Below are 236,489 nucleotides of genomic sequence, written 5' to 3' on the forward strand. Positions count from 1 at the left end.
GCAAACTGAAGTTCACAGTGTTTTATAGTTACCATCGTGCCCAGTATCATGGGTGCTTCTAGAGCTTTGAGGTAATCTCCAGAAGACAGCCAACCCACCTTTTCTAAACCACAGTGATCTCAGGTTGTGCACTTTTGTTTTCTGTCCTCTGGAGGTGATAGTACTCTTTCTAAGCATCTCTCTTGCTGGCCAAACTGGAGAAGCACACATCGCAAATGCACATACGGCCAATGCATCTCAGACTCAGAGATCCAGGAACCAGCTAAGAAAGAGAGCAGCACTTGTGCTGCATTGAAACACAGGCAGGACTCACACCATCCTTTCCCTGCTGACATGGGGACATGGCTAAAGTGCATTACAGGAGCGTGACTTGCTTTGCTTTTAAGGAAGGATGGCCAAGTGGCATTACCATGGGAATGACTGTTGCCCAATCTCACATTTGTGTTACATCCCAGAAAAAGGACAGGATGAGGTCCACTTGCTCCCTAACAAGGAGGACTAATTAATTAAGGAGCCAAAGAATTTAACAAGAAAAAGTAGTTAATGAGAGAATTTAAAGAGCCAAACCCTACTAATTAAGTACTTCAAAAAAGATATTGTCTGATATGAAACAAATTGCCTGAAGGAAAGAAACTTTACTTTCTTAATTTTATTTTATCTGCTTTATTCTATTTTTCCTTTGACTGGTGAGGAGAAACATACATCTGACTTCATATTAGAGAGTCATTTGCGAAGCCAATTAAAACAAGCAGGACAAAGAATTTAAGGAGAAAAAAATTAAGGAGACAAAGAACTTAACAAAATAATCTTAAGAGCCAATTTCTACTCACTTCAGAAGAGATCTCACCTGAGGTGAAACATATCTTTGCCTAAATGATGGAGACTTTAGTTTCTTTCATCCTTTTTATTTGCTTATTTATTTATTTTGGAGGGGTGGAGGAAAACATATATCTGACATATTTTTAGAGGATTATTTGCAAGGCCAATTTCAAGTGCAGGTTTAGTCTCCAGGAGCCAGGGGTAAGGGCTGTGAGCTAGATCCCTTCCAGCTCTAAAACACTAGACAGGGTCTGGCCTCACCACTGGTGAACAGAAGGGAAATACAGCTTTCCTTGGACTGCTTGAGATATTCCCTTGATCTGTTCAAGAGATTCTGCTGATTCAACCATTATTAGGCTTCTTTATGGCAAGGGCATGCTGCTGGCACATGTTCAACTTGGTATCCACTGGGACCCCCAGAACCTTTTCCACCAGCCTGCTTTCCTGGAACATGGCATTGTTCCTCCCCAAGTGAAGGACTTTGCATATCTCCTTGTGGAACTCCATGAGGGTCCTGTCAGCCCATTTCTCCAGGTTCTCCAGATCCTTTTGATGACAGCAAGACCCTCTGCTGTAACCAACACTTCTCTACCTCAACCCCACTCTGGTTTTACTACACCTGCTGACTTACAGGGGGTACACTCTATCCCATTATTGAGATTATTTATAAGGACATTCATCAAAGAATAAAAGGAATACCCCAAGTGGGATGAAACCCATACGGATCATCAAGTCCAACTCCTGGCTCCACACAGCTCTACAACAAAAATTCAGAGCATGTGACTAAGAGTACAAACCAAATGCACATTTGCTCAAAATACCTTCTATTCCTACATCCAAATCATTTATAAAAACATTGAAGAGAACTGGCTCTAATACGAAACCTTGGGGGACCCCACTTTTGACTGTCCACTGTGCTGGTGTAGCCCCGTTTACCATAAAACTTTAAGCAATACACATCAGATAATTATTCACCCATCGTATGATGTTTTTGTCTAGCTCTATGCTGGACATTTAGCTCAGTAGGATCCTAAGGGAAACTGTGTCAAAAGCTTTACTGAAATCCAAAAAGATTACAGCAGCTGGTTTCCCTTCATCGACGGGATGGGAAATCAAATTTGTTAAACAGAACCTACCCCTCATGAAGCCATCTTGGCTATGACCAATAACTACTTTTTCCCTCAGAGGCGATTCAATAACTCCCAGGATTATCTCCACAATTCTACCCTGCACTGCCATGAGACTAACAGGCCTGGAGTTTCCAGGGTCTTCTTTCTTGCCCTTCTTGAAAACTGGTACAACATTTGCCAGCTTCCGGTCAACTGGGGCCTCTCCAGATTCCCAAGAACATTGAAAAATAATTGAGAGAAGTCCCACAATTTTGTCAGTCAGCTCTTTGAGCACCCTGAGATGAAACCCATCCAAATCCATGGACCTGTATGGATCTAAGTGAAGTAGCAAATCTGTATTGATCCATGGGGTACACCAAGAGTTCCTGGAATTCAACAGGACTTTATGCCACTGATCACCACTCTTCCTGGCCCAGCTGTTCAGCCACATATTCTCAGGTCTCACAAGACCCACAAGAGGCCTTCTAGCAAATCCTTGCTACCCACCCTTTTCCTTCAGGCACTAGCAGTCACATCTCCAGGTTGAGGACACATTCCCCCAGAACAATACCTCAATAAAGGAAACAATTAAAAATATATAGAATAAATAAAAAAGTACCCAGACAGACAGTGACCCAGGACAACACCATCCTTTTTATTGCCAGAATGGCACTTGGGCATTCATTCCATTTCACTTTTACAGACAAGGGTATACCAGCATAAAAATGATACAGTGTACAAAGCAGCACAACAGAACTTAAGGGTGTTTATGTATCCAGTCCCAGAACACCTTCTTTCCAAAAACTCATTGTTATACGTTGAATGTCCATCTTTCTTAAGGGGAATTCGTAAGACAATGTTTAAATACACAGCCAGAGGAGAAAGGGAAAAAAAGGAAGATGTAAGCATTCTAACAAAAACCTGGAAGAGCAGACCATGATAGCACTTCCCTTTCATTGAGGAACCCCTTCAAGCAAGAATGAAAACAATGACACAAAAAAAGGACATTCCTTTTTAAAGCCTATCTTCTGCCTTATAGACACAGATCCTCTGAGGCAATGTATCAAGATGCCTTGCCATCCACCCAAACACAATGATCAAGGTCAAAGATATGTATAAGTAGTGTCTGTTGGAATCGTTAGTCGTGCTATAGTTTTGAGTCACTCCCAAGAACATGGATCACTCCAAAGTCTAGCTCTGCATGTTTTTGCTGTGCCCTGCAGAAGATGAGATGGCAGAACCCAGTAAAATACATGGTTCATGCCAACTGAGGTGGAAGACCACACAGTGCAAAACCACATGGTGCCAACATGGCACACACAGAGAGATCCAGGACTCAGCAAAGAAAGAGAGAAGCACTTGCACTGCAGTGATACACAGGACTAATATCTTTCTTCCCTGCAGAAAGGGGAGGCGGGTTATACTGCACTGTCAACTGCCCATCCACAACATTGTGTTTCAGCCCAGAAAAAGACAGGGTGATTTTCAAGGTTTTTCCTAATGACAAGCATATATCCAGAGAGCCAGAATCAAACCTTGCTCATGAAGCACCAGTACCAGACCTGGAACATATCATTGCCTGAGAAGAAAGGCCTTAGTTCTCTTATATATATATATTTAATTTCTCACCGTTTTTTGGGGGGGAGAGGAAAAACACACATCTGACTTAGTGTCAGAGGGTCATTTGTGAAGCCAATTACAAACGCAGATTTAATCTCCAGGAAACAAGACTGAATATCTTTAGCCAGATCCCTTCCAGCTCCAAGGCATGAAGCTTTCCACTACATGGACTCAGACCTAGTTAAAGGGAAAGCCATTAAAGTGTCCAACAGATGGTGTACCAGAGATGTCCACGGCTGCATCCCCCATGGAGTTCTGGATGGAAGGGAAATCCTCTGTATCATCAACACCCCTGCCTGTGTCAGAGTGCTGTGGTGGCACGCTGGGGAGGATGGGCTTCAGGAACTTGAACTCGCTGTTGCCCGACCCCGTGGTGAGGTTGATCTCGTAGCAATAGGCGTGGGGCAGGGTCCCAGCAGCAGCCCCAGCAGCAAGACTGCTCTGCAAGTTGCCCGTGCCATACAGCACATGTCCTCCTTTCAGCTCCTTTCTCTTGCACACCTTGCAAGCAACAAAGGCTGCGAAAGATGTGAGGAAGAGCAGGGAGACAAAGACCAGTGAAACGATTAAATAGATTGTCAGCGAGCTGTCTTCATCCTGCACAGCCAGCTCCTGCTGTGGCAGGTGTTCCTGTGAGAGGCCGTTGAGCAGGAGTACATTCAGTGCTGCAGTGGCCGACAGAGGTGGCCGCCCATTGTCACGCACCAGCACCTCTAGCTTCTGCTGCATGGCATCCCTCTCTGTCACTGGCCTCCTCAGACGCACCTCCCCATTTTGGCTACCCACAGCAAACAGCCCGGGGTCTGTGGCCCTCAGCAGGTGGAAGGAAAGCCACGAGTTCTGACCAGAGTCCGCATCAACGGCCACCACTTTGGTGACCAGGTCCCCCACCTCAGCCGACGCTGGCACCAGCTCACTGGATGGCGGGCTGCTGTCCTGAGCAGGGTGCAACACCAGTGGGGCATTGTCATTCTCGTCCACCACGAGAACGCGGACGGTGACACTGGTGCTGAGGGGAGGGGACCCCGCATCGGTGGCACTCACCAGCACCTCAAGCTGCCTCACCTGCTCATAGTCCAGTGGACGCAGCACAAACACATGTCCGTTCTCTGAGTTCACGGAGATGCAGGAGCAGGGGTCCTGCTCAGTGGGGTGCACAGGCCTCAGGGAATAGGTCACCTTGGCATTGGGTCCTGCATCTGAGTCTGCTGCACTGATAGCCCCAACAAGCACTCCAGGGATATTGTTCTCTCGCACGTACATGGTGTACGATGTCTGGTTGAAAACGGGTGCATTGTCATTGACATCGGAGATGTCCACGGTGAAGGTCTGGGTAGTGGTGAGAGGAGGAGATCCTGCGTCTGCCGCTGTGATGACCAGAAGGTACTGAGCTGTCTCCTCCCGATCCAATGTGCTCACTGTCACTAACTCATAATAATTCTTATAGGCTGGCCTTAGGGAGAAGGAGAGCTGGTCTTCAAGGGCACAGCTGATCTCCCCATTCACACCAGAATCCCGGTCCCTCACAGCAAATACAGCTACCACTGTCCCAGGCTCTGTGTTCTCGGGGAGGGGGCTGCTGAAGGAACTCACCACCACCTCCGGTGCATTGTCGTTCACATCCACCACCTCCACCAACACCTTGCAGAGTGCTGAGAGGCCTCCACCATCAGTTCCTCGCACACTGAGCTCATGTTTCTGTGTGGCCTCAAAGTCCAGGGGTTTTGCAACTCGAATTTCACCAGTCATACTGTCAATTTTGAATGTGGACTGGCTGTCCTCAAGAACATTACTGAACCTATAGGAGATGTCACCATTCAGTCCCATGTCTGGATCTGTTGCAACAACGCTGAGAATCACAGAACCTATTGCAGCATTTTCCAAAACACGTCCAATGTAATACTTCTGTGTGAATGTAGGAGCGTTGTCATTTACATCCAGAACTACGATGTGTATTTGTGTGGTCCCACTCCTAGGTGGAGAGCCACCGTCTGTAGCAATGAGACTCAAAAGCAGCTCTGGCTGCTCCTCCCTGTCTAGTGTTTGATCTAAGACCAAGTCGACAAACTTGTCATCGTCGCTGTGAGTCCCGAAAGAGACACTAAAATATCCATTCTCGGGAGCGATAGTGTAAGCCTGGATGCTGTTGCTGCCAATGTCCAGGTCCTGAGCAGCCTCCACAGGGAAACGCGAGCCAGGGTCTCCCCTTTCCGGGATCTGAAAAGTGACTCGTTCCTCGGGAAAGACCGGCGAGTGGTCGTTGACGTCCTCCACGGCCACCTCGACACGAAAGAACTGCAGCGGGTTTTCCAGCAGGAGCTCGAAGGCGAGCGTGCACGTAAGCGAGCGGCCGCACATCTCCTCGCGATCGAGCCGCTCCGCCAGGACGAGGCGGCCGGTGGCGCGCTCTAAGCGAAAATGCTGCCGGCCGTCCGGGGAGGCAATGCGTGCCCGGCGAGCCGAGAGCTGCGCCGGCGTCAGCCCCGCGTCCTCCGCCACGTTGGCCACCACGGAGCCGCTCTCCCCCTCCTCGGCTACGGAGTAGCGGATGGGCTCGCAGCGAACGCGCGGCACGCACAGCAAAGCACACAGACAAAGCACTTGCCTTGCAGACGCCATGGCGGGGCGGCGGACACCCTCCGTCTGCCGCAGTCCCCCGCGGGAAGCGGCGCCCGGCAGCAGCGCGGCGGCAAGGGCGGGCGCCCTCCCTCGCGGCCTCCCTCTCTCCCTCTCGCCGAGCTCGGCTGGCGGCCCGCAGCGCGGCACTCCGGGACCGGCAGCGGCTGCTGCGGAGGACGGCGCGGACGACCGCTCGCCGCCGCCTCCCGGCTGCGCTGCGCTGCGCTGCGCTGCGCTGGGCTCGGCCGCCTCCCCGCTCGCAGCCGCTCGCCGCCGCCTTGGCCACGAGCACCACCCTGCGGCCTGCGGCGGGACTGCTCTGGGACGGGACGCGCTCCTGTCCGCCGAATCGCAGCCTTTCTCAAACGCCGGCGTGCTCACACAGCTTGCCTGCAAACTATACGTCTACAAGGACTCATCCAACAGCAGCAGGCTTTTTGTGGTAGGAATTGCGTTCGGGTGTTTATCCCATGTCACCTTTTCAGGAAAGCATGTGCTGTGTGGCCGTAATGCAGCTCATGACTGCAGCGAAAGCAGCACGAGCTTTTCCAAATGTTCGGTGCCATACCACCGTTGTTCCAACAACCTGTTCAGCTGTTCTTCTTCCTGTGGTGTGAGTCCGTCTTCAGGGGAATAGGTAGCTTTCTAAAACCATAAAACCATGAAAATTCATGAAGAAGCTATAGGAAGTGGGAAGGAAAGTGATGGGATAAAGCTGAGAGACCAGTTTTTAACTTTGTCTAGGTATAGAGTTGTTGTTCATTTACCTTAGAATCCTGGCTAGCAGAAGTGCACAGTGCGTTATAGCTATCATCGATCTCAGCACGGAGAGTGCTTCTAGAGCTTTGAGGAAATCTCCAGGAGACAGCCAACCCACCTTTTCAAAACCGCAGGGATCTCGGGTTGTGCACGTTTTTTCTGTCCCCTGGAGATGATAGTACTCACTCTAAGAACCTCTCTTGCTGGCCCAGCTCGAGGAGCACACATCACAAATACACACAGGGCCCATGCATCTCAGAAACAGAGATAGAGGAACCAGCTAAGAAAGCAAGATGCACTTGTGCTGCATTGAAACACAGGACTCACAGCACCCTTTCCCTGCTGACATGGGGACATGGCTAAAGTGCATTACAGGAGCGTGACTTGCTTTGCTTTTAAGGAAGGATGGCCAAGTGGCATTGGTGTGAGCATCATCTTTGTCTACCAATCTCACCCTTGTGTAACATCCCAGAAAAGACAGGGTGGGGTCCACAGCGTTCCCTAACAAGGAGGACAAATTAATTAAGGAGCCAAAGAACAAAGTACTTAATGAGCCAATTTAAAGAGCCAAACCCTACAAATGAAGTACTTCAGAAAAGATATTGTCCGAGATGAAACAAATTGCCTGAAGGAAAGAAACTTTACTTTCTTGATTTTATCTGTTTTATTTTTCTTTGACAGGTGAAGAAAAACACACATCTGACTTCGAATTAGAGGGTCATTTGTGAAGCCAATTAAACAAGCAGGATAAAGAACTTAAGAAGCCAAAGAATTTAAGGAGAGAAAGAACTTAAGACAATTTGAAGAGCCAACTTTTGCTCAGTTCAGAAGAGATCTCGAGTGAGGTGAAACATATCACTGCTTCAATGCTTCAATGATGGAGACTTTGCTTTCTTTCATTCAATTTATCTGCTTTTTTTTAATTATTTTTGAGGTGTAGATGAAAACATATATCTGACTTATTTTTAGAGGGTAATTTTAAAGGCCAATTTCTAGTGCAGGTTTACTCTCCAGGAAACAAGGGTTAAGGGTTGCGAGCTAGATCCCTTCCAGCTCTAAAACACTAGACAGGGTCTGGCCTCACCACTGGTGAACAGAAGGGAAATACGGCTTTCCTTGGACTACTCGAGATATTCCCTTGATCTGTTCAAGAGATTCTGCTGATTCAACCATCATTAGGCTTCTTTATGGCAAGGGTATGATGCTGGCACATGTTCAACTTGGTATTCACTGGGACCCCCAGAGACTTTTCCACCAGCCTGCTTTCCTGGAACATGGCATTGTTCCTCCCCAAGTGAAGGACTTTGCATATCTCCTTGTGGAACTCCATGAGGTCCTGTCAGCCCATTTCTCCAGGTTCTCCAGATCCTTTTGATGATAGCAACACCTTCTGCTGTAGCCAACACTTCCCCACCTCAGCACACTGCCGTTTTACAGTACCTGCTGACTTACGGGGGGTACACTCTGTCCCATTATTTATATTATTTATAAGGACATTCATCAACGAATAAGAGGAATACGAAGTGGGAAGAAACCAATATGGATCATCAAGTCCAATTCGTAGCACCTCATAGGACTAAAAAAATATTCAGACCATGTGACTAAGAGCACAGTCCGAACGAACAGGCCTAATTTGCTCAAAATACCTTCTAGTCATACATCCAAATCGTTTATAAAAACATTGAAGAGAACTGGCTCTAAAACGAAGCCTTGGGGGACCCCACTGGTGACTGGCCACTGGCCTGATGCAGCTCCATTTACCGTAAACGTTCAAGCACAAACCATCAGATAATTACTCACCCATCGTATGATGTTTTTGTCTAGCTGTATGCTGGACATTTTGCTCAGTAGGATCCTAAGGGAAACTGTGTCAAAAGCTTTACTGAAATCCAAAAAGATTACAGCAGCTGCTTTCCCTTCATCAGCTACATGGGTGATCTTATAATAAAAGGAAACAAATTTGTTAAACAGAACCTACACCTCATGAAGCCATCTTGGCTGGGACCAATGACTGTGTTGTCCCCCAGGTGTGATTCAATAACTCCCAGGATTATCTCCATAATTTTACCCTGCATTGCCATGAGACTAACAGGCCTGTAGTTTCCAGGGTCTTCTTTCTTGCCCTTCTTGAAAACTGGTACAACATTTGCCAGCTTCCAGTCAACTGGGACCTCTCCAGATTCCCAAGAACACTGAAACATAATTGAGAGAATTCCCATGATGAAGTCAGTCAGCTCTCTGAGCACCCTGAGATGAAACCTATCCAAATCCATGGAGGTGTATGGATCCAGGTGGAGCAGCCAATCCCACACATGTTGAACAATGCAATCAGTGGTGATCGATATGGGACACCAAGAGTTCCTGGCATCCAACAGGACTTTGTGCCACTGATCACCACCCTTCTGGGCCCAGCTGCTCGGCCGCTTCTTATGCTCAGTGCTCACAAGGCCCACAAGAGACCTGCCAGCAAATCCTAGATACCCACCCTTTCCCTTCAGGCACTAGCAGTCACATCTCCAGGTTGAGGACACATGCCACCAAATCAAAACCTCCATTAAGGAACCAATTAAAAATATATATATTAAATAAAAAAGTACCCAGACAGACAGTGACCCAGGACAACACCATCCTTTTTATTGCCAGAATGGCACTTGGGCATTCATTCCATTTCACTTTTACAGACAAGGGTACACCAGCATAAAAATGGTACAGTGTATAATGCAGCACAACAGAACATGAGGGTGTTTATGTATCCAGTCCCATATCACGATCTTTCCAAAGAGCCATTGTTATAGGTTGGGTATCAGCCCTTCTTAAGGGGAATTCATAAGACAATGTTAAAATACACAGCCAAAGGAGAAAGGGAATAAAAAAGGAAGATGTAAGCATTCTAACAAAAACCTGGAAAACCAGACCATGATAACACTTCCCTTTCACAGAGAAAACCCTTCAAGCAAGAATGAAAACAATGACACAAAAAAGGGTATTCCTTTTTAAAGTCTATCTTTCTTCTGCCTTGTAGACAAATGTCCTCTGAGGCAATGTGTCAAGATGCCTTGCCATCCACCCAAACACAATGATCAGGGTCAAAGCTATGTATAAGTAGTGTCTATGTTGGAACTGTTAGTCCTCCTATAGTTCTGAGTCACTCCAAAGCACATGGACCACTGCAAAGTCTGGCTCGGCACATTTTTGCTGTGTCCTGGAGAAGATGAGATGGTGGAACCCAGTAAAATACATGGTTCATGCCAACTGAGGTGGAAGACCACACACTACAAAACCAGATGGTGCCGACATGACTCACACAGAGACATCCAGGACTCAGCAAAGAAAGAGAGAACCACTTGCACTGCAGTGATACACAGAGCTAACACCTTTCTTCCCTGCAAACAAGAGACGAGGGCTATACTGCACTATCAACAGCCCAGACTCAACATTGTGTTTGAACACAGACTAAGACAGGGTGATTGTCAAGATTTTTCCTAATGACAAGCATTTAGCCAGAGAGACTGAATCACACATTCCTCACGAAGCACCAATACCAGACCTGGAATATATCATTGCCTGAGAACAAAGGCCTTACTTCTCTTATATATATATATATTTAATTTCTCACCTTTTTTTGGGGGGTGAAGAAAAACACACATCTGACTTGGTATTAGAGGGTTATTTGTGAAGACAATTACAAATGCAGATTTAATCTCTAGGAAACAAGACTGAATAGCATTAGCCAGATCCCTTCCAGCTCCAAGGCATGAAGCCTTTCACTGTGTGGACTCGGGTCTAGTTAAAGGGAAGGCCATTTAAGTGTCCAACAGATGGTGTACCAGAGATGTCCAGAGCTGCATCCCCCATGGAGTTATGGACAGGCAGAAAATCCTCTGCATCATCAACACCCCTGCCTGTGCCAGAGTGCTGTGGTGGCATGCTGGGGAGGATGGGCTTCAGGAACTTGAACTCGCTGTTGCCCGACCCCGTGGTGAGGTTGATCTCATAGCAATAGGCATGGGGAAGGGTCCCAGCAGCAGCCCCAGCAGCAAGACTGCTCTGTAAGTTGCCCGTCCCATACAGCATGTGCCCTCCTTTCAGCTCCTTTCTCTTGCACACCTTGCAAGCAACAAAGGCTGTGAAAGATGTGAGGAAGAGGAGAGAGACAAAGACCAGTGAAACGATTAAATAGATTGTCAGCGAGCTGTCTTCATCCTGCACAGCCAGCTCCTGCTGTGGCAGGTGTTCCTGTGAGAGGCCATTAAGGAGGAGTACGGTCAGTGCTGCAGTGGCCGACAGAGGTGGCCGCCCATTGTCACGCACCAGCACCTCGAGCTTCTGCTTCATGGCATCCCTCTCTGTCACTGGCCTCCTCAGACGCACCTCCCCATTTTGGCTACCCACAGCAAACAGCCCGGGGTCTGTGGCCCTCAGCAGGTGGAAGGAAAGCCACGAGTTCTGACCAGAGTCCGCATCAACCGCCACCACTTTGGTGACCAGGTCCCCCACCTCAACTGACGCTGGCACCAGCTCACTGGATGGCGGGCTGCTGTCCTGAGCAGGGTGCAACACCAGTGGGGCATTGTCGTTCTCGTCCACCACGAGGAGGCGGACAGTGACATTGGTGCTGAGGGGAGGGGACCCCGCATCGGTGGCACTCACCAGCACCTCAAGCTGCCTCACCTGCTCATAGTCCAGTGGACGCAGCACAAACACATGTCCGTTCTCTGAGTTGACAGAGATGCAGGAGCAGGGGTCCTGCTCAGTGGGGTGCACAGGACTCAGGGAATAGGTCACCTTGGCATTGGGTCCTGCATCTGAGTCCACTGCACTGACAGCCCCAACAAGCACTGCAGGGATATTGTTCTCTCGCACGTACATGGTGTACGATGTCTGGTTGAAAACGGGGGCATTGTCATTGACATCGGAGATGTCCACGGTGAAGGTCTTGGTGGTGGTGAGAGGAGGAGAACCTGCGTCTGCCGCTGTGATGACCACAAGGTACTGAGCTGTCTCCTCCCGATCCAATGTGCTCACAGTCACCAGCTCATAATAATTCTTATAGGCTGGCCTCAGGGAGAAGGAGAGCTGGTCTTCCAGGGCACAGCTGATCTCCCCATTCACACCAGAATCTCGGTCCCTCACAGCAAATACAGCTACCACTGTCCCAGGCTCTGTGTTCTCAGGGAGGGGGCTGCTGAAGGAACTGATCACCAGTTCCGGTGCATTGTCATTCACATCCATCACCTCCACGACTATATTGCACATGCCTGAGAGACCCCCACCATCAGTTGCCAGCACACTGAGCTCATATTTCTGTGTGGTCTCAAAATCCAGGGGCTTTGTGACACGAATTTCACCACTCAGAGTGTCAATGGTGAAAGGCAATTGGCTCTCACTGACTGCTTGGCTGAACCTATAGGAGATATCACCATTCAGTCCCACGTCTGGATCAGTAGCCACGACACTGAGAACCACAGAGCCTGCTGGGGTATTTTCCAAAACCTGACCAACATAAACCTCCTCAGTAAAGGTGGGAGCGTTGTCATTTACATCAAGAACTACGATGTGGATTTGGGTGGTCCCACTCCTAGGTGGAGAGCCACCATCTGTAGCAATGAGACTGAAAATCAGCTCTGGCTGCTCCTCTCTGTCGAGAGGCTTTTCCAATACCAATTCTATAAATTTATTTCTCGGATGCTTAAAAGAAACACTGAAGTACTCGTTCTCGGGAGCGATGGTGTAAGCCTGGATGCTGTTGCTGCCAACGTCCAGGTCCTGAGCTGCCTCCACGGGGAAACGCGAGCCAGGGTCGCTGGTTTCCAAGATCTGAAAAGTGACTCGTTCCTCGGGAAAGACCGGCGAGTGGTCGTTGACGTCCTCCACGGCCACCTCGACACGAAAGAACTGCAGCGGGTTTTCCAGCAGGAGCTCGAAGGCGAGCGTGCACGTAAGCGAGCGGCCGCACATCTCCTCGCGATCGAGCCGCTCCGCCAGGACGAGGCGGCCGGTGGCGCGCTCTAAGCGAAAATGCTGCCGGCCGTCCGGGGAGGCAATGCGTGCCCGGCGAGCCGAGAGCTGCGCCGGCGTCAGCCCCGCGTCCTCCGCCACGTTGGCCACCACGGAGCCGCTCTCCCCCTCCTCGGCTACGGAGTAGCGGATGGGCTCGCAGCGAACGCGCGGCACGCACAGCAAAGCACACAGACAAAGCACTTGCCTTGCAGACGCCATGGCGGGGCGGCGGACACCCTCCGTCTGCCGCAGTCCTCCGCGGGAAGCGGCGCCCGGCAGCAGCGCGGCGGCAAGGGCGGGCGCCCTCCCTCGCGGCCTCCCTCTCTCCCTCTCGCCGAGCTCGGCTGGCGGCCCGCAGCGCGGCACTCCGGGACCGGCAGCGGCTGCTGCGGAGGACGGCGCGGACGACCGCTCGCCGCCGCCTCCCGGCTGCGCTGCGCTGCGCTGCGCTGCGCTGGGCTCGGCCGCCTCCCCGCTCGCAGCCGCTCGCCGCCGCCTTGGCCACGAGCACCACCCTGCGGCCTGCGGCGGGACTGCTCCGGGACGGGACGCGCTCCTGGCCGCCCACTCGCAGCCTTTCACAAACGCCGGCGTGCTCACACAGCTTCCCTGCAAACTATACGGCTACAAGGACTCTCTCAACAGCAGCAGGCTTTTTGTGGCAGGAATAGCGCTAGGGTGTTCTTTTCATTTCACCTTTACAGGAAAGCGTGTCCTTCGTGGCCGTGATGCAGCTTATGACTGCATTACAAAGCTGCGTTAGCTTTTCCAAATGTTCACGGCCATACCACTGTTAGGAATGTTTTAACAATTCGTGTCAATAAAGAACATTCCTGTCTGCCTCTGGGTCCTGCACTGGCAATTTAATTCTTGAACCACAGATGCAGTGTGTCCCAGTCTCCCCCTCATTCTAGTCAATTTATCAAGTCTTCAGAAAATACTCCTCAAATTTATGAACCTGTTTGCTTTTGTTATTCCGAACTTCTATTTCTAACAGTTACAGCCTTTTTTTTGTCTTCTTCGAGATTAATTTAACACGGCTACAGGTATGACTGTCCTTGTGAATGGCTGATGAGGAATGTTTTAATTACTCGTGAAGTGTCAATAAGAAAGCTATTTGTGTTTGTATGAAGTCTTTGATGTCTGGGGGGTTCAGAACAACTGATAACAACTAGTGACTGTTATGGGATACTATGCAAGCCTCTGATACCTGGCCAGTTGGCCAAGAGATTAAGAAGAAGAAAAAAAAGAAGCTGAAGGACGGCTAGGAGACAAGACCTGCAGGGGATGCTGTGTAAACTTGACACGGTGCCAAGGAAGTACAAAGGGCAAGGACAAGAAAAAAACTTGGAGAGGAAGACTACGAGCCTTCAGCATGAAAGACCCCTAGAGACCCCCAGAGGGACCACCGAAGACTGATGCGCATGCTCCATTAGGAGGGACTGGACCACGGAATCTAATTATAATAACCTATTTTTCTTAGAAGTAGTAATGAATATGTATTAGTCTAGGAGTATAAAAATCAGCTACTTGATGTGGCTGGTGTGCGTCCTGGTGGAGCGGAGACTCCCGGTGCACCCAGCGCTGTTTGCTTACCTCTATTCTTTTAATTAATCCTATTTTTTTATTTAATCCTATTTTGAAGACTGAGCAGTTTCTAACACCACCGTTGTTCCAAAAACATGGTCTGCCTGTGGTGACAGTCCTTCTTCAGGGGCATGGGTAACACAATGCTCCAACACAACTCATACAGGAAAAGAGAATGGGAAAAAGGGGAATGAAAGCTTTCTAACACCATGGAACTAAACCCATGAATAATCATGTCAGACTGAACTCTTGTCTCATGGAAAAGCAAGAGCAAGTGGGAAGGAAATGATGGGACAAAACTGGGAGACCAGTTTTTAACTTTGTCTAGGTAATAGAGTCGCCATATATTTACCTTAGAATCCTGGCAAGCAGAAGCGCACAGTGCTTTATATCTATCATCGATCTCAGCATCGGGAGTGCTTCTAGAGCTTTGAGGCAATCTCCAGGAGACAGCCAACCACAGGGATCTCTGGTAGTGCATGTTTCTTCTGTCCACTGGAAATGATAGTATGCAGTCTAAGAACCTTTCTTGCTGGCCCAGCTCGAGGAGCACACATCACAAGTACACACAGGGCCCCTTGCATCTCAGACTGGGAGATCGAGGACACAACTAAGAAATAGAGCAGCACTTGTGCTGCATTGAAACACAGGACTCACACCATCCTTTCCCCGCTGACATGGGGGCATGGCTGAAGTGCATTATATGAGTATGACTTGCTTTTCTTTTAAGGAAGGTTGGCCAAGTGGCATTACCATGAGAATGATCTTTGTCTGTCCAATCTCACCGTTGTGTAACATCCCAGAAAAGACAGGGTGGGGTCCACAGCGTTCCCTAACAAGGAGGACAAATTAATTAAGGAGCCAAAGAGTTTAACGAGACAAAGTACTTAACAAGCGAATTTAAAGTGCCAAACCCTACAAATGAAGTACTTCAGAAAAGATATTGTCCGAGATGAAGCAAATTGCCTGAAGGAAAGAAACTTTACTTTCTTGATTTTATTTTATCTGGTTTATTTTATTTCTCTTTTGAGGGATGAAGAAAAACATACATCTGACTTCCTATTAGAGGGTAATTTGCGAAGCTAATTAAACAAGCAAGACTAAGAATTTAAGGAGCCAAGGAATTTAAGGAGAGAAAGAACCTAAAAAGACAATTTGAAGAGCCAGTTTCTACTCACTTCAGATGAGATCTCACCTGAGGTGAAACATATAATTACCTGAATAATGGAGACTTTCGTTTCTTTCATTCAATTTATTTGCTTATTTATTTATTTTGGAGGTGTAGAGGAAAACATATATCCGACTTATTATTAGAAGGTTATTTGCAAGGCCAATTTCAAGTGCAGGTTTAGTCTCCAGGAAACAAGGGTAAGGGTTGTGACCTAGATCCCTTCCAGCTCTAAAACACTAGACAGGGTCTGGCCTCACCAGTGGTCAACAGAGAGGAAGTATGGCTTCCCTTGTACTGCTCAAGGTATTCCCTAGACCTGTTCAAGAGACTCTGCTGATTCTACCATCATTAGGCTTCTTTATGGCAAGGGCATGCTGCTGGCACATGTTCATCTTGGTATCTACTGGGACCCCCAGAGCCTTTTCTACCAGCCTGCTTCTCTGGAACATGGCATTGCTCTTCCCAAAGTGAAGGACTTTGCACCTTTCCTTGAGTGTCCTGTCAGCCCATTTCTCCATTTTCTTCTGGTCCTTTTGATGACAGCAACACCTTCTGCTGTAGCCAACACTTATCAAACCCATCCCCACTCCGATTTTACAGTACCTGCTGACTTATAGGGGGTACACGCTGTCCCATTATTTAAATTATTTATAAGGACATTCATCAACGAATAAGAGGAATACCCAAGTGGGAAGAAACCCATATGGATCATTGAGTCCAACTCCTGGCTCCACACAGCTCTACAACAAAAATTCAGAGCATGTGACTAAGAGCACAAAACAAATGCACAGCCCAAATTTGCTCAAAATACCTTCTAGTCCTACATCCAAATCGTTTATAAAAACATAGTAGAGAACTGGCTCTAAAACAGAGCCTTGGGGGACCCCACTGGTGACTGGCCGATACCCTGATGCAGCCCCATTTAACGTAAACCTTCAAGCACAAACCATCAGATAATTATTCACCCATCGTATGATGTTTTTGTCTAGCTGTATGCTGGACATTTAGCTCAGTAGCATCCTAAGGGAAACTGTGTTAAAAGCTTTACTGAAATCCAAAAAGATTACAGCAGCTGGTTTCCCTTCATCAGCTACATGGATGATCTCATAATAAAAGGAAATCAGATTTGTTAAACAGAACCTACCCCTCATGAAGCCAATTTGGCAGGAACCAATGACTTTCTTGACCCTGGATGCAATTCAATAACTCCCAGGATTATCTCCATAATTTTATCAGGCACTGCCATGAGACTAAGAGGCCTGTAGTTTCCAGAGTCTTCTTTCTTGCCCTTCTTGAAAACTGGTACAACATTTGCCAGCTTCCAGTCAACTGGGACCTCTCCAGATTCCCAAGAACACTGAAAAATCATTGAGAGAATTCCCACGATGATGTCAGTCAGCTCTCTGAGCACCCTGAGATGATTCCCATCCAAATCCATGGATGTTTATGGATCCAGGTGGAGCAGCAAATCCCACACACATTAAAAAATGCAATCTGTATTGATCCATGGGGTACACCAAGAGTTCCTGGCATCCAACAGGACTTTATGCCATTGATCACCACTCTTCTGGGCCCACCTGTTCAGCCACATATGCTCAGGTCTCACAAGACCCACAAGAGGCCTTCTAGCAAGTCTGTGCTACCCACACTTTTCCTTCAGGCAAAAGCAGTCACATCTCCAGGTTGAGGACACATTCCCCCAGAACAATACCTCAATAAAGGAAACAATTAAAAATATATATACTAAATAAAAAAGCACCCAGACTTTGGAAAAACCATGGATCCTTTACAAAGCCTTCCTGATAAGAACATTACTACAAAGACTCTCTCCACAACAGCATCCTTTTTATTGCCAGAATGGCACTTGGGCATTCGTTCAATTTCACTTTTACAGACAAGGGTATACCACCTTAAAAATGGTACAGTGTATAATGCAGCACAACAGAACATGAGGGTGTTTATGTATCCAGTCCCAGAACACCTTCTTTCCAAAAACCCATTGTTATATGTTGGATGTCAGTCCTTCTTAAGGGGAATTCGTAAGACAGTGTTTAAATACACGGCCAAAGGAGAAAGGGAAAAAAAGGAAGATGCAAGCATTCTAACAAAAACCTGGAAAACCAGACCATGATAATACTTCCCTTTCATTGAGGAACCCATTCAAGCAACAATGAAAACAATGACACAAAAAAGGATATTCCTTTTTAAAGTCTATCTTTCTTCTGCCTTGTAGACAAACATCCTCTGAGGCAATGTATCAAGATGCCTTGCCATCCACCCAAACACAATGATCAGGGTCATAGCTATGTATAAGTAGTGTCTGTTGGAATCATTAGTCCTGCTACAGCTCTGAGTCACTCCCAAGCACATGGACCACTGCAAAGTCTGGCTCTGCATGTATTTGCTGTGCCCTGGAGAAGATGAGATGGTGCAACCCAGATAAATACATGTTTCATGCCAACCAAGGTGGAAGAACACACAGTGCAAAAACACATGGTGCCAACAAGAGTCACACAGAGAGATCCAGGACTCAGCAAAGAAAGAGTAGCACTTGCACTGCAGTGATACACTCGGAGAAATCCTTTCTTCTCTGCAGAAAAGAGAGGAGGGCTATACTACCCTGTCATTTGCAGAATCTCAACATTTTGCTTCAGGGTGACAGGGTGATTGTCAAGGTTTTTCCGAATTACAAGCACATAGCCAGAGAGCCAGGATCAAACCTTGCTCATGAAGCACTTTGGAGAACTCAGTATCAGAGCCTAAACATCATTGCATGAGCAAAAAGCCTTGGTTCTCTTACACTTTTTTATTCCTAATCTTTTTTGGGGGGAGAAGAAAAATATACATCTGACTTAGTGTTAGAGGGTCATTTGTGAAGCCAATTACGAATGCAGTTTTAATCTCCAGGAAACAAGACTGAATACCTTTAGCCAGATCCCTTCCAGCTCCAAGGCATGAAGCCTTTCACTGTGTGGACTCAGACCTAGTTAAATGGAAGGCCATTAAAGTGTCCAACAGATGGTGTACCAGAGATGTCCACGGCTGCATCCCCCATGGAGTTCTGGATGGCATGGAAATCCTCTGTGTCAGCAACACCCCCGCCTGTGCCAGAGTGCTGTGGTGGAATGCTGGGGAGGATGGGCTTCAGGAACTTGAACTCGCTGTTGCCCGACCCCGTGGTGAGGTTGATTTCGTAGCAATAGGCATGGGGCAGGGTCCCAGCAGCAGCCCCAGCAGCAAGATTGCTCTGCAAGTTTCCTGAACCATATAGCACATGCCCTCCTTTCAGCTCCTTTCTCTTGAACACCTTGCAAGCAACAAAGGCGGCGACAGATGTGAGGAAGAGGAGGGAGACAAAGACCAGTGAAACGATTAAATAGATTGTCAGCGAGCTGTCTTCATCCTGCACAGCCAGCTCCTGCTGTGGCAGGTGTTCCTGTGAGAGGCCATTGAGCAGGAGTACGCTCAGTGCTGCAGTGGCCGACAGAGGTGGCCGCCCATTGTCACGCACCAGCACCTCGAGCTTCTGCTTCACGGCATCCCTCTCTGTCACTGGCCTCCTCAGATGCACCTCCCCATTTTGGCTACCCACAGCAAACAGCCCGGGGTCTGTGGCCCTCAGCAGGTGGAAGGAAAGCCACGAGTTCTGACCAGAGTCCGCATCAACGGCCACCACTTTGGTGACCAGGTCCCCCACCTCAGCCGACGCTGGCACCAGCTCACTGGATGGCGGGCTGCTGTCCTGAGCAGGGTGCAACACCAGTGGGGCATTGTCGTTCTCGTCCACCACGAGAACGCGGACGGTGACGTTGGTGCTGAGGGGAGGGGACCCCGCATCGGTGGCGCTCAGCAGCACCTCAAGCTGCCTCACCTGCTCATAGTCCAGTGGACGCAGCACAAACACATGTCCGTTCTCTGAGTTCACAGAGATGCAGGAGCAGGGGTCCTGCTCAGTGGGGTGCACAGGACTCAGGGAATAGGTCACCTTGGCATTGAGTCCTGCATCTGAGTCCGCTGCACTGATAGCCCCAACAAGCACTCCAGGGATATTGTTCTCTCGCACATACATGGTGTACGATGTTTGGTTGAAGACAGGGGCATTGTCGTTGACATCGGAGATGTCCACGGTGAAGGTCTTGGTGGTGGTGAGAGGAGGAGAACCTGTGTCTGCTGCTGTGATGACCACAAGGTACTGAGATGTCTCCTCCCGGTCCAACGTGGTCACTGTCACTAACTCATAGTAATTCTTATAGGCTGGCCTCAGGGAGAAGGAGAGCTGGTCTTCAAGGGCACAGCTGATCTCCCCATTCACACCAGAATCCCGGTCCCTCACAGCAAAGAGGGCTACCACTGTCCCAGGCTCTGTGTTCTCAGAGAGGGGGCTGCTGAAGGAACTCACCACCACCTCTGGTGCATTGTCGTTCACATCCAGCACCTCCACGACTACATTGCACATGGCCGATATGCCCCCACCATCAATTGCCCGCACACTGAGATCATATTTCTGTGTGGTCTCATAATCCAGGGGCTTTGTGACACGAATTTCACCAGACATATTGTCAATTGTGAATGGCAAGTGGTTCTCACCCACTGACTGGCTGAACCTATAGGTGATGTCACCATTCAGTCCCATGTCTGGATCAGTAGCCATGACATTGAGAACCACAGTGCCCATTGGGGCATTTTCCAAAACCCGACCAATGTAAAGCTTCTGTGTGAATAGAGGAGCATTATCATTTACATCTAGAACTACGATGTGGATTTGGGTGGTCCCGCTCCTAGGTGGAGAGCCACCGTCTGTAGCAATGAGACTGAAAAGCAGCTCTGGCTGCTCCTCCCTGTCTAGAGGCTTTTCCAGTACCAATTCTATATACTTGTTACCTTCAGCTGGACTCTGTGTGGAAACACTGAAGAACTCGATCTCGGGAGTGATGGTGTAAGCCTGGATGCTGTTGCTGCCAACGTCCAGGTCCTGAGCCGCCTCCACGGGGAAACGCGAGCCAGGGTCGCTGGTTTCCAAGATCTTAATAGTGACTCGTTCCTCGGGAAAGACCGGCGAGTGGTCGTTGACGTCCTCCACGGCCACCTCGACACGAAAGAACTGCAGCGGGTTTTCCAGCAGGAGCTCGAAGGCGAGCGTGCACGTAAGCGAGCGGCCGCACATCTCCTCGCGATCGAGCCGCTCCGCCAGGACGAGGCGGCCGGTGGCGCGCTCTAAGCGAAAATGCTGCCGGCCGTCCGGGGAGGCAATGCGTGCCCGGCGAGCCGAGAGCTGCGCCGGCGTCAGCCCCGCGTCCTCTGCCACGTTGGCCACCACGGAGCCGCTCTCCCCCTCCTCGGCTACGGAGTAGCGGATGGGCTCGCAGCGAACGCGCGGCACGCACAGCAAAGCACACAGACAAAGCACTTGCCTTGCAGACGCCATGGCGGGGCGGCGGACACCCTCCGTCTGCCGCAGTCCTCCGCGGGAAGCGGCGCCCGGCAGCAGCGCGGCGGCAAGGGCGGGCGCCCTCCCTCGCGGCCTCCCTCTCTCCCTCTCGCCGAGCTCGGCTGGCGGCCCGCAGCGCGGCACTCCGGGACCGGCAGCGGCTGCTGCGGAGGACGGCGCGGACGACCGCTCGCCGCCGCCTCCCGGCTGCGCTGCGCTGCGCTGCGCTGCGCTGGGCTCGGCCGCCTCCCCGCTCGCAGCCGCTCGCCGCCGCCTTGGCCACGAGCACCACCCTGCGGCCTGCGGCGGGACTGCTCCGGGACGGGACGCGCTCCTGGCCGCCGACTCACAAACGCCGTTTCACAAACGCCGGCGTGCTCACACAGCTTCCCCGCAAACTATACGGCTACAAGGACTCTCCCAACAGCAGCAGCCTTTTTGTGGCAGGAATTGCGTTCGGGTGTTTATCCCATGTCACCTTTACAGTAAAGCGTTTCCTGTGTGGCCTCAATGCAGCTCATGACTGCAGCGAAAGCAGCGTGAGCTTTTCCAAATGTTCAGTGCCATACCACCGTAGTTCCAACAACGTTTTCACCTGTTCTTCTGCCGGTGGTGACAGTCCTTCTTCAGGGGAATAGGTAACACCATGCTCCAACACAACTCATACAGGAAAAGAGAATGGGAATAAGGGGAATTAAAGCTTTCTAACACCATGGAACTAAACCCATGAATAATCATGTCAGACTGCACTCTTGTGTCATGGAGAAGCTAGAGTAAGTGGGAAGGAAAGCAATGGGACAAAACTGGGAGACCAGTTTTTAACATTTCTTTGAGAAAGACTTGTCGTTCATTTACCTTAGAATCCAGGCATCACCATGAGAATGATCTTTGTCTCCCCAATCTCACCCTTGTGTAACATCCCAGAAAAGACAGGGGGGGTCCACAGCGTTCCCTAACAAGGAGGACAAATTAATTAAGGAGCCAAAGAATTCAACGAGACAAAGTACTTAACGAGCCAATATAAAGAGCCAAACCCTACTAATGAGTTGCTTCAGAAAAGATATTGTCCGAGATGAAACAAATTGCGTGAAGGAAAGAAACTTTACTTTCTTGACTTTATATTATCTGTTTTATTTTTCCCTTGAGGAGTGAAGAAAAACATACATCTGATTTCCGAATAGAGAGTAATTTGCGAAGCCAATTACAACAAGCAGGACAAAGAATTTAAGGAGCCAAAGAATTTAACAAGACAAAGAACTTAATGAGACAGTCTAAAGAGCCAATTTTTACTCACTTCAGAAGAGATGTCGACTGAGGTGAAACATATCATTTCCTGAATGATGCAGACTTTGGTTTCTTTCATTCAATTTATCTGCTTATTTATTTATTTTGGAAGTGTAGAGGAAAACATATATCTGACTCATTTTTAGAGGGTTATTTGCAAGGCCAGTTTCAAGTGCAGGTTTACTCTCCAGGAAACAAGGGTAAGAATTGTGACCTAGATCCCTTCCAGCTCCAAAACACTAGACAGGGGCTGGCCTCACCACTGGTGAACAGAAGGGAAATACGGTTTTCCTTCGACTGCTTGTGATATTCCCTTGACCTGTTCAAGAGATTCTGCTGATTCAACCATCATTAGGCTTCTTTATGGCAAGGGCATGCTGCTGGCACATGTTCAACTTGGTATCCACTGGGACCCCCAGAGCCTTTTCCACCAGCCTGCTTTCCTGCAACATGGCATTGTTCCTCCCCAAGTGAAGGACTTTGCATATCTCCTTGTGGAACTCCATGAGGATCCTGTCAGACCATTTCTTCATGTTCTCCAGATCCTTTTGATCTCAGCAACACCCTCTGCAGTAGCCGACGCTTCTCCACCTCACCCCCATTCCCGTTCTACAGCACCTGCTGACTTACAGAGGGCACACTCTGTCCCATCATTGAGATTATTTATAAGGATATTCAACACAGAATAAAAAGAATATCCCAAGCTGGAAGAAACCCATAAGGATGATCTAGTGACCCTCCTGGCTCTTCATAGGTCTAAAAATAATTCAGACCATGTGACTAAGAGCACAAACCAAATGCACAGCCCAAATTTGCTCAAAATACCTTCTAGTCCTACATACAAATCGTTTATAAAAACATAGTAGAGAACTGGCTCTAAAACAGAGCCTTAGGGGACCCCACTGGTGACTGGCCGATACCCTAGTGCAGCCCCATTTACCATAAACATTTGAGCAGTACCCATCAGATAATTATCCACCCATCATATGATGTTTTGTCTAGCCGTATGCTGGACATTTTTCTCAGTAGGATCCTAAGGGAAATTGTGTCAAAAGCTTAACTGAAATACAAAAAGATTACAGCAGCTGGTTTCCCTTCATCGACTACAAGGGTGATCTAATAATAAAAGGAAATCATATTTCTTAAACAGAACCTACCCTTCATGAAGCCATCTTGGCTATGACCAATAACTACTTTTTCCCTCAGAGGTGATTCAATAACTCCCAGGATTATCTCCATAATTTTACCAGGCACTGCCATGAGACTAATAGGCCTGTAGTTTCCAGGGTCTTCTTTCATGCCCTTCTTGAAAACTGGTACAACATTTGCCAGCTTCCAGTCAACTGGGACCTCTCCAGATTCCCAAGAACATTGAAAAATAATTGAGAGAAGTCCCACAATGATGTCAGTCAGCTCTCTGAGCACCTTGAGATGATTCCCATCCAAATCCATGGATGTTTATGGATCCAGGTAAAGCAGCAAATCCCACTCACATTAAACAATGCAATCTGTATTGATCCATGGGGTACACCAAGAGTTCCTGGCATCCAACAGGACTTTATGCCATTGATCACCACTCTTCTGGACCCACCTGTTCAGCCACATATGCTCAGTGCTCACAAGACTCACAAGAGGCCTTCTATCAAATCCTTGATACCCACCCTTTTCCTTCAGGCACTAGCAGTCACAACTCTAGGTAGAGGACACATTCCCACAGAACAATACCTCAATAAAGGAACCAAATAAAAATATATGTAATTAAAAAAAAAAAAAAAAAGCACCCATACTTTTGGAAAAACCCTGGATAGTTTACAGAGCTGTCCTTATAAGAACATTACTACAAAGACTCTCTCCACAACAGCATCCTTTTTATTGCCAGAATGGCACTCGGGCATTCATTCCATTTCATTTTACAGACAAGGGTATACCAGCTTAAAAATGATACAGTGTATAATGCTTCACAACAGAACATAAGGGTGTTTCTGTATCCAGTCCCAGAACACCTTCTTTCAAACAACCCAATATTATACTTTGGATGTCAGTCCTTTTTGAGGGGAATTCATAAGACAATGTTAAAATACACAGCCAAAAGAGAAAGGGAAAAAAGAAAAAAAAAGGGAATATGTAAGCATTCTAACAAAAACCTGGAAGAGCAGACCATGATAGCACTTCCCTTTCATTGAGGAACCCCTTCAAGCAACAATGAAAACAATGACACAAAAAAGGATATTCCGTTTTAAAGCCTATCTTTCTTCTGCCTTGTAGACACAGGTCCTCTGAGGCAATGTATCAAGATGCCTTGCCATCCACCCAAACACAATGATCAGGGTCATAGCTATGTATAAGTAGTGTCTGTTGGAATTGTTAGTCCTGCTATAGCTCTGAGTCATGCCCAAGCACATGGACCACTGCAAAGTCTGGCTCTATATGTTTTTGCTGTGTCCTGCAGAAGATGAGATGGCGGAACCCAGTAAAATACATGGTTCAAGCCAAACAAGGTGGAAGACCACACACTGCAAAAACACATGGTGCTGACATATCTCACACAGAGAGATCAAGGACTCAGCAAAGAAAGAGAAAAGAACTTGCACTGCACTGATACTCAGGGCTAACATCTTTCTTCCCTGCAGACAAGGGAGGAGGGCTATACTGCAGTGTCAACTGCCCAGCCTCAACATAATGTCTGAACACAGACTAAGACAGGGTGATTGCCAAGATTTTTCCTAATGACAAGCATTTAGCTAGAGAGCCAGGATCAAACCTTGCTCATGAAGCACTTTGGAGAACTCAGTATCAGAGCTGAAACACATCATTGCATGAGCAGAAAGCCTTGGTTCTCTTACATTTTTTAATTCCTAATCTTTTTGGAGGGGGTCAAGAAAAATATACATCTGACTTAGTATTAGAGGATCACTTGTGAAGCCAATTACAAATGCAGATTTAAGCGTTCCACTGTGTCGACACAGATCTAGTTAAAGGGAAGGCCATTAAAGTGTCCAACAGATGGTGTACCAGAGATGTCCAGGGCTGCATCCCCCATGGAGTTCTGTACGGGCGGGAAATCCTCTGTGTCAGCAACACTCCTGCCTGTCCCAGAGTGCTGTGGTGGCACGCTGGGGAGGATGGGCTTCAGGAACTTGAACTCGCTGTTGCCCGACCCCGTGGTGAGGTTGATCTCGTAGCAATAGGCATTGGGCAGGGTCCCAGCAGCAGCCTCAGCAGCCAGACTGCTCTGCAAGTTGCCCGTGCCATACAGCACGTGCCCTCCTTTCAGATCCTTTCTCTTGCACACCTTGCAAGCAACAAAGGCTGCGAAAGATGTGAGGAAGAGCAGGGAGACAAAGACCAGTGAAATGATTAAATAGATCGTCAGCGAGCTGTATTCATCCCGCACAGCTAGCTCCTGCTGTGGCAGGTGTTCCTGTGAGAGGCCGTTGAGCAGGAGTACGCTCAGTGCTGCAGTGGCCGACAGAGGTGGCCGCCCATTGTCACGCACCAGCACCTCGAGCTTCTGCTTCACTGCATCCCTCTCTGTCACTGGCCTCCTCAGACGCACCTCCCCATTTTGGCTACCCACAGCAAACAGCCCGGGGTCTGTGGCCCTCAGCAGGTGGAAGGAAAGCCACGAGTTCTGACCAGAGTCCGCATCAACGGCCACCACTTTGGTGACCAGGTCCCCCACCTCAGCCGACGCTGGCACCAGCTCACTGGATGGCGGGCTGCTGTCCTGAGCAGGGTGCAACACCAGTGGGGCATTGTCGTTCTCGTCCACCACGAGAACGCGGACGGTGACGTTGGTGCTGAGGGGAGGGGACCCTGCATCGGTGGCACTCACCAGCACCTCAAGCTGCCTCACCTGCTCATAGTCCAGTGGACGCAGCACAAACATATATCCGTTCTCTGAGTTGACAGAGATGCAGGAGCAGGGGTCCTGCTCAGTGGGGTGCACAGGCCTCAGGGAATAAGTCACCTTGGCATTGGGTCCTGCATCTGAGTCCACTGCACTGACAGCCCCAACAAGCACTCCAGGGATATTGTTCTCTCGCACATACATGGTGTACGATGTCTGGTTGAAAACGGGGGCATTGTCATTGACATCGGAGATGTCCACGGTGAAGGTCTGGGTAGTGGTGAGAGGAGGAGAACCTGCGTCTGCCGCTGTGATGACCACAAGGTACTGAGCTGTCTCCTCCCGATCCAATGTGCTTACAGTCAGCAGCTCATAGTAATTCTTATAGGCTGGCCTTAGGGAGAAGGAGAGCTGGTCTTCAAGGGCACAGCTGATCTCCCCATTCACACCAGAATCCCGGTCCCTCACAGCAAATACAGCTACCACTGTCCCAGGCTCCGTGTTCTCGGGGAGGGGGCTGCTGAAGGAAGTCACCACCACCTCTGGTGCATTGTCGTTCACGTCCATCACCTCCACCAACACCTTGCAGAGTGCCGAGAGGTCTCCACCGTCAATTGCCCGCACACTGAGCTCATATTTCTGTGTGGTCTCAAAATCCAGGGGCTTTGTGACACGAATTTCACCACTCAGAGTGTCAATTGTGAAAGGCAATTGGCTCTCACTGACTGCTTGGCTGAACCTATAGGAGATGTCACCATTCAGTCCCATGTCTGGATCGGTGGCTACAACTCTGAGAACCACAGAGCCTGCTGGGGCACTTTCCAAAACCTGACCAACATAAACGTCCTGAGTAAAGATAGGAGTATTGTCATTCACATCAAGAACTACGATGTGGATTTGGGCTGTCCCACTCCTAGGTGGAGAGCCACCATCTGTGGCAATGAGACTGAAAAGCAGCTCTGGCTGCTCCTCTCTGTCTAGAGGCTTTTCCAATACCAGTTCAACATGCATGTCAACCTCACTTCGTTTCCGAATAAAAACACTGAAGTAACCGTTCTCGGGAGTGATGGTGTAAGCCTGGATTCCGTTGCTGCCAACGTCCAGGTCCTGAGCCGCCTCCACGGGGAAACGCGAGCCAGGGTCGCTGGTTTCCAAGATCTTAAAAGTGACTCGTTCCTCGGGAAAGACCGGCGAGTGGTCGTTGACGTCCTCCACGGCCACCTCGACACGAAAGAACTGCAGCGGGTTTTCCAGCAGGAGCTCGAAGGCGAGCGTGCACGTAAGCGAGCGGCCGCACATCTCCTCGCGATCGAGCCGCTCCGCCAGGACGAGGCGGCCGGTGGCGCGCTCTAAGCGAAAATGCTGCCGGCCGTCCGGGGAGGCAATGCGTGCCCGGCGAGCCGAGAGCTGCGCCGGCGTCAGCCTCGCGTCCTCCGCCACGTTGGCCACCACGGAGCCGCTCTCCCCCTCCTCGGCTACGGAGTAGCGGATGGGCTCGCAGCGAACGCGCGGCACGCACAGCAAAGCACACAGACAAAGCACTTGCCTTGCAGACGCCATGGCGGGGCGGCGGACACCCTCCGTCTGCCGCAGTCCCCCGCGGGAAGCGGCGCCCGGCAGCAGCGCGGCGGCAAGGGCGGGCGCCCTCCCTCGCGGCCTCCCTCTCTCCCTCTCGCCGAGCTCGGCTGGCGGCCCGCAGCGCGGCACTCCGGGACCGGCAGCGGCTGCTGCGGAGGACGGCGCGGACGACCGCTCGCCGCCGCCTCCCGGCTGCGCTGCGCTGCGCTGCGCTGCGCTGGGCTCGGCCGCCTCCCCGCTCGCAGCCGCTCGCCGCCGCCTTGGCCACGAGCACCACCCTGCGGCCTGCGGCGGGACTGCTCCGGGACGGGACGCGCTCCTGGCCGCCCACTCGCAGCCTTTCACAAAAGTCCGGCAGTTTCTTGCCGGTCGAACTGAATCCAGGCAAACTGAAGTTCACAGTGTTTTACAGTTACCATCGTTCCCAGTATCATGGGTGCTTCTAGAGCTTTGAGGTAATCTCCAGAAGACAGCCAACCCACCTTTTCTACACCACAGTGATCTCAGGTTGTGCACGTTTTTTTCTGTCCTCTGGAGGTGATAGTACTCTGTGTAAGCATCTTTCTTGCTGGCCAAACTGGAGAAGCACACATCACAAATGCACACAGGGCTCATGCATCTCAGACACAGAGATCCAGGAACTAGCCAAGAAAGAGAGCAGCACTTGTGCTGCATTGAAACACAGGACTCACACCATCCTTTCCCTGCTGACATGGGGACATGGCTAAAGTGCATTACATGAGCGTGACTTGCTTTGCTTTTAAGGAAGGATGGCCAAGTGGCATTACCATGAGAATGACTGTTGCCCAATCTCACATTTGTGTTACATCCCTGAAAAAGGACAGGATGAGGTCCACTTGCTCCCTAACAAGGAGGACTAATTAATTAGGGAGCCAAAGAATTTAACAAGAAAAAGTAGTTAATGAGCGAATTTAAAGAGCCAAACCCTACTAATTAAGTACTTCAGAAAAGATATTGTCCGAGATGAAACAAATTGCCTGAAGGAAAGAAACTTTACTTTCTTAATTTTATTTTATCTGTTTTATTTTATTTTTCCTTTCACTGGTGAGGAGAAACATACATCTGACTTCCTATTAGAGGGTCATTTGCGAAGCTAATTAAACAAGCAGGACTAAGAATTTAAGAAGAAAAAGAATTTAAGGAGACAAAGAACTTAACAAGATAATCTGAAGAGCCAATTTCTACTCACTTCAGAGGAGATCTCGACTGAGGTGAAACATATCTTTGCCTAAATGATGGAGACTTTAGCTTCTTTCATTCTATTTTTTGGTTATCTGTTTATTTTGGAGGGGTAGAGGAAAACATATATCTGACTCATTTTTAGAGGGTTATTTGCAAGGCCAGTTTCAAGTGCAGGTTTACTCTCCAGGAAACAAGGGTAAGAATTGTGACCTAGATCCCTTCCAGCTCTAAAACACTAGACAGGGGCTGGCCTCACCACTGGTGAACAGAAGGGAAGTATGGCTTCCTTTGGACTGCTCGAGATATTCCCTTGATCTGTTCAAGAGATTCTGCTGATTCAACCATCATTAGGCTTCTTTATGGCAAGGGCATGCTGCTGGCACATGTTCAACTTGGTATCCACTGGGACCCCCAGAGCCTTTTCCGCCAGCCTGCTTTCCTGCAACATGGCATTGTTCCTCCCCAAGTGAAGGACTTTAAATATCTCCTTGTGGAACTCCATGAGGGTCTTGTCAGCCCATTTCTCCAGGTTCTCCAGATCCTTTTGATGACAGCAAGACCCTCTGCTGTAGCCAACACTTCTCTACCTCAACCCCACTCTGGTTTTACTGCACCTGCTGACTTACAGAGGGTACACTCTGTCCCATCATGGAGATTATTTACAAGGACATTAATCAAAGAATAAAAGGAATACCCCAAGTGGGATGAAACCCATATGGATCATCAAGTCCAACTCCTGGCTCCACACAGCTCTACAACAAAAATTCCGACCATGTGACTAAGAGCACAAACCAAATGCACATTTGCTCAAAATACCTTCTATTCCTACATCCAAATCATTTATACAAACATTGAAGAGAACTGGCTCTAATACTAAGCCTTGGGGGACCCCACTTTTGACTGTCCACTGCGGTGGTGTAGCCCCGTTTACCATAAAACTTTAAGCAATACACATTAGATAATTATCCACCCATCGTATGATGTTTTTGTCTAGCTGTATGCTGGACATTTTTCTCAGTAGAATCCTAAGTGAAACTGTGTCAAAAGCTTTACTGAAATCCAAAAAGATTACAGCAGATGGTTTCCCTTCATCGACGGGATGGGAAATCAAATTTGTTAAACAGAACCTACCCCTCAGGACGCCATCTTGGCTATGACCAATAACTACTTTTTCCCCCAGATGCGATTCAATAACTCCCAGGATTATCTCCATAATTCTACCCTGCACTGCCATGAGACTAACAGGCCTGGAGTTTCCAGGGTCTTCTTTCTTGCCCTTCTTGAAAACTGGTACAACATTTGCCAGCTTCCAGTCAACTGGGACCTCTCCCGATTCCCAAGATCATTGAAAAATAATTGAGAGAAGTCCCACGATGATGTCAGTCAGCTCTCTGAGTACCCTGATATGAATCCCATCCAAATCCATGGACCTGTATGGATCTAAGTGAAGTAGCAAATCCCATACACATTAAACAATGCAATCTGTATTGATCCATGGGGTACACCAAGAGTTCCTGGCATCCAACAGGACTTTATGCCATTGATCACCACTCTTCTGGGCCCAGCTGTTCAACCACATATGCTCAGGACTCACAAGACCCACAAGAGGCCTTCTAGCAAATCCCTGCTACCCACCCTTTTCCTTCAGGCACTAGCAGTCACGTCTTCAGGTTGAGGACACATTCCCACAGAACAATACCTCAATAAAGGAAACAATTAAGAATAGATATAATAAATATAAAAGGACCCAGACAGACAGTGGCCCAGGACAACAAAATCGTTTTTATTGCCAGAATGGCACTCGGGCATTCATTCCATTTCACTTTTACAGACAAGGGTATACCAGCTTAAAAATGATACAGTGTATAATGCTTCACAACAGAACATAAGGGTGTTTCTGTATCCAGTCCCAGAACACCTTCTTTCCAAAAACCCATCGTTATACGTTGAATGTCCGTCCTTCTTCAGGGGAATTCGAAAGTCAATGTTTAAATACACAGCCAAAGGAGAAAGGGAAAAAAAGGAAGATGTAAGCATTCTAACAAAAACCTGGAAGAGCAGACCATGATAGCACTTCCCTTTCATTGAGGAACCCCTTCAAGCAACAATGAAAACAATGACACAAAAAAGGATATTCCGTTTTAAAGCCTATCTTTCTTCTGCCTTGTAGACACAGGTCCTCTGAGGCAATGTATCAAGATGCCTTGCCATCCACCCAAACACAATGATCAGGGTCATAGCTATGTATAAGTAGTGTCTGTTGGAATTGTTAGTCCTGCTATAGCTCTGAGTCATGCCCAAGCACATGGACCACTGCAAAGTCTGGCTTTGCATGTATTTGCTGTGCCCTGGAGAAGATGAGATGGCAGAACACAGTAAAATACATGTTTCATGCCAACCAAGGTGGAAGACCACACAGTGCAAAAACACATGTTGCTGACATGCCTCACACAGAGAGATCCAGGACTCAGCAAAGAAAGAGAGAAGCACTTGCACTGCAGTGATACGCAGGGCTAACATCTTTCTTCCCTGCAGAAAAGGGAGGCGGGTTATACTGCAATGTCAACTGCCCAGCATCAACATTGTGTTTCAGCACAGAAAAAGACAGGGTGAGTTTCAAGGTTTTTCCTAATGACAAGCATATATCCAGAGAGCCAGGATCAAATCTTGCTCATGAAGCACCAGTACCATACCTGGAATATATCATTGCCTGAGAACAAAGGCCTTAGTTCTCTTATATATATATATATATAATTTCTAATATTTTTTGGGGGGGAGAAGAAAAACACACATCTGACTTAGTGTTAGAGGGTCATTTGTGAAGCCAATTACAAATGCAGATTTAATCTTCAGGAAACAAGACTGAATATCTTTAGCCAGATCCCATAAAGCTCCAAGGCATGAAGCTTTCCACTACATGGACTCAGACCTAGTTAAAGGGAAGGCCATTAAAGTGTCCAACAGATGGTGTACCAGAGATGTCCAGAGCTGCATCCCCCACGGAGTTCGGGACGGGAGGGAAATCCTCTGTGTCAGCAACACCCCTGCCTGTGCCAGAGTGCTGTGGTGGCATGCTGGGGAGGATGGGCTTCAGGAACTTGAACTCGCTGTTGCCCGACCCCGTGGTGAGGTTGATCTCGTAGCAATAGGCGTGGGGTAGGGTCCCAGCAGCAGCCTCAGCAGCCAGACTGCTCTGCAGGTTGCCCGTGCCATACAGCACGTGCCCTCCTTTCAGATCCTTTCTCTTGCACACCTTGCATGAAACAAAGGCTGCGACAGATGTGAGGAAGAGGAGGGAGACAAAGACCAGTGAAATGATTAAATAGATTGTCAACGAGCTGTCTTCATCCTGCACAGCCAGCTCCTGCTGTGGCAGGTGTTCCTGTGAGAGGCCGTTGAGCAGGAGTACGCTCAGTGCTGCAGTGGCCGACAGAGGTGGCCGCCCATTGTCACGCACCAGCACCTCGAGCTTCTGCTTCACTGCATCCCTCTCTGTCACTGGCCTCCTCAGACGCACCTCCCCATTTTGGCTACCCACAGCAAACAGCCCGGGGTCTGTGGCCCTCAGCAGGTGGAAGGAAAGCCACGAGTTCTGACCAGAGTCCACATCAACGGCCACCACTTTGGTGACCAGGTCCCCCACCTCAGCCAACGCTGGCACCAGCTCACTGGATGGCGGGCTGCTGTCCTGAGCAGGATGCAACACCAGTGGGGCATTGTCGTTCTCGTCCACCACGAGAAGGCAGACGGTGACGTTGGTGCTGAGGGGAGGGGACCCCGCATCGGTGGCACTCACCAGCACCTCAAGCTGCCTCACCTGCTCATAGTCCAGTGGACGCAGCACAAACACATGTCCGTTCTCTGAGTTCACGGAGATGCAGGAGCAGGGGTCCTGCTCAGTGGGGTGCACAGGCCTCAGGGAATAGGTCACCTTGGCATTGGATCCTGCATCTGAGTCCACTGCATTGACAGCTCCAACAAGCACTCCAGGGATATTGTTCTCTCGCACGTACATGGTGTACGATGTCTGGTTGAAAACGGGGGCATTGTCATTGACATCAGAGATGTCCACCGTGAAGGTTTGGGTAGTGGTGAGAGGAGGAGAACCTGCATCAGCCACTGTGATGACCACAAGGTACTGAGCTGTCTCCTCCCGATTCAATGTGCTCACAGTCAGCAGCTCATAGTAATTCTTATAGGCTGGCCTTAGGGAGAAGGAGAGCTGGTCTTCAAGGGCACAGCTGATCTCCCCATTCACACCAGAATCCCGGTCCCTCACAGCAAAGAGGGCTACCAATGTTCCAGGCTCCGTGTTCTCGGGGAGGGGGCTGCTGAAGGAACTCACCACCACCTCTGGTGCATTGTCGTTCACATCCACTACCTCCACCAACACCTTGCAGAGTGCTGAGAGGCCCCCACCATCAATTGCCCGCACACTGAGCTCATGTTTCTGTGTGGTCTCAAAGTCCAGTGGTTTTGCAACTCGAATTTCACCACTCACAGTGTCAATTGTGAATGTGGACTGGCTGTCCTCAAGAACATTATTGAACCTATAGGAGATGTCTCCATTCAGTCCCACGTCTGGATCGGTGGCTACAACTCTGAGAACCACAGAGCCTGCTGGGGCATTTTCCAAAACCTGACCAACATAAACGTCCTGAGTAATGGTGGGAGCATTGTCATTTGCATCTAGAACTACGATGTGGATTTGGGTGGTCCCGCTCCTAGGTGGAGAGCCACCATCTGTGGCAATGAGACTGAAAAGCAGCTCTGGCTGCTCCTCTCTGTCTAGAGGCTTTTCCAATACCAGTTCAACATGCATGTCAACCTCACTCCGTTTCCGAACAGAAACACTGAAGTACTCATTCTCGGGAGCGATGGTGTAAGCCTGGGTGCTGTTGCTTCCAACGTCCAGGTCCTGAGCCACCTCCACGGGGAAACGTGAGCCAGGATCGCTGGTTTCCGGGATCTGAAAAGTGACTCGTTCCTCGGGAAAGACCGGCGAGTGGTCGTTGACGTCCTCCACGGCCACCTCGACACGAAAGAACTGCAGCGGGTTTTCCAGCAGGAGCTCGAAGGCGAGCGTGCACGTAAGCGAGCGGCCGCACATCTCCTCGCGATCGAGCCGCTCCGCCAGGACGAGGCGGCCGGTGGCGCGCTCTAAGCGAAAATGCTGCCGGCCGTCCGGGGAGGCAATGCGTGCCCGGCGAGCCGAGAGCTGCGCCGGCGTCAGCCCCGCGTCCTCCGCCACGTTGGCCACCACGGAGCCGCTCTCCCCCTCCTCGGCTACGGAGTAGCGGATGGGCTCGCAGCGAACGCGCGGCACGCACAGCAAAGCACACAGACAAAGCACTTGCCTTGCAGACGCCATGGCGGGGCGGCGGACACCCTCCGTCTGCCGCAGTCCCCCGCGGGAAGCGGCGCCCGGCAGCAGCGCGGCGGCAAGGGCGGGCGCCCTCCCTCGCGGCCTCCCTCTCTCCCTCTCGCCGAGCTCGGCTGGCGGCCCGCAGCGCGGCACTCCGGGACCGGCAGCGGCTGCTGCGGAGGACGGTGCGGACGACCGCTCGCCGCCGCCTCCCGGCTGCGCTGCGCTGCGCTGCGCTGGGCTCGGCCGCCTCCCCGCTCGCAGCCGCTCGCCGCCGCCTTGGCCACGAGCACCACCCTGCGGCCTGCGGCGGGACTGCTCCGGGACGGGACGCGCTCCTGGCCGCCCACTCGCAGCCTTTCACAAAAGTCCGGCAGTTTCTTGCCGGTCAAACTGAATCCAGGCAAACTGAAGTTCACAGTGTTTTATAGTTACCATCGTGCCCAGTATCATGGGTGCTTCTAGAGCTTTGAGGTAATTTCCAGAAGACAGCCAACCCACCTTTTCTAAACCACAGTGACCTCAGGTTGTGCACGTTTTTTTCTGTCCTCTGGAGGTGATAGTACTCTGTGTAAGCATCTCTCTTGCTGGCCAAACTGGAGAAGCACACATCACAAATGCACATACGGCCCATGCATCTCAGACACAGAGATCCAGGAACCAGCTAAGAAAGAGAGCAGCACTTGTGCTGCATTGAAACACGGGACTCACACCATCCTTTCCCTGCTGACATGGGGACATGGCTAAAGTGCATTACAGGAGCGTGACTTGCTTTGCTTTTAAGGAAGGATTGCCAAGTGGCATTACCATGAGAATGACTGTTGCCCAATCTCACATTTGTGTTACATCCCAGAAAAAGGACAGGATGAGGTCCACTTGCTCCCTAACAAGGAGGACTAATTAATTAGGGAGCCTAAGAATTAAACATGAAAAAGTAGTTAACGAGCGAATTTAAAGAGCCAAACCCTACTAATTAAGTACTTCAGAAAAGATATTGTCCGAGATGAAACAAATTGCCTGAAGGAAAGAAACTTTACTTTCTTAATTTTATTTTATCTGTTTTATTTTATTTTTCCTTTGACTGGTGAGGACAAACATACATCTGACTTCCTATTAGAGGGTCATTTGCAAAGCCAATTAAAAAAGCAGGACTAAGAATTTAAGAAGAAAAAGAATTTAACAAGACAAAGAACAAGATAATCTGAAGAGCCAATTTCTACTCACTTCAGAAGAGATCTCGACTGAGGTGAAACATATCTTTGCCTAAATGATGGAGACTTTAGTTTCTTTCATTCTATTTTTTTGGTTATTTATTTATTTTGGAGGGGTAGAGGAAAACATATATCTGACATATTTTTAGAGGGTTATTTGCAAGGCCAGTTTCAAGTGCAGGTTTACTCTCCAGGAAACAAGGGTTAAGGGTTGTGAGCTAGATCCCTTCCAGCTCTAAAACACTAGACAGGGTCTGGCCACACCACTGGTGAACAGAAGGGAAATACGGTTTTCCTTGGACTGCTTGTGATATTCCCTTGATCTGTTCAAGAGATTCTGCTGATTCAACCATCATTAGGCTGCTTTATGGCAAGGGCATGCTGCTGGCACTTGTTCAACTTGGTACCACTGGGACCCCCAGAGCCTTTTCCATCAGCCTGCTTTCCTGGAACATGGCATTGTTCCTCCCCAAGTGAAGGACTTTAAATATCTCCTTGTGGAACTCCATGAGGGTCTTTTCAGCCCATTTCTCCAGGTTCTCCAGATCCTTTTGATGATAGCAACACCTTCTGCTGTAGCCAGCACTTCTCCACCTCAGCCCACTCCCGTTTTACAGTACCTGCTGACTTACAGGGGGTACACTCTGTCCCATCATGGAGATTATTTATAAGGACGTTCATCACAGAAACATAGAATATCCCAAGCTGGAAGAAACAGATATGGATCATCGAGTCCAACTCCTGGCTCCACACAGCTCTACAACAAAAATTCCGACCATGTGACTATGAGCACAAACCAAATGCACAGCCCAAATTTGCTCAAAATACCTTCTAGTCCTACATCCAAATCTTTTTATAAAAACATTGAAGAGAACTGGCTGTAATACAAAGCCTTGGGGGACCCCACTTTTGACTGTCCACTGCGCTGGTGTAGCCCCGTTTACCATAAAACTTTAAGCAATACACATCAGATAATTATTCACCCATCGTATGATGTTTTTGTCTAGCTGTATGCTGGACATTGTGCCCAGTAGGATCCTAAGGGAAACCGTGTCAAAAGCTTTACTGAAATCCAAAAAGATTACAGCAGATGGTTTCCCTTCATCCACTGGATGGGAAATCAAATTTGTTAAACAGAACCTACCCCTCATGTAGCCATCTTGGCTATGACCAATAACTACTTTTTCCCCCAGAAGCGATTCTATATCTCCCAGTATTATCTCCATAATTTTACCCTGCACTGCCATGAGACTAACAGGCCTGGAGTTTCCAGGGTCTTCTTTCTTGCCCTTCTTGAAAACTGGTACAACATTTGCCAGCTTCCAGTCAACTGGGACCTCTCCCGATTCCCAAGAACATTGAAAAATCATTGAGAGAAGTCCCACAATGATGTCAGTCAGCTCTCTGAGTACCATGAGATGAATCCCATCCAAATCCATGGACCTGTATGGATCCAGGTGGAGTAGCAAATCCTACACACATTAAACAATGCAATCTGTATTGATCCATGGGGTACACCAAGAGTTCCTGGCATCCAACAGGACTTTGTGCCACTGATCACCACCCTTCTGGGCCCAGCTGTTCAACCACATATGCTCAGGTCTCACAAGACCCACAAGAGGCCTTCTAGCAAATCCTTGCTACCCACCCTTTTCCTTCAGGCACTAGCAGTCACATCTTCAGGTTGAGGACACATTCCCCCAGAACAATACCTCAATAAAGGAAACAATTAAAAATATATAGAATAAATAAAAAAGTAGCCAGACAGACAGTGACCCAGGACAACACCATCCTTTTTATTGCCAGAATGGCACTTGGGCATTCATTCTATTTCACTTTTACAGACAAGGGTATACCAGCTTAAAAATGATACAGTGTATAATGCAGCACAACAGAACATGAGGGTGTTTATGTATCCAGTCCCAGAACACCTTCTTTCCAAAAACCCATTGTTATAGTTTGGGTGTCAGTCCTTCTTCAGGGGAATTCGTACGACAATGCTTAAATACACAGTCAAAGGAGAAAGGGAAAAAAAGGAAGATGTAAGCATTCTAACAAAAACCTGGAAAACCAGACCATGATAGCACTTCCCTTTCATTGAGGAACCCCTTCAAGCAACAATGAAAACAATGACACAAAAAAGGACATTCCTTTTTAAAGCCTATTTTCTGCCTTATACACACAGGTCCTCTGAGGAAATGTATCAAGATGCCTTGCCATCCACCCAAATACAATGATCAAGGTCAAAGCTATGTATAAGTAGTGTCTGTTGGAATCATTAGTCATGCTATAGTTTTGAGTCACTCCCAAGAACATGGATCACTGCAAAGTCTGGCTTTGCATGTTTTTGCTGTGCCCTGCAGAAGATGAGATGGCAGAACCCAGTAAAATACATGGTTCATGCCAACTGAGGTGGAAGACCACACAGTGCAAAACCGCATGGTGCCAACATGCCTCACACAGAGAGATCCAGGACTCAGTAAAGAAAGAGAGAACCACTTGCACTGCAGTGATACGCAGGGCTAACATCTTTCTTCCCTGCAAACAAGGGACGAGGGCTATACTGCACTGTCATCTGCAGAACCTCAACATTGTGTTTCATCACACAGACTAAGACAGGGTGACAGTTAAGGTTTTCCTAATGACAAGCATTTAGCCAGAGAGACTGAATCAAACCTTGCTCATGAAGCACCAGTACCAGACCTGGAATATATCATTGCCTGAGAACAAAGGCCTTAGTTCTCTTATATATATATATATATATATATATTTAATTTCTAATCTTTTTTTTGGGTGGTGAAGAAAAACACACATCTGACTTAGTGTTAGAGGGTCATTTGTGAAGCCAATTACAAATGCAGATTTAATCTCCAGGAAACAAGACTGAATATCTTTAGCCAGATCCTTTCCAGCTCCGAGGCATGAAGCCTTTCACTGTGTGGACTCAGGTCTAGTTAAAGGGAAGGCCATTAAACTGTCCAACAGATGGTGTAACAGAGATGTCCAGGGCTGCATCCCCCATGGAGTTCGGGATGGAAGGGAAATCCTCTGTGTCACAAAAACTCCTGCCTGTGCCAGAGTGCTGTGGTGGCAGGCTGGGGAGGATGGGCTTCAGGAACTTGAACTCACTGTTGCCCGACCCCGTGGTGAGGTTGATCTCATAGCAATAGGCATGGGGCAGGGTCCCAGCAGCAGCCCCAGCAGCAAGACTGCTCTGCAAGTTGCCTGTACCATTCAGAGTGTGAACTCCTTTCAGCCCCTTTCTCTTGCACACCTTGCAAGCAACAAAGGCTGCGAAAGATGTGAGGAAGAGGAGGGAGACAAAGACCAGTGAAACGATTAAATAGATTGTCAGCGAGCTGTCTTCATCCTGCACAGCCAGCTCCTGCTGTGGCAGGTGCTCTTGTGAGAGGCCGTTGAGCAGGAGTACGTTCAGTGCTGCAGTGGCCGACAGAGGTGGTCGCCCATTGTCACGCACCAGCACCTCGAGCTTCTGCTGCACGGCATCCCTCTCTGTCACTGGCCTCCTCAGACGCACCTCCCCATTTTGGCTACCCACAGCAAACAGCCCAGGGTCTGTGGCCCTCAGCAGGTGGAAGGAAAGCCACGAGTTCTGACCAGAGTCCGCATCAACGGCCACCACTTTGGTGACCAGGTCCCCCACCTCAGCCGACGCTGGCACCAGCTCACTGGATGGCGGGCTGCTGTCCTGTGTGGGATGCAACACCAGTGGGGCATTATCGTTCTCGTCCACCACGAGCAGGCGGACAGTGACATTGGTGCTGAGGGGAGGGGACCCCGCATCGGTGGCACTCACCAGCACCTCAAGCTGCCTCACCTGCTCATAGTCCAGTGGACGCAGCACAAACACATGTCCGTTCTCTGAGTTCATGGAGATGCAGGAGCAGGGGTCCCGCTCAGTGGGGTGCACAGGACTCAGGGAATAGGTCACCTTGGCATTGGGTCCTGCATCTGAGTCTGCTGCATTGACAGCCCCAACAAGCACTCCAGGGATATTGTTCTCTCGCACATACATGGTGTACGATGTCTGGTTGAAAACGGGGGCATTGTCATTGACATCGGAGATGTCCACGGTGAAGGTCTGGGTAGTGGTGAGAGGAGGAGATCCTGCATCTGCCGCTGTGATGACCACAAGGTACTGAGCTGTCTCCTCCCGATCCAATGTGCTCACAGTCACTAACTCATAATAATTCTTATAGGCTGGCCTTAGGGAGAAGGAGAGCTGGTCTTCAAGGGCACAGCTGATCTCCCCATTCACACCAGAATCCCGGTCCCTCACAGCAAATACAGCTACCACTGTCCCAGGCTCTGTGTTCTCGGGGAGGGGGCTGCTGAAGGAACTCACCACCACCTCCGGTGCATTGTCGTTCACATCCAGCACCTCCACCAACACCTTGCAGAGTGCTGAGAGGCCCCCACCATCAGTTGCTCGCACACTGAGCTCATGTTTCTGTGTGGCCTCAAAGTCCAGGGGTTTTGCAACTCGAATTTCACCAGTCATACTGTCAATTGTGAATGTGGACTGGCTGTCCTCAAGAACATTACTGAACCTATAGGTGATGTCACCATTGAGTCCCATGTCTGGATCTGTTGCAACAACGCTGAGAATCACAGAACCTGCTGGGGCATTTTCCAAAACACGTCCAATGTAATACTTCTGTGTGAAGGTAGGAACATTGTCATTTACATCCAGAACTACGATGTGGATTTGGGCTGTCCCGCTCCTAGGTGGAGAGCCACCGTCTGTAGCAATGAGACTCAAAAGCAGCTCTGGCTGCTCCTCTCTGTCTAGTGTTTGATCTAAGACCAAGTCGACAAACTTGTCATCGTCACTGTGAGTCCCGAAAGAGACACTAAAATATCCATTTTCGGGAGTGATGGTGTAAGCCTGGATTCCGTTGCTGCCAACGTCCAGGTCCTGTGCTGCCTCCACGGGGAAACGCAATCCAGGGTCGCTGGATTCCAAGATCTTAAAAGTGACTCGTTCCTCGGGAAAGACCGGCGAGTGGTCGTTGACGTCCTCCACGGCCACCTCGACACGAAAGAACTGCAGCGGGTTTTCCAGCAGGAGCTCGAAGGCGAGCGTGCACGTAAGCGAGCGGCCGCACATCTCCTCGCGATCGAGCCGCTCCGCCAGGACGAGGCGGCCGGTGGCGCGCTCTAAGCGAAAATGCTGCCGGCCGTCCGGGGAGGCAATGCGTGCCCGGCGAGCCGAGAGCTGCGCCGGCGTCAGCCCCGCGTCCTCCGCCACGTTGGCCACCACGGAGCCGCTCTCCCCCTCCTCGGCTACGGAGTAGCGGATGGGCTCGCAGCGAACGCGCGGCACGCACAGCAAAGCACACAGACAAAGCACTTGCCTTGCAGACGCCATGGCGGGGCGGCGGACACCCTCCGTCTGCCGCAGTCCTCCGCGGGAAGCGGCGCCCGGCAGCAGCGCGGCGGCAAGGGCGGGCGCCCTCCCTCGCGGCCTCCCTCTCTCCCTCTCGCCGAGCTCGGCTGGCGGCCCGCAGCGCGGCACTCCGGGACCGGCAGCGGCTGCTGCGGAGGACGGTGCGGACGACCGCTCGCCGCCGCCTCCCGGCTGCGCTGCGCTGCGCTGCGCTGCGCTGGGCTCGGCCGCCTCCCCGCTCGCAGCCGCTCGCCGCCGCCTTGGCCACGAGCACCACCCTGCGGCCTGCGGCGGGACTGCTCCGGGACGGGACGCGCTCCTGGCCGCCGACTCACAAACGCCGTTTCACAAACGCCGGCGTGCTCACACAGCTTCCCTGCAAACATCACTACAAGGAATCTCCCAAGAGCAACAGTCTCTTAGTGGCAGGAATTCCGTTCGGGTGTTTTATCCATGTCACCTTTTCAGGAAAGCTTGTCCTGCGTGGCCGTGATGTAGCGTATGAGTGCAGCACAATGCAACATGAGCTTTTCCAAATGTTTACTGCCATACCACCAGTGTTCTAGCAACCTGTTTCTCTTCCTAAGCTGCAAGTCCTTCTTCAGGGAAATAGGTAACACCATGCTCCAACACAACTCATACAGGAAAAGAGAATGGGAAACATAGAATGAGAGCTTTCTAAAACCGTGAAACCATTTAAAATTATGGAGAAGCTATACAAAGTGGGAAGGAAAGTGATGGGATAAAACTGAGAGACCAGGTTTTATCTTGGTCTAGGTAAAGAGTAGTTGTTCATTTACCTTAGAATCCAGGCAAACAGCACTTCACAGTGCTTTATCGCTACCTTCAATCCCAGCATTATGAGTGCTTCTAGAGCTTTGAGGAAATCTCCAGAAGACAGCCAACTCTTCCTTTGAAAACCACAGGGATCTCGGGTTGTGCACGTTTTTTCTGTCCCCTGGAGATGATAGTACTCACTCTAAGAACCTCTCTTTCTGGCCAAGCTGGAAGAGCACACATCTCAAATATACACAAGGAGCATGCATCTCAGACACGGAGATCCTGCACCCAATTAAGAAAGAGAGCAGCACTTGTGCTGCATTGAAACACAGGACTCACACCATCCTTTCCCTGCTGACATGGGGACATGGCTAAAGTTCATTACATGAGTGCGGCTTGCTTTGCTTTTAAGGAAGGATGGCCAAGGGCCAATGGCATCAGAATGATCTTTGTCTGTCCAATCTCACCCGTGTGTTATATCCCAGAAAAGACAGGGTGGGGTCCACAGTGCTCCCTAACAAGAAGGACAATGAATTTAAGGAGTTAAAGAATTTAGGCATATAAATAACTTAACGAGCCAAATTAACGAGACAAACCCTACTTATGAAACACTTCAGAAAAGATATAATCTGACATGAAACATATTGCCTGAAGGAAAGAAACTTTATTTTCTTAATTTTATCTGTTTTATTTTATTTTTCCTTTGAGGGGTGAAGAAAAACATACATATGACTTCCTATTAGAGGGTAATTTTCAAAGCCAATAACAAAAAGCAGAACAAAGAATTTAAGGAGCCAAAGAATTTAACAAGACAACTTAACGAGCCACTTTGAAGAGCCAATTTCTACTCACTTCAGAAGAGATCTCGACTGAGGTGAAACATATCATTGCCTAAATGATGGAGACTTTAGTTTCTTTCATCCTATTTTTTGGTTATTTATGTATTTTGGAGGGGTGGAGGAAAACATATATCTGACATATTTTTAGAGGGTTATTTGCAAGGCCAATTTCAAGTGCAGGTTTAGTCTCCAGGAGACAAGGGTAAGGGTTGTGACCTAGATCCCTTCCAGCTCTAAAACACTAGACAGGGTCTGGCCTCACCACTGGTGAACAGAAGGGAAATACGGCTTTCCTTGGACTGCTTGAGATATTCCCTTGACTTGTTCAAGAGATTCTGCTGATACAACCATCATTAGGCTTCTTTATGGCAAGGTTATGATGCTGGCACATGTTCAACTTGGTATCCACTGGGACCCCCAGAGCCTTTTCCACCAGCCTGCTTTCCTGGAACATGGCATTGTTCCTCCCCAAGTGAAGGACTTTGCATATCTCCTCGTGGAACTCCATGAGGGTCCTGTAAGCCCATTTCTCCAGGTTCTCCAGATCCTTTTGATGACAGCAAGACCCTCTGCTGTAACCAACACTTCTCTACCTCAACCCCACTCTGATTTTACTGCACCTGCTGACTTACAGAGGGTACACTCTGTCCCATTATTGAGATTATTTATAAGGACATTCATCAAAGAATAAAAGGAATACCCCAAGTGGGATGAAACCCATATGGATCATCAAGTCCAACTCCTGTCTCCACACAGCTCTACAACAAAAATTCAGACCATGTGACTAAGAGTACAAACCAAATGAACATTTGCTCAAAATACCTTCTATTCCTACATCCAAATCATTTATAAAAACATTGAAGAGAACTGGCTCTAATACAAAGCCTTGGGGGACTCCACTTTTGACTGTCCACTACGCTGGTGTAGCCCCGTTTACCATAAAACTTTAAGCAATACACATCAGATAATTATTCACCCATCGTATGATGTTTTGTCTAGCCGTATGCTTGACCGTGTGCCCATTAGGATCCTAAGGGAAACTGTGTCAAAAGCTTTACTGAAATCCAAAAAGATTACAGCAGCTGGTTTCCCTTCATCGACGGGATGGGAAATCAAATTTGTTAAACAGAACCTACCCCTCATGAAGCCATCTTGGCTATGACCAATAACTACTTTTTCCCTCAGAGGCGATTCAATAACTCCCAGGATTATCTCCATAATTCTACCCTGCGCTGCCATGAGACTAACAGGCCTGGAGTTTCCAGGGTCTTCTTTCTTGCCCTTCTTGAAAACTGGTACAACATTTGCCAGCTTCCGGTCAACTGGGACCTCTCCCAATTCCCAAGAACACTGAAAAATAATTGAGAGAAGTCCCACAATTTTGTCAGTCAGCTCTTTGAGCACCCTGAGATGAAACCCATCCAAATCCATGGACGTGTATGGATCTAAGTGAAGTAGCAAATCTGTATTGATCCATGGGGTACACCAAGAGTTCCTGGCATCCAACAGGACTTTATGCCACTGATCACCACTCTTCCGGGCCCAGCTGTTCAGCCACATATTCTCAGGTCTCACAAGACCCACAAGAGGCCTTCTACCAAATCTTTGCTACCCACCCTTTTCCTTCAGGCACAAGCAGTCATGTCTCCAGGTTGAGGACACATTCCCCCAGAACAATACCTCAATAAAGGAAACAATTAAAAATATATATAGTAAATAAAAAAGTACCCAGACAGACAGTGACCCAGGACAACAACATCGTTTTTATTGCCAGAACGGCACTTGGGCATTCATTCCATTTCACTTTTACAGACAAGGGTATACCACCTTAAAAATGGTACAGTGTATAATGCAGCACAACAGAACATGAGGGTGTTTATGTGTCCAGTCCCAGAACACCTTCTTTCCAATAACCCATCGTTATACGTTGAATGTCCATCTTTCTTAAGGGGAATTCGTAAGACAATGCTTAAATACACAGCCAAAGGAGAAAGGGAAAAAAAGGAAGATGTAAGCATTCTAACAAAAACCTGGAAGAGCAGACCATGATAGCACTTCCCTTTCATTGAGGAACCCCTTCAAGCAACAATGAAAACAATGACACAAAAAAAGGACATTCCTTTTTAAAGCCTATCTTCTGCCTTATAGACACAGGTCCTCTGAGGCAATGTATCAAGATGCCTTGCCATCCACCCAAACACAATGATCAAGGTCAAAGATATGTATAAGTAGTGTCTGTTGGAATCGTTAGTCGTACTATAGTTTTGAGTCAGTCCCAAGAACATGGATCACTGCAAAGTCTGGCTTTGCATGTTTTTGCTGTGTCCTGGAGAGGATGAGATGGCAGAACCCAGTAAAATACATGGTTCATGCCAACTGAGGTGGAAGACCACACAGTGCAAAACCACATGGTGCCAACATGGCACACACAGAGAGATCCAGGACTCAGCAAAGAAAGAGAGAAGCACTTGCACTGCAGTGATACACAGGACTAATATCTTTCTTCCCTGCAGAAAGGGGAGGCGGGTTATACTGCACTGTCAACTGCCCATCCACAACATTGTGTTTCAGCCCAGAAAAAGACAGGGTGATTTTCAAGGTTTTTCCTAATGACAAGCATATATCCAGAGAGCCAGAATCAAACCTTGCTCATGAAGCACCAGCACCAGACCTGGAACATATCATTGCCTGAGAAGAAAGGCCTTAGTTCTCTTATATATATATATTTAATTTCTCACTGTTTTTTGGGGGGGAGAGGAAAAACACACATCTGACTTAGTGTTAGAGGGTCATTTGTGAAGCCAATTACAAACGCAGATTTAATCTCCAGGAAACAAGACTGAATATCTTTAGCCAGATCCCTTCCAGCTGCAAGGCATGAAGCTTTCCACTGTGTGGACTCAGGTCTAGTTAAAGGGAAGGCCATTAAAGTGTCCAACAGATGGTGTACCAGAGATGTCCAGGGCTGCATCCCCCATGGAGTTCTGGATGGAAGGGAAATCCTCTGTATCATCAACACCCCTGCCTGTGTCAGAGTGCTGTGGTGGCACGCTGGGGAGGATGGGCTTCAGGAACTTAAAATCACTGTTGCCCGACCCCGTGGTGAGGTTGATCTCGTAGCAATAGGCATGGGGCAGGGTCCCAGCAGCAGCCCCAGCAGCAAGACTGCTCTGCACGTTGCCCGTGCCATACAGCACATGCCCTCCTTTCAGCTCCTTTCTCTTGAACACCTTGCAAGCAACAAAGGCTGCGACAGATGTGAGGAAGAGGAGAGAGACAAAGACCAGTGAAACGATTAAATAGATTGTCAGCGAGCTGTCTTCATCCTGCACAGCCAGCTCCTGCTGTGGCAGGTGTTCCTGTGAGAGGCCGTTGAGCAGGAGTACGTTCAGTGCTGCCGTGGCCGACAGAGGTGGCCGCCCATTGTCCCGCACCAGCACCTCGAGCTTCTGCTTCACGGCATCCCTCTCTGTCACTGGCCTCCTCAGACGCACCTCCCCATTTTGGCTACCCACAGCAAACAGCCCGGGGTCTGTGGCCCTCAGCAGGTGGAAGGAAAGCCACGAGTTCTGACCAGAGTCCGCATCAACGGCCACCACTTTGGTGACCAGGTCCCCCACCTCAGCCGACGCTGGCACCAGCTCACTGGATGGCGGGCTGCTGTCCTGAGCAGGGTGCAACACCAGTGGGGCATTGTCATTCTCGTCCACCATGAGAAGGTGGACAGTGACGTTGGTGCTGAGGGGAGGGGACCCCGCATCGGTGGCACTCACCAGCACCTCAAGCTGCCTCACCTGCTCATAGTCCAGTGGACGCAGCACAAACACATGTCCGTTCTCTGAGTTCACGGAGATGCAGGAGCAGGGGTCCTGCTCAGTGGGGTGCACAGGCCTCAGGGAATAGGTCACCTTGGCATTGGGTCCTGCATCTGAGTCCACTGCACTGATAGCCCCAACAAGCACTCCAGGGATATTGTTCTCTCGCACGTACATGGTGTACGATGTCTGGTTGAAAACGGGGGCATTGTCATTGACATCGGAGATGTCCACGGTGAAGGTCTGGGTAGTGGTGAGAGGAGGAGAACCTGCGTCTGCCGCTGTGATGACCACAAGGTACTGAGCTGTCTCCTCCCGATCCAATGTGCTCACAGTCACCAGCTCATAGTAATTCTTATAGGCTGGCCTCAGAGAGAAGGAGAGCTGGTCTTCAAGGGCACAGCTGATCTCCCCATTCACACCAGAATCCCGGTCCCTCACAGCAAATACAGCTACCACTGTCCCAGGCTCTGTGTTCTCGGGGAGGGGGCTGCTGAAGGAACTCACCACCACCTCCGGTGCATTGTCATTCACATCCACCACCTCCACCAACACTTTGCAGAGTGCTGAGAGGCCCCCACCATCAGTTCCTCGCACACTGAGCTCATGTTTCTGTGCGGCCTCAAAGTCCAGGGGTTTTGCAACTCGAATTTCACCAGTCATACTGTCAATTTTGAATGTGGACTGGCTGTCGTCAAGAACATTACTGAACCTATAGGAGATGTCACCATTGAGTCCCATGTCTGGATCTGTTGCAACAACGCTGAGAATCACAGAACCTATTGCAGCATTTTCCAAAACACGTCCAATGTAATACTTCTGTGTGAATGTAGGAGCGTTGTCATTTACATCCAGAACTACGATGTGTATTTGCGTGGTCCCACTCCTAGGTGGAGAGCCACCATCTGTAGCAATGAGACTGAAAAGCAGCTCTGGCTGCTCCTCTCTGTCTAGTGTTTGATCTAAGACCAAGTCGACAAACTTGTCATCGTCACTGTGAGTCCTGAAAGAGACACTAAAATATCCATTTTCGGGAGTGATGGTGTAAGCCTGGATGCTGTTGCTGCCAGCATCCAGGTCCTGAGCCGCCTCCACGGGGAAACGCGAGCCAGGGTCGCTGGTTTCAGGGATCTGAAAAGTGACTCGTTCCTCGGGAAAGACCGGCGAGTGGTCGTTGACGTCCTCCACGGCCACCTCGACACGAAAGAACTGCAGCGGGTTTTCCAGCAGGAGCTCGAAGGCGAGCGTGCACGTAAGCGAGCGGCCGCACATCTCCTCGCGATCGAGCCGCTCCGCCAGGACGAGGCGGCCGGTGGCGCGCTCTAAGCGAAAATGCTGCCGGCCGTCCGGGGAGGCAATGCGTGCCCGGCGAGCCGAGAGCTGCGCCGGCGTCAGCCCCGCGTCCTCCGCCACGTTGGCCACCACGGAGCCGCTCTCCCCCTCCTCGGCTACGGAGTAGCGGATGGGCTCGCAGCGAACGCGCGGCACGCACAGCAAAGCACACAGACAAAGCACTTGCCTTGCAGACGCCATGGCGGGGCGGCGGACACCCTCCGTCTGCCGCAGTCCCCCGCGGGAAGCGGCGCCCGGCAGCAGCGCGGCGGCAAGGGCGGGCGCCCTCCCTCGCGGCCTCCCTCTCTCCCTCTCGCCGAGCTCGGCTGGCGGCCCGCAGCGCGGCACTCCGGGACCGGCAGCGGCTGCTGCGGAGGACGGTGCGGACGACCGCTCGCCGCCGCCTCCCGGCTGCGCTGCGCTGCGCTGCGCTGGGCTCGGCCGCCTCCCCGCTCGCAGCCGCTCGCCGCCGCCTTGGCCACGAGCACCACCCTGCGGCCTGCGGCGGGACTGCTCCGGGACGGGACGCGCTCCTGGCCGCCCACTCGCAGCCTTTCACAAACGCCGGTGTTGGGGTGTTTTACCCATGTCACCTTTACAGGAAAGCGTGTCCTGCGTGGCCGTGATGCAGCTCATGACTGCAGCGAAAGCAGCGTGAGCTTTTCCGAATGTTCACTGCTATACCACCAATGTTCTAGCAATCTGTTTCTCTTCCTAAGCTGCAAGTCCTTCTTCAGGGGAATAGGTAACACCATGCTCCAACACAGCTCTTACAGGAAATGAGAAATGGAAAAAGGAGACTGAAGGCTTTCTAAAACCATTCAACTAAACCCATGAAAAATCATGTCATGACTGCACCCTCGTCTCATGGAATGTCTACAGGATGTCGGAAGAAAAATGATGGAATAAAATTGGCAGACCGCATCTAAGTTTGTCTAGGGACAGAGTCGTTGTTCATTTACCTTAGAATCCAGGCAAACAGAAGTTCAGAGAGCTTTATAGTTACCATCATTCCCAGTATCATGGGTGCTTCTATAGCTTTGAGGGAATCTCCACAAGACAGCCAACCCACCTTTTCTAAACCACAGTTATATCTAGTTGTGCACTTTTTTTTCTGTCCCCTGGAGGTGATAGTTCTCTTTCTAAGCATCTCTTTTGCTGGCCAAACTGGAGAAGCACACATCGCAAATGCACATACGGCCAATGCATCTCAGACACAGAGATCCAGGAACCAGCCAAGAAAGAGAGCAGCACTTGTGCTGCATTGAAACACAGGACTCACACCACCCTTTCCCTGCTGACATGGGGATATGGCTAAAGTGCATTACATGAGCGTGACTCGCTTTGCTTTTAAGGAAGGATGGCCAAGTGGCATTGGTGTGAGCATCATCTTTGTCTACCAATCTCACCCTTGTGTAACATCCCTGAAAAGACAGGGCGGGGTCCACAGCGTTCCCTAAAAAGGAGGACAAATTAATTAAGGAGCCAAAGAACTTAACAAGACAAAGTACTTAACGAGCCAATTTAAATAGGGAAACCCTACAAATGAAGTACTTCAGAAAAGATATTGTCCGAGATGAAACAAATTGCCTGAAGGAAAGAATCTTTACTTTCTTGATTTTATCTGTTTTATTTTCCTTCGACAGGTGAAGAAAAACACACATCTGACTTCGAATTAGAGGGTCATTTGTGAAGCCAATTAAACAAGCAGGACAAAGAACTTAAGAAGCCAAAGAATTTAAGGAGAGAAAGAACTTAACAAGACAATTTGAAGAGCCAACTTTTGCTCAGTTCAGAAGAGATCTCGAGTGAGGTGAAACATATCACTGCTTGAATGATGGAGACTTTGCTTTCTTACATTCAATTTATTTGCTTTTTTTTTTATTATTTCTGAGGTGCAGATCACAGGATCACAGAATCACAGAAATTCTAGGTTGGAAGAGACCTCTGACTTATTTTTAGAGGGTAATTTTAAAGGCCAGTTTCAAGTGCAGGTTTACTCTCCAGGAAACAAGGGTAAGAATTGTGACCTATATCCCTTCCAGCTCTAAAACACTAGACAGGGTCTGGCCTCACCACTGGTGAACAGAAGGGAATATGGCTTTCCTTGGACTACTCGAGATATTCCCTTGACCTGTTCAAGAGATTCTGCTGATTCAACCATCATTAGGCTTCTTTATGGCAAGGGTATGATGCTGGCACATGTTCAACTTGGTATCCACTGGGACCCCCAGAGCCTTTTTCACCAGCCTGCTTTTCTGGAACATGGCATTGTTCCTCCCCATGTGAAGGATTTTGCACCTTTCCTTATGGAACTCCATGAGGATCCTGTCAGCCCATTTCTCCAGGTTCTCCAGATCCTTTTGATGATAGCAACACCTTCTGCTGTAGCCAACACTTCCCCACCTCAGCAGAATCCCGTTTTACAGTACCTGCTGACTTACAGGGGGTACATTCTGTCCCATTATATATATTATTTATAAGGACATTCATCAACGAATAAGAGGAATACCCAAGTGGGAAGAAACTGATATGGATCATCGAGTCCAACTCCTGGCTCCACACAGCTCAGACCAAAAAAAAAATTCAGACCATGTGACTAAGAGCACAAACCAAATGCACAGCCCAAATTTGCTCAAAATACCTTCTAGTCCTACATCCAAATCGTTTATAAAAACATTGAAGAGAACTGGCTCTAAAACAGAGCCTTGGGGGACCCCACTGGTGACTGGCCGATACCCTGGTGCAGCCCCATTTACCATAAACATTTGAGCAGTACCCATCAGATAATTATCCACCCATCATATGATGTTTTTGTCTAGCTGTATGCTGGACATTTAGCTCAGTAGGATCCTAAGGGAAACTGTGTCAAAAGCTTTACTGAAATCCAAAAAAATTACAGCAGCTGGTTTCCCTTCGTCGGCTAGATGGGTGATCTCATAATAAAAGGAAATCAGATTTGTTAAACAGAACCTACCCCTCATGAAGCCATCTTGGCTGGGACCAATGATTGTGTTGTCCCACAGGTGTGATTTAATAACTCCCAGAATAATCTCCATTTTACCCTGCACTGCCATGAGACTAACACGCCTGGAGTTTCCAGGGTCTTCTTTCTTGCCCTTCTTGAAAACTGGTACAACATTTGCCAGCTTCCAGTCAACTGGGACCTCTCCCGATTCCCAAGAACATTGAAAAATCATTGAGAGAAGTCCCACAATGATGTCAGTCAGCTCTTTGAGCACCTTGAGATGATTCCCATCCAAATCCATGGATGTGTATGGATCCAGGTGGAGCAGCAAATCCTACACACATTAAAAAATGCAATCTGTATTGATCCATGGGGTACACCAAGACTTCCTGGCATCCAACAGGACTTTATGCCACTGATCACCACTCTTCTGGACCCACCTGTTCAGCCACATATGCTCAGGACTCACAAGACCCACAAGAGGCCTGCTATCAAATCCTTGCTACCCACCCTTTTCCTTCAGGCACTAGCAGTCACAACTCTAGGTAGAGGACACATTCCCCCAGAACAATACCTCAATAAAGGAACCAAGTAAAAATATATGTAATTAAAAAAAAAAAGCACCCATACTTTTGGAAAAACCCTGGATAGTTTACAGAGCTTTCCTTATAAGAACATTACTACAAAGACTCCCTCCACAACAGCATCCTTTTTATTGCCAGAATGGCACTCGGGCATTCATTCCATTTCATTTTACAGACAAGGGTATACCAGCTTAAAAATGATACAGTGTATAATGCAGCACAACAGAACATAAGGGTGTTTCTGTATCCAGTCCCAGAACACCTTCTTTCCAACAACTCATTGTTATACTTTGGATGTCAGTCCTTTCTAAAGGGGAATTCATAAGACAATGTTAAAATACACAGCCAAAAGAGAAAGGGGAAAAAAAAAAAAAAAAAAAAAAAAAGGAAGATGTAAGCATTCTAAAAAAAGCTGTAAACCAGACCATGGTAGGACTTCCCTTTCATTGAGGAACCCCTTCAAGCAACAATGAAAACAATGACACAAAAAAAGGGCATTCCTTTATAAAGTCTATCTTTATTCTGCCTTGTACATAAACATCCTCTGAGGCAATGTATCAAGATGCCTTGCCATCCACCCAAACACAATGATCAGGGTCAAACATATGTATGACTAGTGTCTATGTTGGAATTGTTAGCCCTGCTATAGCTCTGAGTCACTCCCAAGCACATGGACCACTGCAAAGTCTGGCTCTATATGTTTTTGCTGTGCCCTGCAGAAGATGGAATGGCAGAACCCAGTAAAATACGTGGTTCATGCCAACCAAGGTGGAAGACCACACAGTGCAAAAACACATGTTGCTGACATGCCTCACACAGAGAGATCCAGGACTCAGCAAAGAAAGAGAGAAGTACTAGCACTGCAGTGATACGCAGGGCTAACACCTTTCTACCCTGCAGACAAGGGAGGACGGCTATACTGCACTGTAAACTGCCCAGCCTCAACTTTGTGTTACAGCACAGAATAAGACAGGGTGATTGCAAAGATTTTTCCTAATGACAAGCATTTAGCTAGAGAGCCAGGATCAAAATTAGATCATGAAGCACTTTGGAGAACTCAATATCAGAGCTGAAACACATCATTGCATGAGCAGAAAGCCTTGGTTCTCTTATATTTTTTAATTCCTAATCTTTTTGGAGGGGTGAAGAAAAACATACATCTGACTTAGTGTTAGAGGGTCACTTGTGAAGCCAATTACAAATGCAGATTTAAGCGTTCCACTGTGTCGATACAGATCTAGTTAAACGGAAGGCCATTAAAGTGTCCAACAGATGGTGTACCAGAGATGTCCAGAGCTGCATCCCCCATGGAGTTCTGGATGGATGGGAAATCCTCTGTGTCAGCAACACCCCTGCCTGTCCCAGAGTGCTGTGGTGGCACGCTGGGGAGGATGGGCTTCAGGAACTTGAACTCACTGTTGCCCGACCCCGTGGTGAGGTTGATCTCATAGCAATAGGCATGGGGTAGGGTCCCAGCAGCAGCCCCAGCAGCAAGACTGCTCTGCAAGTTGCCCGTGCCATACAGCACATGTCCTCCTTTCAGCTCCTTTCTCTTGAACACCTTGCAAGCAACAAAGGCGGCGACAGATGTGAGGAAGAGGAGGGAGACAAAGACCAGTGAAACAATTAAATAGATTGTCAGGGAGCTGTCTTCATCCTGCACAGCCAGCTCCTGCTGTGGCAGGTGTTCCTGTGAGAGGCCGTTGAGCAGGAGTACATTCAGTGCTGCAGTGGCCGACAGAGGTGGCCGCCCATTGTCACGCACCAGCACCTCGAGCTTCTGCTTCACGGCATCCCTCTCTGTCACTGGCCTCCTCAGACGCACCTCCCCATTTTGGCTACCCACAGCAAACAGCCCGGGATCTGTGTCCCTCAGCAGGTGGAAGGAAAGCCACGAGTTCTGACCAGAGTCCGCATCAACGGCCACCACTTTGGTGACCAGGTCCCCCACCTCAGCCGACGCTGGCACCAGCTCACTGGATGGCGGGCTGCTGTCCTGAGCAGGGTGCAACACCAGTGGGGCATTGTCGTTCTCGTCCACCACGAGGAGGAGGACGGTGATGTTGGTGCTGAGGGGAGGGGACCCCGCATCGGTGGCACTCACCAGCACCTCAAGCTGCCTCACCTGCTCATAGTCCAGTGGACGCAGCACAAACACATGTCCGTTCTCTGAGTTCACGGAGATGCAGGAGCAGGGGTCCTGCTCAGTGGGGTGCACAGGCCTCAGGGAATAGGTCACCTTGGCATTGGGTCCTGTGTCTGAGTCTGCTGCACTGACAGCCCCTACAAGCACTCCAGGGATATTGTTCTCTCGCACATACATGGTGTATGATGTCTGGTTGAAGACAGGGGCATTGTCATTGACATCAGAGATGTCCACCGTGAAGGTCTGGGTAGTGGTGAGAGAAGGAGATCCTGAGTCTGCCGCTGTGATGACCACAAGGTACTGAGCTGTCTCCTCCCGGTCCATTGCACTCACAGTCAGCAGCTCATAGTAATTTTTATAGGCTGGCCTCAGGGAGAAGGAGAGCTGGTCTTCAAGGGCACAGCTGATCTCCCCATTCACACCAGAATCCTGGTCCCTCACAGCAAAGAGGGCTACCAATGTTCCAGGCTCCGTGTTCTCGGGGAGGGGGCTGCTGAAGGAACTCACCACCACCTCTGGTGCATTGTCGTTCACATCCAGCACCTCCACCAACACCTTGCATATTGCCGAGAGGTCTCCACCATCAGTTGCCAGCACACTGAGCTCATATTTCTGTGTGGTCTCAAAATCCAGGGGCTTTGTGACACGAATTTCACCACTTGTGGCATCAATTGTGAAAGGCAATTGGCTCTCACTGACTGCTTGGCTGAACCTATAGGAGATGTCTCCATTCAGTCCCACGTCTGGATCGGTGGCTACAACTCTGAGAACCACAGAGCCTGCTGGGGCACTTTCCAAAACCTGGCCAACATACACGTCCTGAGTAAAGGTGGGAGCGTTGTCATTTGCATCTAGAACTACGATGTGGATTTGGGTGGTCCCGCTCCTAGGTGGAGAGCCACCATCTGTAGCAATGAGACTGAAAAGCAGCTCTGGCTGCTCCTCTCTGTCTAGAGGCTTTTCCAATACCAGTTCAACATGCATGTCAACCTCACTCCGTTTCCGAATAAAAACACTGAAGTACTCGTTCTCCGGAGCGATGGTGTAAGCCTGGATGCTGTTGCTGCCAGCATCCAGGTCCTGAGCCGCCTCCACGGGGAAACGCAATCCAGGGTCGCTGGATTCCAAGATCTTAAAAGTGACTCGTTCCTCGGGAAAGACCGGCGAGTGGTCGTTGACGTCCTCCACGGCCACCTCGACACGAAAGAACTGCAGCGGGTTTTCCAGCAGGAGCTCGAAGGCGAGCGTGCACGTAAGCGAGCGGCCGCACATCTCCTCGCGATCGAGCCGCTCCGCCAGGACGAGGCGGCCGGTGGCGCGCTCTAAGCGAAAATGCTGCCGGCCGTCCGGGGAGGCAATGCGTGCCCGGCGAGCCGAGAGCTGCGCCGGCGTCAGCCCCGCGTCCTCCGCCACGTTGGCCACCACGGAGCCGCTCTCCCCCTCCTCGGCTACGGAGTAGCGGATGGGCTCGCAGCGAACGCGCGGCACGCACAGCAAAGCACACAGACAAAGCACTTGCCTTGCAGACGCCATGGCGGGGCGGCGGACACCCTCCGTCTGCCGCAGTCCTCCGCGGGAAGCGGCGCCCGGCAGCAGCGCGGCGGCAAGGGCGGGCGCCCTCCCTCGCGGCCTCCCTCTCTCCCTCTCGCCGAGCTCGGCTGGCGGCCCGCAGCGCGGCACTCCGGGACCGGCAGCGGCTGCTGCGGAGGACGGTGCGGACGACCGCTCGCCGCCGCCTCCCGGCTGCGCTGCGCTGCGCTGCGCTGCGCTGCGCTGGGCTCGGCCGCCTCCCCGCTCGCAGCCGCTCGCCGCCGCCTTGGCCACGAGCACCACCCTGCGGCCTGCGGCGGGACTGCTCCGGGACGGGACGCGCTCCTGGCCGCCCACTCGCAGCCTTTCACAAAAGTCCGGCAGTTTCTTGCCGGTCAAACTGAATCCAGGCAAACTGAAGTTCACAGTGTTTTATAGTTACCATCGTTCCCAGTATCATGGGTGCTTCTATAGCTTTGAGGGAATCTCCAGAAGACAGCCAACCCACCTTTTCTAAACCACAGTGATCTCAGGTTGTGCACGTTTTTTTCTGTCCTCTGGAGGTGATAGTTCTCTTTCTAAGCATCTCTCTTGCTGGCCAAACTGGAGAAGCACACATCGCAAATGCACATACGGCCAATGCATCTCAGACACAGAGATCCAGGAACCAGACAAGAAAGAGAGCAGCACTTATGCTGCATTGAAACACAGGCAGGACTCACACCATCCTTTCCCTGCTGACATGGGGACATGGCTAAAGTGCATTACATGAGCGTGACTCGCTTTGCTTTAAAGGAAGGATGGCCAAGTGGCATTACCATGAGAATGACTGTTGCCCAATCTCACATTTGTGTTACATCCCTGAAATAGGACAGGATGAGGTCCACTTGCTCCCTAACAAGCAGGACAAAGAATTTAAGTAACGAAACTGTTTAGCAAGACCAAGAACTTAACGAGCCAATATAAAGAGCCAAACTCTACTTATGAAGCATTTCAGAAAAGCTACTCCCGAGATGGAACATATTTCCTGAAGGGAGGAAACTTTAATTTCTTTCATTTAATTTAATTTATTTTTCTCTTGGGGGGTGAAGAAAATCATTCATCTGACTTCTTAGAGGGTCATTTGCTAGGCCAATTATACGTGCTGTTTTAATCTCCAGGAAACAAGGGTAAGTGTCATGAGCTAGATCCCTTTCATCTCTGAAACACTAGGCAGGGTCTTGCCTCATCAATGGTGATCAGATGGGAAGGACGATTTTCCCTAACCTGTTTGAGATACTCCGCTGATGCAACGTGAGATATCATTAGCCTTCTTTATGACAAGGGCATGATGCTGCCTCAGGTTCATCTTGGTGTCCATCGGGACCCCTGGGCCTTTTCCACCAGGCAGCTTTCATGGAACAAGGGATTCTTTCTCCCCAAGTGAAAGACTTTTCACCTCTCCTTGTGGACTGCTCCTGGTCGGGACGCGGTCCTGGCCGCTGCCTCTTGCAGCCACACTCCATCGGGCACATGTGCACATGTCCCGCTGCCCGCCGCACACACTCAAAAGCAAAGGCAAAGCCTGCAGCGGGCAAAAACGCCGAGCTTGAGGCAAACGCACCGGTAGCGCCCGCAGCTCCGCAGCCTCTCCGCCCTCTACAATCTGCGAGAGCCCACCATGATGCCAACCTCGGCGCCCTGCCACAAACCCACCCGTAACACAACGACAAACACAATTCCGAGGGCCAAGGAGAAGGACAAGGACAAGGACAAACACAAAGCCCGAGGACTAGGAGAAGGCCTTTCAGCCCTGCACAGCGAGGTGGAGGCTTTGTCCGGAGGCACCTGTCCGCCTTCTCTGCTCTGAGAAACCAGGAAGGGGCCTCCGCGTGGATCTCCCTATCAGGTATTATGCACGCAGAAAAACAACACATCACTACATCTACTCGAAATCGCATGGTGGGGACGAGACATGGGAAACGCTCCCAGACAGGTGCAAGCACAAAGGCACCTCCTGCTCTACCGTGCAGGCATGCGCGCTGCAACCGCCCGGGCTTGAGGAGGGCAGGCAGGCAGTTAGAGCGACGGAGGGGCTGCTGTCCCCTGCTCGGGTCTCTTCTGGCCAGCGCGCTGCGGGCTGCACTCAAGCATATTGCCCTTGCCAGCCTCCGCGTAGCCTGGTGGACTCTGAGGAGTCGGCAGGACGGGCCTCAGGAACTTGAAGTCACTCTGTCCCGAGTCGTTGGTCAAATACATCTCGTAGTGGTAGCCCGGCCACAGATCTCCCCTGCAGGCCATGTCCCTGGCATCGTCAGTCAAGTCGCTGTCAGCAGAGCCGCGAGCAGAGTAGTTCAGGAACGCCGGGCAGAGGCGACCCTTGCACAGCGTGGTCCCCGAAAAGGCTGCGATGACTACAAGGAGGAGTGAGGAGATGCAGCAGAGGGAGGCGATGAGGTAGGTAGTGAGAAGGTCGTGGTCGCCCTCTTCCTGCTGCGGGCTTCCCGCATGCGCCTGCGAAAGCTGCAGGAAGGCTTCAGAGAAGCCGTCCACCAGGGTGATGGTGAGGGTGGCAGTGGAGGAGCGCGGTGGCTGCCCGCGGTCTCGAACCAGCACGACGAGCCTGTGCCTGGGCGCGTCGCGCTCGGTCACGGCCCGCGCCGTGCGCACCTCGCCGTTGTGCAGCCCCACGCGGAAAAGCCCCGGCTCCGTCGCCTTGGCCAGCTCGTAGGACAGCCACGCGTTCTGCCCCGCGTCCGCGTCCACCGCCACCACCTTGGCCACCAGGTAACCTGCCTGCGCCCAGCGCGGCACCAACTCGCCCGCTGCCGCGCTGCCGTCGGGAGGTGGGTGCAGCACGACGGGCGCGTTGTCGTTCTCGTCCTGCACCAGCACCCGCAGCAGCGCCTCGGCGCTGAGCGCCGGCGAGCCCCCGTCAGCGGCGCGCACGGTCACCTCGAAGACGTGCACCTCTTCGTAGTCCACTGGATGCAGAGCCCTTACTATGCCGCTCTCGGCCTCCACCGACAAGAAGAACCGCGCAGCGGAGACCCCCAGTGGAGTCAGCACCAGCATGTAGCTCACAAGGGCGTTTTCACCCGTGTCGGCGTCTGTGGCATTAAGGCGGCCCAGGATCGTCCCAGCGGGTTTGTTTTCACGTAGCACCATGTTGTAAATGGCCTGGGAGAAGGTGGGCGCGTTATCGTTCACGTCCGAGAGCCGCACCACCAGCGTCTTCGATGTTGAGAGTGCAGGAGTACCGGCGTCACTGGCCCGCACCGTCACGTTGTACCCCGACACCTTCTCTCGGTCCAACGCCTCCAATGTCACTAGCGCGTACGCTTCACCCACCAGCGGCAAAATGCTGAAGGGCTGCTCGCCCAGCAGCTCGCAGCTCGTCCTGCCGTTGTCCCCTGAGTCCCGGTCCCGCACGCTGAAGAGGGCCACCACCGTGTTCAGCGGGGCTGCTTCGGAGGCTGCTGGTGAGGGAGGTGATTGTTACCTCGGGGGCGTTGTCGTTCACGTCCTGCACCCCCACCTCCACCTTGCAGTTCGCAGACAGGCCTCCTCCATCCGTTGCCTGGATGTCTATCTCGTAGGTCTTTATTTCTTCATAATCCAGTGTTTTTTTGAGTCGAATCTGCCCTGTCTCTGAATTTATTTTAAATGTCTCTCGATTATCCTCTGAATTTTGAACTATGGAATAGGCTATTTCCCCGTTAATTCCTGAGTCTAAATCTTTAGCAGACACGACTGCCACCAAGGTATCCTCGGAGCTATTTTCTAATACTCGGACCTTATACAGACTCTGCGTAAATACTGGAATGTTGTCATTTGCATCCAGGACTACCACGCGGATAACGGCTGTACCAGAGCGCGGTGGAGACCCACCATCCACAGCCGTGATGCTAAAAACCACTTCTGCCTGCTTTTCCCGGTCTAGCTCTCTGTCCAACACCAGTTCAGCGTGCCTCCTGCCGTCACTACGCTGCCGGGTGTAGATATGGAAATAACCGTTCGAGCTGATGTTGTAATGGTGAACACTGTTGTTCCCCACATCTGGATCCTGAGCGCTTTCCAGTAAAAAACGAGCTTTCGGCTTTGTAGTTTCCGAGATCTTTAAAATTATCTCTTTATTTAAGAACACGGGAGCATGATCATTAATGTCTGTGAGGCTTACCTCGGCGCGGAAGGACTGCAGTGGACCCTCCAACAATACATCGAAACGTACCAGGCAGGGCTCGCTCTGCCCACACAGCTCCTCCCGATCCATCTGTTCTCGCACAAACAAATCCCCGGTGTGCTGATCCAGTTGAAAATACTGTTTTTCTCCTTCAGGAACGAGTCGAACCTGTCGAGTCGACAATTCCTCAGCGGTCAGTCCCAAATCCTTAACTATATTTCCCACAAGGGAGCCCCTCGCCGCCTCTTCGGGCACAGAGTACCGGGCGGTTTCTGCTCTCCCCCCCGACACGCAGAGGAGCAGTATTACAAACAACGCTCGCCCTGGAAGCGGTTCCTCCCTCTTTCTCAGCTCCATTTCCCTCTCGGCTAACCTTCCTTCCCCCTCCGTGAGCAGAATGGAGGTGTTGATCTATCCCGCCGACCCCCGAGCGGAGCAGCCCCGGCTGGTCGAGCCCAAGGGCCGTGGAGCCGGGAGCTACGCAGAGCCTCTGCGGTCAGCAGCGGCACCAGGCGGCCGGCGTGCGAAAGTACAAGGAGATCTCTGCAAAACCGCAAAAATAGAGACAAACTGCTCGATTTCTTTGTTCTGATACTATCTTTAACTCCCAGTACTATTCTGTTAAAAGTTCGAATAAGCAATGCTTCTTTTTGCCTTTTATCTGAAAATGAGATCTATCTGAGGCTGCTTTTTCCTAGTGTCCTTCCCTAAAATGGCTCCGATTTTTTGTGCATACTAAGTAAGTGATTTTCAGGCCCTTTAACTAAAAAGCTGCGTACAGCACCCAGAATAAGCCGGTCCATTAACCTTGCCAGTGATCGCTAGGTGGTTCCCTTTATTAGTTCTTGGACTGTTTTCTCGAATGGATTGAAATTGTTCCCGATTCACAACCTGTCAGGCCAGAAGCCCTTGCAAAGGGGCTCGGGCAGCATCTCTCTTTTCTCACCGATCTTAGCATGACTCAGACAAACCCACCCCACCCTGCTCTGGCAGAAGAACACCCTCTTCCCAAGATGTTCTGATTTGCCTTGTAAAATACCCACTTCTAATGCATGGATTTATTCTCAAAATACAACTCTTGGGGTGGGTATTACCTAGGCGATTACTGTGACAAGTGGTCTTTGAGATAGCATACTCACACGAGGGATTTACAGGTACCTTTTATTGTTTATTTTGTCATCAGGCGTTTTACTCTTTTAAACGTGTGAGTGACAGGAAATACTACCTTACTTTATATTTTAATACCGATTAATGAAAGTAAAGGAAAACGGAATGCTCCTTGACTTTCTATATTCTAGAGTGCCTTCAGATTATTGTTAACGTTTTACTGTTAAAACACAAACAGTATTTTTAATTCTCTACTACCTTATATTCGATAATCCTGAAACGCTCTTTAACTGTTGATTTCGGCTTTATTATGAAAGAAAACGAAACAAATTTAAAAAGGGAATACAGTGCTCAAAGACCACTCTACTTCATGGACAACGTGTAAACTCATGATCGATTACAGTGTGCCAATGTCAGCCACTTCGAAAGTAATTTCCTTATGTTTGTTATTAAAAACTCCCTTGCAAGCCTCATTTAATTTAACAGCTGTATGACCTGGCATTGAACAAGTAGCAGAAAACTAAAACGTTATGAAGGAGCCCTCTTCACAATAACAAATAATACAGAAAAGCTGATGTAGGAAAAGCATATCTTGAACATGTTTCTGTTTTCATGTTTCCCTTAACATTCAGGAGAAATAGCACTCTCTCACAATCATACATCAAGTCTCAGTGTAATCAGCATGCAACATAGTCCTCCTCCATCCTTATCACAATTTCAAAATACTTATATGAACAAAATACTGTTTAAGATGAGAGTCCTTGCTGTCTCACAGAGGACTTGTACCTCACTGGTACTTTTTTGGTGCACGTTCCGTCTCTCTGCTCTCCTTTCCCCGTGAGGACGTTAGCCAGTGAGGACCAAGATGTTTGTCTTTCTCCTCACTTACTGATGGGTGAGCCAAGGATTTTGATCAGAACTGGCATTTTCCTCTGCTGGCCTGGGACCCGTGCCTTCAGAGAGGGGAACTCGACCCTGCGAAGAGCAGAATGGAGTGTTGATATTTGGACGTCGAGGGTAAGCAGATGTCAGCGAGACGCTTAGAGGGCTTGTCTTAAACCAGTGCGTGAGTCAAAGAGGGAGGAAGGATGGGAGTCAGGTCTCTGACCTGAACGAGGTAAAATAAAAGCCCTAAAGCGTCCTCCTATATGGACAACAAAAAGTCACCACTGGAAAGTTTTTATTAATTTGGGGGGCGGGGGGGGGGGGGGGGGGGGGAAGGAGGAGGGAGAAGAGGATTTAAAACAGGGAGAGCTCCAAACCTGTTTCTCGCAAACAGAAAACGTGATTTAATGTTGATATTTTGAGGTGGGTCTTTGTGTCCTCTTAATGCCACTGCCGTGGCAGTTCTGAGAACCTGTGGTAATGTGAGACCAAGTCATCAGTGGTTATTAAATTTGAAGACGTTACGGAGTGACCATAAAAAGGTGGTTGTGGGTCTCCTTTCTCATATATGTCCATTTTGCAGACTCACGTGAAGTTTTAGATGGGCATCAGACACAAATAACCCCACCTTTAGAGGCAACTTGGACTCAATGTGAGAATGAGGAGAGGAGGAGCTGTTTCGATAATCATTATTGGTCTCCCCCATATTGTTTGAACAGACAGACGTTAAACGTCTTAGATAAGACTCATTATAAGTTCACAGCACCGTGAAGTGAGATACTGGTACTGTCGGAGAGCACCCGGCTGGGCCAGGAAGGGACAAAGAGGTTGCCTTGTAAAGCCCCCATCTCCATATTTTGATGGGCAATTTTTTTTTTTTTTTTTGATGGCCAATAATTGTTTTGATGGCTTTTGTTAACAAAGGCCACAAAAATATACCGGATTTTTATGATATATAGCTCCGTGGACCACGGCAGACTGTGAGACAGCTTGGCTTCAGCACCACTATCCCAGTAAGCGGCAGCTGCCAGCGCCGTGCACCAGCTCTTGATAACAGTGCAGGGGACGCCATCAGAAGGGTGACACCCCGACCCACCTCTGCCCCCGTAGACCCTGTTGCTACCAATGAACAGGGACACCACGACCCCAGGGATAGTGTCTCCGGGAGTGGTGTCGTTCCTGCACCCGGCCCCTACGGACTCTACACAAGACGTGGACAGGACCCACTGTGTGGCTCCCGCATCCATCCTCCTGGTTCACATTTTCTCATGGTCCAGCTGCCCCCCCCCCCCCCCCCTTTGGGATGACACCACAGACTTAATCTCACACAAATGACCAGGGCATGAAGCCGAATGCAGAGCCGCGGTTAGCCCGCACTTGGGGAGCAGCCGAGCGCGCGGCGGCGGCTCTGACACTACCACCACCCACTCCTATCCTTCCGGCGACTCTTTCAGGACCAGCTCCGCCACTTTGCTGCTCCCTACTGCCCCACTTCTACATTCAGGGATGATTCCCGACCCCTCTACTCCCTCCCCGCCCTCCCCCCCCCCCCCCCCCCCGTCACCTCGGCCCGCTCAGGTCCCTCACCTGTGCAGCCCAGTCGGCTTCTTCCCCGAGGTTGGCCGAGCACACCGAGCTCCGCTGGTCGCCCGGGCCGTGGGGCAGCCCAGCTGGGAAGCAGGGGAAGAGGGGCCTAAGGAAGCGGAACTCGCTGTTGACGGTCCCGGCGGCGAAGCAGACATCGTATACATAGCTACGGGGCAAGGAGCCAGCGCTGCTCTCAGCGGCAGATTTCGGGAAAGTGGGCAAGGACCCCGCCATGCTCTGCCTGGCCCGCCGCAACCTCACAACCACGGCGGCCGCTGCAGTGGCCAGGAACAGCGCGGACACGCAGGCCAAGCAGATGATGAGGTACAGGGTGAGCCTCCCGTCGGGATCGGTGGCCGGCGCCTCTTCGCTCACACGCAAGTGGGCTTCAGAGAAGCCGTCCACCAGGGTGATGGTGAGGGTGGCAGTGGAGGAGCGCGGTGGCTGCCCGCGGTCTCGAACCAGCACGACGAGCCTGTGCCTGGGCGCGTCGCGCTCGGTCACGGCCCGCGCCGTGCGCACCTCGCCGTTGTGCAGCCCCACGCGGAAAAGCCCCGGCTCCGTCGCCTTGGCCAGCTCGTAGGACAGCCACGCGTTCTGCCCCGCGTCCGCGTCCACCGCCACCACCTTGGCCACCAGGTAACCTGCCTGCGCCCAGCGCGGCACCAACTCGCCCGCTGCCGCGCTGCCGTCGGGAGGTGGGTGCAGCACGACGGGCGCGTTGTCGTTCTCGTCCCTCACCAGCACCCGCAGCAGCGCCTCGGCACTGAGCGCCGGCGAGCCCCCGTCAGCGGCGCGCACGGTCACCTCGATGGCGCGCACCTCTTCGTAGTCTAGCGGGCGGAGGATGTAAACGTCCCCATTTTCAGAGTTGATCGACACGTCGGGCTGCTCTTTGTCCTCTCGCACCAGCGCGTAGCTCACACGGGAGTTTTTACCCGCATCGGCGTCCGTGGCATTTACATTGCCGATCCGGAGCATAGGGTTGTTGTTCTCGTTCACTGATATGGTATAAACGTCCTGTGTGAACTCCGGGGGATTGTCGTTCACATCGGATATCTGCACGAAGATTCTTTCCCGAGAACTCAGCCGAGATCTGCCCCAGTCCGTGGCTATGATGGTGATGTTGTACTCCGCCGTCCTTTCCCTGTCCAGGGCCGCGTTTGTGCGCAGCTCGTAGTAATTGTCGAAAGTGGGGGTGAGACTGAAGGGCAAATCGACATCGATCGCGCAGTCCGTCCTACCGTTGTCTCCCGAGTCCCGGTCCCGCACACTGAACAGGGCCACCACGGTTCGGGGCGGGGCATCCTCAGGGATAGAGGCAGTGAGGGAGGTGAGCGCTATCTCCGGGGCGTTGTCGTTCACGTCCAGCACCTCCACATGCACTTTGCAATGTGCAGACAGCCCTCCTCCATCGGTGGCTCTCACCACCAACTTGTGTTTTTTTGTTTCTTCGAAATCCAGGTTGCCCGAGACCCGGATCTCTCCGGTGGCAGCGTTCAGCTCGAAGAGCTGGCGGGACCGCTCCGATGTCTGGGTGAAGGCATACCGCACTCTGCCGTAGGACCCTTCGTCGGGATCCGCGGCCACGACCCTAACCACCAGCTGCTCTGGGGGGCTGTTTTCAGCCACGCGGACCTCGTAGACCTCCCGGGAGAAGACAGGAATATTGTCGTTGGCATCCAGCACCACGATCCGGACCTGAGCCGTGCCTGACCTGGGCGGCGAGCCCCCGTCGATGGCGGAGAGGAGTAAATTCACCTCCCCCTGCTGTTCGCGGTCCAGCTGCCTCTGTAGGACGAGTTCCGCGTATTTTGCTCCATCTTTCCCTGTTCCGAGAGCGAGGGAGAAATGTGAATTGGACCCGAGGCTGTAGTTCTGCAGGCCGTTGCTCCCCACGTCCCTGTCCTGGGCGGTTTCTAGGGGGAAACGAGTACCGGGGGATGTTGTTTCCAGAATTTCCAAAACCATTTCCTTCTCCGGGAATACGGGGGAGTTGTCGTTCACGTCACGAACCTCCACCTCCCCTCGGATCAGCTGCACCGGACTTTCAAATAATATCTTAAAGAAGAGTGTGCAGATGTCGCTCTGCGGACAGATCGCCTCTCGGTCCAGCGTATTCTTTACCGTCAGGACTCCGGTGTTTAGATTGAGGCGGAAATACTGCTCGTTCCCCTCGGACACAACACGGGCATTGCGAGACGCGAGTTGGCTCGGAGAAACGCCCAGATCCTTTGCGATATTGGCGACAAAGGAGTCCCTCTCCATTTCCTCCGCCAGAGAATAGCGGAGGGTTTCGGCCCCACTCTGACACACGCAAACGCACAGAACAAACAAGACCACTTGCCTCTCAGTGCCTCTGCTCTGTCTCCCAAACGCCATGACTCTCCAAATAAGCCCTCCTTTCCGAGCATCCGCCGTTGTTCCCCGTATTTTAAAGGGAGGCAGAGCGATGTTTGTCAGGAATCATAAAGCCCGAAACCCCCTCGGCTCCGTGCCCCGCCGCCCTTCCAGCAGCTCGCACGGTTTTTCTGTCTCCCTGTGTCTGAAAAGCCGATGCAGAGAAGAATGCCGGTCCGTGGCCAACACCCCCACCCAGCGTTTCAAGGGGGAATATATTCTTTGCATTCGGGACAGAGCTGCTGATCTCATGTTTGCTGCTTGAATCTCCACTCTTCTTACCAACAGAAGCCAAAAGTTGTAGTGTTCGCTGTATTTGAAGAAGTCTTGCTCCCCATACAGAGTGACAACATTTTGGGTATCATTTTCCAGCCCACCACCGCGAACTCTTCAAATACAGCTTTCAGTTCTCCTCTGTGCTGTAGAGAGATTGCAAAAAGATGTCACTTCCACGGGGTGAATAGTGGTGTTTGCCTTCTTTGCCTCTTGTTAATCAGCACAGGACAATCAGCAAGTGGGGCATGCTAATGTCAGGGAAACTGTTGAATAGGAGAGCTGGTGCCAGAGAGCGTATAGGGAAAGGTCTAGGAAGTAAATGATTCACCATCACTCTATCTCGCAATTTCACTAAAATGTTACTAAAATGACATGTCATCCTAACGTTGTTCACTTCACTTTGTGTGTCACACTTTGCCCAGACAACACAGGATTCCCGTGCTTTGCTGTGTGAAAAGTGTCTTTCTCCGTGAGTTGGCCGTGAACCTTCCTTTGCTCCCACGCCAAGGTGTGTCACCAAAAAACCCAGCACTCACACATTCATGAAAAATGTCCCCAGCCGTACACAAACGTAAAAATTCTGTAACCTGCTTTCACATTTTGGAGGTGTATCTCCCTTTCTCCTCTGATAGTACCACACGATTTAGAAACAACTGCAAGGACGTTGTGCTCAGAGATCAAACCTGAACTCCTGCACTTGTGTAAGGTTATTTAAGGCTATTTAATACAAAGGGCAAGAAAATTAAACACCTAGAGACACAAACTTTAACGACCAGTGACAATGACAAAGACCACGAACCTTAGGATACTGGTTGATGGGCCATTAAAGGAGCTATCCAAGTGTAGATTCCAAGAGGTTCTACCAGACACGGAAAGGAAAGGACATTATCATGGATCGTCAGAAAGGATGTCGTAAGAAACAACAAAATGATTATGAGATGTTGGAGGTGTGTGTAGGAATCTTCAGAATTTATTATGGGATGATTAGAGGCAGGATCATTCTCAGGGAAAGGTATAATTCGCCTCTTTGGGAGGATCTGGAAGGAATAAATACAAGGAAGTGGAGGAGGGAGGTGGGAAGCGTGCCAGATAAGAGATAAAGTCCCCAGGGCACACATCGTCAGCCCTGAGGATCACGTTACATCACGACTACTCTTGCGGACTCTGGGCAAGATCTGGCCAGGACACATACAAGGTACCCAAAATGCACATAGCTGCCCTTGAGAACAGTCTTCCTTCCTTCCTTCCTTGGATGTGTCTTTCTCTCTGCTTTCTATCGTTATCAGCAACACAGAAGCTTGTTGTAAAAACAACTATAGGTTAAGTACATCAGTAGATGAATTTGGTTGGGAATGCGGTTCCTCATTCACGTCATGGAGAAATAACAGTGGCACCTGGTATCCATTTGCTTGTGCCCTCACCAGTGCTCCTACGCAGTCCTTGGAACTTCAGAGAGAGGAAGGTGGACCTGTAACCTTGCTTTACTGTAAATCCTTGGCTCCACTAAGGCAGAGAACAAATCCAGATGGAGAATATTTCACTTCATTTCTGAAGAGGGACATTATCCTTCAGCTTCAGGTGTAGAAGGGTTTAACAGGAACAGCGATCCTTAACAGAACTCTTAGCTTCAATAATATCTTTGTAAATCAGAAGTTGTTGCCCTTAGATTGAAGGTCACACTCTTTCAGATTGTAGAGAAACATAAAATGAAGTAAATCACTTACCATGCATCATTGGATAGCTAAAGACTCCGTCTTCCATCGAGTTACAACAATAAAATGAGTGTGTATGGAAAAGCCTCACAGGAAAAGCAAGAAGTAACTGTGCTGCCAGGTGAAGGTACATTGTGCGTAGGACAGACTAAAGAACCATAGCCATAATATTATATAATCTGCATAAATTTGTCAGAGAATTTGCTTATCTCCTTAAACACATAGTGATGTTGCAGGCTTTCTTGATTTTTTGTTTAGTGATAATTCCTTTACCCTAAGAACGTTGTTTAAAATAAACAAAACTTAGTTCTTCTTTAAAAGACTCACATCTTAAATCTAGGAAAGAGCCACGGCAACATATTTTGCTCATTTCCTGTTGGGTCTCCACGTTTAAGGACACAGTGTTCCTAAAATAGAATTCTTCCCGCATTTCTGCATCCTGAGCAATTTCAGTTTCAAAATCCCCTGCCTGGTCTTCAGTCTGGGAATTCAGATCATGCGAGTGAAAGCTCACTGTTCCCAGGTCATGTTTGGCTCACCCCGATAAAAACTTCTGCACCATCCCTGGAGTCACTGCCTCGCAGCTGTGAGAACCGTCTTCTCTGGCACGCCCTGTGGCTCGGGAGGAACACTCCCTCAGAATGAAAGCACAGATGCTTTCCAGAACCAGTGTGCTTTCCATGTCCGAGTGCAAGGAGGGAGCCACACTATCCTTCCCAGCCAGCTCTCAGGACGAATTTCTTACTCTTCTGGCACTCTGAATCCCCAGCGCTCCCGCAGAGCTTCTGCCCTGAGCTCCTCAGCTGGATGCAAACGTGATGAAAGTCGGGAGAATCATTCCGCACCTCCTGGCTCTCCTTTATATGACAAATACTACTGGTATATATCCTATTTGTGGTTTACTGAGAGACAAACCAGCCTCCTCTCTGCATTCAGTCCAGTTAATGCTTCCCCAATCACTCTGTTAAACGTAAACATTTCTTTCTCGCGGTACTAAGCCGATGCTTACCAGCCAACGGGCTCTGCCTGACTCCATATTCCCCAGGAACGGCGTATGGCATCAGCAGGCGGTTACAGCCTGGGTGACCTTCTTCCTCCTTCACATTCCCAATTCTGTCGCGTGCTCTTGGAAGTTCCAGACGGTTCTTGATGCGGCAGATCCCTTGGAAAGCATTAGAAATGGGATGTATTCCACGGCAAGCAGAATATTTCGGCTGGGCTCTCAGCTAACGTCAGCCGTGCAGCATCTGGCTGGTGCTCACTGGTTTCTCCCTGCCCGGCAGCGGCACTGGGCGTCCAGAGCAGGAACTACACATGGGCGTCTACCCGCCAGCCTCAGCACGCCCCTCCTCCGTCAGGTGTTGGCTATTGCTAGAGTAAATTATGGAATACTCTTCCCACCTGAAGTATTTGGCAAATACACACTTATTTAGTACTTACTGAGACATCTCTGGCACTAAGAATCCAAGACGGTATGAAACGTCCTGAAGGTGTCCTATACAAACATTGTGTTAAATGTTCTTGACAAAGATGTGTGCTATGGGCAAACGTTGGGAGACTGCTTGTGCATTGTACAGAACATATTCTAGAAGCAGAGAGATAATCTACAAGTTTTCAAGCACACACCAGTTACAGGAGGCTCAGAGCTTTGGATACTTTCTTTTTCACAAGAGAATCTCTAGCTGCTGTGTGTTCTCCCTAAAGTAATCTGAAGTGAAGAATTAGCTCAGTATTAATATCAATATATTTCCTCCTGTGTAATAGTACTTCATTTCTACTAACACCAGTTCTCGAGGATATTTGCTCTGAAATCTCTCCAGAATATCTTCCAGATTGGAGAATGAAGAGAAATCCCCTGCTTCAAACGTCTAAGCTCATATACGTTCTCAGAGAAATTCTGATAGATGTAGTCTTTAATCTCCAAAGATAATGCTGGACAGAAGATACCAGCCAAACTTCTACCCATACTTTTTCCATGTGCCTTATTTAGAGGAAGGAATTCTCACTTTTATCTCTTTAGTCCTGGTAGTCTTCAATGCTTATTTTAAAATGAACCCTTTTCAGCTTCAACATTTTGCTACTACTAATGCCTTCTGGAGCCAACTAAGTAATTACTCTCATCTTTGTAAATTTTGTGCTCAGTGAGGTCCAGTTTCTCCATCTTCGTTCTTACTCCTACATCAAATATACAGCAGAAAAATGTTCTTCATAAATTCCTAGAACAGCATGTTTTCATGGTGATCTCAAATAGCCCACAAATAATATTATAATCTCTAAGTCTATGTTAATATATCTCGTGGGGAGAAGTAATATCTATTAAGATTGTTTTTTCCACTTTTTTTTTTTTTTTTTCAATACAATTCTTTTTTTATGACTGCTTCCACAGTTTTCTGGAGTGACAATTTCAGTTGACCAGGAGGAGATACACATGGAAAAGTTATGTGATAAAGAGAAAAGCATGAAGTTGCTAAGTAATTCAAGCCCACTGTATCAATAGTTCTGGCTTTCCAAATTTTTATGAAGCAAAAGAGGAGAGTAAGGTGATAGTGACATTTGCATAACCTTGAAAATGAGTTCAGGGACAGAAGGACCACAAAGAAATCACAGGAAAAAAGAGCAAGAAAATTCCAACTTGTGGACAAATGTTTCTCCAATTCACTACCTGAAGATGGTGAATAGGAATGATTGAAGGAAAACCGGTGAGTGACGTAGCAAATAAAAGAGAAGTACACAGATTGTATGCTGTTTTGGACACGGAAATTTCCTGTGTGCATTTTTCAATGCACAAAACAGGAATGAAAGGACCTGGGGAGAGATTGGACTGGGAAAGACTAATTTTGAAATTCTAGCTGGTCAACTGAGAAGGAGAGTTTGAAATGAGAAGCAGATTTGGAAGTGAAGAAAAGAAAGGGAAAGGAGAAGGAGAGATAGCGATGGTTAGAAGAGGGAAAGATGCCATGAAAGAGAGCCCAAGAGAAAACAAGTATGAACCTGCTTGGATGCCAAAGCTGATTAAGGAGGGTAAAGAAAGGGAAATGTATGTAGTATCCATCCTGAAGGGAACTTAGGAGGAGCTTGTCAGTGTAGCATCAGTAAGAAAAAAATCATAGTGGTCATTATCAAAGGGAAAATTGGGTTCAATCATTGAAAAGGACATGGAAAAATCTGGAGAAAAGAAGGAAGGGAGCAGAAACAATCTCAAATCAAAGCAGGGGTATGGATCAGAAAGGAAATGAGATGGACATAAAAGAAGAAGGAACAAAACTATTAGGAGAGGGAGGTAGGAAAAAAAGCTGAGATACAGACTTCTGGTTTGTGCCTGTCCTTCCCCCATTCCCAGGATTGTGTGAGGACGTAGAATCTCTCTTTTTCATCTTTCTACCTCAGAATGTCTCTATTTCCACTCAGGGAGCAAGAAAATTAGCAGAATGTATCAGCAAAACAAAGAGAACCTTAGTATTCTAGCCAGCCTAAGAGGATGAACTGCACAGAGAAAGCAATCAGCAGTGCTCTACTTCCTCAATCCCCTGAAGCCAGTCTTGGTCATCTTTAAACCTATTTCCCCAGTTCTGTAACCCCTGGATTTCATTCTCAGTAAGTGGCATGAAAACATTGAGAAAATGGAAACACCTGGTCCAGTGCCACCTAAAAGGGAGGTCAGTGGTCAAGCACAACTTCATGGACAGAGTAATCACTGTCTGGAAGGAAAACAGAGCTTCTGAACAGAGATTTTCAAAGGAGACAGAGAGATCAAAGGAGATGTCATGTTTACTCATGTCATAGATGAACACAGATTTGGGGCAACACAAGGACACCCTGCTTAACATCTACTGATTCTGAAGATACTAGTGAATACTCCAGTGGTTCACAGTGGCCAATGCTATTTTTAAACCAAATCTAGCTAAATGGTAAGGTCATTTTAATCCCAGATCAAAAGAAATTTGGCTTATGCTTGCAGAAGCAGCAGAGATCTCCTGTGTTGGGAAGGTAACTGGGAAGACAAAGTCTTTTTATGTCCTCTGTTTAAGTCCTACTTCTCTGTCCTCAGCTACAGGTCTCCACATCTCACATTACAGTTCCAGCAGCAGCTGCAGACCAGGTCACTGACACAACTAAACCATCCCCAGAAACACAGAGTGACTTGTGAACTTTATGGCACATTTTGACACAAAGTAGTGAGATGTGGGCTCTGAGTATGTCAGGATAAACCATGGTATCTTCACTGTTTTATTTCATACGTGTTGTATCTTGAGAAAACTGAACTGTGCAAAGCTGTCTTTCTTTTTGAGGATGTTCTGACATTCTCTGTACTGCCGACTGATGACACGTAGATAGTCTTTCTTTCAGATTATCTATTAGCCTTCCAGAACAGAATTCATCCATCCTATGGGGAGAAATCCAGACAGGATTTGTTTATCTTTTAGGCAACAGGCATATATTCACACCAATATCACATTTAGGAACAGAGTGGACACAATATGCAATGAAAAACTGAACACAAATTGAAGATAATGCACATGCACACACACTCACATGAAAAATGAATTATTATAAAGCAAACAAATATGAAAGCAGTGCATTTAGCAGGTACTGATGAAGTTCCATTATAGTTAATATACTTTCCAAAGAATTTATACTTGGACAGGTGCAGCACTCCTCTTATGTCAAGATTCTTTGATTTCTGGACTCATAGTTCTGGAGAAATATATATATACATGTATATATTTAATTAAAATGATGAGATTCCATCAATGGAGTAGAATGCTAATGGAAAACAACCTGTAGTTTATAGGGCCTGTCATATATAAAAATATTATCTTCTCAAGAGCAACAAGAATTATCTTGAGAGTCATCATGCAGCACTTGCAGGGCAAGCAGGCGATCAGGCCCAGTCAGCATGTGTTTATGAAAGGCAGGTCCTGCTTGACGAACCTGATCTCCTTCTATGACAAACTGACGTGCTGGGTGGATGAGGGAAGGGCTGTGGATGTGGTCTACCTTGACTTCAGCAAGGCTTTTGACACCGTTTCCCACAGCATTCCCCTCAAGAAACTGGCTGCTCTTGGCTTGGACTGGCGCACGCTTCGTTGGGTTAGAAACTGGCTGGATAGCCGGGCCCAAAGAGTTGTGGTAAATGGAGTCAAGTCCAGTTGGAGGCCAGTCACTAGTGGCGTTCCCCAGGGCTCGGTGCTGGGGCCGGTCCTCTTTAATATCTTCATTGATGATCTGGATGAGGGCATTGAGTGCACCCTCAGTAAGTTTGCAGATGACACTAAGCTAGGTGCGTGTGTGGATCTGCTCGAGGGTAGGAAAGCTCTGCAGGAGGATCTGGATAGGCTGCACCAATGGGCTGAGGTCAACTGCATGAAGTTCAACAAGGCCAAGTGCCGGGTCCTGCACCTGGGGTACAATAACCCCAAGCAGAGCTACAGGCTGGGAGATGAGTGGTTGGAGAGCTGCCAGGCAGAGAAGGACCTGGGAGTGATGGTTGATAGTCGGCTGAATATGAGCCAGCAGTGTGCTCAAGTGGCCAAGAAGGCCAACAGCATCCTGGCTTGCATAAGAAACAGTGTGGCCAGCAGGGCTAGGGAGGTGATCGTCCCCCTGTACTCGGCTCTGGTGAGGCCGCACCTGTGTTCAGCTTTGGGCCCCTCGCTACAAGAAGGACATCAAGGTGATTGAGCGAGTCCAGAGAAGGGCGACGAAGCTGGTGAGGGGCCTGGAGAACAAGTCCTACGAGGAGCGGCTGAGGGAGCTGGGCTTCTTCAGCCTGGAGAAAAGGAGGCTCAGGGGCGACCTTATTGCTCTCTACAGGTACATCAAAGGAGGCTGTAGCGAGGTGGGGGTTGGTCTCTTCTCCCACGTGCCTGGGGACAGGACGAGGGGGAATGGGCTTAAGTTGCGCCAGGGAAGTTTTAGGTTGGATCTTAGGAAGAACTTCTTTACCGAAAGGGTTGTTAGACATTGGAACAGGCTGCCCAGGGAAGTGGTGGAGTCACCATCCCTGGAAGTCTTTAAAAGACGTTTAGATGTAGAGCTTAGGGATATGGTTTAGTGGGGACTGTTAGTGTTAGGTCAGAGGTTGGACTCGATGATCTTGAGGTCTCTTCCAACCTAGAAATTCTGTGATTCTGTGATTCTGTGAAGAAGGTGATGGGACTTGGGCACAGCCAAACCTGGGCATCAATTACATGCAGTTTCAAATCCACCAGCAACTGGGTCCCGCCCTGCCGTGCCCTGGTTTGCCCAGGATGGAGCAGGGGCAGCGGGGCTGGAGTTGCTGTCCCGTCCCTGTCTGGGCAGGCGGGGGATATTCTGCTGCAAAACCCGCTCCGCGCCGGCGGAGGGCAGCCGCCACCAGGGAAAGAAACCGAGCCGTGAATCTGCAAGTCATGAAAAGGAAGTGCTAAAAACGGCTTGGAAACAACCGGGCTCCGCAGCAACTGGTTCGTCTAGGGCAGGGTCCTCCGGAGAGAGGCAGGTCTCTTTATCTATTTATCTATCCGTCCGTCCGTCCGTCCGTCCGTCCGTCCATCCATCCATCCATCCATCCATCCATCTATCCATCTATTTATTGTCGTCCTTGTCCACAGGAGCTGACTCCTGTTAGCTGCTTGGTAGCTGATGGAGAAGAGCACACCCTCAAATCTATAAAACAAGCTCAAATCGAGAGAGTTTTAGGCTCAGAGTGTGAGGCTGGAGAGAAATGGGAATTACGGGGCATTAGTGAGGCAGTAAGACTTTGAGGGGGGACCTGGTATTCTGAAACGACCTGGGTTTGGGAGGGGATGTAGATCACAGAGCAGCCATGGAGATCCTTTTAACCCTTGGGGACTCTAGCACTGGCTTCCTGCCCTTGCCACGGATCAAAAATGAAGTTAAAACAGTATTGAGCAGTGTGATGGTTCCCTCCAGCACTGGGACTGCAGGGCAAGCGGGAACAGCAGTCAGTTTAAACCCTGGGAATCAGGGATTGTTGTAACAGAGCTGAATAATCTCTAAATTTCCTTCCCTGTCAAACTAGAGTGTGTCTAATGCAGAAAATATTTATACTATTTTAAATTCACTTGAAGAAGTGTGTCCACATTCATTACCATTTGTTTATATTCTGGTTTAGTCTTTAGAGAAGACAAATAAATGGGATTTAGAGAGAGAGAGTTTTCAGGAGTTCATATCTATAATATTACTAAGCACACTTCAATTTACAGTGAAATTTACAGAGTTATCCATAAGTGATTCATAAATTTGAAAGATATTAAAGAAAATGCACCTAAAAAAAAGTTTATGTGAAGATTTTTTGATAAGATTAGGTCTGTGGAGGCATTTAATGTCAAGAAGTTTCAGTCAAGGTACAGTAACTACATGTGATTTTTAAGCAAGAAATTCATGCTCTATAAATCTCCTACGAGATTTATAAATCTCCTACGAGATTTATAGAGATCTCCACAATGAGTTTTGTCTCGTTTTGTTTTCTTCTCTTTAACAGAGTTATGTACAAAATAAATAAGTAGAGTAAACTTGTGCTTCACAGTACAATTTCAGTTCTGTTCAGGATCGGTTTATTGCTTAATACTGCATGGACTGTACAGCTTTAGATCTCTAGGTCAGAAAAAAACAAACAAACAAACAAACAAACAAACAAACAAAAAACCAGGTAAAGATATTTGAAATGTAAATGGGCAGTGTGTTTTGTATTGTGTTAAAGAAGAGGAAAATATATCTGTATATACATAAGACTTCCATTGCTGAAGAAAATTGTGTGTAGAAAATGTCTTGCTCAATCTCACCAATTGCTTTGCATGTAGTTAAGACTAGCTTTGAAGGTCCAGATGACAAGGGACTACTTAAAATACATCTTAACTGGAAATTTTGAACAAACTTCTAAAAGTGTATTCCTGAAAGCCCAGATCAGTGTCTCCTGAACTTGGAGATATACTGGTAAAGAACACTAGTTTTTTAGCAGTAGAGTTCCTTAAGTTCACAAAATTCTGTTTCTGCCATTCCCACATATCAAGCGGCTTGATTCTTCCTTTATGCACTCAGATGGAGTCTAGAAGTTCATGATCCCATGTCTGTCTTCTAGACGTGGCTAGGTTTGTTTGACATTTAAAGGATAGACATTGTGGACAGCCTACACAGAATTCAGTGTTGCTATGCAAAATGTAGTACTTTCTTTTTAAAATTAAAAAGGTGAAAAATACTGTATGGCACACACACACACCTTTTTATTATTATTATTATTTTTTATTTCTGATACAGTCATATTTTTAGGCTTCAAAGTTAAATTCTGCCTTAAAGAGTTCAAACTTACTTCTGGATATTAGACTGTAGGAACTTTGGCATGAAATTGGAGTGCTTCTTAGCCTTCTTCTTGAAACATTTGTTATAGTCTCAAGCAGATGGTAGTCCACAACTTAATCAGCATCTTTGCTTTCTTACTTGCTTTCTTTCATCTATCCCACTCTATTGCTTGTTATACTAATCAAGGTAGCTAAAGAAAGAAATGCTCCACAAAAATGCCAGTAATGGGTGATTCTAGGAGAGCATTAAGAATTAATACAGGCTGTTTCAGATCTGAATAAGGAACATGTCCCTTAAGCTGAACATTTTAATACCAAGTCCAAATCTAGATTTCTATAATTTTGAACATATGGAAGAAAACAGCTCTGTGTTGCCATTCTGAGAGTAAATCCAAGGTTTTGAATACAATAAGAGATAAATGTTCATTGCAATGCTTTTCGGTAGATGGAGTATGAGCAAGTTACTTCCACATAAAAATGTTAAAGCTATAGAATCCCAGCAGTCTCATCTCTTTTTATTAACACTTCCCACTAAATACACATAACAAAAAGGCAGAAAAACAACCTACTTGGCAAAATGTTTAGGCTGAACATAATAAACCTATGCAGCATTTCTTACTTTGTACACAACCTTCATTTATTTATGAATATACCTCAGGAGTAAAATATGAGAAAAATAAAGATAGCTGTTGAACTGCACAAATAACTGACATTCAGCATCACTAGGATGCAGGAAAAAAAAAAAAATCGTCAAGACAGCATTGCCTACAGTTGAAATCCAGAAAAAAAAAAAAAAAAAAAAGACTTTAAATTTACTTAGCACTCAGACATGTCTATAGATGTTGTCTCCCAGAATCTAAGGTTATTAACTTTCTCTCCCTCTTATACCACTGATGGCTCAAATACTATCTGACTTCAGCTGGCTGAAAAATACATCTTCCACAGGGAAATATTCAATATTTTCCAGAATGTTGCAAAAGAGAAAATCATCAAGGCCTATTACTAACAACAAAAGCTAGAATAGAAAAGCAGCTATGTGATAAAACTGGGTAACTGAATTAACAGTTTTCAAAACTACAAAAAAAAAAAAAAAAAAGGTTTATTTGTAGCTGCAGGGGAAGGAGAAGTAAGAAATTCTGAGGAACAGAATATAAACAAAGAATTTGTTAATACTTGCAGTCTCTCTCAGGCAGCTTTTGATGTATACTGTTTCTAAGAACACATAATTATTTTAGGAAAAAGTTATCAGATTCTGAAATATGCTGCTACTTTCTGTTGTTACCTACAAACCATGTACCTGTTGTCAGTTTGTTCAAAATCAGTTGTCACATTACCACAACACACATACCACATATAGGATACAGGAACAGTAGCCTGATACTGGACAGAAATTTTAGGCAGAGCTGCATGAACTGTCATGACCCCATCACAAAGTTCAATACCAGTAAGTGCAGTCTGCTGAAAGAATCTCTGAATTGAGGGTGTATCACGTAATGCATCCTTCTGCAATTTATTGTTTCTAAAGCTTCTAAGGCTTTAAAGAGAGCTTTTCTTTGTACTAAGATGACTATTAAAGGGTATAATGAAATGTCCAGCAAAAAGACACATATAAATGCCAGACAGGCAAAAGTTGTAGAATCAGGAGCTAATAGGAGGAAATGTAAGAGTGTAAGAACTGAGTTATCATAGATGAAACAATCAGAACCCTAAAGCTTCCTATGGAATAAACTGTTGTGAATTGAATGTAAATGGTGAAATCAGAAAACCTTTTTCAAATAATAATAATAATAATAACAATAACATAATCAATAATAATAATAATACAAGCTGGGGTAACTAACAAGCCACTAGGATATTCCAGTGATGTGAAGGTTCAAGTGAATTTCTTTAAAAAGTTGAAATATTGCTCACACAGAATCTTTTCATGCATAATTTGAAGTTTCACATCAAATTTCAGAAAAAAAAACTCTTCCTATCTAACAGACATTTGCACTCACTTCTGAAATAAAAATGTGTGATATCATACACAGTTAAAAATAAGATCAAGCTTGAAAAGTGATTTTGTTGTGAGTTAATGAAATAGTGAAAGACACTGTGGACATTTCAGAGGATTGCAGGGCTTGTTCCTGGGCCCATGGAAGCAAAACCCTCAGATTACTCCAAAGTTTCCTGAATTAACTCTGTAAACTTCCCTGGACTAAGGAAAACATAGGCATTGTTTTAACTATGCTATGACCAGTAGAGAAAACCTATTCATAAGTTTTGTTTTTATTATTTTATTTTATTTTTATGTACTTTTACAGGAAAACTGGAAATGGCTTTTTTAATGATAGCAGTTTCCTATATTCTTAGGACCTTTTAGGGTTTTAGGACTTATTTTATCTTTTTTGTTTGTTCCTTTTGTCACCTGAATAAATGGCAAAGTTAAGACAGAACACAGGAATATTGGTGCCAGAGAGTTAGGTGAAAACACTGTACATTTCTGTGTCACTCAGTATCTTACCTATAAATATGCTTTTTCTACAAAAACAAAACAAACAAAGTATATATAGAAATCCACTGATTTTGTTCATGTGAGTGATATTGTGAACTAGGCCTCAGAGGGTATTTCTTTGTAAGTATATAGGACCCCACTGTTATTCCCCTGTTCTTCATCAGAGTTACATTGTTGTGGTGGTTTTACCCTAGTGGGTAGCTGGACTCCACAATTGCTCTCTCAGTCCCCCTCAGAAGAAGAAGAGGGAGAGAAGAAAATATGCTGGGAAAAAACAAACAGACAAACAAACAAACAAACAAACAAAAACTCACAGGTTGAAATAAGGATAATTTAATTAAAGGGAAAAGGAAGAGAGAAAACAAACAGAACAAAACAAAAATGAGCAAAGGTCATGCAGAAGTACAGTGAGAGGGAAAAATATATTATTCTCTACTTCCCAATAATGAGTGATGTCCTAGGAAGCAGGGCCTCAACACGCATAGTGGTTGTTCAGGAGGATAGACATCTTCGTAACAAGAGCACCCTCTCTCATTCTCCTTTCTCACCTTGTATTGCTGACTGTGACCCCATATGGCATAGAGTATCCCTTTGGTTGATATAGGTCAGCTACCCTGGCCATGTCCCTTCCCCACTTCTTGCCCACCCCAGCCTACTGGCTTGGGAGAAGAGGAGGGTGGGGGGTTTTGGAGAGACTCTTGGTGTTGTGCCAGCACTGCTCATCAATAGACAAAACATTGGTGTGATACTAATGCTGTTCCTGCTGCAAGTGCAGAGCACAGCACTGTATGGGCCACTGCAGGGAAAGTTAACTCCATCCTAGCCAGACCCAGTACAATTGCATGTTGAGGGGGATGAATTTAATCAAATACGGAACCAACTTAGGTAACAGACTATGATTTGGCTCTTAACACTTCAATTAATTAGCTGAACATTGCTGAAGGCCAAATTTTGCAGACATTCAGCAGGTATAAACATCTGATCAATTATTTCCAAAATGCTTGTAGTTTAAACTTGGTGGTTTAAACTTGCTATTTCGGTAATTAGGCCAAAAATGATCATTATTCTTTGCAAAAATATGTATGAAAGTGGTAAGATAGCCATGTTGGCAAATATATATTTCTCAGAAAAAGCTCCCCATCTTTTGTGTTATTTCACTTGCTGCTCCATGAAATACTTATTTATATTTTTTAAAGATTTATTTGGTGGCTGTGCCAATGCTGAGGACCACCCTAACCTTTCCTCTACTGCTCTTGTCCTGTCAGTGCCTTAGAGACATCCTGGACATCGTCATGGATCCCCATAACCCCAACTCAGAGACCTCAGAGACGTTTCTCCTCCCCCTTCCAAATTTACCATTGCTCTGCTCCTGTCTTGTTCTTCAGTACAAGAAGGATATAGGCCTCCAACAAATCCTGTGTTTCACCTTCAATATGTCTTGTGTTGCATCTTCCAGCCTTCTGTGGATATCCTGGTTACTTCTGAGTGCAGCACTGGTCACCAACCAGCAGGAGTCTGATCTGTTGCTTCCAAAACATGATAATTGGACTTGGGCCCAAAGGCAAACAACAGAAGTCACAAGCAGGGGAAAGGAAGTGCTCTCAGTCATCAGGAAACAGATGATATGAACAAATCAACCCCCCAGTTCATACTGTATCGTATCTTTTTTACTACTTTCCTAAAGATACTCCTCTCATTGTGTGGCAAGATCTTAAAGTTTCATCACAAGTCTCTTGGGGAAAGTGTGGCTTAATGGAAAACAGATTATGTCATGGAGATTTGATACCTTTTTCTGACAAGACTGCAAATGTGAATGATAATGGAAATTGCACTGCTGATGTAATATAATTAGACTTTTGTAAGACCTGGCTTTCTCCCTCTAAAATTCAGGGGAAAAAGTGAAAACAACAGCATTATGGAAAATCAGAACCACACATACTGAATTGAATTACATTTGACTAATTAATAATCTTAGTGTGATTAATGGTGGCATATCAAATAGTCACAGTGAGACTAGTAATGTCCTATAAAGACTTTATCTTGTGCCTTGCCTATATAATACTCTTTTTCAATGGTATAGAGATTTAATGATAAAGTAAATATATGTTCATTCTTGGGAAATTTCCAGATGATATAAATATTGGAATGGTGATAAACAGGAAAGCCAACAAGCAGTTCACAGAGTTGTGGAATTCTTAATATGGCAGACAGTAAGTAACATATAAGGCACTTTTTAATAGAATAAAGCAAAACACTTTATCAAGCCTGCAGAAACCTAGAGTCAGATGCAGATATGTTGCTAGACAGTGCTCCAGAAACCATTGGCTCTGGACAGACTGGAAACTTCTTTAGGCAATCACTTGAGCACTACTAGAAAGGCTTACACAAAGCATGGATATTGCAAAGGAACACTGAATACAATTTTTATATGCATATAGAAAATTAGACCTTTTTATTGACGCAAGACATTGGAACACAGCCTCCATGTGTGCACTTCAAAGCTGTTGATAGTTCATGGAGGAGCAGTGAAAGTGATAAATGGTCTAGAGAACAGGATGCAGAGACTGAAAAAAATCCATTTACATTTTAAAAAACATAAAGAACAAAATTCAGCTTTTATTCACCTTTGTGTTAAATAAAACCAGAGGTGTTCACAGAAGTTACTGAAATAACAAAAATAAAGATTAAACTTCAAACCTTTGGAAACAAACACATCTCTTTGCTTCTGATTGAGACATACATGTATGTGAGTATCAGATACTGCTTTCTGTGAACAGATTTCCCACAGGATTCTTTCAAATGACAAACTCACCTCTGTGCCGTCCCTCAGGAAATGTGTATTAAGTGGGACTTGTCTTTTTTGGAGGGGGAGCAGATTTTGACATTTTGGGAATATGACTTTTCCATACCAATTGTTTTCTGAAAAGTAGATATCCTCCTGCTCCTCTAGTTATATGTATATATATTTTTTCCTTTGAGAGCTTTAGAAACTGCTCCGCTCTGTATCACAAATATCAACTGAAGTGTTAATGAAGATGCATCTGCAGGATCATATGCTAGCATTATTAACGGCTGTGTTCAGATACTTCCCTGTCTTGTATATTCTGAAACCATGAGCTTTCAGAAGATATCAGTGTGATGTGTTATATTTCTGTATTTCCTAATGCACCTATCCAACAAGGAGGCAGTGAAAAGAGTCTGAATCTCACCAGAAATGGTGTTTCCCAGCAATAAAAATCATACATCTTGATTATTTTAGGAACATGCTTGATCCATGTTCAGTAAAACAGCAAACATGGGATTCTTAAATCCTATATTTTCACCATTGCTTTTTAAGTGAAATATGAGTTCAATCTGCCTTAACTGGGACAGGGCAGCTTTTGACATGTCCTTTGTCACTACATCACCTGCTTCATTGAGCAGTGTGCTGCCATTTTCCATAGTCCTTTTTTCAGGGAGGTGGGGGGAAAGGGGGAAAGTGAAGGGGGAGGCGGGGAGGCTATTTATGTACCTCTGTGAACCTTCTTGTAGCCCTGATATCTCTCACTACATCCCACTCCTGCTCAGAATCAAGTCAGGTTATCCCACTCACCTCTGCAGAATCAAGTCAGGTCTTGATACTCCTTTTGAATAGCCTGTCTTCACTCTCAGTCTATAAGTACCTCCATTTGGCATTTGAGCTCAAACAGGATTTTTCTGTTTGTGACTTCCCATGTGTTGGAATAGCCCATTCTTGTGCTTTAGGAGTCTGTCCTTGAAACTCTGTGGTCTGTCTTTGTTTCTTTTGCCTTTCACTGCTGTTTCCCATAAGATCCTGCCAAAAAGCTCCCTGAATCAGCAAAATCTGCTTTTCTGAAGCCCAGTGATTTAAACTGGCAATTTAACCTGCTCCATGGCTGCTCTTCCTTGTAATATACCTACTGAGAAAGATTTAGTTTCATCATGTTAGTAATTATCTTTCAAGAAGACTCCTATAGAGCAGAACTGAGTTCAAGGGATTAGAAGTCTGCTTGTTTCCCTTCCCCTGTGGCACTGGGTTCCTCCAAGTACTGGAGGTTATCTTCACATTTATGCTTTTTTAATTTTGTTTTTAATTTCCCCATAACTCTTGATTCTTATTGTGGAGCTTCTTGATCACACTATATTTCCTTACTTAATCAGAGCTTTATTTATTGCCAGGAAACAGTCATAGCTTTTTGTGGTGGTTTTACTCAGGTGGGCAGCCGAGCTCCACCACAACCGCTCTCTCACTCCCCCTCTCCTCTGTGGCATTAGACTGGACGTTAGGAAAAAATTCTTTATGGTGAGGACATAATTTCACCTCTCTGAAACACACTTCCTAGAGAGCTGGTTGATGCCCCATGCCCATCAATGTCCAAGAGATATCTGGACAATGGCCTCAATAATATGGTTTAACTTTTGGCTAACTCTGAAGTGGTCAGCATGTTAGACGATCTTTGTAGGTCACTTCCAACTGAGCTATTCTATTCTGTTCCGTTCCGTTCTGTTCTGTTCTGTTCTTTCTAAATCAGCCATCTTCCAAACCCTAGACTGTACAAGTTCCTTTGTTTCTGAAAATTCAGAAGTTTGCCACTGCAATTGTATCACTGTTCCAGTTCAGCCTGAGAGTACAATAAGGTAAATTCACTATATTTGAAGATAAAAAGTTCCAGAAGAAGTGAAAGAGCAGACCACACAGGTAGCAGTTTTTGGCATACCTAGAAAAGAGAATGTCTGGTGCAAAAATGCTGTTTGGTTTAAACAGTGTGGTTCACAAGGAGGATCTGAGGTAAAACCAGTATTCCTCAGGAAACTTCCTTGCCTGAAGTTTTATAAGTCACATTTATTATGATAAAAGCTGTTTTGAGTTCTGACAACATACATGTTGTGTCGGGGAAGCATATTATCACTAAAGACAGATGAACTTTGGGGATCTCAGATTTCCCATGCATTATTAGTTAGTAGTTGGAATGCCAGCTGTTTGGCCAAATCTATGTTCTATGTTGCTAAATCTTAACATACATGTAAATCAGGTTCCTTTAAAAATTAAGGTTTCACTCACCAATAAGCATAATTAATAAGGATCTTTTGACCTTGAGGAATAACCTTGAGAGGTGCCCCAGCCCAAGGGGAGATCACTGCCATGCAGCCCACTGCTTCGGGAAAGATAGTTCAGATTAGGTTTTCTCTGATGGCTATATCTATAAGATAAGGTGATTGGCTCATAGTCAAACTTGTAATGTCACCACATTGCTTTCTACCTCTTGATGCAATTCATTATTTCTCTGTGAGGGATTTGAATGGATCACCTGTTCTATAGCTGTACTCTCTTTGTTTGTGGTCGTGAACACCCACCTGGTGTTGTCCAGTTCAGGGAATGGTCAAATTGAGGCCTACTGTGGTTCATAAGCCTGAGCAAGACATATGTCAAGTACAGGAGCAGAGCGTATCTGTCACAGCAAGACAACTGTGTATTTTGGCCATTTCCCATGTTTTTGTTTTCTGTTTTGTTCATATAGTTCTTCATACAATCCACCATAAATTAAAAAGACAAGTTCAAATACGTTCCTATACCTCTGTACTTTGTTTAATACAATGAACGTTCAGTAAGTTTCCTATTTTCTAAACAGCAGACATGAAGCTTTTGTAATATTTTTAATAAACTGCAGTTCCCAGGTCCATGTATAATTCTGACTGATTTATATTCTCTCTGTTTCTATGATATCTGTATTAAAATAAATGGATGGCCACATCACACAGAACACATCAAATGTTATGTGTTCATAAACTCAGCCAATCCAAGGAAATATTGTCAACTGATAAAAGTCTTGAAGGAAATTAAATGTGAGGAAACAGAGCTAAAAATGTATAGCTTAGAGAGAAGAAGATGAGGAGGTGAGATAAAAGTCTACCAAAAAAAAAAAAAAAAAGTCAACAATGAAGCAAGAAATAGCAGAGGCATAGGGCTACAAAACTAACCATGTGCACAAAATGGCCTAGGGGAAGAAGTAGGCTATACAATGAGGAACAGAGGAACAGCTGGGGTTTATTTACATATTGATCCTTGTAAATCCAAACATAATTTTCATCTAAAATCACACTTAGAAGTTGGTTATAGCAGATATTTGTGAATATTCTGGAGTAAAACTAAGAAATAGAAACCAGGAAAGAGAACAAGCAATATTTTTGACCTACTAGATCATTTGCCTTCTAATAGCTCTTCTCCAAATGTAAATTATATAAGAGAAAAATAGAAGTTTACACAGAACTACCTAAAATTTAAGAGGATATGCTGCATTTACTGAAACAAATTAGCATTCCTACTATCAAAATTCTATATTTAACCTCAGCTTTAAGTTAACCCAGCTATACAAAGATAATGAAATGCGTGAGAAAGAAATTGTTTCACCTTTTCACCATACTTACACCTTGTATTAGTTGTAGTACTTATTAAATCATCATCATAAGGCAAACAGAGTTTGCACCACCACCTTATTTTTATCACAACAGATATACAATATTTTTGAACAAGTTCGTTTTTGTGTAGACTGTACTTTTTTTTTTTTTTTTTTTTTTTTTTTGACAAAGAACTCATGGCCTGACTGTTCAGCAGTAAGCATGATATCAATCACCAGTTAACAACAGACAACAATATCTCAGTTACATGGCAAAGAACATACATGGGAACTACTAAAAAATGTACAATCACTAAAGCAAGCCACTTTCCCAAGAATTGGTATTTTCTAAAATAATGCTATTTTAGAAAATAAAGCCTGTTGAAGGAAACTGGTGTGTTGCCAGATCTGATACTTGGAAAATAAACAACAATAAAGAAATAAAACAAGTAGTGCATTTGAAGATTAAGTGACTGTATAAAATGTGAAAGTCTCCCAGAATCCTGAGGCAACTGCTAGAAAAACTGGGCCAATATTAGCATATATATTCAGTACACTTCTGGAAACAAGGAGACATTTAGAAAGATTCTAATATAACATGTCTTTTATATTAAGGAAAATACAAGACTAAAAAATAAAAATAAAATGCAGATTTAAGACAGGAAGGGTAACAGAGGACACTGTTAAGCCTAGATGGAGCAGGCCAGCTGGACTGTTATGATTTAATTAAGGAGAGTTTGACTCTGTGGGATTCACACTTGGGGGATTACTCCAATCAAATCTGACAGAATATTTCACTGTGGTAACAAATATAGAAGGAAACTATGGACATAAAATTGATTTGACATATTACTGTACACTGTTAAATTAGAAAATACAATGATTAAGAGTATACAGCAGGAAAAGCTTGCAAAAGGAAAAATCTGGCTTTGAAATTAAGTATATGAAATCAAAAGATAAAATGTAAATCAATTTTTAATTTGTTCAATTTCATCAATTAGGTGTATCTGCCTATCTCCAATATCTTTTGATCAACTACTCACAGAAGCATAATACACCCCTTTTACTCATTTTAACCAAATTCATGTTTTTCCTGCCTCATATTCTACTTAAGAGGGTATGAAATATACACTATCTAAATGTGACATTCTTTATTTGATTCCAGAGTTGTCTTTTCTTCCTGGGAGCCCACTGTCAAGCTACTTCATCAGAAACCAGTTTTCTCATCATTCCCAGAGCCACAGAATTAATAAGGTTGGAAGGTACCCTCTGGAGATCATCCCTTTCAATCTCACCCCTCCTCAAAGCAGGGTCAGCTAAAGCAGGCTGCTCAGGCTCTCAGAGAGTGGGTTTTGAGTATCTCCAGGAATGAAGACTTCACAATCTCTCTGATCAACCTATTCCAGTGGCCAATTACCCTTAGAGCATAGAAGAGTTTTTTGTTATGCTTAGAATAGATTTTCTAAGCCTTCTCCTTTCCAGGATGAGTTCTGTCAGCATTCTGAGCCTCTCCTCATACTGGTCTCCAGTGGGTCTTCCTAACTCTGGACAAAACCCTTTGATCTTGGCAGTGCAGTCAGTTTTCAGTCCAATTCAGTGTCCACTTATTCAGGCCATACTTTATCAGTTTATAAGAATGTTATAGGAGATAGTGCTGAAAGCCTTATTAAAGTCAAGGTAAACAACACCCGCTGTTCTTTCCTCATTCAGTGAGCTAGTCATCTTATTATAGAAGGCTATCAGAATGGCCAGGCATGTTTTCCTCTTCACAAATCCATGTTTACTACTCCCGGTCACCTTCTTGCCCTTAATACATTTCAAAATGGTTTCCAGGAGTCCTTGCTATACCGTGTCCCAAGGGGTTGAGAAGAGTCTGACAGGCTGTAGTTCTGTAGCTCCTCCTTCTTGCCTGCCTCAGATACACTGGTGATATTTGTTTTCTTATGGTTCTTGGGAACCTCTGTCAAACACCATGACTTTCCAAAGAATGAGAATAGCCTTGCAGTAACATGAGCCAGCTCTCTCAACACTTGCAGGTGTTTCCCAGCCCATTCTATGAACCTGTGCATATCCTGTTTAGGGATTTATACAATGTTCCCTAGCCCAATCCTCTTCCAACAAGGGTAAGTCTTTATTGCTCCAGACTTTCCTACCAGTGTCAAAGACATGAAATTCCTAAGGGCAAATCTTACTCGTAAAGACCAAGGCAAAGAAAGAATTGAGCACCTTGGCCTTCTCCGTGTTCTTTGTCACCATCTCTACATGTCATTCAGCAGCAGATACACATTTTCCTAGTATTCCTTTTGCTGATGATATACCATAAAAGACTGTTGCCTTTCTCATCTCTTAACAACATTCAATTCCAGATGAGCTTTGGCTTTCCTAATTTCATCCTTGCACACTTGGACAGTGTCTCTGCCTTCCTCTGGGACAACCTGTTCCTTCTTCCACCTTTTGTATGCTTCCTATTTATGTTATGAGTTATGGCAGAAGCATGCTAGGCAGCTGAACTCCACCACAACCATTCTCTCACTCCCTTTCCTCAGGAGAGGAGGGGAAGAAGAGAAGAAAAAAGATAAGGATAATTAAATTAAAGGAAAAGTAATTATTAAGGTAAAAATACTATTAAGGGAAAATTAAATAAATTAACTAAAGGGAAGAAAAAAAAAATCCATGTGGAAGCACAGAGAGAGAGGAAATAAATTACTCTCTACTTCCCACCAACAAGCAACGCTTGGCCACATCTTTGAATCAGGGCCTCAATATGTGTAGCTGTTGTTTGGAAGGACAGAATTTTTAATAATGAGGACAACCCCTCACATCTCCTTCCCTTTTTCCACATTTTATTGCTGAGTGTGACATTATATGATATGGAATATCCCTTTGGTTGTTTTAGATCAGCTGCCCTGGTGGTGTCCCCTCTCCATCTCTTACCCATCCCCAGCCTGCTGGCTCTTGGTGGGGAGGAGGCTGGAGGGATGCTGTGCCAGTATTGCTCAGCAGTAGACAAAGCACTGGTGTGATACCAAAGCTACAAGTGCAGAGCACAGCACTGTATGAGCTGCTGCAGAGAAAGTTAACTCCTTCCCAGCCAGGCCCATGTAAGCCTTCCACTACCTGTTTGATTATCTAAACATAGGGGTGTACCATTCTGGAGCCTGGAGAATATAAAACTTGGAAACCTCCTGCACAACTTTGCAGGGCCATATTCTATGGGAGTGTTACAACCAGTCTCTGAACAGGCCAAAGCCTGCCCTGCTGAAAACTAGGGTTGAGAGCCTGCTACCTGACCGGTTCCCTCCTCTCAGAATCCTTGACTCCACCATTGTGTCATCCCTAAAGCTAAGAGATGACAGCCTTTCAACCCCCGACCAGTTCTTACTAGTTTGTAAGTATCCAGTCCAGCAAAGAACTTCCTTTCCTCAATCACCTGTATCAGGCAACTAGTGCAGTCCAGAGACATCCTGGTTTGCTTGTATCTTGTTCTGCTGCCTTTCTAGGAAATAACAGAGAGGATCAACACCCCCCCAAGAAATTGGTGAGCTTAAATGTTACTTTTTTCTGGATATTGTTCCTTATGCCTTAGTCAAGTACCATCATGTTCTGGCTGGGGGGAAAGGACATACAACAATGCACTACTACAATGGGAATATAGTAGTCATTAGTCAGAGAAGCACAATTTCTTCAATAAAACCACATACAATGAAAAATCTTTCTGCTCTGTCTTTGCAGTTCTCTTGTGTGTCACAAAGAAAAACTAAATCCTTATATTTAATTTAATTTTTTAGGATGGCGAATGTGCCAGGGATATGCAGGAGGATATGCACCCCACACTCAGCTGAATGCAAGGACTTAATTTCAAACTAAAAGACTGCTAATTTTCTTATGCACCCCTTTCATGGATTATGTCAGTTGAGGCTGTTGTACTACATGGAAAGTAGTTCTAGAGGAAGTCAAGGTCATTTTTTGTTACAAAAATATATTCAGCCAATGCTATCCATTTCTAAAGCTCATCTCTGTATGCTTAAGACAGACAAAATTCGCTTTGTTCACTTAGCAGGTTCTTTGATGATACTAATGTGGGAGGTGCTGTTGACTCCCTGGAGGGATGAGAGGCCTTGCAGAGGGATCTGGATAGATTGAAGCATTAGGCAGTCAGCAGTGGCATGAAATTCAACAGAAGTAAATGCCATGTGCTGCACCTGGGGCAGAGTAATGTCAGACAAAAGCACAGACTGGGAGATGAGTAGCTGGAGAGCAGATCAGCAAGAAGGGATCTGGGGATGCTGGTCAACAGCAGGCTCAACATGAGCCAGTGGTGTGCCCTGGCAACCAAGAGGGCACACAACATTTTGAGGAGCATTAAACAGAGCATAGCCAGATGGTCAAGAGAAGTGATTCTTCTGCTATATTTAGTGGTGGTGCAGCCTCACTTTGTATATTGTGTGTAGTTCTGAACTCCATAGTATAAAAAGGATATTAACATACTTGAATGCATCCAGAGGACATCAAGAAAGCTGGTAAAAGAACTGGGGAGCATGCTCTATTAGAGGTTGAGGACACCGGGTTTTTCTAGTTTGGAGAAAAAGAGGTCGAGAGTCAACCTCATTTCTTTCTACAATTTCCACAGGTGGTGAAATGGAAAGGGAGCTTCCAGTCTCTTCTCTGTGGAAACCCATGACAGGACATGAGGGAACAAAACAAAGCTGTGCCGGGGAGGTTCAGACTAGATAATAGGGAAAAGTTTCTTTACCATGAGAATGATCAAACACTGGAACAGGCTTTCTAGTGAGATGGTTGATGCCCTATGTCTGTCAGTGTTCAAGAGACATTTGGATAACATCCTTGATAAAATGCTTTAACTTTTGGTTTGCCCCGAAGTGCTCAGTCAGTTAGACTACATGATCTTTGTAGGTACCTTCCAACCAAAATATTATATTCTAAAATTTGTCAGGGTTTGCCACAAAGCTGTACTTTAGCCAACACTGAAGTTATTTGTACTAGTCCAAAAAGTGTATCTAGATAAAGTTAAAGTGTGTTAAGGTTAAAGAAACAGAGGCAGTCAACCTAGATAACATCAACCACATAACAAAAAGTATTAAAGTTAAAGAATATAATTTATTTTACCAATAGTAATGTTTACAACAACATAATCTGTTACATAGATCATTTTGAAATAGCCTAATATTTTGAAGGAAATTAAATTCAGGCTTTGACAGTTATCTGTTCTGAAGATAAGAGCTGGGGCCACATTGATTCTCTGTAATAACATTCTGAGCTCAAAATGCAGAATTAAAACTTTCAGTCTGGCAGCAAGAAAGCAATGTTCATCTCTGTCAGACTGGTATTGTGGCCATCTTGTAGACAAAAAGGAAGATATCAGGTTCCTTATTAAGAAAATGGAATAACAATGTACATACTTAAAGTAATGCTTGGAAAGTGTATATACATATACTTTCCCCATATATACAGTAACACATTTTTAAAAACAAATGATAGTGTCTCATTTAATTATATGCTTTGTGGGATACGTATGTAGGAAAGCTGCGTTGCACCACATAGCTGCATCATATAACCCTGCCCACTATTTTTCCTAAGGGAAGAAAATGCATAAATCCCCTTTTTGAATAGATTTGTGAATGATGGAGGAAACCAGAGGACCACAAATGCGTCCAGCTGATGATTAGTCCTTGTCTATGTGTATAAAAGTATAGCTATTGCTCAACTGACCTGAAGAGGAGATTGTGCAGTACTCAGAAAAAGTTGAAAAGCAAATCACAAAATTGCTTGGTGCCATGGTGCCAAAGACACCAATCTGGACATGTTTTCCTTCATGTCTACCATGGACCATATTACTCCCCATCAGGGGAGTAATCATTCACCCCTTTCCCCCCAAGGGAAATCATTCAGTCAGCTTTCTAGTTGCTCTAGTGCAACAAACCTGAGACCTAAGCTCTGAAAAGAACTGTTGATTGGGAGGGGGATATATTGAATATAGGCTGTGAATATAAAACAAGCAGATTATTTTTTTTCCCTCAGGTCTAATCCCCAAAGAAAGATTCATCTCTCAGCTGGATAGTATAGTACCTCTCAGTTCTGCTGGTATTTCAGCATCTCTGAGCACTTTATAAGCTTTGTAAATCTGCCCCATTTGATAGCTCACTGCAGCATATGCTGTTCTGGTAAAGTCCTGGAATACAGACTCAACTCAGTTAACACTAGAATAGTTTTACCAAGACAAGCCAGGGCTCCCCTGGGGACCCAGCATAGGGTTCTTCCTCAGGCTTATCTTCAGAAATGTCAAACAAGTCAGCACCACCCCATCCCAAAGTTATACCTTTTAGACTCTGCTCAGAAGCATGTGTGTGTATATATACATATATATATATATGTATATGTAGTTCCTCGTATCCTCATAATTTCTGGATCCTTCTCATTACTGCTCTTCCTGACAACACATCTGTGTTTTGACATACACTGTGGAGTTAAAATGCAGATGTGAAAAGAACGCATCTGAACACATCATCTCTTCTTGAATAGTCAACTTGATATCCGTCATACTACTGTTCTCTACAGGGGCCTATGCCCAGAACAATTGCAATCAGGACATTTCACTTGTCCAATATACCTTGATGTCTCAGCTGACTATCCAAAACATTTATAAAACTACTTCCTTCTTCTCCTTTACTTAAAGGAGACTAAAACTACCATGAAGAATCAAAAGTAAGGGAGATGTAGGCTTCTTTGATTAAGAACAAAATATCCTTGAGCAACAAAATGATGTGAAGTAGTCATCAGCAGAACAGAATGATTCACACATGACAGACACTGTGAACTGTGCAGTAAAAGGTGCTTATCGTGCACAGGAGCATCCAATTACACAAGCACCATTGCTCCTGCCTTATTCCACTGTGCTGTAACCTGTGATTACAAGGAAATGAAGTTACAGTGAATGTATAGGGAAATCCCAGACTGCTCTGACAAAGAAAGAGGGCACATAAAGTAGGGGCTTGTGTTGTAAAAAGTGGTTACCCATCACATTTTCTTTCCTTCACAAAGAAGTATAACTCTTAATACCATCTCCTGCTCTTAACGATCCTGATTTGACTCTTGGCATTTACAGTTAGCAAACAAAAAAGGGAAATCTTATACAATTACTGCATGGGTTAAACTACTTAAAATCTCTCTGGTTTAGCAAACCAGCTTTGAAAATGGCTATGTGATCTTAAGCTTTCACTGTATGTAATCCATTCCAATTCCTATGTTTGTTATGGTGAGGGATTTTTTGTTGTTGTTGTTTCTGAGGAGATAAACAGGGATCTGTTATCTCTTACTGTTATTTCCTTTCATCCACCTGTTCAGCTGTCATCCACACCTTCAATCTCCTATCACAGTGTGCCTTCCCTGTGTTATACTGTTAAGTTTTCTGACCTGTTTTCTCTGTTGACCTTAAAGGGTATTCCCTCTAAGGGTAGTTGTTTCCATGAGAAAGAGCTGGGACCTATTTCCCAGACATGCTTCTGCTGTTTTTTCTTGGTTACATGTTACAATTCTGAGAGAAGGCTCTAGCTGATATGGTCTTGTTACGTTCCAAATTATTTTTGTACTTCAAATCTGGTCCATTTCTGGCTAAAGAAAAATGCATCTTTTCACATATACTTCCCAAACTACATTATGTCTCTGTTAGCTTTCTTCTGCTCCTTTTCCTCCAAAAAAAATCTTTGTGAAGATTTGTGCCTGGTGTTATCTTCTTATTCCCCAGTATACTTTCTTTTCCTGATGCCATATGGACCAACAGTAACTTTTATTGACCCATTGGTCCAATTCCAACTCCTTCCTCTTCTGTTTCTCTCCCTCTCCCCCCAACTTTCAACCTGATACTTGACTTTTTATGCTTGAAATTACAGACAAACTTCATAAATCAACCTGGTTACACCCTAGAAATTACTTAGATTAAATCCATAAGTGATTGACCAAGGAGAAATTCAGCATTTAAACTAAGGTTTACTGTCAATCTGTGATGACATTTCATATATATACTCCTACAGAAGTCTATCATGGGTCCAACTCCATAAAACTGCTTCATTAGCACTGTGCCTGTTTCAGTAATGCACACTAAATCTTAACTAATGCCAAACTAGAAAAGGGAAAAAGTGAAGTTTTGGGGCATTCAAAAGAACCTGAACATTTTGGGAAGGAGCCTGAAATAAGACAAAATTTCATAACAAGTTGTTCAAAACTGTAAGGTCTGGAAGATGAGAGTAAATGTAGCAGAGCAAAATGGGGAAATAAATGGGTAGGCAGTGCTGCAGAAAATATCTGGGGTTATAGTGATTCACAGATTATGAAATACCACTTTCATTAAAAAAAAGAAAAAAAAAGGAAATTTTATTATTTCATTCTGGGATATATTATCAGAAATGTTGTATGTAAGACAAACTATGCAATTCTGCTTTACTTGTTACTAGTAAGAGCTTCCTGCTTTCGGCACAGCATGTAAAGAAGCCTGGAAATAATGGAGAATAACCTGACAGCAAGAAAAACAAGATTCTTCAAAAAGCCACAATATTTAAAGAAGTAATTTAAGAACTGGAATGATGTTGCTAAATAAATAAGGAGGTTGAGAGATGGGCAGAAAAATCTTCCAGTTTATCAATGTGAAGACAGTGATTGGTTATTCTACATGTCCTCTGGAGGAGGGCAAGAAGTAGTCGGCTTAACTTGCAACAAAGAGGATTTAGTTTACATGTTAGAAAAAACTTGCTACTTGGGGCAGTTAAGATCTGAATCAGGCTATCTAGGGAGGTGATAGGATTCCTTTAATACAAAGATTTGAGAACAGTGTTGGCTGATATGACAGGGACTGGAGATACCTACAGTTCGTATTTCAAGTGAGGTAGAAGAAATTTTGATAATCTCTTGCATCTTTGATATAATTTTACCACTGCACATACTCTACATGCAATGATACTAGACAAGAGCATGCATCTGGCCTCACACTGCCAGACCTTTGACCCCAGAGTTTCTTCTCAATTTACATAGAACCTTGCACCACATACAATCATACTGAGCTCAGGTGGGATCCAAATGGAAAAAAAAGGCTTAAAGAGGAGGGAAACGGAACACTACTTTTAGCAGAAAAACAAAACAAAACGAAACACCTTTGCATAACACCTTTACTGTGAACTTATGCATAACTAATCAACTTGCTCCCAGAAACTGGATTGCCTGGAGAAGAATAAGAAACTCTTATTTAAGAATAAAGAGTAGCAAATAGGAGTCATCTTAGAGAGATTTCTTTTGTTGTTTAAAACAAGATTCTAGGAACTTCCCTGGAGAAGACAGAGAAGAGGTACTTCTGGTGAACTGAGCTTTCAGGACCAAATATATCTAACAGCTAAAGGGCAAGATTGCCCTGTCAAACTGGGAATGTTCACAATTCATACTGTCACCTTTGAGCTAGTTGACTGGGCTCTCTTTACAAAGAGACAAAAAATAGGGCTTTCAAGGGTCACTTTAATCACACTCAAAAATAGTACATATGACTAGACTTTCAAAAGAGTTTATTTCATTCTGCTGAATACAAAAGGAGGCTCAAAACTTAGACTAGATGCAGGTATTTATATTGCAGACTTCTCAGATCAGGTGAGAATTTCCATTATATTTTCTAAGTCTTTCCCATGCATTCCTAAGTTGTCTTGTAACATGAAATACATAAACGCTAGGTATATTAAACAAAATATTTGCTTCTTTCACTACTGAGCATAAAACACCTTACTGGACTCCTTACTATGTTGCAACTGTACTCCTGTACTAATCAGAGAACTAGAGACTGCTGTGATGGGAGTTTTTAGAACACACATGAATAAGGACAGACTTAAATTCTAACCCCACATGCCTTACAGATTTTGTAGAATTCTATGACCTGTCTGATGTTAAGTGGCTTGTCTGATGTTAACACCACACACAGCTGGCTTTGTTGTTTGTTTTTCTGGTACTTACTAATAACCATCACCACATAGTCAAATGGATTCTTTTAACAATATTCCTCTAAATAGCTTTAAATGTGCTTTACCACATAGCAACATGTAGTTAGGGCCAAGGGTCCTGTCCTTAATAATCCTAGACCTTGAGGCAAAAAAGGTGGCCAGAAGGCCAGTTTTGAGAATTCTTCAGAGGAAGCTGGAATCAAAGGGGGAAAATTCATTCTTTATGACCTTTATGTTCCATGTTGTCTTTTATAAAATATTTTGGTATCTAGAGAATTCTTATCCATTAACTTCTGCACTGCAGGATGCCATGGGGCTGCTACTTTCATTGTGGTCTGCTGCTTTTTGTTTTGTGGATTTTTATTTTGTTATTTTTAGGTTTATTTTTCTTTAAACTCTCTTGAAGAGGCTGCTGTTTCCTCCCCCCCCCTCCCCCCACATCCCTGGAGCAAAAGCAGTCTTTTCACAGCTCTCCCATATACATCTTTTTAGTGCCCAGTACTGATCACCAGTGAGTGGTCAACACATTGCTGACTTAGTTCTAGGGGCTCTGTTTCAACATGCACCCATATTTTCAAAGACTTCACTGCTATCCCATGTTCAAATTGTTTATATAACAAGAGATGCTAGATCAAGCTTGTATTCACCCAGGAAGTTCTTGCAACAAGCCTCACAGATAAGACTACAGCCTGGCAGATTTAGCATAAAGCCTGTGGCCTCTTCCTAGAAATGACAAAACTACTTTTGCTAGGACATTGGCTAGGAAAATTGTTATACTTTTTTTTTTTTTTTAACTAGTTATGCAATAAACACTAATATAAAAACATATAAAAATATAAACACTAGCGTGTTTATATTTGAATTCAAAACAAGTTGGTATCCTATTTATTGAGCGCCTACTTCCAAGAGTGCAACTGGCCTCTGACAGGCCACATTTTGAAAGTGTCATCTTCTCTATAAAGAGCTGCCTCATCTGCTCTGTCAAAAAAAAAAAAAAAAACTTATTACATTAAGGAAGAATTAGTAGCCTTTTCACAGTTCACATGACTTCATCTTTCACACTGTTCTGTTTGAATTAAGCATACAGAATTTTTCAGTGAGACTCGTATGTTTGCATTTTCATAAGCATAAAAACTTACTGTGTGATAAAAGGAATCATTACAGAAATGGAAAAAAACTACTCTGAAGTCTGAGAACAGTTAACTGTGAATATTGCAGGTTTCAGTAACATGGTTTCTTTCTATGAGGCTATTTTTTGTGAACAGAATGATCAGAGCTCTTGGGGAGAGGAAAAAAGTATGTCATGTATATAATCTAATATTAAAACAAACTGTTCAGAAGCAATGTACTGATTATATAAGTAATTGAAAATGAAGCCATTGCAAATTTACTGGTCTTTTGCACCAGGGACTTGAGATACTTGAAAGGATTTAGGATCACATTTGCAGCAACATATATGTGGACTTGACTATTGTGACATTTCCCTATATCCACCAAACTGCATTAGACAGAGGCATGATATTGAGTATCACACTTCATAGTGACCTGCCTGAAAATTTCAGTAGAATTAGAACTTCTACACCCTACTGTCAATATAAGGGTAATTGCGTGTAAGATAAAAAGCCCTGAGAGGCTGTGAGAGCTTCATTCTAGAGAGCCTTGAAGGGGATCAGATATTGTTAGATAAGCATCTGTCAAAAACTAACAATGATAACACTGATAGGCAGGTTTTTAATGTGTATGGATTTTCACTAACTACTGGTATTTTTTAACATTTTGGCCTAGAAGCTTCACCTGAAATGGTTGTTCTACTATGTTAATTACAAAATAAATCCCTACTGTGATAAGATTACACTCAAACATACAAATTGAAATAAGTGAGCATGAGTTAACATGTATTTATATTTTTGCATGCATAAATTGACCGGGAGTTGATGGCAGGTGAGACAGATATTTTCATTTGAGAGCCAAGTGGTATGAAACAGAATATGGGGCAAGGAGCCTGAAATTTGTGCCAGGAAAAAAATGGGGAAAGTATTGTGTGCAAATAAGAAAGAATATAGCTATGGATTTATGAAAAATAAGTCTTGTCACATAAATGAAATACAATTTTAATGGATCAACCTGATTTGTAAAGAGAACGGTGCTAAAATATGGTGCTAAATAATAATTTGTATGCCTTAGTCTTACATAACACTGATCATATATAATAAAGCTGTAAACTCTTTATGAAATCCTTTACAACAGAGAAAATAAAGCAAGTAAGTGTAAAGAGAAACCTTTCATCCATGAAGGATCTTTCTCTGGGAGCATCTAAAGGGTTTCTTCTTCACCAAATGCTGTTAAAATAATGATGTAGAAGAAAATATAATATTATCTAAGGAAAAAATAGAAAATGTGGTAGAAAATAAGGCACTGAGTTCAGTTACTCAGATTGATCTGAACTGTTTTGGAAGGTGGAAAGCAACTGAAATGTATTTCTTTTGCTATATCCAAAGATGTGATTTTACGTCATCATGAGTTTAAGTCGTGTCTGACTGACTAGAGTTGTCATATGTGTAACTGCCATGTACTGAAAAGAGCTTTGGGTCAATAAATGAACTTCCACTAGTAGCTAGCACTCCATGTGTCAGCTAGGATTGTCTCTGGATGTATAAATGCTGGCCATGCACATCAGAGATGGACTGGGACAGTTGGTTGAAGGAGGTTGAATTTATTTCCTTTCTAACTCTGTGTCACTCCTTGGTCCACTCACCTTTATAGAAGGCTAAAAACCTGTGAGCCATCAGTTGCCAGAAAAGAAGGTTAACAGTTTTTCAAAACAATTTTCTCAAACAGAGCTTGAATTAGGTGGTTGGGTAGGAGAACAGAAGAGAAATGGACATGATAGACCCAGGCAGGAAGAATTTGGACGGTCTCTTCAGCTTGAAGGTGTGCCCAGACATGGATACAAATACAGTCTTGCTGGACTTGCCCAATTCTGCATTTTCAAACAAGTTGGAGGAGGCTATGAGGGGTGAATTGCACGGTTTTCACCACCAAATCCTTTGTTTTGTTTTGTTTTGACAGTGTATAGAAAATGCAGGAAGAAGTAAAACACCTCCTATGAGTTTTAGAGAGGAGATAGGACTTGTGCAGCTCCTACCAGTGCACCTGGAAGCCTACATGAGAATGAAGACTATTTGGAAGGGGTGAAAAGGGGAGCAGAAGGTGTGTAAGCTCTCAGGGCAAGTACCAGCAAATCACAGTTTGCCCTGTGGGTGAGTGAGTATGAGGGCATCTGGGCTGTTCTCCACCATAATCCCACCATTGATAAGCAGCATGGATGGATTCTTGCAGCCAGCCATATGTCTTTACACAGAGCAGGTAACACCAACCCAAAGCCCACAGGCATCTACAGTCAACAGTATAGACATGTTTGGTGGAACATATACATGTATATGACCTTGTAGAGTGAGGTCAGGGAGCGTGGGAAAGAACCTCCGTGTACAGGAAATTTTAGTACATATCTTTGTGTTGGAGAGGGACAAGACTTAGCACAATACAGCACTTTTTCACAGCCTATCCTCCAGGGTGTGCAGCAGGCCTACAAGTGTTCATAGCACAGCATAAAATTGGGCTGTATGTGCTTACATTTACTGTTTGTCTGTGTCCTACTTATTATTTTGATGATCAGAAGGCTGGAGAACCTCTCCTATGAAAAAAGGCTGAGAGAGCTGGGGCTGTTCAGCTTAAAGAAGAGAAGGCTCCAGGGTGACTTCACTGCAGCTTTTCAGTACTTAAAGGGGGCTTATAAAAAAGATGGAGAGCAACTTTTTGCTCAATCAGATATTGACAGGACAATGGGGAATGGTTTTAAACTAAAAGAGAGGAGACTTAGTTTAGATATTAGGAGGAAATTCTTCACTCAGAGGGTGGTGAGGCACTGGAAGAAGTTGCCCAGAGAGGATGTGGATGCCCCATCCCTGGAGGTATTCAAGCTGAGGTTGGATGAGGCCCTGAGCAACCTCATCTGGTTTGTGATGACATCCTGGCCCATGGCAGAGGGGTTGGAACTAGATGGTATTTGAGGTCCCTTCCATCTCAAGCCATTCTATAATTCTAAGATTTTATACAGTTGCACAATTCTGGTAAACACTGCAGTACTGAGTGCTTCACTATGAACTCACTTGCTGTAGGGGTTTCACATTTAAAGTTAATCAATGCAAAATTAACTGCACCATCAACATTGATTGGGTTATGAAGGCTTTTTTGTTATAGGAACTGCGATATCATGTTGCTTCCAGTTTTCTTTGCATTAGCTGTATGCACAGTAATGAATGCCAGCACCTATGTAATTTGGCTTTGTAGATTCATAGGGGAAGCCCAGCAGTGCACATAAGGAAGTAAGTAATGATACTTGCCAGAAATTTAGCTACAAACAACTGGAGCAATATAACTCATAGGTCAGCAGTTCCTGCCATCAGACAGTGTTGACATTTGACAGCTTTGCAGACAGCAAGCATTTGTGAAAGCTTGTTTGACCCAGGGGGCCATTAGCAAGATCAATAGGCAGAACAGGCCCTCCCTCTGACTGCAAGGAAATGTATTTAGTGCCCTGGGTTGACCTGTCACACTTTGAGTCTCTTGCATCTTCTAACATTGTGGAAGAATTCACCTACACAACATCCCCACAGTTTCTTGCTAATAAATACTTTAGACTTGCTGTCCTACTTGCTTGTATTGCTGTCCAGAATCTCACCCTAGGTAACCATCTGAGACCTCCCCTTGTGCCTGTGAAGGAAGACTGAGGATAAAATCAAACCGTTTCACAATTTTGCGCCATGTCCTCCCTAAGAAGAGAGTTAGGTGCTTGTTTCTGCCAGTGCTCAGTGCAGTCACCCTTCAGGGTAATATGCAGCTTACCTTCAGGATTGTATTTATATAACTATGTATGTATATAATATATATATTTATATAACTGTGCTGAAGTAGATTAACAAAAGGTTGTTAGATGTCATTGTGTAAAGATCAAGGTAGTTTTTGAGATGCTTACAGACTGCTTAAGTTCAGTCATATCAGGAGGTTTTTGAATCTACAAGTAGAGGGTCTAACAGAATTTACACAGCCATTGGTTTAGGCAGCCCCTCTCCATTCATTTTTCTGTCTCCAGTTTTCTGGATCACTTTCTCAAATGTCATTGCCTAAATATTTCCTAATCCCCTTTCAGGCGTCTAAGAAGACAAGTAGAATTTAATGTTTTTAAGCTTCTCTGAATATGCAGTAATTAGTTGCACCCCAGTTAATTTCCACACTTAGGTAGGGACTTGAGCTTAGTAAAGGTGAGCCTCTTCATCCCATCATCACAGGGCCATGGTGCCAGCTGAAGCTGCCCACAGTTGGACTTCACAGAACCTGGGAACTGCCAGGTTGGCATAGTTTGTCCATGCAGAGCCTGAGCCTGCTGTCCCAGCCCAAAAGATTGAGGTCTTGGATCCTCACTGTTTACATCACAGGTGATAAACAGGAAGGTAGATACCAGACAGAAATGGCTTTTATAGTGTAGATAATCCTGGGAGTGCAGTGGTTGTGCTGCATTTCACTAAGTCCTGGTCAGATTTGCCACCATGGCAGGTGGTGTCTGAAAACCCATCAGCCCTATTGCACAGAATTGATTCAATTCAAAGCTGCTCAGCACCGCATTTCACGGATAGAGAGACTTTAAGTAGGATTCTTTAAACACTGAAGGAAAGAAGTTCTTCAAGGCAGGGAGTGATACACATCTTCCCAAAGTAGGGTTCTGATACACCAGGGGCTTAATTAGGGTATAGCATTATATCTATGTGAACTTTCATTCTCATTTGCTCATGAACACACACATTTCTCACCTCACTCAGTGGACTTTGAGAAAAAGAAGTATTTACCTAACTGTAAAACTATTGTAGGTTTAAAAGTCTAGAGTGGCTGTGATAAATGTGTTGTAATAACAAATATGTTTTATCAGGCTTCCTGTAATTAATGGACAAGAACTTTCTTGGTGCTGCTCAAATGCTGCCAAAACACTTGAAGCTTCAATAAATATCACCAGAGGAGATGGAATAGGGCTGCCAGGGCCAGTTCTAACATTATCCCATCTCAGTGCTCTACTACTTGTGCAATACTCACTGATGAACTCACAGGGCAGCCCTTCAAGGTCTCACATTCAGTAGGAGATTCAGATTTCATTCCTGATGGAATGGCACGCTGGTAACAAGGGCTTTCACGGATAACACGAAGTCCAGTGGGTATGCCCAACACCTCATTTATGTGCCTTATCATAATGCTATCACTGTAGGGTAACCTTTCCCTACATGGAGGTGTCTTTTCATCACATGTCGCATTCATCCCACCACCACCATGCAGTTCATATTGAGGGGCAAGTGTATTTAATGGTGGGAGTGACAGCAAGCTTATGGCTGTTGTACGTGGTATGAAGACCAGTTTAACGCTTCCAACAATTTGTCACTCGAGGTCCTGGTTTTGAAATACAGTTTTCAAGCCTAGCACAATTGTTTTATAATACACTCCAGACATCAATTCTTAAATGTTGATGAGTTACTTGCTGTCTTTATTCAGACAACAGTTATATAGCTCTGGGTACTACTACCGGGAAGCATTTTTAATAGTTGTCAGGCTGTATGGGTTATGAGAGATGTTTACTTTCCTACATCTCTATCATCTTTTGATGTTAAAACCTCAGTGTCAGAGTATTGCATCAAATACTCTTGGGATATGAAAGGGAATTCACAGTACAGGGTAAAGTAGACTTTTCAGTGTGGCAGAAGCAATTACGTAGTACTTCATGCTGGAGGACTCCTTTCATTAGTTCTGTAAGCCAGCCAAAGGCACCTGAACAAGACAGAAATAGGCATGTAATGTCACCATAATAGCATCACTGTGAAAAATCAGACAGATTTGAACAATAGGTTTTACGTACATGGCATTACCACTGACAGTAGATGTTGCAGCATCCTGCATAGCAACATAGGCAGGTCTCAGATTTTTATATATAATATACACACATATAAAAATGTTTGCACATACATATATATATATGCAAGTGCAGCTGCTGGACCCTCTAGTGAGGGATGGAGACCATAGAGGGGAGAAAGAACTCATGAGTAGAAAGTACAGCTACCTCATATCAAAAGCTAATGGAAAAATAATTTTGATGCTAGTGATATTGATTTCCTAGTATGTTGGTTTAAGCAGCACAAGGTTGTTGTCACAGCAGGTGTTTTGCTACAGCTGTTCTTTGTACTCTTAGACTCTTAGCATGTCCAGCTCTTTGAGTACTGTGCAAAGTCAGCGACTCAGGCATATTCAAGCATCACACAGGGCCTAATACATTCTAGCCACCCTATCAAGCCCTTCATATACACAATTTATTATTGCATTGCTTGGAGTCCTCAGCCTGTCCTTTCCAGGGCACATAACTGCTTTATACAGATAATCCTCTATGTGATGATACCAAAAATATTGTTCAGTTGTTCACTCATTTCTCCTTCAAAGACATTTGAAGGAAGAAAGCAAAGGATTTCAGTATACACTTATTCACCAAAGACAAACTTCTGATGAAAGTGATACTTCTGCACATTTACAGGGACTTTAAGAGAATGTGGGACTCTTGGCACTATCTTAGAAAAAAAGTATCTGAGTCAAGGAACAGGCAGTAGTTCTCAAATGACTAAGTAACAGCAAAGCTGAGGAACCAGTTCCTTCTTTAGGACTCAGATGAGTGCCTTCATGAGGGCCTGTCTTAAGAAGCCACAAAACTGCTGCTAGGGGAGAATTGGATAAGGGAAGAAAGATTGCATATGGTTTATTTTACTCAGATGTTGACACAAACTTGGCATGAAAGTAGATTAAGATAAGCAAGACCAATTATGTAAAAGGCAGTGATTGACTTTACGTTTTAAAAATGCAATTACAGTTTAAGAATGGGTGATTTCAGAAAGACAGAAAGTTCTAACTGAATTGTTTGCTGGAATGAAGCTGGAAGAATTCCTGAAGCTGGAGTCATTTTGTACCTAAATATGTTGTATGTTGTATGTATAAGGGAGATAATAATATGAGTTTTCCTGGAGGAAATATTATTTATTGGAATTTTGAGATTTTCATGCACCAGAATGGGCAGATCAAATTTTTGACCATCCAACATGAATTATATAAATTGTGGTCACTGTGTCATGTAGTAATAGCCACCATTCTATAAAGGTATCTTACTCACAATTCCCCCGGGAAAAGGTCAATTAACTATACAAGGACTTTTTACAAAAATAGAAGTATTTCTTGAAACACATCAAGTGACTGAAGAGGAGAGGGGAACTAATGACGACCCTAAAGGATATCACAGATGACTTCAATTAATTCCATAGTAGATTTTTATGTCTGAAACTTGGAAAATATACTTTGGGTTCTACATTCTTTCCCTTATGTAAGATCATTGGAAAACTTTAATTGGAGCCTCATCCTCTGATGTTCTATGACCCAAATTCTGAGCTTCTGCTCAAGAAACTGCACAAGACTATGTCTTAGATGCCTAATGTAAAATGAGGTATCTTCTCAACAACAGCATGTAATTAATATGAAACATATGTCAAACTTAATCATTATAAAAGCCCAATGGTTTTGGCCACCAATTTTGTATGCATAAAAACAGACTTCTGAAGACAACATGCTCACAGATAACATGTAGATTCTGAGAGGAATCAATTGTTCAAGTGATTAAAAAAAAAAAGTCCAAAATGTTAACAAAGTCTGCAATGTATTTTGGTTTGCTAACTTTATTGACAGTAGAAGGATAAAAGAAACTTTAGTTTCTTGATTCTTGTAGGCTATGGCCACCTCTGTTCCTCATTTCTTATTGAGTGTTATTGAAACAGTAATGCCTGATGCTCAGCCAAATGTATTACCCTCATTATGATGTGTAACCCATAGTCCTCCAAAGGCACTTCATGCCATGTGTTCGTCCTCTTCCTGGACATCCAAAATCAAGGATGACAATGGTATCATTTGCATGCTGGTTTTGAAATATACAAATGTCACTTAAGACATCTCAGTATTCCAGTTGCACTGGGGGGTTCATACATGGAAAAAATCTTTAAAAAAATCTAGCAAAGCACTTGATTCCATCTTCTGAAAGCACAGAGCACATCTGTGCAATGCACATTCCACTTTTGCAATCCAGCCTCTTTTTAAACCTTTCCAGCAAGAACATCTACTTTCTTATTCCTTGACAATTTTTTTTTCTGTTCCATCACACCTTCATACTGAGGTCCTTGCATTCAGACATCATGTTTTTCTCTACCAGGCTATGCTAGCATACAGTCCTCCTGCAGTAATCACAGAATCATATAGGTTGGAAGAGACCTCCAAGATCATATAGTCCAACTTCTTGCCTAACACTAACAAGTCCTCCACTAAACCATATCACAAAGCTCTAAATCTAAATGTCTTTTAAAAACCTCCAGGAATAGTGACTCAACCACTTCCCTGGGCAGCCCATTCCAATCACCCACAATGAAGCCAGCATTGGTGAATATACTTTTGTGTTAGAACAGGCAAGTTAGAGGCATACTGCAGCTCCTGATTTCTTCTGATAGAAGAAAGTGTTGGAAACTATTTTGGTAAGACCAAGGATGAAAAATGAGTGAATCCTTTTGTCTTATATAGAGGAAAATACAAGTACTCAAAAGAAATATATTCAATTAAAATCTAAAAATAATCAAATGCAATAGATTCCTGTACGAGTTAAATCTTTGAGGTGGATTTTTGCCAGAGGAGTTGAGGACAACTGCTTTATGACCTACACTTAAGTACAACAGTATCCTGTGTTTTGAAGTTATCACTGTAACTCCAGTTTAAAAACATTTTGGGAACTGTTTTATTAATCACCAAATGTAAAAAACAAAAACAAAACCAAACAAACAAAAAAAAACATACGCACACACACTAAAAAACAAAAACACCACCCTAAGTCTAAATTTACATGCATAGCACAGTTGCATATCCTTTTCAAGGCCAAATTAAAGAACAGCTCCCTCCCCAAATCTTAAGCTCTTCCCTCTCAGCAAGCCTTTAAAACTTACGGATCCTCTTTCTCAAGCAGCATCTTTTTTATTGCCATTAAAACAAGAGTGGTAGCAACAGAAAACTAGATAGACCACATGAGGCCATTGCTGGTTCACATTTTGAGGTATTAATTATTTTATTAGTGCTTTACCATCCGTGATGTTTTAAGACTTGCAGCAGACTTTTAAATGAATAGGAATTGACCTGTTCTGAACTGTCAGCAGTTTGGAAACTTAAAACATCCAGGACATGTCTCAAGGAATCCAGTTACTCTCTTTGATCCTAGATTAAAAGGACTGTTTGAAATTTTAGAGCTATGTAGTTTTCACATGGCTCCAATTAATACGACACTTGAGCTTTATTCTGTGAATGTACAATGATGTAGAAAACTCTTTGGAATTCCCTCATCTGCTATATTCTTTTTAAAAATACATGTATTAGTTTTAGATCAACATCTTCAATCACATTCAGAACTCCATCCTATCCTTAGGTTTTGTAATTCACAGAGCTTTAGCTTCACAGGTTATTACCAATAAATCCCAAAATGCATGCATGGATTGATTTAAGAAAGATATTTTACTTGTGTTTCATACACACACACACACACAAAAAAAGCTGATAATCAACAGTGGCTTAAAAAATTAACACTACTTCACTTTTTCACAAGTGTACAAAAAAAGAAATAATGAATTTACATTCAACGGTAAAGCTTAAAGTCCACTCTAATAATAGTTGCATTGACATTCACATACACAAGCACAGAATAAATATTTCAGGATTCTTATAAGAGCATACAGCATACATACAGTACTTGAATTTTACATAAGAGTGTTAGTAGGGTCAGAAATTCATAACCGCATAGAAAAAGTAAAATTAAAATCAGAAAAGGTTGTGTGGGAGGTAACACCAAGGTACTGCACAGAACTAGCAGGTTATATAAATCCACTTGTGTGAGGAGTTTTCTTCTCCTTCATATTAGGACAGTTTCTTTGCAAAGGTGTATTCAAAGTGCAGATTAATGCAAAAAAAAAATAAAATATTATTGTATTTATTAATACATGCAAGAGGCAGCCCCCAAGTGACCCGACAGAATAAAGCTGTTATTGGCAAGTGGCCGATATAATACAGATGTTTCAGGCAATTTTTCTAAAGCACTTTAATAGCAGCAATCATAATTTATAATGGCTCTAGACTGACTTCTGTTTGGGTTAAAGGGCATCATATTTCTTTAACATTTACAGCTATATTTCTTTATAAATAAATATCTCAAATAACAAATAGCATAGTTAACATTTATTTTTTCCTCTCTTTTGCATAAGTGTCGTGGAAAAACTCTGACTTTTTCAGAGACATTATGTGCAAAATAATGTTAGAGTTGCAACAGGGACACAGAGCATCACAGTCAGTTACATTCCTGGGATGTCAGCCCAGCCCTTCTTATTCTCACAGGGCTAGCCTTGCCAGGGTAATGTAGGGCTTTAAAGGACGATTTTCCCAATGGCTTGCTTGGTAGAGACATAAAATTTATGTCATCTTAAAGAGCTGTAAATGTGAAGTTTTATTTTCAGGAGTGTGTAAAATACATCATGTACAGGGCTCAGTATTCCCACACAGTGATTTCCTAAGGTTTGAAAAGTCTGGTCATCTTTCAGACATTTCCTCCCCAGCCTGAACATCTTTGAACATGTATGTTCATTAGGTGTTTACTTTGTTGCATATTTACCAGCTCTTCTTGCATCTTATAACCTGGTCTCATATCACCTAGCTGACATCTGCACACAAAGATTTCCAATCAGATATAGGGTGCACCATATTAAAACTTTTAAACCTGTCCTGTAAGTGTCATCAAGACAGGAGCACAGGAACCACAGTGCAGAGATTCCAACCTCTCACTGGCTGTACTGTGAAGATTCTCCTTTTCGGCGTAGGAGAAAGGAAACTTGTGTCTGCTTTTTAGATTCTGAAAACAAGCCAGAGTGGAGAAAAAGAGTTAACACCAGACTTAATAAAGCTTTTTAAGACAAAACCTGTTAAGAAATTTAGACAGACACTCTGAATTTCCTGCTGATTTTCTGAAGTCTGTACATACAGGAAATTTGTTAACAGTAGGAAGAAATTGGGAGTTGCTACATAGGAGAAATCTGCCATTATTACAAAAACTGGCTAAGTGGGTTCTTTCAGTATAAACCCCTCACTGATCACTGTTCTCAGTAGTGCTGTTGCCCTTTTCTTTTTTCTCCTGAGTCTTGTTTCCCTTCTTCTTTTTCTTCTTTTTCTTGGTCTCTTCCTTCTTGCCAAAGGTTATGAAGTCACTTTTGTCAATTTGGCTGTTTGGTGGCTCCTGCCGGATGGAGATGATTGCAGGAGATCCTGGGATAATGAATTTGTCTGGCAACTCACCAGGACCACCTTGTTTGGGATTGCCCGGTCCAAACTTAAAGGTCCAGCTGTTGCTGTTCACACCAGCTCCCACGGGGGGGGACACCTCTCCTGCCTCAGGTTCTGAAAAAGTCAAAAAACAGCAAGAAAAGCTTAAAACATCAGTACATACAAGCACTCAGTGAGTATCAGCTTCACGTTTGAAAGCTATGGCTTTAGCCTGGGTCTATGCTGACTCTTGGTGGCCTGGCTGCTCATCTGGGTGTTACTGGCTGGTTCATGTCCAGGCTGCTCAGTGCTAGCATGTGCAGATTCTCCCCACATATTGCTCTGGATCCCATGTTGTGCCTTGAAGTACAACTGTTCTCAGTGTTTTTTTTGAATTTGAAGTGCTTGAAATAAGAGATCACTATTTCATACAGGCAAAGATAAAGTGAAGTTCTATCCCCAGCTTTAGGCTTGCACTATGAAGCAAATTTTTAATTTTGCCTCCATGATTTTGCCATGATTGACCCAGTGAGATAGACATTTTTATGTGTGTTTCTCTGGCAAAGATATATATTGAGTATATAGCACAAAGAGATGCAACACAAATCAGGCTCTTCAATAGTCTTAAAACCTGCTTGCTTTCTTTCTTCTTAAACTCTGAAAATTATTTGTAATTTACATAACTCCAAAATTTGAATTGTACCAAAATATTCACTTTAATATATTATTTTAAGTACTTAAGTAACAAGGATTCTGACCAGGTGAAAGCTCAATGCTTGTGCATTGATCCTAAAGCCCTCCAATCTGATGAAAATGTTCTTATCTACATCCTAAAAGTGCAGCATTGACCTGTCCATTTGTAACACTACTAGCCATACATAAATTCTTGCAATACCACACAAACAATGCCAATCCCATGGATCTGGTTAAGTCTCGATATTGTGCTCTGCATCAGAGCTGTCCAGCTGAACAGGTGAAGATATCGAGTGGGTAAGAAGGGAGTGGGATCAGCATTGCTGCAAGGAAGGGTTGGGAAACTGTCACAGGAAGACTGCATATCCCTTAGAAGAGAAGGCTGGACACGGAAAGAAGAAGAAACAGAGAAATCCTAGGTCTCACACTAGTGAGAGATGGGGGAAGAGGAAACAAATCAGAAAATCTAGGTGGAGATCTCCAGTGTTTTGCGAGACCAGAGGATGCTATTCAGTAAACCTCAGCTGCTGACCGTTCTGCACCCCTGTAATAGCAATGAACAATGTTGCACTTCCTTTAGCAACCACTTCATGAAATGAGCAGTATCTCCTGTATTTCTGATTCTTTCAAGACCCTTCATCTTCTGTAATGGTATTCATAGAATTTTCTATGTCATGAAATAAAGTGTATGTTGTGTGTAGACATAAGACTCTTGATTCAAAAGCTAAAAGACACATTTTACTGCTTGACAATCTTTTTCTCCTGCCTAGCAGAGAAATACAGTTCTGAAAAGCATGATTCTTATCATTTATTTCATACTTATGCAGTATGTCCATGTTACAGAGCCAAAGGAATTTGTATACTTGATACATCAGCACTCTCTCTGAGACTGTCTGTGTAATAGGTTTGTCATAGGCAATCTTTTTAACAGAGGTGATATGATTGTTTTTGCAATCTGATGTTTAATCAAGATTTACAGGAGCTTCTACAATTCTTTTTTCTCTAAGACTGCATTTGATGATGAGGATTTGACTTTATGTCAAATAAAGGAAATGCAGAAGTATTTCTGCATTTCTCCAGGAATGCAGAAGTATTTTAGTGACCTTAACCTAATATCCCTAGTGTAAAATATCTTTTTTGAAGTTATTATTAATGTGAAATTTCCTCTATTTTATCAATTGTAGCTTTTCTGAAAATTTCCTACGACCTTAACTTTCAGCTTCAGGGTTGTTTTTTTTTATGTTTCTTTTTGATAATGGAAATGTCCTAACAAGTCCTTACTTACTAAACACATTAATATGAAACAGCTTTCATTTCTGCTTAATAGAGTATTTTGGTCAAGTACCTTTCAGATTGCTTTTGTTTCTTTGAGACCATAAATTACAAAGGTGAACATCGTGTGTCTTGGTCTATTTCCAAATTATTATTCATTTGTCTCTTCAGCAATATAAAAAACGTGAGTTTTCACATCACACACAATAGATTAAGGCCTATTTGACAAATAATCACTTCTTCCTTCCCAAAAAGCCCATCCAGCATTCATTTCAAACAACATTGGCCTAGACCCAATTCTCTTTTTCTGTTCCTGTCTGGAAAAACAGAACAGAACAAAACAAAGCCACAATCAAACAAAACAAACAAACAAAACACTGAAGGTGACTTCAAACCATTTTTGAACCATCCTTGCTGTGGCCAGTAGAAGCCCTGGAACAGTGAGTAGCCTAAAAACTGTTTTTAAGTTTTAGCGTTACAACAGCACTCAATGTACCTCATTGCCACCACTGCACAGCCAAAAAACATTTTTTGTTTTAACGTGTGCCAGTGTTATTTTTATGTGACCATATTCAGTTGGATATACAACATGAAGCAATGATAGTGGCTTAATATTATGCAATATTTACTTAATATTACCCATTTTACTACACAATTATGGTAACCTGCAAAAAGCATTTAAGAATAGAGGATATCCTCACAGTGCATTACCTTTTTTTTTTTCCTTGAATGAAAATCCTTGCCAGGCTAACGGGCTGCACGTACACTCCTGCATTACTGAAATCTAATTCAGAACAGGATATTGACCCTTTAATCTGGTTCTGCCCAGACAAATCCACTCACCAGATGAAGTCAGAAACATTTATCACAAATCCATCTGGTACAATGCATACAACCACAACAAACCCATGATATCAACCCTACAATCAGGATTCTGTTCACCTGAAGACTAAGGGCTTGCCTGCATTTCTGTGTGTTTTTTTCTCCCCAGCCCTTGAATGTTTGTTGCCATACAAAGTAAGCATATTAATACTCCTTAATACTCACTAAGCCAAAGGAAACCAATTATCCTTACAGCAGTGTGGAGCGCTCACATACAAAAAGAATGAGACAGAACGTAATGAGTTAATAGCCATCATTTCCTAGCAATGGGGCTTCAACAGCCTCCTCAGGAAATTTCACTTCTGCTCGATTTACCTGGCAACATGTGCTTTTATCTGGATTGACAGGCTGGAAGGTCACAGTTCAGCTGTCCTAAGAGTGCTGTATGTTTAGGTATTTCAGATCAAGAATAAATGTCATGTACTACCTAGTTTCCCAAGCTCCCTTAAGCATCTCTTCTGTTTCCTATCAGCAGGAATTTAACAACAAAAAACTTTCCACTTGGATGCTACTTTGCATTTAACTAGATTAATTGTGCTTCTCTTGCATGTTTTCTGGATCTTATTAAATGCTTTAAAGTTACTAAATTTAGAGGAATATCTAAATAAAGCTTATTCCCCAGCCACTGAATTTAAAACATTAAATTTCTTCTGACAGCTACATAGGTGGTTGTTTTATTTTACCACATGGCTTACATAAAAGTGCAAAGACTGGCCATTTCTTGGCATAAATCAAAGGATTACTTTGGAGACTTTCCCCTTCACCTCTTTGCCTTTTTCTCAAGGAATACCACAGTCTTCATGTTGAATAACCAAATGATTAATTTTTAAAATGAGTGCATGTAGCAGAACTCAAAATCTAGGCTGCACCTGCACCTCCTGATGCTTCCTTGCCTGTGTGTATGCACACTAAAATGGAAAATGAACTTTTCACCCCTTCCATTTTTTCATACTATCGAAATAAAAATGTCTCAGTGGACTTTAAATGGAATCTACAACTTCTGAGATTGAGGAATATGAATCTCATTGTAGTCCATGAATTCAGTTGTGGGGAAAGGATTTTTAGGTTGTCTTTCAAAATACTTCTTTTTCTGTCCAGTAACTGTTACCTGAAATGCACAGACAGACCTGGATGCAAAAGAAAAAGAAAAAGAAAAAGAAAAAGAAAAAGAAAAAGAAAAAGAAAAAGAAAAAGAAAAAGAAAAAGAAAAAGAAAAAGAAAAAGAAAAAGAAAAAGAAAAACCCAAATCCTAAAATCACACAGCTGAAAGCTTGAACCATTAGAATATGGTGTCTAGCTAGTTTTTTCTTTTCCAGAGTCAATTACAGGTCATATACGGTAGCCCTCCACCTCTCACAGGGCTTGAAAAACATACAATCACAGTCAATAAACAGGTGTTCAAGTCCTATTTGCTCTGAAACCACCTGATTTCCTACACACTGATAGAAAGCATCATGCAGGTGGTATAGGCTTTATGGTCCCAGAAAGGAAACAGGCTGCAGGTGAGATATGTCAACCCACTGAGCACGGAGCATCTTGTGTGCTCCAGGCAGTCCTGGTCTCAGCAGGCAGGTTTGTCAGAGGTACCTAATTCTCCCAGTGCCCTGGGCAGGGAGCCCATGTACCTACTACAAAGCATGGGGTCTCCAAAAGTGAGCCCATGGACACTGTAGGCATCTTTTTTTCTTCTTCTTCTTTTTTTCTTTTTTCTTTTTTTTCTTAGATGTGATCTACTTCCTAACTTTTGCCACCAAAACAGTAGGGATCCAGTCTAAACTGGCTAATATACTTTTCACTATAAAGAGAGACAGACATACTCAGAAGGCAGTTCAACTCATCTTAAACACCTATTTGTAGCTGCATTGAATTTTCTTTGCTCCTTTCTTCTTTCTGCTGGAGTTGTCATACCTTTGCTTCCTTAACTACAGATAAAGACTGGACAGCCAGTATAAACTAGACAGTTGTGTTCTGGGTAGCTAATGCAAAATGAGATTAATTCCATGCTTGGAAGCAAGCTAAGCATGGCTCAGGGCATGTTGTACTAATGACAATGCCAGAGTGTTAAAAAAAAAAAAAAAAAGTTTGAAACTAATCTCTTTAACAGTGACAGCCACAAAAAAAATCCTGCACAACTATCTGCAAGATAAGACCACTTTCTCAGCCCTAATCCATCCATAGGATTCTCATGCTCTCAGGCATAGGCATCCTCTGTTTAGAAATACCAGAGAAAGATCTGCCATGTTGTGATGGTGGTACCATTTCCACCTCTTAGAAGACTGTTTTAGTTATGACTGCAATGGCACAGGTACAGCTTAGTTCTTAAGTGACACTCTGCTGCAAAATTCCAAAGTAAAGGTCTGTCACTGAGATTTACAGTGCTGTCTTTCCAAAGGCAGCATTTGTGAATTCACTCAATTGAAGGGTTGGCATATACCAGCTTGTAAAACCACTCAAGCTCATATGTAAGTGGAACAATGTTGAAATGCTGAGTGATGGGTACAAACAGCCTGAAATTGAGATGTCTTCTAAATGTAGGGGTAAAACGCCCGTTCACAGGACATGGCATCTCTTAGCTCACAAATCAATAGCCCATCAAGCCTAGACAAAAACTGCAGTTTCTATCTCACTAACTTTTTTCTCTCCTTTGTGGGGAGTGCATGTGTTTTCTTCCTGTCCTTGCATAGCCCCACAGCTACAATCTGGTGTTTATTAGAAACAGGTGGTGTTCACTCCCATAATGTGAGCTGGCCATATATCCTGAGTGTCATGTACATCGTCTCTACCTCCTATGCCTCTGCTTCTTTCTTAAAGAACCATTGTCAGAAGGCCAGCTTGTGTTAGAACAGATGTGCCCTGCTCAAGGGGAAGGAACGAAAAGAATTTTGTGCAGCTCTGTCTCTCTGCAGAGACATTTTTGACTGTGTGACATCCTCGGCCAAGACAGCAGCTTGCTTTGTGTTCACTGCTTTGTCTCTGTCTTAAAAATTTTGGTGGCTCATGGACATAGAAAATCATTAGACAAAAGCTTTCAATTAAACCATCAATTATTATTAAATTCAAAGGAAACCTTTTAGATTTTTTTTTCTTTCCTAGCTACCAGAACATGTCAACTAAAGCTGCTGCGAGACTAGGAAAAGAGGAATAGTCCATCATTAATCACAGACCCTTCTGTCCCCAGGTCAAAGTAGCAACACGCATTAATTAAATGAATTTATTTAAAATTGAGATCAGGCAATAAGCAGGAAGCAAACTGCAGAGAAAGCTAGTCATTAACCTGATTTCTCCCTTCCCTGCCTCCTCTGCTGATGCTGTACTGGCTGCATTTTCTGCCTCTGGCAGGCTTAATGAATATTCATTGTTATAAAGAGCCTGACATTCTGCACTGATTCTGAAGCAGCACATCAAATGCAAACAGTGTGCACTGAAAAACCCTCCCCGTGTCATTTGGAGAATCTCTGCAGACATTTTGACTTCAGTGATCATCCCTAAGCCTTTTTGGGATTAAAAAGCCCATTTAATCTTTTTTTTTTAAACAAACAAACAAACAAACAAACAATAACAACATAAAGCAAGCAAAAATCCATCAGCAGCATGATAAAATTATATATTGAACTAAAAGGAGTGGAAATGATTCAGCCAGAACAAAGTTTGAACTGTTTTAACTATCGGTTCAACAAACAATCCTGTCCATCTCTAAAGACAATGCTAATTTGGAATCTTAAAGGAAAAGCAAATAAATAATTCTTACTTTCTGCCCTCCCATCTGTTTGACCTGTTCTGCACTAATGACTCATAGACGGGAGGAATGAACAAAAGGTAATCTTTTCCCCACTGAGGGGACTGTAGTTTTAGTCCACTGCTTGACTTTAAAGTCAGTAACATTAAACAGGGTAATTATAGCACATATGCTGTGGGAGATCCATAACCCCCCACTGCTCCAACATCCAGCTGCAAAGCAGGGGGTAGGCATGGGATGACTTCCAGCTCAGTCTCATGTTACTGTCCATGGTGACACTTATTTTAAGTAAAATTACCTGTCTCATTATAAGAAAGTAATCTTACATCACTTTGTGTTAAAACAATTGTCTCAGATACCAATTAGCTCTGCCTGCATATTACGAGATATGTGAAAGCAAATACTGATCTGCTGACTACACAGCCTGTGCCAAGAGCACAACACACAGAGCAGCCTCAAGCTCCTCTCACTCTCTTATCACAAAAAAAAAGACTTTTCCTCCTATGAAAACATCAGCCTTCTTAGGTAATATCCTTCTACTGCTGTAACTGTGCTGTCTTGCTTCCACGGATAGAAACTGTTTGAGAAAGCAGCTAGCTGTCCTTGCTCAGGACCCATTTTAAGGCTTTCCTCACCAAAATGAGGACTACACTTGTCTGCTGCATCACTGCGTCAGCATGTACACAAGCCCAGGCTTCTCCATGTCATTCTGCCAGTCTAATCAGATGCTGGACTCTGGGAGTTACAGCATATGAATATTTATGATGCATTGCAAAGATTTTTAGGGTAAGACAGTGCCTGCAATCTACAGTAGATGGATTTTTATTTGAGCATTTCAACACATCTGTGCCCAATAGTGATCATTTTTCACAAAACCATAGAATGGATTGGGTTAGAAAGGCTTAAAGATCACCTCGTTCTGTCCCACCTGCAATGGGTAGGAACACCTCCCATCAGCCCAGGCTGCCCAAAGCCCCATCCAGCCTGGCCTTGAGCACTTCCAGGGATGGGGCATCCACAGCTTCTCTTAGCAACCTGTTCCAGTGCTTTCATAGTGAAGAATTTCTTCCTAATCCAATCTAAATCTATCCCCTTTTAGATTAAAATTGCTACTCCTTGTCCTGTCACTAAAATCCATGATAAAGAGTCCCTCCCCAGCTTTCCTGTTGGCCCCCTTTAAATGTTGGAAGGCCACTATAAGGTCTTCCCAGAGCCTTCTGAGAAAGCTGGGATTATTTAGCCTTCTCTATTCTCAACCTTTTTTCATAGAAGAGGTGCTCTGGCCCTCTGATCATCTTCACGGCCCTCCGCTGGACACACTCTGATAGGTCCATGGTCCATGTCCTTGTGCTGGGGGCCCCAGAGCTGAATGCAGCGCACCAGGTGGGGTCTCACGGAAGTGCAGTAGATGAGGAGAATCGCCTCCCTCAGCCTGCTAGCTACACTTTTTCTGATACAGCCCAGGACACAGCTAGCTTTCTGAAATTTTAAAAGTTCTTAGTTTAAAACAGACCAAAAAAAATATAATAAAAAAAGTTTCTTTTCATCTTATAAATGCACTGTAAATATACATGGGCAGACAGAGCACCAGCCATCCTGTCGTTGTTTTAATGCGTTAAGGTAAAAGGGGAGAGAGTACTGCAGGAACAACGCACTCAGTGCTGGGGGGCTGCCATGCCCCTGCATACCTGGGAAGGGAGCGCTGAGGTGGTGGGGGCAGCAGCCAGGGCCAGCCCAGCCCCTTTCCCCTATTTCGCCTCTCTGCCCCCTCAACTCCCCCAGCTCCCTCCCTCCTATTCCTCCAGCCACTGCCCCTGGAGCCCTGCCAGGGGAAGCCAGAGGGTGCCGGGGGCTGCTCCTTGTATCCCCCTCTGCAAAAGCGTTTCCCAGATACCTCAGTGGAGCTCTCAGTATCATGGGCTCAACAATTTAAAATCCAAAATATCTGAAGTTGCCACTCTCTTCCAGGTAAGAAGTTATTTTGCTACATTTGTTGTGTTGAAAAGCCAGTATTGTATTCTAACATGCTTGTTGAGAAGAAAGTGATACAGACTTCAGCTTGAAGAGTAAAACCAATATTAGTGTCTGCATTTTGATCACACAGTTGTTTATCACTTATATACAGCAGTGATTCCAGTGTGATCACAATCATACTTAAGAGCTGTTACAGTTTACCTTGTGAATTGTTTATAATTCTGGTAATTGGTCTGATAGTAAACCAGCTTCCTAGCAGCTATTAAGGGCAAATACATCCTTCACTACATGCAAATATAAAACCAGTTCATGGATCTGAAACAAAACAACCCAGAAATCTGGAAAAGGAAATGCAATGGAAAGCTTAAATTTTGTGTATAGACTCCTATTTACCCATATCAGCTCTAATTTCTTTTGAAGTATTTTTCATTTCCTGCTGTGACCACGTGCTTATTGAATTGACACAATGGGCCTGCATAGTGTATTGCAAATGAGTCCAGCACGACTCTCTCTGCTCTAAGAGAAACTCAGACAGGAAGTAATTCATACAGGTGGAGGCAGGAAAGGCACCAAGGCAAGCTCAGCTTTGTTCTGTGTTACTACAGGAAGATATACATGTAAGACCTTCCACCTTCCATTCCACATTATAGATCAATGGAGAACCAGAAAATTGTATAGGTGGAGTTCAGTAAAGGAGGACTGAGCTTCCACTACAGAAAGAGTCACCTTAGGTGAACACAAAGAGGAAAAAATTGTGAGTCCTATGGATAGAGTTCCAGATGGCCTACAAAAATGTGGAACTCCGCACAAAATCCGCTGTCTATGGGGATTCATGGCTTTTTGTCACCTTCTTGTCAAACCTGATGTTATGTAGCCTCCTCAAATGCACTGAACTGAACATATTAGAGCAGCAAACAGCTGCCCAGGCCTCTGCTGATGGCTGACTTTAGGACTGCTAGGTGACACATCCCAAAAATTTGGACTTAAAGACAAATCTGTAAAAACTGTGATGTCTGAATTGTGGCTCAAACCTCACTCTGGATATGACCGGGATAGAGGTGGCATCCTGACTGTTTTCAGATGACTGGTGCAGTGGGGGGGGGGGGGTGTTGGCTCTGTTTAGAAAATTGAAATATTGCAAAGAGAACAAAAGACATTTCAGAAGACAAAGCTCCAAACAACAGGAACAGATCTTTGCACTGCCTATTCTGTATACAACAGGTCCACAGAGCATCCAAAATCCTGCTGTGAAGGTGAAAAGGAGGACACATTTGCTGGCTGGTACTGCAGCGTGTAACTGAGATCTGCAGACAACCACCACTTCTGTTTGCTGCCTAGAACACAGATACAATGGTCATATGGTCACCTCCTGCCACTGGAGGCCACTACTCTGCTTCTATGGGGTGATCACAGAATCACAGAATCGTCTAGGTTGGAAGAGACCTCCAAGATCACCTAGTCCAACCTCTGACCTAACAATAACCAGTCCTCCACTAAACCATATCACTAAGCTCTACATCTAAACATCTTTTAAAGACCTCCAGGGATGGTGACTGTTACAGAGTATGGAACTACAGCCACCACAGCCATGTTCTGCCTTAGCCTTTACCTCTGTGGCTGGCTGTGATTGCTTCCCCAAAGAAGGAAAATTTCAGGTCAGGGATCTTCAGGTTATCTGAAGGCAGGATTAGATGTTCTCTTGGCATTGGATATCCTTGTCAGGAATAGCTTGTTTTGAATTGTGTCCACCTTACAAAATGAACACAAATGAAAGCAAATTCAGCTGAATTTGGTTCCCTTCCACAGAACTGTTGACCACATACCAGTCTTTACAGCTGTGAAAACCTGCAGATAAACTGACTTTATCAGTCCATATCCCTGTTGGTGCAGAAGGAAGAAAGAGCCCAGCACAGCTGCCAAAGCCCAGTGCTAGGAGGTAAAAGAGAAATCCCACTTTATAATTGAACACAATTTATAAAAAGGCAGTAACTATGGAAACCTGCAGCATCAGTTTTAGTCTTTTGAATCAGAACCTAATTTTAGTCAAGTAATTGGATGATTGGAGTGGTAGTGAGAGAAAAAGGGACACATTTATTTCAGTACTTTCAGAGGCATCTATTTTAAACATGAATGAATGTGTGAGCTTCAGCACTTACAAAGGATAGCATAGTAATGGACACCTAAGAGGTGGTCTTAAAATATAACTTCTTTCTTTTTCATATCACCTACATTTAGCCTACAGATAGCCTTCTACGATGAGATGACTAGCTGGGTAGATGAGGAGACAGCAGTGGATGTGGTCTACCTTGACTTCAGCAAGACTTTTGACACTGTCTCCCATAATATTCTCATAGACAAGCTCAGGAAGTGTGGCCTAGGTGAGTGGGCAGTGAAGTGGATTCGTAACTGGATGGATGCCAGAGCTCAGAGGGTTGTGCTTAGCAGTGCAGAGTCTAGTTAGAGGTCAGTGTCCCCCAGGGGTCAGTACCAGGTCCAGTGTTCTTCAACTTATTCATCAATGACCTGGACAATGGAATGAAGTGTACCCTCAGCAAGTTTGTTGATGACACAAAGCTGGGAGGAATGGCTGATAACCCAGGGGGATGTGCTGCCATTCAGAGGGACCTCAACAGGCTGGAGGCTTGGGCTGAGAGGAACCTCATGAAGTTCAACAAAGGCAAGTGTAAGGTCCTGCACTTAGGGAGGAATAACCCCAAGTACCAGTACAGGCTGGGGGCTGACCTGATGGAGAGCACCTCTGGAGAGAGGGAACAGGGAGTTCTGGTGGACAGCAGACTAACCATGAGACAGCAATGTGCCCTTGTGGCCAAGAAGGCCAACGGGATCCTGGGGTACATTTGGAAGAGTGTTGCCAACAGGTCAAGAGAGGTGATCCTCCCCCTCTCTCAAGCCCTGGTGAGGCCACACTTTGAGTTTTTGAGTATTGTGCCCAGTTCTGGGCTCCCCAACACAAGAAGAACATGGAACTACTGGAGTGAGCCCAGAGGAGGGCTGCAAAGATGATCAGAGGACTGGAGCACCTGTTGTATGAGGACAGCCTGGGAGAACTGGGCCTGTTTAGGCTGGGAAACAGAAGATTGAGAAGACTGCTCATCAATGTATATAAATATCTGAGGGGAGGATGTCAAGACGATGGAGCCAGTCTCTTTTCAGTTGTGCCCAGTGACAGGATGAGAAGCAATGGACACAAACTTTGTTGGACTCCATTATCCTTGTGGGTCCCTTCCAACTCGGGATATTCTATGATTCTATGAAGCACAGGAAGTTCCAGCTGAATATTAGAGGGTATTTCCTTACTGCGAGGGTGACAGAGCACTGGCACAGGCTGCCCAGAGAGGTTGTGGAGTCTCCTGCTCTGGAGATATTGAAAACCCGCCTGGATGCCATCCTGCACAATGTGCTCTAGGTGATCCTGCTTGGGAAGGGGTTTGGACCAGATGATCTTCAGTGGTTCCTTCAAACCTCGGCCATTCTGTGATACAGACCTCAACCATTCCTCTTGGTTCCCATCCCACTAACCCAAAGCATTGTAATTCCCCAGCTAGATGACTGCTGTGTGAAGCTCTCTGCTTGGAACTTCCTTCCAGAAACCACGGAAAGCTTCAGAGAGTGGACAGTGCAATGTCTTGTCTCTAAAAGGCTGGAGGTGACTCTGAACATCAGAGTTGGAACCTGTTCCCTGGCTCCCTATGGATCTCATCACAAATAAAGATAATTTTACTACTATTTTGTGGATTACATTTGAAACTGGCCATTTCTCTAGCTGGACATTAAAGGAAAGAAAGGGTACTATTACTGTTTAGTTTGGTTTGGTTTTGTTATCCTCAAGGAATTTCTTCATTTCAAAAGCAGATTAAACTATACAGGTGCATAAAATCTATTTAGACCTACAAAAACATTTAGCTGAGCTACTCTGACTAGTTTATCACTGAATCTCTATAAACTATGTCCTCCTCCAAAAGGCAGTTAACTAAACAGTTGGTCAGCAACCTGCTCTAAGAGGGGGGTGTTACCTTCCATTCTCCCTGTGAAGCTGAAGATGTTACAGGCCTCAAAACAGACTCTGCCAGCCACAGCACTCATTCCTTTCCCCAGTATGTATCTCACATAAATAGCTTATTCTGTTTTACTGATATGAGATGAATGGAGCTAACAATATTTCATGCCAGCAAGAAAGGAATCTTAATTAAATGTGATGGATAACTGCTAATACAATATGATAAGCCTCCTGGATAAGCACGCTACAAAATTTCTCTATTTTTCAGAATCATTCATTCTCCAAGAGATGGAAGTGACCTTGTGTAGGCTCCCTACATTCATTCTCCTACTGCTTGGCTCTTTCAAGTAGAAGCAAAGCTTATAGTTTAAGTACTTTTTCTTGGGCTGTAAATAAATCCAGATATTATCATCATTTATGGTCTTCTGGGGCTTTAAACCTTTAGAGGAGATTATTTTCGTACTGATGAGATGAACTAGACTGACTGCCCTGGGAGCTGGGAGTCTGGACCTACCATGTTGTGGCTACAAGCCTTCTACTTGTTTGCACTTCCCTGCAGCCAAAGGTGTCCTCTCTTAACTGAGAGGAAAGTACCTGCTTTAACTATATGATGAACCATATGATAAACACATCAACAGATGTGCATCTGTATAATCCTTCTGAATTTAATAGATCTGCATGAAGTTCTGCTCTGCCTGACTGTTGACAGCCAGTTTGAATGCAACTATGAACCTCCTAATTTGTTCAATGCTTTATTCTACGTGATCACATACAATGAAATCACAAACTGATAGGTGATGTTCTGTAAAGGCCAAAATATATTTAATAGTGATTACTTGTGGGGGGAATAATGCACAATTACGTGCATGGAATATTAAGATATAATTATCTAAGTAAATGCGAGATCAAAGTTGGCAGTTACTTGAATTGGAGTGGAGGGCAGCACATCGCAATAGTCATTTTAAGAAAACTTGCTGATCCCTTCCATCACTGTCTCTAGGACTACACTTCCTCAAATGCTCATCAGATGGTCACATAAAGTGTCGGAGGCTTAACACTTATACTGTAAATAATAATCTGTATATAAAAGTGGGTAGAGTCAGTAGAATCATCTCCGTTAATGTTTGATTCCTGTAACTTTTTTTCAGAATAGTCCTCACAATCCCAGTTAATAAATGACCTACCTTGTATTTTATTAGTTTAGTTTTTGATTTTATAGCCCCAATCATGGTTTAAGCCAAGAATTGTTCCTTCAGTGGAACAACTGGAGAAATGGATCAGGCTTTTCTTCTCATTGAAAATGATGCTAATGAATTGCACATTTGTTAATTAACTCTCTTTCAAGAAAGGCACTGCTCAAACAGTTTTAGTAACATATCAGAGGTTTTTTTTTTTTTTTGTATAATATGCCTGCCATTTCACTTTTCTGAAGGAAACAGTAAAAATGGAAGAACTGGCTTGAAATGCACATGATCAACTCTGGGAAATGAATTCATTAAATGTAATGGCTGTCTGAGAGCAAAGTAAGAAAAATGAACTTTATTTCTACATTATTTCCTAAAGGAGGCTGAATTTGAAAAAAATAATAATCTTGTCCTGATTAAATTTGAGAATATTCATGTTTCTTATAGCTGTGATTCTTTTAAATCAGAAGGCAGGGAGAAAATTAAACACAGACTGTATTTTGATTGATAGCATGGTTACTTTCATTCCAGGAAATGTGTCACATGTCTGGGTAACTAGGACAAGCAGTCAAAGAATAGAGACATTTAACAGCTCTTAGCAGTTGTGGAGGCTAAAAGGTGATATTATTGAATCCTTCACATGAAAAGGAATTTTAAATTACCATCTGTTAGGATCTACATATAGAAACACTTTAACACTGAATTAACCTTTAAACTTTTGTTTTCCCATTGTAACTGTGTGTATATACACACATGTGAATATGCAACTGGTCTCTGACTAGCAGACTGAGGGCTCTGCAAGGCTCTTCTACAGAAAAGAAACTAGTGATGATGGTACATGCACTGATATATTCTCTGCCTAAATTGTGGCTTGCTACTACCCACAGTAGTTTTGGACAAAGGTGAACATACAAAATACAGAGAGAATGGTTCTTTCAGGAACTCCAGGCCAAATCAGATGCTTACAGCTCAGGAACACTTCAAAGACTGATTTCTCATTGGAAAAATGAGGTGAGACCACTATTTGTAATTTTATGAGAACCATCTGCAACCAGGGCCTCCTGTACTAGTCCTTGCACTTCCCAGACTGGACCAAGCCCTCTCCCAACGCAAAGAACATCCCATGCCAAATTCGACCTTCCCAGCATCTTTCCTCAGTCTCACCACTACCAGGTCAGGTCATGGCAGAATGTGGGCTCATTGCATTATGAGGTCTGTATCTGGAATAGTAGCTTGGTGGGGATTGTGTCCCAACATGTTGTAATCCATACAGACCACTCAAGTCCATGGGGTTTGATGCACGATGAAGCTCATGCATCAGATCACATAATGCATGTTCCTGCCATACCAGGGAAAACTGTTCTCCCACTCAGGGATTTCAGGTGCCAAGTAAACCAGCTCACCAAACAGACCTCTACATCAGTTGACTACATTTGGTGTACAAACTGGCAGCAGCAGCAATTCTTTATTGCAAAGATGTGAGACCAGCAGGGGAACCTTGCAGTTCTATAAAATGGGATTTTTGTCAGTTCTATCAATATATTCCCTCACAGGAAAGTTTTGTTGTTATTGTTGTTGCTGTTGTTGTTGTTGTTGTTTTTAAAAAAGCAACTTCTGCAGCAAAAGGCTATTGTGCCTGGGCAGCAGCAAAAGAAGTTTTTCGTTAATCTTAATATGCTTTGTCTCACTAAGCACTAGGTGTAAATGCCTGCAGTCTTCACATTTCTTCATATTGTCCTATGATCCATGACTGCAGCACTGAACTTAAGTGAAATGTAGTCCCTTCACACCAGACTTGAAGAAGAAATGGCTTGGGGTAGACAGCAGAAACACAGAATATGACAACAAGGAGGAAGAAGCTCTATTTATATCTCTTCTTGCTGACACATGGAAAAGCAAATACTTTATTCAAGCGTACATGTAGCTGCTCAGTGGCTGAAATTTCTGCAGTGGTTTATAGACTGGAGGAAGTGCAGTAAAAGCACATCTATCATGTACGAAGGAGAAATGACAGCAAAGAGATGCTTAAAAATGCTGTGTGTGATACAGTTCATTCTACTCATCAGAGAGGCACACGTTTATTACTTTCATATTTTATATTCATAAACATGTATGCATATTTACTGAAACTAGCACTAAATTTTAATACCTCTTCCTGTAAAAGCAGCATAATCCTGCATTCAGATCTTAGGCAAGCAGCTATTGACAGTTTTTGCATCAGCAATTATCTAATTTGTATCTTTAGTGAAACAACTCAGTGAACAGGCAAAAAAATTTGTATCTCTCTGTGGATGAGCAAATCTGCCTGTTATTAACAGCTGATGTGTCAGTCTTCAGAAGGGGACAATATATGGAGAGAGGACAAACATTTAGGTTCAGTAGCAAATACTGATGTGACTCATATGGCCCTGTCTGGAACAAATAGCAGAAAAGAATTATCATGGGTTTACTTTTGGGGAAAGCTTTTCCTTTAACACATAAATATTTTTAGAGATGCAGATACAAATTATTAAAAAAAAAAAAAAAAAAAAAAGAAAGAAAAAGTGAGAAGGGGGACAAACAAATTGACAACAAAATAACTGATTATAAATACTGAAAAGAAACTGTGAATTGCTCAGCTGCTTTTCACAGGGCCTCAGTCACTCACCAGCATATACCAAATGGTACCAGTTGGGATGATTTTTCCCATACTGAGGAAGCTGAGATAAACTCACTGATCCCAATCCATACAGGGACTCAAATTCACCTATTTGGACAACTATGTCTGCTCCTGCACCCAAACCCGCAGAGTTTTCTTAAGGCAATAAAAACTATTTTCCCCAACCATAATAACTCCGGAATCCGTTCATACACCTCCCAGACATCCTTCCCACTTCTTCCTCCTTAGAACCAGCTTTGTTTTAGTGTCTGTTTGCAGAAGCTGAACTGAATCACACTTCCTTTCACCTCATCTGCAGCGATCACTAGTCTCCCTGCAGGTTTTTTGCTCTGGGCAAAGCACAGAAGTTGCATTACTTAACAAAAACTATAAGCAAGTGGCACTGCCGTCATCTGCACACACTGAATAGAGTCAAGCTTGTCCCCTTGTGACTGTTGTAATCGCAATTCAATAATGTAAGAATATAAACTGCAGCCTGAGCTTTCTCATACAGCTTCTTCTGCCTGTGTGGGGTTTGTGTGTCTCCAGTCTTTGCACCATGTAATCTTGTCATGCCTGTTTATCCTGCTTATTCTCACAATATTTGTCACTATGTAAACATCAGTAGTTCTACAATTATATGAGAACCTCAGGTTTCACAATGAAAAGGTTAGCTTTGCCTGTTCATGCAACAGAAAGCAAATAAAATAAACTTATTCTTTGTGTTACAAAAAAAATATCATGTTTTTTAATACAATTTTTATTTGAGGTTTATGTTTTGAGTGTTTGGGATTGTCAGCATAGGACTGACCCAATGCAATTTCATGGTCTGTTTATTGTATCCTCTACTACATCATGCATTTAATAACAGGTGCTTTCCTGTACCCAGGCATCTGTGGCAAACAGAACGTGCCATGTAGAGCAACTGCTGAAGAGAAATAAACTGCTTATAGAAATTTAATTCCTGTCGATGAAGAGCTCATGTCTCTGAATCACAGAGCCGAGTAATCAATAATCACGGTCTGCAAGGCAGAAAAACACCTTATGATGGCTTCCTTCAAATCTGTGCACTGGTTTCTGGATTCTTTTTCAGCATTCCAGTATTATGCTCCTTCCCTAAAGGCTGTGTGGAGCAACTCTGTTATGCTGCATAACTGTATCTGGCACTTGACCTGAATATGTTTCTCCCGATTAGGCAGTGACATTCTCATCTGGAAGCTCCATTTGTACATAACGAACTATTATCTTAGCATAAAGGTGTACCCGAGTTATTCTGAAATCCCAGTTGAACATTTGCTAGGATGTGCTCTCTGCATCTCAAAAACATCAGTAATTACTATAATTTGGGAGCTATCATCTCCAGACTCCACTGCAACTTATACCACCCAGCCTATGTGACTTGAAATGATGGGTCTGTGTGAAGAGTTGTGTGGGACTAACTTCCACACTGCAAATAACAGAGATTTTTTTCCTTACAACAACCTCAGAAGAGAAATAAGTAACACATAAATATGAAGCAGCTAGTGGCTTGCTAGACTTGATTCTTCCAGGTCAAAGATGACCTGCCTGGGTAGGTCTGCACAGGAGGGACAAATTCCTGCCAGCACTTGTCCTCTGCAAGTAAACAGGAGACCTCACCAACATGTGCAACCATTGGTCACTTTTCAGAAATACTAAAATATTGCTCCTATTTTGTGTAACTTTCCTGTGTTATACATTTTCACCATAAAAATTACACAGCCTCAGACCACATGTTCAGTATGTAAAAAAAAAAATAAAAAATACAACACTTGCCACTTTTCAGAGTGAATAAAGGCCATTTAGAACACAAACAAGCCTTTCTTGTCTCCTCAGTTTCCCTGTCAAAGTAGAAGTACTTTATGCAGAGCCTCAAAGGCCACAAACTCAGTATCTGGCAGAGCAGAAAGCAAGCTCTTTCTGCTTGGAATACCTCCTCACCAGTTTCAATAAATAAGTCTTCACCAGTTTCAAGACTAACAGTCTTGGCATCTGAGCTGACCTTTAACCCAACATACAAGGTGAGTCAAAAAAAAAAAAAAAGAAAAGAATTTTAAAAATCAAAGGAAAAGAAATAAAAACAAAATAATATTTAAACAAAGAGTTCAAGGAGTTTTTTGTTTTGCTTTGCTTTTTTTAATCAAGCGATATTTGGATGTTTAACTATTTATCTCTGTATATGGGACTAGTAATAACTAGCTTTGAAGCAACTTCTCAATTAAAATGTTCTGCCCAGCTCAAAGGAAAGGCTATTGCCATTGAGCCCAAAAGGCAATGCATAGATTTAATTACTCATTTCTTTGATCCCCATCCTGTACCTTAAATGGAACTGTAAGACGAGTCCAATGCAGTCTTTTCCACTTTTGCCAGAATCCATCAGAATATTACCCAAATGTCAGGCAGTAGTATCAAAGACTGCTGAAATGTTGGAAAAAAATAATAATAGTTTGGACATCTAGGCAGATTGTATCTCTAAGGGAAGACAATACTGGGCAACCCACACTCCATAGATGAGTTAGAAAAAATACGGGTAACTAGGACTCTCCAAACAGCATTTAAATTGCCTCACCACAGCCTCAGGGCTTTAGTTAACACAAGCAGGAACAGGTAAGAAGATGATTGGTCAACCCACATAAGGAGGGAACAGTCACTTGAGCAGTGAGCTCAATTCCTTTGCTTTCCACAGAAAGCACAGGCTGAACATACACCTAAGGTTTTCACTCATTCTGAGGATTTGGAAGAGAACTTGAGGCAGGATAACCTGTACATTTCAGTGCAAACAGAAAACAATGAGATTTCACATAAGTCCTGGTCTCATATAAGTCCTAGTCTAGGACTACTCTTAGAGCACAGGATGTAGCGGTACACTGTGTGTTAGATGAGTTCAGTGGTTCACAGATACAGTCAAGAAGGGCATGCCAAGGCAAGGCTAAGACACCTAGCCATAAAGAGCCAGTCATCTGTCTGCTGGGACTGAAATTCCCTATGCTTGGAAAGGAATCCCTGAGGGCAACAAGGCCACTACAGCTTGGTGAGAACAAGCAGCAAAATCTTTGGTTCAGAGAGAACAAAATCTAAATATGTCCTGTGCTCTCCATGCAGATCTTCTGTCCACTTTTTCAAGTAAATAGCAGGATTACAGAAGAAATTTTGTGGACATGTAGATGGAGAATTCACCAGATGTGAGGGACTAATATACAAGCATCTTCTCTATACTGAGAAATCATCAGAAAATGTGTAGCTGAAAGGATTAATAGCACAGTAAATAGAGGGGGTGCAGGCAGGAACTCTGCTGATTATATTTTTTTTAATTTTTCAAGAATTTGGTCTTCATTGTCTACCTGCATTTCTCTAATATTTTATCTGCTCTTTTCTTCTGTTTTTATCTGGCTTTGGATTGTCATTTTTGTCTTGTGGTTGGGTGTTGTTTTTTTTTGGTTTTTTTTTGAGTAGCCCCAAAGCTGAACAAGAAAGCCAGATGTGCTGACTGCTGCAATGCTAATCCATACTTTAGGCTATGCAGAAGCAAACAACGGAGCACAATAGGGAGAAGTGTTCAGTATTTTTCCAAGTTTACTGGAATATGCAGGGGCAATACATGTACATTCAAGTACAGGGTAGATGTAATCCACCTGTATCTCCCCTCTAATTTCAGAGACCATAGTCTCCACTGCTGGAGTTCTTTGATCTTCATGCAGATATCTATTCAATATTCTAGTTCATAAATGTATTTCAAAAAATAACTTATTTTAGCAGAATTAACTCTGTCAGGAGGTTACTATACTTTTCAAACTCATTATCAAAGCTTCATTTTGTACATAGTTATCTCCTTCATTTTTTGTGTTCTTCATACTCAGATAAATTAAAGTCTTCATCTTCTCTTTTCTCTACAAGATCAGTTTCCTCTTCCTGTCATGTTTTCACAAGGTTCTTCCTCTACAAGTATAATAGGCCTTTGTTCTGAAGATGCAGTTCCACCCAGCTGAATCAAGGCTAGTCTGCAGTATCCCTACCCCTCTCATTGTGCCAGTATTAGTTCCCAGCAGCCAGTATTAGTTCCCAGTTGCGTAGGCTTGAATTGAAACTCAAGCCTACGCAAATCCTTTCAGGCAGAACAACTCCCTGAACCAGCCAGTTCTACTGTCAGAGAAATGATGCTGATCTGGGAGAAGACTAGAATATATGTCAAGAACTAAAAGAAAAAGCAGTACTCAAAATCCCAGACTCAGACTGGTGTAAGTTGATATGGGAGTACACAAAGCCCATCTATTTGGTTCACACTGCCTTCCTGAAATGCAGGTGAGCTCTTCACTGCTCTAAGCCTTCCTGCTTCCGTGCTGGTTGCCTCCATGCCTCATGGGATACAAGCTGGGTAAGAACAGGGAAGTATTCTATTGTCCCAGGGTTGAAAACTGACTATTATAACAAATTACTTGCAGTAAGCCTGTAACGCAGGTTGTACTACAGACATGGGAACAGATCAGATTCCCTGTCCTCCCTCCAAATGCTCCGTTGTGTAGCTTCTCTCCTCCTTCCCCTATACTGCAGCACCTACCACAAAAATAACAAGAATAGCAGCAAAAATCTGTCATGCTCAAGATATCTCTGTGTTTCACAAAGCACAGGGTTTTAGTTTGGTTTCCTAGCAACTCTGTAAGCCAATTTGGCAGCGATTTTAACTCTAGTTAACATAGGGTTGTTGCTGCTCTTCTCAAATAGATGCTCTAGATTCTTTACTACCTCCTTCTCTCGTCTTTAATATTAAAGTGGAATGTGCCTGAAGGCCCTCCTGGAAGATTAGTGAAAGCAAACCATGCCCCAGGCAGAAAAGAAACACCTGCATTTCACTTTTACCTGCATCCTATCGTCTGATGATTTTTCATCTACATGAAGGAACTGTGAAGAGTTCTTAAGTTAGTGTTCATTTCATATTAACCAGGGGAAATGAACAAATGGAAGGAAAATCTGAGTATTAGAGTGAAGTTATTAAAGATCTCCAGTCAGAACTGACCTCACATCACAGATATGAAGGCCCCAGATACAGTTTCTGCAACGTCTGTTACAAAAACTTGACATCAGGGAATGGCACAGAGAGAAATACCAAGCAAGAAAAAGGAGGTTAATTGTGAACCTTGATGAAAATTAAGCTTTTAAAATAGTATTTGTTATATAATTTGGAAAATTCACAAAAATGCATCCAGAAATATGCAGTCATAGCATTGATATGCTATTGGATAGATATTTTACACTGAGAACAGTTACAAAGTTGACAGAAATGTTCCGAGCTTCACATCACGCTGTCTCACAAATGGCTTCAGACAAGATCAGAAACTGATCTGCATGGATTTGCCCTGCCTGACCCACTAGCCTCCCTGCTAGGGCTGCCAATTAGGTTCATCTGTGATGTTGTTCCCTCTGATGGGGTAAATCACCAGCAAAGAACTGGATTAGGCTCATCAAATTATTTTGTCTGTCAGCCCAGAGGTGAGTAGTCCTCTTTCCTATTAACAGTTCTCCTAGACAGATCAAGCTGCAGTCTGAAAAGTCTGTACACTGAGACGGATATATGGATTTACAGGTTGGACAAACAGAAATGTATTTTGTTCTGTCTCCAGACTTAACTGCTGAAAATAAGAGTAAGACAGGGATCAGAAGTGGACCACATCATTCTTCATGGAATTCTCTAACCTTGCTTGCCCCACAGAAAATACACTAAATTAAAGCAGAAAATAAAGCAAAAGGTGATTTTGTTCATGGTGCTTTTTTCTTACAACTGCAGCAAAGTCTTGGAATAACTGAGGCAGATAATCTGAGACTAATGTTATTCATTATTATAATTCCTCCATTTCCAGCTATACATGGGAGACTGCTACCTATCTGGCGTAAATTTGTAGCAAGAACAGGTAATTTTTGACATATGGAGATGAGATTACACACAGTAACTGGAGAGAATAAATACCTTGGAAACCTATTGAGTATGGTGGTGCTAGCACACTCCTCCTCTTACCCTATTTCCACTGATGGCCTATGCATGACACCGCTGCAGGATATTTTTTTTTGTTTGGCTTATCCTCCATATGAGACTGAATACATTTGATTTTAGGCATTTGGAAAGGACAGTGCCTATGGTTACAGTCCATCCACTTACACTGTATGAGATGACAAGGGGAAACAGAAATGGTGTGGTGAACACTGAAGGCAAAGTATTTAGTTACTGTAGTCATTAATTATGACTACTTAAACACCACCAGAGCCACACATCCTTATTCACCAACAAAATGAGGGTCTCTTGCTGCTGAGAGCATGGGAAAGTAATACAGCATGGAATAGTGAAAAACTGAGGGCAGGAGGGAGGAGAAAGTAATTTCCAACTGCAGATGCTGAGATGTGTTTAATGTGTTATGTTCCTCAGTGATGAAAAATCCAGTCTGATTTTGTGTACTAAATGCAGTCCTGTAAGATCTGCAGGCTGTGTTTGAAGGAAAGCTGGGAGAGGAGGTTTTCATTGTGCATATTTCATTATTATGATAATATTTTAATTCAGGTTTTTCCATTTTTCTACTACTGCCTTTGTTAAAGCTCCTTTAATTTTATTGTCAGAGCTTTCTGCTCTTTTGTTAAAACCAGCTATCATATTCAAGTTATTATGTGTAACAAAGATATCAGAAAATCAAATCATTAGAATTAGAGAAGGTTCAGGCATTCCTTGATTGTTTTTGAGCCCATTCCATGGTTTCTTGATTTCCAAGTGCTTCCCAATGTGTTAAAAATCTGAATGTGAAAAACCTGCTGAAATTACTGGAAGACCAGAGCTTGCCACTTGGAAATAACTAGGTATTTCTTTTTCCAGATTTGAATAACCTAGCTGAGCAGGCAACAGGCCAAGGAGGTGTGATTACAGGATAAGCAGCTATAACCTGAGGCCAGCTCTATCACTGCAGGGAGGAATGAAAGAAGGAAGGAGGGGACCTCTCCTGCTCTTGTCTAAGTGAGCCTAAGGAGATTAAGTGCACAATTAGGTATTTAATCAGTGCCACTCCCAACCAAAGCAGCAGCCTGTCTTGTGTGCGATTCAGTATTATATTCCTGAAATGAAACTTCTGCATGGAGATTGAACTCTCTTTGCAGCCTCTCAAATCCCATCCTGCTGTATGCAACAGGCTCACACAAGTACCACAAGAGAGCCTGTGAATCCATCAGCACAGAATTTGCTTGCTGGCTGCTACATCTTACTTGCTTTTTCAACAGATCCTTTTCTTAGTCAAAAAAACAAGTCATGGGAGCAGGCACAAGACTACTGCTCCACTAACAACAAATGAAGCACTTCCTCTGTTCCTAGTAGAAATCTGGATCAAAATATAAGCAATTTAATTTCATTATATTCAGACCAGTGCCAGTGAACCCTGCTCTAGCTCCAGCCTCTTTGATGGTGGCTGTTGTTCACAGCTGTTGTTCACGGTTTGGCTTTGGTCATCTCTCAGCAGATGACCCTCCTGGCACTGCATGTTGAGCTGGGGCACAAGGTCCCACAGCCTCAACAACCTTCCAAGGCTCCCTTGCCTTCTCTGAACCTGTCCCATCTACCTGTGCATGCAGAAGCAGAAACTACTTTTCAAGGAATAAGCACATTGAAAAGCACAGTGATTTCCACAAGACCACAAAGTGTTTGTTTGTTTTCTTCCTAATCAAGCCATTTATTTTGTTAGCTGTGTGTATATGCTAAGAGAGGATGCTTTGAGGGATGGGTGACAGTAATTATACAAGGCAAGAGCAGAGAAGCTGTATTCAGATTCATTTCCTCCACAGCAAGAACCTTGATTTTATAAGAATTAAATCCCCATAATGAAGGGAATGCCTCTGCCTGCTTCTGTTGCTGTTCTACACTTCTCATTATACCCTCTGAGTGCACACAAGTAATGACTGAATAATTTCAAACTTCAGCTCTCAAAGTATATTGAGCATCTTCAGGCTGATGTTCTGTAAACAGTCAGAATACGTGCTGGAAAAATATGCAGTATTGCAATACTGCTTGATCTGCTTTGTGCAGCCCAGCTCTACCCTGGCAGTTAAGCAAGGATATGGCAAAGAGATCAGGGAGAGGGAAAAGAGAGAAATGCAGTGGTCAAGGAGAAAGTGAAGCAGCCCCTGCCTGCCTGTTAAAAAGTAGAGCTCATGAGCTGCTGAAGGTCTGACATTGCACACAAATGGCCTGCAAGCACAGCAAAGAAAGGCTGAACCAAAAATCACAGGGTGTTCAGGAAGTCCTGACCTAATGGGTGCTCTGTGTCTCAGGAGGCTGGAGGGGAGCAGGGAAGGACAGCCCTGCAGCAGGCTTACAGCTCTGTTCTTTGCTCACCCCTGTTGCAGTGAGAGTGTTTGGGGCAGGGTGGATGCTGATTCTTACCTTTGCCATAGAGCACTCTGACAAAAATAACTTTAATTTTTCTGCACCTTTGCTCTTTTCCTTTTTAAAACAGGATACTGATCATTTCCTCTCTCTTGTTTTCCCAGACCTTGTCCTGCTTCCTTAGGTTCCTTAAGGCAAGACTTGTCTTTTGCTATTTCTGTGGGCTTTGTGTAGCGCCATCTGACCTGAGAGGCACTGCCACATTGCAATATTAATAACAGGCGCCAAAGCAATGTCTGGTTTTATCTCTTTGGATGTGCAGATTACAAAAATAAACACATGAAAAATACATTCATGACCCCTGTGCACAGCAAAGTGCTGCACACAGGCAGACATCCATTAGTGGAAGATGTAGTGTCACAGAGTGGTCTGTATTCCCTCGCCTTCTTTTTTTCTTCCACTGCTTGCAATAGAAATACGTTACAGACCAAAATTTCTTTGAACTGCTTAGAGCCTTGCTTGTTTTACCCACTTATTTTCAATCAGTTATTGAATTGTATACATATGCAAGACATAACAGGGTAGACATTCCTCTGAGATCATTAATATCACAGACTGATTTAACTATTTCAGTATTTTTTCCTTAAAAAAGAGAAAGTTTAAAAAGAAAGAAATGGAGACCACAGCAAATAAACACATCACCAAAGGAAAAAAATAAAATAATTTCTAAAAAAATGCAATAGGAAGGCACAACAGCAACAAAATAAAGCAGCTGTAAGCTCACGTGGAAGCAATTTGATTACAATCAATTCCCCCAAGTACTGACCAGATAAACACTTGTTCAGCTTATAAATTCTGACAAGATCACAAACCAAGGTAGTACAGCTGTAAGAGAGTGATTTTTCTTTTTATTTATTGAAACCTCTGGGAAAATAATAGTGATGGAAATCAAAATCCATGTCTTCTCCATAGCTACATAATTTATCAGTAGGCATGCAAGAAGCTTTGGTATTATTGTTGATATTATTACTAGGATCAGAAAGAAGCACATGCCTGGAGCAATGGACAGTCAGACAAATGAAAAAGTTGCTTAGATCTGAAAATTGGACATGATTTTAATTAGATAAGATTTTCCTTCCAGATGTCTAGGAATCAATCTGGTAAATTTTCAAGAATTGTCCCCTTTTTTGCTTAGTAACAGCATCATTTGGGGTATTACAAACTTCTAGATGGTATGTTAATCAAGTTGAGAAAGCTGATGAACTAGCTAGAATTTTTGTCCTTTAATTTAAAGGAGTTAACAAGCTACTGGCCACTACAGACATAAGAAAACTAACTGTAATCAAACATTTCAAGAGAGAATCCTTTGTTCTTAAAATGAAGAACAGAGCTAGTAGCAGCTGTTGAATTAAAAATGTTTGTCAGCACAACTGGAACATCCATTTTGAAGAAGCAAAAAATACTATATGAAAGGATAAATTAGGTAGACTAAGGAGTTACTCTCAATAAACTTTCTTCTAGAACCTAAACATAAAAATTGTAGCAAACTAGACCTTACTTGGCAATGCCAGAGCAGAGCCAAGCCCTCTAATGTTAACGATGTAAATCTGCACCGAATGTCAATTCTGAAATTTGTTGTTACTCAACTAGTGTGCAGCAAACCCACTGCTTGCAGTGTGTGATAGTTCCTAGATGTTTTGGACTCACTGTACAAGCACTCCACAGTTCTTGTGCTGATATTTCTGCCCATGAAACCCATGATAGAAACCTCACAGTTGACCTGGAATCTGACTCTGCATCTCCACCCTGCAAGCCCAGGTCTCACTGCTGAATGAATTATGGTGGATAGTCGGCTGAATATGAGCCAGCAGTGTGCTCAGGTGGCCAAGAAGGCCAACGGCATCCTGGCTTGTATCAGGAACAGTGTGACCAGCAGGGCTAGGGAAGTGATCGTCCCCCTGTACTCAGCTCTGGTGAGGCCGCACCTCGAGTACTGTGTTCAGTTTTGGGCCCCTCGCTACAAGAAGGACATCGAGGTGCTTGAGCGGGTGCAGAGAAGGGCGACGAAGCTGGTGAGGGGCCTGGAGAACAAGTCCTACGAGGAGCGGCTGAGGGAGCTGGGCTTGTTCAGCCTGGAGAAGAGGAGGCTCAGGGGCGACCTTATCGCTCTCTATAGGTACCTCAAGGGAGGCTGTAGCGAGGTGGGGGTTGGTCTGTTCTCCCACGTGCCTGATGACAGGACGAGGGGGAATGGGCTTAAGTTGCACCAGGGGAGTTTTAGGTTAGATGTTAGGAAGAACTTCTTCACTGAAAGGGTTGTGAGGCATTGGAACAGGCTGCCCAGGGAAGTGGTGGAGTCACCATCCCTGGAAGTCTTTAAAAGACGTTTAGATGTAGAGCTCATGGATATGGTTTAGTGGGGACTGCTAGCGTTAGGTCAGAGGTTGGACTCGATGATCTTGAGGTCTCTTCCAACCTAGAAATTCTGTGATTCTGTGAATGCCACTGTCATTTGCCTTCTTCCCAGCTCTGCATCACTTAACACCAGCCTTGTGCCCCCTGCTTCCTGGTACTTAGCATACCAAATCTAAATGCAGCTCCCAGCCTGCAAGCCACAGCAGGCTTGAAACTATCACTTCCTTGAGCAGATGGTAACTGCTTCTGCAAAATCTCTTACTTCATCACTCCTTAAAATGACAAAGTCATAAGCTGCAGCAGCTTTTCTCCACTGTCTTCAAACACCTGCTTCTATCACAGAAAACTAGTAGACTCCTGTTTTCTATTACTCTATTTTATTTTAGCTTTTAGAAATTTTATAGGTCTCCTGTGTTGTAGTTTCTCAGCTGGAGCTAGCATCGTTACATGGACCTTTAAGAATACTGGTCTGGAACAAGACCAGCAGAGACACTCCACATCCCATGTGGAGACCAGAAGCTGGACATGGTCCTCTTCAATTTGGGAAATGCAACAACTGGTTCCAGTCTGGAACTATGGACCTGATCTAAATGGAAGAGCTGCATGTGCACAGGGACTTGACTAAATGACAAGATGCACAAATCCGTTCTGTGTTGCCTGGTGCTAATGATAAAGATTAATTCCTGTGCCCTAAATCTTTGCAACAGGTGAAATCAAGAATTCTCCAGTTTATGAAGGCATAAACTCTTCCAAGCACATTATTTTTCATGGACAAATTTAAGTCTTTGTCAAATATATCAAATCTTGCCAAGACAAACAGACCAAATGACCTTGAGCTTTTTTCAAATTCTGATTAGTCCTTTTTTTCTTACACCAAGTCTTCACTGACTAAGGTATTGCACACTATAAAATCTCTCATCCATCTCACCTAAGTTACCTTATGCTGAAAAGTAGTAGACCCCATGATAAAGATCACATATGCAATTTCAGGTCAGTCATGTTTTTTTGGAGCTAAGAGAAGAAATATAAAATTATTAAAATTAAAATTAACATTAGCCATGTCATGGCTGTAGTTTCTGTTAAATATATCTTTCCCTCTTTGCCCACTCAGCTGAACAGAACTGTTCCTATTCTGAACAGTCATCATCTCTTTAAGAATAATAATCTGAATGTCAAGCTGCATCTATCACACAGAAATTTACAGTTTTCTGACATGTTCTTTTAAAAAATCTCCCTGATTTCAAAATGCTTTTCTTCAGACCAAGCAGATTTTGAAATTCTGTGCTTCCATCAGGCTGTCAGAAATTAGAAGCATTTACCACAATAAATTCTTAGTTCACTGCAAAATGTTGTAAAGGCCATGTGTGGCCAAGTCAGATACTTGCACTTCAGAAAACCTGGAATAACAATACAGAAGGGAGACATAGTGGAGAGATGAGCATGAAGTGACCAGAGTCATTAGGTGGAAGTGTTGAAGAGAAATAAGGAGGAGAGAAAAACACACTTGGCAAACTAGATGTGAAAGGTGTGAAAATGGAGAAAATAGTGAAAAGCAGAAGAGTAAGAAGTACACCGGGAGTGTCCCGTGAGTAAAGTGCACTGGATATAGGGGAAAAACTGATGACTGTACATCACTTTGAAGGGCTCAAAGAATGGGTGGAATTAATTTGAGAATTCAATGACCAAGGTCATTGACATGAGATAAAAGAAAGGGGTTTAGCGTTAAATGGTCCTAGCAGATTATTTCTATTTCTGTACAGCTTGCTGCTTCACATCTACATGAGAAAGCTGGCACAATTTCCTTCCCTGAACTCTACTGAGCTGGTAGGGATACCACAGTTTTAGAATAATGATTTTAGTATGGCTTACGGGGATGATTTTTCCATGATTACAATAGGTTTGAAACAAATCTCTATAATACTTTACCATGTAGGGTTAAGAAGTGGTTAAACTTCCTATGACCTTCATTTTTGGGATTTATCAAATCACCGATTTAAAGGCAAATTTTCAAGAGAAACATGAATGACTTGGTTATTCTGTATTTTCTTTACTGACTTCTTTAGATATTACACATCATCACACAGTTTTTCTTAAAAAACAAAGGAATGGTTCTAAGAGCTGGTATTTTGATACATAGGTATTTCTGGGTTTGAAATTTGCAATTATTAAATTAGATGGAAAATGGGTTATTAATGAAAATAATATATAGTATACAGGTGTGCACAGCTGCATCTTCTAGCTACTTCCATTTTAAACAGCTGCAACATTCTGCAAAAAAAAAAAAAAAAAAAAAATCCAGATCCCAGTTATGTATTCTGGGTTGCTAATTAGTTATTATCGTTTATAGCTTTAATCAACAAGCTGCTAAAGCTAAGCCATACCAATATTCTGAGCTGTTATTTGTAAATTAACCTTTATCAGTCTCTGAAAAGCAATACTTTTAGGCCCCACACATTCTTTGCATTGTCTGCTTAACTGGTTAAGGAATCTCAATTAGCCTCTTTTTCTGTAGGTATGGAAGGTAAGGAAGGTCATTTGATGAAAGTGAACAGAAACTCATTGACATTTAGGAAGAAATTGTTCTCCATTTGTGACCATGATGCAAAGCTATATCGTATGAAATACATTACAACTGAGGTCTCATACCAGTCAGAGCTGTTATTAGGATCTTTAAACTGAATTTTTAGAAAAATACTTCAGAAGCCAAGAGCCTTGCAACAGTTTTGTGGCCCCCTGTGAGCTTTTACTGGAGAGTTATGCCTGCTGAATTTCAATAACAGTGTCATAACAGTGAGGGGGTCAAACAGAAAAAAAAAATAGTAATTCCTTTCTGCAGTGATGCTAAGGTTCAGAGAGATCAAATGATTACGCCATGAAAACAAGAATCTAACTCAGTTCAGAAAGTGTGGCTTTCCGGCCCCTTCACTAGAATTTATTACCCAGTCTCAGCATGCCAATCTTTTTTCCAGTGACCTATTCTCAGTACTCACTTAAGGGTCTACTCTGCCCCATTCCCAATGCTATCTGCCCCCTGTTTTTCCAATTTTTTCCCTCCCCCAGATCCTCTGTGCTTACCTTCCTATTCTTGATTTTTTTCCCATTCCCCCCCTGATCCCATGCCCTTAGATTTCCCTTCTCAGGTCTCTCCTGCTTACACTTCATGCCCCAGCTCTCATTCATAGAATCACAGAATGGCCTGGGTTGAAAAGGACCTTAAAGATCATCTAGTTTCAACCCCCCTGCTCTGGGTGGGGTTGCCAAACAATAGAGCAGGCTGCCCAGAGCCACATCCAGCCTAGCCTTGAATGCCTCCTCTCCTGCGCTTCTCATGTAGTTCCACTGCAAGTAAGTGTCTACTCCTGAAAGAATGTTCTTGTTCAACTAGAATTAATCTGCTTGAAACACAGAACTGTGTATGCCACAATGTACACTAGGCAGCTGTAACATTTCCCTCTCCCATCAAGGTATTCACTCTGTCACCACTGTTCTTGGTAATTTTTCTTAGAATCCACCTAAGCATCCCCTTTCCCTTTAACAACTTCCCCACAGTCATTCCTCCATAACACTGTTCTCTAACCCAAACCAGCACTACAAAACGCCCTAGTAAGTCTGACTTTACTTTTCCTATCATTTTGCTTATTTGCCTTATTTCTAATTGCTTCTCATTTAATTATCAGTATTCATCACTTATTCTACAGCCCATGCTTAATCTGCAGACTTCTGCATTCCATCTGGTTGGAACATGAACCGTCCTCTGCGAGAAACAGCAATCTATTCTAGAACAGCTGCAGCTTCCAACATAAAACCTAAGAGCACACGGAGTCCCTTAGGACAGTCTGAGCATTCACAGGCATCGAAGATCCCTAACCAGCATGGAAAAAGTGGAAAAGATTGAATCGGGCAAGATGTAAGGAACATCCGGAAAAACAACAGAGAGAGGAAAACTATGAGAGAGATGATCTTCAGATGACAAATACTGAAAGAATCAGGCTTAGGGTGTTGGAACACAAGAAGTTACACATCTTTAATATAAAGACTTTATATATACACATGCACACATATGTATCTATTATACAGTTCTCTCCATAACCAGACTTGAACTCTGATTTTCTTGGTTATAATACTCCACTGCCTTTTAAAGTAGCTGTGAAACCCACAGCTAACCTTTCTCACTCTCCTTTTTATTTCTGTCAAGCAACAGCAGCCAGTACCGCTACTGCTGTTTACTTGGCCAGTTCAAGGAATAAATATGTGCCCCAAGCATGGAAGACTGCCATGCTGAGGTCAGTAGATTCCCATGCAATATAAGTTCTTTTTTTTTTCTTCATAAGAGTACTTTAAAAAGCAAGGCTACAACCCCCTTGCCCAGATTATTACCTTGGAAAAGGAAACAAAAATGACAGAAATTAGAAGAATGTGTCCACTGCAAAATCAGAAGCATAAAATTGACAAATCTTAAGATTGCATTTGCTTATGCAACTTAATTTACTCCCTTGCACATACTCTTAAGGACAGACACCAAAATCACAGCTTCCTTGAAAGGTCAGTGGGCTGTTTGCCATGGACTTCAGAGATTCCAGTAAGACTCACAGTCTTCAGCACCATGCTTACAAATTTCAGTTGCTTTTCTTTTTTATTTTTTTTTTCACATGAGGTCCATTTGTCTTTTGTTCACACCATTCTCTGATTGCAAGTCTTCCTCCCTCCTCTCCTGAATATATGCAGTGTGCGGTCCAGTGTCTTATTTACTGCATATATACAAAGCTCACATTGAACAGAGGATTTAAAATTCTTCCTGGTTATTTTTCATTGCAAAACCTTATCATTCTCCCGGTTCTTACATGTGCTATTAATGCATCTTTAGACTTTTTTGTAAAGCAACTTGTATTACCAATTCTGTTTTATAGATTAGAGTATGGAGCACAGAGAAATACAAACAGATTTGTCTATGCCCAGTAAGTCTGAGCTCTGAATTATGCATTAGCCTGACTTCTTCAGACATCTGCAGTGTTATATTCAGAGCTAGGCATCTAAAAAATAAAGTTCACTCAGATTAGTGACCACCTGTAAGAAGTCTGGTATAATTGCCAAATCTGTCAAAGGACATAGAGCAGGAGACAGAAATCTGTCTGTGTTTCATAGGCTCACTGTGTTGCTTGTGGGGACCAAATGAGATGCCACAGGGAGCTAAACCCAATGCTATCTTTCACCTAGGGAGATTTTGAGCCTTCTTGTCCCTCCTCATTGGGAAGGATCCTGACCACAAACCTACAAACCATTGGATTAATGCATAAGAAAATGTAGACAATTAAAAAATACTAAATCAAGATTTGCTATCCCCTGCATGAGCGTAATATACCGTAAAGTCAATAAATGTGCTGTTCATGCAAATGAGGGCCTGGTTTTGTTTAAATAACATATTTGCTGAAAGATCATGTGATGTTTCAGTGCAGCGATGTCTTGGGAATTAAGGATTTACTGATTTAACACTTGACTTGTTCACCCTTCTTAAAGCATTTCAATGACATCATCTTTGAATGCTCTCATTGATTAACTCTCTGAAGAGTGTCTGTGAGGCATCTTATCCATGACTACTGAGGATTGTTAAATAATTAATGGTTTAGTGACAACCTGATTGAGATTAATCAATTGACTAAAACAACTGCATGGAGCATGTATGCACAGAACAGGCTTGGAAGTGGTTTATAGTAATTAGAAGCCAAGATCTGCAGCTGCCACTATATGCTGATGGTAAGAGAGATAATAAATAGCCTATCTAGCAGCTTATCTGGACACAGGTGTACACCACTTATTCAAATGATGTTTCAGGAGCAAATTTATTTGTTGGCTTAATCAAGTGTAATTGATCAGAATGAGTTACATCTTTGCATCTGTTGTTTATGTTAACCTGATGAAAAATATCACAAGTCTCGAGCCTCAGCAGTAAAAAAAAAAAAAAAAAAAAAAGAGTATTGAAAGAAGTATTTGTGGGAAACTGCAGATGTAGCTAACAACTAAAACAGTGTAGTAAATTGCTGAAAATATGATGCATGATCGTGTACTAAAACTATGAATTAACTTAGTAATTTTTATTAATCCTAAGTGAGCTTTCCCTATGAATCATCTGTTTGCTATGAAGGACCAGAGATACTTGTAGCTTTTGCTTACAGAGTAGAGAAGGATACTACTTTAAACTTGCTAAAAAAGGGCTCATGTCAGGGTCAGTAATCTCTTGGGAACAGACAAAGATGAAAAGAGAGTCTTTGCTGTGCAGGAAAAGATATTCTTTCACAAGGAACCTAATTCACAAAAACTGGATTAAAAAGGAGCTGTAATTTGTGTGGATACTCTATCATGCCTTTTTAATTAGTCATGCTTTTCTGTATAGCAAAAATATTTCCAGGGGCTGATGGTATTTCTTACAACTTGTTTGGACACGTTACTTAGAAATAAAAAAACACAGAGAAATAATGATTTATGATGCCAGTCCAAGGACCACTGTAAATAGCCTTTGCACTTGGACTGCCACGTCTCCTGTTGCCCAGCCCCAAAGTGCCTCCTGCCAGCTTCTTCCCTCACTCGCCTTACAGTTTCTTCCATTCTTCACAGCCACTGACACTTATGGACGCATGTGTGACATCTACAGTCATTGTACAAGTGCCTTATTATGTCGTCATGAAGGGAAAGAACACCAGGAGCCAAGGGTTAGTGCTACTCCTCACACTAAGAGATATTCAGGTTCCCAAAGTGAGTCTAAAACAATAAGACCACAAAAGAAAACCAGAGGGCAGTTAGCGGACAGGTCGCTGTGACCAAAATGCCAACAGACCTCCTCAGAAGGTAGGACCATCCTACTTTTGTATTTACATTCAGAAAATCTGCATTAAAAATCTTGATTAACAGCAAGCAAACATCTGGGTGAATTTTTGCATCCATATTGACCTTGGAATAAGGTAATGCAATAAGCACTCAGTGAAGGATGACTAGTGCAGCTGATGGCCTGGGGAAACCCTCTGTAAAGGTTGGAGTGTACTTGTGGTGACATTTTTGAATGTAAACTAAACAGTTACATACCCTGCATAACATGAACGAGCTGTGTTTTCCTGTAAAACCTGTAACAGATGGAAAACCACAGGATAACCAGATAACTATAGCCTAGGGGCCCATTATATCTGATTTCCGAATCTATTTTTGCACATAGGCCTTCTGCAATACCAATACAGATTCTGCTAGACATCATTAGTGCATGGATATGTTGTAGATGTGAATACAAATTCTGAAGTTGCTCTTCAGTCCTTTATCCAGGTAAATATGACATTTAAACCAAAGGGAAAGTTTTGCAGTGAAAATAAATATGTTACAATATAAAAAGCGAGAATATTTTATTGCCTGCATTGCAAAGATATAGGTAATATTTTTTCTAACTCAATCTAGACTCTTATTGACTGCTGTAAACTCATCAGGCAGTGGCTAAGAAAATTATAATTTTATGTACTAGTCAATGAAAACAGCTAGGAAATGAATGGGAAATTCAACTTGTAACTGCTCAGCAACGGTGATTCATGACCAAGGAGTGAACTAGCATGGAGGGCAAGAAGGCCTGATTGCAGAAAGGGTTAAACTGTCTGGGAGCAGGAATGCCAGGGACAGAATGACTTTGTGTAAGGGAATGAAGTTTCCCTAGGTGATAAGAAGGTGATAGTTGCTGTATAATCTTGTAGCAATGGGCTAAAGTGTCCCATGCCTACACTTACATGATGAATGCTGGGGCAAGTGTATATAAGGAATCAGCTCATGATGCATCTCTGCAGACTCCTTGTAGAACTGCTTGTGGTGGTAGGACTCTGTTCAATGCATTGTTCGTTACATTTTATTTTTATATTTAAGCACCAATGTGAGTTCAATTTGCCTCAGTGGGTAAAAGAAGAATTTGAAAAACAAACAAACAAACAAACAAAATCATTCAATTTAACTGCAGAAAATAAGAAGAGGCATTCAAACAGACTTGGATTTGTAAAAATAATGCGGCAAAATTGATAAGATCCTAACCCAGTTTTGCTATTCTTTTGAAATGGAGGACACATCAATCAGCTCTAGACCCAATCATGGGTATTTTGAATCTGAATTCAAACATCAGAAGTGAAACCTTTGGTCACACAAAGCAATAACCTCCACAGGTAGGGTGAGAGCTGGGATCAAAGACTCTCATCACCAGAGGTCATATAAGGCAGTAAAGAAAAAGACTTTTTTTTTTTTTGACTTAATTACTCCACTGTATTTAGAATCCAAAAAGTAATTTACATGAACTTCACTCTGAGACACAAAACAATAGAAAAAACAAGACTAAGAAGTCTGTTTCATTTAACATTAATTCCCCACACATATTTTGGACTTTTACACTTACCGGGAGTAGCACTGGAGACTGTTGGCCACTGCTGGTCAGGCCCTCCTGGCCCTCCACGTAAGATTCCTGCCTCCTCCATATGCACAGCACTGAATAAGTATATAGCATGGTTAGATTAAACAGTACACCTCTGGCTTTATAACATTCCCCTTCCCTGCTACTCTTCAAAGGTCCTAACTTTTTGTCACTGTGCAAGTGCTGCTGTAGTACTGCATCACACTAACAAATTCTACTGGAGCACTGGAGAACTAGCTATTCTGACTTGCTACAAATAATCAAAAAACACAGTTGTGGCATAATTAAAAAAAAAAAACATACCTCCAGGACACTTTGCTTTCAATGGTTGGAAGTTGCTAACAAGGAAGTTGCACCTTCTTTGCTGTTATAATGTATTAACATTAAAGCAAACAATAAAAAGTTTCTTGAATTAGTTCTGAGCTTCTCTAAGTACACTACTCTTGTGAACAATTCAGAAGGAATTGTGAACAACTGTGAACAATTCAGAAGGAAACTGCATCACATTAAATTTTATCATGTTATATGGTGAGCACTTGGCTTTGAAAGCATCAGTGCTCCATATTAGCCAGCACCTTATATGGAAGGAAATGAAAAATCTCCTACATTTAATGCAAAACTAGGCCCTTATCTGTGTATGATTTTTAGAAAAACTCAATTCTGTGACTGTGAACCTGTCTCTGCTCATCTGCCTCTCAGCTCCGTTCTACACTTCCAACTGACCTTGATGGGCAATTTCAACTAAATGGGACAAATGCCAAAGGTCATATGGTTACCAAATTTCTACATGTTTTATAAAAAAATGAGCATTTAATGAAAATCATCAGTTGGGTAGGTCGCACAGGCTTGGATACTGAGAAGGATGGGGCTGCTGATGTGAGAGAACAGAGCAACACACACAGTTTCTTAGAAAGGCTTAATTAGCTCCCCTGCATGTGGGACAAATTGCTTTATATGAGCTCTGACTCTTCATTTATCATTCAAGTAACTTCAGGAAAAATCTTGAACTTGGTATAAAAAGGAATGTGCATCCACAGGGTCAGATTGGGAATATGCAAGAGCACACCTGGATCCATGGACCGGTAAATGAGATTCCCAGGTAGGTGAGAAAAATCCTGTTTCAGGATCCTTCTTCCCAGACTGCTCATTTCTTTTTCAGAAAGTAGTTGGAGACCCAAAAAAAACAACACTAGATAAACAGCAAGAACACAGCCACCTGACTGCCCTCATCAACGTAAAGCACAGTCTCAGGGATGGCCAGTCAGAACCTGAGTTTTGGACTTCTCCCTTAAGACTACAAAACTATGGATAATAGATAGAAGGCGATGGCCACAGCCGTACTGCATCCATCAACGGCTTTCGAAAAAGTATAAATTCCTGCACTTGCAGTATCACTAGGAATTATTACAGCCCTATATTTGCATCTCAGTCTGTAAGGTAGCATGTCAGATTACACCTTAATATAAGACCAGTTTGCTAATCAGTTCATGGAATAGAAGCAAATATATTTTAACTAGGCTCTACAAAAAGAAGGCTTTGTTATAATTCTTTCCAGATGTACTGAGTAGCAAATTATAGCAGAGACTGCTCACCAGAGAAATTTCAGTCAAAAGAAATTTGGACCCAGCCTCACTTTGCCTTATCTGAAAATCTGTTTATCTTTAAAATGTCCTTTAAACTATGGTAATAACCTTGTGGGTACCATGTGGGTAATAAATGGGCTGTAGGAGCTGAATACTTCTATGGTAATGAGAGACAGCAAGATGGAAAATGCATCAATGCTGCAGACAGTCTATTGAAGCATATCAACATTAATGATAACAGGGAGCTTTAAAGTAAACAAGAAGTGTAGAATCACAATTAAATAATTCAATAATTGGAGCAATTATGGCTTGACAGTCAACATAAAAAAGGAAGGAGGCAAACACAACAAAAGCACAGCTCTGTAGTAGTACAGTAATAGCAGAATATGTAGTCAGATCATATTTGTAACACTTGGAGATTGAAAGTGACAGCAGCAGAACCTTCTTTCCATCTCAGCATACAGATATCATCAGTCTAGCACATCAGAGAATCCAGACAGCTTTGTCCTTCTCACAGAGGCCAAAGACAGAATTCCCATTTGCCCAGAAGCACACTACATACCTTTGCATTCCTGCCCTTAGGGATGCAGAGTAGCGCCAGTCAGGATTGGGGTGTTTTGGCTGTAGAAACAGAAACCCAAAAAAACATTATTAGTGTGTGTTGAGTATGCTGAAAAACATGTATATCTGGCTAATTTTGTGTTTGTTGTCAAAGAATCTGAATGGAACTACTCGCTTTTCGTGAATATTCATAACTGGCAAATTCTTCAAACAATTTTTTCAAACAAATTCTTCAAACAAATTCTTCTACAAATCTAAACTTTCAAATGGACACACAGAGATCATCTCTGTAACAAAACAACATTTGGATGCCAAGGCCTTTGGCTAGAGATGGTCTTTGTGGAAACACATTTAATGCTGGAAACTGGTGGAAAGTTATTTTGCATATTCATAAACATTCTGAGCATAGGAAAAAAAAAAAAAAAAAGGATGATAAAACCATAATACACATTCTACTTGATGAGTCAAGGAAACCCAGCTGCTGCACTGGATAGTATCTGTCTGAGGACATACAAAATGCAGCCCCCTGTGAAGGAGATGTGGGCTCCTGTTTGCCATGAAGCTTCTGCTGGCATTTAGCATACTGCAGAGGACTGCACTAGATTGTATCAAATTTGCAGACTGCAGCAAGTCTTTTATTAAAGGCAGACATTTTCTTTTATATCAAGAACAACTACATTCTCCATATTCATCAGAGGGCATAGGGGAAGGAAGGGGAGAATAAACAGCAATACCCTTTGACCAACAAACCTCAGCATATGCTAACATGCTGTAGAATGGCTTGCTAAATAAAGAGATAGCTAAGAAATCCTCTGCTAATCAAAATGTGTTCCAGAAAAATCTCTTTTTTGTTGTCAGGGGACCATCACAAGAATTCTCAATTATGGCCTACAATTGCAAACTGATGTCCTTTGAAATTACGCACTTCTATACAGCACTAAGCACATAACAAGGCTATTTCTCAGGCTTCTCAAGACATTATTCTGTATGTGATATTACAGACAGTGCTTAACTTCAGGCACTTGAATCCAAGGAGAAAACTTTTGTCCAGAAATATAATGGACTAGACTCATTCCTGGTGTGTCTCATACAGTGCCAAACACACAAATAATAAATGATAGTAATGGTTTAATTCTGTTCGAGCTATTGGAGGCAGATCAGAAATGAATTTGGCCCCATTACTTGAAACAGAAAAGGAAAGTGTTGAATGCTCTGAATTATTTACAACCAGCTCTGTATTTCCTCTTGAGGTTTGGGGCATGCTTTTCCCTGGATCAATAGTTTTTATTCAAATAAAAATGGAGCAATTATAACTTCCACCATCGCTCCATCACCACACTTCCCGAGTCCAGCTTCACCCAAGAGTGAGATGCTCTTCAATGATGTGCATCCTTAGTATTCTTTATGGTCTGAATTACACAAAAGGGAGGAGACTGCTATTTGCAACCACACATTAAACATCTGCACTAGCAATTTCCTTCCCATTTAGCCCCCAGTTCTCTGGCACACTCAGGTTTTGCTGAGTTGAGCAGAAAGCAGCTTGACAAGGAACCCATTATGTATGGTTCCAGTATTTTCTTATTCATTCCATTTTGGCCCCAGTCCCAGGGATGGCAAGGCAATTATAAAGTCAACCATATAGGACTACACAGTGAAAGAAGACAGAAAACAATACACACTAATCAGACCCTTTCCTGAGTTTGTCTTTCTTAATGTATGAAGGGTGCTGACACCAGAAGATTTGTCTTTTCCTCTGCGGGGGATTTTCTTACAGAAGGGGAACTGTTAGACTGGGAGGGAGGATGGAAGTCCCCATCCTCTTGTTTGCAATAGGAAAGGTGCAGGTTATAAATTTGCACAAGCTTATAGGCAGCATGAAGAGGAAAAGTCTTACCACAGTCTTAGGCAAAACACAGATGAACTGACATGAGAAAGAGCTGGAAAAGTCTGACATGAATCGGGTAAGAGTAGAAAAGAGAAAAACATCCACTCTCACTGTACATAGTTTTTTGTTTTCTAGCCAAGTGCTGGAAAGCTCTCAGCTGAAAACAAACAAACAAAAAGCAACAACAACAACAACAAAAGGAAAAATCTATGTTCTGTTGCAGTAGAAACTTTCAGGTATTAGATCATAAATAGGTGATGATGGTAGGAGAATCTCAAAAGTTAGAAATTCTCATTCCACATGGTATCAACCAAGACTCATCATGTCAGTATAACAGAAGTATCAGAAACTATGAGACTGTGGTATTTTCTAGGGTTATTATCCAGAAGCTGTGGCAATCAGTTCTCTATTTGCTATTGCTCTTAAGGCAAGGCCGTAGTGCTGGTCCCAGAAGGTCAGAATGAATTTTCTCAGGCACATGTATTCTGGAGATAGGAAGATCTAGTGGGGTTACGCTTTAACCCCAATAGGCAGCTAAACCTCACACAGTCCCTCACTCACTCCCCCATGCCTGCAGCACAATGGGGGAAGAGATTGGAAGGGCAAAAGTTAGAAAGCTCATGGACTGAGCCAAAGAGAGATTAATAAACTGGAGAGAGGGAGGGATAATATTAAAAAAAAAAAAAAAAAAAAAAAAAGGAAACAGAAGGAAAAATAAAAACATAACCATGAAAATCACTATTTTCATCACAATTCCAAAACATAGCACCATACTAGGATGAAAAGTAACTCTATCCCAACCAAAATCCTGCACAACACATTTGACTTTCAGACACTCTGGGGGGCTGCTTTTTAATTGAAAAGTTCAATGTCTGAGGACTTCCCTACTCTGTAAATTTTTCACAGTAAGAACAGGAGAAGCAGGCAGTTGGACAGCAGTCTGCCTTCGTCTAGGCACAATTTTACCATGTGTGTACTGCATGGCTGGACCTTAGCAAGAGATGCATGTTTGTCTTGCACTTCTGTTATCATAGACAAATGTCCTGCATTTTGCAAAACTGGTGAAATTTCAATTTTGTCAATGTAACTGGCTTTTCTTTTTGTTCTGTTACAGAAAGTAATTCCTTAAGATCATCTGGTTTCAAATGTAAAAGCAAAATATGACCAATAATTTAAGTGGCAGCATAGTAGTTGAGAAGCATACCAGTTCATTAATTTCCCAGTTCAGATGCATTAGTAATGTTCTTACAGAGCCAGCAGGCATTCCCAGTCTGCATGCTTGGATTGGCCTTTATCTCTGGTTCTAAACAGTTCATTTTTACCAGACCACAAACTGAAACCTGGCATACTGAACTGTACTGTTAGCAGTCACTGTGATGTGGCACAATATGGCCAACCTCAAAGTAGAGTAGTGTCTTCAGTACAGTCCCATGAAACAGGAGACTACATTACTAAAGGCTGAATGCTGTCAGTTGGCTCCTCTGCAAAGCCCTGTCAGAGACTTTGCCATGTTATAGGTCAGCAACAGTGGGACAGGGCTCAGCTGGTCAGGAAGCATGAGTACAGAGGAAGTGTAAAGAGAAACACAGAATCTGAAGTGGACCAGATACTTCCCACTTGTAAATCCCCATGCAGTCAGTATGTCACATACTGCTGATGAAGATAATACTGTTCACTTTATGTCTGCAGCTCCCACCTTGTCACAAGACACTCACTGTCACACACAAGTCCATTTTACTAACTTTAATGTATTCTTAGCCTGCCTTCTCCCTTAGAGGTTTTTGGAGGCCATGTGCCACATCTAGTGGTCTTGTTCTTGCCATGCAACAGTTGAGGTGAGAGAAACCACCCAATCCAACATCGTTCCCAGTTTCTCCTATCACTTGCTTTTTTCCAATTTAGTAACAGCACATAACATCATAGTTGTAAGATGAGTCAAAATCTGTTGAGGCGCCTATAGCTGTGCTTGCCACCACACTAGGTGATCACCTCATGCCAATAGTTTGCTTCTTCTGGTTCTTCCAGGCACCAGGGTTACATTCCACCAACCACATAACCACAAGCATTAATGTGATCAATCAACCCTATCTGAAAGTTAGATAAGCAAACTGAAAAACAGCAAAAAAAGTTCATGCAAAATTTCACACAGCTGTTCTTAAATTGCACAGTATGGGTTAATTTAAGCATTTCATGGGCACATAGAGAAGCTTAACTGAGAATAAATTGTTACAAAAATTTTGCCTGGTCATTTTTTTTAGCTAATGAATTAGCACACTAAGAATTTGTCCTGGGACAGAGGGAACTTCTGAAAGATTTTAATGTTGTCCTAATCCCATACTTAGGAAAACCTGTGCAAAGCCTCCCATTGATTTCTGTGGGTGTTAGAACAGGGCCTGCCTGAGGTAGAGAAGTGTGAACCAAACATTTACAAACAGTTACCAGCTGATGAGACTGCTAAAAGCATCCCACTCCATTCCTCTTTCCATGCAAACACACAACTGAATGACATAAGATACATTTATCAAATATATGCTCTTTGAAGGAAAAATAACAAAAGGCTTTTTACAATCTCTGACCACTCATAGCTCTGCTTATTTTCCATTGAGATGATGCTGACAGATGTAAGAAAACACAGATTTCTATTACTGATTCCCTTCAGAATATGCTTAAGATTAATTCAATGTAGAATACAAACTACTTATAGTCTGAACTTGCATTCATCATATATAAAAAAAAACAAACAAATCAGAACAGAAACTGTAAAAGTGCAAAAGTCACGAAGATAGCCCAAAGATTTGCTTCCTGACATTTTTGATTTGCATTACTAACTCCCAGAAAACTAAGGTGAAAGGAACAGGCAAGTACTTCTCTAAAGTATATGTAATGAGTTTCAAGACAAGGAAAACTCCTCTGTTAAATACTGGATATAAATTTCTGCTGGCACAACAGTAAGCATCCCACTAGGAGTTTGATTTCCCTCAAGCACAGAGCATTGTCACTGCTTAGCAAAATAGGTCCAGACACTGCCCCTAAACAAAAGAACAAACATTTATAGCTACCCTTTACAATGTCAGTAGGGCTGGAGAATTTCTTAAAGGCTTAAGTTCTTGACCTGAGATTGTAAAATACTCCACCATTAATACCTTTAAAGCCTCTGTGAGAAATCTCTTGGAAAGATTGCTCCAGACAATGCCGTGGGTTTACTAGATTTAGACACTTCAAAACACACTTTTATTTAAAAGCAGTATCAAGATGTGTTCAAATGTTGCCTGCTTTTTTTTTTTCCCCCACACGCTTAGCAAGCTGTCTTTGAAGAACAAAATACAGAGGGGATGCCAGAAGCAGAGCAATGTGCTCAAACAACTGTAAAACCCCAATGAATTGCTAGATCTTACCATCACTGATTTACAGCTTTTGTTCTTTCTGAAAAGCATGCACAGAAGACCATGGAAACTTAATTATGGACACTGCATGAATCATCATATTTTGTCGGTCACGTGCCACCACACACACACACACAAAAGGTAAAAGAAAATCTATAATCAGAAGCACTCGCATTTAGTTTTGCCAAGGCCTCAAACTGCCTGCTCATCATTAGGAATGTACTTCTGGGGCAGAAAACTTCAGCTAAAATGAGTGTCAGTCTAATTGTTCATCTCTGCATTGAAAGGAAAAGGTTACTGTGAGACACAAGACATAAGGAGTAAGTTGAACTGCACAGAAGCTGGACTAGATGATCTTTGAAGGTTCTCCTATTCTGTTCTGTTCTGTTCTGTTCTATTCTATTCTATTCTTCCATAACAGCAAGACAGGAGAGATGAAAAGAAAAACCACTCAGACATTACTCAGCATCTGCACAGGTATATAAGGAAAGGAACACAAGACTAAAATGTTGAAATTTTCCCTGAAAATGACAGATCATCACTGCAGCAGTGCCCTGTAGCAAAATCACACCTTCATGCACTCCTTCACATCTGCATACACCCCCTACCAAGAGACAGGAATCCAGGCTATTCATAATCTCACATGATTCCAGCAATGAAGCCACAATACTTTGCCATTTATATTTTTGTCTGCATTACCTGCTTGGTCACCCTGTAGCAGTGATCTAGCTGATGAGAGAGTGATTCTTGTTAACCCCACATTCTGGTCCTTATCACTAGACTCCTTCTAGCAATAACTAAGGTTTTCAGTGCTGCTGTGGTAGCAGATTTCTTCTGTTACTAAACGTACTTGGTTTGAGATATTCTTATAATGGTATAAAAGCAGGGTGAACACAGAAGCAGAGGCTACCTTGCAGAAATGAGCTCTTATTACACTATTACGACATGAGCAGTACAAGTCAGAATAGTCAGGTATCAGTGCAAACAGATACAAAGAATCCCCTACATATCCTTAATACACTTGTTTTTCCACTCTGTTGCATCCATGTAACGACTCAGTGAAGTCATTCACCACTTAGTACAGAGTAATTACAAATATCTTTGAAATTACTGGTAGATATGAAAGGGCTAAGATCTATTTGTGTCAAGTATCACTGAGACTAATACCGAATAACTTCAAAATATTTGTCATCCCACTGTAAAACATTAGTCTCCATGAAACCCTATACATGGTATGCATGCATACAAAACCCATTCAGCTGGTCCTATCCTTATCACTGAACAGTTTATAGAAGATCCATTTCAAAAACCTGTTGAGAGTGAGAGAGCGACTGAGAGAGAGAAGGGAGGGAGGGAAAAAAGGAGAGAGGGAGACATGTTTACATTCTCCAGAAGCAACACACACATCAGAAATTAACTTTGTAAAATGTCACGAGGCAATGATACCTGTCACTGAGCTTCACAAGTAAAGGACAACCTTTAGAGACTAATTAAAGTTCACTTTAACTAAAAGAGAAACACAGTTCTCCAAAGATCTAGTAATATGAAGAATATTATGCTTGAAATGTAGAATATGGTGTTACTAAGCAATGGATGATATCTTCGGTGTATATACTGAAACAAGAGAAAGACATATAATGTTATAGTATGCAATTAGCTAGGAATTAGTAACTGTTACATTCACCAATTTTCTCATGACACCTGGCACTGATACGTCTTCATGGTAGGTATTACCATGGGTCAGTTTAAGAACTGGAGACCTAAGAAAAGTACTTGTGACGAGTAGCATTTGTCAGAATTTCACTTCTGTTTAAATCACACAGAACTACTGTAATAACTGATTCCTTTTCTGGATCATAAGTACACATAGAAAGGCCTTTGCTAGCTTGTTCTCTAAATGTCTTCTGTACTCGAAGTCCAGCCCTTGCCTGATCTGCACTGGTTTTCAAAACTTGCTAATTCATTGCATTGAATGGATTGATTCCCTAAAATGTGATAGGAATCTGTCTGTTAAACTAATTTCCTACCTACTGCTCATGCATCCAAAGTGAAGCCATTTTCAATTACCTTTCTTTTTTTTTTTCAGGAAATCAGATTTAAGGTGTATATATTGCAGAATATTTCACTTTCATGTTCCCTCCTATACCAAATTGATTCTAGATTTTATTATACTCAGAGTGATTTTAAGGTACAAAAAACGCTTAGAAAAGGAAAAAAAAATCCTCCAGACCACACCACTGTGATTTACAGAAGAACACTGCTTTAACATTAAATGGATTAATTTTAAATAGATGATTGCTACTTTTTAAAAGCACTTATATGGAAGACTTTCTAGTCCTTAAGATTTGTTTATCTTTGTGTAACTAAACACCAGTTCCAAAAGAGGCTCACATCTGCATATATGAATAAGTATAAAGAAATAACTTGTATTTTTGCATAAGTCAGGCTCCTTTCTATCCCACCACAATTACACCCCTAGCTTCCCCACATCCAGAAGCATACCATACATTAATGTATGAATCAATCCTATGACTGCCACTATCCTAGGGTAAAAGCAACACACAATAATCACAAAATTTTCCTTTTGTGAACCAGAATTAATGTTTCCAGTGTTTCTCAGTTTAAATCCATTAATTGTACTAAGGAAAGTGCAGGGCATGCAAACTACACACTAACTGCAGACTGGCTGCATGCTAGCATAGAGCAACCGTTAATTCTTCACTGTGGGGAAATATTGAAAAGGTTAATAACACTGCCGGTCAAACCATAGGTGTTAAACAATTTTCAATATCAACCCAGCAGGTTGGAAGTTGTCACATTGCAACATAACAATGGTAACTTGCTGTAATCCTCTATAAAGATATCACTGGATTGTCACTGTCAAGAAAACATAAAATGCAGCACTGGGTAGAACAAATACTACTAAAGAAAGGCTTGCAGCTTTCAGACAACTAAAATCTGCCCACATCAGAAAGCAAAGCATGTTTTTGTAATGATCTAAATCCAACAACTTTGCATAGGTATAAAATCAATGAAGTAGCAAACATCTATAATTGCCATAAAGTAACCTATTGATTTCCAGGCTAATCTTTTTATTTTCTTTTTTCTTTTTTTTTTTTCCCTGCAATATTAGTCTTAGCATTAAAGATTTAAGACCACATCTGTCATTCCTCAGCATTCTATGACAGCAGGCAATTTTAGATGTGTAATAGAAAAGGGACAGACGCAATATTCTACACAGCATATGCTGCAGAAATGAAGTGAATCTCAAACAGACAAACATACTGAACTTACCAAATGGACCCTGAAAGACCCAGTATTTACCTAGAAACAAAATGCATTGCACACATTAGCATACTTTAGAAACATGTCTTGTAGCTGTGTCAGCAAGACCAAAAGGAGATAAATTCACATAATCTGAGTTTTCCAGTTTGAACCTTTTCTTAAGTAAAAATTCGCACTGTGATGACCATTTATCAATATAGCCTCACCTCGTTAGGAGTAATGGAGTCATTTTTAAGTATGATCAGGTTTTGTGCACTCTGCCCACTCTGTCCTGTCAGATGCCTCTCAGTCACCACTGCAGAGGGACCCGTTCCTGTTGGGCCACAGGTATTGTAAAACATAAAAGTGTCACTTCCTGATCCTGCAGTTAGGCATGCCTTATAGCAGTAGGTCTTAGTCAGAGACCCATTGCCCCTCACTTCAATGAAATGGGGCTGCACTTTTAAACCGTGCGGCAACCTCGCATCAATGTTGTTGTTGGCCTGCTTGTACAGTTCAGCAGGGCACCGTTCTCTGACCCCACAGAAACCTGTACAGCAGGAGTCCCCATACAAACTGTATCTGTAGCACTTGATAACAGTAAGCCCAATGATTGTGAAAAGGAAAACGAAGGAGATGGCGCACAAAGCAATAATGAGATAAAGAGTGATCTCTGAGTAATTGCTCGGACTTTTAATGTGCCTTCTTGTATCAGGGATGATTTTGGAAACTCTGTCCACCACAGCAACAGTGATAGCTACTGATGAGGACATCGGTGGCTCTCCATTGTCTCTCACCTCCACCGTCAGGTTGTAAGTGGGTGTGCTCTCCTCCCTCAGTTTGCGAGTAGTCCTTATCTCCCCAGTATGGAGCTCTACCCTGAACAAATCTGGATCTGAGGTTTGAACCAGGTGGTAGAACAACCAGGCATTTTGTCCTGAGTCCCCATCAATGGCTATAATTTTGGTTACCAAATATCCAGCATTTGCCAAGCGTGGGATCATCTCCAGGGCTGCTGAAGTGTTGGTTGAGGTAGGATACAGAATCTGTGGAGCATGGTCGTTCTCGTCTACCACATAGATGTGGACACTGACAGTGCTGCTCAGTGATGGGATCCCAGCATCCTGAGCCTGGACAATCACCTGGAACTCCCTTAATGTCTCATAGTCAAATGATTTGACAGCATACATGTTGCCACTGTCAGATTTAATGGAGACGTAGGAGGTAACAGGTAGCCCTTCAATCTCCCCATCCAGTAGAGAATAGGACACATAGGCATTTTCGGCAACATCCGGGTCAGTGGCTTTGATAGTGCAAAGCAAGACTCCAAGGGGGTTGTTCTCAGGGATGTAAACTGAGTACACAGGTTCCTCAAAGCGTGGAGGATTGTCATTGATGTCAGAGATCTCCACATGGATAACCTTCTGGGAGGAGAGAGGGGGGCTCCCAGCGTCAGTAGCTGTAACTGTGATATTGTAGGCTGCTGCTTTCTCATGGTCCAGCTTGCCCTGGGTCACTAAGGTGTAGGAGTTCTTGAAAGAGTTGAGCATGAAGGGGAGGCCAGGGGGAATACGCAGACTGACCTGCTTGTTCAGCCCTGAGTCCTGGTCCATGACACTCATCAGGGCCACCACAGTTCCTGACTTTGCATCCTCTGGCACTGGGCTGTACAAGGAGGTCAGGACCACCTCAGGAACATTATCATTGGCATCCACAATGTTGACCAGTACCTTGCAGTGCCCAGCCATAGAGACGGGGCCCTGGTCAGTGGCTTGCACATAGATCTCATAAGAGGATGCCTCTTCATAATCCAAGGTACCATTAACCCGCACCTCCCCTGAATGTGGGTCCACACTAAACAGCTGCCTCACCTTCTGTGGGGTGTAGCTGCCAAAAGAATAGATCACATCCCCATTGGAGCCCTCATCAGGGTCTGAGGCATTGAGTTTGACGACTAGGGTGCCAGGTGGGGAGTTCTCCAGAAGGTTCACGGTGTAGGTGGAGCGGTCAAAGGCAGGGGGGTTGTCATTGGTATCCACAACTCGAACAGAGATCTGGGCTGTACCAGACTTGGGGGGGTCCCCACCATCCACAGCAGTGAGCACCAGCTGCTGCAGGGCACTCTGCTCCCGGTCCAATGGCTGCTGCAGCACCAGCTCCAGCAGCTTGCTGCCACTCTGGAAGCCTTTAAGGTCCAGGGCAAAGTGGCGGCTGGGGCTGAGCTGGTAGCTCTGCACAGAGTTGGTGCCCACATCGGGGTCCTGGGCACTCTCTATGTGGAAGCGGGCCCCAGGCACGGCGGACTCACTGATCTCCAGCCGGTAATCCTGGCGGGGAAAGCGCGGTGCGTTGTCGTTGATGTCCAGCACTTCCACCTCCACGTTGTGCACCTCAATGGGCTGCTCGATCACCAACTCCAGGCTGAGGAAGCAGGTGGGGCTCAGCTCGCAGAGCTCCTCCCGGTCCATGCGCTCCCGCACCAGCAGCACCCCGCGGCCCAGCTCCAGTTCCAGGTACTGGCGGCCGCTCCCCGAGGTGAGCCGCGCTCCCCGCGCCGCCAGCCGCCGCGGATCCACGCCCAGGTCGCTCGCCACATTGCCCACGAAGGCTCCGTGCGGCAACTCCTCCCGCACCGAGTAGCGGAGCGGCCCGCCCGCCGCCCGCCCGGCGCCCAGCCCCAGCAGCAGCAGCAGCAGCAGCAGCGGCGGCGGCGGCGGCGGCGGGGGCGACGGCGGCGGCAGGCCCAGCGCCACCGCCCCGCCGCGGCTCCGCCGAGCAGCCGCCGCCATGGCCGGGGGGTGGGGAGCCGCCGGAGCCCGGAGCCGCCTCGCCCGGCCCTGGCCCGGCCTCACGCCCCGCCGCCCGGCCGCCTCATGCAAGCGGCGAGCAGCAGCCGCCGGCCGCCCCCAGCTCCGCCGCCGGCCCCGCCGCCGGCAGCGCCGCTGCCCGGCCCATGCTCGCCGGCTGCCCCAGAGAGCGGCTCCGACTTCTCTCCCTCCGGCGGCTCCAGGAAGGAGGAAGAAGAGGAGGAGGAGGAGGCGGAGGAGGAGGAGGAAGGAGGAGGGACCGGGACTCGCCGGATCCGCTTTCTCTGCTCCAGCTGCCGCGCGGGCGGAGGCGGGGGAGGACGCTAAGCCGCGGCTGGCTCCGGTTCAGCACCTGGGCCGGGAACAGCGCTTCGGCGGCGGCCGGCGGTGGGGCGGGCTCCGGCTCAGCACCAGCGCCGGTGACAGCGCCTCGGCGGCGGCCGGCTCCGCCGCTGTGCTTCTACCCCGGGGCCGGGCGCCGCCGCTCCGCCGCGCCCAGAGCCGCCCCCGCGCTCCGCTTCGGCGGCCGAGGGCGTGAGGCTGGGCCCCGCTCTCCCCGCGGCACCGGCCTCACCCACGTGTTGCCGCCCCTCGGTGCGCCGGGCCCTTCGGTGCCGGTGGCCGCCGCCGGGCGGGGAGGAGAGGGGTGCGGTATCGCCGTGCCGCTCCTCGCCTCCGCCCCGGTTTCGGTGCTGAAGCCTCGGGGGCGCGGGGCGGGCCGCCAGCCGCCGGCACTCCTGGACCTGCTGCTGCAGTGCTAAAATGCATCCGCCTGGGAGGGTTAAATCAGCGCAGGGAGCCGAAAAAAAAACGGGCCTCCAGCCAAGGCTGGTGCCGGCTGTGTGCTGCTGCAGTGGGTTTGACGACCTCCTTCTCGAAGACCTGCCCCTCTGCTCCCGCGGAGATTCATCTTTGCTGCAGCACCGTCTCCCTGCCCAGCCCCTGCGGGCCCCCTTGCCCTGATTCCACCCTCCTTCTGCCCCGCTCCCTCTCGCCCCTGCTGCAGCCCGACAGCAGCTTGGCTGGAAGAATTCTGCAGGTCACACCCAGGAGTTCAGAGCATTTAAGGTGGGCTTCAGTTTTCCATCCAATGCAACAGACAGGCTCAAGGTGATCAAGTGCAGCTGGAAAGAAGGCAGAGAAGCGCAATACGATCTGTGTTCCAGTTACTGTTCTTTCCTCCTCTACACTCATGTTGGAGGACTGACAAAAAACAGGGCCGTGAAATTGAACAAACTCAGCAGGGGGTTGGGGGGTGGTGGCAGCAACGTGCTGTATCTGCAGTAAGTTTTACTGTAATGCCACAAATCCCAGCAAAGACAATAAGCTTAAGCATCCATTCATAGAACACCTAAGTTACTATGCTGATGTATTTGTGGAGACAAACCTCAGGTCATAGTCCTACAGGGGTCTAAATTGTACCTATTACCCAATGCAGAAACTGTTTTTAGGATTTCTCTTCCTGTTTTTCCCTTTCTTACCCCACCAAGTCTTTTGGAATGACTAATGAATCTTTTCTGTATTGGGCTGGTCTATCAAGGCTAATCTATCTGTTGACCCGAATGTTCAGCTAAAACCTTTATCAACGCCCTTTTGTGGGCCTGGACATGCCTCACCATGTAGGGTGACTTTTAAGAGCACAATCTTACTCTGTAAATCCCGAAGGTTTAAACTATGATGTACCCAATGCACAAACCCCAGAGAACAATTGTTCTGACTCAGCACTGCTAAGATCACCAGTCTATCACATTTATCCATGGCCACTATTATCAGAGAGGAACATTAGAAGAAACAACATTAACTGCATGATGACCTATTTATGTTTTGGCTGATGTGTTGATATACTTCTCAGCCCACTTTTGTGGCCCAAATATTTACCCTCATATTTATTCTAACATGCCCAGTAGTCCAGTGTCTTCAAATACAGTGGTGGAATCACCCAACCCTACTTATCTTTTTAATCAGGACAAATGTTGGTCTGTGCAGAGTGAGAAGGGCAGATGAAGAAGCCAATTGCCTAGAACATCTGGAAATCTGCCCGTTTCATCCAGTAGCCCAAACAGGAGCCAAACACTTAAAAAAATCTGCTTCAAAGTCTTGGCTAATTACCCTTTTTCAAGATCACAGTGTTTATAGATTCAGAACAAAATGCCCTGACAAACTTATGAAAAACAAACAAGAAAAAAAAATAAAAGCCCTAATTTGCTTTTTTTGCCATTTTGAAGTTTAGGAATGGACAGCTATAACGGGGCTAACAGACATGGATTATGTGGCTGTGCATCAAAATTGCTTGCAGTCAACACATAAAACAGAAGCCTGAAGGGACACACCCTCAGTTTTCCAGACAATCAAATACTGGCCTCATCCAGACAGGCCACAGAGTATCTCTTAAGTGTACAGCCATTAAGTCTTCTAAGAAACATTTGTCACACCAATAAAAGAGACCAAAAGCCCCAGCAACACTGGCAACATCACAGGCCCTGCCTAAAGGACTACATTGGTAGAGATACTCCTAAAAATGAACAATGCCCTTGATAAGAGGTAGCAGAAAAACAAAACCCACCTTGTAGGTATTGCCTTTTTGGCAGGTTTATTTTACTTACAGTGTGTGAACCAGATGCCAAGCACACATCTAGGGGATTGTAATACCTGTGAGGAAGCTTCCCTTTCACATTGTTCCTAGACACTGATGATTTACTTTTGGTGCATACTGAGGCTCCTCTCTAGCGCATTCCAGCTGGGTACCTCACCAAGGAACAGCTGATGATTGCTTAAATCCTGCCCCTCACTATTTGCATACTGCATAGGCTCATCTCTTCTAATATCCTGTTCCTCTGTGGACAGCTAGGACCATGCACATCCAAGGATTTGTAAAACAACACAGAATGTAAAACTGAACAAAGATAACACACATAATAGAGCCATTCTAGAAAATAATCCCCAATATATTCATTCCCTTCAAACATGTATCAAAATATCAAGTTCCTAGATTTTTTTTTCCTCCTAACTACAGAATAAGTCTCATGATCATCTGGCCTTTTTGTAAGTCTTTCAGAAACAGCAGAGTAGGTAGTTTGCTTTCCATTTTACTGTATTTACAGATTTACAGATTAATACTGTAGCTTGGCTCATGCACAGTAGCACTATACAAATGTAACAGCCTTTCTGAAAATTTTAGCTTTATATCATTTATGCTGACTACACCTAATTTTGTACTGATATACTGAAACTTGTGCTGTTCCAATTAAATGTTCCCTGAGTCACTTTAAATATACATAAGATTCTTCAATGGCCAAAATAATTTTAGTTATTTTCATCAGCTTCAATGGTAATGCTGACTGAGTCCTGCAGACCTTGAGTTTTAATTCAGGAAGAGTTTCCATTGAGAAAACACTTCAGGGGTTGGTCTGTAGTAATATTGATTTTTACAGTGAAAAGTAAAAATTGAAACAGAAAAACATACTTTCAGTTTCAACTGAATTGTGGCTTAGAGGCTTTTTTGTTTTCTTTTTCTTGGAGTTTTGTTTTCCACTAATTTCTTGAAACTTCATTTAAGCACCAATTCTGAAACACCTTAAAAACTTGCTTAACAGAAGTGTTTTCTGTGGCTTCAGATCAATTCACAGAAGCAAGAGCATCAGAATCTGTCCCTGCAGCAGAAACAGCTGATAAAAAATCCTAGGCCAAATGTCCATTTGCTGACAAATTCGATAACCCCTGCAGTGACTGATACTACCTGCATGCCATATCTGCATGCACAGGCCTGTTGGACTTCTCTGACATATGAAAATTGTGCCACCATATTTAGCTTGGTTAAATTAAATGGTACGAGTTCTTTAATGAGAGTACAGTGCAGGGTTGTAGCAAAGAATACACTGATTTTATGAAGTTCTTCAGAAGAAAAATAAGTTAAAAGATAGTTATAAGCTATATGATCAGGTAGTAAAACATCTATATATCTATCTGTGTTAGAGATTGTAGCACTATAACTATTTCAGTATAAAAAATCATCACGTTCCTATGCAAGCCTTTCTTGAAATAGTACTACATATAGATATGCCTAAATTGGTATCACTGTAATGCAATGCCACAGAAAAATTTCAGTGCAAATATTTCTCTTGGGAGTGATACAATTATATGCAGATACAGTTCTGTAGGTATTTAGAGCCTTAACAGTTCATCCATTTCAAATCTCACCTGTACCAGGCACATCTTTATATAATACTAACTAGAATCACCTAAATTTGTTTGAGCTGCAATAAATCTGTGTTCTATTTTCTTCAGTGCAGTAGTAGAAAATAGGAAGATGTGACTGTACATGGTGCTAACTGAAGAACTCCAAGGAATTTTGACATCTGAAGACATTTTGCTTCTTTGTAAATAATTTCACCTTCAGTAAAACACATCCCTCAAATATGACATCCAATGACTTAATGTCCTTTCTGAATCTGTGGGAAGTCACAGCTCTGAGGATCAGGCTGTAGATTTTATTATGTAGTTTTGTCAGCATGTACATTTTAGCAACAAGGAGATTAATATTATATAAATGCTCTTGGCACACAGAATTGTTGCCTGCAGATGAAACAATATGCAAAATACATGGAGAAAAGTATAGAGAATCCACAAAATTCAACCATTAACAAGCAGGTAAGTTTTGTTATTTTGTAGGGAAAAAAATAGATTTTCTCTGTATATGCCCACTTGTATGTGGTGCCTATGAATTGTCTGCTTTACTTTTAACTAAATCAAGTAATGTGGAAAGAAGCAACCATCAGTCGCAGGCCAGATTACATTAACCACAGTTGAAAACAATGCCTGTAAACAGTAAGAGAATGACTTAAACTTGTGGAGTTTCCCACAGTTTTTCCAGTGAGGTGCTGGACTGCAGCACCATCTTCTAGCTCAAGGGTACTCCAGAAATCTATGGAATGAATATCCTGCTAATCTGAAGGGACACACACTACTTCTTCAGCCCAACCCCATGTTTCAGTTGGCTCTCTTGGGATTCTTGTACTCTTCTGCACCTCACTAATATCAGTTGTGCACCCCACCCATCCACACCTCATCTGAAGGAGAGTATGTGTAGGGCCTTAAATTGTTTCTGGGGACTCTCCATGCCTCAAGTACTATTTGATCACAAAAATACCACCTAGAGGCGATAAGGCAGCATAAATATGGGAGTGAAAAGGGTTTATATCTTGCAGTGGATTGATAAACCTCCATCAGTCACAATTCAGCCACATGAGCTCAGAGATCCTGGAATACAAGTGAGCAGGCTCTGCACTGAGAACAGAGCCACTTGAGCAGCAACCCCTTGAACAAACCCTGCAGCTGAACCAGATCTGGTCTGTGTTCTCTGCATGGGGTTTTCTGAGGACATGGGATTCTCCCTCTTTCTAAAAATACTGCAAAATGCTTCCCTGTGATAATGTAAACTTGTTTCTACACCCAATTTCTTTGCTACCTTGTTCCACTCATATTCTGCACTTGGATTACTTGCTGACAAGTCACCTTTTTACATTCAGTTTGCCTCTCCCCTGTTTGAAAAAGGTACTGTGACGAACTGCTCAGTTGGATTGATTCTGTTCATTCATATGCTTCCATAAATCCATTTTCCATATTGGTACAAATCTAACTATCTCACTACCTTTGCAATAACACCTTTTATTCTTTGCTACATTTTAAAACTTTTTAGAGTCAAAGTCTCTGTTGATGATTCCTAAGCTCTCCTAACTCATCCAAGTTGGACTGATAGCTCAAAAACTGTTGTCTTCTTGTTCTCAGTCTGTCTCTTAAACACATCTTTCTCTTTGGTCTTTCCCTATCTGTCTATTTTCCTTCTTAAATATTTGTTCTCTGTGTTGTGTTTTTTTTTTTTTTGGTTGTTGTTTGTTTTGTTTTGTTTTGGTTTGGTTTGGTTTGGTTTGGTCTCTTTCTCCATCTTGTCTCTTTCCAGAAAATATTCTATTCTATTCTTTTTTTTTTTTCCCTCCCATTTTCTACCTCTAGTCCATTCAGTCATTTTCTACTCCATCTTCTGTCAGTCCTCCTACCTCCTTCATTTTTCCTGGCTTATCCACTCTTCTTCTCTCTTTATGTTGATTTATCATATTATTCACCTCAGTGTCCTAGGACATTTATGATATTCCTTCTAGATATATGAGAAATTTACTGTATTCCAAAATGATGCTGATAAGGGATGCTGATATCTCTTTTTTTCCTTATGTCTCTTTTTTTCCCTTCATTTTTGTCTGCAAACCTCAGGTAAAGTAGGAAGCTAAGCATCATACAGTGGCACTGAACCAAAGGAAATAGAGACCTAGTATAAAAATAGAGAGTGAGAATAAAAAGTACAGGGAAGGAGTAATATGAGGAACAGTCAGCCACCTTATTGACTGCTGAGAATGACTGACAGCATTTTCTCCAGAGCCTGTCAATGCCTCTCACTTATTACCAAAGGATTTCTGGTTTGAATGACAAAAAACTACACAAGTGCTGTGTATTCACTCCTATAAAAACATATAGTGAGTTACATCTATTAAATTTGTTTCTGCTCCTTGCTTACTCCTAACTGTCTCTGAGTAGTTAACCATCTAAATCTGAAACATCCTACTTTGGATCTGAAAAGGAGTTGGCAATAATGTTGGTTTGTTTCCCCACTGTTTTAATGATGACCTAAGTTTGTCTTTGACCATGTTAAAAGTATTGACTGTCAATGCTCTAACTATAAACTGTACATCTTGTGCTAGATCAGATTCCGCTTTTTCTGAAAGTCATTGCTTTCTCCTTCATCTGCACTTTTAATTCTTGGCCTATTGCTCACCTAATATCTTTTCCAGGTTTGCTGCATTTTCTAATAGCATCTCCATGAATTTCATTAATCCACAAAAGTATATCAAATCAGAAATTATCTATTCAAGATATAAAAGCATATCTTAAGCTTTACTTTCAATGTTTAATTTATTGAGCCCCATATCTGGGTAATAACACTGACTTCAGATACACAAAACTGCACAAAAAGCCACTGTGAAGATCTCTTCCTTAGCAAAGTTATTCTGCTAACTACTGAGTAGCAGGATTACTACTTGTACAGGATACTAAATTCACATTGTTGGTATTCAAAGATTCTTTCACTGTAACATTTTTCTATTGACTTGCCTAACCCATCAGTAACACATTTTCAGGTTACCTAAAATGTAGCAGACCTTCTGCTAGCTAAATAAGAGAAGGAAAAAAAAAATAAGACAAAAAAAAAAAAAAAAAAAAGACACTCCTCACATCCACTGCTACTCTGCTTCCTGCTGTTTTCCAAAAATATACAACACCAGGTGAAGCATACATTAACCTATTCCACTGGGTTGCTAATACCAAGTACATTTTCTGAGCAAAATAGACCTATGTGTAACTTCAGTCTCAACTTGTCAACTTAAATGTGACTTAAATGGTTTGAGTTTATTCCCTGTACAGGAATGCATTCCAATATGCATTCAACATACTGCCTGCAGACACAAATACTCTAACATGCACGATGTAAAGCTGGATTATCCAATAGTTACAATTAAGCATTGTACACATTTCTCTAAATTTCTTCCAGCCGCTGAGAGTCCTTTCAGCTTCTCTGGCACACACTCCAAAGCTACATGGAGGTTAACACAGCTGCAAGTGTCTGTCCCAAACCACCATATTCTTACACAGCAGCAAGCTACAACTTGCTCCTGAAGCTAAATATGTAAAGCAGAACTGAAGTGGTCAAGAACAGATTTTCTCAATTTAAAATCAGACCCCAAATGCTACTGTACTGAATTCTGCAGAGCTGCCTTAAACATCAGCAGTTTCTCAAATTAATCGAACAAATTATACTTAAGCAGAGTTTAAAAGTGTCTGGAATGACCTTGCTTTTCAAGCCTTCATTCTAGGATTAACTATTTGATTGCTGTTTATTTATTTATTTTTTTTTTAATGTTGGAAAAAGTCAGTGTCAAATTTACCAGGAAATTAAATCATTAGAGCTATACAATTCAAACTGTAAAAGTGAGGCACATCATCGCCTCTAGCCTTGGCTGTTGCACTCAGACACAGCTCCCATGTCTTCCACAGCCAGAGGATCAGTCACTACCGTGGTACTTGTCTCCAAGCTAGAGCACGCAGAACTATTTAGCTAAGAGGTAAGGTCTTTACTCCAGAATGGATGAGCAACAAAAGGAATAACAAAAGCATTTCTCTGAGCTTCCAGAGCTCGCTACAACAAAGGCAGGTTGGGTACAGGTTGTATTTAGTGGCTGCCATGACAGAACACCCAGATATGTTGTAGGGTGAACCTCTACATGGCTGGTTCCAGCCTTTCACAGCTTCCTCACCATTAGTCATTTTTTTTAGATTTGCAGTTCTCCATGTGGTAAGAAGGAATAAATTTCACTCTGTGATCAAATGATAGAGAAAAAGCTCCATCACAAAAGTTTACCCAGCTTTTAGCACAAATAGAAAGACTTTGCCTGGCAACACGGCCAAGTAACTAATAGTCCTTCACTCTCCTCAGCCTTGTCGTTGAGCTTTCAGCTGCAGGTTTTGGCCTACAGTTCTGATACACGTACTAAGGTCCTAAGTATATTGTCAGAAAATAAAAATCCATTAACTATTTCACAGAGCAGCTGAGAGCCATAAAAAAGGCAAGAGCAGATTAGATCACCAGCAACAAAAAACACATTGACTCTGTGAGGACTTTTATGAGACCAGTAATCCAATGTCTGTTGTTCCACAGCTTTCCATATTTCATGTGTCTGCACAGGAGTGGCTGGGCAGAGAAAATAGGGCAGGGAGATATTTTGTTTTGTTTGCTAAGTTCTCAGCAGGCATTTCTGAGCTTAGAAGATTTTACCTCAAATCCTGTTAAAAAGAAAAGCATCTGCCCAAACTGTGTTGTGCTTGGACTATTTTTAATGTATAACCACATCCATGATGAACAAAATATTATTACTGCAGATGCTGCTGAAATTATCTCACACCAGCACAAGACCAATTGATTTTCTTACTCAGCAGAACCAGAAACAGCATTTGACCCTGACTTACACCTTCTGCCAATGACTTCGATTCACATTTTTGTTTCTCCTTGGGGTCCTAGAACACTGTAAGATCTCACACCTTCTTCCTGAACAGTCATGCAAAAGTTGGTTCTTTTTCCCCTCTTCACTTGTTCCAGGCACTTTATACTGTACCATTACAATCTCAGTCATGATTAACAATAAGGTTACCAAAACTGCACAGAGAATTGGATTCTAACTGTGCACTTAGAAGTAGTACCTGATAATGTGCCAAAAGATCATCTGCCAATAATTCTGTGCATAAAAACAGCAAAAATTTTGCTTTATCATTTCTTATGAAGACTGTATCAATAGTTTGAGTTCATTACCTGTAACTAATGTGAGGTTTTCCTTTCTGTAATCCATGTGATTTTACCTCTCATCATTTATTATCTTTTCTGTTAAATGCAGAAAATTGACTAAAAAATGAATGATTAATATGACTGAGGTATGAATACAAAAAATGTGTGCACTTGTGAAAGCACACAAAATACAAAAAGAAGGACTGATAGGGAAAGTATACATTAATTGCTACAGAGTACCCCATATGGAAATTTCATTTGAATGAATTAAGACAAACAAAATGGCCCAAGATAAGGTCTCAAGAAGACTGAGAAGAGAACTGGAACCTTAAAATACACAGATGACAGAGAACTGTGAAATTCAAGAAATTCTGATCCTAGTCACCTGTGACCAGCAGGTACATGAGCTGATCCCAGTAAGTACAAGGTTATGAGAGTGTGAGTGAACAAAATCTGTAAGAGAATGAGTAAGAGTGGGAAATTTCAAAGATTTTGCAGGATTTTAGCACTTTTCCTTCTTTGAGATCTTGCATTCAGTTCTCTTATATAAATTTCTTACACATAAATTCTAGATTCTTCTCTGTGAAACCTTGTTTGCACATGGGGTCAGGTCCTGAGAGGGTGAAGGTTCTATCTGAAAAGCTGAGTCATAGCAATAGCCAGAAGATGATGTAAACCTTGCTGGAACCAAGGGAAAATTAATAAAATAAAATAAAATAAAATAAAATAAAATAAAATAAAATAAAATAAAATAAAATAAAATAAAATAAAATAAAATAAAATAAAATAAAATTAAATTAAAATAAAATAAAATAAAATAAAATAAAATAAAATATGTGGAGAGGCTCAGAGAAGAACAGTAACTTCTACAACCCAGAGAGGGTTAAAGACACAGTTGTACCAACTCCAGATCTACTTCCCCACACATACATGTATATAGACATCAAAACCAGCTCCTGCACCCTTCTCTGGAGTTCCTCACAGTCTCTAGCACTTGCTGCTGCTATTGCTGCTGGAGAACAGGACTAGGAATAGCTCCAGGTAGCTGGAGGAGTTGCAAGGAGCCCAGCAAGAGGGAGATGAGATGGGAGCAGTCAGCAGCACCTTGCAGATGGGAACAGCAGAAGAGAAAGAGGCAGTGGTGAACAGACCATAGAAAATACAAGTACTGTAATATCACATACAGTATTAACACAGGGCTTGACAGCACAACATTGTACAGATTGACAAGCCTGAGTGAAACAGTGATCAAGTTAGTAAGAAGATGACACTACTGAACATACCTGCCCAGTTCAGGGCATTTAAGCCAAGCTTCAGCAATGCTGAGATAGCACTGTTCAGATTTACTAGTGCAACAAGCTCACCTCCAATCTACAGTAAATAAGAGAATCCAAGACAGAGTACTTAAAAGGGGAAGCAAAGAAAAGGGAAGATACAAGGTACGTGAATGGGGCAGATGATGACCAGAAGCCCAGAGGAAGGAATTAAAAATGCTGGCTGTCACTCAGCAAGAAGAAGAGGAAAAAAGTTCCCTGGAGCTGAGTTGGGGGTTTTGAAAATGAGACAAGAAAAAAGTGAGATGGTGACAGAAGCTCATGATCATGCTATAAAAGCAGGAATTCAGGAGAACTGGGTTCTGTTGACAGTTACATCAAGGGCTTTGTGATTTCTGGAAAGTTCTTAATTGGTTCCTAAGATGTCAGCAATATCTGGGCTCAAATGGCTACTAAAAGGCTAAAAGTACTACTGCAGAGTATACATGGATATTCTTAAGGAAGTATGTACATATACATATGTAAAATTTACTATTGGTAATGGGTTCCAAAGGGAGAAAACTGGGTGTTTTTTGTTTGTTTTTAACTAGATACTAAGCATATATGTTTTCAAACTTCTCTTCGGGATTCTTAAAACCTTTGTGACACCAAATATTTGTGTTTTGACTTTAGTAAGAGTTCAGTATTCCTTTCCTTGAGCACAAGAGTCCTTACTGAATAGGCTGTAGTGGCTGACAAAACAAAATATTCTTTCAAAAGCTAGACTATATCTAGTGTTTACCACTAACTAGTACTACAGTATTAATGCAGATTTGCCTTACACATTCTGTACAGATTTTTCATGCAGCAAACTCATTATTTTGTACAGAGGGAAGACCCATACTGGATGTATCTGTTCCTGCAACAGCAGGCAATGGCTGCTGTGAGGCAGCATGCAGAGTATCCTGCCTGGTGCTCAGCTGCTCTTCCAGAAGAGCACGTTCCCACAGGTTGTATCTGCCAACCTTACAGGGATACATCTGTTAGTCCTAGCACACTTCAAGTGACACTAGACATGCAGCTTTTAACAACTCAGCTGAGCTCAGTTTATTTTTTCCATCCATGAACAGAGATACCAGAGCAGGACACAAAAGACAGAGCTCTGATGATAAGCTCTGATGATGATATCAGATGTATCCATTGAAATCAGTACCATTTCCTTGCACTAGTCAAAACATCATTCTCCACAAACAGCCAAAACTTAGAGATCTTGAAGTACAATCCACGGAGAAGAAGGTCACATGTCCCCAGCCATTACCAGAGTAGACAGGGCAAGCAGTGTTTTTATCTTCTGCGGAAACAGAGCCAATATCTAACCAACAAAGTCTAGGTTCATGAGATCAAGAAAGGCAGCCTGCCTTTCCTCCTGGAAAGGACGCAATAGGAACAGCAGACTGAGTCTGGACCCTATATTAGGGGGTTACATATTTCAAAACAAATAGTTGTAGAGTATAACCTGAAAACTCTTCTGGGAATCTCCTGACATACCAGGTACCACTTTGTTCGGCACCTTTCCTATTGAACTTGGTCTTAGAAGTTGGTAGGTGCTGAACACCAGTGAAAAGCTCTTCCTAATTATTAGGATCTTCCTTCTCTTACCAGTCTATATGCATCATGACCCATTTGTAGTTGAGAGGCACTGGCTTTTAGCTTCAGTAGCTAAAGGAGCTTGTCTTAGAGAATAAAAAAGTACTTCGTAAACAGACCCAGCCCTTCTAATGTATTCCAAGTGACAGACTCTACTTTGCTCAGTCTCACACAAACATTTCTCAACATCTCTTAAAATTTCTATCTTTTTTGAACAGAAGTGGCAAAAAACAGATCTTGATAGTCTTAGTACCATCTTTTCAATATTCCCCCAGGTCCACTACATATTTGACTGATGGATCCTCAGACACATTTTTCTTACTGATGGACACATCTTCTGGGTAGCTTCCCTCCTCATCTCAGTCTATTCACAAAATCCCACTTACATTAAAACAAATTGTTTTAGTTCTGTTCCAACATTTATTTGCATTTCATAAAGAGATAATAGGAGTTGCTGATGCTTTCAACAGCCCCAGTCCAGGACCCTCCTGCCTGGCTGCTGGAGCCCAGTGTCCATGGACCTGGGGTCTCTGCCCAGGCTAAGGAATGTGGCTGCCACTTTCCTCTTATCGAGTTCAACCAGTAGTAATGCTGAGCACATACCCCAGAGGTAAACAGAAACATACAGGGCTGGTAACACACACTGCCACAAACATGGCTCTTCCTTGAACAGCACCCACCCACAGGACCCAGATAAATCACAAGTTCCAATAGACATCCCCTCCTCTGGGGCTTGAAGGGACAAGAAGCCACTGGTGCAGGCACACACACAGCACTCTCCAGGTTCACAAGCACACACATGGTCTCAGGTCCCCTGAGGACCAGAACAGTCCCTCTGTCTCCTCCAGCACCCATGCCTGGATTCCAGCCCCAACCCATCCCGCATGTCCCCTGTTCATCAGCCGGTCAAGCTTGGTGCTTGCTGCAAAGACACACTGTTCACACTATGGCCTCCCAAACCACTGTCTGTAGGACCCTCAGGTTTACATCCTTAACTGCTGCAAAATCCTAGTTTGCCTGCACTTTCTTGATTGCCCATCAATCCTTGTGACTGACATTGTTTCTGGTTATTGTCTTCATTAATGCTTACTGGTCAGGTTTTATGTCTCTGTATGTTTAACTCCATACCTTTCTTTATCATCCCAATTTGGAAAGGTCTTTAGTCAGATAGTCTTACTAAAAAAAAAATTCTTACACTCTCCAAATCCTTACCAATTAGTGTAAGTGACAAGGACAAGAGTCAAGGGGCACAAGCTGAAACACAGGTTCTGCCTGTGCATAAGGAAACATTTCATTACTGTGCAGATGACTAAGCCCTGGCAAAGGTTGTCCAGAGAGGTTGTGGAGTCTCCCTCCTTATAAATACTCAAAAGGCATTTGGACATGGTCATGGGATCATTTGGGCTCCTATGCAATGCATCCCTGTACCTTCTGCACTGACATTAGGGACTCTCCCTTTCCCTACTCCCTGGTCCTGGCCTGGACATCGTTTTTCCTTTGCTCCCACTCTTCCTGTTCTCAGTTTCCTTTCTCAGTTCCAGCTCCAACTTTGATCTGGACCACAAGTAGACAACTGCAATTACAAGAAGGTCCTGCCAGCTCTTGGCTGAAACAGGGCTCTTTGTTGCCAGGACTTGGAGGGAACTGAGCTTTCCAGCTCTTGCAAGGGTCTAACAAGTTCAGTGAACAAGAATTTCTCAAAAGCTTAGAACTCAGCCAACTTGAGGAGAGACCTCAACAGCTACCTAACATGACACAAAGATTATCTCTTAATAAATATCAAGTCTTTTTTTCCAAAATATGCCTTGCTAAAGTTTTTAATGGAAAGTTCAGCTACATTTTCACCACTCTCAGCCTGAGAAATGACCAAACTGTTCAGTCAAACTTGTCTAATAGGCAACCCCTGGTTCACATGTATCACCACTCAGGAGGCCTAGAGGGTTTTATAATAAATAGCACCAGACCACTTTTATACTAAGCAGTGGTATGAACACAGCCTGAAACTCTGAAAGGTTTTCCTTCACTCAATAATGGAAAGAGACGGAAATACAGAAGTGCCTAACTCCAAGTTAGTCATTTGAATCGCTTTCATTAAACAAACAAACAACCACAAAACAACAATAATTAGAAAGTTGCTCACGTTTCTGAATCTCCTTTCATCTGCTGCTGAAGTAACAGAGTTCTCTTCAGGTGACACATATATGACTAGAACAAAATGTCCTCCATATAAACAAAATAGGTCTACTGCTACAAGCAAATGCAGCTTGAACACAAGATGCTATATATACACTAATTACTACTATGCAGTCTCTCTCTGTAAAAGTATTTTGAAAAACATTCTGTTTAGAAGAATTAATATTAGATTAAAAATGCACTGTATTAAGTAACCCAACACTATAATAGTAAGCGTTTCTTTCAGACAGAACAATTTTATATATAAAATTCTCACAGCTTTATTGGAAGCATGCCAGGCTTGTGCATTAGCAGCAGCCAAACATCCACTAGGAACAGTCTAATTGTACAGCATCATGGATGATAAATATCATATTTCTCCTATCTGTGTAAAGGTGGCTGGAAGCCCTTGGTACAGCAAGACAAAGTGTATCACGAGACAGTGTAATATATATTTGTTCGCTATTTTGATGCATTTTAAATAGCCACAAGCGATGGAAGTCTTCCAGAATGCACACCAAAATCTCTTATTCCCAGAATGTGATTTATAGAGATCCAATGTATTTTATATACATGAGAAGAAATGTGGCAGTGTTTTCAGAGAAAAAAAAAAAAAAAAGTATAGCTATTTTAACTCACTTCTTTGACACTCCAGCTCTATCTTGACTTGTGTTCTACTGAATCAGTTAGGAGGAAATAAGGACATTTAAAGGTTTTGGAAATTGAATGTCTTTGTCTTTTTCAATGATTTGGACTGTCATGAAATGGCAATCGTGACTCCTTAAGTCTTCTGGGTCCAGAAAAAAAAGTGCTGTCTCATTAAACAAAAGGACATCTTCCTTCTCTAATGTGAGAAAAGCATCACTGACAGCTGCAAGCTGTCTAATCTTGAATACTATAAAATCCTATAAAATTTAAACTTTTCCATGAGTTTTGCAATAGTGTAATCTCAGATAATAAACCCCAGGCTGTGAAGTGAGGTGAAAGATGCTTGCAGGTGCTCACTTACAGGACTTCAGTTTGGATGGACAGGTGTGGTGGCCACCATCACAAATAAAGCTACCTCTTAATTAGTATTAACAGTACAGTGCAGGCATAGGTCTAGGTAGGTACAGGCTTATTTTGGAGTATTAGCAATGATTTTCAGTAAATTGAATTTTATATTAAATTAGAATGATACTTAAACTAAGTGCACTACAAACCAGCCCCCTCTCTTATTCTTTAATCTTAGTGGTATGTCAAATCTGGCAGATATCTCTACTACATTAACGTGTCTACTTCTTATGTGCTGGTTTCAACAAATTCACAAAATGTTACTTAGAAGAAGAAAAAGAAAAAAAAGAGAGAGAGAGAAAACCACATAATGTATCCTTTTGAATTATACCCAAACAATACCATACATAGAAGGATGAAATTATTCAGCATGTATCGTGTATGAAAACTGACATTTCCTTTCACCAGCTTTCTGATGAAATTTGTAATTGTTTTTTTTTTTTTCCCAAACTGACGCAGATTACAATAATTGCTTCTAATCCCTTTCCATCAACTTTACTAGAATAAAGTTACCAACAACCAACTGCTAGAGTTACCAACAGGTCCAAGACAGAGTAACAGAAGCTGTGGATTTGCCAGCAGAAAGAGCATTTAAAGGGAAGAGTAGTATTACCTTATAAGATGTAGCATATACACCATAGATTCTTATACTACACAGTACAAACTAGTAGCTGCAGTAAAGCCATTTCCACACCTCCTCACTGAATAAGGACACCACTCCACAGAATATCTCTCCTCTTCCCTGCTTACAGCAATCCTAGAACCCTGAGTGCACAAGGCCATCAGCTTATTCAAATAATTAAGCTCATCATTTATATACTGCTGATTTATCCTATGAACTCCCATTTAATAAGAAGAGAGAGAAAAAAAATAGTTTAAAGGTAAGATATAGACTTCTTGTGGGGACTGAATTATTAAAATAAGTGCTTTCTATTTTCTAGAAAACGCTTGTTATACTGTAGGAAAAAAAAAAAAATCAAAATCGCTTATTGAGTTTACATGGCAACATTTTGGTTGCAGGGATGCGGGGGTGGCCTCTGTCAGCAGAGCCCAGCAGCTGCCCCATGTCAGATAAGAGCCAGTTTCAGCCAGCTCCAAAATGACCTGCTGCTGGCCAGAGATGAGCCAATGAGCTTGTTTGTGTCTCTGTGAGAGCAGATTTAAGAAAAGGAAGAAAAAAAAAAAAAACTGCTGTGCAACAGCAGCTGGAATAGAAGAGTGAAAACCAGCCTTGCAGACACCAAGGTCAGTGCAGAAAGAGGGCAGGAAGTGCTCCAGGCAGGCAGCAGCAGTTCCCCTGTGGCCTGTGGAGAGGCCCCTGGTGGAGCAGGCTGTCCCCCTGCAGCCCATGGGTCCCACATGGCGCAGATCTCCACGCTGCAGCCCTTGGAGGAGCCCCTGGTGGAGCAGGTGGATGTGGCCTGGAGGAGGCTGTGGCCCATGGAGAGCCCCTGCAGGAGCAGGCCCTGGGCCAGAGCTGCAGCCCATGGAGAGGAGCCCACAAAGGAGCAGGGGACCTGGGGGGAGCTGCCACCCATGGGGGACCCGTGCTGGAGCAGTTTTCTCCTGATAGATGGATCCTGAGGTATGGACCCATATGGTTCTTGAAGAGCTGCTGGCTGTGGGCACCCCATGCAAGATCAGTTCAGGAAGGACAGCATCCCGCGGGAGGGACCCCATGTGGAGCAGGGGCAAAGAGTGACCATGAAGGAGCAACAGAGACAAAGCATGAGGAACTGGTTGCAGTCCCCATTCACCATTCCCCATGCCACTTGGAGGAAAGATGTAGAAAAGGGTGGATGGGGGGTAAAGGTGTTTTTAGTTTGAGTTTCTCACTTGTCTAGCTTGTTAGTAATATGTAATAATTTCTCTAATCTCCCTGTGCTGAGTCTGTTTTGGCCATGATGATAATTGTAGGGTGATCTCCCTGTCCTTATTTCAACTCTTGAACTCTTTTCATCATATTTTCTCCCTCTATCCCTTTGAGGAGGGGGAGTGAGAGGGCCGTTGTGGTGGACATCAGCTGCCTAGCAGGGTAAAACCACCACAAAGAGAACTTGAGATTACAGTCAGAAGTACAAAGCTACTTTCAGATACTGAAACTTTGCCTAAAGCTAGGTACATGTATTTTGGTTCACATGGCTGTGTGGCAAAGCAGAGCTTCCTAAACTTGTGTTATTGACTATAATTTTCACTGTAGTCACTGCTGGAGGCAGCTCAGTGCAACCCAGCAGAAGCCACTGGCTGTGCATCTGACAGGAGTTCAGATGTCCTGGCATGAATTCCAGATCTTTCACAGTTTGAGCATCTGTTGGGAAATATACAGACATCAGGAACCCCTGTAAACTCAGTGCAGATTTTTAAAATGGCATCGTTTTCAGAAAGGCTAAAACAACTTCTGAATGTTTACATTTTACCACATTGCAGAGAATTACAGGAAAAAAAAAGGTTAGAAAGGACCTCAGAAGCTCTCTACTTCCATCTTCTACTCTAAGCAGAGTAGATTGTGTTGCCCAGGGCCTTTGCCCAATCAGGGTTTGAGCACCTCAAAGGATGGAGATCCCAGCACCATTCTGGGTCCTGTCCCTGGGTTGCACCCTTCACACAACAAGCAATTTCTTCTTCGTGTCCAGCAAGAATTTCCCTTCCTGCAACTTGTAACTATTTCCTCTTTCTCTGTCACTGCAATACCCTTTAGGTAGTGGAAGACTACTATTAGATCCTCTTGCACAATTTTTGTTTTTTCTTGTTTTTAAATCAAGTTAAACTCCAACAATGGCTGTTTCCAAAGTTTCACAAGAACCTAAATTACCTACATTAAAGAACATTGGCCCCATTTCCTAGATGACAATATAAACAATACAAAAGAGGACCCACTGGATTTGGACTATTCTTTCATGCAGCGCGGACTTACAGCTCCAGGCCCATCAGTTCAGAGTTCTTTTTTTTTTTTTTTTTTTTTCCAGAATAATCTGGTTCCTCTTTGAGCAGCCTGAATGAAGAAAAGATGTTTCCTGAATCATATCATTGCAATAGTAAAAGGCCTCACCAGACAAAGAGCTCCAAAATGATAACACTCTTCAGTGTGTATGTGTATTCTACACTTATGCTCTGACCCTGATCAAACTGGCATCTTTCCATGTTCTGCATTAACTCAAGTTAATTTTTCTTGTAGTTTTTCAAATAAGGTGAGATGCATTAAAGAGATTGAATGCCTTGTAGAGAAGCGTGATGTTGTAAAAGAGGAGACAGAAACTCACTAATTCTAATCCCTTGACAAATATATAATATAATTAAAACAAACAAAGATGAAAGTGCAAACAGCAGTCCAAAACCAACTACCCTAAATCCTTTGAAGGTATTCCAGTTGACAACTCAGATTAGACAAGTCATTTACTAGTGTGATTTTACTTCAAAAAAAAAAAAAAAAAAAAGTGAGAGAAGGAGGCAGTCATCTCTTCTCTTACTGGAAGGAGGAAATCTTCTTTTATCACCAGGTTTCCTTCCTGGCAATATTTGATTGAAAACAAATAACTTCAGAGTTCAATTATCTTCCCTGTATCCATGATTGCCCAACTCATAAACAAACAAAGAAACAAAAACAAATGAAGGATTCACTTAAAGGGATATATTGATGACAGAACTGATACAGGCCAAACTGCCTGAGACTAGGGTTTTACAAAGAAGAAAAATGAGTGAACAGGAGAAAGTATATTCACAACATCACATTTTAATGATTCCTGAAACATTGTGGATTTCTTCATAATGTAAACCTGTATGAGCTAAATAGCAGGCTGATAAATATAAATAGCAGAATTAAGATTATTTGAATTAATTTGGCTAGACTTTCTTTTCCTTTTGAAGGAGGGGGAGACTGAAGACTGAGGGATAGAGGAAGAATGGGTAATTGCAAGCAAATGGGATTCTGGCTAAAAATCTGAAATCCTTTTAAAAATTAAACATCTCAGCCTGCATCACTGCAAGGGTCTTTTGAGTTTACAATATAAAATGTTAAATCAGTCCTGTTTCAGCACCTTTAGTAATTCTTGTGTTCTTTGCAAGATCTGTCTTTTCACCAGATTTTATCATGAAACAACCAACTAATCAATTACCCTGAGCAGCAAAGTGCTGGTGCTTAACCAGTATTCTTAAATTTTGCATTTTCTCCTAAACAAAGCTCCTTGAATTCTGTAGCTCTTTCTAACTAAATGCCAGATCTTTTGTGGTTTTGGTAGGTTTTGTATCTTAAGATGAATGATTATGGAAAACATAGGAACCTGTTTCTAAGCAAATGTATAATTTAGATTTTTTTTTCTTTCCAAAAAGAATAATTCAGAAGGCTATATAGGAAAACAACAACAAAAAAACAAACAAACAACAAAAAAAAACCTGTCTAGAAGTCCATGATGTGTGCATTTTCAGATAGAAATTCCTTGACATCACAAATCTTATGGATAGATCAGACTCCCACAGAGTATGAAGTCGCTAAAAGCTTTTCTTCCATCAACTCATTTTTCTCCAAACTCATTTATTTTTAATCTCCACCTCACTAACTTCAACTGAGCAACAGATGTCCAGCGACATTTGACTAGTGTTGTAGACACAAACATAAAAGCCAAAAGTTCTGCTAAATCCTGTAACTTTAAAATGGCTTGCTTCATCTAGCTGCTGTTCTCTCAATTTTTTTTTAAACCAAAGGCTTAAACTTGTTAAGTCTCATAAAGGAAAAAAGAAAAAACAGTGAAAGACAAAATTTTAAATTTCATCTCTGTAGTCCACAAGCATTTACTCACACTTCAGCAACATCTGTCTATGTCACACATTTGCAGCCCAGCACCACACTCTCTCCTAGGAACTGCCCAAGAGTATTATTTCCAGTGGGAATCCTCCTGGAGGATACACTCTGTATTCTAGAAGTTGCAGTATTCATCCCTCATCATCCTACAGCTCTGTACAGTAGGGCAGAGCTATCACACCCCCTATTCTGTGATGCCCTACTAAGGGCATCACAGAATCATGGAGTTCTTGAGGTTAGCAGGGATCTCTTGGTCCATTTGGTCCAATACCCTGCTCAAGCAGGGCCACCCAGAACAGAGTGCCCAGGACCGAATGGCTTTTGAACATCTCCAAAGGGGAGACTCCACAACTTCTCTGTATAACCCGTATCAGTGCTGCATTACACTCACAGTAAAGAAGTGTTTCCTGATGTTCAGAGGGAACCTCCTGTGCTTCACTTTACACCCACTGCCTCTTGTTCTGGCACTGGACACAACTGAAAAGAGCCTGGCTCCATCTTTTTTACACTCTCCCTTCAGATATTTACACACATCAATGAGATCTCCCCCATGAGCTGAAGAGTCATTCAGCTCTTTTCCAGGCTGAAGAGTCCCAGATCTTTCAGCCTTTCCTCAAAGGAGAGATGCTCCAGTCCCTTAACCATCTTAGTGGCTCTTGCTGGACTCTCTCCAGTAGCTCTATATCTCTCTTGTACTTGGATTCATGGGATCTGACAAAATGAGAAGTCTGAAATCAGGCCTTATGCCATAATACTATAGGTCTGATCACACCCCTGTGAATTTAATATCATGCAATGAAAACTGCTTTAACCATAAGGATATTGTTCCAATCCCTATATAACTGTTGTCTACAAAGCAGAGACTGACAGCTATTTCAAGTGCATCCCCAAAACATGTAAGAAACAACTATGCAGTTCAAAAGATCCCTGTAAAAATGTAAAAATGTAAAAATGCCTCTCTCAGCTCCTGCTTCCTACACAGGAATAGAACAAGTGATGAGGAACAGAACTTCTTGGAACCTACATCCCCATGTTTCTTAAAAGAACATCATGAACTTTCATTTTGTAGACCAATCATACAAAGGTGTTTTACTTTGAGAAGACAGCTTTTTCAGAACAAGAAACAAATGAAAAGCCTCTAAACAAGGTGTCAGGGAGAAAACATCCATCAGACTGGGACAAGCCGAGGGAGGGATGGAAAAAATAAGCAATCAGAATAAATAATAATAATAATAATAAAAAAAAAAATCATCCCATTGGAAAAAGAAAGAATCCAAAGAACAAAAATATGTTCTTAGAGAGGCTGATCAAAGACTGGAGAGTAAAAATCTCTTTTCTCTTAATGTACCTTCTTTCTCCGATATTTACTGCCTACTTGCTACGTTTGTCAAATCTGCTTTTATTCTCCATATGCCTCTGATAGTATCAAGTCTTTGAGATTTTATCCTGCCCTTTTCTTTGCTTTAAAAATCTCAACTGAATCTTGTAATTCCTATGAGCCTGCTTGCTTGTCTTTTCAGTTTTGGTGTTGGGTTTTTGCTGTTAATCTTTTGATTAACTGTGACTTCAAATAGTCCACAGCAAGCGTAACTCTAAGCAAATGGATGGTAGCATAAGTAGTTGGGCTACTGTAATAATATTTTCTAAATAAAACCATATAGCACCATTTGGAAGAGTGTCACCAGCAAGTCGAGGGAGGTGATCACCCCCCTCTATTCAGCCCTGGTGAGGCCACACCTGGAGTATTGTGTCCAGTTCTGGGCTCCCCAACACAAGATGGACATGGAACTACTGGAGCAAGTCCAGAGGAGGGTAACAAGATGATCACAGGACTGGAGCACCTGTTGTACGAGGGTTGGCTGAGAAAACTGGGCCTGTTTAGGCTGGAAAATAGGAGACTGAGGGGAGACCTCACCAATGTGTATAAACATCTGAGGGGAGGGTGCCAAGAAAATGGGGCCAGTCTCTTTTCAGTTGTGCCCAGTAAAAGGACAAGAGGCAATGGGCACAAACTGAAGCACAGGAAGTTCCCACTGAATATGAGAGGACAATTCTTTACTGGGAGGGTGACAGAGCACTGGAACAGGTTGCCCAGAGAAGTTGTGGAGTCTCCTTCTCTGGAAATGTTCAAACCCACCTGCATGCCATCCTGCACAATGTGCTCTAGGTGATCCTGCTTGACAGGGAAGTTGGACCAGATGATCTTCAGAGGTCCCTTCCAACTTTGGCCATTTTGTGATTCACTACAGGAAAAACTTGATACCCATCACAGAAATGAATGACATCTAAGAGCCCAATATACAGACTCTCACCTAATTTCGGACAATTAAACTTGTGCATCTTGTCCTAGTGCTGTCTATAGACTATGTCTAAACACAGCAAAAAGAGACAAGATGTCTAGGAGTATAAGATACTCTCAGCAGGTGGCTACGCCTTTCTAATGTGTAAGGCTCAAACATCAAGCATTTACATGGACAAAGTTAGGCAGAAGAAACACCATCTTGGGAAACAACCTTCCCCCCTCCACTTCACCATCACAGTCTTATGATAATACTTTACCTGACCGATCACAGAATCATAGAATGGGACCTTAAAGATCATCTAGTTCCAACTCCTCCCTGTCATGGGCAGGGATGCCACCCACTAGATTAGGTTGCCAAGGGCCTCATCTAAGCTGGCCTTGAACACTTCCAGGGATGGGACATCCACATCCTCTCTGGGGAACCTGTTCCAGTGCCTCACCAACCTCTAAGAAAAGAATTTATTCCTAACATCTCATCTAAATCTCCCCTCTTATAGTTTAAAACCACTCCCCCTTGTTCTGTCATTTTCTGCCTGAGCAAAAAGTTGCTCCCCATCTTTTTTATAAGCAACCTCTAAGTATTAAAAAGTTCCAATAAGGTCACCCCAGAGCTTTCTCTTCTAAAGGCTGAACATCCCCAGCTCTCTCAGCCTTCCTTCATTGAAGAGGTGCTCCAGCCCAATCAATCAACACATTACAATTATGAAGAAGATAACTGCCATCTCAAGAAGTATCAGGCAATGTATTTTCTATCCCCTGGATAGGGAAATATTCCTATCACTCTGTAAAAGGCCTTCTAGAAACATATATAATTCTGGACACAATTTTGCAAGAAATATACATCCACGTGGAAAGAGCAGATACAGAGATGGGATATTAGCATGATCAGACAAGCACAGAGATGACCTCAGGAAAAAAAGAAAAAAAAAAAAGAGGTTCAGCTGTCGTCAAGTAAAGCCTAAGAAAAATGTGGTTGCTTTCTAAGCTATGAAGAAAACAAGCCATAAAGAGGGACAACAATTACTTATTAAAAGAATATTGGTGGCACAAGAACAAGCATCTACAAATTCATAGCAAATAACTATTGACAGGATGTCAGAAGAGAGTTTTTCAAGGCCTTGGAAGAATAACTTTCCAACAGGAATAGTCAGCACAACATAGTGAATTGTGCAATTAAAAGGAGTATTTTTACAAGTTAGATTTAAATTTTTAAATGTGAAGATTTAAGATCAAATGATGCCTGATATAGTAAAGAACTGGACTTGATCCAAATGGTGTTTTCTTGTCTTGTGCTTTCATACAAGACGTACTACTCACATTCACTCTCCCTCGGCCCAGTTCATAATTTAGGCTTCCCCACTCAGCATTGCCTTTAAACATCTCCGAATACAGACACATTACTCTTCACATCTCCTCAAAACCTTTGTCTCAAGCTACTCCTTCTGTCACTCTCCCTTCCACTACTTCTAAAAATAGAACTGCAAGGCAAACATCAGACATGCAAAGGTTCAGCTCAGGCATCTGTAGCCTTTTCTGAACACACTGTTGTTGAACTTTGAAGCTGCATCCTTCTTTGTGAAAGATAATTAGAGTGGTCAGGAAGAGGGAAACCTACTGAATTTCTATTGCTGAATTTTCTTTAACTATCACTGTTTCTAGGATTTTCTTGGCCAGACTCCAAGCCTCCTGACTTCTGTAGCCAAGAAATCTGCCTATATAACAGAATTCTTACAATTTTGCAGTAAGACTGCTGTTTCTGGACATGTTCAGACAGGAAAGAAAAAAAAAAAAAAAAAAAAGTAAGATTGCTTTACTTTTATATTTGGCCATGTTATGAGGCACAGTCCCATCAGAATGAGATGCAGGGAGTGATTAACTCACATGGCTGGTCTTTACTTGTGTGAGTAAGCCACTGATGCTTAGCCTGTAGCAATTCGGCACATACTGCATGCCACTGTCAAAAAGTAAGTGCATCCATTTTTGTCACTTGATATGTATGACACCTTGTGTAAAATGACTCCACTGCCATTACAGTTTACCAGGAAATATTCTCCATTGCTGAAGTTGTGTCTATTTTTTAATGTAACCTAAATATTGATTGCAAAATCACAGAGGAGTTACCCCACTCTGAATCTGCAAATATCTTACAGGCCTTTTATGTACACAATGGACAAAACAAGCAGACAAAAAAACTAAAAATCCATGGCCACATCATGACCCTGAAAACACTCAATGAACTAATGCTTCCTATACTCAGTAAAGCCACCAATGCCTTTGTCTCCAACACAGCAAAGTAGCATTGCAGCGTAAGATGCTTTTCACTTAGCTGTCATATATGCTACATTGAACAAAGAGACAGCAAGATACTGAAAGATATGCAGTTATAGTTCACTGTATTGCTATTACAGCCATATATTGTTCTATTTTTAGATTTAACCTAAATAGAAGATATAAAAGCATAAAATGGTCTCACACTTCTGTATATGTAAAAAGCATTCAAGTCTGTCATTTAAGTCAGAAGCAAAAGAGTACTAAGAATAAAGTAATAAACCTAAATTTTGAAAATACGTTTAATTCCAGGAACTGCAACTAACTTGTAGCATATGTAGACATTTTTCTATCTTCCAAGTACTAAAAAAATGTTTTTATAATATTAAGTATATTTCATAATCCTAAAAAAATATTTTTTAAATTTGTGATTTAAGTTCTGCCTAAATTATAATTTTGGAATTTTTCTTGGTGCCTTGATTTATAACTAAAGGAGTTGCTCCCAATGTCTTTTAAGTATTTGATGATTTCTTTTTGTTACATTTATATTCATAGGCAGTAATAGAATGTGGCCTCCTTTCACTTCAGAGGATAATGTAATATTTATATTTGTAACTCCAAATGAGTTGGTCTGAAAACACTTTAACACAAAATTCAGTCAACACCCAAACTTACAATTTGTTCATTATTGAAATTTCTATTGGTTGATGACAAAAAAAAAATCCTCTTATTTTAATATATAAGGAGTAAAATATTCATCACTAAAAAAGTGATTGTGATATTTCTGCATAGAAATCATATTCAAGACCACAGGGATTTGGAATAAAGAACAGTTTTCAAGAACGAGTTGAAATTCTATTTTCCACCTCAGATAGCTGGAAACTATTTTTCAAGTATCTCTTTAACATAACTCCATTTTATTTTAAAACTTGGTGAAACTAAAGCAGCTACAGAAATGAAAGTACACAAACTGCAGCTTCCACTCACACCTGATTTTAGTAACTTACCATTTTTACAAGAAATATGTAGAACCACAGAACGTTCTGGGTTGGAAGAGACCTTAAAGTTCATCTAGTTCCAATCCCCCTGCCATGGGCAGGGACCCCTCCCACCAGCCCAGGCTGCCCAAAGCCTCATCCAGCCTGGCCTTGAACACCTCTGGGGATGGGGCATCCACAGCTTCTCTGGGCATCATGTTCCATGCGTCACTGCCCTCATAGGGAAGATTTTCTTCCTTATACCTAATTGAAACCTACCCTCTTTAGTTTAAAACTGTTATCCCTTGTCCTGTCACTACGCTCCCTGCTATAGAGTCCTAGAGAGTCCCTCCCCACCTTTCCCGTAGGCCCCCTTTAAGTACTGGAAGCCCAGTATAATATCTCCCCAGAGCCTTCTCTTCTTTAATCCTCTCCAGGTCTCTCAGGCTGTCTTCATAGGAGAGGTGTTACAGCCCTCTGATTATCCTCATGGTCCTCCTCTAGATCCACTCTGTGGTGCCTCTAAGGTCCACGTCCTTATTATGCTGGGGGTCCCAGAGCTGAATGCAGTACATGTAAATTATATATGTGCACGTATGTGTGTGTCGTGGTTTAACCCAGTTGGCAGCTAAACACCACACAGCCGTTTGCTCACCCTCCTCCCTCCCTCTCTGGGATGGGGGAGAGGAACGAGAAAGTGAAGCTTGTGAGTTGAGATAAAGGCAGTTTATTAAGACAAGAAAATAAATAATAATAATAATAGTACTACTAATAATAATGTGTACGAAACAAGTGATGCACAATGCAATTGCTCACCATCTGCTGACCAATGCCCAGCCTAACCCCGAGCAGCCGCCCCCCCACCCCAGCTAGCCACCCCTATATATTGTTCAGCATGCCGTCAGATGGTATAGAACACCCCTTTGGCCAGTTTGGGTCAGCTGTCGTGGGTCTGTCCCCTCCCAGCTCTTGCTACACCCCCAGCCTGCCTGTTGGCAGGACAGAGTGAGAAGCTGAAAAGTCCTTGGCTTGGTGTAAGCACTGCTCTGCAACAATTAAAACATCAGCATGTTACCAGCACTCTTCTCATCCTAATCCAACACATAGCACCCTACCAGCTATTAGGAGGAAAATGAACTCTATCCTAACTGAAACCAAGACAGTGTGTGTGTGTGTGTGTATATATATATATATATATAGTTGAATATCCAGTAAGCAAATCACTATGTTCATCAGCACCAATTTAATAACTGACAAAATTTTGTTTCTAAGGGTAGATAAATTTTCAAAGTCTCCGCCCCTTACTCTTCTGCTCACTCAGTTAATGCATAGGCTTTGGACCTCCTACATGGGTCACACCTACAGTTTCCCATTTCTGCACATAGGAGCTAAGGAAAGAAAATTGTCCCCACCACCACCACCTTCCTAAAATAAAATAAAATAATAAAATAAAATAAAACAAAATAAAATAAAACAAAATAAAACAAAACAAAACAAAACAAAACAAAACAAAACAAAATAAAATAAAATAAAATTTATTTTCCCTACTATGAAAATTTCCTAAAAAGGTGTATCACATTTCAAGTCTAAAAATTCACCTGAATGACTGAAATACAGCAAGATGCAATGAAAAGCACTTGGTTATTCCTGTTAAAGAGATCAGGGATACATTCACATTTTTATTATTACACAGTCTACTAATATGTTAGTAACCTGAGCTTCAAGATCTTGCTCAATAGGAACAAAGACAATAATCAATATATATCACCTTTGTTATGAAAGTTTTTGCAATTATCATCTACTTTCCAGACAAAGATAGATCTAAGACAATATTAGCGTTCCAGCAGAAGACACTTAAGAAATTGCCAAAGAGGTTTTACACCCCATTATAAAGGTACTAACTTAGCCTTTTTTTTTTTTTTCTCAGATCCTCAGAATAATCAAGAGCATTCCTAAAGTGCAGTAAATGTTCAGGTACGAATCCTTCTTTTGATACTGCCAATTACTGTTTTCTCGGACACTACAGTTTCTTACTGGGAGGCACTGACACGTCCGCTTTTGCAAGATTTAGTTATTCCACCCCCTTGCATAGTGAGACATGTCACTATAGAGATTTAAAACTGGTTATGACTTGGTTAAATCCTAGGTAGACCATCAGGAATAAATCAAATAGCATACATTTGAGAAAAGATCTTTCCTTGAGAGTAGAATTTATGTGTGAAAAGTATTCAGAAAATAGGGAAAATATATATATATCACTTTGTCAGCAAGTGAATAAGAGAAGGCATTATAAACTAACTGCTTGGTTAAGGGCAAATAAGGAACCTTTTCTAGAACAAGGGATGACATTAAAATCACTACACAGAAATTCAGGTTATAAAAGGAAGTTCTTTTCAAATACAGTAAAGCTGAATATGTATTTGATTAGCTAAAGAAGTTGCTGAAGCTACCCATATATCTAGGTTCAAAACAGGACTGTCCATTTCTAAGTATTAAAAGGTATAATAATGATTTCAGAACTGAAAATAAATATCATGATTACTGACTTTGTACAATCTCTAATAATTGTTAACTTGGATAAAAACAACTGCGGGTAGCATATTATACCATGTTTGTCTACCAAGGGTTCTCACATATGCCTTGGGAACATCTGGAATCGCTCTTACCACAGAACATTGGTGTGGACGGAGCCAACACTGGTCACAACTCTGTGATCCTAAAAGAACTGACATCTGATTTCTCCTAATGTTGGAACATGAGACATACTGGAGCACCGAGTCTCAGAAACTGTTCCCTGAAGATAAGGGTTCCCCCAGTTGCTTAAACTGAGGCATCAAAAGCTGACCTAACTGAAGAAAAAAATAAATTGCTCTTTAATAATACGTTTAATTTTGGTATAAACCAAATTAAATGACTGAGCCTACCTGAGCAATGCATCTGGTTCATAGTCACAATGATGCTTTTACAGCCTATAGCTGCTAACTAGACAACTAAGTTGCTGTCATACATAATAGAGAAAGTTGATGATCTGAAGGCAAAACATCTCAAAACTTCACAAAAATATACTTCATGTGTTGATGCACAACACTGATTAAAAATATAACCAACGTTACTTTGCATATAAGAACACTGAATCTTGGACAAAATGACACAGTAACGCTCAGAAGATTAAACCTACAACACATCCCACCTTGTAACCTTACACTGTGATGACAATAAGACATAAAAGTAATGAGGAGAAAACAGATTGGTCAGAGGGCCAGAAGAGAATTATTTTAGTTTCACAAAACATGTGGATTGCTTTAAAAGAGAGATGAATGCTAAAAATGACATTTTCTAAAGAGGTGCTGCATATTGAATTCCTGCTATTACAACATAGGCAGAAATTCTCTTTTATCATCCCATGACCATGTTCCACCCTAAGAGAGCTTTTCAGTCAGATCCTGGCTTTACGAAAGATATAAAAGATCCTGAAGTTTCCTCCAGGTGCCATGAAATTACACCTGCTCTCCTGCAAATATGCTCAGTAGCTTCTAGATGGCCACATACTTGGGAGAAAAAAACTGAAAGAAGTACTTACCATGAAGACAGCACTCAAGCGATCACTTTGGACCTGCTGCACTTGGAGGCAGGGTCCTGGCACCTGTAACCCTGAGCCACTGGGAACGTTCCCAGCATCACCATTTGGGATGCTGCTGTTACCATGCCCAAAGCCTACAGATGCCCTGTATAAGTAGGTGTGAGTCAGTTTACCCACACCAGTGACCTCCAGCATGTCCGGTGGGAGGTGGGAGCTGGGAAGCATGTGCACACTGTAGCAATACTTTTCATACTCATCAGCTGGGCAGCAACAGCTGCTGCTGCAGCAGCCTTGGTGGTGACAAGCCCGGCAGTGGCACAGCCGTGCAAGAGCAAGAAAGAGGAGGAACACTGTGAAGATGCAGGAGACACAAGCAAGGGAAACAATCAAGTAGAGGTTTGTAGCGTTGATCAGTGGTGGTGGCTCCCCGTTGTCATCAAAGTCAGGCAAAGCCTGGGGCAGACTGTCAGCCAGCAGGATGCCCACAGTCACCGTAGAGGAGAGTGGCGGGTCCCCATGGTCCCGCACCACCACAACCACCTTGTGCTTGAGGAAGTCAGTGGTACGCATGGAGCGTGTGGTGCGCAGCTCACCGGAGTGTGGTGCCAGGTGGAACAGGGTGGAATCAGAGGAGTGAGCAAGATGATAGGAGAGCCAGGCGTTCTCTGCGTTGTCTTCATCGTCTGCCACCACTTTGGTCACGAGGTAACCCTCATCAGCCAGGCGGGGCACAACTTCCACTGCCACTGAGCCATTCTGGCTGACAGGATATAGAATGGCTGGGGCATTGTCATTCTGGTCTGAGATGTAAACATTCACAGTTATGGCAGCACTCAAAGCTGGTGACCCATTGTCCTTGGCTTCCACTTGGAAATAGAAGCTCCTAAGCTGCTCAAAGTCAAAGGCACGTTTTGCATAGATGCTCCCATTGGCCAAGCTCACAGACAAAAAGCTGGCCAGGGCACTGCCTGCAACTGTGGAATTCCTAAGCATATAAGAGATCTGTCCATTCTCCCCTATATCAGAGTCAGATGCTGAAACCTGGTAGAGAAAAGCACCAAGTGGATTGTTTTCTTCCACAAACACATCAAATGTGTCAGCAGCAAAGACAGGGGGGTTGTCATTCACATCAGAGATCTGCACCCAGAGGGTCTTCTGAGTGGTGATGGGAGGAGAGCCCAAGTCTGTAGCAGTAATGGTGATGTTGTACCCACTGATCAGCTCTCGGTCCAGAAGCCCACTGGTGACCACGCTGTAATAGTTTTCCAGGGAAGGTTTTAACTGGAAGGGAAGGTTATCAGGGATCTGGCAGGTTACTTTCCCGTTCTCCCCAGGGTCCTTATCCATAATACTCAGCAGAGCTATCACTGTGCCAGGAACAGCATCCTCAGGAACGGGACTGGAAAGGGATGCAATTGTTATCTCTGGGCCATGATTGTTCACATCAGTGATCTCCACCAGCAGCTTAGCTGTGCTGGACATAGCAAATGCCCCTTTATCCCTTGCTTCAATAAACATCTCGAGGAGTGGTCTCTGAACAGCTGAAATGTCACTGACTGTCACCTCCCCAGTGTGCGGGTGAATTAAGAACATTCGCTGTAGGTCTACAGCAGTAGTATTGCTAAATGAATACATGACCTCTCCATTAGGACCTTCATCCAAATCTGCAGCATGCACTTGCACTACCAGAGTGCCGTTGGGGGAGTTTTCCAAAACACTTGCCCTATAGACCGATTGTTCGAATTCTGGTGCATTGTCATTGGTATCCAGCACAGTCACAACGACCGTAACATCACCAGACTTTGGAGGATCCCCACCATCTTTGGCTGTAAGAACAAGTCTGTGAGTGGCTTGCTGCTCTCTGTCTAAGGCTTTCTTCAGAACCAATTCAGGATACTTACTCCCTTCCCCACGCATCTGTATTTCCAAGTGGAAATGTTCACTGGGATTCAGGGTGTAATTCTGGACACCGTTGATACCTTCATCAAGATCTTGGGCACTGGGGAGTGCAAACCGTGCCCCGGGTGACAGGAACTCAGGCACATTTATATGATATTCACTTACGGGAAAGATGGGGGAGTTGTCATTTATGTCCAGGACTTTAAATTCCATCCTATAAAGCTCTAGAGGATTTTCTAGGACAAGTTCATAATTCAGAAGACAGGCAGTTTTTAATTCACAAATCTGCTCTCTGTCTATGGGCTCGTTAATAGATAAAACCCCTGTGCTTGCATTTATATTAAAATATTGCTTACTTGAACCGGTGATCATGCGAAATTTCCGGGCTGAAAGTGCAGCCGCATCTATTCCTATATCCTCCGCTATGTTCCCCACAGACGCTCCGCGCTCTGTTCCCTCGGCGATGGAGTACACTACTTGCCCGTTCGCGGTGCAGCAAGTAAGGCACAAGACCATTAAATAGACCCGCATTCTTCCTCCCCTGATCAGCTCCCCGCAGCCCGGTTCGGCAGGAACATAATCCGGTATTTCATCAGACGCCCGAAGTTCCCAGCGAGCGAGCACCGGGACGCACCAACGGGAAAGCGAGAAGTTCCCTGCAGCCGTGGAGGCGCCCCGGCCCCGCGCGGCTCCGCCGCTGCCGCCGTGCGTGGAGAGGCGGCCGCTGCTCTCCGCTCCGTTGCGCTGCGCTCCGCTGCCCCCGCCGCCGCCGCTCGCTGTGGCCGGCCCGGCGGCCCGGCGCGGCTCTTACCGGGCGCACGGCGGCGGCCCGCGGCGGCGGCGCCACCCAGAGGCCGCGGCACCACCTGCGCCGCCGAGGGAGGGGGCTGCGACCCCCCCGCCGCTGCCACCCCGCCGCTCCGTTCCCCCCCTTTTCTTTTTTTTTTTTTTTTTTTTTTTTTTTTTTTTTTTTTTTAAACGCCCCAATGGAGACATGGAGAAGGGACGGGGAGTAGAGGGGTGGGGGGTGAAGGTGGCTCTGGGTCCCCGACTCTGCGGCAGGGCTGGGTTTCCGTGAGGGAAAGCTGCGGAGAAGCCCCCGCTCCCTCCCCCTTTCTGCTCCAGCGAGACGATGCGCCCGCCGCCCGCTATCAGAGTAACAGGGCGGAAAGGAAACGCGTATGAGAAGTGACAAGCATCGGCTAAACATGCGTCAGCACAGTCCCAGCACGCTCTGGCTGAGAACAACATCTCCCAGAGGGGTTTGAAGAGCACAATTAAAGGAGGCAGTCGGCTCTATCCTTGTTAATCTAAAAAGAAGAGGAAAAAAGAGGAAAAGAAAATGAAAGAGACAGAGAGAGACTCTTCCCTGTTTCTTCTTCTAGGCACGGTAAATTAACTCGGGTTATTGGATAGAAGGTGGGTTTCTTCTCTGACAGTCCCAGTCTGATCACCCACAGCCACAGCAGAGCTCCCATCCAACCCACCAAAGCAGGATAGGACAGCTCGGCTGGGCAGGGGGATCCAGGAGGCTGCAGCATGCAAATTACTTGCAGAGAAGTAAATACTGGCGCCAGAAAGCTTTTATATTTAGGACAAGCCCAGGAACTGTTGGAAGACGAGTTGCTATCACACAGAGGTAACAGACCAGGCATGAAAATCAAAGCTGTCTGCTCCCCCGACCCACTAAGCAGGTGAGAGAAGGCAGAATGCACTGCAAAATACCTTCCTGGAGTGACCTTCAGCAGCAATTTACCCCGGCTTTGACCCTGACAAACCCTCTGGTCTCCTGAGATTCCAGCTTCCTTCTTGAGAGCTTATTAACATGAGATCCTGATCAATCAAAAGCAAGAGGCTATAAATGTGCAGCAAGGAAAGATCTTAACCCTTCTGCATCCACTGCTTCTTTATGCAGCTGAGAATTTCTGTGCAAGTGGAGAATATGGTGAAGGGTCTGGAGGAGAAGAAGATGAGGAGCAGCTGAGGTCTCTAGGTTTGTTCAGACCAGAGAAGAAGAGGCTGAGGAGAGGAAGGCCTCATAGCAGCCTGCCTCATAGCAGCTTCCTTGAAAGTGGAGCAGAAAGGCAGGTGCTGATCTCTGCTCTCTGAGGACAGTGACAGGACCCAAGGGAATGGCATGGACCTGCGATGGGAGAGTTAGGCTAGGTGTTAGAAAAAGATTCTTCACCGAGAGGGTTGTCAAGCACTGGAACAAGATGCCCAGGGCAGTGGTCATTGCACCCAGCCTGCCAGGGTTCAAAAAGTGTTCAGACAGCGCTCTCAGACACATGATCTGATTTTTGAATGGTCCTGTGTGAATCCAGGAGTTAGATCCTTGTCAGTCCCTTCCATCTCAGGATATTTTATGACTCTATGATTCTAAGAGCATTTCTATTACACAGAACATATAGCCTTTAAAAAAAAAATAGAAAATCGGTAGCACAGCCAGAAACTAGATATTAAGTAATAAAAATAAATAAATAAATAAATAAAATCAATAGATCTCTGTGAATCCTCACAGCTCAGCAAAAACTCCCAGAGTGAGGTTTTTATCCTGTCAGCACCAGAGCAAGCCTTGGTCAGAACCAGCACAAGTAGTTATTATCATTTTCTAACTCCCGATGATCCTGGGAGTGCCTGAATGTTGCATTTTCCTTTCATTGCATTGACTGTACAGCCCCTGTTACAGCTGCAGGGGCCTGAGTGCAGGAATTGTGAGGCTGGTGTGCACCCACCTTATTTTACATACCATGTAAATTTGTCAAGTGACTACTGGATACAGCACATAATGTAAATATCTATAATACCCTATTTATCTTGTTGTGTTTTTTTTGTTGTTGTTGTTTATTTATTTATTTATTTATTATTTGTTTGTTTTTTGCTTGCTAACAGCAGAAATCCCCAATTCCCTCTTAGTGACCCTAAAAGTATCATCAAGACTTCCACATCCCAAATTTTCCCTAGATATCTTGCCTGTCAAGATATGATGTCCTCTACAATATATGAAAAAGATGTTCTTATTGTTCCGTAGTGATACACAAGCGTTATAAATACCCTGACCCAATGGATTAACACCTATTAAACTTAAAGGAAATACTTCCCTTAGTGTTGGCCAGTGACAAAGATAAACCAATCTACATGGGAGGGCTGGGCCAGATGGGTGTTGGTGTCCCAATTGCACACACAGATAAAACACAGACTGTAGTCACCAGTCTGTGACTGATTTTGCAAACCCAAAAATTTTGGGTCCAAGAGCCCCCCACTGAACAGGCAGACTCACTCAAAGGTACATTAAAAAAAAAAAAAAAAAAAATCTAGTATTTTAATAGCCAACTGTGGCTATGTGTACTGGTGCCTGAAATACCATCAGTGCATGAACTCTGGACAAAATCAGTCAAAGTAATTGTAGATTTGCATCTTTCCAAGATATACTCACCTGTTTAGAACTATCTAGCAGCCTATATCGATTTTGGCTTTAATTCATTAATTTACTGTTCTTTTACCATCCAAAGTAATTTCTTCAGCTTTCTGCTACGTCTCAAGTCCTTTTCAATGTTGCCTAATATTTTGCCTTCAAGTGTTGCCTTCAAGTCTCCTTTTTAATTTTTTTTAAAAACCTTTCAGCCCTGCTTTAATATTTCAGCACCCGTTGTGCTATTGTACTCTGCTGTGGACAGTTATGTCCCCAGGAGTAAGGCAGCTTCATTCATCGGCACGTGTCTCAACAGCCAGCCATGGTGCTTGCTTGGCCACTCGTCCTCCTAACACACCTCCTTTCACGGTTTTCATCAATCCTAATTTCAAGGTCTCCTCTCCATCTCCGGTCGCTTATCCTAATTACTTCATTCGTACATCAGCCAGACTAAATACCTTTTAAGGTAGACACCTCCCTTGGCACCACAGAGGATAACGTAACCACTGTTTTAAATCCCTCACCTCTGCTCTCACGTTTGCCTTCAATCTGTCACCTCTGAACCGTTCTCTGTCGCCCTCCCCTGACAGCTGAGCGACCCGAATCGCCGAAGAATTCAACTTTTTGCCACCCGGAGGGCATGGTCCGGGACCTCCGGGGTCTCGCTCACCATAACCCCTCCCATCACTTCCCGCCCCCGATGCGCGCTTCCCTCACGTCCCTCCTCCCTGTAGGCGGCTGCAACGTTGCATTTACCACGCCTCAGAGCCCCGATCATCCCCTACGTTCTCTTCGTCCTGCCCTATATTTTCAGCCAATCACCTCCTTTTCCAGCAAGAAGACGTCATACAACCAGACGTGCACGTTGTATCTGGGACAATGGAAGCGGCCAGAAGAAACCGTTAAGCGAGCAAGGACAAAAAATAAAGGCGAATAGGAGGGAGGTTGGCAGAGCACGGACACGGCCCTCTCGGTCCGTGGGGAAATCCCAGGGATGCCCACCAGAATCAAGGGCCCGTCTGCTGCTAGCCGCAGACCAGGCAGCTGAGTCCCAGTCGGGAGACAGCAGAAAGGACCGAAGGCGCCGGGGAAGTGGAAGGACCGACAGATCTGCGGTTTCTCCTCGGCGGGGAACGGGCAAGCTCGCCACGCCGGCAGCTGTCCCGTACAGGCAGCCGCAGCCTTCATCTCAGCCCGGAGAGGAGCTCGTAGCCCGACGGAGAAGAGGATCTGCCGGCGGACTGAGGAAGACCGGGGCTAGAAGCCAGGAGAAGCTCTTCGGACCGAGCCCAAAGTGCCGGCGCAGAGCAGGGAGACAACGGCTGCCGACGGAGGGGCAGGGACGCTGCTATCGCCTTTCTTATGGAGGCTCCCCCGGGCAGGCACGAACGCAAGGATGGAGATGCCCCCCTCGGCCTGAAATAGCGGGCACCCCGCGCTGTCCCGCGTGGACTGATCGGATTCCCGTGTCCAGCAGCCTCTCCTCCGCCCCCCCGGCAAGCTCCCTGCCCCGGTGGTCGGGCCGGGCAGAGCCGCTCCACAACGCGCTGCAGCCCCACGCTGATCAGCTTTTGTTAATGCAGGGCTGACCGCCCTCAGCGGAGGCAGGATCTGACCGCTGCCTGAGCGGCCAGCAATGTCGAGATGTCCTTCAGCAAGCCGAGGGAGCTCGCAGGTGCTACGTGGGTACTGCGGGAGCGGCGATTGCTAAAATGAGCCGGGGAGAATAATCTCGTACACAGAGGATTTCCAGATTTCGGTGAACCCCGGGAAAATCCTCACTATCCACATCCTCATCATCCACATCAAGCTGCAGAAACACGGACTCACGACGTACTATTCGCTACATAGCAAACAAGAACTCGTCTACTGAATCCGAGGGCAGAGTCTGGTTTGGTATCCCCAGGCACAGACCGCGCTTGGAGGAAGATGCCGGGGGTGGGGAGAGGCGGCTACCAGGAATCGGACCCGCGTGTGCGGCAGAGCAGCTCCGAGCCGAGAACCCGGTGTCTCTCGCAGCTCCTCCTACAGCTCTGTCGGGCATTTCCCTGCCTGCAAAATGCAGGGACCTAAGTCTGCGAAGCCGCCTCCCTCCAGCAGAGCGGAGCGCGGCAGCTGCTGTGCTACCGCCCTCTTCCGCTCCCAGAGCCGCCCACGGACGCGCTGTGCAGCGCGCCCAGCTCCAACTCTGAGCTCTGTCCCAGCTGTCCCTCGCACACCCACGGTCTTCGCCCACCATGACGGCGCCGTGCCTGAGAGATTAATCTGCACCACGTTCCAGGACAACGTGCACCGGGAATGAGGAATGAGAGCTTGGGCTTGCAGCGACTGACAAGCCTTTTACTCAAGAAACAGACGGGATATTTTTGTGCCTTCCCTTAACGACTCCTTCCCCGACTAGGCTACGAAGGAAAAGCATCCGTGACATTTCTTTCTGAAGTTAAGACTAATATATATTTATAAAAGAAATCCCGACATATTTCCTGCAAGTGTATGTCTACAGCAAATCTCGTTCAGATCTTCATTAATGCAGTCAGAGAAATTAAGAGAAACCATACGAAAGCCAAATGATCGGCATTAAGAGATTCCACATCGCCCTTAACCATAGTTAAACGAGCTGTGGTTTTGTATCCTTTTACACCGTTGACTCAATGAATGATTGAATCAACTCAACAAGTTGATTCAATTTAAACTAGAGGATTCTTCTCTAGGAGATCGCGGTTTGCTTCTCCTGCTTTCTATCACATCCGTGTGAATAAAAGAAAATTTAAGGAAAGACAATGACTGTTCTACAGCCCTGGAATAAGCCTCGCTCATAGACAAATGAAGGCAGCTCACACATACTCAAGATGATACCATCCATTCTCTGCTTTATATGCATAAGCTTCCAGATGTGACCAAAGGAGTTTACAAACACAATCCCCATCACATACACACAGAACTCGAAGTCCCTACTAAGAGATCTAAAACAGATGCAGGAAGGAAACAGAAATTCGAGGGACTCGGTCACAATTTTTTATGGATTTATTTTTTATGGATAAGCCACTCTTACGATTTTCTGTTTCTTTAAATGACACAAAGTTTTCAGCTTTCTTTACTGGATTTCGGTACACCTATCAGCAACATTTTTGTCAATTCCGCATCAAGGATCGGCAATTTTATTTTTTGTAGTCCTCTGCCTACGAGTAGTAGAAAGCCCAACAGAATACGAGTTATCAAAAGAAATTGTCAATATCTATGGGAATTATCCAAATGCATGTCTTCAGCAAAATGAGTGCATAACAAGAAGAATGATACCAAAATACTGTTTCTTCTTACTGCTCCGACAGCCCAACGGACCACGTTTTTAAACTAAAATGAAAATTAAATCAGATATAAGAGACCTACAGGCTTCCCCATGGAAGTTGTATACAGTTTCTAACATCAACCAAGAAACCCTAATATTTCATCACACAGAGTGTTTTGGAGCTGGCCTGGATGAGGACAAACGACCAGTGCCATCAGTGAACGGCCAGGATAACATCATTATCGCTTTGATAATGACATTAAAACAACACGGTAAGTAAACAATCACTGTCTACATAGGGAAATCAATCTGCAAAACTGCTAGAGAACTTCTCTCTAGCTCTATCAGCGTTTCCCAACTTCTTCTAGTCTATAGTCGGGAAAAGCAAAACTTTTCATCCTATCATCTCTCCACTACTTAATATTGCATATAGAAACACGATCTTCAACTTTTCCTTCAGTCACTCTTCCTTTTCTGACCAATGGCAACAGAATGATTTTCGACCTTATTTCTCACGGTGCTTTTCTGAGGAGCATAGTGAAGAACAGAGGCCACAACACCCTGAGAGTGGGGTCAGGTCCTAGTGAGAGGCATGGTGAGGCCAGAAAAAAGCACTCCCTCCAACAGTTCTCCATGCATCCAATCTCTCATTTCTCCCTACTTTTTAATGCATATTCGGGGGCAGAACAAAATCCACCAACACTATCCAGAACTTCCAAAAACTTTTCTGTCCTGCACCACACCCCATATTTCTCAGTTCATGAAGTTCAGCTCCCTAACGTTACCAAGGCCGTACCTTTACCAACCAGCAAATACCAAGTCCGAAAAATCCCTACCAATCATTGATGCATATGGAACAGTTAATAAAACTCAGTGTATATACAGCAATTCATAAAAACAAGTTTCAAAAAAGCAGATTTAAAAAATAATGAATACTCAGCTTACAGTCACCCCAAGGGAGCCACCAACCTCCTCAGCATGCCCACACGGGTCTGTCTACAGGTTAAAGGATCCAAATACAGGAAAATAAGAGTGGCTAATTAATCAGCATCGAGCATTCATTCACATACAGGTGATACCACGATGGCAAATGTTTAAACAAAGGCTTCGCAGAAACATCTAGAGCACTGAAACCACATTAAGGGGACGAAAAAATATTCCTGTACCACTCGCAGAATGAGAAGGAACGGAAGAAGGCCATGTGACAAGTGGAGGATTCCCCTTGTCACATCAATCACAAATTTTCTTCTGCTTCTCCCCATTCACAGCAGACTTCTGTAGAAAATAAAATTGGGAAAGGAAAAAGGAAAGCGTCCTTGCACACCCATGTCTTTCTCAGAAATAACAGAAGTAACGATCATGTGAGCATTCATATACTGGTGCTAATATGATGGCAACTGACCAAACAAGGGCTTCATAGAACCACCTACAGCGCTGAAACCACATCAAGGGGAAGAAAAGACATTCCTGTATGACTCGCAGAATGAGAAAGAACAGACAAAGGGCAGAAGAGAAAAGACAGCAAACAAGAGCAACGAGACAATGATAGAAAGGTACAGTGGGGCTGGGAGGTACCCTTCCCTCCAACAGCTCTCCAGGCTGAATTAAAGCATCCAATGTCTCATTTCTCCCTACTTTTCAACACACTTCCAGAGGCAGAACATTCTCCGCCACTTCTACCAACCTTTCTATCCCTCATCACACTGCATATTACCGGGTTCATGTAGATCAGCTTCCTAAAATTAACGAAGAACACCACCTCGTGAGAGACTCACAGACAAAAAAAAAAGGCATAGACCACATTGGCGCATACAGCTGCAACATTCATAAAACCTACTATATTCCAGTAGATTTTAAAAATAAGAAATACTCTGATGGAACTCATCCGGAGGAGCCACCAAGCTCCTCGGCACACACAAACGGGTCTTTCTGCAGGTTAAAGAATTCTAATACAGGGAAAATGAAAGAGTGGCTACTTCATACCATCAGCATTCGATGCCGTACAATGGCAAAAAACATCTTACAAAACAAGGAATATGCGTCAGCACAAAGTCACCCAGGAAAAAGAATAGAGCTATGCGAATTCTACTAAGCATTCACATAAGCACACACAGAACGCAAAACAGTCGAGCACTCACTTTTAGAACAAGAAATACGCGTGTCTAAAGCGAAAACCAAGGCTACATCCAGAAGCACTAAATGGCTCGCAATCTCCTTGTAAAATTACTTCCACAAGCACATCGTTTCAATGACCTACGTACCGTGAAATATCATTGGAAGACAAAACAGAAGACCTGGTAAAGAAAACAAATAAAAAAACATAACAAGGGGCAACCTACCGTGCCTGAGGAGTACGGGGAGAGCGAAGGTCCCTTCTCGGCAGAACCGTTTTCTGCCGCGGGGCCGGGCGGCGGCGGGCAGTTGGGGCTGAAAACCATCAGGTCGCTCTTGCCCGCGCCGTCCGCCACGCACAGGCTCCGGCTCTGGCGCTGCGAGTACGACCAGCTGCCCACCTCGCTGGCGCACACCAGCGTCGCCGGCCCGGGCCCCGCCAGCACGGCCGCCCGCGGCGCCCAGCGCGACGCCCCGTACAGCACCACCGCCAGCAGGAACAGGCTCGACACCGCGCAGATGGCCACCACCAGCCACACGTTCGTCGCCGTCGCCGCCGCCGCCGCCGCCGCGCCGCCCTCCGCGCCCGCCGCCGGCCGCAGCCCCGCCCCCGACGACGACGCCCCCGCCCCCGCCGCCGCCGCCGCCGCCGACAGCGCCGCCTCGGCGCCCTCCACCAGCGACACGCTCAGCGTGGCCGTGGCCGAGCGCGACGGCTCCCCGTGGTCCCGCACCACGATCAGCAGCCTCTGCCGCGGGCCGTCCGCCTCCTCCAGCGCCCGCGCCGTGCTCACCTCGCCGCTGTACAGCCCCACGCGGAACGGGCCCTTGCCCCGCGGCTCCCACAGCTCGTAGCGCAGCCACGCGTTGTAGCCCGAGTCCGCGTCCACCGCGCGGATCTTCGCCACCACCTGCCCCGCCGGCGCCCCCCACGCCGCCCACGCCCACAGCGACCCCGGCGCCGACGCCGACGCCTCGCCCGCAGCCCAGGGCCCCGGCCCGCCGCCGGCAGGCGGGAGCAGCGCCGGCGCGTTGTCGTTCTCGTCCACCACGAACAGCTGCACCGTGGCGTTGCCGCACAGCGGCGGCTCGCCCGCGTCCACCGCACGCACCTCGAACTGCAGCACCTGCAGCTCCTCGTAGTCCAGGGGCCGCAGCGCCCACAGCCGCCCGCTCTCCGCGTCCACCGACACGTAGCTCGACGCCGGACGCCACCCCGCGCCCGACCCCGCTCCCGACCCCGCGCCCGACCCCGCGCCCGCGCCGCCCTCCGCCACCGAGTAGCTCACGCGCCCGTTGCCCGCCTCGTCCGGGTCCCGCGCCCACAGCCGCGCCAGCTCCGCGCCCGCCGCGTTGTTCTCCCGCGCCAGCACCGTGTACACGGCCTGCGCGAACGCCGGCGCGTTGTCGTTCACGTCCGACACCGGCACCCGCAGCCCGCGGCTGGCGCGCAGCGGCGGCGCCCCGCCGTCCTCCGCCCGCACCTCCACCTCGTACTCCGACACCCGCTCCCGGTCCAGCGCCTCCCGCAGCACCAGCGAGTACGAGCCCGCGAACGTCGCCACCAGCCCGAACGGCGCCGGCGGCCACACCGCGCAGCGCACCCGCCCGTTCGCCCCCGAGTCCCGGTCCGACACGCTCAGCAGCGCCACCACCGTCCCCACCGACGCGTCCTCGGGCACCGGCACCGACAGCGACGTCACCCACACCTCGGGCGCGTTGTCGTTCACGTCCAGCACCTCCAGCTCCACGCTGCAGTGTCCTGACAACGGCGGAACGCCCTTGTCTCTCGCCTCGACCTCCAGGTCGTACGACTGAACATCCTCGAAATCTAGTTGTCCTGCAGTCCTCATTTCCCCTGATACTCTGTCAATTATGAACAAATCCTTCAATTTATCAGGAACTGCCTCGCTAAAGCCATAAGAGAGTTCCTGGTTAATTCCCTCGTCCTTATCTGTCGCCTTTAGATGCAGAAACACAGTTCCCGGCGGCGCACTCTCTGGGAGCCGAACCTTATAGTTCGACTTGTTGAACTGGGGCGCATTGTCGTTTGCATCCAGCACTGACACCACCAGCTCTACCGTGCCCGTCAATGCCGGCCTGCCCCCGTCGCTCGCCGTCAGCACCAGACGATGCTCTGGCATCGACTCGCGGTCCAGAGATTTCACTAAGACGAGGGCTACGGAATGTTTGTTCTCGCCTTTGGATTTCACGTCCAGAGCGAAGTGCTCGCTGGGGCTGAGGGTATAGGAGAGCTGCGCGTTGGCTCCGATGTCCGCATCCGAAGCGCCCTCCAGCGGGAAGCGGGATCCCGGTAGTGACAGTTCCGCGATGCTGAGGTTTTTGGTGGCGGCGGGGAAGATCGGCGCATTGTCGTTGATGTCGGTGACCTCCACCTCCACGTGGAAGACGCGCAGCGGCCGCTCCAGCAGCACCTCCAGGCGCAGGGCGCAGGGCGCGCTCTTCCCGCACAGCTCCTCCCGGTCCAGCCGCGAGCTCACCACCAGCGCCCCGCTCGCCCCGCTCACCTCCACGCTCGCCCGCCGGCCCTGCGCCACCAGCCGCAGCCGCCGCGCCTCCGCCTCGCCCGCCTCCAGGCCCAGGTCCTGCGCCAGCCGCCCCACCACCGTGCCGCCCTTGGCTTCCTCCGGCACCGAGTAGCGCACCTGCCCGCCGCCCAGCGCCCAGGCCGCCTGCAGCACCAGCACCCGCACCACGGCCCGCACGCACACCACCATGGCCGCCGCCGCCGCCCGCGCCCCGCACGGCTCCCAACGCCGCCCGGCACCGTCCCCCGCCCCGCCGCCGACCCGCGCTCCGCCGACCTAGCCCAACCGGAGCATCCCCCTCATCCGGGCTCACTCCGCCGCCCGCCCGCTGACGGCAGCCGTGACACACACTCGGGGTGGAGCCGCCGCCTTCTTGATGGCTCACGCCGCCTTCTCGGCCGACAGCGGCACCTTGTGTCCGATCGCGGCTCCTTCTCCCGCCAGCGGTTTCCTCCCGCGGCAGCTCTCCGAAGGATGGGACGTGGCCGCTCCCTCCCGGCCAATACGCTCCGGGAATTCCCACCAGAAGGTTTTCGCAGAAAACGTCTCTGACGGCAGTCTTCTTTTTCTTTCTTTTTTTCTTTTTGTATTTTTGTTTTCTTTTTCTTTAAGGCACTGTAATTGACTTATACTTACCAAAACGTTTCCTAAATGCCTCCATTAACCCAGGAATCACACCTGGGAAGATCTTCACTCAATACACCCTCCTCCTCCACTTCTGGTCTCCTGATTTGGTTTTCCCTACATGTTTCTGATGAGGCGTAACTCGGCCTCCTTCTTTCATGCTTTCTCTGCAAAGAGAGTTCAGCTGTTTCCTCTACAGAAGAAGACAATAGTCTCAGGCTTCCGTCCATGGAAAGAACACATGTTCACATGGAAATAGTTTTTTGACTAGTGCATCAACGCTGAAAACAAGCAGATAATGCTTTCTTTGGCAAGGCTTTATGACAGCCTTTTGAGATACAGGTCCAACCTTAGAATCCATCAATGCATAGAAATTCCGAAGGCTTCCAACTCCATCGCTGACTCCCCAGTCCCCCATGCCAGTCTAAATGTAACTCATATGGCATAAATCCTCCCAAAAAAGAGAAATAGCACAAGGAAACAGAGCTCTCTACAACTCTTTATGTACCTTAGTAATGCATTCCCTGGGAGTTTCGTCTCTCACTTGGAGCTCCACAATAAATAGCAAGTTCTTACCTTTTTAGGCAGGCAGGTGCTCACAGGACAGCCTTTCAATGAGTCCGTTACCAATAGCAACAAGCCCTTGCAGGATGCCCCTCAGTAGTACTCAGCCACACATCGTGGAACAAAGGACAACACAGAAGGGTTTCACCACTGCTCTGTCAAGGTATAGCTTGTCTGACATCCTATCCCCATGCCCCCACCGACCCACTGAGATGAATACTTCAGGGACCATTCCCTACACAATTACTGATGCTTGCTGCTATCCCTACCACAAAGGCCAAGCAGCAACATGAAACAGAATTTCACACAGTAGCCAGCTGCTGGGTCTAGCACAGAAACACCAGTGTCATAACATCAGATCAAAGCAAAACAAAGACGCCAAATGCTAACCAAATGCTACCAATTATGACAAACATGTCTGTGATAGTCCATCTTTAAATACACCAGTATCCACATGGCTAGTATAAAGTTATTGATTCATTCCTGGGTCTCCATTTTCAGGAGTTTTAAGGGATATTTTGGGGGACCACTGACCGTGATTTCAGCGAAATGGAACTAGACAAACAAGCAGGTTTTCTCCAGCCTTAAGCTTAAATCACAGCTTGTATTGCCAGTGTTCTTGTATCCACTTCTACGAAGAAGGAAACAAAAATTAAACTTGAACCCTCATGGTGTAATTGCCAGGTAAACCTTATCTTAAGCAACTGCAGGAAAGCTACCCATCGTCATGCCAAGGGGCACAAATTATGAAATCAAACAGTTAACAATATTTGGCGGAGTGGCTCTTACGATTCCCAACACATCTCAGAAAGGCAAGTGTAGGGGGAATTGGGAGTTTCAAGTGTCATTCCAGTTCCTATTCATATGATCGCCATAACACGCACACATACACACAGAAACACAAAATAATCCTTTTTTTAAAAAGTATTCTCAGGGAAGAAAAAAGAAAGCAATACAAAAGCTACTTCTGCGAGGTGGACGGAATTTGCAGAGTCAGGACTAATTATTGAGTTGTTTTTACATATGTACTCAGTCACTCAAAATGCAGACCTCCATCAGTGCATCTTGCCTAACAGAGCTATATCACTGCATGCTTTTCACACCTACCATAGTTCATGCTCTTCTGCCCTTAAGTACCTTGTATTATAAAGTGCATGTACCCCTTGCTTGCAAAGGGGTAACATGAAACATTTCTCCTATCTTTTCCATGTCCACAACAAATCTGTAGTATTTCATAAATCTATTTATGTGTGGTGGCTTCATCCAGCTGCACCGCACCACAACCACTCTCTCACTCCCCCTCCCCAAAGGCTAAGGGGCGGAAAACAAAATGGAAGGGGATCAAGGGCTGAGATAAGGATAGGGAGATCACTCAATAATTATCATGGGCAAAACAGCATAGGGAGATTAGAGAAATTTATTACCTATTACCAGCAAGTTAGACAAATGTGAAACAAATAAAACAAACTAAGAACATCTTCCCCCCATCTACCCTCTTTCACCATTCTACCCTATTCCTCTTGCCACCCCTCAAGCAGCATAGGGGAGCAAAGAATGGGGTTGCAGTCGGTCTATGGTACTTTGCCTCCACCACTCCTTCACAGTCACTCTCTGCTCCTGCTCCAACATGGGGTCTTTCCCACAGGATGTGGTTCTTCCCAAACTGATCCTGTCTGGGCTTCCCACAGGAAGCAGCTCTTCAAAAACTGCTCCAAGTATGGGTCCATACCACTGCTCCAACATAGGTCCCCCATGGGCAGCAGCCCCTGCCAGACCAGCTGCTCCTGTATGGGCTCCTCTCCATGTGCTACAGCTCTGGCCCAAAGTCCGCTCTGGTGGGGTTTCTTCACGGGCCGCAGCCTTCATGAGATCATATCCACTTGCTCCACCGTAGGCTCCTCCATGAGCTGCAGTGTGGAAATGTGCTCCATTGTGGTACACCATGTGCTGAAGGGGAACAACCTGCTCCACCATACCATAGGGGAACTTCTGCTCCACAGGCCACAGAGGAACTTCTGCTCCAGCACCTGGAGCACCTCTTCCCCTCCTTCTTCACTGACCTTGGTGTCTGTAAGGCTTTTTCTCATTCCACACTCTCCAAGCCGCAGTTGCACAGCAGCTCTTTTCCGTTTCTTAAATCTGCCCTCACAGAGGCATATGCAGCATCGTTGTTGCATTAAAGGGTGTAGCCAATAAGCCATTATAAGTCCAGTCATATTCAGGGTACTGAACTATCACAATTATGGATGCACAAATAATGTAGCACATGCTCACTCTAGTCGCATTCTATGAACAGCCACATCCACACTTAAAGAGTTCAATGAGGTTGTGTTCAATGAGAACTATCACAGCTAGGTTCAATGCAATCTAGTGCAATTTATTAAAGAAACAGGTACACAGGTTCTTTCAATTGCCTGCAATCAATTCACTGTCTGCAAAGCACATTCAAATGCCAAAAGTATGAGTAACACAGCCTGGTTATTAATGCATTAAAAAGCACAAAGACTCTATAGAGATTTCTAAGTTTCCAAGGGAGGCACTTGGTATAACCAACTGTCCAATCTTACCCAAAGGCGTCCCAATGCAGGGCAGAAGAGGGACTCAGCCTGTCAACTGATTCCAGAAGTTACAATGTTATGTTCCGTCACACCCCCTCTCTCTTAAACCAGTTCATATTATTTTCTATATTTTAGGTGGAGCTTGAGTGACTCTGGTCATGCATATATTGGTTATGATTAGTGGAAAGTTTTCTTGCTTTTGTTTAAACCGCAGAATTGCAGAATTGTAGGGGTTGGAAGGAACCTCAAGAGATCATTGGGTCCAACCCCATGTCAAAGCAGGTTCCCTAAAGCAGGTTGTCCAGGTAGGTGTCCAGATGGGCCTTGAATATCTCCAGAGAAAGAGACTCCACAACCTCCCTGGCCAGCCTGTTCCAGTGCCCTGTTACCCTCACCATGAAGTTCTTTCGCATGTTGATGCAGAACTTCCTGTGATCCATTTTGTGGCCATTGCCCCTTGTCCTGTCCCCACAAACCACTGAAAAGAGGTTGGCCAAATCCCTCTGTCCCCCACATTTAAGATACTTGTAAACATTAATAAGATCCTCTCTCAGTCTTCTCTTCTCAGGGCTGATCAGACAGGTCTCTCAGCCTTTCCTCATAGAGGAGATGCTCCAGGCCCCGCATCATCTTTGTGGTCCTCCACTGGACTCTTTCCAGAAGATCCCTGCCTTCTTTGTACTGGGGAGCCCAGAACTGGACACAGTACTCCAGGTGAGGCCTGACCAGGGCAGAATAGAGAGGAAGGATCACCTCCCTTGACCTGCTGGCCACGCTCCTTTCGATGCACAAAAGGTATAGGCTCTGAGAAATTCAGAGAGCATGCTCAGTGAGGGGTGGTTGCACTTTGGAGGCAGGTACCTTTTGGGACGAAGATGTGTTTTCGTATTATAATGATATTACAATGGGCAAAGTTCACTAGAGTACAGCGCTTTGTCAGAAACACAACAGGTCGTTGGCTCAGGGTAGCAAATGTGCAGTTTATCAGTCTCAGCATGCACAAGAACAACCAAGTTCCCATCTTGTCACAGAGCCTAGCCGCAGCATCTTCACTCTGCTTTACACTCCACACTGTTCCTTAGAGTCAGCACATCAGGTCCCCTAATGTGATTAACATCTAAGGTGGGAGGCCTAGGGAACATTTAGGTAGTGCAGCTACGCTCCATCCTTCTTCATCTGAAGAAGTTTATAGCTTCTTCAGTGCTGTACATTTTCTTTGAAATGTGAATATCTCTTTAATTTCCAAGTCACCTTAGGCAATTATTCCACAGTCCCTTACTGGCTCAGATCTGGACAGTGGTGGGTCCCTTTTGAGCCAGCTAACATGGGGCAGCTTCTGGATTCTTCTCACAGAGGATAGCACTGCAGTCCTCCCGTACCAAACCTTGCCACATAAACACAATATATTATGCCACACAAGACCAACAAAGAAGAGCTTGGAGTAACAACCATGCTCACCTTGCATAATCACTAAGACAGAGGAGAATCCAAGAGGAGGAGAACAGAGTACTGATCAAGAAAAGGCTTAAATCCAGCACTTTGTAGCAGCCAGAAGAAAAGGGGCATTAGAACTGGGATACCAGCATGACAGAAAAGCATACACAAGCGAAGACACTCCATACAAGATGAAGGGAAGCTCTAAGAGTTATGATTAACTACACAGATGGCAGGAAGACCAAAGCTGAGAGCTTGACCAAGATGATAAGGTCAATACTGCAGATGGGAAGAGAATTCTGCCAGGACATGTGACACTTAATGCCTCCTTCAGGGGTCTCAAAAACTCATGGTAAGTGACATTACAAACATTGCAAGACCTATTAACCCATGCAGCTGAGTAAATAAACAGGGCACCTGCCAAGAACTAGAGACAGAGTTTATGACGCAGACCACCTGGGTGGGTAAATGGAAGATTTTCCATTTTTTTGCATTTTCCATTTTTCCACACCACCAAGCCGAGCAGATGAGGAAAACAATGTTGCCCCAAAAGTGACTGTGCTTGAACAGTAACCAAGCATTTAAGGGTAGAAAATGACATCTTTTGCATAGGGAAAACAGTGACATGGATATGTCAGCTCTATCTTCAGTGCTAATCAAAAGGGTAAGATTTATGATAACACGGAAGAAACCAATCTCTTTCATTCCTCTTGAAAGAAAGGCCAAGATGACTTTCAAATAGAACTTTGTATGTAAGCTGTTTCCACCCTAATTAAATTCTATACAAAAGAGAAGACCAGGAAGACTTTCAGAGAATGCCAGCATGATGACCAAAGCAGGTTCTCTTTGAGGGACACTTTCCTGTTTTCAAAGAGAAAATGCTGAAATGGCCTACAGAAAAGGCATTCAAAAGCAGGAGAACTACGAAGACTGGGAGGAAAAAAAGATATGAAGAACTAGACTGGAAAACAACCCCAAGAAAACACACCCAACTTCCAACATATCTGCCTTTTAGGATGGTCTCAAGGGGAGGATTCCACTTGTCACATCAATCACAAATTTTCCTCTATTCTCCCCATTCACAGCAGACTTCTGTAGAAAATAAAATTGGGAAAGGAAAAAGGAAAGCGTCCTTGCACACCCATGTCTTTCTCAGAAATAACGGAAGTAACGATCATGTGAGCATTCATATACTGGTGCTAATACGATGCCAACTGACCAAACAAGGGCTTCATAGAACCACCTACAGCGCTGAAACCACATCAAGGGGAAGAAAAGACATTCCTGTATGACTCACAGAATGAGAAAGAACAGACAAAGGGCAGAAGAGAAAAGACAGCAAACAAGAGCAACGAGACAATGATAGAAAGGTACAGTGGGGCTGGGAGGCACCCTTCCCTCCAACAGCTCTCCAGGCTGAATTAAAGCATCCAATGTCTCATTTCTCCCTACTTTTCAACACACTTCCAGAGGCAGAACATTCTCCGCCACTTCTACCAACCATTCTATCCCTCATCACACTGCATATTACCGGGTTCATGTAGATCAGCTTCCTAAAATTACCGAAGAACACCACCTCGTGAGAGACTCACAGACAAAAAAAAAGGCATAGACCACATTGGCGCATACAGCTGCAACATTCATAAAACCTACTATATTCCAGTAGATTTTAAAAATAAGAAATACTCTGATGGCACTCATCCGGAGGAGCCACCAAGCTCCTCGGCACACACAAACGGGTCTTTCTGCAGGTTAAAGAGTTCTAATACAGGGAAAATGAAAGAGTGGCTACTTCATACCATCAGCATTCGATGCCGTACAATGGCAAAAAACATCTTACAAAACAAGGAATATGCGTCAGCACAAAGTCACCCAGGAAAAAGAATAGAGCTATGCGAATTCTACTAAGCATTCACATAAGCACACACAGAACGCAAAACAGTCGAGCACTCACTTTTAGAACAAGAAATACACGTGTCTAAAGCGAAAACCAAGGCTACATCCAGAAGCACTAAATGGCTCGCAATCTCCTTGTAAAATTACTTCCACAAGCACATCGTTTCAATGACCTACGTACCGTGAAATATCATTGGAAGACAGAACAGAAGACCTGGTAAAGAAAACAAATAAAAAAAAAAACAAGGGGCAACCTACCGTGCCTGAAGAGTACGGGGAGAGCGAAGGTCCCTTCTCGGCAGAACCGTTTTCTGCCGCGGGGCCGGGCGGCGGCGGGCAGTTGGGGCTGAAAACCATCAGGTCGCTCTTGCCCGCGCCGTCCGCCACGCACAGGCTCCGGCTCTGGCGCTGCGAGTACGACCAGCTGCCCACCTCGCTGGCGCACACCAGCGTCGCCGGCCCGGGCCCCGCCAGCACGGCCGCCCGCGGCGCCCAGCGCGACGCCCCGTACAGCACCACCGCCAGCAGGAACAGGCTCGACACCGCGCAGATGGCCACCACCAGCCACACGTTCGTCGCCGTCGCCGCCGCCGCCGCGCCGCCCTCCGCGCCCGCCGCCGGCCGCAGCCCCGCCCCCGACGACGACGCCCCCGCCCCCGCCGCCGCCGCCGACAGCGCCGCCTCGGCGCCCTCCACCAGCGACACGCTCAGCGTGGCCGTGGCCGAGCGCGACGGCTCCCCGTGGTCCCGCACCACGATCAGCAGCCTCTGCCGCGGGCCGTCCGCCTCCTCCAGCGCCCGCGCCGTGCTCACCTCGCCGCTGTACAGCCCCACGCGGAACGGGCCCTTGCCCCGCGGCTCCCACAGCTCGTAGCGCAGCCACGCGTTGTAGCCCGAGTCCGCGTCCACCGCGCGGATCTTCGCCACCACCTGCCCCGCCGGCGCCCCCCACGCCGCCCACGCCCACAGCGACCCCGGCGCCGACGCCGACGCCGACGCCTCGCCCGCAGCCCAGGGCCCCGGCCCGCCGCCGGCAGGCGGGAGCAGCGCCGGCGCGTTGTCGTTCTCGTCCACCACGAACAGCTGCACCGTGGCGTTGCCGCACAGCGGCGGCTCGCCCGCGTCCACCGCACGCACCTCGAACTGCAGCACCTGCAGCTCCTCGTAGTCCAGGGGCCGCAGCGCCCACAGCCGCCCGCTCTCCGCGTCCACCGACACGTAGCTCGACGCCGGACGCCACCCCGACCCCGACCCCGACCCCGCGCCCGACCCCGCGCCCGCGCCGCCCTCCGCCACCGAGTAGCTCACGCGCCCGTTGCCCGCCTCGTCCGGGTCCCGCGCCCACAGCCGCGCCAGCTCCGCGCCCGCCGCGTTGTTCTCCCGCGCCAGCACCGTGTACACGGCCTGCGCGAACGCCGGCGCGTTGTCGTTCACGTCCGACACCGGCACCCGCAGCCCGCGGCTGGCGCGCAGCGGCGGCGCCCCGCCGTCCTCCGCCCGCACCTCCACCTCGTACTCCGACACCCGCTCCCGGTCCAGCGCCTCCCGCAGCACCAGCGAGTACGAGCCCGCGAACGTCGCCACCAGCCCGAACGGCGCCGGCGGCCACACCGCGCAGCGCACCCGCCCGTTCGCCCCCGAGTCCCGGTCCGACACGCTCAGCAGCGCCACCACCGTCCCCACCGACGCGTCCTCGGGCACCGGCACCGACAGCGACGTCACCCACACCTCGGGCGCGTTGTCGTTCACGTCCAGCACCTCCACCACCACCTCGCAGTGCCCTGACAGCGGGGGCGTGCCCTTATCTTGCGCTTCGATTTGCAACTCGTATGAGCGCACTTCTTCAAAGTCCAGAGGTCCCCGCAGACGGATCTCCCCCGTTTGCGGATCAATGCTGAAGACATCTCTCTTGGTAGCAGGAACTAAACTGACGATGCTGAACGAGAATTCGTGATTAATTCCCTCGTCCGGGTCGGTTGCGCCCACCCGTGCCACCAATGTCCCTTCCACTGCGCTCTCCCGCACCTGCACTTTATACACCGACTGGTTGAACTGGGGCGCGTTGTCGTTCGCATCCAGCACCGACACCAACAGCTCCACCGTGCCCGTCAGAGCCGGCCTGCCCCCATCAGTCGCCGTCAGCACCAGACGGTGCTCGGCCAACGACTCGCGGTCCAGACCTTTCGTCAGCACCAGGAACAGCGACTTCCTATCATCTGAAGATTTCATATCCAAAGCGAAGTGGTCGCTGGGGCTGAGGGTATAGGAAAGCTGTGCGTTGGCTCCGATGTCCGCATCCGACGCGCCCTCCAGCGGGAAACGGGATCCCGGCAGCGACGATTCCGCGATGCTGAGGTTTTTGGTGGCGGCGGGGAAGAGCGGCGCATTGTCGTTGATGTCGGTGACCTCCACCTCCACGTGGAAGACGCGCAGCGGCCGCTCCAGCAGCACCTCCAGGCGCAGGGCGCAGGGCGCGCTCTTCCCGCACAGCTCCTCCCGGTCCAGCCGCGAGCTCACCACCAGCGCCCCGCTCGCCCCGCTCACCTCCACGCTCGCCCGCCGGCCCTGCGCCACCAGCCGCAGCCGCCGCGCCTCCGCCTCGCCCGCCTCCAGGCCCAGGTCCTGCGCCAGCCGCCCCACCACCGTGCCGCCCTTGGCTTCCTCCGGCACCGAGTAGCGCACCTGCCCGCCGCCCAGCGCCCAGGCCGCCTGCAGCACCAGCACCCGCACCACGGCCCGCACGCACACCACCATGGCCGCCGCCGCCGCCCGCGCCCCGCACGGCTCCCAACGCCGCCGCCGCCGCTCTCCTGCCCGCCCCGCGCCGCTCCCCCCGCGCGCACAGCCGCCCTTCCCGCCGCCCCGGGGCGGAGCCGCCCTCCCGCCGCTCCCGCGCCGTTCCTGAGCCTGCAGCGACACCGTGTGCTCCGACGCCTCACTCGCGCCCGCCGCCGACAGCACGCCAGCGACACCGACACCGCCACTCGCGAGACACACCACGGCCACGGCCACGGCGCCGACACCGAGCCCAGCACAGCCCGAGACAGCAGCGACAACCAGGGGGCAACAGCCCCGCTGCGCCGCACTCCAGATGCTGCCCCCCGCACACTGACCGGCTCCCAGCCCTGTAAGCACCACGGCGATAGATGCTCCTACTTGCTTGTTTCCTTCCTTCCTTTGTTCTTCGTCTCTCTCCTCCTTTGTTTCTCCTCCATTCTGTCTGTCCCGCTTTCCTGTTTGCTTCTTGCTTGCATGCTTTCTTCTGCATGCATACTTCTTTCATTCTTTCTCCCTTTTTCTTCTTCCACTTCTTTCCTTCTCACACTTTTTTCCTTCTTTCCCTTTGTTCATTCATTCACATTGCTACTTACTTCACTTTTTTCCTTATTTCACTTCTTTCCTTCTTTCTGAACCTTATTTCCTTCTTCATATGTCTTCATTCTTTCTCTCTGTTCCTTCAGTATTCCTTTATTTTATTTCTTCATTTGATTTCTTCTTCCTATTTTTTTTTTCCTGTGTTACTTCCTTTTTTTTTTCCTTTATTTCCTTTCAGTCTTCCTTTCAGTCTGGAGCGGAGTGTGCGCTCCACATGCCGCTCCCCGCACATCGACCGGCTGCCAGCCCTGAATGCATCACGCCGACCGAGGCTCCTCCTTGATTCTTTTCTTGTTTGATTGTTTCCTTCCTTTCTTTCTCGTCTCTCTCCTCCTTTGCTTCTCCTCCATTCTCTCCCTTGCTTGCTTTCCTGCTTGCCTAATTTCTTCTGAACATCTTCTTTTCTTCTTTCATCATTATCCATCTTTCACTTCTTTCCTCTTTCCGTCTTTGCTTCATTGCTTCCTTCCTTTCCGTATTTTCCTAAATTTCCTTCCTTTCGTTTCTTTCTTGCTTCCTTTCCTTCCTTATATTTCTCTTTCCTCCTTTGTTTCTCTTCCATTCTCACTCTTAGTTGCCTCTTGCTTGCCTACATTCTTCTCAATGTCTTCCTTCCTTCTGTCATGCTTTCTCTCATGTTCTTTCTTCACTCATTCTCCACCTCTTTCCAGTTTCTTCATTCGTTCTTTCAGTGACGTCCTTCCTTTTTAATTATTTCATCCTTTCTGTTCCTTCTTTCCTTTTCTCTTACTTCTTTCAGTCATCCTAGAGTACCTTCACGCTTCCTTTCTTTACTTCACTCCTTCAATCCATCTGCTTCTCTTCCTCTCCTCTCCGCTTTACTTTCCTTTTTTTTTCCATTCTCAAAATGCTTTCCAAATGCCTACATCACTCTTCCAATCAAGATAAGACTTGCTCTAACGCAAGACTTGCTCTAACGCAAGACCTCTTCTTCCTCTTCCTCTCCACCTTCCATTCTGCTCACCAAAGTACATTTCCGCACACCAAGGGACCTGGATGCCCACTGCAAACAGGCACCAAGACCTCCATACAACTCAGGTAAGTCTGTCAATCATTTTATTTTATTTTTTTTTTAACAACAAAAAATACATACATCTGTCTCTCAAAAACATATTTTGCATATGAACAACTTACCAAGGCTCTACAGAGCCTAACCTTCTCCCACCACTGCCAGGATCTTCCCCCCCTGCACAAACAGCACTCTTAATGTTTTGCACTGGCTCAGCAATCTCAGATGGAAACGGTGAAAGCTGACCTGATAGACTACATTTACAGCAGCTTCTGCTGGAGCAGCCACTCCTCATGCTCAGGAACACAGGAGTCAAAGGCCATCTGACAGACTGCTGCAAATCCAGGCCTATGGTACAGAACAGTGAGATGAAGGAAAACCAAGTGGACAAACAAATACAAAACTCTACAAAGAACCTGAGGAGGCCCTGGAACACTGGGCCAGGGATTGACACAAACAGCCTTCCTTGGAGACAGACAGACTTTCACAGGATGAGGCCCTGACCAGCTTCATTCTAAGGCAGTGTTCGTCCTGCTCTCAGCAAGGGAATCACAGTCGTCCATGTGTCACCTTCAGCACAAGGTACCTTAAGGTCCTCGTCATTCACTTCCATTGTAAAAAGGGAGGTCATCCCAGGAAAACACCACCTTCCAGCAAGTTGCAAGCAAACACAAGGCAAGATCGCCCTGCTCAAGATCACCCTGAGAACATCCAAACTGGCCCCGTCCTACTCAGTGCCACTGACATGTTCACCTCCACGAGATACCAGACTTGCTCACCACAACCCAAGGCTGACTCCAGCTTTTGCAGAACCTTCCCATCAATGAAAGCACCACAAAGAAACACACAAACAGAATCACATAGACACTGTCTCCAGCACACCCTCTGCAGCTGACCCTTCCACTTCTCTGTGCTTCAGCAATCTCAGATGCAAACATTGCAGGTGTGTAAGGAACTGTATTCCTAAAGGTGATGGTGTGACAGCCCAAAAGGCAAAGGGTGCTCATTTCATTTTGTGAAAGGACACCCCAGATGTTGACAAGCAAAGCACTCTTATGGATAACATCAACTCTATGCCTGTATGTGTTACATCTTTCAATGAAAAGTTCTGGGGCTTTTGAAGAGGTGGTTGTGACTGTCAATGTTGAAAGCACATGAAATCAGAACACCATATGTCAAACCATTTCTCTGCTCAGGAAGAAAAGGCCATAATTAGGTAAAGACGAGAGCGCAATTGTTTCATGTGCCTCTGTGGAATGCATTTCTGAGCAATGTGTCCACATCACAACACCAGCAGCTCTACAGTTTCAGGCATCTTTCTGGAACCACACATACCATGAAGATTTCACAAGGTCCCCACCCAAAAAAGACAACCAAACAACCAAAGACATTTTCATTTGAAAGGTTTCAAGGGCACACTGTATGACAAAGAATAGTGCCTGCAGGATCACCATCACCATCCTTCATGTCTTGCACTCCTTCAGCAATCTCAGGTGTAAATGATGCACAACAAAATAAAACAGCATTTGTTGACCTCATGTCATGACAGCTCAAAGCAAAATCGGTATTGGTTTTATTCTGTCAGAGAAAACCTCAGATACTGAACAACTAGCCTCAGTAAGATATCCCAAACCAGGAGCTGAGGACCTCCTAGATGCGCACCAACAGAGACGTGAAAATTAAAAAAGAAAAAATACTAATAATAAGGGGATTACACATAAGGGGATTGTAAGTCCATAAAACCAACAGCAGTAGCATACAAGAAGAATGAGTTGAACAAACACCAACGGTGCTCGCCTATCTCATGTTTCTTTACAAGGCCTGTGTGTGAAGGAGCAAGACTCCAACATCGCTGTATCATGAGCATTGGACAACCCACCAACTGCACCCAGCTGCAATGACCATGAGCTGGGCACAAGGAAACAATCACGCTACATTTACCAGCACTCCGAGGACACAAGACAGGCCATTCACCAGAGAATGCATACAACTGGCACAGTCAGATCCTCTGAAGCCATCCTCAAACAAAACACCCTGGATGATGCACAAAAACAGTTTCTTTCTTCTCCTGACTTCTGGCTGTGCTCTTCTACCTCTGTATTGCAAAGCATGCTAGTGGCACACTCATAGAGGGAAAAAGTATAACATGGTTTCAGATGCATCTTCTCTTTCAAAACTAATTTCTGGTGGTAAAGAGAGTGAAAAAGTCAATGTATCTTCAAAGAGCATAGAAAAAGATGGGGGACACAAGAATGGCATGCAGAGAGCAGCAAAATGGTGATCACAAGCAATTACAACACAACACAGAATCCATGCAACAGCAGGATAGCGAGGGAGTCAAAATGCCTTCCTCTGACATACTCTGACCTGCACAAGACAAGGCCCTCTGCAATTTCATCTAACACAATTCCAGCCCTCCACACAAGGACAACACACCTCAAGGCATTCTCCTCAAGGGAAATCACCCACTCTGCTTCCTGGCACACTTCTCTGCAATATCTGAACTTTTTCCTTCTCGTTCAACATGTCCCAGAGGAGAAAGAGGGATTCACAACTGATGGAAGGCAATATGCCTCAAATGACATCCAGACCATTTCAACACCACTTATTGTCTCAAGTCATGGAAGACCTTCAGATCTTGTGTCTTGGAGTCTGGGAAATGATCTTCCACAGCAACACTCTGGGACCATTCTCCCTCAGGCTTTGCTTTAGACACCCATGATCCACCATTCTGGGACATGCATTCTTAACATGAACAGGCATCTCTTCTTCTTCTGTTATGGCAAGCAATGCAGATCCTTTTCAACTTCATCACTCGCATCAGGGAATGGCCAGGTCCCATTCACTGCCATTGCCACATTCATCTCCACCTGATTACATCATTTCCCTTCCCACCCCATGCATCACTCCAGCTTTCACAGACCCTTCCCATCAATCACAGCTACAAAAAAATATATATATTCCAATAATACCAAATCCATCATGTCTGGCAGACTCTTTATAACAACTTCTAAGCAGGGCTCTGTGTGAAATGCCACTTCCCTAACAAGGAATACAAATCCACAGTCAGAAAAGCCCAAAGACCCAAATGTCACCTTCATCATTTTTCCTTGACAGGACAATGAAAACACACAAAAACAAAGTTCTCCACAAGAACAAAAACAAAATACTGCACAATGATAATAGCAGGCTTGTCATTCAGCTACTTAAAGGGCTTTCAGTAGTGTCTGCTGGAGAGTCACCACCAGACCGACTCTTCCTGGCCTGCAGTCCTTCAACACTCTCGAGCAGAAATGCAAAAAATCAATAACCAACAGGACTTACGGAAACCATGTCGTGAAAGCTCTAATGAAAATTGGCATTGATTTCATTCTCTCTGAGAAAAACTGAACAACTGGTTTCAATATGATGTCCCAAAGCAAGAGATGAGGAGATCTTGGAGACACAAATAGAGAGATGCAAATGCCGCAGTCAGCTGATTACAGACAGTAGCACAATAATAGGACCAGGCAGACATGGACACAACTAGAACAACTTGAACAGACACAAATGGTGCTCACTGGCCCCATGGCACATTGGCAACAGTTTGTAAGAGGAATAAGACACCAATATTGAGGTACCATAGGTATCAGATAGGAGAATGACTTTCCACCATCATGCATGGAGAGAAGATTTCACAGCAGACCCTGTACAGCATGAGAGGTCCACAGAAAGGCCCTGTCCTGGCAGCAGGAGCAGGAATACAAGCACACCAGCACTTGCCAGGCCCCATGCTGGGGCACAGAACCTGGCCACAGTGCTATCGGCACTCGCAGCTCAAGCACCTGATGAGCACCGAGCAGCAATGGGCCCAGGGGCTGCACCCGGCTGCCACAACCGCTTCTGAGGGGGCAGCCTGGAGTCAGATCTTCTGAAATTGTCCTTCAACAAAATGCTTTGGATGATGCAGAAAAACAGTTCTCTGTTTCTTGCCCCGATCTCCCGGTGTGCTCTTCTACCTCTGTATTCCAAAGCACCCAAAAGGCATACTCATAAAAGGGGAAGTATAACATGCTTCATATTGCATCATGGCTTTCCAAAACAATCTACTGGTGAAAAAATATTGTACATTTTCAAGGGGCATAGAACACACTTCATCTTTTACACTTGTTCTATTAACAACCCTCTGTGAGAAATAGTAAGACACCAACAGCATGGGGTCAATAGCATCAGCCACTACAACTAAGCAACATCACAAATGGAGAGAAGACTTCAGAGCTGAACCCTGCCACAGACAGCATCTTTCACAAAAACACCAGGAGAAAAGTGTCCAGGTGCTAAATCTACACAAGAGGAAAATTAACTTCACCACCTGATTACACACAATACCCCAAAATAGCACCAGGCATACATGGCCACAAGTAGAATAAGTAAAACAGACACTAACAGTGTTCACCTGCCCCACATCCCATTTCTAAAAGTGTGTGTGAAGGTGCAAGGCACCAATGTCATAGTATCATCAGCATCTGACAGTACAATGACTTTCCAGCATCATGCATGAAGTGAAGACGTCACAGCTGACCCCTCGACAACATCTTGACCAAAAAACACGACAAAAAAAATTCATCAGCAACTGTTCAGGTGTTCCAATGACAACAGAGGTTTCCAGAAGAGCCCTGTCCTGACAGCAGGAGCGGGGCTCCGAGCACATTAGCCATTGGCAGGACCCGTGCTGGGCCCCAGACTCATGTCCTACTGCTGTTCGCACTAGAAGCTCGAGCATATGACAAACACCGAGACACCGTGGACCCGGTGGCTGTGCCTGGCTGCCACAACCGATTAAGAGGGGGCAGCCGGGTGATGGGGCAGGGAAGGAAAGGGAGGAAAAGAGGGCAAGATGAAAGAGCAAGGACACAGGCAATGAAGAGGGAGAAGATGATGGGGAGGAAGAGGGCAAGATTAAAGAGCTTCAGAATAAGGTCAGGTCCCATTCAGTGCCATTGCCACATTCACCTCCACCAGGTGACACACTTTCCCTTCCCAACACAATGCTCACTCCAAATTTCACACACCCTCCCCAGCAATGACAGATCTGAAACCTGCAAATCCCTGCCAATGGTCCTATATGCACAGGGACCATCTTGCAGATTCTCTTGCAGATTCACTGAAAGAACATCAAAATATGCCAGTGTGCCTCTTTCAAACAGAGATGTAATGACAGCTAACGTCAATGGGTATTGACTTCATTCTGAGAGATGACAACCCTGTTGGGGAAGGACTGAGACACTAACATCATGGCATTGGTGTTAGACGGTGCAATAGCGTTGCAGCATCCTGCATGGATAGAGGACTTCACAGCATCACTTAACCGAAAACATGAGGCCAAGGCTGTTCTGCTTTTCCAGCTACACAAGATGTTTACAGAATAGTCATGAAGAAAACAAAATAACAACTACAGTAGACGTAGCATTCAGCTGCTTACAGAGCTTTCAATAGTACTGGGTGCACAATCACAACCAGACCATGTCTTCCTGGACTGCAGTCCTTCAACAGTCTCAAACAGAATTGCTACATATGAGTAACCAACAAGATTTTCAGAGACCATGTGGTGAGGAAAATCCTTGTAAAATTACTTCCACATCCACATCGTTTCAATGACCAACGTGCCGTTTAATATCATCGGAAAAATGAAGAGAAGTACCACAAATAAAAAAAAAAAAACGGGCAACCTACCGTGCCTGAAGAGTACGGGGAGAGCGAAGGTCCCTTCTCGGCAGAACCGTTTTCTGCCGCGGGGCCGGGCGGCGGCGGGCAGTTGGGGCTGAAAACCATCAGGTCGCTCTTGCCCGCGCCGTCCGCCACGCACAGGCTCCGGCTCTGGCGCTGCGAGTACGACCAGCTGCCCACCTCGCTGGCGCACACCAGCGTCGCCGGCCCGGGCCCCGCCAGCACGGCCGCCCGCGGCGCCCAGCGCGACGCCCCGTACAGCACCACCGCCAGCAGGAACAGGCTCGACACCGCGCAGATGGCCACCACCAGCCACACGTTCGTCGCCGTCGCCGCCGCCGCCGCCGCCGCGCCGCCCTCCGCGCCCGCCGCCGGCCGCAGCCCCGCCCCCGACGACGACGCCCCCGCCCCCGCCGCCGCCGCCGACAGCGCCGCCTCGGCGCCCTCCACCAGCGACACGCTCAGCGTGGCCGTGGCCGAGCGCGACGGCTCCCCGTGGTCCCGCACCACGATCAGCAGCCTCTGCCGCGGGCCGTCCGCCTCCTCCAGCGCCCGCGCCGTGCTCACCTCGCCGCTGTACAGCCCCACGCGGAACGGGCCCTTGCCCCGCGGCTCCCACAGCTCGTAGCGCAGCCACGCGTTGTAGCCCGAGTCCGCGTCCACCGCGCGGATCTTCGCCACCACCTGCCCCGCCGGCGCCCCCCACGCCGCCCACGCCCACAGCGACCCCGGCGCCGACGCCGACGCCGACGCCTCGCCCGCAGCCCAGGGCCCCGGCCCGCCGCCGGCAGGCGGGAGCAGCGCCGGCGCGTTGTCGTTCTCGTCCACCACGAACAGCTGCACCGTGGCGTTGCCGCACAGCGGCGGCTCGCCCGCGTCCACCGCACGCACCTCGAACTGCAGCACCTGCAGCTCCTCGTAGTCCAGGGGCCGCAGCGCCCACAGCCGCCCGCTCTCCGCGTCCACCGACACGTAGCTCGACGCCGGACGCCACCCCGACCCCGACCCCGACCCCGCGCCCGACCCCGCGCCCGACCCCGCGCCCGCGCCGCCCTCCGCCACCGAGTAGCTCACGCGCCCGTTGCCCGCCTCGTCCGGGTCCCGCGCCCACAGCCGCGCCAGCTCCGCGCCCGCCGCGTTGTTCTCCCGCGCCAGCACCGTGTACACGGCCTGCGCGAACGCCGGCGCGTTGTCGTTCACGTCCGACACCGGCACCCGCAGCCCGCGGCTGGCGCGCAGCGGCGGCGCCCCGCCGTCCTCCGCCCGCACCTCCACCTCGTACTCCGACACCCGCTCCCGGTCCAGCGCCTCCCGCAGCACCAGCGAGTACGAGCCCGCGAACGTCGCCACCAGCCCGAACGGCGCCGGCGGCCACACCGCGCAGCGCACCCGCCCGTTCGCCCCCGAGTCCCGGTCCGACACGCTCAGCAGCGCCACCACCGTCCCCACCGACGCGTCCTCGGGCACCGGCACCGACAGCGACGTCACCCACACCTCGGGCGCGTTGTCGTTCACGTCCAGCACCTCCACCACCACCTTGCAGTGACCCGACAGCGGTGGGTTTCCCATGTCCTTTGCATCCACTTGTAGGCGATACAGTCCAACGTCCTCAAAGTCTAAAGTACCTCTCAGATAAATCTCTCCGTTCGTTTTGTGAATTTCAAACACGTCTCCTCCATCCTGAGGAAACAGGCTCTGAAGAGAATAAGAGATGTTCCTATTGGTGCCTTCATCTAAATCCATAGCATTTACTCTGAGCACAAAACTGTCCCGTTCACTATTTTCCGGCAGCCGCACTTTATAGACCGACTGGTTGAACTGGGGCGCGTTGTCGTTCGCATCCAGCACCGACACCAACAGCTCCACCGTGCCTGTTAGAGCCGGCCTGCCCCCGTCAATCGCCGTCAGCACCAGACGGTGCTCGGCCAACGACTCGCGGTCCAGCGGACGCCTCAGCACCAAGAATAACGACTCGGTATCATCCTCCGTTTTTTGCAAATCCAGAGCGAAGTGCTCGCTGGGGCTGAGGGTATAGGAGAGCTGCGCGTTGGCTCCGATGTCCGCATCCAACGCGCCCTCCAGCGGGAAACGGGACCCCGGCAGCGACGATTCCGCTATGCTGAGGTTTTTGGTGGCGGCGGGGAAGAGCGGCGCATTGTCGTTGATGTCGGTGACCTCCACCTCCACGTGGAAGACGCGCAGCGGCCGCTCCAGCAGCACCTCCAGGCGCAGGGCGCAGGGCGCGCTCTTCCCGCACAGCTCCTCCCGGTCCAGCCGCGAGCTCACCACCAGCGCCCCGCTCGCCCCGCTCACCTCCACGCTCGCCCGCCGGCCCTGCGCCACCAGCCGCAGCCGCCGCGCCTCCGCCTCGCCCGCCTCCAGGCCCAGGTCCTGCGCCAGCCGCCCCACCACCGTGCCACCCTTGGCTTCCTCCGGCACCGAGTAGCGCACCTGCCCGCCGCCCAGCGCCCAGGCCGCCTGCAGCACCAGCACCCGCACCACGGCCCGCACGCACACCACCATGGCCGCCGCCGCCGCCCGCGCCCCGCACGGCTCCCAACGCCGCCGCCGCCGCTCTCCTGCCCGCCCCGCGCCGCTCCCCCCGCGCGCACAGCCGCCCTTCCCGCCGCCCCGGGGCGGAGCCGCCCTCCCGCCGCTCCCGCGCCGTTCCTGAGCCTGCAGCGACACCGTGTGCTCCGACGCCTCTTTCACTTCTTTCCTTCTTTCTGAACCTTATTTTCTTCTTCATATATTTTCATTCTTTTTCTCTGTTCCTTCGTTATTCGTATTTTTTTTCATTCGATTTCTTCTTCCTTTTTACTTCCGATGTTACTTCGTTTTTTCTTTTACTTCCTTTCAGTCTTTCAGTTCCTTCTTTTATTCTTACAACTTCTTCCTGGTTTTCTTCTTTCCTTCACTTCTTCTATCCATCTGTTTCTCTTCCTCTCCTCTTTAATATTCATGTTTCCCTTCCCTGTATTAACCTTCTTAACCTTTCCCTTTGCCTCCTTGACCTATTTTCTTCTTCCTTCACTTTTTTTTTTTTTTTTCCTGCTTTATCAAAACGCAGTCCGAATGCCTGCATCACCATCAAGCACAGACATGACCTCAGTCAAGCTCTCTTCATCTTCCTCACAGCCTTCCATTCAGCTCTGTATAGTGTCCCTCAGCACTCACGAGGATGACATCCCCTCGGGAATTACTCCTCGAGAGAACTCGCTCTACTCCTCTCAGTAGGCTACTGCAGAGCAGGATGCCCACTGCAAGCAGGTTCCAAGGACTCAGTTCAGGTGAGTCTTTCATTCAGTAGCTCAGATCCATCATAACCCAGCATGCAAATCCTCCAAGAAGGGGAAAAAGCATGAGGCAAATGCAGATCTCCCACACAACCACACACTCCAAGGAAGACTCTTTGGTGCAGCTCACTTGCCAACCACAAGCCAAACGGTGAGCTCTTGCTTAGCTTTTCAGGTACACATCCACTGCCAGAACATTCCAGCAGCAAGAACCTCAGGACACAGAGCAATTACTCCCACCAGAAACATCTCCTCCATAACAAGAGCCAACCATCACAAAACACAGCAACTCCATGAAGGTAACACCACTGCTTTTTCACTGAAACAAAATATCTCAACCAGCAACACATGCCCCCAGAGAAAAGCAGAAGTATTCCTCCTCTACATGTCTTTCCTGCCACCTGCTCACACTGAGCTGGGAAGCAATAGGAAAGGAAAGAGATCAAGCAACAGGACTCTGCTGCTCCAAACCTGAAGACATTACCCAGGCTACTTTCTGTCCATCCAACATAAACATATTGCAGTTAAATAGCAGGAACTCATGCATTGCCCTCTTGAACACATCTTCTCGGAGTACGAGTCACTTACCTGTAAGATCAGTGCTTACTTGTTTAGAAAAAGAAGCATTTCCATGAGAAGAGAATGGCCTATAAAGCACAATTTCTTTAAACGTTATCACAGATTTCTGGGGAAAGTGGATGGAAAAATTTCCTTCAGCTATGTGACACCTTGGAAGTCATTGGACACCATGCACTGCTTCCAATTCACACGCTCATGTTTTGGAATGAGCCGTATTACAAGAGATGCACCATCTCGACCAAGGCCAACTATGCAAGTGCACAGACTGAGGAAGTCAAATGCACAAAGATTACACACACCCCATCATGTCTCCTTAGAAATGTCCAACATTTCTGATACCAGGCAGACACCAGGGAAAGGGACTCTTGCACATGGGAGAAACTGTTCTCCCCATTGGTACCCATGTATTCACCAGAAGGCTCCAAGACTACAGGTGTTTCCCAGGCAATGTTCAGTCCATCCAAACAAATGAGAACACAACTGAAAAGCAGAAAATACATACTTTTGTCTCTCAGAAACATATTCTCTGCAGGTGAATGAGTGACCTGCAGCATCAGTGATTACTTGCTCAGGAAAACGAACAGATTATAGGATGGGGAACTGGTTTAAAAGAGACATTCTCATTTAAAGTTATCAGTGTATTTCTAGGGAAGCTGGGCTGAACAGAAATAAACAAGGAAGCTTTCATGCAGGAGAGAAGAAAACCAAAGGATCTCATTCCAACTCATCAAAACAAAACCTTCGCCAACATCATAAACACGGAGGGCACTTCTTCCCCTCCTCCCCACTTCTTGGCAAAGGCCACGCTCCAGCTTCCACCCAGCATCACTATTTCACACGCACAAGGCTCATTTCTCACTCAACACCATCCTGCCCATTGCCAAATGCCCGCCCACATTCCATGCCGCTTCCAAAATCACTGCCACAACACCTAGACGATGCTCCATCCCACCAACACAATCCAGCTCCAAACCCAACTCTGAGCATCACCCTCGCCTTCTCCCACCACTGCCAGGATCTTCCACCCTGCACAAATGACACTCACAACGATTAACACTGGCTCAGTAATCTCACATGGAAATGGTGAAAGCTGACCTGATAGACTGCATTTACAACAGCTTCTGCTGGAGCAGCCACTCCTCATGCTCAGGAACACAGGAGTCAAAGGCCATCTAACAGACTGATGCAAATCCAGGCCTATGGTACAGAACAGTGAGATGAAGGAAAACCAAGTGGACAAACAAAAACAAAACTCTACGTAGAGCCTGGCAAGGCCCTGGAACATCAGGCCAGGGATTGACACAAATTGCCTTCCTTGGAGACACACAGACCTTCACAGGATGAGGCCCTGACCAGCTTCATTCTAAGGCAGTGTTCGTCCTGCTCTCAGCAAGGAAACCACGGACGTCCACGTGTCACCTTCAGCACAAGGTACCTTAAGATCCTATCACATGGGAAGCAAGAGGCAGACCTGAAAGCCAATGACATGCTCTGAACGACAACCTCCACTCTCAACAGTGCAGAAGCCAGCACCCACACTCACAGACAACTGTCCAAGTGTCTTCTCTGGCAGTTGAGACTCAGCAGACTATATCTCATCCATTATTACCAATAGATTTCCAATATGAGAGCGGAAAAATAGCAGAGTGTTGAGTGGGAAATTTTCGTTACAGGAGAGAAGAAAACCAAAGGATCCCATCCTACTTCATTGGACCACAAGGTCTGGACAACACTGAGAATACAAAGAGCACTTCTTCCTGTCCCTCCCAACAATACGAGTAGAGGGGATATCTTGGGGAACTTCCGACAATTTGGGGAGAATTGTCAATAGTGGGAAAAGGTCCTGCCTGAGCAACAATACTCCACATTCGGGCAGACATGATTAAAGGCATCAATGACAGATGTCTTCACAAGCAGGAATGCCACAAGAACAACGGGGACTGAGGACATGCGGAACTTGACTGCACAGGGCCCTTAGGAAGCTTATCGTTCTTCACACATGGCCTTCACATCCCCACTTACTTCCTTTGAGACCCCCCAGGTCCCATCCTACATAAACCATGCTGCCATGCTCTCAGCTTACTCGAGTCAAATCCATATGCAAGAAGGGGATCCCCAGAGAAAACATCAGGCAAAGCCTCCAAACACACAAGAGCAACTCAGTTGTGTGGCAGCATGAATAACACACTGCCTCTCATCCTCAGAAAGAGATCACAGATGAATTTCTGGGAATTCAGAGAGGCTCCTAGCTGAGGAGCACAGTGTGCCAGGCCTCTTCTCCATGTCGTCTAATGGCGTATTCTGTCCTGCACCCCGGGAAATCAGATCTCCAGGAGAGTATTTCCAAACCAGTAGATGAGGAGCTCTTAGATGCATGCCAGCACAGATAGAAAACTTCAAAAAAACATCATTAGGGTATTACCACGCCACCCACCAAATAACAAACAAACATTAAAATCATTTTAAGTCAAAAGGTTTCAAGTATGAACTGAATGAGAAAGAATAATGCCTACAGGACCACCACCACTTTTCATATCATCCACTCCTTCAGCAATCTCAGGTGGAAATGCTGCACACCAGTAAGAAACAGGATTTTGGGAGCCCATGTTGTGAAACCACGAAGCACGATCGGCACTGATTTTATTCTATCAGAAAAAAAAAAAAAAAAATAAATATCAAAAACTGAACAGCTAGCCTCCATAAGAAGTTCCAAACCAGGAACTGATGGGATCAACATATTTGCAACAGTTAAAAAAACATCATAAGGGGATTACACACAATTCCAAAAAAACGAATAGCAGTGCAGTGGAAGTAGAATGAGTAGAACACCAAAAGTGTTCTCCCATCTCCCATTCCATTACAAGGCTTGTGTAAAGAGTACGAAGACTCCAACACTGCTGTCTCATGAGCATCAGACAACCCACCAACTGCACCCAGCTGCAATGAGCATGAGCTGGGCACAGGGAAAACATCCTATCACATTTACCAGCACTCCCAGGACACAGGACAGGCCGGTCACCACAGAATGCATGTAACTGGCACAGTCAGATCCTCTAAAGCTGTCCTCAAACAAAACACTTTGCCGGATGCAGAAAAACAGTTCTCTGTTGCTCTGTTTATTGCTCTGTCCTTGTGCTCTGCTCTTCTACCTCTCTATTGCAAACTACAGAAAAAGCATGCTCAAAATGGGATAAATATATATTATTTTTGCTGTATCTTCCACTTTAACAATGAGTTTCTGGCAGTAAACAGAGTGAAAAAGTTTATCTATCATCAAGGAGCATAGGAAAAGACAGGGGAAACCAGCATGCCTTGCTGAGAGCAGAGGCATAGTAATCACGAGCAACTGCAGCTCTACACAGAAGCTAAGCAACAGCAGGACAGGGAAGGAGTCAAACTCACTTCCTCTGATACATTTTGACAAGCACAAGACAAGGCCCTCTGCAACATCATCTAACTCAACATCAGACCTCCACCCAACGACGACAAATCCCTTTTTCAAGGGAAATCACCCACTCCACTTCCTGGTCCACTTCTCTGCAATGAGTGATTTTTTTCCATCTTGTTCAACAAAACCTAGAGGAGAGAGAGGGATTCACAACTCATGCAGTGAAAATTCTCACAAGGCATATAAACTCAAGTGGCATTCTGGGCATTTCAACACCACATACTATTCTCAACACAGGCAAGACCTTCAAATATTCTCACTTCAAGCCTGGAAAAGGGTCTTGCCCAGGAACACTCTGAGACCATTTTGCCTCAGCATTCACTTTAGGCACCCTTGATCCCCCATTCTCGAATGTGTGTTTTCAACACAAGTAGACACCTCTTTTGCAGAGATTTGCAGAGACCATGTTGTGAGAAAAATCCAAGTAAAATTTCTTCCAAAAGTACATCGTTTCAATGACCGTCCTGCCGTGAAATACCATCGGAAAACAAAAGAACTGGTAAAGAAAAATAAATAAATGAATAAAAATGAAAAACAAGGGGCAACCTACCGTGCCTGAGGAGTACGGGGAGAGCGAAGGTCCCTTCTCGGCAGAACCGTTTTCTGCCGCGGGGCCGGGCGGCGGCGGGCAGTTGGGGCTGAAAACCATCAGGTCGCTCTTGCCCGCGCCGTCCGCCACGCACAGGCTCCGGCTCTGGCGCTGCGAGTACGACCAGCTGCCCACCTCGCTGGCGCACACCAGCGTCGCCGGCCCGGGCCCCGCCAGCACGGCCGCCCGCGGCGCCCAGCGCGACGCCCCGTACAGCACCACCGCCAGCAGGAACAGGCTCGACACCGCGCAGATGGCCACCACCAGCCACACGTTCGTCGCCGCCGCCGCCGCCGCCGCCGCCGCGCCGCCCTCCGCGCCCGCCGCCGGCCGCAGCCCCGCCCCCGACGACGACGCCCCCGCCCCCGCCGCCGCCGCCGCCGCCGACAGCGCCGCCTCGGCGCCCTCCACCAGCGACACGCTCAGCGTGGCCGTGGCCGAGCGCGACGGCTCCCCGTGGTCCCGCACCACGATCAGCAGCCTCTGCCGCGGGCCGTCCGCCTCCTCCAGCGCCCGCGCCGTGCTCACCTCGCCGCTGTACAGCCCCACGCGGAACGGGCCCTTGCCCCGCGGCTCCCACAGCTCGTAGCGCAGCCACGCGTTGTAGCCCGAGTCCGCGTCCACCGCGCGGATCTTCGCCACCACCTGCCCCGCCGGTGCCCCCCACGCCGCCCACGCCCACAGCGACCCTGGCGCCGACGCCGACGCCTCGCCCGCAGCCCAGGGCCCCGGCCCGCCGCCGGCAGGCGGGAGCAGCGCCGGCGCGTTGTCGTTCTCGTCCACCACGAACAGCTGCACCGTGGCGTTGCCGCACAGCGGCGGCTCGCCCGCGTCCACCGCACGCACCTCGAACTGCAGCACCTGCAGCTCCTCGTAGTCCAGGGGCCGCAGCGCCCACAGCCGCCCGCTCTCCGCGTCCACCGACACGTAGCTCGACGCCGGACGCCACCCCGACCCCGACCCCGACCCCGCGCCCGACCCCGCGCCCGACCCCGCGCCCGCGCCGCCCTCCGCCACCGAGTAGCTCACGCGCCCGTTGCCCGCCTCGTCCGGGTCCCGCGCCCACAGCCGCGCCAGCTCCGCGCCCGCCGCGTTGTTCTCCCGCGCCAGCACCGTGTACACGGCCTGCGCGAACGCCGGCGCGTTGTCGTTCACGTCCGACACCGGCACCCGCAGCCCGCGGCTGGCGCGCAGCGGCGGCGCCCCGCCGTCCTCCGCCCGCACCTCCACCTCGTACTCCGACACCCGCTCCCGGTCCAGCGCCTCCCGCAGCACCAGCGAGTACGAGCCCGCGAACGTCGCCACCAGCCCGAACGGCGCCGGCGGCCACACCGCGCAGCGCACCCGCCCGTTCGCCCCCGAGTCCCGGTCCGACACGCTCAGCAGCGCCACCACCGTCCCCACCGACGCGTCCTCGGGCACCGGCACCGACAGCGACGTCACCCACACCTCGGGCGCGTTGTCGTTCACGTCCAGCACCTCCACCACCACCTCGCAGTGACCCGACAGCGAAGGCGTCCCCTTATCTTGCGCTTCGATTTGCAACTCGTATGAGCGCACTTCTTCAAAGTCCAGAGGTCCCCGCAGACGGACCTCCCCCGTCTGCGGATCAATGCTGAAGACATCTCTCTTGGCAGCAGGAACTGAACTGAAAATGCTGAAGGAGAACTCCTGATTAATTCCCTCGTCCGGGTCTGTGGCGCCCACCCGCGCCACCAACGTCCCTTCCACTGCGCTCTCCCGCACCTGCACTTTATAGACCGACTGGTTGAACTGGGGCGCGTTGTCGTTCGCATCCAGCACCGACACCAACAGCTCCACCGTGCCCGTCAGCGACGGCCTGCCCCCGTCACTCGCCGTCAGCACCAGACGGTGCTCGGGCAACGACTCGCGGTCCAAACCTTTCGTCAGCACCAGGAACAGCGACTTTCTATCATCTGAAGATTTCACGTCCAAAGCGAAGTGGTCGCTGGGGCTGAGGGTATAGGAGAGCTGCGCGTTGCCTCCGATATCCGCATCCGACGCGCCCTCCAGCGGGAAACGGGATCCCGGCATCGTATTTAACTCCGGGATGCTGAGGTTTTTGGTGGCGGCGGGGAAGAGCGGCGCATTGTCGTTGATGTCGGTGACCTCCACCTCCACGTGGAAGACGCGCAGCGGCCGCTCCAGCAGCACCTCCAGGCGCAGGGCGCAGGGCGCGCTCTTCCCGCACAGCTCCTCCCGGTCCAGCCGCGAGCTCACCACCAGCGCCCCGCTCGCCCCGCTCACCTCCACGCTCGCCCGCCGGCCCTGCGCCACCAGCCGCAGCCGCCGCGCCTCCGCCTCGCCCGCCTCCAGGCCCAGGTCCTGCGCCAGCCGCCCCACCACCGTGCCGCCCTTGGCTTCCTCCGGCACCGAGTAGCGCACCTGCCCGCCGCCCAGCGCCCAGGCCGCCTGCAGCACCAGCACCCGCACCACGGCCCGCACGCACACCACCATGGCCGCCGCCGCCGCCCGCGCCCCGCACGGCTCCCAACGCCGCCGCCGCCGCTCTCCTGCCCGCCCCGCGCCGCTCCCCCCGCGCGCACAGCCGCCCTTCCCGCCGCCCCGGGGCGGAGCCGCCCTCCCGCCGCTCCCGCGCCGTTCCTGAGCCTGCAGCGACACCGTGTGCTCCGACGCCTCACTCGCGCCCGCCGCCGACAGCACGCCAGCGACACCGACACCGCCGCGCGGGACACGACACCCCCGCCACTCGCGGGACACGCCACGCCCACGGCGCCGACACCGACACCCACCCCAGCACAGCCCGAGACAGCTCCCCGCACACCGACCGGCTCCTCCCAGCCCTTGCTTGCTTCCTTTCCCGTCTTTCTCCTCCTTTGCTTCTCCTCCTTTCTCTCTCTTGCTTGCTTTCCTGCTTGCTTCTTGCTTGAATGCTTTCTTCTGCATGCATACTTCTTTCCTTCTCTCTTTTTTTTCCTTCTTTCACTTTGTTCATTCATGTACGCTAGTATTTCTTTCACTTCTTTCCTTCTTTCACTTCTTTCCTTCTTTCTGAACCTTTTATCCTTCTTCATATATCTTCATTCTTTCTCTCTGTTCCTTCAGTATTCCTTTATTTTATTTTTTTTTTCATTCGATTTCTTCTTCCTTTTTTAGTCCTGTGTTACTTCCTTTTTTTCATTTATTTCCTGTCAGTCTTCCTTGCAGTCTGGAGCAGAGTGTGCGCTCCACACACTGCTCCCCGCACATCGACCGGCTGCCAGCCCTGCATGCATCACAACGACGGAGGCTCCTCCTTGATTCTTTACTTGCTTGCTTGCTTCCTTCCTTTCTTTCTCGTCTCTCTCCTCCTTTGCTTCTCCTCCATTCTCTCTCTCGCTTGCTTTTTTTGCTTGCCTAATTTCTTCTGAATGTCTTCTTTCCTACTTTCACTACTATCCATCTTTCACTTCTTTCCTCCTTCCGTCTTTGCTTCCTTCCTTTCCGTATTTTCCTAAATTTCCTTCCTTTCATTTCTTTCTTGCTTCCTTTCCTTCCTTCTATTCTCTTTCCTCTTTTGTTTCTCTTCCATTCTCAGTCTTGGTTGCTTCGTGCTTGCCTACATTCTTCTCAACGTCTTCTTCCTTCTGTCATGCTTTCTCTCATGTTCTTTCTTCACTCATTCTCTACCTCTCTTCCAGTTCATTCATTCTTTCAGTGTCGTCCTTCCTTTTTACTTGATTCATCCTCTCAGTTCCTTCTTTCCTTTTCTCTTACTTCTTTCAGTCATCCTACAGTATCTTCATGCTTCCTTTCTTTCCTTCACTCCTTCAATCCATCTGCTTCTCTTCCTCTCCTCTCCTCTTTACTTTTCTTTTTTTTTTTTCTTCCATTCTCAAAATGCTTTCCAAATGCCTACACCACTCTTCCAATCAAGATAAGACTTGCTCTAACGCAAGACCTCTTCTTCCTCTTCCTCACTGCCTTCTATTCTGCTCTGTACAGCATCCCTTAGCACTCAAGATGGCCATGTTCCCCCAAGGAATTTCTCTGATGAGCCACTGCACACCAAAGGACCTGGAAGCCCTCTGCAAACAGGCACCAAGACCTCCATGCAGCTCAGGTAAGTCTGTCACTCATTTTACTATTTTTTTTTAACAACGAAAAATACATACATCTATCTCTCAAAACCATATTTTGCATATGAACAACATACCAAGGCTCTGCAGAGCCTCAACTTCTCCCACCACTACCAGGATCTTCCCCCCCTGCATAAACAGCACTCTTAATGTTTTGCACTGGTTCAGCAATCTCAGATGGAAATGGAGAAAGCTGACCTGATAGACAACATTTACAGCAGCTTCTGCTGGAGCAGCCACTCCTCATGCTCAGGAACACAGGAGTCAAAGGCCATCTGACAGACTGCTGCAAATCCAGGCCTATGTTACAGGACAGTGAGATGACCAGCTTCATTCTAAGGCAGTGTTCGTCCTGCTCTCAGCAAGGAAACTACAGATGTCCACGTGTCACCTTCAGCACAAGGTACCTTAAGGTCCTCGTCATTCACTTCCATTGTAAAAAGGGAGGTCATCCCAGGAAAACACCACCTTCCAGCAAGTTGCAAGCAAACACAAGGCAAGATCGCCCTGCTCAAGATCACCCTGAAAACATCCAAAATGGGCCGGTCCTACTCAGCGCCACTGACATGTTCACCTCCACCAGATTCCACACTTGCTCACCACAACCCAAGGCTGACTCCAGCTTTTGCAGAACCTCCCCATCAATGAAAGCACCACAAAGAAACACACAAACAGAATCACATAGACACTGTCTCCAGCACACCTTCTGCAGCTGACCCTTCCACTTTTCTGTGCTTCAGCAATCTCAGATGCAAACATTGCAGGTGTGTAAGGAACTGTATGCCTAAAGGTGATGGTGTGACAGCCCAAAAGGCAAAGGGTGCTCATTTCATTTTGTGAAAGGACACCCCAGATGTTGACAAGCAAAGCACTCTTATGGATAACATCAACTCTATGCCTGTATGTGTTACATCTTTCAATGAAAAGTTCTGGGGCTTTTGAAGGAGGTGGTTGTGACTGTCAATGTTGAAAGCACATGAAATCAAGACACCGTATGTCAAACCATTTCTCTGCTCAGGAACAAAGGGCCATAATCAGGCAAAGACGAGAGCACAGTTGTTTCATGTGCCTCTGTGGAATGCATTTCTGAGCAATGTGTCAACATCAGAACACCAGCAGCTCTACAGTTTCAGGCATCTTTATGGAACCCCACATACCATGAAGATTTCACAAGGTCCCTACCCAAAAAAACAACCAAACAACCAAAGACATTTTCATTTGAAAGGTTTCAAGGGCACACTGAATGACAAAGAATAGTGCCTGCAGGATCACCATCACCATCCTTCGTGTCTTGCACTCCTTCAGCAACCTCAGGTGTAAATGATGCACAACAAAATAAAACAGCATTTGTTGACTTCATGTCATGACAGCTCGAAGCTAAATCGGTATTGGTTTTATTCTGTCAGAGAAAACCTCAGATACTGAACAACTAGCCTCAGTAAGATGTTCCAAACCAGGAGCTGAGGACCTCCTAGATGCGCACCAACAGAGACGTGAAAATTAAAAAAGAAAAAATACTAATAATAAGGGGATTACACATAAGGGGATTGTAAGTCCATAAAACCAACAGCAGTAGCATACAAGAAGAATGAGTTGAACAAACACCAACGGTGCTCACCTATCTCATGTTTCTTTACAAGGCCTGTGTGTGAAGGAGCAAGACTCCAACATCGCTGTATCGTGAGCATTGGACAACCCACCAACTGCACCCAGCTGCAATGACCATGAGCTGGGCACAAGGAAACAATCACGCTACATTTACCAGTACTCCGAGGACACAAGACAGGCCATTCACCAGAGAATGCATACAACTGGCACAGTCAGATCCTCTGAAGCCATCCTCAAACAAAACACCCTGGATGATGCACAAAAACAGTTTCTTTCTTCTCCTGACTTCTGGCTGTGCTCTTCTACCTCTGTATTGCAAAGCACGCTAGTGGCATACTCATAGAGGGAAAAAGTATAACATGGTTTCAGATGCATCTTCTCTTTCAAAACTAATTTCTGGTGGTAAAGAGAGTGAAAAAGTCGATGTATCTTCAAAGAGCATAGAAAAAGATGGGGGGCACAAGAATGGCATGCAGAGAGCAGCGAAATGGTGATCACAAGCAATTACAACGCAACACAGAATCCATGCAACAGCAGCATAGCGAGGGAGTCAAAATGCCTTCCTCTGACATACTCTGACCTGCACAAGAAAAGGCCCTCTGCAATTTCATCTAACACAATTCCAGCCCTCCACACAAGGACAACACACCTCAAGGCATTCTCCTCAAGTGAAATCACCCACTCTGCTTCCTGGCACACTTCTCTGCAATATCTGAACTTTTTCCTTCTCGTTCAACATGTCCAAGAGGAGAAAGAGGGATTCACAACTGATGGAAGGCAATATGCCTCAAATGACATCCAGACCATTTCAACACCACTTATTGTCTCTGGTTAAGGAAGACCTTCAAATTGTTTGTCTTGGAGTCTGGGAAAGGGTCTTCCACAGCAACACTCTGGGACCATTCTCCCTCAGGCTTTGCTTTAGACACCCATGATCCACCATTCTGGGACATGCATTCTTAACATGAACAGGCATCTCTTCTTCTTCTGTTATGGCAAGCAATGCAGATCCTTTTCAACTTCATCACTCACATCAGGGAATGGCCAGGTCCCATTCACTGCCATTGCCACATTCATCCCCACCTGATTACATCATTTCCCTTCCCACCCCATGCATCACTCCAGCTTTCACAGACCCTTCCCATCAATCACAGCTACAAAAATATATATATATTCCAATAATACCAAATCCATCATGTCTGGCAGACTCTTTATAACAACTTCTAAGCAGGGCTCTGTGTGAAATGCCACTTCCCTAACAAGGAATACAAATCCACAGTCAGAAAAGCCCAACGACCCAAATGTCACCTTCATCATTTCTTCTTGACAGGACAATCAAAACACACAAAAACAAAGTTCTCCACAAGAACAAAAACAAAATACTGCACAATGATAATAGCAGGCTTGTCATTCAGCTACTTAAAGGGCTTTCAGTAGTGTCTGCTGGAGAGTCACCACCAGACCGACTCTTCCTGGCCTGCAGTCCTTCAACAGCCTCAAGTAGAGCTGCTTCAAACCAGTAACCAACGGGACTTGCAGAGACCATGACATAACAGCTCTAAGGAAAATTGGCATTGATTTCATTCTCTCTGAGAAAAACTGAACAACTGGTTTCAATATGATGTCCCAAAGCAAGAGATGAGGAGATTTTGGAGACACAAATAGAGAGATGCAAATGCCGCCATCAGCTGATTACAGACAGTAGCACAATAATAGAACCAGGTATACATGGACACAACTAGAACAACTTGAACAGACACAAATGGTGCTCACTGGCCCCATGGCACATTGGCAACAGTTTGTAAGAGGAATAAGACTCCAATATTGAAGTACCATAGGTATCAGATAGGAGAATGACTTTCCACCATCATGCATGGAGAGAAGATTTCACAGCAGACCCTGTACAGCATGAGAGGTCCACAGAAAGGCCCTGTCCTGGCAGCAGGAGCAGGAATACAAGCACACCAGCACTTGCCAGGCCCCATGCTGGGGCACAGACCTTGCCACAGCACTGTCGGCACTCACAGCTCAAGCACCTGATGAGCACCGAGCAGCAATGGGCCCAGGGGCTGCACCCGGCTGCCACAACCGCTTCTGAGGGGGCAGCCTGGAGTTAGATCTTCTGAAATTGTCCTTCAACAAAATGCTTTGGATGATGCAGAAAAACAGTTCTCTGTTTCTTGCCCCGATCTCCCGGTGTGCTCTTCTACCTCTGTATTCCAAAGAACCCAAAAGGCATACTCATAAAAGGGGAAGTATAACATGCTTCATACTGCATTATGGCTTTACAAAACAGTCTACTGGTGAAAAAATATTGTACATTTTCAAGGGGCATAGAACACACTTAATCTTTTACACTTGTTCTATTAACAACCCTCTGTGAGAAATAGCAAGACACCAACAGCATGGTGTCAATAGCATCACCCACTACAACTAAGCAACATCACAAATGGAGAGAAGACTTCAGAGCTGAACCCTGCCACAGACAGCATCTTTCACAAAAACACCAGGAGAAAAGTGTCCAGGTGCTAAATCTACACAAGAGGAAAATTAACTTCACCACCTGATTACACACAATACCCCAAAATAGCACCAGGCATACATGGCCACAAGTAGAATAAGTTAAACAGGCACCAACAGTGTTCACCTGCCCCCCATCCCATTTCTAACAGTGTGTGTGAAGGTGCAAGGCACCAATGTCATAGTATCATCAGCATCTGACAGTACAATGACTTTCCAGCATCACGCATGAAGTGAAGATGTCACAGCTGACCCTTCAACAACATCTTGATCAAAAAACACGACGAAAACATTCATCAGCAAGTGTTCAGGTGTTCCTGAACACCAGAGGTTTTCAGAAGAGCCCTGTCCCAACAGCAGGAGCAGGGCTCCGAGCACAACAGCCATTGGCAGGACCCGCGCTGGGCCCCAGACTCATGTCCTACTGCTGTTCGCAATAGCAGCTCGAGCATCTGACAAACACCGAGACGCCATGGACCCAGGGGCTGTGCCTGGCTGCCAGAACCGATTACGAGGGGGCGGCCGGGAGAAGGGGCGGGGAAGGAAAGGGAGGAGAAGAAGTCAAGATGAAAGAGCAAGGACACAGGCAATGAAGAGGGAGAAGATGATGGGGAGGAAGAGGGCAAGATTAAAGAGCTTCAGAAAAAGGTCAGGTCCCATTCAGTGCCATTGCCACATTCACCTCCACCAGGTGACACACTTTCCCTTCCCAACGCAATGCTCACTCCAACTTTCACAGACCCTTACCATCAATGACAGATCTGAAACCTGCAAATCCCTGCCAATGGTCCCATATGCACAGGGACCACCTTGCAGATTCATTTGCAGATTCACTGAAAGAACATCAAAATAGGCCAGTGTGCCTCTTTCAAAAAGAGATGTAATGACAGCTAACATCAATGGGTATTGACTTCATTCTGAGAGATGACAACCCTGTTGGGGAAGGACTGAGATACAAACATCATGGCATCGGTGTCAGACGATACAATAACTTTGCAGCATCCTGCATGGATAGAGGACTTCACAGCATCACTTATCTGAAAACATGAGGCCAAGACTGTTCTGCTTTTCCAGCTACACAAGGTGTTTCCTGAATGGCCATTAAGAAAACACAGCACAACAACAGTAGTTCTGGCATTCAGCTACTTAAAGGGCTTTCAATAGTGCCTGCTGCAAAGTAACCACCAGACCAACTCTTCCTGGACTACAGTCCTTCAAATGTCTCAAACAGAAATATTACACACCAGTAACCAACAGGATTGGCAGAGACCATGTTGTGACGAAAATACTTGTAAAATTACTTCCACATCCACATTGTATTAATGACCATCCTGCCATGAAATGCCATCAGAAAACAAAACAGAAGACCTGGTAAAGAAATAAAATAAAAAAACAAGGGGCAACCTACCGTGCCTGAGGAGTACGGGGAGAGCAAAGGTCCCTTCTCGGCAGAACCGTTTTCTGCCGCGGGGCCGGGCGGCGGCGGGCAGTTGGGGCTGAAAACCATCAGGTCGCTCTTGCCCGCGCCGTCCGCCACGCACAGGCTCCGGCTCTGGCGCTGCGAGTACGACCAGCTGCCCACCTCGCTGGCGCACACCAGCGTCGCCGGCCCGGGCCCCGCCAGCACGGCCGCCCGCGGCGCCCAGCGCGACGCCCCGTACAGCACCACCGCCAGCAGGAACAGGCTCGACACCGCGCAGATGGCCACCACCAGCCACACGTTCGTCGCCGCCGCCGCCGCCGCCGCCGCCGCGCCGCCCTCCGCGCCCGCCGCCGGCCGCAGCCCCGCCCCCGACGACGACGCCCCCGCCCCCGCCGCCGCCGCCGCCGCCGACAGCGCCGCCTCGGCGCCCTCCACCAGCGACACGCTCAGCGTGGCCGTGGCCGAGCGCGACGGCTCCCCGTGGTCCCGCACCACGATCAGCAGCCTCTGCCGCGGGCCGTCCGCCTCCTCCAGCGCCCGCGCCGTGCTCACCTCGCCGCTGTACAGCCCCACGCGGAACGGGCCCTTGCCCCGCGGCTCCCACAGCTCGTAGCGCAGCCACGCGTTGTAGCCCGAGTCCGCGTCCACCGCGCGGATCTTCGCCACCACCTGCCCCGCCGGCGCCCCCCACGCCGCCCACGCCCACAGCGACCCCGGCGCCGACGCCGACGCCGACGCCTCGCCCGCAGCCCAGGGCCCCGGCCCGCCGCCGGCAGGCGGGAGCAGCGCCGGCGCGTTGTCGTTCTCGTCCACCACGAACAGCTGCACCGTGGCGTTGCCGCACAGCGGCGGCTCGCCCGCGTCCACCGCACGCACCTCGAACTGCAGCACCTGCAGCTCCTCGTAGTCCAGGGGCCGCAGCGCCCACAGCCGCCCGCTCTCCGCGTCCACCGACACGTAGCTCGACGCCGGACGCCACCCCGACCCCGACCCCGACCCCGCGCCCGACCCCGCGCCGCCCTCCGCCACCGAGTAGCTCACGCGCCCGTTGCCCGCCTCGTCCGGGTCCCGCGCCCACAGCCGCGCCAGCTCCGCGCCCGCCGCGTTGTTCTCCCGCGCCAGCACCGTGTACACGGCCTGCGCGAACGCCGGCGCGTTGTCGTTCACGTCCGACACCGGCACCCGCAGCCCGCGGCTGGCGCGCAGCGGCGGCGCCCCGCCGTCCTCCGCCCGCACCTCCACCTCGTACTCCGACACCCGCTCCCGGTCCAGCGCCTCCCGCAGCACCAGCGAGTACGAGCCCGCGAACGTCGCCACCAGCCCGAACGGCGCCGGCGGCCACACCGCGCAGCGCACCCGCCCGTTCGCCCCCGAGTCCCGGTCCGACACGCTCAGCAGCGCCACCACCGTCCCCACCGACGCGTCCTCGGGCACCGGCACCGACAGCGACGTCACCCACACCTCGGGCGCGTTGTCGTTCACGTCCAGCACCTCCAGCTCCACTCTGCAGTGCCCTGATAACGAGGGCGTCCCCTTGTCTTTCGCTTCAATGCTTAAGTCAAATACACTGACTTCCTCAAAGTCCAGGGGACCGACCAGTCGGATCTCCCCCGTCTGCGGATTAACCGAAATCAAATCCTTTCCACTCAGCGGAGTGAACTTCGTCGCGGTGTAAGTCACTTCACTGTTACTTCCCTCGTCCGGGTCTGTTGCGCCCACCCGTGCCAGTAGTGTCCCCTCCGCAGCGTTCTCCAGTGCCTGCACTTTATACACCGACTGGTTGAACTGGGGCGCGTTGTCGTTTGCATCCAGCACCGACACCAACAGCTCCACCGTGCCCGTCAAAGCCGGCCTACCCCCATCAATCGCCGTCAGCACCAGACGGTGCTCAGCCAACGACTCGCGGTCCAGAGATTTCCTTAATACAAGGTAAGGAACGATATTTCTTTCATTCTCTTTTTCTATTTCCAGAGCGAAGTGCTCGCTGGGGCTGAGGGTATAGGAGAGCTGCGCGTTGGCTCCGATATCCGCATCCGACGCGCCCTCCAGCGGGAAACGGGATCCCGGCATCGTATTAAATTCCACGATGCTGAGGTTCACCATAGCGGCGGGGAAGATGGGCGCATTGTCGTTGATGTCGGTGACCTCCACCTCCACGTGGAAGACGCGCAGCGGCCGCTCCAGCAGCACCTCCAGGCGCAGGGCGCAGGGCGCGCTCTTCCCGCACAGCTCCTCCCGGTCCAGCCGCGAGCTCACCACCAGCGCCCCGCTCGCCCCGCTCACCTCCACGCTCGCCCGCCGGCCCTGCGCCACCAGCCGCAGCCGCCGCGCCTCCGCCTCGCCCGCCTCCAGGCCCAGGTCCTGCGCCAGCCGCCCCACCACCGTGCCGCCCTTGGCTTCCTCCGGCACCGAGTAGCGCACCTGCCCGCCGCCCAGCGCCCAGGCCGCCTGCAGCACCAGCACCCGCACCACGGCCCGCACGCACACCACCATGGCCGCCGCCGCCGCCCGCGCCCCGCACGGCTCCCAACGCCGCCGCCGCCGCTCTCCTGCCCGCCCCGCGCCGCTCCCCCCGCGCGCACAGCCGCCCTTCCCGCCGCCCCGGGGCGGAGCCGCCCTCCCGCCGCTCCCGCGCCGTTCCTGAGCCTGCAGCGACACCGTGTGCTCCGACGCCTCACTCGCGCCCGCCGCCGACAGCACGCCAGCGACACCGACACCGCCACTCGCGGGACACACCACGGCCACGGCCACGGCGCCGACACCGACACCCACCCCAGCACAGCCCGAGACAGCAGTGACAACCAGGGGGCAACAGCCCCGCAGCGCCGCGCTCCACACGCCGCTCCCCGCACACCGACCGGCTCTTCCCAGCCATTGCTTGCTTCCTGTCCCTTTTCTCTCCTCCTTTGCTTCTCCTCTATTCTCTCTCTCGCTTGCTTTCCTGCTTGCTTCTTGCTTGAATGCTTTCTTCTGCATGCATACATCTTTCCTTCTCTCACATTTTTCCTTCTTTCACTTTGTTCCTTCATGTACTCTAGTACTTCTTTCACTTCTTTCCTTCTTTCACTTCTTTTCTTCTTTCTGAAACTTTTCTCCTTCTTCATATATCTTCATTCTTTCTCTCTGTTCCTTCAGTATTCCTTTATTTTATTTCTTCATTTGATTTCTTCTTCCTTTTTTTTTTTCCTGTGTTACTTCCTTTT

At 45.7% G+C, this 236,489-nt stretch overlaps 11 protein-coding genes across 14 annotated transcripts in view; all 11 read right to left on the minus strand.

Annotated features, from left to right (window-relative positions):
- Positions 1-3,725: 3,725 nt before the first annotated feature.
- Positions 3,726-6,167, minus strand: LOC311214703 (protocadherin beta-4-like; the record flags this gene model as incomplete). Its single annotated transcript, XM_084295428.1, has 1 exon — positions 3,726-6,167. One exon carries the CDS (start codon positions 6,165-6,167, stop codon positions 3,726-3,728), a length of 2,442 nt encoding a protein of 813 aa, XP_084151554.1.
- Positions 6,168-10,709: 4,542 nt separating this feature from the next.
- Positions 10,710-13,296, minus strand: LOC311214704 (protocadherin beta-4-like; the record flags this gene model as incomplete). The annotated part of the gene is made up of 1 exon (XM_084295429.1): positions 10,710-13,296. Exon 1 carries the CDS (start codon positions 13,143-13,145, stop codon positions 10,710-10,712), a length of 2,436 nt encoding a protein of 811 aa, XP_084151555.1. The 5' UTR covers positions 13,146-13,296.
- A 5,371-nt stretch (positions 13,297-18,667) lies between these two features.
- Positions 18,668-21,442, minus strand: LOC311214705 (protocadherin beta-15-like; the record flags this gene model as incomplete). The annotated part of the gene is made up of 1 exon (XM_084295430.1): positions 18,668-21,442. Exon 1 carries the CDS (start codon positions 21,107-21,109, stop codon positions 18,668-18,670), a length of 2,442 nt encoding a protein of 813 aa, XP_084151556.1. The 5' UTR covers positions 21,110-21,442.
- Positions 21,443-25,364: 3,922 nt separating this feature from the next.
- On the minus strand, positions 25,365-28,139 carry LOC311214706 (protocadherin beta-4-like; the record flags this gene model as incomplete). The annotated part of the gene is made up of 1 exon (XM_084295431.1): positions 25,365-28,139. Exon 1 carries the CDS (start codon positions 27,804-27,806, stop codon positions 25,365-25,367), a length of 2,442 nt encoding a protein of 813 aa, XP_084151557.1. The 5' UTR covers positions 27,807-28,139.
- A 3,817-nt stretch (positions 28,140-31,956) lies between these two features.
- LOC311214708 (protocadherin beta-15-like) lies at positions 31,957-34,398 on the minus strand (the record flags this gene model as incomplete). Its single annotated transcript, XM_084295432.1, has 1 exon — positions 31,957-34,398. The coding sequence occupies one exon, from the start codon at positions 34,396-34,398 to the stop codon at positions 31,957-31,959; it is 2,442 nt and encodes an 813-aa protein (XP_084151558.1).
- A 4,155-nt stretch (positions 34,399-38,553) lies between these two features.
- On the minus strand, positions 38,554-41,084 carry LOC311214709 (protocadherin beta-4-like; the record flags this gene model as incomplete). Its single annotated transcript, XM_084295433.1, has 1 exon — positions 38,554-41,084. The coding sequence occupies exon 1, from the start codon at positions 40,993-40,995 to the stop codon at positions 38,554-38,556; it is 2,442 nt and encodes an 813-aa protein (XP_084151559.1). The 5' UTR covers positions 40,996-41,084.
- A 4,454-nt stretch (positions 41,085-45,538) lies between these two features.
- LOC311214710 (protocadherin beta-4-like) lies at positions 45,539-47,980 on the minus strand (the record flags this gene model as incomplete). The annotated part of the gene is made up of 1 exon (XM_084295434.1): positions 45,539-47,980. One exon carries the CDS (start codon positions 47,978-47,980, stop codon positions 45,539-45,541), a length of 2,442 nt encoding a protein of 813 aa, XP_084151560.1.
- Positions 47,981-52,568: 4,588 nt separating this feature from the next.
- Positions 52,569-55,099, minus strand: LOC311214711 (protocadherin beta-15-like; the record flags this gene model as incomplete). The annotated part of the gene is made up of 1 exon (XM_084295435.1): positions 52,569-55,099. The coding sequence occupies exon 1, from the start codon at positions 55,008-55,010 to the stop codon at positions 52,569-52,571; it is 2,442 nt and encodes an 813-aa protein (XP_084151561.1). The 5' UTR covers positions 55,011-55,099.
- A 1,966-nt stretch (positions 55,100-57,065) lies between these two features.
- On the minus strand, positions 57,066-69,297 carry LOC311214712 (uncharacterized protein; the record flags this gene model as incomplete). Its single annotated transcript, XM_084295436.1, is given in 7 exon segments — positions 57,066-58,461; positions 58,463-59,580; positions 59,679-59,712; positions 61,166-61,251; positions 62,749-65,150; positions 68,146-68,298; positions 69,252-69,297. Coding segments are annotated over 7 exon segments (5,235 nt in total).
- Positions 69,298-104,915: 35,618 nt separating this feature from the next.
- Positions 104,916-226,406, minus strand: LOC311214632 (protocadherin alpha-C2-like; the record flags this gene model as incomplete). 4 transcript variants are annotated; one of them, XM_084295317.1, is made up of 4 exons in its annotated part: positions 104,916-106,908; positions 142,355-142,443; positions 144,515-144,573; positions 223,597-226,406. In XM_084295317.1, the coding sequence occupies 4 exons, from the start codon at positions 226,111-226,113 to the stop codon at positions 106,598-106,600; spliced, it is 2,976 nt and encodes a 991-aa protein (XP_084151443.1). In that variant the 3' UTR covers positions 104,916-106,597. The 4 variants fall into 4 exon arrangements, with proteins under 4 accessions (XP_084151443.1, XP_084151441.1, XP_084151442.1 ...); XM_084295315.1 differs by having other exon boundaries at positions 142,351-142,443; positions 144,513-144,573; positions 223,597-226,255; XM_084295316.1 differs by lacking the exon at positions 223,597-226,406 and adding an exon at positions 185,279-188,062 and having other exon boundaries at positions 142,351-142,443; positions 144,513-144,573.
- A 2,764-nt stretch (positions 226,407-229,170) lies between these two features.
- LOC311214713 (uncharacterized protein) overlaps positions 229,171-236,489 on the minus strand; it is a gene marked incomplete at both ends in the record, with an annotated part of 16,615 nt that continues 9,296 nt past the window's right edge. The window contains 2 exons of the mRNA XM_084295437.1: positions 229,171-229,206; positions 233,272-235,932. Of these exons, the coding sequence (XP_084151563.1) occupies positions 229,171-229,206; positions 233,272-235,932 (2,697 nt within the window). The remainder of the gene's footprint in view (positions 229,207-233,271; positions 235,933-236,489) is intronic.

Source organism: Netta rufina (genome assembly GCF_964035555.1).
Source record: "Netta rufina genome assembly, chromosome: 14".
Lineage (NCBI taxonomy): Eukaryota > Metazoa > Chordata > Aves > Anseriformes > Anatidae > Netta > Netta rufina.